The sequence below is a fragment of the Peromyscus maniculatus genome, chromosome 1 (genome assembly GCF_049852395.1).
Source record: "Peromyscus maniculatus bairdii isolate BWxNUB_F1_BW_parent chromosome 1, HU_Pman_BW_mat_3.1, whole genome shotgun sequence".
Classification (NCBI taxonomy): Eukaryota; Metazoa; Chordata; class Mammalia; order Rodentia; family Cricetidae; genus Peromyscus; species Peromyscus maniculatus.
In genome coordinates this window covers 37,378,168-37,654,119 of record NC_134852.1, presented here as the reverse complement: position 1 = coordinate 37,654,119, position 275,952 = coordinate 37,378,168, and the positions used below count along the sequence as shown (strand labels likewise).

Here is a 275,952-nt window from a genome sequence, read left to right as displayed (position 1 = left end):
GATGGGTTTGCCTATTCACTGTCTTTCCGTTCTTCCCCTTCCTGTCCCCTCACCTCTACCCATAGCCCCCTCTCCCCGCCCCACCCCCGCCCCACCTCAGCTCTGACTTCTGGGTTCTCCACTCTAGGCAGAAGAGATGGCTCCCAGGACTCAGTCACCCTGTCCCTGCCTGTAACTGTCCCCAGTAGCCTGCTTGGGATGAGGAAGCCAGCACCCCACCTCCTATCATTACCCCCGCTCCTGAGCTGTGCTCCTCACAGACACACACACACACACACACACACACACACACACACACACACACACACACACACGCACCCCTTGTCCCCTGCATGTTTGGGTCCCTACATCTGACACGCCCTCCCTCATCACTACCTCCTGGCTTGTGCCTCGGGTCTCTGGGCTTCTACTGTGACAGGATGGCCCTACCTGACTAGCGGAGACACTCCTGCACAGCCTGACCCTCCCTAGCTCATACTCTTGTGTGATCCAGGGTGGTGTACCTCTGTCCTGCTGTGCTCAGTGGTATACACCCAGATGCCAGCATGAGAGCAGAGGTTGGGGCTGTGAGACTCAGAGAGCTGGTCTCTGTCACCTTCTAGTGGGAGACAGACAGCTGAAAGACCAGGAAGTTGCTACATCCAGAAGCTTGGTGACATGTCACCAGAACAGAGAGCAGAGTTGGGGGAGATCACAGACCAAGAAGGGGGGAAGCAGGCAAAGCCAGGCCCAGCCCATGACTCTGCAGGCCCAGCCCCCGCTGCTGCCAGGCCATCGCTGTGTACCATAGACACTGGCTGTGCTGGGGACACCCGAGAGGCCCTGGGCACCCTGGGCTCTGCTCTGCCCTTTTCTCAAGGATCCTTTGCTCTTAGCTAAGACGACATCAAGCCCAGGGTTGTGTGTTCACTCTTATTGTGAGAGGCCTGAGGACGGACACGAGTGGCTAAGAGGGACAGGTCTCCCTTCCTTCCTTCCGCCCTGAGCCTATGCCTCCGCCCCTCCCCCAGCCTTGCTGATGCCCCAGCCTTGCTGATGCCTGCTGTCCAGGAAGAAGTAAGTATTCAGCTGTCCAGGCTGTGGCTCCTCTCCACCCCCCTGTCAGTGGGGAAGTCCCCTTTCAGCTCTGACCCCCACCCCTCTTGCTACCACACAGCAGACAGTTTCCTCTCTTGTCCTCACCTGATGAACTTACTCAGCCACAGTGTGGCTGACAGGAATGCTTCCTGCCTCCCTTTTCTCCTCACCCTGCCTCCCCTGGGCCCCGGAGTTTCCGATCTGCCATCTGCCCCAATCCTCTCCGGCACTGTGCCCAAGATGTATCCCTAAGCTGGGCTGGGTAGGCAGCGATGTCGATGAGGACTTAGCACCTGGCTTGAGCACCTGGACTCTTGGGGTCTCTGTCCTCGGTCCCATTCTACCCTGCCCAGCTGTCTGGCTTCTCTGCTTCTTGGCCTGGCCAAGGCCTGATCCCTAGTCGTAGTCCTGCCTGGCCGTAGCCAGTGTCTCTGACCCCTCTGGGTCTACATCACCTGTGACCTGGGAGTGAGACCATGGCTGACCCCCCAGGGGCTGGAGGAGTGGGCTGTGTCGGGTGTCCTGGAACTAGGAAGGATGGAGAGGGCTGGAGCTGGCTCCTGGTTGACTACTTGGCCAGTCTACACCTCAGTGACCTCTGTGGGACTTATCACTGTGGTCTCTAGAATCCCATGACTCCCGAAGGATCCATGGGCTTGCCAGTACACCAGCCCAGCCAAATAGGTGGGCTGGGCCAACTTAGAGGCTGTGTGTGTGTGTGTGTGTGTGTGTGTGTGTGTGTGTGTGTGTGTGTGTGTCAGACAGACAGACAGAAGAGGAGAGAGAGAGGGAGAGAGAGAAGAGGAGAGACAAAGGAGAGAGAGAGAGAGAGACAGACAGACAGACAGAGATAGAGAGAAGAGGAGAGAGAGAGGGAGAGAGAGAAGAGGAGAGACAAAGGAGAGAGAGAAAGAGAGAGAGAGAAAGACAGACAGACAGAGATAGAGAGAAGAGGAGAGAGAGAGGGAGAGAGAGAAGAGGAGAGAGAGACAAAGGAGAGACAGGAAAGAGGGAGAGAGAGAGAGAGAGAGAGAGAGAGAGAGAGAGGAGAGAGAGGGAGAGAGAGAGAGCTGTGAAGGCCAGAGATCAGCCTCGGTGTTCCTCAGATCTGCACTATGGATTTTGTTTTTGTTTTTGTTTTTTTTATTTTTTTACATATTTATCATTTTGTGTGTGCACGCACATGTGGTCAGGGCACAGCTTGCAGGAGTCTGTTCTCTTCCTCCATCAAACCCAGATCCTCAGGCTTGCCTGAGGTAGCTTTACCCACTAGGCCATCTCATCAACCTCACACACCTTGTTTTTAAACAGGGTCTTCCATTGGCCAGAGCTCACCTGTTTGGCTAGGCTGGCTGACTGACAAGCCTGTGGATCCTGTTTCCACATCCTCAGTACTGTGGTTACAAGTGCACCACCAAGACTAGCTTGTTTACATTGCTTCTGGCAAGTGAACTCAGCAAGCACATTACCCATGGAGCTATCATCCCAGACATATATGTGCATGTATGTGTATGTATGTATGTATGTATGTATTGGCAGTACTTGAAATGGAACCTTGGGCTTTTTGCAGACTAGGCAGGATCTCTACTACTGAGCCACACCCCAGCCCATCACTGGGGAATTCTAGGCAGGGGCTCTACCACTGAGCCACATCCCAGCCCCTCACTGGGGGATTCTAGGCAGGGGCTCTACCACTGAGCCACACCCCAGCCCCTCACTGGGGGATTCTAGGCAGGAGCTCTACCACTGAGCCACACCCCAGCCCCTCACTGGGGGATTCTAGACAGGATCTCTACCACTGAGACACACCCCCAGCCCCTCACTGGGGGATTCTAAGCAGGGGCTCTACCACTGAATCACACCCCAGCCCCTCACTGGGGGATTCTAGACAGCTGCTTTACTGCTGAGCCACACCCCCAGCCCCTCACTGGGGGATTCTAGGCAGGGGCTCTACCACTGAGCCACACCCCCAGCCCCTCACTGGGGGACTCTAGGCAGGGGCTCTACCACTGAGCCACACCCCAGCCCCTCACTGGGGGATTCTAGGCAGGGGCTCTACCACTGAGCCACACCCCCAGCCCTCACTGGGGGAGTCTAGGCAGGGGCTCTACCACTGAATCACACCCCAGCCCCTCACTGGGGGATTCTAGGCAGGAGCTCTACCACTGAGCCACACCCCAGCCCCTCACTGGGGGATTCTAGGCAGGGGCTTTACTGCTGAGCTATGCCCCCAGCTCTCTTTTTTTCTTTGTCTTTAGAGACAGAATCTCATTAAATTGCCCGGGCTGGCCTTGAACTTGCCATCCTCCTACTCAGCCTCTGCATAGCTAGGATAACAAGCCTATGCCTCTGTGTCTAGTTTCTTTCTCAACTCTATAGTCAACCTTGAACCAGTGTCTAGACCTATCCGGGCCTTGGTTCTCCTGTTTGTGAAATGAGTTCTTAGAGGGCTGCTGTCTGGAGAACAGCTTTTTCCTCAAGAAACCCTGCAGAAGGGTGTGGTACCCATGCTGGTAATGTAGAGATGCTGCTGTATGCTGAGGCTGCTCCAGTGGAGCCTGTGCCTGGAACTAGCTCAGGTGTACACTCAGAAAACCACCTAGCCCATGCTCCATCTGCACCAGTCTGGCCAGCGAGTAGCTCCATGGGCAGGTTCTGGTTCCAAGCAAAGATGAGACGCCCCTAGTGACAAGTTATTTGGAGGGGCACACAGAATCTAGCCAACCAGACAGCGCTATGGCAGGGAGGGAGAGAGGGGGGACATGGGACACAGGTGTTCAGCCAAAGGCAGGGACCTCCCTGGGGACAGGTGAAGACCTCAGGTGGAGGGAGGTCCCAGGATGGTGTGTCTGACTTGAGCAACTCTTAGAGTGTCCCTGGAATGGTTAGCAGGTGTGTCTGTGACAAGAAGCAGAGATGTAACCTAACAGAAAATGTGCACAGCCAAGTATCCACAGCAGTGTGTCCCCCCCTTCCCTCACCAGACTCTGCCACAGGTCTCAAAACCGGAGACCAAAGCAGATGTGACCCCACTCCTGGTGAAGGTGCTTTCCGGTAGGTATGGTCTGCGGCTAAGTGACAGTAGCAGAGGGAGAGAGGAAATGCACCAGCCGTCATCCACCGAGAATGTGGCATGGTGGAGGCATGCAGGCCGAGTGAGGAGCAGCCACGAAGCCCCCGCGCCCCAGGCTGGTGCTCAGCCCCCCCCCCCCCAGTGAGGTCAGAGCGGCGGCTCTTCACCTTTTCTGTGTGATTCAGGGGTTACTGCAGAGCCCTAAGCAGCGAAGGGTGGGATCTGGCTGCTGTGTTAACAGGGTCCCTCTGGCCACCCATGAAGCCAGACACAACATGGAGGACAGCCATAAGAAGTCCAGGCAGGAGCAAGGTGGTGGCTAGTTCAGGAGCTAGCTGAGCATGAGCTGAGTTGTAGTGTGAGCTTTCTAGTGTCGAGACAGGAGAGCCTGTGTTCAGTACACCACTCTTTCCCACCTCCAGCCACTCCGGGAGGTGGCCTGTATTGGCCTCCTCATAGTGGAGGACACCAGAACTCAGAAAGGCCATGTGGGAAAAGGCAGATGCAAGGTCCAACCCAGAGCCCCTCCCCAGAGCACTAACTGCCTCGTACCCATGCATAAGTACTTGTTGGCATCTGCTTCGGTGCCTGGCATATGGTGGGGGCTTCAGAAATAGGTTTTAGAGGACAGGAAGAAGGGAGGGATGGTAGACAAGTAGAGACAAAGAGGTGGAGGGTGGATGGATGGATGGATGGATGGATGGATGGATGGATGGATAAAGAATGGAAAGATAGCTAAAGGGATGGATGAGTGGGTATATAAATAGGTATATTTACGGATGGATGGATGGATGGATGGATGGATGGATGGGTGGATGGATGGACGGACGAATGGGTGGGCAAATAGATGAATGATGCATAAAGGGATGATTAGAGACACAAATGGATGAATGAACAGATGATAAATGGATGGTTGATGGATGGATAAAGAATGGAAAGATAGCTAAAGGGATGGATGAGTGGGTATACAGATAGGTATATTTACAGATGGATGGATAGATAGAAGAAAACATGAATGTATAAAAGGATAGATGGACAAAGAGGGAGAAATAGACAGGTGGATGGAAGGATAGATATATAGATGAGTGGATGGAATGATAGATAAGTAGAGTGTAGATATATGGATTGGATGGATGGAGAAATGGTTGATGGTGGATATACAGATGAATGAGTGGATGGATGGGTGGGTACATGATTGGTAGATGGATGGATGTGTGGACAGATGGATGGAGGAGTGGATAGATGAAGGGATACATGAAGTGAATAAGCAGAGTGTAGCTTCCCAGCTTGTTCTGCAGAGGGCACCAGGAGGTGGGTGTTAGGCTGTGGCTGAGGCAGTGTAGGATGGGGGCGATCAGGGGTAGTTTTCTTTGTGGCTAGAATGAGTGCTGGCCCCAGCTGAAAGGCAGGGTGATGGTGACATGGGCCTAAGTTGCCTGGCATAGGTTGGGCAGCATTTGAAATGGGGTCGAATCAGTGACTGTATGAGGCAGTGGGGGTCCTAGGCAGATACATGGGTGCCTGAACCCAGGAAGGACCCTGAGGATGCAGGAGGGACATCTTGGTTCAGCGGCATGGAGTCCACGCAGCCCAGCCTGGTTCTGCAGCTGAGGCTGCTGTGTGGCTGTGTGTGTGTGTGTGTGTGTGTGTGTGTGTGTGTGTGTGTGTGTGTGTGCCACGAGGCTCTAGCTTGGCACAGTCCAAACCCCTCTCCCCTGGCAGCACAGCCCAGCCGCCAACCTTCCTCCCCCGCTTCCCCCGACCTTCCCTGACTGCCCAGAACCAACGGGTTAATTAGATAACGGAGCCTTTGATTAGCGGGGGAGGGGGAGGCCACCCCCTGGCCGAGCTAGCTGGGAGGGGGGAGTTGAGTGAGGGTGGAGGGAAGGAGGGAGGGAGCGCCCTCCCCGCTGGAAGGAGAGAAAGAAGGAGGGAGGGGGTGGGGAGGGAGCGAGCTGGGCTCTGCACTGCCGTGTGACTAGAAATTGTAATCGCAGAGAAAGGAAGAGAGGCAGAGCTGGGAGAGGGACGACGAGGCAGGCCCCAGGACAGACGGACAGACAGACAGACAGATGAAACCTGACTGAGCCAGGCTTCGGCAATGACAGGGTGACGGGGACAGTGAGGAGGAGGACAAACACACAGGGGGTCTAGTGGTCCTGGGCGAGGCAAGACAGAGTTGGGGAGCTGGGGAGAGGGGCAGAAGCCGGGTCTTCGAGTGGAAAGAAAGGAAGCTGGTGTGGGGGGACTAAAGTGGGGGGCACAGGACCGGAGGAGGCAAGGGCTTGCTTGTGTGGTGGTCAAGAGAAGAAGGCCGGGCTCCCCTAGAGGGTGGGAAGGGCGACAGACGAGGGGGGGGTGCAGGGAGACCCAAGAAGCCCCTGCGCCCCCCCCCAGCACAAGCTCAGCGGGAAGCAGCAGGAAGCTGGGGTGGCAGGGCCTGGCTTGGGGCAACCGCAGACATGTGGAGGGGGGGCCTGGGGCACAGAGAGGAGGCCGTCGGAAGCCAAGCCACCAGGGTGAGTGTCCCTCAGTGTGTGTGCTCTGGGAGCGGGGAGACAAGGACAAGGAGATGAGGCAGGAGAGGCGGGAGGGAAGGAGGGAGCCGCTGCAGAAGCCCTGACGGGTGTGCGCTGGCAGGCTCGGTGGGGGAGGAGACCCGGGTGCTGGCCTGGGGGATGGTGGGCTCGGTGAGCACGGCCCGGATCCTTGCCTTAGAGGGTATGGGCTGGTCATAGCCAGAGTCTCAGGAAGTGGGGACAGTGGACCCAGGGTGGACTGAGGAGAAGGCTCGCTGGCCACATGTGTGGGAACAAAGACCCCACAGCCCCTGCTGGGACAGGCCAGTCCTGAGCAGGGGGGCCTCTGCCTCTGTGTCCGGTGTCTCAGCTCAGTCTATGCTTCTGTCCTCATGTCTCCGCCTCTCTGCTTCTGTCTCTGTTCCTGGGTCCATCTCTCCATCTTTGTCTCTCTTTGCGTCTATTTCTCTGTTTCTGCCTCTCTGTCACAGTCTCTGTCACGGTCTCTGTCCTGGTTTTTGCCTTTGTCCTTTTTTTTTCTTCTTCTATCTCTGGTCTGTCTCCATGCCTCTCACATCTCTGTCACTGCCTCTTGGTCTGTCTCTCATTGTCTCTCCCTATCTCTGTCTCCATCTCTGTCTCTGTCTCCATCTCCTGCCTTCACACACTTGCTCAAACACACAGCGGCACACACATTTCTATCTGGGTTAAAATCTCGGAGGCTGCAGGAGTGTCTGTGTGTGTGTGTGTGTGTGTGCTCATGCGCACCTGCGTGGGGGGGGGGCAGCAGCCCTGTGTCCATGGATTGGAGAGGCCATGTGCGAGGGTGTGTCTGTCCCTGCTGTTTGTGTGAGTGGGTGGGTATCGCGTTTATGGGGACCCCCCTTCCTGTCTCATGGGGACTCTGCGTGTGTGTGTGTGTGTGTGAGCATTCGGAGACACTGTGTGGAGGGGGACATTGGAAGTCAGGGCCAATGTCCTGAGGCCAAAGCCCCTCTGCCACCCAGTGGGCCTTGAGATGGCCTGGCGCACACTCCAGCAGCTTCCGCCCCCCACAGGCGGGCGGCCGCCGGCCAGGCAGAGGAAGGGTGCCCGCTGTGCTGGCCGCAGGTACTGTCCTCCCTGCCCGCCATTTGGATAGCCTGAGTCCCTCCCAAATGGGGCCCAGGAGAGCAGGGGACAGGCCGGAAGGGTGCAGTGATGCCGACTCCCCAGACCGCAGACCGAGACACGGGGGGGTCCCCACTGCCCCTTCCCACTCCATCGGCTCCCTCAGTCCCCATCCTGAGACAGTTGCTGGCACAGGTCCCGCCACAGGCCGCGTTCTCGCAGAGTACCTGCAGTCTTGAGGCACAGGGGGCACTGTGTGGTCTCCGACTCTGCCGCCACCGCTGAGGGTGCCCTGCCGCCTCCCGCCTCCTCCCAGAAGCCCAACACCTCCTGTCCTCTCTCAGTCAGTTACCTCTCCTCCTAGTCTAGGACAGGGTAGGGCCTGGGCGGAGGGAGGGGCACCCAGGGTGGGGAAGGAAGGAATAAAAACCCATACAGGCTGCTGCCGGGACACCTGGGAGGAGACATGTAGGCAAGGGCTGGGGGGTGGAGGCTGCCCCCCAGGGGACCTGCTTGGGTGTGATGGGAGTTGGTTAGCTTGGCGCTTCACCCTGGCAGTCTTTGCCTCACTGTCTGAGTCTCCAGCTCTACATCCTTACCTGTCTAACTGAAATCAATGCCGAGGCACAATTTAAAATTAAAATGGAGCCTGGACACACTGGGAATGGGCTCTCAGCCACATGTTGCCTTTTTAGTTTTGAGCAAGGTCTCACTGCATTGCCCAAGCTAGCCTGGAACTTTCGATGTTCCTGCCTCTGCATCCGGAGCCCCTAAGAAGGCAGCCCTGCATCCCAGGCTTGGTAGCACCTAAGTTTGAATCTAGCTGACTTTGTTATTTACTGACCAAGTGACCTTGGGCGCAAATGTCCTCTCCTGGCCTCAGTTATCCTTTCTGCAGAATGGCCCAGGCGAAGATGGGCCCAGCACAGGCAGGCCAGGTCCCTGAACCTTTGGTTGTGAGCAGGGGTGAGGGCTACTGGCAGAGTTTCACGGGTGAATCGGGACAACCAGAGTCCCGCCGCTTACTGACCAACACCCTCTCTCCTCCCGCAGCCCCCCAGCCTGCCCTCAGAGTATGAACATTGAGGATGGCGCAAGCCCACGCCCGTGGCTCCCCGTGCCCCCTGCTGCCGCCTGGTAGGATGTCCTGGCCCCACGGGGCTCTCCTGCTCCTGTGGCTCTTCTCCCCACCCCTGGGGGCCGGTGGGGGCGGTGTGGCCGTGACCTCAGCCGCTGGAGGAGGCTCCCCGCCAGCCACCTCCTGCCCAGCAGCCTGCTCCTGCAGCAACCAGGCCAGCCGGGTGATCTGCACGCGGAGGGAGCTGGCCGAGGTGCCTGCCAGCATCCCTGTCAACACCCGCTACCTGAACCTGCAAGAGAACAGCATCCAGGTGAGCCCGCCTCCATCGCTGGTTGGCCCGTGGGTCACAGCACAAAGGGTGTAAGCCTCTGCCTCCCTTCCCATTCTCTCATCCTGGAGTTCCCGGCGCCTGCGCATCAGCTCCTCGCGTCGTCGTCCTGCCCACCTTTGCGATGTATTTCCAGCCTGTGTGCGTTTTCCTGGGGTGTCTGCCACGCCCTCACACCACAGGACAGGTTGCCTTGAGGTGGTCAGGAGAGGCCCTTCCACCTCACCCTTGCTGTGGTTGGCCCGAGATGGCATCTCCCAGCAAGATTCAATACCTTCTTCTAGAAAGTGAGGGCTCATTCCAGTCCTGGGGAGCTGGCTGGATGAATGATGGGGACCAAGGAGTAGAGGGGATAGGGCTGGCACTGGCTTAGGAGTTAGTAGGGGCTGCGGGTGACTTTCGCTGTCTTTGTTTGGCGCGCTGGGGCTGTGCTGGTGGCAGCGGGGCCGTTGGGCGCTGCCTCCCACCCCTGCGGTGAGACGTTTGGAACCCGAGGCTGAGGTGGAGCTGTCCTGAGTGCTGCAGAGTGCTCGCAGCCTCGCCACTTCTTCCCAAACATCTGCAGCTGTCATCGGATGCCGGGCTCACCAGAGTGAGTCCTGTGTTGCTGGCTGTTTCTTGGGGTTTTTTTGTTTGTTTGTTTTTTGCTTTTCTTATTTATTTGTTCGTTTGTTTGTTTGCTTGAGATAAGCTCGGGATCTCACTCTGCATCTCCAACTGGTTTGGAAGTCTTTCCACAGCTCAGGCTGACCCTACACCTGCTCTGTAACCCAGATTGTCCCCAACTTGCAGTGGCTGTCTTGCTTCAGTCTCCTGTGTGCTAGGATTACCGGTGTGGACCACCACACTTGGCTGAAGGCCACCTTTTTAGAGGCATCTAGTCGGTTCCAAGTCCTCACACAGACTGCTTTGTACCCATTTCATACAGATGGGAGAGAGGAGGGCACCCTCACAGAAGGTCCCGGACCCCCAGTCCTCAGCAGAGGGGTCAGCGGTCCCACATAACTCTCCCGGAGAGCTAGACTCTTGGAAGAATGGAAGCCCTGGGGGGGCAGACCCTTTCTGGGTGGCTGGGAAGCAAGGATGGGTGAACCAGAGAAACTTGAGACCTGGTGCCACCACCCAGTGCTGCTGGGGCCATCTCTCCCAGTCCACCTCGCCAGCTGCCTCCTTGAACAGGCTATAAGTCACCGTTTCTGCCAGTTGGCTGCAAGTCTGCACCCACATCCCTGCAGCTGCAGCCTCTGCTGGGCTGTCTATGCCCCTCCCTAGGGGAAGACCCTTTGCCACAGCATGGACATCATCAAAGGATGAAGCATCACAACAGAAATCAGAACATGCTCATTAGTCACCACTTAGGGGCTCTGCGTTCCACTGTAGAAGTTGCTGGTCTTCCATAAAAGCTGAGCTCCAGAGCAGAAAGGCCGTGAGTCTAGTCCCCCTCCAGGACCTGCCTGCCTTCCAGGTGGCAGGAGCAAGCGATGTAATGCTGGCTTGGCATGGTGCTGTGCACCTAGCATCCCAGGAGGATAACCATGAAAGCCACCCTGAGCTACATAGTGAGTTCCAGACCAGCCTGGGCCACAGAGAGACCATGTGTCAAATCCAACCAACAAACCAGCACACAACAAAAGACAAAAAGTAATGGTTTTAATTATCCATGTTTTAAAAAAAATCATCACATCCCACTACCCAGATATAAATAACTCCTGTTTACATTTGTTTTCATACCTTTCTGGGCTTATGTAAATGCATCTTTTAATTATTTATTACAGAATGAATACAAATTAATTTAGGAAAACTAGAAGATACACTTAGATAAACATACAGAGACAAAAGCTACTCGCATTCCCACAGGCTCAGATAGCTCTCCTTCCCGTCTGGAGTTCCCAAGCCGATGTCCCAGAGCACATTCAGGGTCCTGCCTGGCTAGCAGGAGGGTCCTTTGCTTCTGTGTGTGTGTGTGCGCGTGCATGCATGCGTGTTGTTTACGTGCAGGTGGAAGCCACAGGTAGATGTCAGGTGTCTCCCATGATCACGCTCCACCCTTTTTTGGAGCAGAGTCTCTCTGAACTGGAGGGTGCCGATCACTAGGCTGACTGGCCAGCAAGCCTCAGGGGTCCTCCTGTCTTCCTTCCCAGTGCTGGGGTTACAGATGTGCACCACCACACCTGGCTTTTCCACTGGTGCTGGAGCTCAAATGCTGCTCCTCCTGCTGTGCATCAATCGCTTTTCCCCTCAGCCATGGCCGCAGCCTGATTTCTTTCCAGAATCCAGAGCCACGGTGTTTAATGTTGCCTCGAGGTTGGGTTTTGGCACCTGGTGGTGCAGCCAGGAGCGTTTTCTCGGCTGTCATTGCTGGGCTTTTGTTCTGCAGTATTGGGAAGGGAACCCAGGGCCTCCAACGTGCCAGGCAGGGGCTCTGCCGCTAGGCCACAGCCGCCCCGAACACTCTGGCAGGGGCTCTGCCACGAGCCATGTCCCCAGTCCTCTTCCCACTTTCTGTTTTGAGACAGGTTTTCACTGTTGCCCAGGCTGGCCTTGAACCTACTCTATAACCCGGGCACACTGTAGGCTTTTCGTCTTGCCTGTTTGAGGACCTGAGATGCCAGGCCTGTGCCACTAGCTTTGGCTTGGTTTATGGTTTTTGAAATAGATTTTCAGTATGTGTCCCAAGCTGGCCTTGAACTCTGTCTCCAAAGTGCTGAGACTAAATGCATAAACCAACAGGCCTGGTGCCTAGTGTGGTTTGTCGAAAGCATAGCATTCCTGTCATCGAGAAGAGACTAGTTAAATGGCTGGGTGCCCAAGCTCTGGGATTCTACACACTCATTACAAACATCAGCAGAGAGGCTGGGCAGGTGGGCATATGGCTCCAGCCAAGAGTGCTTGCTCGCCTTGCTTTTGGGTCTCAGCTTGGTGACAGCCAGCACAAAAGAAGAAAGACTACTCACTGCTCAGCTGCAAGTGGAGACATCCATGCCACATCTCCCCATTGCTCCAGACTCAACCATCGCAACCTGTTCCTAGACATGTGCCTGCTGGGTCAGAGTTCAAGATCAGAGAAGCACTACCCAGTGGTGTCGTTTGATCACACACCTGGCCCTGTGCACACAGGCATGTGCATGCACACTTGCACACACATACTCAACAGACCATCCTTAGAGACCACACACACACACACACACACACACACACACACACACACACACACGGTTGCCTGAGGGCTGGCTTATCACCTGCCTTCACAACTCCCAGATGCACCTCCGCCATTCCCTGCCGCTTCCTCAGCTGTGAGCAGTAGGCACTCAGCAGACATCTGAGGGCAGGTGAGGCCTGACCCAGAACTCTGCCCTCTACTGAGCAGGGTCCCTGTCCCCACAGTGCTCTCCTGTGAGAACCCGCGTGGCTGTCCCACCACCTGTTCCCACATAGCCTGGCCTGGAAGCACTCTACTTGGCGGGGGCAGAGGGAACCACACTGGGCACTGGAGGGACTCTAAGGTTACTGACAGGGTTCTCTCCAAAATGTGACCTCTGTGGTTATGTGTGTGGGTGGCCGGGAAAGCCTCCACCACAGGGCAGAGACAGTGAGTGGCTCTTCTCACTTGATTTTGTTTTATTTAGGTTGGTTGGTTTGTGGTTGAGGGTGGAGTCCAGAGCATTTTCTTTTTCTGAAATCAGCAGTTCCCCGGTGCCCCCAGTTGTCCGGCTGGTCTGGACTTTACAACCTAACAGAACTTGCAGGCCCAGAGTGACAGATCCCCAGGCCCTGGAGAAGCTGGGGTATGGGAAGCAGATGTTGGACAGCTGCCCCTCCATCCCCCCATCTTCTCCAGAAGCTGCTCCACGTGGCTGGGCTCCTTACCACATCCTTCCTCCCTAACCCATGCCCATCTCCCCCTGCTCCACAACCACCCTCAGATGCTCATGGTGGTCTCTGCCTTCCTGCCGCCACGTACGTGTGTGCGTGCGGGCACGCGTGGGGGTGTATGTATGCATGCGCGCGCGAGCGCGCGCGTGTGTGTGTGTGTGTGTGTGTGTGTGTGTGTGTGTGTGTGCAATGCATGAATTGTGTCTGTTTAATTTATGCAAATAAAACTACTGTGGAGCTGGTTCTCTGTCCCCATGTTCCCTCAGCCATGTGTGTCTCTTCCGTCACCCTAACTGCTTCAGGACTCCCCTTGCTGGCCCACCTACCCTCTCCCTTGCTACAAAATCACACTTGGGGACTCCTGTGGGAGTCGTAGGTCTTTCTCTTCTCAGTTTGTTTGCTTGCACACATGTTGGGGTGTGTGTGTGTGTGTGTGTGTGTGTGTGTGTGTGTGTGTGTGTGTGGTCAGAGTCCCACCCTGGGTGTTATTTGCTGGGAGCTGTCCACCTCATTTTTGAGACGGGATCCTCATGGGCTTGGAACTCATCAAATCAGCTAGGCTAGCTACCCAGCCAGCCCCAAGGATCGCCCGTCTCCATTTCTCTATGCTGAGATCACGACTGTTAGCCATACACCTAGTTCTTCCTGTGAGTGCTGGGCACTGAGCTCAGTCCCTGTCGTGCATTCCCTCTCCCGGGCCCTGCAGAGTGTATTCTGGGGGAATTGCTGCTCCTGGGCTCTGTGTGCACCTAACTTAGCAAAGGGCCGCCCTCACTACAGGGGCTGTGGTGCATTCCTCCCACACCCACCGCTGGAAGGAAGACAGGGTTCAAAGACTTCCCGTGCGAAGATGGCCTAGCGTCCCACACTGCGAAAACCCGGGTGTGAGCTACCCCGTGCCCCCACCTTGCTTACTGCAGGGCTGTAGCTGGGGGCGGGATTTCCCCACGCTCCCTCTGTGATTCCGCATAGGTTATTTACAATGAGGTCTTCAAGAAGAGCATGAGACACTTCCAAATGCCCCATAGATGACACCAAATGGTTAGCAAGGTGTGGGGCTACATAACCGACACCCCAGCATTCAGAAGCCTGAGGCAGGAGGACTGACAGGAATTTAAAGCTTCATAGTGAGACTCCATCTCAGTATTACTGAGCTTTCAAAAAATACAAGGAGGAACACCAAATGATCCCGTAGTGTTAATATTTTAAAACTTCACAAGGCGTGGGGTTGGAGACACGGTCCAGCTGTTAGGAACACTGACCGGGGTTCAGTTCCCGGCACCCATATAGTGTCTGACAACCTCCCAATTTTGATGTCCTTTTCTGACCTCTGAGGGCATCAGGCACACACGGTACAAATACATATATGTAGGCAAAATACATACATATATATATATATGCATAGAATTTTGTAGTTTATTTAATTTTTATTTTATGTCCATTGGTATTTTACCTACATTCATATCTGTGTGAGGGTGTTGGATCCCCTGGAACTGAAATTATACGTAGTTGTGAGTTCCATGTGGCTGCTGGGAATTGAACCTGGGTCCTCTGGAAGAGCAGCCTGTGCTCTTAGCCACTGATCCATCTTTCTAGCCCCCATGAAAAATTTGTAGTTAAAAAAAATTTAAAAGGGTTGTTCTTGCAGGGGACCCAGGTTTGGGACCAGCACCCACACAGCAGCTCACAACCACGTGAAACGCCAGTTCCATGGGGATTTGAAATCCTCTTCTTGCCTTTGTGGGCACTGGACATGTGATGTACATACATACACCCAGGCTAAAACCATACACCTAATAATAAATACATCTTTTCTTTTGCTTTTGTATTTTGAGACAGGGTTTCTCTGTGTAGCCCTGGCTGTCCTGAAACTCTCTCTAGAGACCAGGCTGGCCTTGAACTCACAACAATATGCCTACCTCTGCCTTCTAAGTGCTGGTATTAAAGACATGCGCCACCACCCCTCAGCTATAAATAAATCTTTTAAAGAAACATTTCACAAGGAACACACAAAAATACTACCCATGCTTCTCTCTCGAGGCAGCTCTTTGTGGGGAATTTAACTTCTCCAATGGTGTTATGTTTTCTAAATATTGTCCATCGAGGGCCTTCGATACTTTCTGCAATCAGGACAAGTGAGCAGAAGTAGCAGATGCAAAGCCCGGAGTAGTAGCAGAGGCCCAGCCTCACCGGGACTCTGGACGCTGAGGCAGGGGGATTGAGTGTTCAAAGACAGCCTGGGAGACTTTTAAAGCCATTTCTCAAAATAAAATGTAAAAAGTGGGTGGGGTATAGGCCAGCAGTAGAGCCCCTGCTGTAGATAGGGGGGCAGAGGTTGAAGTCTGCACCCGGATGGGTACCTCCTTCCCGCCTGTCTGAGGAGCCTGGGGAAGGGCCACACACCTGACTCCTTCAACTGAGCTGTTTGTGGGGTCAGGTTTTTTTTTTTCTTTTTCTCCACCTTCTTTTTCTTATTTGAGGTAAGGTCTCATTTATCTCAGGCCGGCCTTGAATGCACTGCATTGCAGAAGGTGGCCTTGAACTCCTGATCCTCCTGCCTCCACCTCCCAAAGGCTGAATGACAGGAAAGTGCCACCACACCTAGTTTATGTGGCGTATGCTCCTTGCACTCTCCAAGTGAGCTACAGCCCCCCCCCCGACATGTGTGTGTGTTTGTGTGTGTGTTTGTGTGTGTGTGTGTGTGTGTGTGTATGTGTGTGTTCATGCATGTGTGGAGGCCAGAGGACAGCTTCAGATACCATCTCTCAGGTAGCAACCATGTCCTGGAGGAGGTCAGGTAGTGAGCTCCTGGCATCCCCAGCCTGAAGGACAGACACCTGCCATCACACCTGGCTTTTGATGTGGGTTCTGGGAGTCCAGCTCTGGACCTGCTGCCAACTGGGCAAATGCTTCACCAGCTGTGTGTGTGTGTGTGTGTGTGTGTGTGTGTGTGTGTGTGTGTGTGTGTGTGTGAGTTGTTTGTTGGGCTGTGTGTGTGTTGTTTGTTGGGCTGTGTGTGTGTGTTGTTTGTTGGGCTGTGTGTGTGTGTTGTTTGTTGGGCTGTGTGTGTGTGTTGTTTGTTGAGCTGTGTGTGTGTGTGTGTGTGTTGTTTGTTGGGCTATGTGTGTGTGTGTGTATGTGTGTGTGTTGTTTGTTGGGCTGTGTATGTGTGTTGTTTGTTGGGCTGTGTGTGTGTGTGTGTGTGTGTTGTTTGTTGGGCTGTGTGTGTGCGCGCGCGCGTGCGTGCACGAGTGTGCACACACGCATGTGCATACACAAGAGACAGAGGGGGTTGTTTATCTTCTTTGTGCATGTGATGAGAATATTAACATTTTGTTGGCAATGGGAAATACGCATTTTCGAGAGGGTTGCATCTTGCATGTGTGTGCGCTCATGCACGTGACTACAAGCAGCCAGGGGCTGCAGTGCAGGGGTGAAGGTCAGAGGGCACACTTGGAGTTGGAGCTCCTTCCACTCTGGGGCAGGTCTCTGCTGTAAGCCACTGAGTGTGCAGCGGTCTGAGCGCTTCCTTGTCCAGCGTTGTGTGGGTTCTGGGAGTCTGAACTCAGATCCTCCAACCCGCACGGTGTACTGCCGGAGGGCAGGGTGAGGCAGAGTTCTACTCTTGCATGCTGGGACTACGACCAGGAGACAACATGTCCTTCCTTTGCCCTCAGTCCCATCCCCACCCACCCCATGCCCTGACCCTAAAACACTGTGACCAAGAGGTCCTTCAGGGCACAGGCACCTTCTTCCTCCGGCAGCTCAGCGCCCATCAGTTCCCATGGGCTCCGTGTCCAGGGACATGATGGAAACCGCCCCGACCTCAACTTCATCCTGGGCAAAGTGAGGATAACAGGCCCCTCTGTCAGAGCTCCTGAAAAGTTTGGGGGCTTGGGAGTGGGCGTGGGGCCCAGGCGGTAGAGGGTTCACGGAGCGGAGCGTGGCATGGTGTGAGACAAGGCCATGGTGGCCCACACGTCTCTCCCATCACCCCACAGACAGCTGTCACACTGAACATGTAGAGCTGTTGTGGCCTCTGCGCCCCGGGGCCACCTAGTCCTCACTTGGGCAGACTAAGGCTCTGAGACTCCACCTCCACGAAGGAAGTGAAGGCTGGGAGTCATCTTCCCCAACTGCACTTCCTCCCAGCCCAGGAGAGGCAGGAGGAGGCCTCCCGCCCTGCTGGCCCTTACTTAGGACAGCAGAGCACCGAGGCCTGGGACAGGGAGACAGCGATCAGGAGGGAGAAGGGAGAACCAGGGCGCCTCCTCAGCACAGCTCACACTCACTAGTTCATGCGGGAGGGGGCTCCAGGCTCTGGCCGGAGGAAGGAAGGAAGGAGGCCAGTCCTGGCCTGGGGGACTCAGTGGCCGAGCCTGTACCAACGCCTGGCCTCAGCCATGTGCTAGCCACCGAAGAAGTCCCTAAGGGAAAGGAAGGCACCTTATCAAAGGACAAGGGACAAACACGGAAGCCACCAGCAGAACAGCTGGTCTGCTTTGCTTTTTGTGATGTGTGTGTGTGTGTGTGTGTGTGTGTGTGGTTTTATATGGGGAGGGGTGTGGGTGTGTGGTGTGGTATGTGTGCGTGTGTGTGTCTGTGTGTCTGTGTGTGTGTGTGTGTGTGTGTGTGTGGTGTGGTATGTGTGCGTGTGTGTGTCTGTGTGTCTGTGTGTGTGTGTGTGTGTGTGTGTGTGTGTGTGCTGTGTGGTATGTTGTATGTGGTGTGTGTATATGTGTATGGTTTGTGTGTGTGTGTGTGTGTGTGTGGTGTGTGTGTGTGTGTGTGTGCTATGTTGTATGTGGTGTGTGTGTGTGTGTGTGTGTGTGGTGTGTATGGAGGCCAGAGGTTGGCATCAAGTGTCTTCCTTGCCGCCCCTCACCTTTTTACCTGACGCTCACTTATTAGTACATTGCCTGGCTCTCCAGCCCCAGGAAGCGGCCTGCCTGCATCTCCCCAGTGTTGGGGTTCAGATGTGTACCACTGCACCCAGATTCTTATGTGGGCTCTGGAGGTCAAACTCAGGACATCAAGCTTGCATGGTCAACACTTATCTGAGTCAGCCATGTCCCCAGTCCAAGTATCTTTCAAACTTGAAAACAAAAACTTGTGACATAAAAACCAAAACCAAACAACCATACCCTCATAAGCTTGCTCAACTTTTTCCCGGCTTCATTACATTCAGGACGTATGAAAACGATTTATCTTAATAGCATTAGGATGAACGTCCACTTAATCATTTTCCTACCACAGTTAAATTTTTAATAAAGGATCTCCTGACAGTTTGTTTTCTTAAAAGCCCCAGCAGAACAGTGCGATTCGCTCACCTCCAGCACTGGTTACGGACTGCCACAGACATGCGCGGTGCCCGCGGGAGGCCAGGCCCCCTGGCACGAGTGTCCCCTCGGTCCTCTGCTCTGGCACGGAGCCAGGCGAGGATCAGCACATGTTGCTGAAGGACTAAGGGGATGGATGTGGCCAGCTGGGGTCTGTCACCGCAGACCCCGGGCCTCCCTGTCTCCTGTCACCACAGTGTTGGGCAAGAGACTGAGGACTCCCTACTCCAAGAGCAGGTTGCCATGGTGCTTGTCAATAACTGTATTAGGGTTCCCTAGAGGAATGCAACTGATGGATGGATATATGCCACAAGGCTACTGTCATGGCTATTCTTGGTTGTCAACTTGACACTTGGAATCAACTAAAACCCAAATGGCTGGGCACAACTGCGAGGGATTTTTTTTTCATATTAAATAATTTGAGCCTGGCACGGCAGCTCACGCCTTTAATCCCAGCACTCGGGAGGCAGAGATAGGCAGATCTCTGAGTTCTAGGCCAGCCTGGGCTACAGAGTGAGTTCCAGGACAGTCAAGGATATACAGAGAAAGCCTGTCTCAAAAACAAACAAAAAATTAAATAATTTGAAGTGTGAAAAGCAACTTCTAATCTGGATCTTTGAAGTGGGAAGATTCACCTTTAATCCAGATCTCCTGAGGTGAGAAGATCCACCTCTAATCTGGGCCACACCTTCTGTCTAGAGTGTTTCAGATGGTGTTGGGGTACTGAGGCCCATCACCCAAGCAGGCTGGAAGCTCCACGGTTACACCACAATGGGTGATTAATTATCATACTGCAGGATCTGCAAGGTCAGGACTGTGTCTGTCCTGTGCACATCCATCCCCAAGGCCCAGAACGACGTGGCCATTCAGACCTCAGAGATCCATAAACCAGCATGGTGGTGCTTGCCTGGGCTTCCAGGGCAGCCAGAGCTGTATGGCAACCCCATCTCAAAAGGTGTCGAGGGCAGAGGGAGGCTGGCATTGTCGCTCAGTTGATGTAGTAGTGCTGGCCTACCATATATGAGGCCCTGGGTTTGATCTTCATGGGGCAGACCTGTCATCCCAGCATGGAGATGGAGGCAGGAGGGTTGAAGTTCAAGCCATCCTTGGCCTCTTAAGGAGATTGAGGCCAGCCTGGCCAAAAAGGAAGGGAGAAGAAAGGAAGGAGGGAGGGAGGGAGGGAGGGAGGGAGGGAGGGAGGGAGGGAGGAAGGAAGGAAGGAAGGAAGGAAGGAAGGAAGGAAGGAAGGAAGGAAGGAAGGAAGGAAGGAAGGAAGGGAGTCTTATGAAGAGATCAGCACCTGCAACTTTGCTCTTTAGAGCCTTGCATTCCTTCGCTTATGGGTGGGAAGAGGATGTGGCTGACCAGCCCTATGACAGGATTTCCAACTGCAGCCTGAGAGCCATCACACACACACACACACACACACACACACACACACACACACACACACACACACTCACTCACCTTGCTGGGGCTCCTTGGGATGGCTCTTTGCTTTAGATACAGAAGTAGGATCAGCCTTGTATTGTTTGGGCCAGGAAGAGAGGAATCGATAGCTGTGCTCTTAAGGCATGCCTGTTCCGACTTAAGGTTGTTGCAGGGAGGTATAAACATGTCATCCCAGCATTCAAGAGACTGAGGCAGGAGACTTTAAAGCCATCCCGGACTACATGATAAGATGTCTAACAGAAAAAAAAAATAAGAAAAAAGAGAGTGTTTGTCTTAGTCAGTGTTGTACTGTTGCGAAGAGACGCCATGACCACAGCAACTCTTACAAAGGAAAAGTATTTAATTGGGGCTGGCTTATAGTCCATTGTTACCATGGCAGGGGAACATGGCAGCATCAGGCAGATATGGTGCAGGAGAGGCAGCTGAGAGTTCTGCATCCCAGTCAGCAGGAAGAGAGAAGGAATCGCTGGGCCTGGCCTGAGCATTTGAAATCCCAAAGCCCACCCCCCCACCCCACCCCCGTGACACACTTCCTCCAGCAAGGCCACACCTCCTAATCCCTCAAGTAGCACCACTCCCTAAGGCCAAGATTCAAATATATGAGCCTTTGGAATCCATTCCCATTCAAACCACCTTCGTGTTCTAAGATAAGCACTAGAGAGAGGAGGCCATCTATAAATTCCAAAGCAGTGGAGGGTAGATGGGATGAGAAGAAATCCACTCCAGAGGAGGTAAGAAAGGATAGGTGTAAACATCAGGTAGCATTGAGTGATTCCTGTGAGTTCACGGTTACAATAAAAGCAAATAAGCTAAACTTTCTACCACAAGGCAGGGACGTCAGGGGGGGTTGGGCCTGAGTTCCTGGAGTGATTGCCTAGCACGCAGGAAGCCCTGAGTTCAGTCTCCAGCCAGCCGTGTGAACCAGGTGTGCTGGCACTCTCTCGGAACCCCAGCACTTGGGAGGTGGAGAAAGGAGCATCAGGAGTTCAAGGTCTTTCTTGGCCACATAGTGAGTTTGATGACCTTGCCTAAAACTCACAATCCTGCCTCCTTGAACTCACAGCAACCCTCCTGCCTCAGCTCCCCAAGTGCTGGGATGGCAGGCATCAGCACACTCTGATTTGGTCACTGGGGGCTGGCATTGTCACTCATGCCGAACAATCAGCAGGCAGCGCCCCAGCACACCTGGGTGCTGTCTGGCACGGGTCTGTATTGGCGACTCTCTTTTCTCATCAGAGTATCTGACGAAAGCAACTTCAGGGGAGGAGGGCTTATTATGGCTCACAGCTCTGGGTGGTACTGTCCAACCTGTCGGTGAAGGCATGGTGGCAGGTGTGTCCTGGTCACACTGCATCCAGTCCACAGGTGTTCAGCTCAATTTCCCCTTTTTATTCAATCCAGAACCCCAGCCCATAGGACGGTGCCCTCCACACCCAGGATGGGTCTTCCACCTCTATGAACCCGATCTAGAAACCCTTTGACAGTCGTACCCAGTCTCGTGTCCTAGTGACTCTAGATCCTGTTAAGCTGACTGCATTACCCATCACAAGGCCTTACTCTTCCTGGCCCATCCACCCTCAGACCTGGCTCAGTGACCTAGGCATTGAGCTGAATGCTCTGAGTGCAGACCTCACTGCCAAGGTCTCTACACAAGGCTCACAGTCCAGACAAGAGTCACGGCGTGTCAAACCAGTGGCAGGCAATATGATGGAGCTAGTCAAAACTCCGTGTGATGAGTGGAACCATCTGGGGCAGGTGAGCAGGAGATACCAAATGTCTTTCCTAGGAGTTCCAGAAAGAGAGAGCATCTTAGGAGGGGGCTGAGAACCTAGACAGAGTATGACCAGTGAAGGGGACCTGTGTGTGCCCCCCTGGTGTGACTGGAGCAGAGGAGAGGGTGGTAGAGAGCAGTGTGTGTGTGTGTGTGTGTGTGTGTGTGTGTGTGTGTGTGTGCGCACAAACACACACTGAAGTCACTGAGGTCAGAACTGTACCTTGAATAACTCTGGCCACTGATTTGAAGGGAAGGTATTGGGGAAAAGCAGAGGTCAGAACACAGGACAGGTATTAATGATGATCTGATGAATTGAAACTTCAGAACCAAGTATTCCTGTGGGGCTGCAGTCACTGTTTTATCTGACCACTGCACGCAGAACCTCACATATAATAAGCAAGTATTCTACCACTGAACCACACCCCCAGCTCCTCACAGGGGACTCTAGGCAGGGACTGTACTACTGAGTCATGCTCCCAGCCCCTCTCTGGGAGATCCTAGGGAAGTTCACTACCACTGAGCCATACCTCCAGCCCCTCACTGGATTAAACATGTATCATTAGGTCCAAGCGTCATTATTTCCTGGTCTCTGGACCCACACTGTCTGGAACATTCAGATGTGGGTTTTACTAATCTCCCAACATTTCTCAATCCAATCTGATTAAACTTCAATTGGGATTGGTGACCCCATCACACACCTGTATTCCTGGCTACTCAGAAGGCCAAAACAGGAGGCTTGGCTCCAGGTCAAGGCCAGCCTGAGCTACAAAATCTCAAAAAACTTGAAAGCTTAAAGTTTAATCATCTATAATTTTGTACACACAGATTGAGGCTGGAGAGATGCCTGCACACTTAAGATCACTTGCTGCCCTTGCAGAGAACCTGGGTTCAGTTCCCAGCATCTGGTTCCAAGAGACCCGATGCCCTCTTCTGGCCTCTGTGGGTACCACACACATGCTGCACATACACACCTGCAGGCAAACACTCCTACATACAAAATAAATACTTTTCAAAGAAGGAAGAAGGGCATGAATGGATGTGTGTTGAATGGCTAACATGGCTGAATACTGTTTTCCAGAGTTTCCTTTCCTTGCTGTTTTTCCTTACAAGGCGCACAGGTGACTCCCATCAATAGGAAAGAAAGGCTTACAGATGCTTGTTCTGTTTGCGGTTCTGACTTGGTACCAGCCAGGCTTGGTCCAGGGGACCAGACAGTGTGCCTTGAGGAGCCTCTTCCCTCCACGGCCCCTCTCTCTATCCCCAACACTTGAAATCTCAGTCCAGGCTCCAGCCACTTAACCTACCACAGTGAGTGGGACTTCCTGAGTTTTCTTCTTAAGGGCTACAGTGGAGGTGGGGTGAGACTTGGTCTCACTGCATAGTCCAGGGTGACCTCAACTCACAATAATCCTCCTGCCTCAGACTCCCAAGTGCTGGGACTAATTCTGTGCGTGAGTCACCGTGCTCTGCTCTCTCACCTCTTTCACTTTCCCCTAGAACCACAGCACCTCCATGGACCAGGAAGGTGCCTAGGTTTTTCACTGTCCTCATGAAATGTGCTTGTGGCTCAGTGGCAAAGCACCCACGTAACTCAAGTGAGGAGCTGGGGGTGTGGCTCTGTGATCAGATGAATCTGAGAGCCCTCTAGGCCATGGGTTCCCCAGCACCAAGAAAGAGTGGGTGTCCCAGACCGGAGTTCTAAGAGGACATGGTTACAAGCTCATTCTGCTGCAGAGGGCAGCTCTGTGCTCATAAACCCAGGGCCCAGGCTCTGTGAGTGACACACAGCCACATCACACCCATGGGGGATACAGCCAGGACATCCTCCCGAGCAGGCAACCCTGATCCTGGCATGGAAGGGCTGGGAAGTTGACCAAGAGAGGAAGTAGGTAGCGCTTGGAGGCCGGGGAAGAGCAGAAACACAGGCTTGGAGGCAGGAGTGAGTTTGCAGCCCCGGGGAGCTCCTTGGGCTGTGTGATAGAGAGAGAGCTCAGAAGAAGGAGGAGGAAGGCGATGGCAATGGCTGCTTGAGGCCTGGCCTGTGGCTCTCAGGGATCTTGGCTAGGATGCAGTTGACAGAGTGGCTGCCTAGCATGCAGAAAGTCCAGCCCCAGCACTGCATAAATCACATGTTAGTGAATGCCTGTAATCTCTACATCCGGTAATACCACCAGGTAAGTGGAGGCAGGAGGATTTGGAATTCAAGTTATCACATCCTGTGAATTCAAGGCCAGCCTGGGCTACATGAGACCCTGTCTTGATTTTTTTTTTTAAGTTTGTTTGGGACATCACTGTCCCTGTCATATAGGTGTGCAGCTTGAACAGGGTAGGAGAACCCCGTAGCAGGCTGTGCGTAGGGAAGTGACAGTCTGTGGGTCTAAACACCTTTGCAGGGGATGGTGGGGGGATGCGGGTGGGGTGGAGCTGGGGATGGGGATGGAGAGGAGGAGAGAGAGTCGAAACACTGAGGGTGGGGGTGGGGCTTCAGGGCTGATGCCCTTGAGCTGTCTTCTGCAGGTGGTGCATTAATGAAGGCTTTGGGTTAGTAGGTCAGGCTCCACTCCCCGGGGTGGAGTGCCCTCCAAGCCCATGTGAACAATAGTGAGGATCCTGAGGCGAGGAGAAGTCAGCGCTCAAGGAACTCCAACAGCCTAAGGCATGTGCTTGGTCTCTTCTCAGCTGCCTCTGCCCCCTTCCTCTCCTGAGGGATTTGACCCGGACAATGGTCAGGTGACATGTCCCACAGTCAGGAAGGGGAGGCAGTGCTGGGGGAGGACTGTGCTGCTCATTGCCTCCACAGCCTCGATTTCTGTATCTGTCCATAAAAACAGACAGCAAGAGGGAGGCAGGCCCACCAGCTCAGCACCAGCAAGCCGTGTGGTGAGCCCCCTCCTCCTTTTGGAAGCAGAGAAATTATAGGGCTGTTGAAGGATGAATGACAGGCGTGTGTGGAAAGCATCATGGGGCAGAAGAAGCATGAGTAAGTCAGGCATGGAGGCACAGGCTTGACTTCCCAGTTAGTCAGAAGCCTGAAGTACCAAGATCAAAAGTTTGAGGCCAGTCTCAGGAACTTAATGAGACCCTGTCTCCAAATGAAAAGTAAAAATTCAGCTGGGGATGAAGGCAAATGGTAGAAGACCTGCCTAGACTCCCCCAGTAAGGGGCTGGACATGGCTCACTGATAGAGCACCCACCTGCCTAGAGTCCCCCAATAAGGGGCTGAGGCGTGGCTCCATGTAGATACTTCGAGTCCTCCAGTGAGGGTCTCTACAGTGGCTCAGTCATAGAGCCCCTGTCCAGCACCTTGCATCTCGGAGGCCCTGGGTCTCGTCCTTAGCACCACATACTGATCACTGAGTCTCATTCTCCTGCTGTGAACTGGAAAGTCCTGCTGTTCCCAGGCTTGTCAGATCCACTGATGCTAGTCTCCCCGCAGGTGATCCGCACAGACACATTCAAGCACCTCAGGCACCTGGAGATCCTGCAGCTGAGCAAGAACCTGGTGCGCAAGATTGAGGTGGGCGCATTCAATGGGCTGCCTAGTCTCAACACACTGGAACTCTTCGACAACCGGCTGACCACAGTGCCCACACAGGCCTTCGAGTACCTGTCCAAGCTCCGGGAGCTGTGGCTGCGCAACAACCCCATCGAAAGCATCCCATCCTATGCCTTCAATCGCGTGCCCTCACTGCGCCGCCTGGACCTGGGCGAGCTCAAGCGGCTGGAGTACATATCAGAGGCGGCCTTCGAGGGGCTGGTGAACCTGCGCTACCTCAATCTGGGCATGTGCAACCTAAAGGACATCCCCAACCTCACGGCGCTTGTGCGCCTGGAGGAGTTGGAGCTGTCAGGGAACCGGCTGGACCTAATTCGCCCCGGCTCTTTCCAGGGCCTCACCAGCCTGCGCAAGCTGTGGCTGATGCATGCCCAAGTGGCCACCATCGAGCGAAATGCCTTTGACGACCTCAAGTCGCTAGAGGAACTCAACCTGTCCCACAACAACCTGATGTCGCTGCCACACGACCTTTTCACACCCCTGCACCGCCTAGAGCGCGTCCACCTCAACCACAACCCCTGGCACTGCAACTGTGATGTGCTGTGGCTCAGCTGGTGGCTAAAGGAGACAGTGCCCAGCAACACCACATGCTGCGCACGCTGCCACGCTCCCGCTGGCCTCAAGGGCCGCTACATTGGTGAGCTGGACCAGTCACACTTCACCTGCTACGCCCCGGTCATCGTGGAGCCACCCACAGACCTCAATGTTACCGAGGGTATGGCGGCCGAGCTCAAGTGTCGCACAGGCACATCCATGACCTCTGTCAACTGGCTGACACCTAATGGCACGCTCATGACGCATGGTTCCTACCGCGTGCGCATCTCAGTTCTGCACGATGGCACGCTCAACTTCACCAATGTCACCGTGCAGGACACGGGCCAGTACACGTGCATGGTGACAAACTCGGCTGGCAACACCACTGCCTCGGCCACGCTTAACGTGTCGGCTGTGGACCCTGTGGCCGCAGGGGGGGCTGGGGGCGGGGGCCCCGGGGGTGGGGGCGGTGCAGGGGGTGCGGGCGGCTACACCTACTTCACCACGGTGACCGTGGAAACGCTGGAGACACAGCCGGGTGAGGAGTCGCAGCAGCCCCGGGGTACGGAAAAGGAGCCCCCGGGGCCCACGACCGATGGCGCATGGGGCGGTGGCCGGCCTGATGCCGCAGCCCCGGCCTCGGCGTCCACCACGGCGCCGGCCCCACGCTCCTCGCGGCCCACGGAGAAGGCGTTCACGGTGCCCATCACGGACGTGACGGAGAACGCGCTTAAGGACCTAGACGACGTCATGAAGACCACCAAAATAATCATCGGCTGCTTCGTGGCCATCACCTTCATGGCCGCTGTGATGCTGGTGGCCTTCTACAAGCTGCGCAAGCAGCACCAGCTGCACAAGCACCACGGGCCCACGCGCACTGTGGAGATCATCAACGTGGAGGACGAACTTCCCGCCGCCTCCGCTGTGTCGGTGGCCGCGGCCGCCGCTGTGGCGGGAGGCGCGGGCGTGGGCGGGGACAGCCACCTGGCCCTTCCGGCGCTGGAGCGAGACCACCTCAACCATCACCACTACGTGGCGGCCGCCTTCAAGGCACACTACGGCGGCAACCCAGGAGGCGGGTGCGGGGCCAAGGGCCCCGGCCTCAACTCCATCCACGAACCTCTGCTCTTCAAGAGCGGCTCCAAGGAGAACGTGCAAGAGACACAAATCTAAACCTGGGCGCGCAGGGACGCAGGACGTCGGCCGGGGATGCTCCTGCTTGCCGCGCTGCTGCCCGGCGGCGGCGCCCCACATCCTGCAACAGGAAAGGACCTGGAGACCAGGAGAGGTGGCCCGGCCCTCCACCTTGCCGTATCCTCTGCCCACCTGCCCTGCCCGCCACCTTCCAGGGGAGAGGAGCTTCTTCGAGGGGTACCCTTTCCCCTCATCCCAGCCCTCCTTTTATGGCTCTTTCTTTTTTCTTTCTTTCTTTGCAGTTTGACGCCTGTCCTTCCCTCCTACTCCTCCACCCTCAAAACACAAGAGACAGACAACTTCACCAGAGCCCAGGGGGCAACTCCGACAATGTCCCCAACAGCGAGCTCCACTCGCGGCCCTGGCCGGCCCCACCCGCCCCACAGACTCTTTTGATACTGAAGGGAGGTTTGCGTCAATCACTACCTGCTCTGTAATTACTTTAAAAAAAAAAAAAAAACATGGAAAAAGTAAAAAAAAAAAAATTTTTTTTGGTCATGAAAGTATTGAAGACGGTGCACAAAGCCACTGTGGGTGGGACCAGGAGAGGATGGCCAGCCAATGATGCTGTCCTCCCAGGAGGGGAGAGTGGGCACCCCGAAGTTACAGCTCTGGGACTCTCCATTCCCAAGATCCCGGAGAGGAACAGGCTCACCCAGCACATAGCCTTGTTCCATCTTCCTGGCTGCCCTTCCGGGGATGTGCTAGGGTCTTGCCCTCTGCCCTTCTCCTGTGTGTCTGTCTCCATCTCCTCACTGGCTGTCTTTCCTTTCTGACTCTGGTGCCTGACTCGCACACATGCGCACACACACACACACACACACACACACACGCACGCACGCACGCACACGCACACACAACCCAGAAGGACCTAGGACAACAGAACTGTGGGATGTTGGGGTTCTGAGGGCTGCAAGTCCAAGGTCACAGTGCTGGCAGGGCTGGGCTCCCTCTGAAAACTGGCAGGACAGCTCCATCCCCGCCTCTCCTGGTTGCTGGGGCCATCCATGTGTGCCTCCCCAGAGGAGGGATGCCATCGTGCTGTTTAGGGGCTTCACAGCAGCAGAACCTCTCCTGGCATGACCATCTGCAGGCACAACTGTCCAGGAAGACCATGACTGATGATCTGAAGGTCAGGGAGGCCACAGGACTTTCTGGGTGACACTATTGAGCTAGTGGTTGTGTCCCCACAGGAGAGTCTCCTCCATTTCACACACATCACTGGCTAGTCAGGAGACAGTTTGTACAAGGGAGGGCACACAAAATAAACAGGCCTGGGCCACATGAGGGACATTGTAAACAGACCAGGGCACATGGAGAGCAGAGTCACCTGCAGGATCTGCCATCACCAAGGAGGAAAATGTGCAGCTAGGCCAGGACTGGGTGGTGCTGGAGTGGAGATATTAGTGACATCTCAGAGTGACCCACGTTGTCCAAGGTTCAGCCTCCAGAGAAACAGGACTGCCCAGCAAGTCTGAGGAGGCCTAGGGAGGTAGAGAGGTAGCCAGAGCCAAGCATTCGGCACATGGCCACCTGGCCTGTCATGCATACATAGATAGAGACCCTATGTGGGCACTCAAGGCCCCAGGTACACACCTTCACCAGAGACGGGAGAGCAGGAAGTCCCCCCAGAACTCCTTGCCCCCTTCTCCCTGTCCCCACCTCTTTCCAGTGTTTCTACCCCCACTGCATCTTCTCCTCTGTCCCAGCGCTAAGTGGCTTCTTTATCTGTGACAACTGTCAGATGTCTGGCCCTGTCTCCCTCCATGTCCGGCTCCTCTGTGCTGAGGAAGTCTGGGACAGGGCTGTTGCGCATGCACTTGGAGTTCTCTCTCCATCTTTCCTGCCTTCTCTGCAGCTATCTCGGCTAGGATCCTGGTTACCATGGCAACACTGCGGCTGTACCAGGTGGCAATGGGGGCAGGGAGCTGGCCTGCTGCAGCCTGCCTTGTCCTATGCCAGGCCTGCCAGGCGATGGCTGGACTCGCTCTGGGGCACTTAGGAACTCCTCCAGCCACGCAGGCCCCTTCTTCATGAATGGGATGGGGGTGGGAGAGGGTGCAGGGGACCAGGAATACAAAGAGGCAGGCAGGAGACTGTAGCCTCGAGGTGATGAGTGATGCACAGGCCAGTTGAGGTGAGCTCAAGGGCAATTAGACTGTAGGGTGGGGGAGGGGACTCTGGCCAGGACCGAGGGGCATGGAGGACTGGGGAAGACAGGCCACAGGTGGGGCATGAAGGACCACATGACATTCCAGCCAGGTGAAGAGGTCTGCAAGGGACCTGGTGGAAGACCCAAGTTCCTGTCCCCACTTCTTCCTCTGTCCCAAGCAAAATACAGTTTCCATGACAACCTGCTGGCCAGCCTGAGGAGGGGGTGCTGCAAAGGGGTTTTTCTACTTCATGAGGCATGGGAGAGTGTGGGGTCCACAGGGGGCAGTGGAGCAGTGGGCACACAGAGCCACAGGAGGCCTAGCTCCCAAGCCACCGTGCCAGCCAGCACAGTGGGGCAGAGGCCTCACAGAAAAGCACCCCACCCCCACCACCCTGCTCCCTCCCTCTGGCTGCAGTGGAGAGGGTCAAGGGTCAAGCTCCAAAGATCATTCACTGCTTATGCCCAGCAAGCACTGAAGAGCCCCCACAACCGGACACTGCTAAAGGCCATGGCCTCCAGTATGGCCCCTCTAGTCCCTCAGAAGGTGGGGATTGTAGGTTATGGCCGCCTGGGTGAGTCTGAACTAACCTGGGGCCTCCTTCTATGGCCCTATCTTAAAGTCCCAGAAACATCTGTTCCCACATATCTTTCACTCTAATCTGCCAGCCCAGCCTGCCTTCTGCCCACACACTGGGCCTTCCTCTCTCTGGTTCTCTGTCTCTGTCTCCCTCTCGTGTGTGTGTGTGTGTGTGTGTGTGTGTGTGTGTGTGTGTGTGTGTGTGAGAGAGAGAGAGAGAGAGAGAGAGAGAGAGAGAGAGAGAGAGAGAGAGAGAGAGAGACTGGGTGTCTGCCTCTCTCTAGGTCTCTGTCTTCTCTCGGGATCTCTGGGGTATCTCAGTCTCTCTCTCTGACTTTCCTCTTGGTCTCATCTTGTCTCTCTTCTGTCTGGGTCTCTGTCCCTCTTTCTGTCTCTCTCTGTGTGTCTGGGCCTGTCTCTCCTCTTTGGCTTTCTATGTATTCTGTCTGCCTGTCTATCTCTTCCTCCTTCTGGGTCTCTCTCCTCTCTCTCTAGGTCCCCCCCTCTCTGTCTCTTTGTCTCTCTACACCTCTGTCCCTCTCTCCTCTCTTTGGTTCTCTCTCTCTCTCTCTGTCTCTCTCTCTGTCTCTCTGTCTCTGTCTCTCTCTCTCTCTCACTCTCTGCCTCTGTCCCTCTCTCTCGGCCTCTGTCCCTCTCTCTCTGCCTCTGTCCCTCTCTCTCGGGAATTCTGTCTCACTGCCCCATGTCTGCCCACCCTTCTCTGTGTCTCTCTCCATCCCTCTCTCCATCTCCCTGAGCAGGGGAGTGGTCTCTGTTCTTTGGTTGGATCTCTAGCCTCCCCTTCTCTGCAGGACAATCCCTTGTGTCCCGCCTTCTGGCGCAGGGATCAGAACTGGGCCTGGAACTTGTGTTTGTATGGAACCGGGACCCTGGACGAATGGCAGGGAGCGTGCCCCCTGCCCTGCAGCTCCGAGACCTTACTGCCCTTGGGGAAAGGTCAGTGGCTCACAGCAGAATGGACGCCTGCCCAGAGCTCCTGCCTGCCTCCCTGTGCCTTAGTGCACATAAACGAGAATACACCCACCGTCCCATTTCCCTCCCTAGCCAGGGTAAGGAGTGGCATCCCTCCAAACCCTGAGGAGACCTGATTCTTCTCCAAGGCCCTCCTCCATGTCTTCCAGGCACCCTGACCTTGTGGTAGAAGTGGCCCATCCAAATATAATCCACGAATCAGGGGTACAAATCCTGCGCCATGCTAACCTCCTGGTGAGCCCCCTCGCCCCTCACTAAGTCCTTTTCTACGTTGGCTGCACCCCGCCCTACAGCAGTGATCCATGTCTTGGCCTTCCCTCTCTCTACCATCCATCACCCAAGGTGGGGTCTCCCTCAGCTCTGGCTGACCAGACCACAGAGCAACGGCTCATGGAGGCCTCAAACCACTGGGGCCACACTGTGTTTGTGGCCCGGGGAGCCCTGTGGGGGGCTGAAGACATCCGGAGATTGGATGCAGCCGGTGGCCTCCAGGTGAGAACCATCTGGGCTGCACCTGGGGGAACATGTAAGAGTCCAGCCTCCTGACCCTGCTATTGCTTCTAGAGCCTTCGAGTCACCATGGCCACACATCCCGATGGCTTCCGGCTGGAGGGATCCCTGGCTGCAGTACACACCAGTGGGCCCCGCACTGTGCTCTACGAGGGCCCCGTGCGTGGGCTCTGCCCCTTGGCCCCCCGAAACTCTAACACCATGGCAGCCGCTGCCCTGGCTGCCCCCAGTCTAGGCTTCGACCGTGTCATCGGGGTGCTTGTGGCTGACCTTAGGTGAGCCAAGGAAGTAGGTGGCCCGGCTGTGTCCAGGCCAGATGGACTGACTGCTCCTCTCTGCTGGCTGCAGCCTCACAGACATGCACGTGGTGGATGTGGAGCTGAAAGGCCCTCCCGGGCCCACGGGCTGCAGCTTTGCCGTGCACACCCACAGAGAGAACCCAGCCCAGCCTGGCGCGGTCACCGGCTCTGCCACCGTCACGGCCTTCTGGCACAGCCTACTGGGTGCGGCCAGACCCCTCCAAGGTCCCTCGGCCTCTGTGCTCTGCACAACCCACATGCCGGGTGTCCCGCCCCGGCTTTCTGTCTGGGCCCACCCTTAGTTTTCACTCCCAGGCTTGACGACCTTTCTCTCCGAGTCTCAGTCCTCCTCTAGTCCCTCCATTGACACCCCGCATCTGAGGATCCTCTTGGGTTGTACCACACCACCATTTCAGAGCCCACGGCCGCCACGGCCGCCTGCACGTCTGTGTCGTCACCCGAGGCTTTCGTTCTCCCCACAGGCTGCTGCCAGCTCCCCTGCAGACCTGGGATCCACCTCTGCTGACAAGCCTTCGCCCCCACTGCCCCTGCTGTCGCTTCGAACACTATGTGTCTCAGTAAACATCAGAATTGCGCCCGCTGTTCTCTTTGGCCTCTTTGGTTCCTTGTCCCCTAAGTCTATTACATCACGCTCCAACGCACTGGGTATGACGCCATAGCTGCGAGCGCGTGAGCACACACACACACACCAGCTTCCTGGAAGCTATCGCGAGAGCCCCAGTTACTCTATTTCCCAGAAACCTCTAGGCAGCAGGGAGTCCTGGGGGTTGCACGATAGCTGGCTGCGTGGGCCGATGGGAAATGTAGTTTCCGCGCTGCAGAGCGTCCCCCGGAGGACTTCCGGATTGCGCGTCCAATATAGGCGCCCCATGGAGGCCTTCGGGAATCGCAGTCCTGAGCGCGCAGGTCTCCGGGAGCTGTAGTTCGTCCCTCCTGCCCAGTCAGCGTGGTACCACCCGGCCGCTGCCCAAGGAATGCGAAAGCGGCTGGTCCCAGCGAGCAGAGAGGCCGAAGGGGTGAGGGCCGGGCGAGGGCCGTATGGAGGCGGGTGGGAGCGTGCCTGGTTGCCAGGTGACAGGGGGGGCTCCTGTTGCTTAGTGACTAGGACAGGGCCTTGTTGCCAGGTGACGGGAGGAGAGAACCCTGGTTATTGACGAGGGGAAGTCTTCCGTTGCTAGGCGACCAGAAGAGACCCTGTTACCCAGAGACGGTGAAGGAGGAGTCCTCCATTGCTAGGTGATTAGAAAACGGACCGGGTTACCAAGGGGGTGGGTTGCTTGGGAACCAAAAAGGTATTTTTCCTAGGGACAGAAGGGACGACACTCCGTTGCTAGGTCACCGTTTTGCTTAGAGACATGTAGTGGGGGTGGGTCTCTATTGCCAGGTGAGCAGACTGGGACATGAAGATGCCTCTTTGCTCCGGAAACAACCTAGGTAGCAGGGTCAGGGACCCCATATCCTCCCAAGCTGGTCTCGGTGCCCATCTCAGTGGCCATTGCCCAGGGACACAGGAGTCTGGAGACCCAGATGACCGAGATCCTGGGTCCCTAACGCGGTCTCTTTGTCCCACCCCCAGCAGGAGCCGAGGAGGGCATGTCTCAGGCCCCGGAAGCGCGGCCGAGCCCACCCTCAGTGTACCACGAGCGGCAGCGGCTAGAGCTGTGCGCCGTCCACGCTCTCAACAACGTCCTCCAACAGCAGCTCTTCAGCCAGGAGGCTGCAGACGAAATTTGCAAGAGGTGATTGCCGTCGGACCTGGCCCTGGAAGAGCAGGGCTCAGAGGCACGGGAGCCTGTCTGGGGCGCCAGCAGGGCCAGGGCTCAGATCCCGAAGCTGTTGCCTGCTCCTCCACCTGCCGCTTCCCACAGCCTCGGCCCCGGCTTTGGCCTCGACCTCTCTTACCTGAACCCTGTCACAGCCTCCTAGCTGTTTTCCTCCTCCTGTCCATCCTACACATAGCCCCAGGGCTGCCTGCGCCCCACTGCGTCTACCACTCTGTGGTCCCCAGCACCAGAGAACAGCCCAGGTCCTTCAGCCTGAACTCCAAGGCTTTGGGTCCTTGCCTTTCTGCTGTCTTCCTTCACTGCTCTCCCCAAACGGCCCCACTGTGGTGCCTCTGAGCTTTTACACAGGCTGTTCCCATATTCCACAAGGCATTCTTTATTTCTTCTTGGTCACCCGGGTGCCCCTCAGAATTTCAGCCATCACTTTCTTAAGAAACTCTCTTCCTAGTCCCACCTCTAGCCCCACAGTCCTTCCACAGACACGCAGACACCCCCAACTGCAGTTGGTGTCCACGTCCAGAGGCAGTCCGTACGGCTTCCCACTGCTGCTGATCCGGCATCCCCAAACTGTAGGTTTATGTTAGAAGAGATTCCTCTTTAGATTCCTGTTCCTCTCCCTGCCAGCAGCTCTTTCATGCCAGGGCCATGCTGAACAGCTGGAGCTGAGGCAGATGTAATGACGAGAGGGCTGGGGACACAGAGAGGAAACACAGGTGTCTCCCTCCATGTCACTGGTCTCCAAGGGTCCAGCTCTTCAGAAGAGCAGGGCCACATCTGGAGGGAGCTAGAAAGAAGGCTTGGACACACGGGACGGGGGATAGGTGGCTGGTAAGAGCTGGTGCTAAGGCTGTGCATGGCCCACCTGTCACTGGAGGAGGTGGGAGTCTGCCCTGGGGAGATGGGGCACCAGGAGGGCTGTGAACAGAGTAGGGCAGGGTATTACCAAATGAGAGAGGCACTCTGTGTTCAGATATGGTGACATGAGTCACACTGTCATTCGAGGGGGTTCTGAGACCAGTCTGGGGGTCTAATGGCTCCTTTCCCAGAAGAAATGACATCTGAGGCTGGTCTGGAAGGAGGCTGTGAGTGGCTAGAAGGGTGGATGGGAGGTCGGGGACTTTGTCCAGGGCACTCGAGAGTCGTGGAAGAGGTGGGAGCATGAGAGGGGCAAGACGCCCAAGGCTTCTGGGGGTGGGCTGGAGGGGGAGCCGAGTCTGGGAAGGGCTTCTGAGTGGAAAAAGACAAAAGCTTTGGCCAGGCTGACCGCACAGGTGTTGGGGGTGGAGGAGAAAGCAGGAGTTGGGGCCCGATAAGCTGTGTGGGGCTTGAAGAGAGAGGAGAGTCAAAGGCCAGGCCCTGGACCTCTCCTGTTGCGTGGGAAGATGGAAGCCTGTCCGGGATTCCCAGCCTTGACTCTGCCCCCTCACCCCAGGCTAGCCCCAGACTCCCGGCTGAACCCTCATCGCAGCCTCCTGGGCACCGGCAACTATGATGTCAACGTGATCATGGCTGCCCTGCAGGGCCTAGGCCTGGCCGCTGTGTGGTGGGACAGGAGAAGGTAGGGCCGAGGCTGTGGGCTGCGCTGGCCCTGGGTGTGTGGGATGAAGCAGAGGATGGCTCCACGGGCGGTGGGGACTGACTGAATGATGGGCTAAACTGATAAACTTGGTACTGGTCAAAAGGGTGGTGTGAGGGTCCACATGAGCCCTCATGACTGAGGTGGGGAAAGATGGGAATTGGGTTAAGAGTGGAGAGACCAGCCTGTTGGCCGGCCTAGGCTGCATATGGAGTCCCTGACTCAGAAAGGCAAACAGCAAAAAGTTGAGGGGCTGGGCCCCATTGGCAGAAGGCTTACCAGTGTGTATGAGACTGGGGTTCCATCCCCGGCACCCCGTGAGCGGCTGTAGTGGTGCACACCTGGGACACCCGAGACTCTGCCTAAACAAAAGCAAAGATGAAGGCCGGGCGGTGGTGGCGCACGCCTTTAATCCCAGCACTCGGGAGGCAGAGGCAGGCGGATCTCTGTGAGTTCGAGGCCAGCCTGGTCTACCAAGTGAGTTCCAGGAAAGGCGCAAAGCTACACAGAGAAACCCTGTCTCGAAAAAACCAAAAAAAAAAAAAAAGCAAAGATGACCTGACGAGTAGAGGGTCAGTGGGTGGGTGAGTGGCCCTTGGGGAGGGGAGCAGGATCCCAGGGCCTCTGGGGCCTCATGCTGTGTCCCTCCCCTCCCCAGACCGCTGTCCCAGTTGGCCCTGCCCCAGGTGCTAGGCCTGATCCTGAACCTGCCCTCTCCTGTGTCACTGGGGCTGCTGTCCCTGCCGCTGCGCCGTCGGCACTGGGTGGCCCTGCGCCAGGTGGAGGGCATCTACTATAACCTGGACTCAAAGCTCCGGGCACCTGAAGTGCTGGGGGACGAGGATGGTGTCAGGTGAGTGGTGAAGGAAATAACAGATTGAGGCCAGCACTGGGAAGACCCCGCAGAGACATGGACCTGCCTGAACTGCCCAGATCTCAGTCTCCCCTCATCTCCACAGGGCCTTCCTGGCAGCTGCCCTGGCCCAAGGCCTGTGCGAGGTGCTGTTGGTGGTGACCAAGGAGGTGGAGGAGGCCGGCTGCTGGCTGCACACAAGCTGACCCGCTGCCTGTGAACAGTCGCCTGCTGCCACAGCCCCGAGTATCCAGTGCCTGCAACTCCAGGCCCCGGGAGGCCTGCGCCCTGCCCTAGGGTCCCCACTCCCCCAACCACTGCTGCCTCAATAAATCTGCTCTTTTGCTATCTGCGCCCGAGCTCCTGGGGGACGGCTCTCGGTCACAGCCCGCTGCCCAGAGGGAGGCAGAAGCCAGAGACCAACACGCTGTCTCCCAAAATCAGTAGGGTAACATAAGATGAAGCAGGGACCACTCCTCTCTAAGGTTTAGACCATCAGTGAGGAAGCAGGCTGACAGTAGTCACCAAAGATGGCCATGGGTCCAGCAGCCTGTGGCCATGGACCTTGACTTCCCAAGTGCAGGGGAGCTGGACAGCACATAGGACTGGATATAACCAGTCTCTCTCAGGAACTTGGGTGGCTGGATGAAGTCACAGGGTCCTTTAAAGCAGGAGGCCAGCCCAGGGTAGCCCATTTAGAATTTCTGACCCCCACAGGGACAGCCAGTGTGTGAGATCTGAAGCTGTGACGAGGTTCCTACCTGGCACAGCTGCTGCCCTTTCCTCAGGTGAGCTGGGCCTGAGGAGAGCCAGCTGGGCTCAGTCCTGCAGGAGGTGAGGAACAGACTGAAAGGCTGGTGAAGGAATATTTTCCTAGGGCACCAGACTGGAGCAATAGAGGAGTGCCTCCATCACAGTCCCCAGCCAGACATCCTCAAGAGGCTGTGAACCTCGAGGGGCCCCAAATTGGAAGTTGCTGATGTACCCAGAGTGCTGCGGCCCTGCTGTCACCACCACAGCTATTTGGGGAGGTGTTGACAGACAGGCCTATCTGGGACAGACTGGAAGGAGGACTGGAACCAGGAGGAGGCCCTGAAGAGACAGTGGAGGTGATGGCATGAGCCCCAAGAGGGGAAGGAGGGGCCAGGATCTGGCCCTGAGCCCTAGGGCCTGTAGGAAACAAGGGGAGAGATTGTTCTCAGCTGAAGGGACAGGCCTGGGCAACAGGGACCCAGGAGAGACTATGGGTGAGGAGGGGCCCAGGTTGGGGTATGACACCCCGCCTTGGCCAGCATCTACACTGGTAGTGAATTCATCGGGAGTTGAAGGCCACATCCTGGCACCATGCTAGTAAAAGGCAGGGGCTTAAGACTTCTGAGGTCAAAGGGCAAGTTGCAAAGTAAAAACCAAGGCAGCATGTGGAGGACACATCCTGGATGGCCAGAGCACTCAGCCCTGGAGCCTGGGACCTCTGCTGCTCCCTGGCCTCTGTCTTTTCCAGCCTTCTAGCCCCCTCTCTGGGTCTCCTTTGTCTGCCTGTCCTTCTCCATATGTGTCCAAGTTAACTCTTCCATTCTGCCACCTCTTTGTGTGTGTGCGTGTGCACGTGTGTGTGTGTGTGTGTGTGTGTGTGTGCGTGTGCGTGCGTGTGTGTGTGTGTGTGTGTGTGTGTGTCCTTTTCCCCTTTTTGAGACACAGTCTCGCTGTATACCTCAAATTGGTCTCAAACTTGCCACGATCCTCCTGCCTCAGGTACCCAAGTGCTGTAATTACAGGTGTAAGCCACCACACCTCACTACCCCATCTCTTCCCATGGCTCTGAAGTCCCTCTGGGTCTCTGGGCTGCTTACCTTCTCTATGCTCCATCTCCCCCCTTCCTGCCCACCCCTGCCCCACCTGTCGCCTGTCCAGTCCCGGGTAGGGGACAGCTGCCAGGACTCCCTGAGTGTTTCTATTCTTGGCCTGTGACATCCCAGGTGCACCCTCAGCTGTGACCAAATAAGGTTATAAATGAGGAGCCTGTGGAGGGAAGGGTGCAGGCTTGCACAGATTCAGTGCTTCCTGTTGCCCTTAGGGCTGACTTGGTGCCCCATTGACACCTCACTTCTGAGGAGAGCACCTTGGCCCTAACATGCCTGACCAGGCCTGTCCTGAAGCTGGTGGGTTCCTGGGGTTCCCTGATGCCCATGGGTGTGGGGGTCCGTGCTGACCTTCAGGAGCCTGAGGCACAGGCCATGGGAGGGAGGTTGGTGGTATGGCTGACTGTGCAGCTGTTGCTGGCTGTGCTGACAGCTGAGGCTTAATTTAGCTGCAAGGCCAGGGTCTGGCCAGATAAGGTGTGGATAGGGACAGGACCCACCCCTATGGTGCCCCTTAAATTGCAGGGCTTGAGCTGGGGTTGGGGACGCAGACACCGAGGCCAGGTGAGAGGGTCCTGCTGCCGTGGTGGCCCACAAGGCACCCGGTGTCTCTCCACCTGTCCGCTTGCCTCTCCTGACTGGGCTCCTTCTACCTTCCACATCCTCCAGCCTCATCCTTCTGTACCTCTCTCTGCCTGTGTCTGCCCCTTCATCTCTCTGTCTCTGTCTCTCTCTCTCTGTCTCTCTCTCTGTCTCTCTCTCCCCATCTCTATGCCTGATTTTCCCTGTCTCCCTCCCTCTCTCTCTGCTTCTGTGTCTCTCCATCTCTCTCTCTGATTTTCTGTCTCCCTTTATCTCTGCCTCTCTCCCTCTCTCTGGGTCTGTCAACCCAATACTCCCTCCATCTCTGATGTTCCTGTATGTGTCTGTCTCTCTTGACCTGATTTTCCTTCTCTCTGTATTTCTCTTTCCATGTCTGTCTTTGTCTCTATCATCTTTGCCTTTCTCTATCTCTCTCCATCTCTCTGCCTCTCTCTGATTCTCCCTCTATCTCTGCCTGCTTGTTTCCTACCCCTTCCTTCCCATCTCCTATTTTCGGGTCTCTCTTTGCTGGGGCCCAGGCCCTGTGTTCTTTCCTGAATAAAGCTGGTTCTGTCCTGGCTCCCTCTTCTCTGCCTCCATCTTTCTTCCTGCTCAGCCCCCACCCACGCCCAGCCCAGATCCTGGGTGAGGGGCTCAGACCCGGCAGCAGGGTCATTCCTTCCTGCCTCACAACAGGACAGAGGGGTGGAGAGCAGGGACTCAAGACAAGGGAGGCAGGAAGGAAGGTCAGCCCAGATGGGGAACAGTGGGTCATGGGATACAGAGGCTAGGCAGCACCCCACACCCGGCAGACCAGTCTCCCCTCCCCCTTGGACCAGGCTGTGCCAGAGCCAGGACAATGCACCCTTGTCTCCTGTCCTGACAGCTGGGGGCTCCTGCCTCCAGCTCCTACAGAGAAGCCAGTGGCTTTCTGCTCCGCCCTAGGCAGGGGAGTGACCCTGAGGACCAGGCCTGGGGCATCTGCCACCTCCAGTCTCCTGCCCTCCCCACTAGGAATCTTGAGAGCACCTGCTGTGTATGAGGTCCCAGACTCTGGGCTCCTTTCCCTCCTGCACCCCCACCCATTGTCATCTCTGATTTGTCTCCTCTCTTTCTGCCCTCCTGGGAGAAGGATGAATACACTTTGACCCCTATTGTATACCAGGCACTTCACTCACCCTCTCTTATCTCTTTACACCCTCCCCTCTCTCACCCCCTCTTCTCTCCTCTCTCTGTTTACTCTCTTCCAAGACAAAGAATACATTTATTGAGTACTGCTAGTATGCTTTCTCTCTCTTGTCCTCCAGTCCCCACTAACAATGGTCTCTGCCAGCCTCTGCTTCCCACTTCTCTGCCTGGAGAATATGGGCATTTATTGGGCACCAGCAGTATGCTAAGCTTTTAATAAACACTTCCTTCCCTTTCCCTTCCTCCCTTCTGTCCTTTGCTTCCTACTGGCTCCCCCACACACACCCCAGGAAAAGGAAGCGGCACTAATTGAGCACTGACTGTGTACCAAGCAATCCACACCTATGCCTCTCTTGGCTCTCTGTCTCCTTTTCTGCAGGGGAAGCTACAACTATTCCAGAAAGAGGGATGGGGTGCCCTTTGGGAGTACAGCTAGGGTAAGAATGCACCAGCACTCATCTCCAGGAACAAATGTGGAAACTAAGGCTGATGGGAAGAGGCTGCACCCCCTACAGCTGGCCTGGGTCCCCTACTCCCCTCTTTCCTCCTCCCAATGTGATTCCCACTCTGTGTCGCTCACACTCTCTGTCACATGCCATCTTTCTCTGACCGCTTCCTATCTCTGCCCACGTGATACGGCCCCACAAAGCTCCTCACATGCAATGCAGTACCTGATGCTTGGGCACTCCCATCATCACCCAATTCAGGTGCTGCAGCCTCCTCCCAGGCCAGCCATCTCTGTTTCCTTTTCCTCCTCTTCCTCCATTTCTTTGTCCTCCCCCTCCTCCTCCCCCTCCTCCTCCACCAATGTCTTCCTCTTCTCCTTCTCCAGCTCTTTCTCTTCTTCCTCTCCATTGCCTTCTCCTCCTGTGCCTCCATCTCCTTCCTCCTTCTCTTCCTCCTTCATCTCCTCTGTTGCCTTTCTCCTCCTCTTTCTTCCTCCTCCCCCTAATTCTCTTCCTCCTGCCCCCTTGTCCTCTTCTGCTCCTTTTCCTCCTCCATCTTCTCTTCCTGCATCTCCTCCATCTCTTCCTTGTCTTCCTCCATCTAGTCTCTCCCCTTCTTGTTCTCATTCCCTCCCTCCATTTTCTTATGTCTCTTCCTTCCTTCTTCTTCCTCATGCTTCTCCTACTCCTTTTTTCTCTTCCTTTTTTATGTCTTCTTCCTTTGCCTCCAGCACCTTCTCCTTCATCTACTTTTTCTCCTATTCCTCTTCCTTCTCCATCTCTTCCTCTTTCATCTTCTGATGTTCCTCATCCCTTTCTCTCCCTCCACCTCCTTCTCCTCCTCCATGGCCTCCTCTTCCATCTCCTCCTCCTCAGTGTCATCCTGGTACTCCTCCATCTCCTTCACCTCCTCCTTCTTTCTCTGCCTCTTCCTCTATCTTCTCCCCCTCTTCCTCCTTCCCTTTTATCTCCTCCTTCATCTTTCCTGATTTCTTCTCCATTTCCTTCTACTTCTATTCATCCCAATTTTCCATATCCTCTTCTTCCATCTCCTCCACTATCTCTTCCTCTTTCTCCATCTCCTCCTCTTCCTAGTCTTCCTCCTGTGTCTCTTTTGATCCTCTTCTCCTCCTCCATCTCCTGCTTCTTCTCCATCTCCTCCCAGTCTTTATCCCCTTCCTCCTCAATCTCTTCTCTTTCTGCTCTCTTACTTTCTCCCTCTCCTCTTTCTACAGCTACTCCTCATTTTCTCCTTTCTCCTACATATTTTCTTATCCATCTCATCCTTCTCCTTCACCTCTTCATCTTCACTGGCTCCCCTTCTCATCCTCCATCTCCCCCTCCAATTATCTCTTAATCCTCTGATTCCCAATTTCCCACCCAGTCTTCTATAGTATCCCCTTCCTCCATCATTTCTTCCTCCTCCATCTCCTCCCTCTCTTCCTTCTCCTGTTTTTCCAACACCTCATCTCATATACATCCTCTTCCTTTCTTCCTCCTCCTCCAACTCATCTTCTATATCTATTTCCCTTTTTCCCTCTGCTTGCCCTTCATCTCCTTATCCTCCTCCATTTTCTTCTCTTCCTCCATCTCCATCTCCATATCCTCCTATTTCTCTACTTCCTCTTCTTCCTCTGTTTTCTTCTTTCTCCTTTCCTCCTCCATATCCCTTTCTTCCTTCTCTGCTTCTAATCCCCTTCATCGTCTTTCTTCTTTACCCTCTCTTACTTCATTCTAATCCTTCATTTCTCTTCTTCCTTGCTCTCTTCTTATTCTTCTTCCATCTTCTATCTTCCTCCATTCCCTTGTCTTCCTCCTCCTCCATGGCCTTCTCTTCCCCCCTTCCCTTTCTTCCATATCCTGTGTCATCTCCTGTACTCTTCTGTCATTTCCTCCCAGTCTTTATCCCCTTCCTCCTCAATCTCTTCTCTTTCTGCTCCTTCTTTCTTTTCCTCCTAATCTTTCCCTTCTTCTCTCCTTTCCCTGACCCTCTTCCCTTTTACCTCCTCCTCTTCCTCCACATTCTTTCTTTCATCTTCCCCTTCTCTTCCATATTTTCCTTCTTCTTCTCCTCCTCTTGCTTCCTCTTCTCATGTTCTCTTTTCCTTTCCTCCATTTCCTAATCATTTGTTCTTCTCTTCCTTCCCCTTCCTTTTCTTTCATCACTTTCTCCTCCTCTTCTTCCTCCCATCTCCTCCCTTTCTCCTTTCTCCTATCTCTTCCTCTTCCCCTTCTCTTCCTGCTCCGTCTTCTCCTGTTCTTCCTCCTCCTCTTCCTTTTCTCCTGCTCCATCTCATTCTTTCTCCTTCTCTTTTCCTATATCCTCCACCTCCTCTTCTATCTCCCTTACCTTCCTCATTCTTCTCCATCTCATCCTTTCCCCCCCTACTTACCAATTTCTTCCTTCATCTTTTCTTCCTCCTCCTCTTTGTCCATTTCCTCTTTTACTTCCTCCTTCTCCCTCTTTTCTTTCTCCCATTTTCACTACATTTATCTATTCCTCTTCCCTTTATCTTTCTCTTCTGTCTTCTCCAGCTTTTCTTCCTCCCATTTTCACTACCTTTATCCACTCCCTTTCCATTTATCTTCCTCTTTTATCTCCTCCATCTTTTCTTCCTCTCATCTTTCACTACCTTTATCTACTCCTCTTCCTCTTTATCTTCCTCTTCTATCTCTTCCTCCACTTCTCTTCTACCACCGTATCCTTTCTTCATCTCCTCCCTTTGTCTTCCTCCATTTCTTCTATCTCCTCTATCTTTCTTCTCTTCTCCTTTTCTTCTTTCTCTATCTTCCCCTCATCATTGTCCTAACTCTTCATCTCCTCCTCCCCTTTTATCTCCTCTTCTTCATCCATCTTTCACATTTATCTCTTGCTCTTCCTTCTATATCTCTTCTTCCTGTCTACCTCTTCCTTATCAATCTCCAACTTATATTCCATCCCCTCCTTTCTCTTTATCTCCTATTTATACATCCCTTCTTTCTCCATCTATTCCTCTACTTTCTTCTCCACCTCTTGTTCCTGCGGACTGTTCCTTTTCCTCCATCTCTTTCTCTTCATCTTCCTTCTCCTCTTCCATTTCTTTCCTCGTCTTTTTCAATTTCCTCATCCTACATCTCCTCCTATCTCTTCCTCCTCTTCCATTGCCTCCTCCTCTCACTTCTGTTGCTTCCTGCTCCATCTTCTCTTTCTCCAGCTCCTCCTCCATCTTCTCTCCCATTTCCTTCTCCTCCTCCATTTCCACTTCCTCCATCTTATCATCTCTTGTTCTTTCCCCATCTCATCTCCTCCTTCTCCACCTCTTCCTTTTTATCTATCTACTCTATCTTCTATCTTTCCTCTATTTCTTCCTCTTCCGTACCTATTTTAATTTCATCATCTCTGTCAGATGTTCCTCAATCTCTGTCTTCTATGTCTGCATCCCTCACCCCTTCCATCTCCTTTTTCTTATTCACCTTTCTCCTCTATCTCCTTTTCTTCATCCATCTCCTTCTCCTCCACCCCTTCCCTCTTCTCTAACTCCATGATCTCCTCACTCCTGTCCTCCTCCATCTCCCTTTCCATTTTCATCTCCATCTTTTTCAACATCCTCATTCATGCCTTCCTTCCCCTCATCATCATTCTATTCTTCAACATTCTGTCCTCTTTCATCTCCTCCTCACCCTCCTCTCTTCCACCTCCTCCATCACATCTTCTTTTTCTCCATCACCTTCTTCATCTCCTCCATGATCTCCCATCTGCACCTCTTCGTTATATATTCCTCTTCTCCATCTTATTCCCCACTTCTTCATCTTGTCTTTCTACTCTTCCTCCTTCATATCTTCCTTACTTTGCTTTTCCTTCCATCTCCTCCTCCATTTCCTTCCTCTTCTCTGACTTCCTTTTCTGCTTTCTCTCTTCTGTATCCCACTCCTCTACCTCGTCCTTTGTCCTTTCCTTCATCTTCACCTCATTCATTTCTTCCATCTTTCCTTTGCCTCATCTTCTCCTCCTCTACCTTCTCTTCCTCCTTCATCTTTTTCCTACTCCTCTGTCTCCTCCTGCTGCTCCATCTTCTCCTTCTCCATCTTGTCTTTTTCCTCATCCTCAACTGTCTCTTACTATTCTATCCATCTCCTCTTCTTTCTGTGATCCCTTCATCTCATCCTCTTCCATCTCATCCTCCTCCATTTCTTCTCCTTCATATCCTAACCCCCCATATCTTCCTCTTGTATCTCTTCTTTGCTTATCTCCTCCATATCCTCCCCCTGTTTCTATTCCCTCCTCCGTCTTCTTCCTTTCTCCTATCATCTCCCACTTCTTCTGTTTTGTTCCTCTCATTTTCTCTCCCATGTCACCTATTTTTTATTTTTCTCCTCATCTGTCTACATCCCCTTATTCTCCTCCAACTCCTCCTTCTTCATCCATCTTCCATCTCCTTCACATCTGCCTCCACCTCCATCTTTCTCTGCCTTCATTTTCTCCCTTCTTTTCCATTTCACTTTCTCTCTTGCTCCTGCACTTCCTTCCGCTCTTTTTCATCACGTCTTCTCTCCTTCTCTTCTTTGCTTCCTCTTTCCTCTTCTCTCCTATCCTTTTTTCATTTACCATCCACCCTCCTCCCCTCCCTCTTCTTCAACTTCCTCTTTCTCCTTTTATGACTTCTCCACTCCTTCATTGCCCATCCTCCCTTCTTCTACCCCTCTTCTTCCTCCATTGTCTTCCCCATTTCCACCTTTTCCACCTTCTGTCCCTCCACTTCCTCCTCCTCTTTCTGCTCCTTTTTTTCCCTCTTGCATCCTTTCTCTTCCTACTCTTCATCCTCTTGTCTTCCCCTCACTTTCTCCTTTTCCTGCATTTCCTTATTCTAGTCCTATGGCTCCTTCTCTTCTTTGCCCTCTGTCTTTCTCCTTTGTCTTCCTCCTCTCCATCCTCATTCCTTTCCTCACTCTTCTTCCTTTCTTTCCCCTGCCTCTTCACTTTCCTTTTTCTTCCCCACCATCTTCTTGACATTTCCTAAAATCCTCCTCGTCCTCCCTCCTCAGCTCTCTTCCTGTCCTCTCCCTCCCTCCTCAGCTCTCTTCCTGTCCTCTTTCTCCCTCCTCATCTCTCTTCCTGTCCTCTTCCTCCCTCCTCAGCTCTCTTCTTGTCCTCTTCCTCCCTCCTCAGCTCTCTTCTTGTCCTCTTCCTCCCTCCTCAGCTCTCTTCTTGTCCTCTTCCTCCCTCCTCAGCTCTCTTCTTGTCCTCTTCCCCTTCTTCAGCCCTCTCTTGTCCTCTTCCTCCTTCTTCAGCTCTCTTCTTGTCCTCTTCCTCCTTCTTCAGCTCTCTTCTTTTCCTCTTCCTACCTCCTCAGCTCTCTTCCTGTCCTCTTCCTCCCTCTTCAGCTCTCTTCTTATCCTCTTCCTCCTTCTTCAGCTCTCCTCTTGTCCTCTTCCTCCCTCCTCAGCTCTCTTCTTGTCCTCTTCCTCCCTCCTCAGCTCTCTTCTTGTCCTCTTCCCCTTCTTCAGCCCTCTCTTGTCCTCTTCCTCCTTCTTCAGCTCTCTTCTTGTCCTCTTCCTCCTTCTTCAGCTCTCTTCTTGTCCTCTTCCTCCCTCCTCATCTCTCTTCCTGTCCTCTTCCTCCCTCTTCAGCTCTCTTCTTATCCTCTTCCTCCTTCTTCAGCTCTCCTCTTGTCCTCTTCCTCCCTCCTCAGCTCTCTTCTTGTCCTCTTCCTCCCTCCTCAGCTCTCTTCTTGTCCTCTTCCTCCTTCCTCAGCTCTCTTCTTGTCCTCTTCCTCCTGTGATCTCTTTCACCTTCCTTCTCCTACTTTTCTTTCTCCTCCCCTTCCACTTTCTCATCTCCCTATATCATTTTATATCTCACTATATCTGCTTTCTCTCCTGCTCTTCTTTTGTCTTCTTTTAATCTTCCTCTCATTCCCTATTCTACTACTCTTTATCATCCTAGTCACTCTCCTCCACTTCCAAATATTTTCTCTTCCCCTTTCCTCTAACTCCTATCTCCTTTCTAGTTCATTCCCCTATTCCTAATCTTTCCTTCTGTACAACCCCTTCCTCATCCTCTCTACTTCTATTTCTCTCTTCCTACTTGCCCTCATCTGCAAGCTCCACTTCTTCCTATCCTGTGTCTCTTGTTCTTCCTTCTACATTCATTACTTTCTCATCCTTCTACTAGTCCTAGTCTCTACTTTTCTTCCTCCTCTTCCTTATTCCTTTCCTTGCAGTCCCTTTTCCTCCATGTCCCCCTCTCCTTTTTATTTCGCTTGTGCTCTGGCCTCACTTCATCTCCCACTCCTTGTCTTCTCTTCAACATTCTCCCTTCTATCTTCTCCTCTACTCCTGTACAACCGCTCTGCATAATTCCTTAATATTTTAACTTCCCTCTTTTTCTTCTTCCTTCATCTAATCCTCAACTGATATCCTACTTCTACTCTATTCTTCCTTTTCCTCTTTCTCTTTATCCTAAATTCAACTCTTGTTTTTCCTTCTCTTACCCCTCAATTCCTTTCTGCTCCTCCTCCTGTTACTTCTAATACTATCCATCTTTATCCTGTTATCTCTTCATTCGCTTCTTCTGCCTTTCTTTTCTTCCATTCCTCTAAATGTATCCCTATGATCAACACCACATAGGAGGATCTCTCCCTTCTCTTTCCCCTTTCCTCCTCCGCCTCTTCCTCTTTTTACTCCTTTATCCTTCAGTCCCCTTTACAGTTTCTAACCCAATCTCTCCTGCTGCTCTACCTTCTCTGGCATTCCTATTGTTCATTCTTCTGTTTCTGCTCATTATTTCTACCACATTTGCTCTATCTTCTCATCTTTTTCGACCCCTGCTCCATTTGCTCCAGCCCTCTCTTTTTCCTCCCTTTCTTCCCTTTCCTCTATCCTCTAATCTTCCCTAAGCACTTCCCTGTCTTCTCTAATTACGGTATACATCCTCTTCCTCCTCCATCTACTCCATCCACTCCGCTGCCTCTTCTTCCTCAACTATCTACTCTATCCACTCCTGTTCCTCCTTTATTTCCTCTATCCCCTCATCTTCTTCCTCCATCTACTCTATGCTCTCCTCTTCCTCCTCTATGTACTCCATCCCCTCCTCTTCCTTCTCCATCTACTCTATCTCGTCCTATTCCTTCTCCATCTACTCCATCACCTCCTATTCCTCGCCATCTACTCTATCACCTCCTGTGCCTACTCCAGTTACTTTATCCTCTCCTCTCCTACTTCATCTATTCTATCCTCTCCTCTTCATCCTCTTCTTCCACCACCTATTCTATCTCACAATCTTCCTCATCCATCTAATCTATCACCTCTTCTTCCTCCACCATTTACTCCATACCGTCATCTTCCTCTTCTTCCTCCATCTACACTATCACCTTGTCTTCCTCTTTCATCTACTCTAAAACCTCGATTTCCTCCTCTTCTACATCCACTACTCTATTCCTCCTCTTCCTCATCCATCTTCTATTCCCTCCTCTTAAACCTCTGTCTACACTATCCCCTTCGATTCCTTCTTTTCCCTCCACCATCTACTCTATAACCTCATCTTTCTCCTCTTGCTCCTCCATCTACTCTATGCTCTCCACTTCCTCCTCCAACTACTCCACCCCTCCTCTTCCTCCTCCATCTAATTTAACCCCTCCTCTTAGTCCTCAATCTACTCTACTGTCTCCTATTACTCCTCCATTTACTCAATCCTCTCCTCTTTCTCCTCTTCCTCCTCCATCCACTCTATGACTTCCTCTTCCTCCTTTTTCTCCTCCATCTAGTCTATGCTCTCCACTTTCTCCTCCATCTACTCTATCCCGTCCTCTTCCTCCTCCATCTACTCTATCTCTCCCTCTTCCTCCAACATCTACTCTATCTCCTCCTCTTCCTCCTCAGTCTGCTATATTGTCTCTTCTTCCTCCTCCATCTACACTGTCCCCTTCACTTCCTCCTTTTCCCTTCATCCTCTACTCTATACCCTCATCTTCCTTCTCTTGTTCCTCTACATAATCTATCTTTCCTCTTTCTCCTCAATCTACTCCCATTGCTTCTCTTTTTCTTCCTCTTCCATCTACTCTATCCACACCTCTTCCTCCTATAACTACTCTATCTCTTCCTTATCCCCCTCCATCTACTCTATCTCCTCCTCTTCCTACTCCAAATATATTATCCTCTCCTCTTCCCCCTCCATCTACTCTATCACCTCCTCTTCCTCCTCTTCCTCCTACATCTACTCCATCCCCTCCTCTTCCTTCTCTATCTACTCTATCCCCTCCTCTACCTCCTCCAACTACTCCATCACCTATTCTTTTTCCTCCATCTACTCTATCCCCTCCTCTTACTCCTTTTTCTCCTCCATCTACTCTATGCTCTCCTCTTCCTCCTCCATGTACATTATCACCTCCTCTTTCTCCACAATCTATTCTATCCCCTCCTCTGCCTCATCCATCTACTTTATACCCTCCTCTTCCTCTACAATCTACTGTATCCCCTCCTCTTCCTCCTCCATCTACTCTATCCTCTCTTCCTCCCCCAACTACTCTATCCCCTCCTCTTCTTCCTCTTCTTCCTACATCTACTCCATCCCATCCTCTTTTTCCTGTATCTACTCTATCCCCTCCTCTACTTCCTCCAACTACTCCATCGCCTATTCTTTCTCCTCCATCTACTTTATCCCCTCCTCTAACTACTTTTTCTCCACCATCTACTCTATGCTCTCCTCTTCCTCCTCCATGTACTCTATCACCTCCTGTTCACCCTCCATCTACTGTATCACCTCCTCTTTCTCCACAATCTATTCTATACCCTCCTCTTCCTCATCCATCTACTCTATCCCTCCTCTTCCTCTTCCATCTACTCTATCCCTTCCACTTCCTCCTCCATCTACTCTATCCTCTCCTCTACTTACCCCATCGACTCTATACCTTCCACTTCCTCCACAAACTACTCTGCCCCTCCTCTTCCTCCTTCACTCCTCTAGCTAATCAATCACCCCCTCTTCCTCCTCCCTCTACTCTATCCCATGCTTCCTCCATCATCTACTCTATCCCTTCTGCTTCCTCCTTCATTTACTCTATCCCTTCCTCCTCTTCCTCCATCTACTCTTTGCTCTCCACTTCCTCCTCCAACTACTCCACCCCCTCCTCTTCCTCCTCCATCTAATTTAACCCCTCCTCTTGCTCCTCCATCTACTCTACCGTCTCCTATTACTCCTCCATCTACTCTATCCTCTCCTCTTTCTCCTCTTCCTCCTCCATCTACTCTATGACTTCCTCTTCCTCCTTTTTCTCCTCCATCTAGTCTATGCTCTCCACTTTCTCTTCCATCTACTCTATCCCGTCCTCTTCCTGCTCCATCTACTCTACCTCCTCTTCCTCCATCATCTACTCTATCTCCTCATCTTCCTCCTCAATCTGCTATATTGTCTCTTCTTCCTCCTCCATCTACACTATCCCTTTCTCTTCCTCCTTTTTCCTTCACCATCTACTCTATACTCTCATCTTCCTTCTTTTGCTCTTCCACCTACTCTATCTTTCCTTTTTCTCCTCAATCTACTCCCATTGCTCCTCTTCTTCTTCCTCTTCCATCTACTCTATCCCCACCTCTTCCTCCTACAACTACTCTATATCTCTTCCTCAACCCCCTCCATCTACTCTATCTCCTCCTCTTCCTGCTCCAAATACATTATCCTCTCCTCTTCCCCCTCCATCTACTCTATCACCTCCTCTTCCTCTCCATCTACTCTATCCTCTCCTCTTCCCCCTCCAACTACTCTATCTCCTCCTCTTCTTCCTCTTCCTCCTACATCTACTCCATCCACTCCTCTTCCTCCTCTATCTACTCTATCACCTCCTCTACCTCCTCCAACTACTCCATCACCTGTTCTTTCTCCTCCATCTACTCTATCCCCTCCTCTAACTCCTTTTTCTCCTCCATCTACTCTATGCTCTCCTCTTCCTCCTCCATGTACTCTATCACCTCCTGTTTACCCTTCATCGACTCTATCACCTCCTCTTTCTCCATAATCTATTCTATCCCCTCCTCTTCCTTATCCATCTACTCTATCCCCCTTCCTCCTCCTCCATCTACTCTATCCTCTCCTCTATTACCCCGTCCACTCTATCTCTTCCTCTTCCTCCGCAAACTACTCTGCCCCTCCTCTTTCTCCTCCACTCCTCTAGGTACTCAATGAGCCCCTCTTCCTCCTCCCTCTACTCTATCCCACGCTTCCTCCATCATCTACTCTATCCCCTCCGCTTCCTCCTCCATCTACTCCATTCCCTCCTCTTCCTCCTCCATCTACTCTATGCTCTGCTCTTCCTCCTCCATCTATTCTATGCTCTACTCTTCCTCCTCCAACTACTCCACCCCTCCTCTTCCTCCTCCATCTAATTTATTCCCTCCTCTTGCTCCTCCATCTACTCTATTCTCTATTACTCCACCATCTACTCTATCCTCTCCTCTTTCTCCTCTTCCTCCTCCATCTACTCTATGACTTCCTCTTCCTCCTTTTTCTCCTCCATCTAGTCTATGCTCTCCACTTTTTCCTCCATCTACTCTATCCTGTCCTCTTCTTCCTCCATCGACTCTATCTCCCCCGATTCCTCCAACATCTACTCTATTTCCTCCTCTTCCTCCTCCATCTGCTATATCCTCTCTTCTTCCTCCTCAATCTGCACTATCCCCTTCACTTCCTCCTTTTCCCTTCACCATCGACTCTATAACCTCATCTTCCTTCTCTTGCTCCTCCACCTAATCTGTGTCTCCTCTTTCTCCTCAATCTACTCCCATTGCTCCTCTTCTTCTTCCTCTTCCATCTATTCTATCCCCACCTCTTCCTCCTATAACTACTCTATCTCTTCCTCATCCCCCTCCATCTACTCTATCTCCTCCTCTTCAGCTCCAACTACATCATCCTTTCCTTGTCCTCCTCCATCTACTCTATCACCTCCTCTTCCTAACCGTCTACTCTATCCTCTCCTCTTCCCCCTCTAACTACTCTATCACCTCCTCTTCCTCCTCTTCCTCCTACATCTACTCCATCCCCTCCTCTTCCTCCTCTATCTACTCTATCCCCTCCTCTACCTCCTCCAACTACTCCATCGCCTATTCTTTCTCCTCCATCTACTCTATCCCCTCCTCTTACTCCTTTTTCTCCTCCATCTACTCTATGCTCTGCTCTTTCTCCTCCATGTACTCTATCACCTCCTCTTTCTCCATAATCTATTCTATCCCCTCCTCTGCCTCATCCATCTACTTTATACCCTCCTCTTCCTCCACAATCTACTGTATCCCCTCCTCTTCCTCCTCCATCTACTCTATCCCCTCTTCCTCCCCCAACTACTCTATCCCCTCCTCTTCTTCCTCTTCCTCCTACATCTACTCCATCCAATCCTCTTCTTCCTGTATGTACTCTATCCCTTCCTCTACCTCCTCCAACTACTCCATCACCTATTCTTTCTCCTCCGTCTTCTCTATCCCCTCCTCTAACTCCTTTTTCTCCACCATCTACTCTATGCTCTCCTCTTCCTCTTCCATGTACTCTATCACCTCCTGTTCACCCTCCATCGACTCTATCACCTCCTCTTTCACCACAATCTATTCTATCCCCTCCTCTTCCTTCTCTATCTACTCTATCTTCTCCTCTACTAACCCCATCGACTCTATACCTTCCACTTCCTCCACAAACTACTCTGCCCCTCCTCTTCCTCCTCTACTCCTCTATCTACTCAATCACCCCCTCTTCCTCCTCCATCTACTCTATCCCACGCTTCCTCCATCATCTACTCTATTCCCTCTGCTTCCTCCTTCATTTACTCTATCCCCTCCTCCTCTTCCTCCATCTACTCTTTGCTCTCCACTTCCTCCTCCAACTACTCCACCCCTCCTCTTCCTCCTCCATCTAATTTAACGCCTCCTCTTCCTCCTCCATCTACTCTATCCTCTCCTCTTTCTCCTCTTCCTCCTCCATCTACTCTATGACTTCCTCTTCCTCCTTTTTCTCCTCCATCTAGTCTATGCTCTCCACTTCCTCCTCCATCTACTCTATCTCCTCCTCTTCCTCCTCAATCCGCTATATTATCTCTTCTTCCTCCTCCATCTACACTATTCCCTTCACTTCCTCCTTTTCCCTTCATCCTCTACTCTATACCCTCATCTTCCTCTCTTGCTCCTCCACCTAATCTGTGTCTCCTCTTTCTCCTCAATCTACTCCTTTGCTCCTTCTCTTCTTCCTCTTCCATCTACTCTATCCCCACCTCTTCCTCCTACAACTACTCTATCTCTTCCTCATCCCCCTCCATCTACTCTATCTCCTCCTCTTCCTGCTCCAACTATATTATCCTCTCCTCTTCCCCCTCCATCTACTCTATCACCTCCTCTTCCTCCTCCATCTACTCTATCCTCTCCTCTTCCCCCTCTAACTACTCTATCACCTCCTCTTCCTCCTCTTCCTCCTACATCTACTCCATCCCCTCCTCTTCCTTCTCTATCTACTCTATCACCTCCTCTACCTCCTCCAACTACTCCATCACCTATTTTTTCTCCTCCATCTACTCTATCCGCTCCTCTTACTCCTTTTTCTCCTCCATCTACTCTATGCTCTTCTCTTCCTCTTCCATGTACTCTATCACCTCCTCTTTCTCCACAATCTATTCTATCCCCTCCTCTGCCTCATCCATCTACTTTATACCCTCCTCTTCCTCCACAATCTACTATATCCCCACCTTTTACTCCTCCATCTACTCTATCCCCTAATCCTCCCCCAACTACTCTCTCCCCTCCTCTTCTTCCTCTTCCTCCTACATCTACTCCATCCCATCCTCTTCTTCCTGTATCTACTCTATCCCTTCCTCTAACTACTCCATCACCTATTCTTTCTCCTCCATCTTCTCTATCCCCTCCTCTAACTCCTTTTTCTCCACCATCTACTCTATGCTCTCCTCTTCCTCTTCCATGTACTCTATCACCTCCTGTTCACCCTCCATCGACTCTATCACCTCCTCTTTCACCACAATCTATTCTATCCCCTCCTCTTCCTTCTCTATCTACTCTATCCTCTCCTCTACTTACCCCATCGACTCTATCCCTTCCACTTCCTCCACAAACTACTCTGCACCACCTCTTCCTCCTCCACTCCTCTAGCTACTTAATCACCCCCTCTTTCTCCTCCCTTCACTCTATCCCACGCTTCCTCCATCATCTATTCTATTCCCTCCGCTTCCTCCTCTATTTACTCTATCCCATCCTCTTCTTCCTCCATCTACTCTTTGCTCTCAACATCCTACTACATCTACTCCATTCCCTCCTCTTTCTCCTCCATCTACTCCAAACCCTCTTCTTCCTCCTCCATCTAATTTATCCCTTCCCCTTGCTCCTCCATCTACTCTATCATCTCCTACTACTCCACCATCTATTCTATCCTCTCCTCTTTCTCCTCGTCCTCCTCCATCCACTCTATGACTTCCTCTTCCTCCTTTTTTATTCCATCTATTCTATGCTCTCCACTTTCTCCTCCTTCTATTCTATCCCGTCCTCTTACTGCTCCATCGACTCTATCTCCTCCTCTTCCTCCAACATCTACTCTATCTCCTCCTCATCCTCCTCAATCTGCTATATCGTCTCTTCTTCCTTCTCCGTCTACACTATCCCCTTCTCTTCCTCCTTTTCCCTTCACCATCTACTCTATACCCTCATCTTCCTTCTCTTGCTCCTCCACCTAATCTACCTTTCCTCTTTCTCCTTAATCTACTCCCATTGCTCCTCTTCTTCTTCCTCTTCCATCTACTCTATCCCCACCTCTTCCTCCTACAACTACTCTATCTCTTCCTCATTCCCCTCCATCTACTCTATCTCCTCCTCTTCCTGCTCCAAATACATTATCCTCTCCTCTTCCCCCTCCATCTACTCTATCACCTCCTTTTCCTCCTCCATCTACTCTATTACCTCCTCCTACTCCTTTTTCTCCTCCATCTACTCTATCCTCTCCTCTTCCTCCCCCAACTACTCTATCCCCTCCTCTTCTTCCTCTTCCTCCTACATCTACTCCATCCTCTCCTCTTCCTTCTCTATCTACTCTATCCCTCCTCTACCTCCTCCAACTACTCCATCACCTATTCTTTCTCCTCCATCTACTCTATCCCCTCCTCTTACTCCTTTTTCTCCTTCATCTACTTTATGCTCTGCTATTCCTCCTCCATCTACTCTATGCTCTCCTCTTCCTCCTCGATCTACTCCTCCCCTCCTCTTCCTCATCCACCTACTCTATCCCGGCTCTTCCTCCTTCAAATACTCTATCCTCTCCTCCACTTACTCCATCGACTCTATCCCTTCCTCTTCCTCCAAAATCTACTCTGCCCCTCCTCCTCCTCCACTCTATATACTCAATCACCGCATCTTCCTCCTCCATCAACTCTATCACCATGCTTCCTCCGTCATCCACTCTATCCCTCAGCTTCCTCCTCCATTTACTCTATCCCGTCTTTTTCTTCCTCCATCTACTCTTTGCTCTCCTCTTGCTACTCCATCTACTCCATTCCCTCCTCTTCCTCTTCCATCTCCTCTATGCTCTGCTCTTCCTGTTTCATCTACTCCACCCCTCCTTCCTCCTCCATGTAATGTATCCCCTCCTCTTCCTCCTCCAATTACTCTATCGTCTCCTATTACTCCTCCATCTTCTCTATCCTGTCCCCTTTCTCCTCTTGCTCCTTCATCAACTTTATGACTTCCTCTTCCCCCTTTTTCTCCTCCATATAGTCTATGCTTTCCGCTTTCTCCTCCAACTACTCTATCTCCTCCTCTTCCTCAAACATCTACTCTATCTCCTCCTCTTCCTCCTGCATCTACTCAATCCCCTCCTCCTCCTTCATCTACTTTATAGCTTCCTCATCCTCCACCATCTACTGTATCCCCTCATCTTCCTCCTCCAACTACTCTATCCCATCCTCTTCTTCCTCCTACATCTACTCCATCCCATCGTCTTCTTTCTGTATCTACTCTATCCCTTTCTCTACCTCCTCCAACTACTCCATCACCTATTCTTTCTCCTCCATCCACTCTATCCCCTCCTCTAACTCCTTTTTGTCCTCCATCTGCTCTATGCTCTCCTCTTCCTCCTCCATTACTCTATAACCTCCTGTTCAACCTCCATCTACTCTATCACCTCCTCTTTCTCCACAATCTATTCTATCCCCTCCTCTTCGTCATCCATCTACTCTATCCCCCTTCTTCATACTCCATCTACTCTATCCTCTCCTCTACTTACTCCATCGACTCTATCCTTTCCTCTTCCTCCACAGTCTACTCTGCCCCTCCTCTTCCTCCTCCACTCTTCTATCTACTCAATCACCCCCTCTTCCTTCTCCATCTACTCTATTACCATGCTTCCTCCATCATCTACTCTATCACCTCTGCTTCCTACCTTATTTACTCTATTCCATCCTCTTCTTCCTCCATCTATTCTTTGCTCTCCTCTTCCTACTCCATCTACTCCATTCCCTCCTTTTCCTCTTCCATCTACTCTATGCTGTGTTCTTCCTGCTCCTTCTACTCCACCCCTTCTCTTCCTCCTCCATCTAATTTATCCCTCCTCTTCTTCCTTTATCTACTCTATCATCTCCTATTACTCCACCATCTACTCTATCCTCTCCTCTTTCTCCTCTTCCTCCTCCATCTACTCTATGACTTCCTTTCCCCCCTTTTTCTCCTCCATCTAGTCTATGCTCTCCACTTTCTCCTCCATCTACTCTATCCCATCCTCTTCCTCCTCCATCTAGTGTATCTCCTCCTCTTCCTCCAACATCTACTCTATCTCCTCCTCTTCCTCCTCAATCTACTATATCGTCTCTCCCTCCTTCTCTATCTTCACTATCCCCTTCTCTTCCTCCTTTTCCCTTCACCATCTACTCTATACACCCATCTTCCTTCTCTTGTTCCTCTACCTAATCTACCTTTCCTCTTTCTCCTCAATCTACTCCCATTGCTCCTCTTCTTCTTCCTCTTCCATCTACTCTATCCCCACCTCTTCCTCCTCCAACCACTCTATCTCTTCCTCATCTCCCTCCATCTACTCTATCTCCTCCTCTTCCTGCTCCAACTACATTATTCTCTCCTCTTCCCCCTCCATCTACTCTATCACCTCCTCTTCCTAACCATCTACTCTATCCTCTCCTCTTCCTCCTCCAACTGTTCTATCCCCTCCTCTTCTTTCTCTTGCTCCTACATCTACTCCATCCCCTCCTCTTCCTCCTTTATCTATTCTATCCCCTCTTCTACCTCCTCCAACTACTCCATCACCTATTCTTTCTCCTCCATCTACTCTATCCCCTCCTCTTACTCTTTTTTCTCCTCCATCTACTTATGCTCTGCTCTTCATCCTCCATGTACTCTATCACCTCCTTTCTCTCCACAATCTATTCTATTCCCTCCTCTTCCTCATCCATCTACTCTTCCCCCCCTCTTCCTCCTCCATCTACTCTATCCTCTCCTCTACTTACCCCATCGACTCTATACCTTCCTCTTCCTCCACAATCTATCCTGCCCTACCTCTTCCTCCTCCACTCCTCTATCTACTCAATCACCCCCTCTTCCTCCTCCATCTACTCTATCACCTCCTCTTCCTCCATCTACTCTTTGGTCTCCTCTTCCAACTCCATCTACTTCATTTTCTCTTCTTCCTCCATCTACTCTATCCTCTGTTCTTCCTGCTCCATCTACTCCAGCCCTCCTTTTCCTCCTCCATCTAATTTATCCCCTCCTCTTCCTCCTCCCTCTACTCTATCCTCTCCCTTTTCTCCTCTTGCTCCTTCATCAACTTTATGACTTCCTCTTTCTCCTCTTTCTCCTTCATCTAGTCTATGCTCTTCGCTTTCTCCTCCATCTACTCTATCCCATCCTCTGCCTCCTCCATCTACTTTATCCCCTCCACTTTCTCCCCCATCTATTCTATGCCCCCTGTTCCTCCTCCATCTGCTATATCATCTCTTCCTCCCCTATCTACTCCATCCCCTCCTCTCCCTCCTCCATCTTTGCCCTCCTCTTCCTACTCCACCTACTCTATCCTCTCCTCTTCCTCCTCTTCTTCCACTATCTATTCTATACCCTCTTCTTCATCCTCTTCTTCCACCATCTATTCTATCTCACCCTCTTCCTCCTCCATCTACTCTAACACCTCTTCTTCCTCTACCATTTACTCCATACCTTCCTCTTCCTCCTCCATCTTCTCTATCTCCTCCTCTTACTCTTCCATCAACTCTATCACTTCCTCTTCCTCTTCTATCTACTATAAAACCTCTTCTTTCTCCTCTTCCTTCCACTACTCTATTCCCCTTCTTCCTCCTCCATCTACTCTATCCCCTCCTCTTACTCATCCATCTACACTATCCGCTTCTTTTTTCTTTTCCCTCCACCATCTACTCTATACCCTCATCTTCCTTCTCTTGCTCCTCCACCTAACCTGTCGCTCCTCTTTCTCCTCAATCTACTCTCTTTGCTCCTCTTCTTTTTCCTCTTCCATCTACTCTATCCCCACCTCTTCCTCCTGCAACTACTCTATCTCTTCCTCATCTCCCTCCATCTTCTATCACCTCCTCTTCCTCCTACATTTACTCCATCCCCTCCTCTTTCTCCTCTATCTACTCTATCCCCTCCTCTACCTCCTCCATCTACTCCATCACCTATTCTTTCTCCTCCATTTACTCTATCCTCTCCTCTTACTCCTTTTTCTCCTTCATCTACACTATGCTCTCCTGTTCCTCCTCCATGTACTCTATCACCTCCTCTTCCTCCTCCATCTACACTATCCCCTCCTCTGCCTCCTTCATCTACCCTATCCCCTCCACTTTTTCCTCCATCTACTCTATCCCCTCTCTTCCTCCTCCATCTTCTATATCGTCTCTTCTTCCTCCTCCATCTACTCCATCCCCTCCTCTTCTTCCTCCATCGACTTTATCCCCTCCTCTTCCTACTCCATCTACTCTATCCTCTCCTTTTCCTCCTCTTCTTCTACCATCTACTCTATACCTTCCTCTTCATCCTCTTTCCACCACCTATTCTATTTCACCTTCTTCCTCCTCCATCTTCTCTATCACCTCTTCTTCCTCCACCATTTACTCCATATCCTCCTCTTCCTCCTCTTCCTCCTTCATCTATCTTATCATCTCCTCTTGCTCTTCAATCTACTCTATCACCTCCTCTTCCTCTTCAATCTACTCTAAAACCTCTTCTTCCTCCTCTTCTTCATCCACTACTCTATCCCCTCTCTCCCTCCTCCTCCATCTCCTCTATCCCCTCCTCTTCATCCTCTTTCTCTCCATCTTCTTTTTGTCTCCTTTCCTTTGTTCCTTCTTCTGCTTCCTCTCTATCTTCTGTATTTTCTCTTCTTCCTTTCTTCCTTTAGCGTTCTATCTTTCCTTGCTTATTCCTTTCCTCCCTCTCCTCTCCTAACTCACCCTCCTCCTTTTCCCGTTCCTTCTCTTACTCCTCCCTCCTCCCACCCAGCCTTCTCCTTCTTAGCCTTGTCCTCCTTCCTTCCTTCCCTTCTCATCCTCTTGGCCTTCCTCCATCTCCTTTTCCTCTTGCATTTCCTTTGTGTCTCTAGTTTCCTTTCTTCTCTCCTGCTTTTCCTTGCTCCTTGCTCCTCTACACTTCCTCTCCTTCACTTCTCTTTTCTGTCTCCCTCCTCTTCTTCTTGCTCCTTTGTTGTTGTTGTCTCCTGTTTCCTATTAGCTTCCTGTTGCACTCTGCTCGGCCCCTTGCTTCTCCTGTTCCTCTGTTTCCTTAGTGACCTTTCTTCTATCCATTCAAACACCTGTTTTCCTCCTCTCCTTCTCTTCTGTCCCCTTTCCGCCACACTCCCTCCTTCTCCCTCCTCTTCTCTTTCTCCTCTTCTTCATCCTGCTCCTCCTTCCCACCTACTCCCGTCTCCTCACCTCTCTGTTTGCACCCCTCCATCTTGTCCCTCTTCCTTTCCTCCTTTTGTCTTCCTCTCTTCCTCTGTTTCTACAATCTCTTCTTCCGCCTTTGTCCTCCCTTCTCCTCTCCTTCTCATCCTCTCTGCAACTCTTTCTACTCTGCAGCCTCCTCCTCGGCCGTCACCTCCTAGTCCCCTGCTTCAGTGCCTCGCTTTCTCTTCCCATCTCTCTCCCCCTCTTCCTCTCATTATCTATGGCACCTTCACAACTTTCTTTATCTCTCTATCTCCCTCTGCTCCATATCTTAGACACACTCTAATTTCTTTGTCTCCTTTTGGTTTTTTGAGACAGGGTTTCTCTGTGTAAGAGTCCTGCCTGTCCTAGAACTTACTCTGTAGACCAATCTGGCCTCGAACTCAAACCCGCCCGCCTCTGCCTCCTGAGTGCTGGGATTAAAAGTGTGCACCACCATCCCCTGCTTATTTCTCCATCATAGTACTCCCGTTCCACAGCACCTTCCTGCCTTGTCCTGACTCCTGTTTTTCCTTCTCACCTGTTTTCAGCCTTTCCCCCTTTCCCTCTGAACCCTTCCCTCTCACCTGTGCTGGGTCTCTAGACCGGTCCTTGCCTCAGAGGATGCGGAGACAGGATACCCAGGGTTTGATGTCCTCCTGGGTACCCCCACACAGTCCTGTCCTGTCTGGCTCTGAGTCCCATAAGGAATGTGATCAAGGGTGTTCAGTACATTCCACTCCCCTCACCTCCTCTACCTGCCATGTCTTCCTTGCTCTTTTCTCCACTCACACCTCCTTCCCCTCCCTAGGCTTCCCATTCCCCGCTTTCTGGGGCTCTCTGCCCTGTTTCCTTTCTGTTCTTGCTCTCACTGGTCCTTCTGGAATCTGCCTCTGTTCTGTTCCCTACCACCACTCTCTTCCTCCTCTTTCTCTGTACCCGGGCTCTCCCACCAGCACTGTAAGCCCCGTCCTGATATTCCCTCCCTCCTCATTTAAACTTACAAGTTGCCCCCACCTCCCTTGGCATCTCCGCTGTTTATCTTCCTTGATCACTTCCCTCCCTTTCTTACCTTGGCTTTTCAGTCTCTCCTTCTCACCTCTCTGTCCTGTCCCATGATGCTGATCGCTTCTCCCTTCTCCTTTCCAGCTCAGCCCCTCTCTGGTGTCCCTCGTGGTACTCTACTCTGTCCCTTGCACTCCTGTGGTCCTCCTGGTTTTCCCACCTCTCTTTCTTGCACTCTTCCTATCTCCTCCGGTGTGTGTGTGTGTGTGTGTGTGTGTGTGTGTGTGTGTGTGTGTGTTATAGGACAGAAGTCAACCTTAGGTATCACCCATTTAAATTTTTTTTTAGTTTGTATGTGCATGTGTGTTTATAGTGTACTCACTTGTGAGTTCATGTGTGGGGGGCTAAGAAGTCAACATCTGGTGTCTCCTCTGTTGTTCTCCTTAATCTTATTCTGTTTGTTTGTTTGTTTGTTTGTTTGTTTGTTTTGTTTATTGGCTGGTTTTTTGAGGCAGGTTTCTCTGTGTAGCCTAACTGCCTTGGAACTCACTCTGTAGCCCAGGCTGGCCTTGAACTCAGAGCTCCACCTGCCTCTGCCTCCTGAGTGCTGGGATTAAAGGTGTGCGCCATCACGGCCAGTTCCCCACTTTAACTGAACTTGTAACTTGCTGATTTGGTGAGGCTGGCCAGCCAGCAAGCCCTGGGAATCCACTGGTCTCCACCTCCCCAGCACCGGGGTTACAGGCACGTGCCAGGCTGGTGTGTGGTACGGGAACTCAAACATGGGTCTCCCTGCTGCACAACAAGCATTTCACTGATAGACCCGTCCCCCAGCCCTGCCCATTCTTCTCTCCTCCTTCTCTTGCCCTTTGACCTCTCTCCCTCCTCTTCTCTTCCTCTTTATTCCCTCTCCTCTGCACTCCCTCCCTCACCCCCTTCTCCCCCAGCTCTCAACCCCAAGGGCCTCTAAGTGGACTCCTCTGCTGGTGCTGGGAGGTTCCCAGACTCTGGGAGGGAGGTGGGCCACCAGTGGCCACAAAAGGTCATGGCAGGAAGCATGGCTACCAAGCCAGAGTCCAGGTGTGGGGCAGGGTCTTTGTGACACTCCTTTTTTCTGTCTGTTCTGGACGCTGGACATTTCCTGGAGGAACCAGGCCCTGAAGGCACGAAGCAAAGAATCAGCTCAGAACGAGGAGAGCTGCCCACAGACACGGTGTGTAAGTTGGGGGGCCAGAACAGCATGAGATCCTGGGTGTCCAGGGATGGGCTCTGAGACTCAAGTTTGAGCTTGGTGAAGGGTGGTGAGACTGCTCTGTCCCCTGCCAGGCCCTCCACCCTCTTCAGGCATCAGCAACGGAAGGCCTCAGCTGACTTCAGTTTTCCAGATGAAAACATCTGTACAACACCTGCAGGACACTGAAGACCAGCAGCTGCTAGGACAGAGGCTTCTTAGGACTCACCTGCCTGAAGGACCAACACTGCTCAACACAGCAGATCGTGTGTGTGTGTGTGTGTGTGTGTGTGTGTGTGTGTGTGTGTGTGTGTGTGTAGCTAATGGGACTGTCACCACCTCCTGGCCCAGAGTGAAACTGCAACCCAGCTGCATTAGGCACTGAAATTTGTCCCCAATAAAGGACAGTCAGGGTGAGGGAAGCTGTGGAGGAAGGGATATGGAAAATTCTGTAAAAATGAACACTTTTACTCCTAATACAGAAACACTGACAGCAAGTGTTTGTCTGAGACAGGGTCTCATGCTACCCAGGTTGGCCTTGAACTCCCTATGTAATCAAGGGTGACCTTGACCCCGAGCCTCCTGCTTCTACTCCTTCAGTGCTGGAATTACAAGTCTGCTACACTGGCTTCAAGCCGGCTCTGACTATGGAGCCTTACACCTGAGCCTTACACTGAGTCAGCAGGACAGCGTGACTTCCAGGGTGGACGCGGCACACCAGGGGTAGAATGGAAACGGGTCTTTGACCACGCAAACCCGCTGCAGGTCTGGGCACAGCCCATGGTCTCGCTGAACGGAAGGTGGGTGCAAGCGATGGTGGGGGTCCCAGTTAGGGTTTCTGTTGCTGTGATGAAATCACCATGGCCAAAGGGAAGTTGGGGAGGAAAGGGTTTATTTGGCTCACACTTCCACATTGTAGTCCACCATGAAGGAACTCGGGACAGGGAGAGAATCTGGAGGCCGGAGTTGATGCAGAGGCCATGGAAGGGAGCTGCTTACTGGTGTGCTCCTCACGGCTTGTTCAGCCTGCCTTCTTAGAGCACCCAATACCACCTGCCCAGGGATGGCACCACCCACAATGAGCTGTGCCTCCCCATCAACAACTAATTAAGACAATTCAGCCAGCTGGCGGTGGTGCACACATTTAATGAGAAGGCGGATCTCTGAGTTCGAGGCCAGCCTGTTCTACAGAGTGAGTTCCTGAACAGCCAGGAATACACACAGAAACCCTGTCGGAGGTGGGAGAGAAAAAGAAAAAAATGTCCTACATCCGGATCTTATGAAGGCATTTTCTCAGTTGAGGTTTCCTCCTTTCGGATGACTCTAGTTTATATCAAGCTGACTAGAACTAGCCAGGTCAGTTGGGAACAGCTAGGAGCCCAAGAATGGCCCCTGCTCTGGTCAGAGTATTTCCCTGGAGCCTCCAGAATTTCAGCAGCTACAATGGGGCAGCAGAGTCACACAAGATATCAAAGTAGCCGAGGGCAGAAGAAGTGGCAGCCTGAAGCTAGAAGCCAGAAAGGGGAAACTTCCTGGGGAAAAGAGAAGGGCATCCATGCATGGGCCAAGGAAAGAGGGAGAGTCTACCCCCTGACCCACCTCCAGCTTATGCCTGAGGCCAACAAGCTGGTGAGGTCCAGGAGAGGACCAAGGGCTGAGCTGGGACCAGCTAAGTGGACACAGTGACTGTGGAAGGAGACAGAGTTTAAGAAGCCTGGCCTGATGCACTGATTATGGGCATCAAATGCCGGGCCAAGGTGAGTGAGCTGAGTTTGTCCTGTGGGTGCTGGAAGCCATGAGAGGGCAGCAATGGGGTCAGCTCTGGTGTTGGAAGCCCACGATGGGATGGACAGAGGGTGAGGAATGCCGTGGGGGGGGGGGGGGACAGACTGAAGGTCCGGAGCGAACAGATGTAGCTGCAGGTGGGTGTCTTACTCCAGGGCTACCTCTAGGGCAGGCCGAAGGGGCAGGAATGGTAAGGTGGGGGATGGTGCAGAGCAGGACCCTGTCCTAAGGCTGGACCAATGACAGTATTTCTAGAGCAATGATCCAGGAGCCACTGTGCAGGGGCAGAGGCACAGGGGGCTGAGTGGCAGATGAGGCTGCAGGCTGGAGGATCTAGGGCCGGTCAGGGAAGCAAGGCTGTTGGAGCCACTGACGGGAGCGAGCTGAGGCAGAGAGGCGACTCGGCCCAAAGAACAAGTGAGGACGCCTAAGGTACACACGCAAGCCCAGATCTCACCCAGCAAGTCATGTGGCCAAGCATCCTGCAGATACATGTGGCTAAAAAAAAAAAAAAAAGAAAGAAAGAAAACAGGAGCAACGCAGGTGCACAGGTCTCCTGCAGCACTGGCCAAGCAGACCCGAAGACCACTGATGACAAAATAAGTAAGCTAGAGATGGGAAGGTGGCTGGAGCCTCCGCCGGCAGGTGTCACACAAGGCTTTTGCAAGACCATCCTGCAGAGACCGCTGTTGCCCTGTCTGCACTGGGCAGCTGCCTCCACAGGGGAGCAGGGATGGGGGGCAGCTGTGTCCAAATCCCTAGCACCCTGGACAGGGTTTGGCTGGGCTGGAGCCCCAGAGTGTCTAATGGATTCAGCAGCTCGAACACAGAAGCGCTGGCTGGGAAGCACCTCAAGTGGAGGGAAAGCCACCAGCTCCAGACACCGCAGCTCCATCCACCAAAGGTGAAGAAGGCTCTGTGCCAGGACTCCCGGAGCTTCTCGGGAGTCCTGGCACATGCACAAGGTTTAAGATCCATCCTTCTCTCTCCCTCACACACACACACCTTGCTCTGACCTGCAGGAGAGGTCAGACACCTGAGGGGTCGTTCGCCTACCACATGGATCTCAGGTCATCAGGCTAGCGGCACCTCTAGCCGCTGAACCATCCCACCAGTCCCAAACACGCGGGCCTTGTATGAGAGCACACTTGCCACACGCACCCAGCCCGCCTCCCCTTCTCCTCCTGTTATTCTTCCTCCTTCTGGATAGTTTCACGTCTGATCATGTCTATAAAATCTGGGAACCACAAATGAGAGGCTACGTGTTTCATGTCTCAGCCAGGCTTAGCTGCAACAACTTTCCTGTAAACACGGTTTCGTTCTTTATGACTGGAGACAACTCCACTGTATGTTTGTATTTTCCTCCCCCACTCGGCTGTCACTGGACACCCGGGGTAGTTCCATGCTCTGCCGTCATCGTGCGGGAGCTCCTGAGGAACGCTGGCGTCCAGGACTTGAGGGAAGTGCTCACGAGGCAGAGTTACCCCAGACCCAGCTGGTGTGGAAGACCTAACAGCAATTTCTCGAGAACCTTCTGTCCCACTTCCACAGAGGCTGGGATGGCTTGCGCTCCCACAAGCAGTGAGAGCTCCATGTCACCCACCCCAGCCAGCACTTGTTTTGACCGGCTGGGGTGAGGCAGAATCTCAACATGGGCTCTTGCTGTTCGAACCCAGGGCCTCGTAACGGCAAGCACTCTACCTGCGCCACACCCCAGCCTCGCTTCCCCGACAACCTGTGAACGCTCTTCATCTCTACCGCCTGTCTCTCATCATAGAGGGCAGTCTATTTATTTCATGAGCTCATCTACCCCTTACGCTGTTTTCATTTCTTAGTTTCTCAGTTCTTTATATATCCTGGGTTGTTCGGCAGTGCTGTAAGTGGAACCCAGCGTCTTCCTTAGACATACTGGGCAAGCATCTATCCACCAAGCTACATCCCAGCCCAGAAGGCAGCACTCACAATCAGACAAAGTTGAGATCTGCATAGCAAACCTTCCAGAAAAAGCCATCAGACTGTAGTAATCAAGAAAGAGGCCAGCACAGAATGGAGACCGGAAGCACAGCCTCTGCGGCTGTCATCCTGGTCATCATGGAAGTTGGCAAGACGCTAGGCCACCACTCCATGCGAACAGTCAACCTCCGTCAACAGCAAGGGGACGAGAACTGGCCAAGCCCCTGGGCCCCAGGCCATCTGTCACACTATGGTGTGTAGGGGTCTGAGTAGCCACACTGGCCAGGGAGAAGCAGCTGGGGGCATGGAGGCTCAGGAAAGGGACACCGCGAGGGGACACACGACTGAGCTGATGTGGAGCTGGCAGGCTTGAGGTTTCTGGCTGCTGAACAGTTGAGACGGGGCATTCTGCCCTTTCCCAAGCCCACACCTGAGGATGGCCTGTTGGGGAGGCTTTCGTAACTGGAGCACTGTTATGGGGTGACAGTGAAACATCCCTGACAGACCCATGTCCCAGGCAGTGCTGTTCTGAGGGGTTAGGGGACCTTCACAGGTGGGACCCGGCTGGAGGGAGACCTTGAGGGGTGGGCCTTTAAAGGTCTGTCTGACGCACACTCCTGCTTCCCTCAGCGTCCTCTCTACCATGAGCAGCCTCCATCACAACCTGCCTTGTATGAGTTAAGCAGCCCTGTCAGGCCAACCCCCCAAGGATGGGCCAACGCCCTCGGACCCATGAGCCTGCTCAGCCTCTCCTCCTCTCTCAGCTGCTCCTGTCAGGTGCGGCATCACCACAGCACAAATGTGACTCCAACTCCAGGTCACACCTGCAGTCACCGGACTAAGGAAACTGGTCCTCACAGGGCAGGCTCAAAGTGCAGAGAACGCCCTTGGTTTTTGTTATTTGTGAGGAGAGAGTCTCAAGTAGCCCAGGCTAGCCTCAAACCTGCTAACTAGCCAAGCAACACCTTGAACTTCTGATCCTCCTGGCTGCCGAGTGCTGCCATGAGTATGTGCCACCATGCACAGCTGGCTTATGCACTGCTGGGAATGGAACCCACAGCTTCACGCATGTGAAGCAAGCATTCTACCAACTGAACCCCATTGGTTCTTTAAGACAGGGTCTTGCTATGTAGCCTAGGCTAGCCTTAAAGTCACTATGGAGCTCAGGCAGCCTTAGCCTACTGAATGCTGGGGTTCCAAATGATAGCAAATGCACCAACACACGAGGCCAGGCTACACCCCAGCCATCCAGTGAGGGAGACAATATGAACCGTGCAGCTGCCGTGACAAGAGGTGTAGATGTTCTGGGAAGGGAATGAACAACTGTGCCAGGAGGGTCAGGAACCAGCCTCCTCCTGCAGTTTGGAAGGGGTCCCTGTTCACACACTCTTAATCTGGCCCAGGCATCCCTCTGTAACATGTCCGAGGACGCCATTCAGACATAAGTCAGGCGGATGACAGCAGCCCTCCGGACGATTGACAACCAGAGGGCAGGAAGCCAGATGAACGGTGGCTGTTTGGGGAGCGGTTTAATCAACAGCCACAGAGCACAGCTGAGGCTACACAGCAAACCCCGCCCCCCCCGTAACCCCCCCACTGGCAACCCTCCCCCCCCCCCCCCCCCCCCCCGGCAACCCCCGCGCCCATGGCCACGCACGAGCAAGTGCCGGCCACTCCGCAGCTGTCGAGCAGCTAGCTCAAACCCGGATCTCAAGACAAGCACACAAACTGCCAGTGTACGTTACAAGAGACAGACTAGTGACGAGACCCACAATTCTCTCCTGGTGCTGTACCCCGAGTGGGACATCCAGAGACAGGAAGGAAGTCACCACAGTTTTCTGGGGCACCAGGAAGGGGGCGAAGAGTGCAGTATGCCAAATGGAAAGTGGGCTGGAGGCTTCAACACACTGTGCAGGCAGACCCGGCCACCAGCGGCAGAGGCCTCCCAGCCACACACCCTTGGCAAGGAGCCTAAGTGTGACAGTGAGGGGGCATGGGGCGTGGGGCCAAAGGCACAGAGGCTGGAGAGAACTTGGCGTGTTCCCAGACTACGTGGTGGAGTGGTGTGGGTGGTGATGACGGGTGTTCGGCAAAGGGACACGGTGCCGCACGGCAGGACCCAGGCACGCAGCACCCAGGGAAGCCGTGGGCCGCAGGGCTACAGGAGGTGCACCTGGCTCAGTCAGCACAGAGGGAGGGAGGGAGGAAGGAAGGACCTCAAGAAGGCCAACGGCTCCTGGCAAGGGCAGCCTTCCATGGTCATGCAACAGGGGGCGGAGGGACAGGAACTTCTTCTTGGGCTTGCCAAGGACAGGAAGGTCTGGGGGACTCTCGGTGGTACAGCTGCTCACCGGCCGCTGCCCCCACCCCCACCGCTGCCCTGGCCCCCGGCGTCTGGTGCTCCCGACATCATGAGGAACAGCACAACTGGAATGATGTACATCCACTGCAGGAGGGACAGGTGGACAAAGAGACAGAGAGGAAGGGATGTAAGTGATGAGGCTGGTCCAGGATGGGGGCCATGGGAGGGAGGGGCTGGGTCCCCTAGTCACTACAGGCAGGGCCAAGGCAGGGGCAGGAGGGTGTGGGCAGAGGGCAAGGCGGGCAGGGGTCTGGGTCCTCACTTAGGCCTCCGTTGGCGCTGGCGCAGGCCCTGGGGCGGCAGGACGCAGGGCTGTGAGCAACACGGCCCCCCCCAGGATGAGGTGCCACTGAGGGAGGAGGGAGGCAGGTCAGCAGCCTGGTCATGGCCAGCCCTCAAGTACGTGCAGAGACGCAAGGGCTGAGGTTTGCCGGCCTCAGGTCCGGACATGGGGCTTCTGAGGCCCCAGGGGAGGGTGCTTGGCCCAGTGTCCCTGGCCTCAGCACCCTCCCACCTCACCCTTGAGTCCTGCTGGCCTTGCTGGGCCCTCACCTTGTTGGGCCTGGCACAAGCCTCCAGCCCCAAGGGATGAGGACCACGTACAGCCGGCCTCCTCAGGAGGTCTGCCCTTCACTCGAGCCCCTTCAAAAGCCTGGGCATTAGACTCCTCAGGCCTGCAGCTGCCCTCCTGGGCTCCTCTCACCTCCACCTGCGCCTCTTCACTCTGCAGGGCTACCCGCCTCCTGGCCCTGGCCTCCCATGGATTCACCGTTCAAGCCCCTCCCTCCTCTGAGCACTGGGTAGCCCCTCCCCTCCTAGGCCTCCGTGCATGCCCACAGCCTGTCCGTCCACACCCGGCTACCTTCCACGCTGCTCTGCTCCCAGCAGGCCTGAGATGCCTGGGCCTGCAGACCCCAGCCCAGCCCAGGCCTCTAGAGCCACTCAGCCCTGGAGAACTCAGATGGGGTCCACAGCCCCCAGCCTCCCACCAGAGGAACACGCACAGGCCACCTGCTGGGGGCGGGGGAGGGAGCCACACTCACGTATTTGGCAAAGAATGACTTCTGCTCCTGAGGATTCTTCGCCTTCTGGGCCTGCTCCATCTCCAGGCGCTCAATGAAGGCTGCAGTCTCAGGGCTGAACACGGAAGGGAAGGGCAAGATGAAGGCTACAGCCCCAGTGGCTGGGTGCCTGGGCAGCCAGCGGCCCTGGCCTCCCTCCAGCACTCACCCTGGGGCAGTGCCTGGAGGCCGCAGCTGCACAGATGTGTTGAACAGCTCCAGGTCCTCGTCTTCTACCTCAGAGCCCCGGCAGCCCCCGGGGTACGCTACCACCGACAGCCCCACCACGTTGCCAGCCACATCCACATGCAAGGTCAGCTGGTCCGAGAGGTGCGACTCCACCAGGGAGCACTGTGGGAGATGGGGTGGGGGAGGAGCAGTCAGGGAGAGAGAGCTACCCAGCTCTGCTGCGTTCCCCCACACCCATCCCCAGGTCCCTTGGACCGTCACCAACTACAGGACTTCACAGGAGGGGCTCGATGAAGGGTGGGGACACTGAGGCAGGCAGGAATGAGGATGTAGGCAGTCCTCATGGTGACTTACCGCTGGGACAAAGGAAGACACGTAGCCTCCAGCTTCTGAACCATCAAGTACCCCAGGCCGTCTTGGGACCCGGACCCTGTAGAGGCCATTGACGGCAGCCACATCCTGGAGGGTACGCAGAGGCCCATGAACTGGACAGGGCCAGCACCCAGGCTGGTCAAGAGAATGCTTCCCCAGCCTTGTCCTCACAGCACCTCCCAAAGCCCTTGGCTGACAAGAGTCTGCTCAGAACTCTTCCCCCTGGCTACCAAGTGAGGCTAAAGCAGCTGGGCTGCCCTCCCCGGTGGAGAAGCCACCCAAGACACCATTGCCACATCTGCAAAGGCGCATCCAAGCACGACTGAGCCGGGATGCAGCCACACTGGGCCCCATCCCATACACACCTCAACCCAGGGACCACAATGGCTGCCTTGGGGGCAGCCAGGGCAGAGTCACACGGGAGCCGGCAGAGGCAGCCAGCGGGCTCTCGCTGCCTTCCTGCACACAGAAGACACCCAGGCGCATGGCCGCCAGAGCAAAGCAAGTTCCTGCCTCCCTCACGCCGGGCAGAAGTAAAACTGTTAACATGCCAGCATTCGGGAGCAGGGCAGAGCCCAGCCTGGACAAGGCTGCGCTTGAAGAAGGTACCCCACAGGGAGGGGTGGCTGGGCCAGGCGCCAAGCCCGTTCATCTGCAGGGGCCAGCCCTGGGGCCCCAAGCTCACCCGGAGCCGGGTCCGCTCCTCCTCACTGAGCTGCCGTTGTGTCGCGGACAAGGTGCCATCCTGCTGGTTCCAGAGCAGCGAGCCACGCTTCTGGAAGTTGGCTCCGTCACCTGTGGGGAACTGGGCTCAGTAACAAGCCCATCTCAGTGACAGGTGGCTTCTTGGCCCCTTGCCTGCCGTCAGGGCAGCCCAGCCTGAGGCCCCATGGCCTGCACTGCCTTCATGGATAACTCTGGGATGGTTCTGAGAACTCTCTGGGTCAACCAGGGCCTGACCGTCACGAGCGCCTGACTCCATTAAGGAGCTGTGGGCAAAGCAAACAGCAAGCTCTGAGCTGACTGGTCACAGCCCCTTTCGTCAGGCAGATATTGAGGCTGGCTCAGCTCTGCCTTCCCTGAAAGAGGGGCCCCATGTGCCCCAGACACACACACACAGGTGCATACATATACTCGAGTGTGCACATGAATGTATACATACATACATACATATATGCACACACATGCATGTGTATACACATGCACATGTGTGCACCCAGATGTATACTTGTGATGTTAACTTGTTCTATTTAATTTCTGTGAAAGAAAACGTTATTAGAGCAAATCAATAGTACATTTTATAGAGATCCTGTCAACATTTGACAGCTGGCCACATGAGTATGAGTAGTCAGGGACCCTGATGGCTCGTTTTAATTGTAACTTGACACAATCTAGAATCACGAGGAAAGTCTCAGTGAGGGACTGTCTGGGTCAGGCTGGGCTGTGGGCGAGTGTCTTGATTACATTCATTAGGTAGGAAGGGCCCCCCCCCCCTGTGGTTTGGGCCCTGACTGCGTTAAGTGTAGAGAGGGGCTGAGCACAAGTGAGCATGCATTCATTAGTTCTCTCTGCTCTGAGCTGTGGATGTGATATGACCAGCTGTTTAAAGTTCCTGACTGACTTCCCTACTATGGTGGACTATAACTAGAACTGTGAAAGAAAATAAAATTTTAAAAATGTGAAAGAAAAAGACATGCATGTGTTATGGAGTTTGTGAGTCCTGGGAAAAGACCATAGACTCAGTTCAATTATAATTAAAAGGACTCACAGAGATCCATCCGCCTGGCTCTGCCTCCCGAGTGCTGGGATTAAAGGCGTGCGCCACCACCGCCCCGGCAATAATTAAAAGGTTTATTGATTAGCTGCTAGAGCGACAGCCTTAAAGCTAAATCTCAGGCATGTCGTGGAGGAGTATGGGAAAGGGTTTCTAAAGGCGACCTTCCATATCTACACAAGCCAGCAAAAACTGCCTAGTGGTCAGAGCAACTCAAAACAACCTTTGAGTATCGGTGTAAGCAAGTTACAGAAGCCAAAAAACAATTAGCCATATAATAACAAGTAGATAGACGGTCAGACATTCTTGGGTGGAGGGTCACTAAGTCAGGGTTACTGAGAACTTATCTCCCAGGTGCTGGAGTCAGGGACAAACAGCTAGTAGGTATCAAGATGGAATGAATGCCTGGCATAAAATGGGGTTTCTTTAGCCATCACACATGTACATTTTTTATATGCACATGTACACATACACATGTACACGTGCATAAACACATATGCATGTGTGTGGTGTGATATGTGTGTATGTATGTAATTTCCATTAACAGAGATGCAATCCAAGCCCTTGGACATGCTGGGGAAGCACTCAATCCTTGAACCCTTGAAGCCAGGTATAGGGCATGTAAAAACAGCTTCTCCCCAGCAGGCTATTAGGTCTCATGGATATGTGTAAGTTTGAACACACAATGAACTCACCAATCTCAAATGAATGCTCCAGCAGCAATCCCACAGTACCACAGCCTTCACCTTCACGGCCATCAGCCCCAGCCTACAGGAGAGACAGGGACCTCAGGTGAAGACCACTCAAATTCTGGGCAGGGCAGAACCAGCTGGGCCCAGAACAGAATGACAGATTGAAGGACAAGCCTTATCTTCATGTTCACATCAAATGAGAGGTGCCTTCCCCAGGACTGGCCACTCATGAATATTCAGAGTAGTTTCCATAGCTCAAAAGAAAACCATATAAACATGCTTAAATGTTATTCTCATGTCCAAGGCCCAGGTCATTATCTTTTGTTTGTTTGGCTGGTTGGATTTTTTTCTTTTGTTGTTGTTGTTTTTGAGACAGTCTCACTGCATAGTCCAAGCTGGTCTCTAACTCATGATCCCCTTACCTCCACCTCCTAGTGCTGGTATTACAGGCAAGCACCATGCTCTCTGCTCCCCAGGTCACTGTCAAGCTTTTCATTCATGAGTTCACAGGCACTGGCTTCCTTGGCATATATATTAAATATCCTGACCATTCACAGTGTCAAGAATTCCACCCTTTTCCAGTACATTCTTGATCCTACACACTTTTTTTCCATGGTCTGAAACAGTCCCACTAAACCAGGCTAGTCTAAACTCAAGACGATCCTCCTGCCTCAGCCTGCTGAGTGCTGGGATTACAGATAAGTAAAACCACCATCTGCTTCATTTGTTTTGTTTTGAATTTGTATACGGGTGTTTGCTGCATGTACATCTGTGCCCCATGTGCACGCCTGGTACCTGGTAGGCCAGAAGAGGGTGTTACAGACAGTTGTGAGCAGCCAGTGCTCTTATTTCCCCCATCTCTCCAGCATCCTCCTTTTGTGCGTGGGAAACAGAGCCTTGGGTAGCCCAGGCTGACCTTGAACTCCTAGGATGTCAGGACTGCAACTCCACGCCAAGGCCTATGCTTTTTATGTCTTAACTTCAAGCTTCCCCTACCCAGGCATCCTACAACATTTATTGGCCCCGGTAGGACCTGGCTCCCTCATGCAAACTCGGGAATACGACTCCTCCCCTAGCGCTCGGGCGCTAGCGCTCTATCTTTATTATTTATTGAGTCTGGGTCTCACTATGTAGCCCTGGCTGGTCTCGATCTCACCTGTCTCTGCCTCTCGAATACGTGCACCATCACACCCACTTTTTTTGTATTTTTGAGACAATCTCATGCAGCCCAAGCTGGCCTCAAACTCCTTCCTTGATCCTCCAGCCTCAGCCTCCTGAGCACTGGGGAGAAGGCGTGCACCACCACGCCAAGCCTCATTCCCGGTCAGCTCAGGTTCCCAACAGACCGCATCCTCTCATGAATATTCACGATGCGAGCCCATCTAGCGCCCGCAGGAGGCCGCTCGACCCCGGCCGCGAGCACTCACCCCGCGCGCGGCAGCCCCGACCCGGCAGCCGCTGCCCCGGGCCCTACTAGGGGCCGCGGCTGCTATCAGCAACAGCACGAGCAGCCGGGTCGCCCTAGCACCCGCGGTCACCATACCGAGGATCGGAGACGAGCCCAGCGCCGTAAAGCACGCTGGGAGCCACAGAGCGCATGCCGAGGCGCCTGCGCCTGCGCCGCGGGCCGCCCCTGCGCACTAGCGCCCGGTCGCCTGCCCCCTCCGTCATGGCGGCCATTTCTCCATCCGGGTCTCTAAGGCTCCCCAACCCGGCCCTACCTCCCAGGAGAGAGCGGCAACGCTCGTGACGTCACCGAACGCCGGGCGCTTGTTGTGACGTCACAGGCGCGAGGCCCCGCCCCCGGCTCTCCGGTTTGGGCTCCACCCTGCGTTCCCACCCGGGGCCGGGGCGTGGCGATGAAGGGCGGGCGCGATCCTAAGCCAGTCCGGGGTGGAGCTGGTGAGGCCGGTTCAGATGGGATGGCAGGTGAGAGGAGGATCCCTGCCCGGAGGGGTTGGCCCTGGTGAGGGAGCCCGGGAAGGCATGGGGCCGGCAATGCGGAGGCCGCTGCCTCGCGTGCGTCCCCTGTCGGGGGAGTCGTACCTGGCCTCCTGGGGTGGATGCCAGCCCTTCGCCCCTGCAGACCGCCCCGTGGTTCCCGCCTACGCCCCGTGCCGCCCTGGGCGCCTCCAGCGCCACCTCCTGAGCGGCGAGTTCGACCAGCTGCGCGACTTCCCCATCTTCGAGAGCAACTTCGTGCAGGTGTGGAGCCCCGGACCTCCGCCCCTTGGTGTACGGAGCCCCTGCTCTGCGAACTGTGGCTGACCCCCATGATCATCGCCCTGTGGAACTCCAAGTGTTCACATGACCCCGGAGCCCTCTCACCTCACAGCCAAAATCCTTTGGCTGTTTGTGGCTTCAGAAGCCTTTGACTCAGTTTCATTGACCGCACACATATACGGTTGTTATCCTTTAATCCTAAAATATGTGGCCCACAACCTTTTTCCTTTTGTGGTGCTGTGGATAGTACCCAGGGCTCCCGTTAGGCAGGAGCTCCACCGCTTAGCCACACCCCGGGGCCTCGCACTCGGGGGTTCTAGGCCGGTGCAGTAGACTGAGCTGCCATATTTCCAGCCCCCAACCCCCTTTCAACTCCCCTAGTTCATGACCCTGTCAAGATTCCCGACCCCCATCAGAGTTCTGTTCAGTTCTGTTCTCCATCCATCCTGCCTCTAACCTCTGGCCCCAGGTGACCCGGTTTGGAGAAGTCGCCAACAAGGTCACCATGGGGGTGGCAGCCTCTAGTCCAGCCCTGGAACTGCCAGACCTGCTGCTGCTGGCTGGCCCTGACAAGGAGAGTGGACGCCTGCAGCTCCTCGGGTGACTGCCCTTCCTGGTCCCGACCTCCTCCAACCTCACAGCCACCATTCTGCTACCCAGGTTTTGGGGACCAACAGCACCACCAAAATACTTAACGGGCCTCTCCACTCAGAGAGATGACAGGGAAGTTCAAAGGTCAGAAGTCAGGGGAGAAGAGGAAGGACAGTTCTCGGTGACACCACACGGTCAGGATGGTAACTTTACACAATGCTTCCTGCTTTCCAGGTGTTCCTCTGTCCAGGAGAGATAGAGTGAGGCTCAGAGCCCAGGCCCATGATCCCATAGAGCATGCCAGGACCTGGGACTAGAACCTGAGGCCCCTCACAGTCCTGATCTCAAAGTACTGAGTTCAAGTCCACAGTTACGCTCTGCTCCTCTCACTGAAAACTTCACATGTAGAAATCAAATGCCGCCAAGTACAAACCTCACACTCAGAACGTCCCTTTTCCCAGCCTAGGCTCCTGCCCTGCTTCAGCTGCGAACAGCCAACATTTACATGCTTGGAGTGCATGTGCACACTCTGGTATTCTTGTGGGACCTGCATCCTTTCCCATCCTATCTCAGTTCATGAAAGACAGGGAGAAAATAGAAACAGGCCAAGCCTAATGGTACAAGCCTGTCATCCCAGCTACTTGGAAGGCTGAGACAGGAGAATTACAAGTTCAAGGCCAGCTTGAGCTATAAGAGTGGCTTCCAGGACAGCCTGGACAGCTTAGCGAGACCTTTGTCTTAAGGTAAAAAGTAAAAAGGGGCTACTGGGGGGATGACTCGGTCAGTAAAGTGTTCGCAGGCGAGCATGAAAATCTGAGTTTGAATCCTCAACAGCCATGTAAAAAGCCTGGCACCAGCTGGGCGTGGTGGCGCACACCTTTAATCCCAGCACTTGGGAGGCAGAGGCAGGTGGATCTCTGTGAGTTCCAGGACAGCCAGAAAAACCCTGTCTTGAAAACCAAAACAATAAAAAGCCAGGTCCCATGATAATCCCAGTGTTGGGAAAGACTAGACAGGAGGACCCTCGGAGCTTGCTGGCCAGCCAGTCTACCCAATCATTTGGCTCCAGGTTCAGTGAGAAACCCTGTCCCAGAAAATGAGGTGAGAGAATGAGGAAGGAACCCACTTGACCTATGAGCACCACATGCACATATTCGTGCCAGTCATTTTTAAAGAGGCCTTGGGCGACAGCATGCACGAGGGAGGAAGGGAAGAATAGAGAGATTTTGGCTGGACATGGTGGTTCATATCTTTAATCACAGCACAGGAGAGGCAGAGGCAGGCTGTACATCTCTGAGATTAAGGCCAGCCTGTCTACAAATTCCAGTCAAAAAAAAAAAAAAAAAGGCAGAAAGAAAGGGGGAAATGCACCTGAATTCACCCAGGGGTCTCCTTGCCTAGTGGAGAACATTACTGAAAGTGGTTTTCTGCCCTGGTAAACTGCACTGTTTCCAACAACAGTGTTTGAATATTAAATGCAAGCTTGGGGTCCCTCTGACTGTCCTCTCCTGCCTGCAGCCGACAAAGTGGCCCAGAACTGTAATCCCAGCCCTCGGGAGGTGGAGGCAGGAGGATCAGAAGTTCAGGGCTAGACTCAATGACACAACTAATTCCACAGCATGAGCCTGGGCTACTGATAACCTAGTCTACAAAACAAAACCAACCCTCTTGGCAATTAGCCCCACCCTACTCCAGGCTATTCCTGGATCCAGGCTGAGCCAACTTGACTTGTCCAACTTGTCCCTGTGACTGGGACATTCTTGAACAAGTCAGCAATCCCAGAGCTTGGGATCAAAACATTGTCTTCCTCTTTCCTGTGCCTCAGCCTCCTCGCCTGGAACATTGGCGGAGTAGGGCACAGGACAGTCCTTCCTATGTGTCTTTCATGAAGCACCTGGCACCGTGTAAGCAGTGTGTAAATGTCACCAACTGCTGTTACACTTAGGTTAGGGGTACCCATTGTCCACTGAAGGACGCGGGTTTTGTCCATTGACGTGGTCACCGGGTACGTGTTACGTGTGTTTGTGTGCTCAGGAATGAGGAGACTGGACACATGAGGTCAGGAATGAGGAGACTGGACACATGAGGTCAGGAATGAGGAGACTGGACACATGAGGTCAGGAATGAGGAGACTGGACACACTAGGTCAGGAATGAGGAGACTGGACACATGAGGTCAGGAATGAGGAGACTGGACACACTAGGTCAGGAATGAGGAGACTGGACACATGAGGTCAGGAATGAGGAGACTGGACACATTAGGTCAGGAATGAGGAGACTGGACACATTGGGTCAGGAATGAGGAGATTGGACACATGAGGTCAGGAATGAGGAGACTGGACACACTAGGTCAGGAATGAGGAGACTGGACACACTAGGTCAGGAATGAGGAGACTGGACACATGAGGTCAGGAATGAGGAGATTGGACACATGAGGTCAGGAATGAGGAGACTGGACACACTAGGTCAGGAATGAGGAGACTGGACACATTAGGTCAGGAATGAGGAGACTGGACACACTAGGTCAGGAATGAGGAGACTGGACACACTAGGTCAGGAATGAGGAGACTGGACACACTAGGTCAGGAATGAGGAGACTGGACACATGAGGTCCTAGAGGTAATGTGACCAGGCCAGAGGGGGCTGTGTGAAACCCTGCTGTAGTTAATGAACTCCAGGGCCATGAACAGAGGCCTTGTCCCACCCCCTGCTGTGTGGCCTGGGCCAGATTACTTACTCTCCTGGGACCCTATCTTCCTTTCCTTTGGAGGACCTTAAATCTAGCTGAAAGCCTGAGCAGTTTGTTTATTCAGATATTCGTCAAGCGTCCTCTCAGTGCTTTACCGTATTAGGGAAAACAGGACGGGGCAAAATCAGGCTCACATTGTAGGCACAGGTGAGGGAACAGCACACGAGAACTGTCGCATGGGGTGATGGAGAGTATAAACAGGCCAGAGGAGACCTCCCCAAGCAGGGCCTTCTGGCCACAGGACCTCGCCCTGACTTTGGCTGGGCCAAGCTAAGATGCTAAGCGTGGCCTGATGCAGCTCAGGAGCAGCTGCGAGGACCTGGCAGTACAGGGCCAGGGTGAGAGAGAGGGCCTCCGTAGGCGGTCCACGGCCCGTCCAGGATTAGGAGTCCCCGCAGGGATCGCGACAGGGCTAGAAACGCGAGGCGCAAGGGGCCGCAACTGAGCCGCCCCTCTGCCGCCAGGCTGTTCCCCTTGCAATTCGTGCAGCTGTTCGTGCATGATGAGAGCCGCCACCAGCTCAAGGTCAAGTTCCGCACTGGCCGCGCCTTCTACCTGCAGCTGCGCGCGTCTGCAGAGACCCGCGACCGGGAGTTCGGCCGCTGGGTGCGTCTGCTCTACCGCCTGCGCTTCCACTCGCCCGCCAGCGCCGTTCCCTTCACCCACGAGGACACCGCGCCTGAGGAGGACGAGGAGGAGGAGGGCGAGCAGGGACAGTTGCAGCCCCCGGAGGTGAGGGCGGGGCCGCGAGCTCAGGGATGTTAGGCCAGGAAGGATGGAGAGGGACCAGGTAGGACTGCTGGGCCCTGGACCCTTGGGTCTGAGGGAGGAGAGCTGGGGCCTGGACCCTGGGTCTGGGGAGGAGAGCTGAGGCCTGGACCCTGGGTCTGAGGGAGGAGGGCTGGGCCTGGACCCTGGGTCTGGGGAGGAGAGCTGAGGCCTGGACCCTGGGTCTGAGGGAGGAGGGCTGGGCCTGGACCCTGGGTCTGAGGGAGGAGGGCTGGGCCTGGACCCTGGGTCTGAGGGAGGAGAGCTGGGGCCTGGACCCTGGGTCTGAGGGAGGAGGGCTAGGCCTGAATCCCTGGGCCTGAATCCCCATCCATTGCTCCTGCTTCTTAGGGATTCTAAGGAGGCGGCAGGGTCTGGCAGCCAAGTGGGAACTGTGTGGCTGGCATTCCTAGCCCAACTGCCTGTAGGTTCCCAAGAGGGAGCACACAGCCCTCCCCCAGCCGCCTCCTGACTCCAAGTGGGGTCTAGAGAGGAAAGCCTACTCATTGAAGGGGTGGGCTCAGCCTGGCCACACATGCCCAGTTCCCTGAAAGGGGAACAGGAGAGGCCAGTTCTGGAAGGTGAGGCCTCTTCCCAAGACATCCATGGGCCTACCTACCCCATCCTCACACGCACATGGTGGTCCGGCTCTCAGATACACACTCTTCTCCTTAGCGTCAAGCCATAGAGGCCAGACTGGACCCGCAGGTCTCAGAACTCTGGGGGCTCTGATTCGGACGAGATCCTTCCAGATCGCCAAAGGACCGGAGATCAAGCCAGCTCAGCTCAGAGCCAGAGATGGATTTTAAAGTTAATAAAGATCGGGCTCTTAAAAACCAACACCCAGGTCCTGGCTCTTTATGCCACAACCACCAAGGCAACAGGCTGCTTCTAGGTTGTTCTTCTAGCCCTCTGTGTCCTTGTTGCCCTAGCACCCACTTTCCCCAAGGCTTCTCCAGTTGCCCTCTCTTTGTTCACCTGGTGGAGATGAAATCCATGGCCTCCCACATCCTAAGGAAGCACTCCACCACTGAGCCACCCCTAAGTCCCTCACTGGGGGATTCCACTCAAGGGCTCCACCACTGAGCCACCCCTAAGTCCCTCACTGGGGTTCCACTCAAGGGCTCCACCACTGAGCCACCCCTAAGTCCCTCACTGGGGTTCCACTCAAGGGCTCCACCACTGAGCCACCCCTAAGTCCCTCACTGGGGTTCCACTCAAGGGATCTATCTCTTTATTTTAATGCAGGGTGTCATTTAATTGCCCAGGACGACACTGACCATTCTAGCTCGCCTCAGCCTTCCATTTGCTAAGACTGTCTTGATCAGCTTGGATGTGCTGTCCCTTGAGGGTGGCGGCCAGCCTGTCTCCTCCTCTCTGTAGGTAATGTTCAAGAGAGTTCAGGCCACAGGGCGTGGGGTTCACCTTTGACTATTGTAAATGCCATGGCAAAGCAGTTCCCCAGCAAAGGCCATCTTCCAAGATGGCAACCTCAGTGGTATCTGATCTTTAAGGCTGCCTTGTGGTGGTGGCCATCTCCTACCCAGAGTGGCTAACCCCACCCACAAGGGGACAAGAACTACAGATTCTGGAAGGATGGACACATAATCTGAGTAACAGTATTTTATCACAATGATCATTCTAGAAGGTGACTGCCATCCCAGGGTTGCAGGACTGGTGTCCGGCTGACTTTTCTGACAGATGATGAGCTGTCACTGTGGTACTGCAGAGGAAATGAGAGATGGGGGAGCAGAGTGAGGTGGGCTGCACCACGTCTTCTGAAATCCCCCAGAACCCTGCACTGCATGTAACCATGTGACCAGCAGAGGGGGCAAGAAAGTTCCCATCCAGTGACTGTCCCTGAACACCAGTGAAGTCATCATGATCCTCTCTCTCTCTCTCTCTCTCTCTCTCTCTCTCTCTCTCTCTCTCCTCCTCCTCCTCCTCCTCCTCCTCCCTCCTTTCCTCCCTCCCTCCCCTCCCCCCCCAGCGGGGCTGCATGTAGGCCCAGCTGGTCTTGAACTCAGATATGTAGCTGAGAAGGCCCTTGAACTCCTGATCCTCCCGCTTCCATCTCCCAAGGCTGGGATCACAGCCATGGACCACTATGCCTGATTTACAGAGTGCTGGGGACGGAACCCACGGCTTTATGCTGGATAAGCACTGTACCAAAAGCCACATCTCCAGCCTCACACCTTTCCTCCTTTTCTTTTGAGAAAAAGCCTCATGTGGCCCTTCTGGGAAAGGTCTCGCGGCATCCCTCAAGGCTTGGTGCTCCTAGGAACTAGGGCTACAGTTGTACTTTGCCATGCCTGGCCATTTTAGTTCGCAGTTTTGTTCTCAAATTTATTATTTTGTGTGTGTGTTTGCCTGCCTGCGTTCATGTGCGCCGTGTGCATGCAGGACCCGTGGAGGTCAGAGGGCTTGGAGCCCCCGGAACTAGAATTACTGATGGCTGTGAGCCACCGTGTGAGTCCTGAGGGCTGAACCCGGGTCCTCTGAAGAGCAGCCACTGCTCTCAACCGCCAAGCCACCTTCCAGCCCTTGTTTTTCCATTTTATGGTATTTTGACAGGATCATACTCTGTAACTCAGGCTGATTTAGAGTTTGCTCTGCAGCATAGGTTGGCTTCAAACTCTTGATTCTCCTGCCTCAACTTCCTGAGTGCTAGATGACAGATGTGCACCACACCCCTGACAGTTTAATGTCATCTTAAATCCCAAATGGGGACTTTCTGAGGAACTGCCAGCTATCAGAAGTCAGCAGGAGCCTGCAATGGGGGTACACCTGAGATGACCTAGTCACCCACAAAGAAGACTGCAGAGTATATGATGGGTCAGCCTGAATCCACAACGAAGTCACTGGGCCTGGTGGGTGATCCTGGAATCTTCCTTGAGGGGCTGAAGTCCCTGTCCGCTAAGCTGTCACAGGGCCAGGCACATCAGCATGGGTAAGTGTCTCCAAATCAAGCAGGGTCGGACTACGCTAATGTGCACCCTGGGAGACCTGGCCTGCTCCTCCAGCAGTGTGGCGCAGACTGGAGCCAGCAAAGGAGATGGACAGTTCTCTCGGAGGATGGTTCATCAGGTGCAGAGGCCCAGAGTAGGGATAAATGTAGTCACTGTGGTCCTGCCAGTGGCACAGGACGTCTGGGACACCGTGTAGATGAATACAGGAGGTTGGAGTTAGGAACGGGGCTGAGACACAAGACAATAAACTCCGGGCTGATGAGACGGCGGGGGTTGGGGGAGGCTCTGAGGAGTAGGGGAGGGTCACCCCAACTCTGACTCGGGGCAGAGGACAGGAGGAGACTTGACAGAGGTAGAAGGGAAGCGTGGGCTGACACTGGTGCTCTCCAACCCAAGGCCTTTGCAGGACCCGTCCCCTCTTCCTGCCTGGGCCATCTGGGTAGATTTGCCAAGGGCCCCGGATGAGGTCAGCCAGTGTGGGACCATTCCCTCCTCACCTCGGACATCTAGCTTGCACTCAGCCAGGGCCTCCCCCAGTTCATTGAAGGCGCGGCAGGAATAGGTCCCTGCGTCGAAGGGCGAAGGGCGCCGGATGTTCAGCGTCAGGATGCCCTGGTAGTTGGTTATGAGGAATTTGGGATCTTCATGGATTTCCATCTTGTTCTTCATCCACACCACCTTTGGCTAGGGAGGAGCACAAAGAGGAGGCTGGTTTAGAGGGGGGCCCTCGGCAGAAGCCCATGCCGCTGCCTGGCTGCGTGGACTGGATCCAGTCACTTTACTCTCTGACAGGCCTCCCATCCAGGGCCCTGACACTGTTCCCTCCTCCTCCAACTCTGCTCTCCCTGCCTGTCCTGCCCTTCCCACACCGCTCACCTCCTGGACTGGGTGCCTCGTTTACTGTCCCAGAACTGCCTGTGTTTCTCCATCATGCTCATCACCATTCACAGTTTTATATTATCTGTGAGAATTTAGATCAGTCCCCCCCCCCCACACACACACACAACACAAACAGAACTTCTTGGTTCCATTGTGAAGCACACATGAAGTCCAGGAAAATATTTGTGGAAACAGTGACGTAATTCAGCAAATGGGATGAATGAATAAGCTGAGACAGTGAATTAATTGGCACACGGTTAAAGGAGATGGTGGATGGATTTATGAACGAATGGGTGAGAGCACCCAGACTTGGTGGTGCGCACCTATAAGCCCAGCACTCAGGAAGTGGAGGCAGAAGGATCTTGAGTTCAAGGCCATCCTAGGCTACAAGAACCCTGGGGCCTGGAGAAATGGTTTCAGTGGTTAAAAGTGCTTGCTGCTTTCCCAGAAGATCTGGGTTCAGTCCCAGCCCCATTGCTGGGCAGCTCACAGCTGCCTTTAGTTCCCGTCCCCGGGAGTCCAGTGCCCTCTCTGGCCCACAAGAGCACTGCACACTCACAGCGCACATACCGACACATCCATGTTAAGGTATTTTTAAAGGAAAGAGTGAACTTGTAACCGGTTGGCTGAGGAAAACCCCGGGGAGCTTTGCAGGTGTAGATGCTTGCCCGAGGTTTTCCAGGAAGTGGCAGTGGCCACAACCGGGACAGGAGAGTTGGGCTTCATGAATGAGGTGTCCCTGGCAGCCGTGAGGCAGAGGTTCAGGACCGTCTGACACTCGGCCTCCACCAAGGGGGCCGCGGGGAGGCGCTGCTGGTGTGGTGGCTGCCCCAGCCCCACCCTGGCACCTTTGGGTGGCCTCGGACAGCACAGTTGAGAGCTGCTGCATATCCCGCCACCACTACCCGGTCCGTCAGCGGCGTCAGGAACTTGGGGGCCGTTCGGAAATCATGCTCCCTGTATTCCAGCGATTTTAAGGTGATTCCTAAGGAAGAAGAGGCACCTATAAGGTCAGTCCCACCCCAGCCCCAGCCAGGGACCAACAGCCAGGCAGCCCGGCCCCGCACCTGGCTTGAGGATTCGAGCTGTGTTCTTGGAGACACCAGGTGAGTCACTGAGACCACAGATGTTCTCGCTGAAGACCCGGAAGTAGTACTCGTTGCCCACGATGAGATCGGACACCGTACAGCTGGTGTGGCGATTGTGTTCGTAGACATTGAACCACTCCTGGAATGGGGACAAGGAGGGACCAAGGACGGCAAGCTCATGAGGACACACGTGGGTACAGGCCCGGGAAGGGCAGGAAACAGCCTGTCTTTCATCCTCAGCCCCTCGCTCTCGGTCACCCAGTCTCCTCCTAGCCTCGGTGTCCCAGCCGTGAAAGAGAAAGCTCAGCTCTGCTCTGCCACGGCCTCCAGCATTTCCCGCAGGCCCTGAGGCCCCTCTGTTCCCTCACCATGGTTTTTTTGTCAGCCTTCTGGACAAAGTAGCCCGTGACCTCGCTGTTCCCATCATCCTTCGGCGGCTGCCACTCCACCAGGGCATTGGTGCCCCACACCTCCTTCACCACCACGTTCTCAGCCGGCCCTGCCTTTTCTGCCGAGAGGGCTGGGGTTACACATCATCAAGGGGACCTGATGCCTGGCTCTGCCCCTCCCTTCCCCTCCTGGGTGTTTTCTTTCTGACTCGTTGTAGCTCAGGCTGGTCTAAAACCCGCTATATATCCCAGGACTGCACTAAACCCCTGACCTTCCCACTGCTAGCCCATGAGTGCCGAGATTTCAGGCACAGACCACCGCACGTTATCCAGTGCTGGAGGTGGGCCCTGGGGCCTCGTGTGCCGCAGACGAGCACAGCACCAACTCGGCCCCTGCCCCACCTTCCACCTTCCTGTCCAACCTCCCTGTCTTCCTGTGGCCGCGTTCCTCCAGCCCCGGCCTCTCCCCCACTCTGACTTCCCTCTCCTCCCATTCCTCACTGGCCTCTTGCACTGCTCCTGAGCCTGTTCTATCCGCCCCCACACCCCACCCCCCGGGCTCCAGCCTCGCACCCACAACCCGGATTCGGATGGTGGCAGTGTCCTTCATGTTCTCAATCTGCACGCTCAGCTCATACTCGCCCGAGTCAGAGCGGGCCGCCTGACGCACGAAGAACACCGTGTCGAAGTCGCTGGTTCGCACATTCACCCGGGAGGTATCCAAGGGAGCCCCACCCTTTGTCCACACCACCTGAGGCCGGGGCTTGCCCTGGGAGAGGTTATAATGTCAGGGGAGTGGGCTCTTCAGGCCCAAGGGCCTGGCTACATCACTGCCCCTGGGCCTGATACCATACTGGACTTGTACTTGACCCTAATCTAGGCCCTGATCCCCACTGAACTCTGGCCATGGCTTTGATCCCAACCCTCTCTCTGAAGTCCACCTTGACCCCAGCCCTAGCCCTGATCCAGACCCTGGCTCTGACTTTAGCACAAACAATGGTACTGGCCCTGAACCTGACCCTCTCCAGAGGCTTGACCCCAGCCCCACCCCTAAGTGTGACCCCAACTCCAATCCTGTCCATAGCCCCAATCCCAGCCCCAACCCTGGCCCTGACCCTGATCCCAGCCTGACCCTGGCCCTGTCCATATCCCCAGCCCCAGCACCCACACTGACCCCAGCTTTGACCCTGGCCCTGTCCATATCCCCAGCCCCAGCACCCACACTGACCCCAGCTCTGACCCTGTCCATATCCCCAACCCCAGCACCCACACTGCCCCCAGCCTGGCCCTGTCCATATCCCCAGCCCCAGCACCCACACTGCCCCAGCTCTGACCCTGGCCCTGTCCAATCCCCAACCCCAGCACCCACACTGACCCCAGCTGAGTACCTGGAAGGGGATAACAAGATTGAGAGCCTCCCCCACTTTTCGGATGTAGGTCTGCCGCAGGTGGCGAGGCAGGCGGATCTTGGGTTGCTCTGAGGGTGTGAACAGAGGGGGTTGGTGGTGGGCTGCGACACTAGAGAGGGATGACACCATCCGAGGGACCCTCACTGAAGGACACTGAGTCCTCAGGAGGGCTGAGTCGGGGACTGGGTATCACTCACCCACAATCTCCCTAATGGTGACCGGCTGAAGGAGGGTGGCTGGTTCACTGCGCCCTGCAATGTTGACCCCAACAACCCGGAAGAGAATCCTGGCTCCGGTTGGGAGATCCTTGACAGTGAAGCCACACCGTTCCACGGGTTCCTTGTTAGCCGGGACCCATTCCTCAGCTAGAGAGAGGAGTCACATGTGGAGCTGGCCCTTCCCCTGTTTTCGCCACTGCCCCCCCCCCCAGAAACAGCCCCAGCACTGTGAGGACTCCGTGAATACAGCAGCACTGGTCAAGCCTTCCGGAGAACAGCATGAAGGGCCACACCCATCACAACATGGAGACAGAGACCAGCCTCAGCGCTGCTGTGACCCCGTTTCAAGGACAAGGAGACTAGAGGCCCAGGGAGGTTAAGAAGCTGCTTGGAGTTACACAGCTCCAGCATGGTGCAAGAAATTCCAGGGGTATGAGGGTGAGGTGCTGCCCAACTGGAGAATGAAAAGGGGAGAGATGGGGGCAAGAAGCTGGTGGGGCAACAGCATCCCTTTCCCACATGACCTGACGTGGTGGTCACAGTTCCAAGTCAGAATGAAGGTTCTGAATCCCAGAGACCAGAGCCACACAGCCACAGGCAGGCAGGCAGGGCTGGCGCTGCTCGGTTACTGATACGGCTGGCCGGATGGTGTCAGTGTGTCCTGACCGCCAGAGAAGTGATGCATGGAAGACGTTCTGCAGCCAGGGCTGTGAACCCCACAGCAGCCTGTGTACGTGTGTGTGTGTGTGTGTGTGTGTGTGTGTGTGTGTGTGTGTGTGCATATTTGAGTGTGCATGTACATGGGCGGGTAAATGAATATTTGAGTGTGAATGCATGGCTTTAAGGAGTACGTATGTACTAGTGTGAGTGTGTGGCTGCATGCCAATGTGCTTCATGAATGTGTGTGGGTATGTGCAAGTGCGTGAGTGTGAGTGTGTTGGGGGGGCATGCAGCAGAGGTGGGGTGGGGACAATGGAGATGACAGTTACAGAGATGGTTGGGAGGGAAGAATATTAAGACAAGGAAGAGGAGAGGGGAAGGAGGTAGAGGAAAATACAAGAGAGGGAGGAACAGATAAGGAGCTACTGCTGCGTGGGGGTGGCGGAGGGTGGGACGACGCACTGGCCTGAGGGGTCCGGCCTGTCCCAGGCACTATGCCGGCCCCTGTGCATCTCCCACGTCCCATCCCGGCTCAGCATAGGACCAAGTGCCACTCACAGCCCTCCAAGCAGTACTCCACCAGGTAGCCATCGATGCCGCCGGCGCCAATCCTGTCTGGAGGCCTCCACTTGAGTGTGGTGGTGGTGTCTGTCACATCCTCCACTGTGAGGTGCTGGGGTGCACTTGTAGGGGCTGCAGGGATCCAGAGGGGGGGCAGGAGCCAGTGAAGGGCCAGAGGTCAGCAAGAGAGGGCAGGGGTCAGAGGCTAGTGTCACTGTGACGGGCCAGAAGTCAGTGAGCAGAAAGGGCTTGAAGGAGATTAAAACAGCACCCAAAACAAAAGGCCAGTGTGGTGGCCACACCTTTAATCCCAGCACTGGGGAGGCAGAGGCAGGAGGATCTCTGTGAGTTCAAGGCCAGCTCGGCCTACATATCAAGTTCCAAACCAGTTAGGACTAGAATCTGCCAGTGAGATTCAGTAGTAGAGCCTATGTCTAGAATCTCTCATTGAGGAGCTGGAGTTTTGTGTAAGGTCTGGGTTCGTCTCCAGACACACACACACACACACACACACACACATACACACACACACACACACACACACACACACACGAGTTCCAAGCTCTGTGGGTCAAAGGCCAGGTGTGGGACTGGAAATGGATGTGGGGCAGGGTGGGTGGGAGGGGCGTGTGGGGAGGGACGGGCCATTGTACCAATGGGCATGAAGGGCTTGGTATTCATGCTGGGCTGTGAGACACCGATGGCGTTGACGGCGAAGACCCGCATCTCATAGAGGACACCCTCGATCATCTTTGTGGACTCGTAGGTTGTCTCGGTGAAGACTTCAAAGTTGAGCTTCATCCAGCGCTGAGAGCCTTTCTTCTTCCGCTCCATCAGGTACCCTGTGGCTCCCCAAGCAGAAGGTTTGGGGGGCCATGGTGAGATCTAGTGTCACATTCGGGGCAGGAAGGGTCACATAGGAAGGATCATGCAACCCCCATCAGATCGACTCTCAGCTTCACAGAGCCTTCTGGTGGCTGCCATGCGTGGCCTTGGGAAGCCAAGGGTCACAGAAATCCCCAGGCTATGAAGCCAAAATTATACTTATCTCCAGGTCACTGGGAAACAGTGAACCCTGGGAAAGGTTAATGGGGTCAAAAAGTAACAAAGATGGAAATCCAGCCGGGCGTGGTGGCGCACACCTTTAATCCCAGCACTCAGGAGGCAGGTACTCACAGGCAGCTGATACCTGTGAGTCTGAGGCCAGCCTGGGCTACAAAGTGAATCCCAGGCCAAACAGAGCAACACAGTAAGACCCTGTCTCAAAAGGGGGTCGGGGTGGGGGCCACAGGCATGGCTCAGTCCTTAGGGCTTGTGCAAACATGAAGGCCTGAGCTGGGATCCGCAGCACCCACATAAAAGCTGGGGAATCTCAGTGCCGGAGACAGAAGGCTCCCTGGGCTCACTAGCCAGCCAGTCTAGCCTAACAGATGAGCTTTAGGTTCGGTGGAGACTCCATCTCAAAAAATAAGGTGGAGAGTGATGGAGGAGGACGCTCAAGGTGGGCCTGGCCTCCATGTGCATGTACACATGAATGAAGAGAAGAACTCATGGAAATTTAGTTCTCTGGGGAGACCCACAAGGAAGCTGTGGACTCGGGTGAAAAATGAATCAAAGGTTAGGGGACATGGGAGTCACGGGACATGGTATGAGGATGCTAACCAGTCACGGGCTGTCCTCCATCATACTTGGGTGGCTCCCAGACCAGAATGGCCCAGTCTTCTCCAACTGAGGTGACACGGACGGCCTCTGGAGGGTCAGGAACATCTGGGTGGGGGCGAGGGACAGTAAGAGTGTCAGGGGCACCCCTAGAGACCCAATGAGCTACCCCGTGCATCATCCCCCTTGACCCCTGCTTACCCACAACCCGCAGGAAAATGGAGGCCACATCCTCGCCCGCAGGGTTGGTGACTTTGATGGTATAGCGGCCCTCATCCGCCCGTTCTGCACTCTCAATCACGAAGCTGCTGCAGTCTGGCCTCTGCTCAATGTGCGTCCTGCCCTCTGTGGCTGTGAACACCTGGACAGGGCCGCCCAGCAGCCAGGCTGATATCACTCTCCCAAACCAGGCATTGCCTCAGGACCTCACCATGGCCACACGTATGTGAGTCCTGACTCAGCGGACTCACCCTGACTTTCCTCCTCCGTCCTTCCTGCACCCCACACACCCTTCACAAAGCACATGTCTTGTTCCCAAAAGTCACAATTTATCTGTATACATACAGCCTGACACTCCTTTCTCTTTCTTGTTTTCCTTCTAAGACAGGGTCTCTTGTAATCTAGACTGACATTGAACTTCTTCTGTAGCTGGAGATGATCTTGAACTCCTGTTCCCCCTGCCTCTACCTCCCAAGTGCAGAGATGGTGGTGTGAACCACCATGTCCGATCTGTGCAGTGCTGGGGATTAAAATCCAGTGATAGAGCCCCTGCCTAGAATCCCAACCGCTCCACTTCTGTCTCAAGCCTTCTCTCACTCTTTTTTTTTTTTTTATGTGCATTGGTGTGAGGGTGTCAGACCCCCTGGAATTGGAGTTACAGACAGTTGGGAGCTGTCATGTGGGTGCTGGGAATTGTACCCAGGTCCTCTGGAAGAGCATCCAGGGCTCTTAACTGCTGAGCCATCTCTCCAGCCCGCCTCCTCCTCTTAAGACCACCTGGAAGTCATCACGTCTTCCAGGATGGAAGAAAAATGACCTTACATTCCTACAGCTCCTGCTCTCTGACCCCTGTATCTCAGTCTTGGCCATCTTGGGAAGCAACTGTGGCTTGTGTCATCTCCCCCAAAGGACTGCGACCTTTAGTGATCAGCTGGGGGGAAGGGTGGATAAACATGAAATCACGCTGTCCATGTTCCAGAAGAGAGGACCTCGGTGATGCTACAGTTTGGATAAATGTTACCCAAAGACTCATGTCCTACAGGCTTGTCCCAGTTCATTATATTACTGGAAGGAGGTGGAGCCTTTAAGTGATGGAACCTAAAGCCTGGAGGTGGGAGGTGGTGGCGCACACCTTTAATCCCAGCACTCAGGAGGCAGAGGCAGGCGGATCTCTGAGTTGGAGGTCAGCCCGGTCTACAGAGCAAGTTCCAGGACAGCCAGGGCTACAGAGAAACCCTGTCTCGGAAAAAAAAAAAAAAAAAAAAACAAAAAAAAAAAAAACAAAAAAAAAAAAAAACAATGTGACAGGACCTAGCAAGAGGACACCCAGTCACTGGTAAGTGGGGGTGCCACTGAAGAGGACATTGGGGCTCTGGACCCTTCCTCTCAGTGTGTCCCAGCCATTGTGAGGTGAGCATAATGTTGGGCCCACGCCTTGTGTAGACCAGTCCAGCCTGCCGTCTTCAGAAGTGGTCCACACAGAAGGAAGATGTCCTCATTCCATAGGGGATGAGACTGAAGCTCAGACAGGGAGAGCCACTTGCCAGAGCCAGAGGGAAGGGGACGAGGACAGAAACCCACCTCATCTCCCTTCAGCCAGGTGGCAGTGGGAGGTGGCTCCCCCGTGATAGCCACATCCAGCCGCAGCTTGTTTCCAGCCACCACCACAATTGAGTTGTCTGAGGTCTTCCCTGAGCAGTCCAGGTGGATCTTCGGGGGCTCTACAGGCAGAAAAGAGCCACTGTGGCCCTGGCTTCCCAATACCATCAAAGAGTCCCCAGTCCAGACCCAGCCCGCCTCCCTCAGTCGTGAGCCACACTGGGGCCACCCGGCCCTCACCTTGCTTGGGTACATACTCCACTTTGATTTCTGGAAGGAGAAGGAGTTGAGATGGTTAGAGTTAAACTCTCATGTCCCTCCCTCATCTTTCCTTCATAATCCAGGGGCAGAGGGAAGCATCTGGGAGAAAACCCGAGTCTTGGACCCTAGGGGAGGGAAAGACACCCAGACCACCCTACTCCCGATGGATACTCATGTAGCATGCACCGTGCCCTGAACATCCCACTGACTATATTCATGGGCCCCACAGACCCTGGCTATGGCCTCCATTGTACAACCAGGGATTTTAATCCTGAAGAGAGAAATTCTGGGATCCTGGAGGTCTGGGAGGGTGGGCTCTCCATCCCTAGTAGAAAAGGAAGGCTGTCTCTACCCAGGAAGTTGAGCTTGGCTGAGAGGGACAGGGCGTAGCCATCAGGCACAAATGTGTAGTCTCCCTCGTCCTCGGGGCGGACATCATCAATCACCAGCTTGTGGATTCTAGAAGGCAGAAAGGAGGTGGGTGGGGTCGGGTCCTCCCATGTGCTTCTGGGGACGCCAACATGAGGAGTGTGGAGCCCAGGCAGGGCTCTACCTCTATGTCATTCCTCAGGCACCATCCACATATTTCCTTAAGATTTATTTATACGTATGCATGTTCGCCCTCATGTCTGTGTGTGCACCCTGTGTGTGCAGTAGCTACAGAGGACAGAAGAGCACTGGGACTGGATTTACAGATGGTTGTGAGCCACCACGTGGATGATGGGAATTGAACGCGAGTCCTCTGTGAGAGCAGCCAGTGCTCTTAACCATTGCGCCTTCTCTCCAGCCCTTCTTCTCCATTTTGTCACAGGCCTCTCACTGGAACCTGGGTCCCACCAATGAAGCTGTCTAGCCAGCAAACTCCAGGGATCCTCCTGTCTCTGCCTCCCAGTGTGGGGATTATGGGCACACACCACCATGCTCCAGCTGTTTATGGGTGCTGGGAATTGAACTCAAGTCCTCATGTTTACACAGCCACTATTCTTACTTGTGGTTTTATGATGTTCTAGCCTGAGTTTAAATCCCGCTTCCTAGCTGTGTGGCTTTGGGCAAGCTACCAAGCCTCTCTGTGCCTCCATTTCTTCATCCATAAACAGAGGTAATGATAACACTATCTCAGGGTTGTGAAACATCTAGGGTAGACCTGGCACTCAGAAAGTTCCCTGTCAGCATCAAGACTGGCTACGATCATTATCAAGGCTACCAGCAGCGACAAAAACCCAGACAAACAGCTCTCATGAAGAAACCCAGGAGGATGTGGCACTGGACCAGAGTCATGGCTCTCAGGCGTTCAGCAGATGAGCAGGTACTATCTCAGGGGCTCACACACTGCCCGCAGAATTCTAACCTCTTGCTTTCCTGTGTGTCCCAAACATGGTCCAAGTTGACCGCTCCCTGCACCGTGCCTTTGCAGTGAGACCTGATGGATCAGCCTGCTCCCAACCGACCCACAGACTCATTAAAACAACCCTCCTTTTCAACCAGTGAGTCTGCCACACAGCCATAGCTGATCCATGGGTCCCACCCACCCAGTCCAAGGACTCCGACACCCCACTGTGTCCTCGGCCTGCGCCTCACCTGCCCACGTGGGAGATGGTGATCCTCTTGCTGGGCCGGACTTCCACCCCGTTCTTGTACCACTTGCCCGTCACTTTCTCATCAGACACTTCACACTTGAACACAGCCTGCTCTGAGGCCTTCACCGTCAGGTCCGCAATGTCCTGCAGGACCTCCAGTTGCTTTTCTGGATAAGAAGGAAGAAGGGTGGGAAGCTGATCGCTCCAATCAGGCCACAAGTACTAGTGAGCACCACTGTGTGCTGAATGCTGGTCTGGGGATGTAGTTATGAGTAAGCCCCAAACCACGTATTGGACATGGAAGGTCTCACTGTAATGGGGAGTAATGAACAAGGAAATTCCATGAATAGGGGTGAAATGGGCTGAGAAGGGCAGGGGAGACACTACAGCGAATGCTGAGAGCCTCCAAGGAGGGGATATGCAAAGGCCCTGTGGTGGGTTGGGGGTGTACTCAGTGATAGAGCCTCTGCCCAGAATTCTCCAGTGAGAGGTTGGGGTGTAGATAAGTGGGTTCCTAGCTAGCATGCCCTGATAAGATACAATTTATTTTCCTAATATTTTACTCAGAAGGTGTTGACACACAGAACCCCTGGGGAAGGAGAGCTGAGCTGAGTGTGTGTGTGTGTGAGTGTGAGCGTGTGTGTGAGTGTGTATGTGTGTGTGTGAGTGTGTATGTGTGTGTGTGAGTGTGTGTGTGTATGTGTGTGTGTGAGTGTGTGTGTGTGAGTGTGAGCGTGTGTGTGAGTGTGTATGTGTGTGTGTGAGTGTGTATGTGTGTGTGTGAGTGTGTGTGTGTATGTGTGTGTGTGAGTGTGTGTGTGTGAGTGTGAGCGTGTGTGTGAGTGTGTATTTGTGTGTGTGAGTGTGTGTGTATGTGTGTGAGTGTGTGTGTGTTCATGCTTGTCACCTCTTCTCCATCCTTCTTTTTCTCTCTCTCCCCTGGACAACAGTATCACCTGAGAACTGACCTTGGCAGGCTCTTCCTGTGAGTCAATGCAGTGTACACTTGTTTAATGGCCAATATGAAAAAAAAATGTATTTATTTGGATGTGAATGACATAGATTTTTGTTTTGTTTTGCTTTACTTTCCTCTTTGTGGAAATATAGGCTCTCGGGACATAAAGTCCTATGGGCCCTTCTCTGACCCACTTTCTCCTGGGGTGGCATTTTATATGAGTAAGCTGGTAAACTGGGACATTCACAGGGTCCTGTCATGCCTTCCAAAACACCCCCGATTCTGTGTCACGCGTGGTGAGGGGAGTGGACAAACGTGAGGGCAGCAGACAGCATGACTGTTGTGCCAGTCTGGGCACAAGGTGGAGAGTCTGGCCAGGTTGGGGTGGGAGAGGACATGCACATCGATCTGGAGCCTCAGCTCTCTCCAACCCTCGGAGAGGAAGCCATACCTTCCACAATGAGTTCAGCCTCACATTGGCCACCGTTGGTGATGACCTGATAGCGGCCCCCATCCTCCTGGGTCACATCAGAGTAGATGAGGATGTGCCGTTTCCCGTCCTTCTTGAAGCGGTAGCGTGCCTTATAGGAGTCCTCTCGTGTCATCTCCACACCATCTTTCATCCTAGGTGGAGGAAGACAGATCAGTGGTCTCAATGAGGTGGGAGGATAGATGTTGCATAGACCAGGGATGGGCGGGAATGTGCTTGGTTTAGATGGAGAATGAATGGATGGAGGGGTAAGGGATGGGAGGGTGAATGAATGATAGAAGGATAGATTGATAATGATGGGTTGAAAGATGATAGATAAATGGCTGAATGAGTCGATGGAAAGGGGGTTGGGGGATGGATGGAGAAATGAATAATGAAGTTATGAATAGATAAATAGATTGATGATAGATGGGTAGATGGATGGTGATGGATGGGTGGACAGAGGGGGAAAAGAATAGAGGGGTGATGGATGGATAAGTGGATGGATGGATGGATGGATGGATGGATGGATGATAAGGATGATGGATAATGGATAGGTGGAGGGATGATGGGTGGATAGTGGGAAGATGGACTGATAATGGTTGGGTGAAAGGATGGTAGGTGAATGGATTATAGAAGGATGCACAGTAGATAGAATGATGATGGGTGGGTGATAGATGGATGGATGTGTAGAGGGATGATGGGTGGGTGATGGATAATGGATGGGTGCTGGTTAGATGGCAGATGGATACATGCTGGATGGATAAGAGGGTGATGGACAAGCGGATAACAGACACATAGATGGCTCCAAGGACAAATGACTGGCTGATAAATGAATTAATATTCAGTGCAACAGGATGGATCAGGAAAAAGATGCTAAAGATAAACAGATGGGATGAACAGAGGTCAGTTCTAGAATAAGGAGGTCATGAGCAAAGGGGGGATTTAAAGAGATTAACTGGGGTCTCAGGTGCCTCCTGAGCAAAGATCAGAACTTCCTAGGAAGTTTTGGGTGTGCTAGAGACCAGGGCTGAGGGGAGGAACTTAAGGCAGCTGTGCTCAGCTAAGAAACCAAAGCTCAACTCACCACATGACCTGTGCGCCTTCTTCAGACACCTCTACCGACATTTCCACTCGGTCACCCACAAACACCTGCTGGTCTTCCAGTGGGGTGACAATCAGGACTGGGGGCTCTGTGTAGAGAGAGAGAGGAAGCCGGCAGTCTCAGAGCCCACTCCATTTCCTCGCTGCTTCTCCGGGCTCAGGATGGAGCCAGCCCCACCTTTGACAAAGAGTTCCGTGAAGCACTTCTCGTCCTTGACCGCCACCTCATATGCAGCGTCATCCGCCAGTGTGCACTTGTTGATGGTGAGAATTCGTTTCTTCCCCACATTCTCGAACACATACCTGCCGTCAGAGTACCCATCATAGAAGACACAACCCAAAGGGAAAGCTGAAACCCACACCTGTTTCTGGGCGCTCACTCTAGACCTCCCTCTGTGCAGCAACTGCCCTGTGCATACTTGCTGCTTGGTTTGATCTCTTGGCCATTCTTGAACCACTTGAGTGGAAGGTCTGGATCACTGATCTCCACCACCAACTTGATCTTGTTGCCCCTGTCTACTTGGTAGGCTGGGTCCAACTTCTTAGTGAAGGCTAGGCATGGAGAGAGGACCACAGGGTAGAGGGAGGATCAAGGAATATGGAGATGCTCATCGAGGACAGGAGACCAAGGGGTAGAGAGGAGGACTTCCTTGTTGCCCTGATCATCTCTAGAGGAACCAGGTCTTCCTCCCAGACCTCTGTCTCTCCAAGGTCAAGTCCAGAGGCCTCTGTGGACTTAGAGACCTTTGAGAGAGAGAGAGGCCCACCACTCTCTTGTCAGATTAGGACCAAAAGCTGGGTCCAAGGTACAGATGCCCCCAGTGTTGGAGGAGTTCAGGACAATCCCCTCTCCCGGGGCTCAATGCTGACCTGCACTCTTCTTGACCTCCACCTTGGCCTTCTTGAGCCGCTTCAGCATGCCACGGAGGTCAGTGATACCATATTGAAAGGCAATCTTCTCGTACTCGCTCTTCTTGGCCCCTTTCAGGAGCTCCCAAATCTCTGGGGGAATGCCCAGGTCATCATCATCTTTCTTCTTCTTCTTTTCCTCCTCAACTACTTCCCTGGGGGAGCAGGGACACCAGTAGTGAGGCGGTTAAGGTACCCCACCACCCCATGATGAGATTTGCTGTGTGACTCATCAGTTACCTGGTAACTCTGAGCCTTATTCTTTCCCTCTTGGATCATTGCCCAAGCATCTTCCTTCCCTCCTTTTAGCCACTCACCTGTCCATTCCCCAATTATCCAGCCCTCAGCCACACATCAATTCATCTACCCATCATCTATCTGTCCATCCATCCAACCATCCAGGTATTTACCACCCACCTATCCCTACATTCATCCACCCATCCACCCACTAATTTATTCACCTATCCATCCATCCTTCTATTCCACACATCCACCTGAATACCCACCCATTTATTCATTATCCACTCTTCTCTCCATTTATCATCCATCCATCTCTTCTCCCACCTTACCTCCCCTCCATAAATCCATCTCTTCATTTATTTATCTGCTACCCATACATCCATCCATTTCAATTTGTCCATGTATCCTACCCATCCATCAGAACACTCACTCATTATCCATCCTTCCTTTCCTATCTCCCTCCATTCATCTAACTATATAAACACCATTGAATTTATCATCCAATCACCCTTCCCTCTCTTCCTCAATTCTCTACCCTTTCATCCATCTTCCATCTATCTAGTCCCCATTCATCCTTCTGTCTACCCAGTCTACCCACTCATTCATCTAATTGGGTAAACAGTCATCCTTAATCTATCCCTTCCCCCACTCATCCATCCATCCATCCATCCATCCATCCATCCATCCATCCATCCAACTACCCATTTCCACACCAATTTCATTGATTCATCCATCCAAGTAGTCAACTAAACATTAATCCCTTCACCTTCCTACCCATTTATCCATTCATTTATTCATCTATCCCTTTACTTTCCTACCCATCTACCCACTCACCATCCATCCACCCACCCATCCTTCCATCCATCCATCCATCCATCCATCCATCCATCCATCTATCCATCCTTTCACTTTCTACCCATCTACCCATACATTTAACCATCCATCCCTTCACCTTCCTATCCATGTGCCCATTCACTTACCCATCCATCCACCTATCCAACAAATATTTATCAGTCATTTTCCTTTCTAGGCTTTTCCACCCATGGTCTCCACAGAACATTTCTGATGTTCACATCAGAAACCATCCCCTCCCTGTTCTAAACTTTGCCATGACTCCCCACTGCCTTCAGAAGGGAGCCTCAGCTCCTCATCCTGGAAATCACCAACCTACCCATCTTTCCACCACCATCACTCCAGTCATCCAAACCAGATTCATGCCCTGTCCTTAGCACTCCAGCCTCTTCTTCAGCCTCTCGGGCTCTGTGCTGCTTCCAGCCTCCTATGTCCTGCCTTTGTGTCCCTTTCCATCCTACAAACTCTAGTACCAGTGATTTCTTCTCTGTGAGGTGTCTATGGTCCTCCGAGGCAGTGACCTGCTCTTGCCCTGATGTCTTAGGTCCTTGCCGACACTTCCTCCAACCACACCAAACTGCCTCATGTGTGTCCCTGTCTTTGGATCTTCCCAAGGCATTGAAGGAGTCAGGCCAGGATCAAGTGGGGCTTCTCTGTGCCTCCATCTCAGCCCAGCCTCTAGTGGACCTCACAAGATGTGCAGCACATGGAGGGAGGAATGCATGCAGGAATCTTCAGGAAGGAAGAAAGAAGGAACAAAGTAGATGCATGCATGAATACTTTATCAATATTGAGAGCAGAGGGTGAGAGGACAGATCAACAGAAGGATGGATAGAGAAGAGCAGGGTCCATGCATGCATGGCTAGGACATCAGAAATGGTTGAGCAAGCACTGGGTCACAAGCAGATGCAAGATGGCCAAGCCTGTGGTAAAAGACCCACAGAGGAACCAATCAATAAACAGTGGGAAAACTGGAGCCATGAAGGGTGGACACATGACCAATAATACAGTGGATACATGAGAAAGAATAAGTGTTCTGAAGAACAACAGTAAATTGTCGCCATCTATCCACTCTGCTCTGCATGTGTGCACATGTGTGCATCTGTGTGCCTAGCCAGAAGTTGCTATCAAGTCTTTGTTCAATCATTTTTCTACCTTGTTTCTTACAATGTTTTTAACTCTTTATTGTGTGTGTGTGCACGTGCACTCACACACCACAGCACGTGTGTAGAAGTCAGGGAACAATTTTCAGGAGTCAGCTGTTTCTCCGAGGACTGAATGTTGGTCATCAGGCTTGGTAACAGGCACCCTACCCACTGACCCATCTCCCTGACCCACCTTACTTTGTGAGACACGGCTGCTCTATCACTGAACCTGGAGCTCCCTGATTGGTCTAGGCTGGCTGGCCAGCCAACTCCAAGAATCTACCTCTCCCCATTTCAGCCCTGCTGGGATTCCAGAGGCCCGGCGCTACCCCTGGCTTTACACAGGCCCTGGGGATGGAAACTCAGGCCTCACACTTGCACAGTAAGAACTTTACTGATCACATCCGCACAGCCCAGTCCAGTTATTTTTTACCTACAGAATGCCAACCTCACACTGCTAATTATTTTTTCAAGACAGGGTTTCTCTATGTAGTTTTGGAGCCCGTCCTGGAACTCACTCTGTAGACCAGGCTGGCCTCCAACTCAGAGATCTGCCTGCCTCTGCCTCCCGAGTGCTGGGATTAAAGGCGTGTGCCACCACTGCCCGGCTCACGTGGCTAAATTTAACAGAAAGCTCTAAGGGATTGGGTGTGTCAGTGATGGCTTGAAGAGATGAAAGGACACTGCTGGCTGTCTGGGTGTGGGGGGAGCAGGGTCTGGATAGGATGTTGGGGGCTGATGGGGAGGGGGGTGCAGGTACCATTGAATAAACAGGCAGGGAGGTGGTGGATATAAGAAGGACAGATTGGTGTAGGAACGAGTGTGTGGAGAGTAGATGGGGGAATTGACAGACAGATGTCTGAATGGAAAGGGTGGGTAGAGAACTGGGAAGCTGGTGGGGGAAGAGTGGATGTGTAACGTGGATGGGTGGGTTTGAAGATGGAGAGGTAGATAGCAATGTGGATGGAGGATGAGTGGACGGATTTGTGGCTAGGGGACCAGTGGTAGGCTGGAGGGATGCATAGCTGGACCAGTAGGAGGCTGGAAGCCTGGGTGAGCAGGGTGGATGCGTGGCTGGTGGCTACAGGGGTGAGTAGGTCGAGGACTTGCTGGGCAGGTGGCAGACTGGGTGGCGCTGTGGGCAGGGGTGGGGTGGATGGGCTGGTGGGAAGGAATGAAGCTGTGGGGGAGACGGCACCAGAGTAAACAGAAAGCTTAGGGGTGGAGGCTGAGGGATGGCTGCTCTGGGCAAAGTGCTTGCTGCATGAGAACCTGTCTGTAACAGCCAGTGTGGAGTGCAGGGCATGCTCTGTGGTTAAGTATACACACAGCCTTTCCGGAGAACCCGGATTCAGTTCCCAGTGCCCACATCAAGCAACGGACGACCACGGGTAGCTCCAGCCCTAGGGGGTCCAGCGCCCTCTCCCGGCTTCCACAGCTGTTGCACTTGTGTACACAAACCCACAGGCATAACAAAAGTTAAGTCCTGGGGGTGGGGCATGGAGAGAAGGGGACCCTGGACCTTGTTAGCTTGCCCTAGCCAGCCTATTGAGTTCCAAGTTCAGTGAGAGACCCCATCTCAAACACCAAAGTGAAAGGCCAGGCATGGTGGCACACACCTTTAACCCAGCAACCGAACAGTCAAGGCTGGCACACACCTTTAACCCAGCAACCGAACAGTCAAGGCTGGCACACACCTTTAACCCAGCAGCCGAACAGTCAAGGCTGGCACACACCTTTAATCCCAGCAACCGAACAGTCAAGGCAGAGAGATCCCTGTGAATTTGAGGCCAGGCTGGTCTACATAGCAAGCTCCAAGCAAGGCCAGCCAAAGCTACATAGTGAGACTTTGTCTCAAAACACAATAAAGACAGACAGACAGACAGACAGACAGTGGAGAGTGACAGAAGACACCAGAAATCAACCTCTGCCCCCACCCCTCCCCACTCACACACCACACAGAGAAGGAAAGAAAAGGGAGGGAGGGAGGGGGGAGGAAAAGGAGAAAATCCGGGAGGTTGATAAGGTATTGGCACTTTGGCCGTCGTCCCCCTCCCAAGACCCCACCTGTCCCCCCTCTGCTAGCTCGGCCAGCTCACCTCTTCTTCAACAAGCCGCTGAAATCCAGCTCACCCGCCTCTTCTGACTTCCCGTCACCCCTGTGATCATTATGAAGGAGTGTGAACCGCACTAGGATCAGCCCCAGGGTCTCCACCCCTTGTCCTCCATCTCCACCCCCCAAGGATAGCCCCCCTTGATTCTCAGTGCCAAGAGGCGCCTCTCCCCAGGCCCCAGGGGCACTCACGAACGCTTGAAGCTCTCAAGGCTCTGACCAGATGAGTCCTGTCGGGGTGCTGGGGACAGGAGATAGAGAAGCAAGGTAAAGACCAGGATATCCTGCCCAGACATTCACAATTCACAGCCTCTTTGGGTACCCTTTCCTCCATCTTTTGGGTCAATGCACCCTTTCTGAAGGCCTAGACAGTGTGCTCCCTCTCTGTCTGTCTGTGTCTATCTGTCTGTCTGTCTCTCTTTATCTCTCCTGTGTGTGTGTGGGGTGGGGGGTGTATTTGAAACAGAGTCTCAAACTATGTAGCCCTGGCTGGCCTAGAACAAAAACCATCCTGCATATCCCTCCCCAGTCTTTTGGATTTTGAGACAAGATTTCGCTGTGTAACCCGGCTCCTGTGGAGCTGGCATGAATCATCCTGCCTCAGCCTCAGGGCCGGGTGAAAGGCATGGACCAGGGATAACTTCTCTACCCTTTGGAGTTCCCTGGTCAGCAGGCCGCATCCTCCCGGACAGCTGGTCCTTACTCCCCCAGGTCAGGGCAATCTCATTGCCCCAGCCCCTCACTTTCAAACCCCACACTGTGAGCTGCAGAACCCCAGAGGCTGCAGGGGTCCTGCTTGCTCCTAAACCTGCCTAGTCTATACACCCCATCCTGAACCCACACATCCAGATTCTGTGAGGTGGGAGGCCCTAGCTACCTAGCCTTCAGCACACTTACACAAACCTGGGGGCCTCCTAAGCGTTTGTATGCATACCCCAAGTTGCTAAACATCTGTACCCCTAACTCCATACCTCCTCCTACACAAGGCCTGAAGACCTTGCCGCCCATTACTAATCTAGACCCTCTCCTCCAAGAGACTGTGACCGCCCCACCTCCACACCTGCATCCACCGCAGCTCAGTCTAGAACCCCCGACCCTGCCGGCACCCCCGTCCCGCCCGCGCACCCACTCCCACCCCCGTCCCGCCCGCACACCCTCTCCCACCCCCGTTGCCCACGCACCCACTCCATCCCCGTCCCACCCGCGCACCCACTCCCACCCCCGTTGCCCGCGCACCCACTCCCACCCACTCCCACCCCCGTCCCACCTGCGCACCCACTCCCACCCCCGTTGCCCGCGCACCCACTCCCACCCCCGTCCCGCCGGCGCACCCACTCCCAGCCCCGTCCCACCCGCGCACCCACCCCCACCCCCGTTGCCCGCGCACCCTCCACATCCACGTTGAACAGGCAGCTGTCGCAGACATCCTTGGCTTTGACCTCTAGACGGTAATCCCCGCGGTCCCCTAGGACCACCTTCCCAATGTGGAGTTCCACGGTGTACACCTGGGGGCCAGGGGTATGACGCTTGTGACTCACTGTCCCCAAGTCTCCACCCGGCCCCAAAGCAGAGTTCTCGGCCTGGGACAGCTCGCCCTCCAACTTGCGGGATCTTGGCTCCCTGGGGCCTCTAGGTGGGTGAGGGACACAGGGCTCTGCCCTCTGCACTGTTCGTCCACGCTGTAGAGCTCAGCCACTGCCCCAGGCGCTGGCTCTCTCAAGGGGGTGCCAGAGCTCCCGAGCACCAGCTGGGTGGCTAGCTCTACCTCTGGTCCCACCAGGGTCTCACATTGCTGGCAGAGTCGTGGGATTCCTTGAAAGAGAACCGGGCTCCGCTCTTGCTGCCCAGCTCCTGCCACTTCCCCTTGAACCACTTGATGGTGGGCTTGCCCGGGAGCTCCTTCCCGTTCACCTTGGCCAGAATCACCGTGTCCGTCCCTGGAGGAGGGAGGCAGGGAGGAACCCAGGTCTCCAGAGAGGAAGGACCCTGAGCTCAAGACCCAGCCCTCCTCCCTCAGATCCAGGGGGGTCCAGGCCTCGCCCTCCTCCGTCTGATCCAGGAGTCCTCCCCAGCTCTCCTCCCTTAGACCCAGGAGTCCTCCTTCAGATCGAGAGGTCCAGAATGAACCCTCCTCCCTCAGACTCCAGTTCTAGACTGTTCTCAAGTGCTCACCAGTCTCCACTGACACAGAGTCCGGCTTTTTCAGGAAAATGCCTGTGGGCTCCTCTGCAGTTGGGGATTGGCCCTCAGGTGGGGCCTCTGCTCAAGAGAAAGGATTAGGGTATCAGCAGTGGTCTAGGGGAAGCAGAGGCCCTCTTTGGGAAGGGTTCTGGGGTCAGGAAGAATCCCTCTGCTCAGAACCCAGAGACTAGAGGTGTGGCTTGCTAGGCTCTCTCAGCCCCTTGGGCCTCAGTTTCTCCTTCTGTAGACCAGTAGGTTATGGCCAGGATGGTCCTGAATGGACTTTCAGGTAAAGGACATGGAAATATGGACACAGCCTTTGGGGACTGGGCAAGAATTACTTGAGACATCACTCAGAGTGAAGTGCCAGCCTGGGTGGGGTACTGGGGAGCCAGGAAGGACTGTGGCTCTGTCACTGTTTGGGACAGCTACAGGAAAGAGATTAGGAAAGGCTAGGGCCACTGTGCAGAGGGGCCAGGCGGAGACAGCTGGCAGAGCCCCAGGGAGCACCTCACCTTTGGGGGGTTCTGCAGGAGCCGGCTTAGCAGGGGCTTCCTTTGGCGCATCCTTTCCTTTGGGGGCCTTTTTGGCTGCTGAAACAGGAGATGTTGAAACTTCAGGGTAATACAGTGCTCTCCTCCCCAAGAATGCAGAGTCCAGACCCAGACCTTCTTCCTCAGACCTGGGGGTCCAGGCCTCAAACCTTCTCCTTCAGACACAAGGTCCGGATGAGGCCTTCCTCCCTCAGATGGTGGGTTACAGATCTCCCCATTCCAGGCATAAGTTGATCCTAACCCTGAGTATGGAATCAGGTTCCCCCAACCCTCGTAGCCTCGCCCCAGACTCTGGCCGCCAGCCTGACCTTTCAGGTTTGGGGTATAATTAGCCCTTCCCCTGGGATGGAAACTGGACACTGGTGCTGACCACAGCAGTCTCCCATGTGGCGTGGGTCACTGACCCATGGGTCAGTCTGTGCAAGGGAGCTGATGTCTACCTCAGTCTAGCTGGGCTGACACCAGGGGACCAGCCACCTTGGGGAAGGTGATGCCAGGATTCGTGTGCAGTGCCCACTTCCAGAGAAAGAGACAGCCCCAGCCAGCACCAGACTACCCCTGTCTCCAAGGAGTACGCCTAACTACACACGGAGAGATACCGGGGTCTGGGGCAGGGCCAGCGCTTGCCAAGCAGGCGGGAGGCTCTGGATTCCATGCCCATCGGAGCAGGAAAAAGAAGGCTCCATCCATGGAAAAGAGACCCATAATTCCTGCACAGAGGCCCAACTTTCACACCGAGGGGGTTCGGTTCTCATCTTTACACAGAAAAGTATCATCCCATGCATATGGAGTCCTACTGTGTCCTTAGAAACACTCGTGTTCTAGAAGGTCCCCAATCTCCACTCAGGGAGGAGACTCAACTACCTTGAGGGGGTTGTCCCACTGGAGAGGACCCTATCCTTAAGCTGAGCCCCAGCAGTGCACAAGCAAGATCCCATGAGCCCCAAGAAAAGGAGCCCCCTCGCTGGAGGTAGGGGCGCATGCCTGCCACCCAGTTCTTGGGAGATTGAGGCAGTAAGATTGGGACTTCCAAGCCAGCCTGGGCTGCAGAGTGAGTTTGACACCAGCCTATAAGGCTTGTGGGGGGGGGGGGGAGAAAGAAAGGATGAAAGCAAGCAGAGAGGGGAGGGAGAGAAAGAAAACCGAGCCCAATTTACAATTAGACAGCTGAGATTTCTACCCAGGATGGGTCTCCCAGTCCCGGAAGAGGGAGGGTGACTCTTGACCCTACACAGACATGAGACCCCGCCACCCTGCACTAGGAAGTAATCCATCTGTGCACAGAGCAGGGGCCCATCTTCCCCAAGCAGGCAAAGAACCCCCTCCTCCCACGGTAGAGACATGCTCTTGTCCATCTCCCACCCCAGCCCCAGGAAGGTTTCTGGCCAGCCACCTGGTTTAGCCTCAGGCATGTCGGCGACCTCCTCCCGCTCCCAGGACCGCAGTAGCTCTGGCCAGGCCCTAGTGGGGACAGGTGGGTTCCTAGGAGGAGCCCTTTATGGAGGCTCAAGACTCCCAGGAGGCATCGCAGGGCCGCCCCACATTCCTCCCGAGTGCTCTAAAGGGCGAGAAATAGCTAGGAGACAGAGAGGGCTGGAAGAATGCCGGGCCCCAGGGGGGCTGGGCCGGGGGAGCTTGGACACCTGAGTCTGGGGAGGTGCGAAGGTGGAGCCTGCATGGCCTCAGGAGGGGGGTCTGGGGGCGCAGGGGCCCAGATCCTTAGGTCCTGGAGAAATGGGGGTGCGGGAGGAGAAGGGAGCAGACCACGAGATGGGGAGAGAGGGGAAACAGAGAGGGCACTTGTGTCCAGGGACAAAGGGGGAGGAGAAAAGGGAAAGAGAAGGAGATGAAGGAGGAGGGGAACCCTGGGTCCTGGAAGGAGAGGAGCGTGTGGGGAGGGGCCGACTAGGTCCTGGGGGGAGGACGAGAAGCAGGGCTGGGGGTCTCAGGTGCACCGGGCGCGGGAGGGGTAGGTTCAGGAAGCCTTTCTTAGCCAGCCCGAGTCAGGAGTTTTCTAGAAACCAGAGCCGGGAGAGAGAGTCCGGTTTCCCCGCGTAGGCAGGACGGGTGCCTGCCGGGGGGAGGAGGTCTCGGTGTCGCTCCCGCCCTGTCCTGGTGTGGGTTCCCCTGGGAGCGGCCTGGCCGGCTGCCGGTCACCGGCCGGGTGCAGAGGCCGGGAAGGCCCTGGAGGGCTGCCCGGCCGGCTGCTTCCCAGCACCCGAGAGCCGAGGAGGGGGTAAGGACGAAGAGAGGGGTTTGGGGTACCATAGGTGTGGCTGGCCCAGGAGGGTGCAGAGGAAAGGATGGGTCAGGGCCCAGGGGAGCCGAGACGAGCTGCCCCCGTCGCTTTTCTTTCTTCCTGCTCCCCTCCCTCCTCTCCACTTGACAAAATCCCCTAACAGCCGGAAGCGTCCCCGCCTCGGGGGGGGGGGGGGGGGGCACTAAGCCAACTAGTCGGCAGCCTCCCTGTGACGCCTTTGGTTGCCCGGCAAACTTCCACCTCGCTCCCGAGGGAGCAGGCAAGTTACATAGTGGCCCCGTATAGTGGCACACCCTTGAATCCCGGAATTCCAGAGGCTGAGCTGAAACAGGGGGATTGGCGTGACTTCGAGGCCGGCCTGAGCTACGATGTAAGAACGATCCTATCTTTAAAAAACGAACACACAAAAGCTAGAAACCTGGGATGGAGGAGTGAGCGGAAAAGAGCCCAGGGATTTCACCGTTCAAGACCCAGGCTGGCCCACAGCCATTGTACCTCCGCCTGCCTCCCTCATCTGCCCCTCCTTACTGTAGCTGCCTCCGACTCAGTACCCCCCGGATCCGGTGGAGGGGCAGGGGGCAGCGTTTGATAAAGGGTCCCAGCTGTAACCTTGATTTAGGATTTTATTTATTATCCATGGAGAGTGATGATGTTGGCTTTTGAAGAAAGAATTTTACTAGGTGCCCGCTTAGCCTTGGCCACATGGACATCCAAATCTTCCATGATCCTTCTTTCCTGTCCTGGCCACCCAGAGGTGAGCTCATGCAGTCAGGTTTATCAGGGTTGCAGGAGGCCTTCTTCCTCCTCTTCCTCAGAGGGACCTAAGCCTGGGTGACCCCGCCCCCCTGGGCTGGAAGCCTTGGGTTCTGTTTCTGCCATGGAGGCCCAATGAGAACCATTTTGAGCTGGCTTGGCCTGCAGCTGGCTGTATCCAGCACCTGAAGGGCAAAAGACTGGGCCCCAACAGGCAGCTGACGAAGCCACAGGGGTGGGACAGGCAGGCACTGGGCAGGGTCTCGGCCAACACTAGGACAAGAGCTGGTCCCAGCCTCTACACACAGAAAGGCTGGCCAGAGGTCACCAGTTGTCCCAAGTTTCCCATTCAGATGTCTGGACTGTGGGAGAGCCGCCTCGTTTGAAAGATCACTGTAAAAACGCGTTTCCTCTGAAGAAAACACCTGCGAGGCCTCAATTTGCCTGCCTTGTGGGTGGGGGGTAACCAGCGTTAGAAGTCTGGTTAGTGATGGCATGGGGGAAGCGGGGTTTGGTGGAACATGTTGGTAATGCCCAGACACCGAGGCAGGAAGACTGTTATGAGTTTGAAGCCAGCCTGGGCCACAAAGATAGACTGACTTGAGGAAAAGAAAAGAAACAGTCTCATGATGGTGCCAGTAATCTGAGCACTCCAGCTGAGGCAGGGGCTCAAGGTCACCCCAGCTACATAGTGAGTTCAAGGCCAGTCTCAGCTACATGAGACCCAGTCTCAAAAATAACAGGCCTTGAGACACCTGCATCTCCGCCACACACCCCATACTGCCAGGCGCTGGAATGACCCGGGAGCACCTCACGCAGGAGAGTCAGTATGTGAACTGCTGAGAGCCTAGGGATGCTGGAGAACTTCCCATATGGGCAAAGGACCCCAGAAGGGCCCGGTCTACAAGATTTACCGAACAACCCACCCCCACCCTCCCCAACAAATCATCTCAGGCATGGATCCCAGAGGGTCCCCAAGGACGGCTGAAGCGAGAGGAGAGCCTGGATCACATAGTAAAACCTTGTCTCAAAAAAGAAACAAGCCTGGTGTGGTGGTGTGCCCCTGTAATCCCAGCACTTGGGAGGCTGAGGCAGGAGGATTATCACAAGTTGGGGGCCACTCTGAGCTACATAGTGAGACCTTGTTTCAAATAAAGTCATAGGTGGACACAGAGAAAAGTCAGGTGGCACAGGGTTCTCAGAGGACTCCAGATAAAGATATAACTAGATCTCAGATCTGACAAGGGCTTCAGGACAGCACAGAGGGACACCCACCCACCCACCACACACGCACACGCGCACACACACACACACACACACACACACACACACACACACACACACACACGGGGGGGGGGGGGGGCTGTAGACAGCGCCACCTGCTGGTACGATGACTGTGTGAGCACACGGCTCCGGCAAGAAGTACCAATGTGGATTCCGGAACCGCAACCACCACCAGGAGCCCCCAGGGAGAAACCTGCCATTCCAGGAGCATGTACAGTGACCAGTGGTTCATGAGACACCCCCCTCAAACACGACCACCCTGTCCCATATACGGCACAGGGGACTCTGGGGAGGCCCTGGTGAGAGCTGAGGACCCTGGCAGCCCCAGACGGGGCTCCAGGGGCAGAAAGGGGTCCCAGCGGGGTGCTCAGGCGCGCCGGGTGGCTGGCAGCAGCGCGCTGTCGAACTGGTAGGTGAGCTTGCGTTTGACCTTGCGGATTTCGCCCGTCTTGGCGTAGTTGCGCAGCGCGCGCGCCAGCTTCTGGTACGTCATGCGCTTGCGGTTGCCCTTCTGCTGGCCCCAGCGGCGGGCCAGCAGCTCCTTGTGCTTGGAGGAGAACTGGAAGACGCCGGCGCCCGGCTCCACCCACCACACGCACTCACGCATGTCCCCTCTCAGCAGCAGCCCCAGCAGGAACTGGTACAGGCGCAGCTTCTTGCGTGCACCTGCAGGGTATTGGGTACCCACTTTAAGAAGGGGAGTCTGTTGAAGGGACCCCCAGATCTACAGCCCTCTGACACACTTTAGTTTTTCACAGTTGAGTCGGACCTAGTTGGCTCGAACCTATTATTCTAACTACTCCAGAGACTGAGAAAGGGGATCACAAGTTCAAGACCAGCCTGGGCAACTTAGTTGAAACTATCTTTTAAAAGTAAAAAGAGGGCCAGGCGGTGGTGGTGGTGGTGGTGGTGGTGGTGGTGGTGGTGGTGGTGGTGGTGGTGCACACCTTTAATCCCAGCTCTTGAGAGGCAGAGGCAGGTAGGTCTCTGTCTCTGTGAGTTCGAGGCCAGCCTTGTCTACAAAGCTGTCCAGGACAGCTAGGAATGTTACACAGAGAAACCCTGTCTCAAAAAATAAAAAAATAAATAAATAAAAATAAAAATAAATTTTAAAAAAGTAAAAAGAAGGATGATAGAGCCCCTTGCCTAGAACCCCCCACCCCAGCAAGGGGCTGGAAGAGAAGCAGTATAAGATAATGGGTTTCTATATGGGAAACTGATGTCCAACAGAGGTACAAGGAGATGGGGACTGGTTGTGGGTAAGTATGGGCTGTGCACAATGGAAACCAAGGCACAGAGAGGTTGATGCCCTTGGCCAAGGTCACACAGCTAACAAGTAGCATGGATTTGGGAACTTCCTTGGGGGGTATTAGTTAGTGCTTAGGGAACCCTGGTTCCTCCAGCCCCTCCCCCGACCCACAGTCAGCATCCCCACCAACTCTCCACCACACATACCTGCCTCGGATCCCCTCCCCTCGGAGCCAGCCAAGAGGGCCTCGTCTGACTCACTGTCCGAGACCTCCAGGGCAGGGCTGTCCAGCAGAATGTCTTCCTCCTCTGATAGCACAGGGCTGGGGTACGGAGCACTCACCAAGGGGCCCAGGGTCTGTGGGAGACCAGGGTCACCTGCACATCACTCCCTCGGTCTCCCCTGACCTCTGTAGCCCTCACTACCTGGGTCTCCATCTTCCTGTACAGTGTAGACACTGGCCTTGGTTATCTCAATACACAGAGAAGTTAAGGCAGTTGCCCAAAGCGACACAGCCAGTAGATGGCATGGACCCAGGAGCTGACCCCTGCACTGAAGTACAGAGGAGCGACCGGGAGGATGTCCTTGTGTCCCCCGCCCAGGCACAATCCAGTTAATTTCAGAGAGCTGCAGAAGAAATACGAGGTGGGAGATCTCCCTCCAAGCTCTCCCTGCCCCTCACCTGGCTGACGAAGTCCTCTGAGGGGTACACCTGGAGGCCGGGCCCTGGAGGCTCCAAGCTGGGGGCTGGGTCTAGGGTCCCCACAGGGCTGTAGGCAGAGGGGCCGAGACCATGACCGTAACAGAGCTGCACAGCCTGGGAGTGGGCGAAGGCAGCCGTAGCAGGGTCGAAGACTTCATAGGGGGCGGCGGTGGGGGCAGGGGTGGCCTCTGTCCAGCCCCAGGCGGAGTCTAGAAGAAGGGTCAGAGTCGGTAGCCAAAGGTGGACCGAAGACCCGCTCCCTCAAGGTCCCACACAGAGGAGCCTCTGTGAGCTGTGCAAATCTCTGACCCCAGAATTTGCATGGGGGAGCAGATGGACTGGAGGGGGTGGGGAGGTGGCTTGGGGAGGGGATCCATGCTGAGGGAGAGCTCCCGTGGGTCTCAGCTCCCCCTCTGTGAACTGAGCCTAAGGTGCTAGGAAGCTGGGGTCACTCACCAGGGCCCCCATCTGAATCTGGGTAACTGAAGGGCTTGCAGCTGTCCAGGTCATAGAAGACACCTTCTGGGTACTGCTGGAGTGAGGACAGAGTCATCCCAGGCCTTGGAGACTCCCCCGTCCCCAACCTTTGCAAGAGACAGATGAAGGAAGGGAGAGCCGACGAGGACAGAGACAGAGGCTGAGTCCATGAGTAAGGGACACCCTCAAGGAACCCCAATAGTTTCCACTATGCAACTGGTACTCAGGAACTCACTCTGTAGCCCAGGCTAGCCCAGGACTTGAAGTGATTGCTATCCTCTGAGTACTGGGGTGACAGGCATGCACCAGTTCATCTCAACAACTCTATGTTGCTTCAGCACAGCCGTGGTAGAGGCAGTGGAGACTAGATCTGAAGCGGATGAGTGCTACCCCACTGACTCCAGCACACCCTCCTGTCCATGCCGGGGAGCCAGAGCAGCCTGGGGCAGCTCTGCTCCGATCCCAGACCACAAGCTTCTCAGCAAGAAGAAGGATAAACACACTGTACTATGGTGGCAGACCACGCAGCAAAGGCATTGGACAGGCACCTAACATGCCGTGGATGGAAAGAGGTTAGGTGCCCAAAAGACCTATGCATGGGTCAGTTAACAAAAACTTCAAACGAATCAACGTAGACTAGATAGGAGGGGACACCAGGGAATGTTCCAGAATGGCGGAATCTTTCTAGCTCTGGGTCTGGCAATGGCTACAGGGGTGTATACAATGAAGACACTCACTGATGCACACATAAGATACCAGTTTAAACTCCCCAGCACTCTGAAGGCTGAGGCAGGAGGATCATGAGCTTGACACCAGCTAGGGCTACACTGAGACCCTGTCTCGATTAAAACAAAACAAAGCCCAACAAAACTCAAGGACGGGGGGCTTCTTGCCACCACAGGAAAGGTCTCATTGTTGGGTTGAGTTCAAATATGTCGGGGAAAATAGTTGGCGTCCTAAATACCACAGTTAAAAGACATAAGATCTATAACCCAAAAGAAGGGGCTGGACTCACAGAACATGAAGTAGACAGGTAGACAAGGTCAAGGAAGTAGCCTCAAGTTTTAGAAAGACAGCAGCAGACAGGTGAGGTGGGGATGGGGGTCTGGGGAGACAGAGACTGGAAACTGAGGCCAGAAGTAGATGATCTTAGAAAAGTTAGTCCCCATGGGCCACATAGGGGCCCGCTACCCCCTGGGGGCCTCCGACTCACCAAACAGCTCAAGTGTGGGCCTTCCAGCCTGGCAGGAGAGAGACACAGGGGCATGTCAGGGCTGCCCTCGGCCACCTGAGACTCAGTGGTTGTGGGGCCCACAGGGGAGGTGATGGCAGCTGTGATCACCCACCACAGCTCTGCAGTCTGCTGGCTGTTCTTGTGTGCGCCCAGACTTCCCACAGTCACCCCCACACCCCCATCGGGACAGGAAGTAGGGGGCGGGTGCCAGGCAAATGTCCCCCACTACCCTTGGGATTTGCATGCCCAGACACTGGGGGGGACAAGGAAAGTAAGAGGGAGAAAGTCCCCAGACAGCTGGGGACAGGGTGGCCACAGAGCTTGGTTTGAGTGTCTTCCAAGCAAGCCCAGCTGAGACCAGAAGCAATGGACTGAATGAAGAGCAGAGCTAGAAACGGACAGTCTGAAAGGGAGTGAGCAAAGGGACGGGGATTCTCGTGCCCCAGGATGGGCGGCTAGGGCAGTGCCAGGAGCTGAAGGCAACGGTTGGACAGAAGGAAATAGACAAACAAAACTCAAGGGGCAGAGCGCCAGCAATGGAGCGTGCAATGCCATGCACACTTGGGAGGACCTGGGCAGGATGGGGGTGAGTGTCTCCACAGCGTGCCATGGCTGGGAACCTGTCTAGGAAGAGCTGATGGGAGAACTGTCCTGTGCAGACAGCGGGACCACCCCCTCATCACCTGCCTTGGGGGCCACAGAAGCGGAGGGTGCTGAGTGGGGTGGGAGTCCCGAGTACAGGTTTAGGGATGACCCACTTACTGTGTAGCCTCCAGAGCAAGCATGGTGGTTCAGGCAGGCTGGGCGGGCTCTGGCCACTACCCCTATATTTATACGTTTTGGCCCAGCCCCCACCCTCCAGGGGCGGGCCACGGGGGCCCTCCTCAAAAATCCCCTCGGGGAGGGGTCTGGATTGCACAACCCTCTGGTCACGTGGCAGGGAGGGTGGGCCTAGGAGCCATTTGGATTTGGGGTTCCCCACCATTGGGGATGGAGGGCTGACTCGGAGGGGCGGAGAGAGTTCTGAGAAAGGGCAATGAGTTGAGGGCTCGCAGGCCTGGAGTAAGATGCCACAGGAGGGAGCCAATGGTGACCAGGGCAAGATGGCCCGGGGACAGCTGTGAAGACAGGGGATCTCCCAAGGGCTGAGGGGAAGCCCAGGCAGACAGACCACCAGGACCCCATGGTGGAAGTACAGTGTCAGGGAGGGTCCTCTTGCTGCGCTGAGGTGCGGAAGCCGATGTGCCAAGGGCTGCCCGAGGCCTGAAGGAATCAGAACGGCACCCGGTGCCAGCTGGGCGACCACCAGCTCCGTGGGGAGGAGCAAAGCAGGGTGGTGGGTCCTCCTCGAGGTTTCAGAAGGGAAACAGAGATGCCAGCCCTATGTGGGCACAGGCAGAGGCACTGAGGCCCCACGGGATTGTACAGCGCCCGAGCCATGGAGCCCAATCCGTTCCCCGAGACCACAACACACAGCCAGTAGCAAAAAGTCCAAGCTTTATTCCCTGTCCCTGTTGAGGTCACCAGGCCTCAGGGCCCGGAGGTCCGAAACGCTGCAGCAGCCTCTCCTGGTCCTCCAGGTCCTTGCGCACTTTCTTGCGCATGTAGAAGATGGGACAGTCGCGGCTGTGAAGGGTGGTGGTCAGGGGCCGTTCCCAGGACTTTGGCCCCTACCCGCTGCCCACCCAGGGGAGGGGGCTGTTTGCTTAGCGGGCACAGGGAAGCCGATAACAGCAGTGCCCCGAGAGGTAGCCAGCCGTATATCAGCTGTCACCTGGCGTGGGAACCCGCCCCGCCCGCCCGTTCCCTGGGGAAAGCCCGGCCCCACCCCAGGGGAGGCTGTGCGGGCGCCCAGCCAGGCAGACCCTGCCCTCTCTTCAGTGAGGTCTGGGTCAGGAGTCTTGGTAGCAGATGGGGGAGGGCGCACCTGGTGCAGATGACGTCTTCGTGCAAGCTGCCCTGGCAACGCTGGCACTGTGTCCAGAGGCGCGAGAAGCGTTCCTCCAGGGCATTCAGGTGTGACACCTGGGCACACGGTGGGCTAAGCAGGACTGTGGGGTCAGGCTTGCCCCAGCTCCGGCCCCACCTCACTCACCTCCTTCTGATAGAGCTCTGACTCCCGTGGCTGACAGAACTCACACACAGCTCCTGGGGGAGGGGTGGGCATCAGCACGGGGTGCTGGGACAGAGCCAGGCCCTAGCCTCCATCCCTGCATCTCTGCTCTTCTCCGCCCGCGGCCCATCCCGGCTTCTGAAAGTCCCCAGAGGCTGGAGAACAAGGGCCTGAGTGTGCGGGGAAAACTCCCCTGGGGAACCCCGGGGCGGGTGAGGACCCCCGGCTGGAGTGCAGGCGGAATGGAGCCTGTGGCGGAGACCCACCAGTGGCTGTAGGGGCTGTGGCTTGGGTCTCACCCTGATGGTTGATCACGGAGCGGCAGCCAATGCAACAGTTGCGGCGCTTGGTGAAGGCCATGAGGCCACCAACCTTGCTGGTGAGCACGGTTTTGCAGCGTGTGTGGTCACCGCCTAGAGGAGAGGAGCTGACAGCCTTGCCCCTGCCCCTTCCTCGCCCACACCCCCTCCTCGGGGCTCCACTTACGTAGCAGCACGGACTCCGCACGGCCCTCACCCAGAATGGGCTCAAAGATGCGCAGCAGCGGCTTGGCCAGCTGCTGCTCCAGGTAGTACTGAGTGTCGATGGGCAGGCTGTGCTCCAGCACAAACAGGGGGTCCTGTGGGCAGGCTGGGGTTACCAACAGCTGCAGAGGGGCACGGGGTGGGGGGAACTGTGGACACCACCCGCAGGTTGTGATGAAGGGGTGCACCTGGGGGCATGACTGGGTGGGGGCCCTCAGGTCACTAAGAGTCAGTTTCCCCACATGAGAAGGGCCATGGAGGGGGTGCAGGGGTCAGAGGTCACAAGGCTGAGAACTGGGTCACTGTTCACTGGGTGGCTTGAAATGATAAAAGCAAACAGAAATGCTGGCAGCCTGGGCAGGGAGGGGCGGAGACGGCCCAGCAGCCAGCTCTGTACAAGGAGGCACTAGGCGGTCAGGCCCCCGAGGAAAGCAGAAGTGAGATTCTGGGAGGGCCCAGCCCAGGTGGGCCTGACCTCCGACTTCATGTAGGCGGCCACGCCTTTGGCAGCACCGATGATCACATAGGGGACGCGGTCACCCAAGCTGGGCGCGCTGCCGGGGTCGCGCTTCCTCATCCTGCGGAGAGGGGAGATGGGTGAGGTTTGAGGAGGGCTGAACGGCCCCAGCTGCAGGAGGCTGTGTGACCGCCTGCCCTACCTCTCAGCCAGTTCCACGTGAGCCTGTTTGCCAGCGTAGTCTGCTGCTGCTCGGGTCAGCTCCTTGGTGATGACCAGCTGGGAGATGTCTATTCGGTTGCAGAGCAGGTCCGAGATGACATCTTTTGCATGGGCCACCGCACCGTCAGGATCCCTGAGACGATGGAGGGTGTCACCAGGGACTACTGAGGACAGGGCTGCAACTTTCATCAGCCAGGAGCTAGGGATCAGGCACTATGGGCTGAGACTGGGATTGGGTAAGTGCAGAGGCAGGAAGGCCAGAGGCAATCACAGCCGCCAGCCTGATTCACCACCGCCCACCATCATGCCAAGACACCTGGGTCCTGGGGGCAGGGTGCTGGGCCCCCGGGTCTGAGGGAGGCTGGCTTCTCGGTCTAGGCGGGACATCACATACCGGTCCACGAGGATTCGGCGCAGAGAGGAAGTAACAAGGTTGGCCACCAGGGGACAATTATCCCTGCGCACGGCCTCCAGGCCCTTGCAGTCCATTCTGTCATGGGTATCAGGCTGGGAGGAGAAGAGCAGGCCAGCATAGCGCTTCTTGCTGATGAGCAGGTATGGAAAGTAAACCTACAAGAGACCCATGAGTGGTGACCCTGTGCCCTTCCCCCACCCCCAATCCTGAGACCCATCAGAAGCCGGGGAAGCAAAGAAGGACCTGTGACCTTGGTGGAATGAGCCCTAAGGAGGCCTGATTCCCTCCAGCATCCTAGGAACCTGACTTGACATCACATCACAGTCGTAGACTGGCCCCTAAATCATGGAATCCAGAGCTGAGATGGTCCCCGACCCAAGGCGGAGCAGCCTGGGGTGCATGTCTGAGCAGCAGGAAGAAGCCAGGTGAGCACTGCAGGGTCCATGCACACCCCTGGTTTGTGCAAGGGAGGCCTCTGGCTCAGAACCCAGAACACTGGGCTTCTGTGTCCTAAGAATGGATACCCAAGAGACTCATGGGAGTGGGAAGCAGGCCCAGAGCACTGCAAGACGTCCACAACCTGGGCACCCCCACACTACTGCAGTGTCAGCCTCTGCAGGCACACAAGTACTAAGAGACCATTGCTAACTGCCGAGACCCCGCTGTCTCCAGAGCTGAGTGCGGGACACACGCACCTTCTCAAACTCAAGACCCCACTGTCTCCAGAGCTGAGTGCGGGACACGCGCACCTTCTCAAACTCAAGACCCCACTGTCTCCAGAGCTGAGTGCGGGACACGCGCACCTTCTCAAACTCAAGACCCCACTGTCTCCAGAGCTGAGTGCGGGACACACGCACCTTCTCAAACTCAAGACCCCACTGTCTCCAGAGCTGAGTGCGGGACACACGCACCTTCTCAAACTCAAGACCCCGCTGTCTCCAGAGCTGAGTGCGGGGACACACGCACCTTCTCAAACTCAAGCCGGATGGGCGATGGAAAGTGACTGGATACCCAGTTTGCGGCCTCCCGACCCAGAGACATTGCCTCAGCCACCGAGGAGACACCAAATCGGCACATCACAGAGTCAGTGTCCCCGTAGACCACCTGCCAGGGTACATGGGAGAGGAATGTCTTCTTAACCAGAACCTGCCATGGTAGGAAGGCCAAGGACCCTGGAGAGAAGGCAGGTATAACCAGACTCTGACCTTGGCGTTGGCATCGTAGCCATTTTCCAGGGTGTACTTGGACTCCACTAGTTGCTTGGTTTTCTCAATCATCTGACGCCCGAACCCAGTGACACTCTGTTAGAGGCAGAACCAGGGAGAGTGAGGACCCAAACGCTTCATGTCGTGGATCCAACTCTGCAAGGACACACCTCTGCCACTTCCAAGCATCGCAAACCATATATCTTAAGTCTATGAAATCGGTGACCTCCGCTCCAAAGTGTGCGCATTCTCAGGGGACAAGGAGCCATTCTCTCATGCATAATAAGCAGGGGCGCTACCACTGAACCACACCCCAGCCCCTCACTGGGGGATTCTAGGCAGGGGCTCCACCACTGAGCCACACCCCAGCCCCTCACTGGGGGATTCTAGGCAGGGGCTCTACCACTGAGCCACACCCCCAGCCCCTCACTGGGGGATTCTAGGCAGGGACTCTACCACTGAGCCACACCCCCAGCCCCTCACTGGAGGATTCTAGGCAGAGGCTCTATCACTGAATCACACCCAACCCCCCCCAACCCCCCACCCTGCAACACACCCCCACCCCCCTCACCCCCGCCGCATTGGGGGATTTTCGGCTGGGGCTCTACCACTGAGCTATATCCTCAAAATTCTTTTTATTTCACCATAGGATCTAAGTCACACAGCTTTGAACTCCCTGAAGCCTAGACAGGCCTCTTGCCTCAGACTCATGAGTAGACAGGAATACAGGCCCACACCACCACATCCTGATCTGTCTGTCTCTTTATAAATTAGGATGAGGCTGGCTGGGTACCGGCGCGAGGCAGGCAGAATGCTGACTGCCTGGGCTTCATGTGGTCATGGGGACATCTGAGAAATCCACACCTGCCCTGTCTTTTGTCCACCTGCTCCATGCTGCTTTTCTCTTATTTTATTCTGGAATGACTCCATAGCTTGTTACACCATAAGAGGCCATGAGAGACAGACAAGATTATCAAGGGCTCCTTTGGCCTGAGGTCCCAACACCCGCCCCTCCCGGTGGGATGCCAGGAGAGTCCACACAGGAGTGAGAATGGCAGGCAGACAGGTGACTCTAGCCGAGGCAGGTCTGGCTGAGGCCCAGCTCCTGGGAGATGCCCTGAGTACCTGGGGCACCCTTCCAGGCCATCAGCTTCCCTGAGCCCTTGAGCCACACCCCAGATCTATGCTTACAAGGTGAGTTAACAGGGACCCTGGGTCACACACGCTTGGTTTGAATCTGGGATGGGGAACTAGAGACGGAGTGAACAGTAGCTTCTGTCAGTCACAGCGCCCATGCCCTCATGAGCCGTGCTGTGAAAACCTTGCTCTGGACATCCCCTAGCCAAATGCTCCTGAGACGTTACTCCTCACTGCTGAGAGCCAAGAACTGGGTCTGTGAGCTGATTAGCAGCACCCCAGCCCCTACAGCAGGGTCAGCACAGACCACCCTGGCAGCACTCGGGCCTCACTCTCTCACCGTCAGTCCGCTTCTGTCTGAACCCAGGGTTGCCACAGTGGTTAAGGAGATGGGGGCAGTTCTTTCCTATTCCTGTTCCAGCTAGTAGTAGCTAAGGTCCTCACACTTGGGACAGAGGACCCTGGCGCTTGCTGACAGGGTCATCATGTGACCCAGCAAATCCAGCCTGGCTGTGGCACTGGCTGCGCCCCTCCTCCCCCTCCTCCCTTCACAGGGATGTGGAAGAGGTGAACAGAGGGGGCGCTGCTGGGGTAGGGGTGTCCAGCGCCCCAGCATCCTGAGTACCCACCTCATCTGACCATTGCCGGAGTCCTGGGGGCCACTTGTCCTGTAAATACTACCTAAGACCAGATTCCCGGTCCCACTAGGCCATGGGCAGGGAGTACCAAGGACGGGTACTCTGGTCTCCGACGACCCTGATATCAGGGTGCAGAGGATGGCCTGACATCCGTGGTTCCTGCCGTACCGGGATACCCTCTGACGCGAGTGACTTCGAATTGCAGGCCACTAGTAACCCAGCCACCCATTAGCATCCCAAAGGCTCACCTGCGAGATCTCCAAACATGGTAGCTTGCCCACCTGGGCACCAGTGAAGCCATACACCGAGTTGGCACTCACTTTCAGTGCCAGCTGCCGTCCATCCAAGACCTGTCGCCGCAAGGGGTCGGTCTCCTGAGCCAGCTCAGCCTTGGCCCTAGGTGGAGGCAGGAGGAAGGCTGTTCAAGGAGACCATGGGTCCAGGGGGGCACCTAGGCATGGACACTGGTCAGGTGCCAAGTCTGGCCTGCTATGCTGTGCACTGCTCAGAATGCAGGCCCAGCAGGCTGCAGGTGCCGCCTGGGAAGGTGCCCCATTTAATGCAGACACAGCTGGAGAAGACCCCACAAGGTCACCACAGGGGGTCTGAGCACTAAGCCAGGGCCAAGGCTCCCGAACCCACCTCTTCCGGGCACTCAGCAGATTCTCCAGGATCTGGGGCAGGAGGCCCTTCCGCACGGAGGACTTCACAAACTCATCCCCAGTGGGTGTCCTGATGAACTCATCTGGTTTAAGGCTGGGGAAGGAGGAGGCACAGAGACTGGGCTTCGGGCTACCTAGGTCCCCAGTAGCCTGCCTCCCCTCACCGTCCCCCAGGCCTCCCCCGGGCCCTGCTCCGGCCTCTCCCTGTCAGCCGCTTCATTAGCCCCATCCACAGCCTGTCTCCAACCCGTGACTGCCATGTCTCCTTTTCCCTGATCACTACTCATGGGCCTGATCTATCGAGATGTGAAACAGGGCTCAGGGTGACTTGGAGGGCGTCCTGGATGAAGGCAGCATACCCCAGCTTCTGAGCAGCCCCGGGCCGTAGCAGCGTGGTGTAGCACAGATTATGGGCCATCATGATGGATGGGTATAGAGAGGAGAAGTCCAGGGTGGCAATGGGGACGTCATAGTACCTGAGGAAGGATTTGGGGGAAGTCAACCCCCATGCTGCCCCTACCCTTGGCCCTTACCTTCCAACAGTTTTAATATACAGGGCCTTAAGTGGCCCAGCTGGCCCTGAACTCCTCCTGAGTGCCGGGATGACATGTGTGTCCCACCATGCTCGGCAGGGTCCTCACCCTTTGAGGGGCTCGATGACAGTGGCTCCCGTGTAGTCCTCGCCACCCTCAGTCTTCACCACAGGCATCAGCAGCCCCTGGCGCATGGCCTGGAGAGGGGAGGGGTGAGTGTCCAGGTACCGCAAGTGTGTGTGCATGTGTGTGTGATGGATGTGGCCAACCAGGCGCAGCCACCCACCTGGCGCAGCAGCTGAGACACGACCTTGACCTGCTGGCCTCGGCTGAGCAGGTACCCAAGGGGCACACCTGTGACACGCGCCATCTCCACGTTGTTCACCAGCACCATAAGGCGCTCGAGCAGCCGAAGCGGCAGGAAGGCATCCTTCAGGCAGTACACGGCCAGGCGGCGGCGCGTCTGCTCATTCCCGTTCTAGGGACAGGCGTGTGGGGTCAGGCGGGAGGCTGGGGGGAGGCCGAGGGGAAGCAGGGGCGGGAGGACCTTGGGGGAGTGTCGGCACCTGCAGGTCGGTGATGATGCTGTGCTGCACATCCTCCTTCTGCTCGCCCAGGAAGTGGAAGCTCACGGCATTGAGCGTGTAGGAGCGGAGCTTGTATTCCCGCAGCAGCACCTGGGCGGGTGGCGTGGGGCAGGGCCTCAGAGTTGCGGGATGCAGCCTGGAGGCTGAGTGGTGGGTGGGTGGGTTTCCCGCATACCTGCAGCATGTCCATCTGAACTCGACCCACCATGCTGACCACCTTACTCTCCCGCCGGCCCACCTGCCTCGACTGGAAGGAGGAGTCTCGGATGTTGGAGCGGAGACCAATCACACGGCCCAGGAAAGGGAAGCGCTCCACCTGGAGAGGGGCAGAGGGCAGAGCCGGTCAGCCTCACTTTGAACCTGACCACACGACCACAGAGCAGGGACAGGGCCAGCTACGGCACTCCTGGGGCTGGAGTAGGGCAGCTGAGGGCAGAGACTGCTCCAGTGGGATGAGGGAGAGACCAGGGACAGGGTTGAGAGCTATAGTCCCGGGAAGACAGAGACTGGTGACAGGTAGAGACAAGGACTGTGCTGTGGGATGTCTTTCTGTACACTGTGAATGTGTTGCTCTCGTTGGTTGAGAAATAAAGGTGTTTGGCCAATGGCGAAGCAGAATAAGGTTAGGAGGTACATTCAACCTGAAGATGGAGATGAAGAAAAGGGTGGAGTCAGGCAGAAGCTGCGAGCCGCCCCAGGAGAAGCAAGATGTGAGACCAGGTGATGCTGTGAAGCCACATGGCAAAAACATAGATCAACAGGAACAGGTTGAGTTAAGATGGAAGAGCTAGCCAGCAAGAAGCCTGAGCCGTGGGCCATACAGTTTGTAATTAATGTAAGCCTCTGAGTGATTATTTTACATGTGGCTGCGAGAGCACCGAGGGGCTAGGCGCGACCAAGGAACTTCCCACTGCAGGACTGTGCCTGGGAGGAGGACAGAGAGAAGCCATATGGGAAGGTTCTGAAAACCAAGAGGGGCGCCTTCGGGAGCTGGGGTACAAACTGGCAGAGAGAGGGTCAGAGGAGGTCGGTGGGGTAGGGGGAAGCGCCTGGGACATGAGCGCTGGTGTCTCCACGCAGCTGGGTAACAAGGTCTGCTCAGCCTATTCATTACCAAACTTGCTACAAACGCAGAAAGCAGGGAAATGATAGAGTATATTCTATTTGGGGCTAAACTGAACCCCCAAAAGATGCTGGGTCCCCCTGTGCATCACCCATGACCCCACTTGCAACAGAGCTGGCCCTTGAAGAAGGATCTAACAAGACTGCAGGGAGGCACAGACGGCCCAAGCAGGTGCAGCCAGGAAGCCTGCACTGGAGCCAGGCTCAGGGGCTGCCCTGGAGCTCACAGAGCACCAGCACCCACACCCTGACACCCAGAGCGGCAGCCGCCAGTGTGCAGCTGGTTACAGTGGCTGGAATGAACAAAGCTCACATGCCCTTTCAACAGCACCCAGCCTTTGCCACCCACCAAAACAAATACCCGCTTCCTTCTTCCAACCCCCCCCCCCCCACACCTTGCCAGTGAATTCTAAAGCAAGGCCCAGCCATGACGGCAGTGATGATGACTGGGATGGGAAGCCTCCTGTCAACATACTTCTGCCTCCAGCTCGAGTGAGGTAAGTTACATGTGGGACTCTAGAGTGGCCGGCCAGCCCTCGGTGACACCCTGAGCAGAAGCGGTGACTCCCATGGGTAGAGGTGTACAGTGCAAGGACAGCCCTGGGGAAAGATCCAGGAGCAGGCTCCCAGCTTCCTCACCTTCAGGGTTTGCGCCCGAGAGATGAGGTATGGGAGGTCAAAGTTCTGAATGTTGTAGCCGGTGATCACGTCAGGGTCCATGGCAAGGATGAAGTTGGCCCAGGCCTGTGGGGGAGCACAGAGGGCCAGCCAGTTTGTCTACTGCCTCAGATACCCTCGCTTCCAGAATGTTCAAGACAACCTTGGCACTTGTAAAACTATCACGGAACTCAGGAACATATTTATCCAAAAATGCACAGCCTCCAACCCCAGAGCCATGGTGTCACTATGCAGAAGGGTCACTGGCACGGCTCCCCGGGGACATGGGCCAATGGGTGCCTGAGGAGGGAAGGGCCACCTGGAGCAGGTCTTCTTCCCGCTCGTAGCTCTGCACTCTGGCACCCAGGATGGGGGCGCAGGGCCGCAGCGTGAGTGCCAGGCGCAAGAACGGCTCTGGCTCGCCCCAGCGCAGTCCCAGGGAACAGATCTGGATCACAGGGTCACGCTCCGGCTCCGGGAAGATGCCTGCAGGGAGGAGGTACACAGGGAGGGGCCTCAGTCCTGCTCCTCCCTTGCCCCAGTGGGCAGGCCCATGGGGTGGCTGATGCTCCAGAGGCTCCAGTCCATTCACTCTGTTCTGATCCGATCACTGCCTCTCCCAGCTCCCGGTCTAGCCAAACGGGGGGCGAACAATCCACCCTGGTGAATCTGCACTTGGAGTTCTCCCTGTAGGGAGCATTCCCCCCACCCCCTCACCCCTCCACAGGGGCCTGGAACATCACTGATGTCCAGAGAGAGGGGAGGAGCCCAGGCTCTGGGGACAGACCTTTGCGGCCAGCACACTCGATGTCAAAGCTGAGCACACGCAGTGGGGCAATGCGCTGCCACTGCCCTTCTGGTGGGTGACTGATCACATCTGACCACAGCACATCCACCTCCAGCTGACACAGTGTGGCCTGGGAAAAGACACGTGGTGGGCATCAACACTGCAGGGAGCCCAGGTTCCCCGCCCCGCCCCGCCCCCGCCCCAGGGAGCCCCTCACCTTCTTCTCTGTCCTCTGAACATACTTCCCAGCTGGGAGCTCCAACCAGTTGCAGCCCACGATGTCAGCATCCACCATGAACCTGGAAGAGTGGTGGTCAGCGGGCAAGGGCCGCCTGGGTGGGGTGGTCAGCGGGTAAGGGGTGGGGTGGGGTAAAGGGAAGACGGGACGGCACCGGATCTCGAAGTCCACGTTGGCCTCATAGGGCGCGAAGCTTGGGGTCCCCAGGCCTGGCACACGGATACCCTGTTCCAGGAGGCGGCGGGCTGGTGCCACAAGGCGGGGTAGTGCCAGGATGATGCGGAGAAACGGAGAAGGGCCGTGACCATGGTACCCAAACATGCCTGCAGAGAAAGGAGGTTGGCACCCAGTCCCTGGGGTCCCCATCACCCCACTGGTCCCCAACTACACTCACTCTCACGGGAGCACAGCTCCATGGCCAGCACTGCTGGCCCCGAGAGCTCCTTCCCACCACGCTGGTCCCGGCTGATGGCCGCGTTCAGCTCTCGCTGCAGGTCACTCAGGTGCTCAGCCCCAAAACCTGGTGTGGAAGGCCAGTCAGAAGAGCAAGAGAAGTTCTGGGGTCTAGGAACAACCCCACAGGTCAGGTACACTCACCGGGAGGTGCAGGGGTGTAGAAGTAGGGTGCAAAGCCATGGATATGGCAGCAGATGGAGAAGCCCTCATCGGTGACCCCAAAGGCCCGCAGTATGGGCACTGAATTACGGGATACTGGGGGCCCCCCTGGCAGTGGCACCGCTGAGCCTGGAGGAGTGGTCACAGAACCCCCGTCAGGTCCTTAGCCTTGCCCTTCAAAGTCCTCCCAGGTGCCCTCCTCCACCCACAGGCAGAGCTTGCATTACAGTGGAAGTCAGTTTGCCCGCTGTGGGGCTGGAGACAGAACCGGGCCCTTTACTGAGCCACACCCCAGCCCCTCACTGGGGGATTCTAGGCAGGGGCTCCACCACTGAGCCACACCCCAGCCCCTCACTGGGGATTCTAGGCAGGGGCTCCACCACTGAGCCACACCCCAGCCCCTCACTGGGGGATTCTAGGCAGGGGCTCTACCACTGAGCCACACTCCAGCCCCTCACTAGGGGATTCTAGGCAGGGGCTCTACCACTGAGCCACACCTCCAGTCCCTCACTGGGGGATTCTAGGCAGGGGCTCTACCACTGAGCCACACCCCAGCCCCTCACTGGGGGATTCTAGGCAGGGGCTCTACCACTGAGCTGCGGTTGTCCTACCCTACAATGTAATATTCTAGTAACATTTGCTTATGAGTAGGGAGGAGATGCATGAGCCACAACACGTGTGGAAATCAGAAGACAGCTTTGGGAGTTGGCTCTCTCCTTTTACTATGTGGCTTCTGAGGACTGAAATCAGGCTTGGTGATAAGCACCTTTACCTGCTGAGCCCAGTACTCTGAGCCCGGCTCCCCACTGAGCACCCCACCTGCCTCAGTCCAGCCACTGCGGCAGTGACTGTGTGTGGCCACCAGAGTACCGCGTCTGCATCCCCTGCCAGCTCACCCACATAGTGGTCGATCTCCAGCTGCTGGAAGATGAGGGGCTCCGTGCTGGGGTCCAGGGCACGTAGGTTAGGCCGCAGCCAGCGCGGGTCAATGTCCGCAGTGGAAAACTGCCCTGGATAGAGACAAGGAGCAACCACCCTCTGCTCACGGAGGAAAGCTGGGTGGAGGTGGCGGGACAGACTGGGGGTCCAGGACTAAAATCGCTCAACCAGGAAGGGCAGCCTAGACACCAGAGAGAATGAGCTGGGACAACATTCAAGTCTAGGAGTTTGAAATCAGCCTGGGAGCCAGCCAGGAAGGACCCCCTGGGGTCAAAGGGTAGCCTGGCAGATGCCAGCCACCTCTCAGTATCTCTGTAACCAGGTGGGGGTCAGGAGGGGTGCCTACCGCCCGCGGTGCCCTCTGGAGGCAGCTGCAGCTCCTCCTCTGCCTCCTGCAGCCGATTCTCATCCTCTGTCTCCTCCAGCTGTGCCAAGCTCTCCTCAAACTGTGATGGTTCATCCTCATCCCACAGGCCCCCACGAATCCGCTTTGGAGGCACCCCAGGGCCTGGTCCTTGTCGCCGCTTAATATCCATCCTGTGGGCAAGCTGGGGTTCAATGGGGTCTACGTAGACCTCACTCCCCACTCCCGTTGTACATCCACCATGGCCCCAAGCCTTTTCATGTGCAGCTTCCACCCACAGGTCTGGCACCCCATGCTCGATGGGCCCTTCACCAACAGCTGGCCCCGCGATGCCCCTTCCTCACCCATCCCCATTCCTCCCTCACTTTGTGAGCTTAAGCTCGTCCGTGTTCTCCGCCCTCCCCACATCCTCGCATCCCCTTCATTTTCCACAGTCCCTTTACCCCGCGCCTTCACCTACCCAGGCACCCACCACGACCAAACCCTTCTGCAGTGACTTCTGTTCACAGAACCCTGATGCTTCTCCAGACTCCAGTGGTCAAACACAGCGCCGCCACCCTAGCCTTGCCAGGTCCCTGCCAGCTCCACCTTCCCACATGGTGCAGGACACACCGTGATTAACCCTAATGGCTGAACTTCTGAATGGAAGCCATGCCCCTTCTTCCCTCGGTTACAGTCTGGGTACGCGGTATGCTACGAGACTCAGGTGTTGAAAGCTTGGTCTCCAGCTGCTAACACGTGGGGAGATGAGCAGCCACACAGCGACTCCCTCATCACTGGATGAGTCCACTGATGAACTCACAATTCACGTTCACTTGTGTTGTTTGGGTTTTTGTTTTGTTTTTGTTTTTTCAAGACAGGGTTTCTCTGTGTATCTATGCGCCTTTCCTGGATCTCGCTCTGTAGACCAGGCTGGCCTTGAACTCACAGAGATCTACCTGGCTCTGCCTCCCGAGTGCTGGGATTAAAGGCGTGCGCCACCACTGCCTGGTCATGTTCATCTTTGGACGTGTGGGGGTCAGAGGTCAAGCCTGGGTGTCATCCTTCAGGCACTGCCCACCTTGTTTTTTGAGACAGGGTCCCCCTCTGACTTTGAGTTTTCAAGTAGCCTCGGCTGGATGCCACCTTGCCCCAGGGGGCTGCCTGTCTGCTTCCCCAGTGCTGGGGTCACAGATGGGCCACTACTCTGGGTTTCTCCCCTGCATGCTGGGGATTGAACTCAGGTCTTCCTACTTGTACGGCAGGCCCTTTACCCACTCCACCATCTTCCCGGCCTCTGCACTCAGAAATAGAAGCATGACCGGAAAGTGCTAGAGACCCGAGAGGAAGCGGATCTCTGGGGACCTGGCTTTGAAAGGATGGCTAGTTCCCAGTCCTCCTTCCCAGAAGCCCCTTGCTCTGTCACAAAGCAAGCAGTTCTGCTCCCCACCACGTGCTCTCCCCATGGGCTGAGAAGTAGCACAGCCCAGTAACACAAACTGAAGCTCTAAACCAAATCACCCCTGGCTGCTTCTCAGGTCTGAGGAGGCCATGGGAAGTCTAACACCACCATCACCAGGAAGCAAGTAGACCTGGACGCTTGAAACACCCAGGAGCAAGGACCAAAGAACCAGCTCCAACTCAGCTGTCCCTGTCACGGCCCGCAATCCAGTAGTATGTACAACAAATGAAGCATACAGCAGGGAGGGGGGCTGTGTACGTCTCCTCTCAACTGCAGCCCAAGACATGTCTAGAAGTCCCCAGCCGCACAGTTATTTTAAAAGTGGTGAGGCCTGGCTGGCCAAAGCGGATCACTAGCTGGTACTCTTCTCTGGCTCCATGCCACCCCTACCTGCCACCATGGCTGAAAACCTGACGACCAACCACAGAATCTGCAGATAAGCATACTGCAGACATGGATGCGACTGCGGACTGGATGGGACTGGATCTAGGCCAGATGGGCTGAAGAGGTAACTGCTATGATTCAGTAAAAGGTATCCAAAGTCAGGTACATGAGGGCCTGAGGGGTGAGTGCTCATGACCTTTGCAGGCTTCAAGCTCATTTGGGAAAGTCCACGAGTGTGGGTCTGCTGAGGAGGCAGAGAGCACCCCACGAGTGCCGGAGCGTGCGGGAAAGTGCCAGCGCAGGGACACTGATGGCGGTGTTGACAGGGGTCGCTTCATTCTACTTTTATTTCAGCCCTCTGGAGTCCATCATAAAGGAAAGACGACCACACACACACACACACACACACACACACACACACCTTCATATATGTGCTCTTGAGAAGGCAGGCTGAGAACAAGGGGATACTGGAAACATGGAGTAGATTCATACCCAGCAGGGAGGCCAGGCAGCTGCCCCAGGTTCAAGTTAACCCCGCCCACTCCTAAAGATCACCCCACATCCAGATAGAAGACTCCACTACTTAGGGTGGTCTGCAAGGTACATGACCAGGCCCCACCCAGACAGGAGGCTGTTGTCCAGGCTGCTCAGGACCTTTGGATAGCAATGGTGAATCAGCTTGGGTCTTTCTTGTTCTAGGTTTGGGGGCTTAGCTGGGCCTAGCAGTGTAGAGCCACCTCAAGCAACCTAGGACACTAAGGAAAGAGGGCCACAAGTTCAAGGCCAGTCTGGGCAACTTAATATGACTGTAAATCAAAATAAAAAGCAAAGGGGCCAGGTGTGGTGGCACTCACTTTTAATCCCAACACTTGGGATGCAGAGGTGAGCAAATCTCTGTGAGTTCAAGACCAACCAGGTCAACATAGTGAGTTCCAAGCAAATCAGGAGCTAGTCAGACCTTGTCTCAAAGCAAGCAAACAAACAAACCAAACACATACACACAGCGAGCGCGAGAGAGAGACAGAGAGAGAGCGAGAGAGACAGAGAGAGAGGGGGGGGGAGCGAGAGAGAGAGAGAGGGGGGGAGCGAGAGAGAGAGAAAGAGAGAGAGAGAGAGAGAGCGAGAGAGAGAGGAGAGAGAGAGCGAGAGAGCGAGAGAGAGAGAGAGAGAGAGAGAGAGAGAGAGAGAGAGAGAGAGCGAGAGAGAGAGAGAGAGAGAGAGAGAGAGAGAGAGAGAGAGAGAGAGAGGGAGAGAGGGAGAGAGAGAGAGATAGGGGAGAGCGCTGGGGACGTGGCTCAGTGGTAGAACACTTGCCTAGAAGCCCCCAGTGAGGGGCTGTGGGCATTTGGTGGGAATGGGGTTTCCTTTTGGGGTAATGAAATGTCCTAGAACTAGACAGGGATGATGCTCTACAACACACTAAATATACTCAATAGGGCTGAGCTGTTTGTTTCAAGATGCTCAACTTCATGCCAATGCAAAAGGAAAGTCCACACTACCACTTACACAACAGTGCAGAACACACACAGGCACCTAGAGCAAAGCTGTTCACACTTGGGCTACAACCCCAAGTGAATTCGGGGATGTGAAAAACTCCCAAAGCCAATTCAGAATCAAACAAGCGATGACCCCAGTATTCCTGGCAGTGGCGGCCTTCGCTGCAAATGCACAAGCTGCCCACTTTGCCTGCTGCGACACCACCAGCGCATGTACAGAGTCACCATCTGGGTTCAGCTGCGGAAGACAAAGACAGCATCCCCACCGCCCCATCATGCATCAACTCAGCATATTTGGTGTAGTGTGAGAATATCTGGCTATAAAAATGACGGTCAGAGGGGCAGCCACCCAAATCCTGTAAACCGCCCTCAGGAATGAGGCAGACTTGCTTCGAAAACCAAAAACCATGGCCCAGTGCTTGACACACCATTGCAGGCTTTCCTACAATACAGCCTGTAATAAAATGAGGCTGTTCTTAATCCCGGGTGATAGGATTGCGTACCTGTATTCCAAGAAGGTTGGAAATCAACAAAACTCGCATGTGGCATGCACCCAGGCCAACTTCAAGGAGTTTGTTTTGAGACCTGAAGTTCTTTTTCTTTTTTTGGTATTTTAAATCAGGGTTTCTCTGTGTAGCCCTGGCTGTCTTGGAACTCGCCCTGTGGACCAGTCTGGCCTCAGACTGGGAGATCTGCCTGCCTCTGCCTCCTGAATGCTAGGATTAAAAGGGTGCACCATCACTGCCCAGCCAGAGACCTAAAGTTCTTAGACACTCAACAAAACAAAAACGTGTCAGCAGGACCTGCGAGGGTCCCATGTGTGCTGTGTCTGTGACAAGACCAGCATACTTTCCTTATGGAGGAACAGAAAGTCACTGTGAATATGTGGAAAGCACATCCACAGTGGAAACAAGAACATAAAACTTCTTGTGATAACAAAATTCAAGGCTTGCTCTGTGTGTGTGTGTGGGGGGTGTGAAAGCAGAGGGAGACCTGGTGGGACAAGGGGGGGGGCAACTGTAACACGACAAAAATGTGTTCTGTTCCCAGCACCGCCACACAACTCTAACACCAGCTCCAGGGCTCGGCCACCCTCTTCTGGCCTCAGGAGCTGCACACACACAAACAACTAAAAATAAAATAAACCTTCAAAGAAAATTCTTAGGGGCTCAGCAGTCAAGAGCATGGGCTGCTCTTGCAGAGGCCCTGGGTTCAGTTGCCAGCCCCCAGCTCACAGCCATCAGTAACTCCAGCTCCAGAGGACCTGGCAGCAAGGGCCGCCCTCTGCAGGTACTGCATGCGTGTTGTACACATATGTATACACAAGCAAACACTCAAAGTATAAATAAATCAATCTTAAAAAGTTCTTGGGCAGCCGGGCGTGGTGGCGCACGCCTTTAATCCCAGCACTCGGGAGGCAGAGGCAGGCGGATCTTTGTGAGTTCGAGGCCAGCCTGGGCTACCAAGTGAGCTCCAGGAAAGGCGCAAAGCTACACAGAGAAGCCCTGTCTCGAAAAAACCAAAAAAAAAAAGTTCTTGGGCAAAATAAGTCCTGAGAACAGCCACAGGACTGCTTGCTTCCAGAGTGAGGAGACTGATGGGATCTGAGGGCGTATTAAGGAATGTTCTGGAAGATGTTTGCCTTCCGCACACCTGTACAGTTGACTAAATCACACCTCAGTCAAAAAAGAAAAAGAAAAGGCTGCACGCAATTCTACATATGAGACCTGACCCTAATAGGTTGGGTCATATGAAGAACCTGCTTTTACAAGGTTATTTCCGGTACCATTGTTTAAAATCCCTAAGGACTGGAAACCACCTAAATGTCTTCCCCAGGGGGACAGTTTCAATAGAATCCGTTAGTACCATTCAATGGAGTACTATGCAGCTGTATAAAGGAATGAGGAAGCCATAAGGTGATAGGAAATTTCTCAAAGAGGCTTTGTCTCTTGTAGGTAAGTCAAGGTGTGGGATGGTGTGCTTCTGCTTTTGTTTTGTATTTTAAAAAGACAAAGACATCTAAGGAAATGATTAACCTACAGCCACCTGAGAAGCTGAGGCAGGAGGATCAGTTCAAGCTTAGCCCCACGAATCATTGCAAGATCAGATTTTAAAAAGGTGGGGAATAAGGATCTGGATCTGGAAAAAGGGCTGAGGATGCCATGTCAGGCCCCAAAGTATAGAAGAAGCCCCAACACAGTCCTGGGAAAGCAGGCCGCTGCGGCTAAGGACTTCTTCCTTCGTGTTAGGAACTGCCTGCACTATCCCATGCTGAGCCGACTGCTCTTCGGGACTCTGCCTGGAGTGCTGATGGTGAAGTCCAACAGAAAAGACAGGCACATGTGCTGTTCTAAAGGAGCCCCTGGGCACTCCAGACCCCAAAGGAGGGGGCATGGCTCTGCAATGCACAGGAAGTGAGTGCACCTCTCTCACCAGGCGAGGTAAGTGCAGACACACTTCTAGACAGTGGGCTGGCCTTCAGGGAACAGAGTGGGAAGCTGATGTTACAAGGGACAGCTTTGCCCATGTCACTCACTACATGCCTCCCAGACAGTGGGTCTGGTGTTACCATAATCCAAGCTGTAGACCTCAGGGCAAATTCAAAGCCAGCCAGAGCTATAGAGCATCAGCAGGGATGTGGAATATAACACAGCAGGGCCCTACCACGAGTCACACACCCCTCATTGGGGGATTCTAGATCTGACTAAGTTGCCCTGACAGTACCAGAACTCACCATCCTCCTGTCTCCAGAAGCTGAACAATTGTTTACATTTCAATTCACTTCTCCCAGGGTTGCCAGATCCAAGTACTCCTGAGCCCCCCCTGGAGGGCTGGCACTCAAGAATCTCCCATTCCCACGAACTGCTTCTGTCATCCCAGTCTCCCCTAATCCTGGGCAGGGATGCTCCCCTGACAACCACCTTGGAGACACAACTTTCCCCTTCCCCTCAGGGCATATTTGGCCGCAGATGCAAACCCCACCCACTCATCAGCCTGCAGTGCAGGTGTGTCTCGGCTCCCACACTGTGGTTCCTAACACAGTAACCGCTCATTTCCCCCAGGACACCTCACACACCGCTGGCTTCAGGCCTGGTTCCTCCTCTGGGCTCCTCTAGTGAGGCTGCTCTGGAGCTGTGTCTCAGCTCCCCCAACAAACACCAGACTGGGTAAGCAGGCTGCCCCAACCCAATATCAATTGGCTTTTTTTAAATTATTATTATTACATAAAGCATCACATGGGACCCAGTGAGACAGCAGAGATAATGGATAATGGTGCTTGCCTAACAGCCTGAGTTTGATCATGGGGAACCCATATGGTGGAATGAGAGTAACTCCATGAAGTTGTCCTCAGATCTCCACGTGGGCACCACGGCACATTTGCGCACACACTAAATATAAGAAAGGCAGGCATTCCAGCTCCGAGGCATCGCTTTTTCTCCCCTTCCTTTTATTATTATTATTATTATTGCTATTATTTGGCTTTTCGAGACAGGGTTTCTCTGTGTAGCCCTGGCTGTCCTGGAACTCACTCTGCAGACCAGGCTGGCCTTGAACTCGGAGATATATCTGCCTCTGCCTCCCTAGTGAGGGGATGAAAGGCGTGGGTCACCACGCCCCGCCCATTCCTACTTCTTTTTGGACTTCCTGATGCTGTCGCCTGGCTTCTAGAACAGCGGTGCCCGCAGCTCCCGCACCTCTAAGGCCGGGCTCGCGCGCACACCGAGGAGCTGTGTGACCCGGGACAGTCCCACGCGCCCCGGCCCCTCAGCTCCAGGGATCCCCTGCGCCGCCAGCCCTGCTCTGCCCTGCCCGCGGCTGCACATAGTCAGCGAGCCCTCCGCTCGAGCCCTCCGCTCACCGGCCGAGCGCCCCATTCCCTTCTTCCTTACTCACCCGCACCAAACAGCTTTTCCCGCCACAAAATACGCCGCCGTGACCCCTGAACCCTGTGCGCGCAGGCCCAGAGCTACGGCGCGCCAGCGGGGCCCCGCCCCTGGCCCGCTAGGGCGGGCAAAGCACAGCCCTCTCCCTAGCGGATCCCAAACCCCGCCCTCCTACAGGTGGCCCCGCCCCTCGTGACGCTACGGCCCGAGGACACGCCCCCAGCGACCTGGCGCAGTCGTCGCGGCAGACCTGCGGTTCCCGAGCGCTCCCTGCAGAAACGTGGGGAGACTGCCGCGGCGGGTGCTGCCCTGCTGCCTACCTACCCCGTCCTACCCTTGCTAGAAAAGGCTCTTTCTCAGTTTCCCCACGTGATCTTGCATGACGCGGGGTCGCCTATTAACTTACTTCTGTTGCCCCACAAATCCCTTCCTGACTTGCTTATGACACTCATGGCCCAACTTTGGCAACCTGCCCCTAGCCAGGGAAAGTGTCCTCTCCACACCTTCCCCATAAAGCTCCTCTCCCTTCCCCTACAGCTCCACCCACCTTGCCCTCTGGCCTCCAGAGCCCAAGCTGTGCTGGGTAAGGACACCTGTCCTCGTGTGCACCCCACCCCCACCCCCACCCCGTGGTCTGGACCTAGACCAAGAGCAAGCAGTCACCTGGGCAAGGAGGTGGCCCACCCCTCCCACTTCTCACACTGGGCTCAGGGCTGGCTTGTACTCAGACTTTATTTCCTTGTTTTTGATTTTGTTTTTATTAAATAAAAGGGGCAGAAGAGGGGACCTGTGGTCTCCCAACTGTGGGGAGACACCAGCCCTCACCTCTCCACTCAAGGTGCATGGCGTGGTAGGCTGAGGTGTAAGCTGGGTGGGAGGGCAGCTGGGAAGGTCAGAGGCTAAGACCTGTGACCCTCACCCCTCCTGGAAGACTCGGTGGGTGGGGAGGGGCCTCCTGATGCCAACTGCCACTGGGCTTGAGGCTGAGCCCCTCAGAGCTGGGCCGTGACCATGTCCTCCCACCCCATGAGGAAAGGCAAAGCGTCCATCTGCAAGAAGATGCCACCAAGCTGGGGCACTCGTGGCGGCCCCTACTCATGTACGTCCCAGATCTCAGACAGCAAAGGCGGCAGCTTCTTGTCCTGGAGCCGCAATGCAAAGACCTGCTCCGAGTGCACAGAGCTCAGGGTGCGCAGGCTCACCAGCTTCATGAGCATGCGTGGGAAACGGAGCTGGTCCTGCAGGGGAAAAAGAGGCAGGTAGGTGCTGCGGGGGAGGCCCGCTGAGTCTAGAAAGCCAGTACCGTGAGTGGTCAGACCAACCTCGAACCCAACCCAGAGGCTGGGACATCTCTGACCTCATAACACAAAATGTGGCTGACTGAGACTAGGCTCTGAGAAGAAAGGCAGACCCCAGGCTCGGCACGCCCCGACGTGTACCACCGGACCCCAGCACCAAGCCTGCCCGCCAGCGATGGCAGCTCCCATACCTGCGGCCGCTTGATGCGAGTATAGGAGAGGAGCGCCTCCACGTAGGGCTGCTGCAGCGCCTCCACGCGGCTGGGCTCCTGCACGTTGGGACGGTCCGCCGAGAAGATGTTGATGGCAATGAGCAGGGCATACTCGGCATCGTCCAGGCCCAGCCGGCGCATGGCCCGCGAAAACTCGAAGATGGGGTTGATGAACTCCACCTGCAAGCCTGCAAGAGTGGCGCTCGGTCCCAAACCAGCTTTTTTTTTTTTTTTTTTTTTGTTTTGTTTTGTTTTGTTTTGTTTTGTTTTGTTTTTTTTTTTTTTTTTGTTTTTTCGAGACAGGGTTTCTCTGTGTAGCTTTGCGCCTTTCCTGGAACTCACTCTGTAGCCCAGGCTGGCCTCGAACTCACAGAGATCCACCTTCCTCTGCCTCCCGAGTGCTGGGATTAAAGGCGTGCGCCACCACCGCCCGGCGACCCCAAACCAGCTTTACACCCTGCCCCTGGTCCCGGGTACTCAGATGGTAAAAACAGGAACAGTTACTCCTGCTCCCTCCCAGTGCGGACCCTGTGAGTGTCTGTTACACAGCAGCCATACCACCGAGACAGCACCCACAGCCTTTCCCTCCCACAGACCTGGAGGGTCACATCCTCTCAGGTCCCAGAATCTGTCCTCATGGAGGCAGAGGGAAAGGAGGCAGGCTAGGCCACACTGTAACCCCTAGGTACTCCCACTGCTCAGACTCAGATATGCTGACGTACTTCTAACTATTACTAAGTGTACCTACTGTGTGATTTACAACCCAACACAACACACCCCCTCTCTGTAAAGGATAACCAATTCTAGGCTGCCCTGGGATACTGAACGCTAAGTCCTGATGCTGGACTGTGCTGATGGGCACAAATTCAGAGCAAGGTAGCCAGTGCCTGGGAGAGAGGATGGACCAAGGCAAAGGAGGATGGAGGTCAGGTCCTGTCCTGGCAGAGGGAGTATGGGAGCTGATGGGAGCACCCTGGACTGCGGTAAGGACAGACATGTTGGGAGAGTAGCAGCAGAGAAGCACCAATCCTTGTGAGGGTCCAGGCAGGAGTGGCTGAGCCTGGGGCCAAGCCGTGCAAGGTCTGGGGGTGGGATGCCTAATGTCCTTTCCAGCCCTACCTGCCTAGGCCTGACTGCCTGGGGCTCCATGGTTACTTCAAGCCTGGCTCCAGGGCCTTTGCCCTAGGATCCTCAGAGCCCTGCTGAGCTCACACCGGGAGAATCCTAGGACTTTCTTGTATAGTGGAAGGGCTGGAGCCTAAAGAAGGAAGACAGGGTTGGAAGTGGATGCCTAAGGATACTGAAAGTCATCCTGGGAGAAGTGATGGGAAGCCCAAAGCTGAGTGAGCAAGCCTCTGTTCACACTGGGTGGCAATGGGCAGTGGCACGCTGCCCCATCCTCGGCCCTAATGTCTTTCTCCCAGGCAGACAGCCAGGGGAGCTCCCCAGGACAGAGCCCCGTGAGTCAGCCTTAGCAGTGGGGACTTCTTCCTAATTTCCTACCAGAGTGCCAGCTGACAGCAAAGGCTGCCATGCATCTGGCTTTGATGAACATGGTCTTGCCAATGCCCAACCTGGAGGTCCAATGGGGCAGAAACACCAGGACTGAGCCAGTGCCCTCCACAAACCTGCGCGGTGGAAGTCATCCTTGCTGTAGGTGAAGTCCTTCAGGAACGTGATGCACTCTGTCTCGTGGTTGTAGCGTCTGGCTGTCTCCAGCAACATGATCTGAAGATGACAAGGTACAGGGCTCTTCAGCTGCCCCAAAGTCACATGTGCTAAGACCAACTGCCTGCCACCCCTCTGGCAGGCCAGACAGTCCTGGCTCTCCTTCCTCCAACTCTGCCACCCACTGCCCCATCCAAGGACACTTGCCCCACATGATTACGAGGCCCCAGCCGGCGTTTTGACTCTTAGGGCTTTGCATACAGTCGACACTCAATACTGCCTCACTCTCCTTGCTTTGGCTCAAACAGCCATTCCTTTGAAGTCTTAGGGGAACATTTCCTCTTTAGCAGTCCATCTGACCTCATCCTCATCATTCTCTACCGCAGCCCGTTTCCCTTTCTCCCCGCTGGCTCACTGGCCGCTCTAGCTCTCTTGTTAGGACTGGAACACTCCCGCTCACCACACCCCACAAGGGTTAGGACCGACCAACTTGCACTACATCCAGCTCTGGTCTCTGTCCTAAAGCCTGGCCATTACCTCAATGGTGGATGCCTTCAGGAGAGCGATCTGGTCCTCCCGGCCCAGCTGCAAGAACCCTGGCACCTGCTTGGCGAAGTCCACAATCTCCTGGACCGAGATGATGGCCAGCTCGGTGAAGTGGGCAAAGCGCTGCTGACGAGCATCCCGGGACTGAGGGTCTGCACCCAAGGGCCAAGGCTGGGACAGGAGACCAGGGTCACACGGGACTCGCATGCCCTGCGGAACCCTCCCCGGCCAAGGGGCTCTGCCCCGGGCTGCGCGAGGCGGTACCGTGACTTTGGGCTGGTCGGAGAAGGAGCGTTTGTTGCACTGCAGCTGCGCGGCGACCAACTGCTGGATCATCAGCTCTTGTGCGGCCGTCAGCTGGACGCCTTCTCCGTCCCCAGAGCCACCCACTTCCGAAGTGCCAGGGGAGGCTACAGGCCGCGCTGTGCCACCTGGCGCTGGCTCAGTCGCGGGTGGCTGCTGCTGCTGCTGCTGCTGCTGCTGCTGCTGCTTCTGAATCTTTTTCTTCCGAATCTGCTCCTCAGAAAGCACGCCTGCAGGACAGCCAGCCTCAGTGGTGAACCCCACCTTCACTGACTCCTCCCCTCCCAAGAGGACCCCTTCTCCCCTCCCTGGACTCACACTGCTCCCGCATGCCAGCCTCCTTGCATTTGCGCAGCCGACAGAGCTGGCACTTGCGCCGCATGAAGGCGTCCATCTGGCAGGTCCCACTGCCCCGACAGGCATAGCGCCCGGCCCCACCGTGGACCACGCTGCGCCTGAAGAAACCTTTGCAGCCTTCGCAACTGAGCACATTGTAGTGGAAGCCCGACGCCTTGTCCCCACACACGCGGCACAGCTCGTGGCCCAGCATCTTCGGGGCCGGACCCTTCTTCCGCTTGCGCTCCGGCTCATCCTCTGGCTCTAAGATGACTTGGGGTGAGCAGAGGCCATGAGAGAGAGAGTGACAAAGAGAGACAGCAGCCTGGGGACAGGCCATGGAAGGTCCCGAAGTGAGGGTGTGAGGACAGGGCAAGACAGGCAGTCGGTGGCCCCAGAAGGAGTCCGAGGAGTCACAGGGAAAGGAAGGAAAGGCCCACCTGTCTCCCTGTCTCACCTACGATGTAGGCAGAGCTGGACCCTTCGGGGCCTGGAGGGGCATCAGGCTCCTGCCCCTCCTCCTTGATGGTGGGCGAAGCGGAGGAGGTACTGGGCCGAGGGGAACCATCCCCTAGAAGAAGGAAGAGGGACAGTGAGCTCCTCCGGCACCGTGGGAGGGGCCCTGCAGGGGAAGTGGGTCACTCACCAGGCACCGGTGTATCCAGAGAACTTGTGGAGGAAGACATGGTGGGTCACGAAGCAGCCTGTTGGACACAGGGAACCCAGCCAATTACAGGTCGGGATAAGGGTGCTTCTCCTTCCAACACTCAGGACTCCTCTGTGATATGATCTCACGCAGCCCAGGCTAACCGAACTGCATGGCTGAACATCTTGAACATCTCCTGCCTCTGCCTGCCACATCCTGGACCTCATTACCCTACACAGTCTTGGGATACTCAGCACTCGTGCCTCAGCCTACCAAGTGCTGGCGTTAGAGGGCTGTGCCACCACACCTCAGTGTTTCTACTTCTGCATATACGCCCAGTTCTAGTCCCAGATGTTTGTAACATCTGGCCGATTTCAACAATGCCCGCCCACTTCAGCCCTAGCCCAGCCCACTGCTCCCTCCTCCTCTCTCTGAATCATGACCTCCCATGACAGTTTCCACTGCCTTAACACTAAGGGAGCCCAACAATCTCAAGTTCTTCTTCTGTGCGCACCCACTGCGCTATTTCAAGCAACCCTAACTCTGACCAGCCCCTCCCATCAGGCCACAACCCATACCCTCCTACCATAGGTTTCTTCAAGGTTGTGCCCCCAAACAGCCCCCAGATCTTACCCCTCCCATCAGGTCCCTCGGCCTTCCCTCCCCACTCTTGGGCATATACCCAAAGTTTTCCCGGCTCCTGTCTAGGTCCCGCCCATACCATTCCCCAGAAGCCAATCATAGGCTTTTATATGTCACGCCCTCCACGCGCCTGCCTCCAAGCTCCACCCACTTAGCTCTAGGCCCTCCCCTTAGGCTTCCACTATTGCACGGGCTGCCTCCTATAGCCAACCAACTTCCCAATGCCACGCCCCCGTTCGTGTTCAGGCCACGCCCCCTGTTCACCAATCGTACTTTCCCTATCCATGCCCTCGCTACACCCCTAAGCCCCGCCTCCGCAGTGACCCAGGCCCCACCCCAGAGTAACGACCACCGCTCAAGAACCTTCAGACTTCAGCTACACCATGCCCCGCCCCATCTGTGCCCCACTCACCAATCAGATGCTTCCCCTCCACCATGCCCGCCCCCTGGAGCCACGCCCACCTCACTCCAAACCCCGCCCCTCTCCGAGCACCAGGGGGAGGCGGGGCTCATGACTGCACTGGCGGTCTTGAGGCGGTGGGGCGTGGGGTCGCCAACTCCGTTGCCCTGGAAACGGCCTCGGAAAGGCGGGAGCTGCGGCAGAGTGAGGGAAGGAGGCGCGCGCTGAGCGGGACCCGCGGCAGCCCGCGCACCCGGCCCGGCCCCACCCGCTCGGCCGCCCGCTGCGCACCTGCCGCTGTGTCCGCACCCACAGTTGCTCCCCTCGGCACTTCGGAAGTAACTTCAGAAGCCGGGGAGGAGCTCGGAGCAACAACACTGGCTGAGCGCAAAGCAAAAGTAACTTCGCCACTTCTTCCGGCAACCCCGCTGCACGTCACTTCCGGAAATAGGCGGGCCCGGAGGGGTGACAGACTTCCGGTCTGCCCGGGAGCCACCAAATGAGTGGCCTCGTCCGGAAGTGGCACATTTACCGGAAGTGTATTTCTTTCGGTAGTTCCTCTCTAGGACTCTCAGGAAAATGTTCCGGAAAGTTATTTTGTTTCTTTTCACACATGACTAATGAAGCATGTTTTTACCTTTTTGAATTGTCTAAAGTTCTCTACTTTTGTATCAGTGCTGCACGGTTGGTTTTTATTTTTGTTTTGATTTCCGAGACAGGGTCTCATATTCCAAGGATGACCTTGAACTTTTCATTTCCTGCCTACACTTCCCCATTGTTGCAATAGCAGATCCACTTCCAGCCCCGCATATTGGTTCTAAATAAGTTAAATTTGGGGATGACAAGATGCTTCAGCAGGTAAAGGTGCTTGCCACTGGGTCTGAGGACCTGCGTTCAAGTCCCTGATCTCACATGGTGGAAAGAGAGAACTGACTTCCCAAAATTGTAAGCATCTCGACACACGTGCTTACTCAAACACACACAATGCATAAATAAATGTCATAAAATAAGTTCACTTATAGCAGTGAATCCAAAACTAAACCCAGGGTGTTACATGTGCTAGGTAAGCATCCAGCCACAGCTACAGCCTCAGCCCCTCAAACAATAAAGCTTCTGTTAGGTCTCAAACAGGTGACGTTATCTATTTAACATACCAAAGTCGACCTGGCAACCAGGTTCTCCCAGCATCTCTCAGTCCCTATCTGGGACTGACCACAGGGTATGGCTAATATACCATGCTCCCTACCTCTTAATCCCAAAGATGGGAAGAGAAAGACCCAAATGGTCAAGTTAATTCAAGCAAGCAATTAATCAAAGCAAGCTTTTTTATCTGTGTACACTGGCTACCTCCCCCTAAGGTGGGGTTTGAGTGGTCAGCCATGGATGTGAGGAAGACAAGGCTTTTATGACTCAGAGGTAGGGAGTTTCCAAATGGGGGATTTGGTAGGCAAAATAGGCGGAGCTAAAGGAGTAGAAACTCATAACAAGTTAGTCCTAAGGACCTCTTAAAACAAAGACATGGTTGTAAGGTGGGCATAACAACAGGTAGTCATAACAACCTTTAGAAACAAAGGTAGGGTTGGGAGATGGTTATAAACAGCGTTTTGAAATAAAGACATGATTGCCATTCCTGGAACATGCAGTACAGAACCTTTTGTAGTTAAGGTTACAGGTGGGTCATAGCCGAATCTTTGAGAAACAGGTTTAATCATAAACAGGAATGAACCTAGTCTGTCTTTACTAAAAAACGGCTTTTAAGGCTGGTTCTTCATACTCTAAACTTCTCCAGTCCAGGGGCTGGACTGCCTGTCCCTATAATAAACCAGCCATTTTGGTTACCCAGGCCTTTTATTCATCTACCCTTTACTCTCCCGGCTCTCCTCTCTCCCAGTCTGTCGGAGTTAGGGTTTCTATTGCTGTGAAGAGATGCCATGACCACAACAACTCTTTTTTTTTTTTCACAACAACTCTTTTGTTTTGTTTTGTTTTGTTTTGTTTTTTTGAGACAGGGTTTCTCTGCGTAGCTTTGCGCCTTTCCTGGAACTCACTTGGTAGCCCAGGCTGACCTCGAACTCACAGAGATCCGCCTGGCTCTGCCTCCTGAGTGCTAGGATTAAAGGCGAGCGCCACCACCGCCCAGCCACAACAACTCTTATAAAGGAAAACATTTAATTGAGGTGGTGGCTCACAGTTTCTGAGGTTTAGTCTCATCATCTACATCAGGGCAGGTAGCGTGGCAGTGGGTAGGGAGGCACAGTGCTGGAGAGGAGCTGCCACATGTAGCAGGCAGCAGGAAGTGGACTGTCTCACTGGGCGTGGCTTGAGCATACATAAAACCGCAAAGCCTAGCTCCATAGTGACACACTTCCTCCAACAAGGCCACACCTCTTCATAGTGCCACTTCCTTTAAAAGCCATTTTCTTTCAAACCACCACACCTCCCCCCTCTCCTTACATAGCCTGGCTCAGGGTGCTGTCCACTCTGGACTCTCCCAGATGTCTCTGCCTATGACTATGTCTCCCTTTAATCTACAATAAACTTTCTCCTCCACCATACCTAGAAACAGCCATGTCCTCCTTTTTATTTCTTTTTGTCTTTCATTCAGCTTCATGATAGGAAGAAATAACTATAAACAGGCAAATTGGGTACAGGCACATGCCTGTAATAAGCACTCAAGAGGCTGAGGCAAGAGGATTGCTTTTAGTTGGAGGCCAATCTGAACTAGGTAGTGAGACCCTGTCATCAGCTCAGTATGACTAAACAGGTAGCCTAGACTCCCTCCCCCATAAAAGTAATAACACCAACTTTTCACAAGAGATTGAAATACTCATGTGGACTCTAGATGGGAAATATCCAGAGGTTTGCTTCTCCCCCGCTGCAACCCGCTGGTGGAAAATCAAACCTTTATTAAGCACTAATGCTTGCTTTTATTTCACTTTTTTTTAAGACATGATCTCACCATCCTAGCTATCTGGCTCTGTAGCCCAGGCTGGCCTCTAAGCCTCATGAGCACTGAGATTAAAAGTGTCACTTATCACCATGCCGTAACTAGTTAATCTAATTCTTACACAGCGGAGGCTAGAGTCCACACTACCTCAGTCATGCAATGAAATTGGTCTACTCCTGAGATCCAGCCACCAACCCATGCTTTTTCAGAAATAAGGATTAGGTCTCAAAGAAACCCAGGACAGATGGATAACTGTGGTATATATTTAAGGATGATGGCCACCAGGGTCTCTCAGCATCACCAAAACCTGTTCCTTAACCGGGTGGTGGTGGCACACGCCTTTAATCCCAGCATTCGGGAGGCAGAGCCAGGCGGATCTCTGTGAGTTCGAGGCCAGCCTGGGCTACCAAATGAGTTCCAGGAAAGGCACAAAGCTACACAGAGAAACCCTGTCTCAAAAAACCAAAAAAAAAAAAAAAAAAAACCTGTTCCAGAGTCCCCTACCCTCAACCTCTCCAGCCCATGGGCTCCACTTCTCCTCCGCCCAGCCTCTCTTCTCTATAGAACCAGCCATTTTGGCTATGTGTCCTCTTGCTCTCTTGGACCTCTTGGTCTCCTAGCCTCTTGCTTCCTGGTTCCTCACTCTTCCGCTTCCACCACCCCACCTCATGGTCCAGTTTATTCTGCTGGCCCATGGAGGCCAGAGGAAGGCATCAGATTCTTAGAACTGAAGTCATAGACAGTGGGCCACCATATGGGTGCTGTCAATCAAATCTTGGGTCCTCTGTAAGAACAGCCAGCTTAACCACGTAACAGCCACCCTTAACCACCGAGACGTCTGTCCACCCCTGTTCCTGGGATTTCATATCCACTGGGAAAGAGAAATAACAAGAGGGAACAGACCAGAGGAACAAAAATGGAATCGGCCAAGACAAGGACAAGGTCCGCTGTCAGAACATTTGAGGGGCCCATTATTAGGGAATGTTAGCATTCAGACCCACCCCTTGGGGACCTGCCCAGTGTCCTGACCACATCATCTTATATCCTAATTAGTTGGTAATAATAATTTTCAAGGACTAGCAATTTTTTTTTTTTTTTAGGTAGCTGGAGGGACAGCTGTGGGTGCTGGGAACCGAACTCTTATATTTTTGGTTGTGAGCCTAGCCTTTAACGGCTGAGCCATCCCTCCAGTCCAGGACTAGCAATTTGCATTACATTGTTAAATGAACTGTATAGGTGCAATACCTTGAACAAGATTAGAAATATATGTACAATATTTTCTAAAAAAAAATCAATCCTATATTTGTGTCAATATACATATTTTTATACAATATACAAAAATCCAATTCAATGTAAAATATTTAAAACTAGTAGTTGCTTTTTAAAAGTAGATTCAATAATTTACTTTTATCTTATCATTTCCATATCCTCCCTTTTTTCTTTTCAGAATAAATTCAATAATCTGCCCTTTTATCCTATCATCTCTATATCTCCCCTCATTCAATAATCTACCTCTTACCTATATCCTATTTTTTTCTTCTTTTTTTTCAAACAAGAACCCTGAATCTAATCTCCTTTGTTTAGCTTTTTTCCTGACCATTATCAATTAACAACTCATAATCAACCATCCTAAATAATGACAATATCTATAACCCATTGAAAGGCCGAAGGTCACCCACCCCACCTCTTGGGAATGTGGGCATCATGTTCTCTTTTTTTTTTTTTTTTAATTTTTTTTTTCTTTTTTTTTTTTTTTTTTTTGGTTTTTCGAGACAGGGTTTCTCTGTGTAGCTTTGCGCCTTTCCTGGAGCTCACTTGGTAGCCCAGGCTGGCCTCGAACTCACAGAGATCCGCCTGCCTCTGCCTCCCAAGTGCTGGGATTAAAGGCGTGTGCCACCAACGCCCGGCTGGGCATCATGTTCTTAAAATTACTTCCTGCTGTCTGGGGACAAAGGCATCTTTAGGGGATCCTGAGAAGAAAAATTTTGAGTTAACTGTCAAGTCCTGGGAGAGGTAGCTGTATCATTTGTTGTCCAGTCTCTGCATAATTCGAAAGTGCACGTTTGTCTCAAGTCCTGGCTAGAGGAGTCTGTGAGGCTGGATAGTCTCAGCCAGCCATATCGATACTGTCCTGAGCAGTTGGCAGTCCAAAGCCGATCTTTGGATGGTGTTTGTCAGCTTGGTGGCGTTATCATAGTCCTGATGGAATTGTTGTTGTGGAGTCCCATCATCTTTTTGGAGACTTCAAAGTCGTTGTTAGGCATGGTCCTGATTCCCTGCAGAAAACTGATAGAGACTCAAACCCCAAATCATGTACAGAAAACTAGATGAAGTCTTTTTTTTTTTTCTAGAATTAGTTAGTACTCTATATGACCATTAATATCATGACAAAAGTTTAAAATATATATATTAGGCCAGGCAGTGGTGGTGCATGCCTTTAATCCCAGCACTGGGGAGGCAGAGACCGGCAGATCTTTGTAAGTTCGAGGCCAGACTGGTCTACAGAGCAAGACCCAGGAAAGGCGCAAACCTACACAGAGAAACCCTGTCTCGAAAAAAAAAACAAACAAACAAAAAACTTTTAAAGAATAGCTGGGCGGTGGTGCTGCACGCCTTTATTCCCAGCACTGGGGAGGCAGAGACAGGCAGATCTTTGTGAGTTCAAGGCCAGCCTGGTCTACGGAGCAAGGTCCAGGAAAGGTGCAAAGCTACACAGAGAAAGCCTGTCTCGAAAAGTCCAGCCTCACAGACGACACTTCCCTAGCATCACCTGGTCCTGCAGCACCTGGACACTGACTGACACAGGCTGCTCTTTTTTTTTTTTTTTTTTTTTTTGTTTTTTGTTTTTTGTTTTTCGAGACAGGGTTTCTCTGTGTAGCTTTGCGCCTTTCCTGGAGCTCACTTGGTAGCCCAGGCTGGCCTCGAACTCACATAGATCCACCTGGCTCTGCCTCCCGAGTGCTGGGATTAAAGGCGTGCGCCACCAACGCCCGGCTTGCCTGCTCTTTTCAACCTTGACCAACAACCCAGCTTCCTTGGGTTCCTACCATCGATGCCCCAGTGTCAGGGAGCAGCAGGGAGAACGACACCCACTCATGCAACACGCAGTGGGGATGAAGGACTCCAGGCTGCCCGAGCATGGCCAACATGGCTCTGGCAGACCTTGCCCTTCCCCCCTCCCTCTTCTTGGCTAAACCATTAAAATTACATTTCACCAAGGTCTGTTGCCTTGTTTGGCCACTTCCTCTTCCTGGGCTAACCACCAAGGTCCAGTTGTCAAAGTACTGAAGTCCAGCAATCACAAGCCCCCATTTGGCTGCCCTAATTAACATGGCCAACCAAAGCAAACCAACTCATCCTACGACAGGGTTCCCCTTTTTTCCTTTATAAACGGCCTTTTGTCTCCTCTCCGTCCAGAGGCAGTCCTTTGTCCCTCTATAGCAGATATCCCTGTCCCTTCCCCTAGTTCCTTTCTCCTCGTCCCTTGTCCTTGTCTCTTATTCCTGCCCTCTGTCCCCCACCACCCCCCGGGGGCAAATAAATCCCCTTTGTGCTGAGAACTTGGTGTCCTGGGCCACCCTTCTTTCAAACACTGACATACAAGAGTTGCTCATTTTATTCTGTTCTGAAACAGGGTCTCAAAAGCCTAAGCTTGGGAGGGGCGGTGGTGGTGCACACCTTTAATCCCAGCACTCAGGAGGCAGAGCCAGGCGGATCTCTGTGAGTTCGAGGCCAGCCTGGTCTACAGAGTGAGTTCCAGGACAGGCACCAAAGCTACACAGAGAAACCCTGTCTTGAAACTGCCCCCCCCCCCAAAAAAAGCCTAAGCTTGGAGAGATGGAGAACAGTTAAGAGCATTGACTCCTCTTGCAGAGGACCCAGGTTCAATTCCCAGCACCCACATGGCAGCGTGAAACCATCTGTAACTACAGTCCCAGGGGATCCAGTGCTTTCATCTGACCTCTGCAGGCCCCAGGCACATATGGCCTTACATACATGCAGACAAAATACCCATACACATGAGAAAATAATATTTTTAGAAGTCTAAGGTAACACTGAAGGCACGCTCCTTTTGTCTTAGCGACCTCAGTGTTGAGATTACAGTTGTGCACCATGATGGCCAGAGTTCTGTTTTAGCTGGCATCTTGCTCTGTTGCGCAAACTGGCCCTGGAATCTAGGAGACAAGCGAGCCTTGTCTCGCCCTCCTGATGGGAGGGTGGCATGTGCACGCCAGCGTCCTGACCCCACATCTGCCAACACACTGTCATCCTTTTCACCTTAACCTTGCCCTGGATTTGAAGTCAGACTTCTCTGTGGTTTTAATCTGCTCTTCCTGGTAAGATGTGTGTCAAAGGGCAAACTGAAAGAATCTAAATAGTTTTAAGTGGGGTGTGGTGGCACAATCCTACAGGCCCAGCACACTGGAATCAGAAGCAACCACAAAGTGAATTCTAGGCCAGCCTGGGCTACAAGAGACCCCATCTGAAAAAAACAACAACAATAAAAATAGATTCCCTGCTCTTCCCCCTCCCTCCCTCCCTCTCCCTCCCTCCCTCCCCCCCCCCCCCCCTCTCTCTCTCTCTGTTTTGAACTCTAGAACTGACAGAACTTCATTCTACAGAACAACAAGTGTCCCTGGAACTGAGCAGAGGGAGTCGCTTTCCACAGAGGAAGAACAAGAGAAGGAAGAAAATATGTTGAAAAGCAGCTTGATTGTCCCAACACCAGTTTCCCGTTAAAGGGGCCAGCAAGGCTGCTCAGCGGGCTGGGGCACTTGCACAGGCTGACAACCTCAGCGCCAGTTCTGAGACCCGGAGGGTAAAGGAAAAGCTGTCTACTGTGAGTTGTCCTCTGCCCTCCACACACGTGGATATCACATGTATGCACACATGCATAAATAATAAAAATGGAAAATAGCTGGCTGGTGGTGGTGCACACCTTTAATCCCAGAACTCTGGAGGCAGAGGCAGATGGATCTCCGTGAGTTCAAGGCCAGCCTGGGCTACAGAGAGAGTTCCAGGACAGCCAGGACTACATAGAAAAACTCTGTCTCGAAAAAACAAAATAATAAATAAATAAATAATGAATAAATGGAAAAATATAAACCAGCAAAAGATAAAAATACAGAGACATCAAGGGGCCATCCATAAGTTGGAGCTGGGGTTATAGGCATTTTGGAGTCACCTGAAGTGGATGCTGAAATCAGAACTCCAGCCTTTGATAAGAACAGCCCACAAAAGTTTGTTTAAAAAAAAAAATGCAGCAGATGTGACATTTGAAATTATGTGTACATGGTCATGAGGCTGAAAGTCCAGCAAGTGGCACCATCTGTCCCTAGGTACTTAGTAATAAAATGATCCTCACCCACATACCAGGTCCAGTAGGCTGGGGTGGAGCCAACCTTGATTGTTTGCTTAACAGGCAGGAGGCTCTGTGGTCCAACCCCAGAACCAAGAAATAAAATCTACCAAACTTCTAGAAGGCAAAGATTTGAGGGAATGACCTACGGCCACTGCGGGGTAAGAAAGGTGCTGCAGGCGGAAGGAACAGAAAGAGCAAGCAACGAGATCGGAGAAGGAAATGGGTCAAACTTGGACATCCTAGCTACTCACGAAATATATAAACCAGCAAAAGATAAAAATACAGAGACATCAAGGGGCCATCAGTAAGTTGGAGCTGGGATTATAGGCATTTTGGAGTCACCTGAAGTGGTGCTGAAATCAGAACTCCAGCCTTTGATAAGAACAGCCCACAAAAGTTTGTTTAAAAAAAAGAAAAATGCAGCAGACGAGGCTAAGGCAGGAGGATCACCAGTCCAAGGTCGTCCAGGTTTACAGGATAAGTTCAAGTGAGCCTGGGCAACTTAACAGCCCCTGTCTCAAAATAGAACAGCAAAAAGAGGGCTTAGAATGTGCCTCTGGGGTAAAGCCCCTGCCTAGCAATAACCCTTGTTTCTAGGTTCCGTCCCTAGTCGTCCAAGGAGGTGTGATATGGTCCCAATTGCTCGGCTGTATGAGAATGAGCATTTTCTCCCAGCTAGCTTGGACAATACCGTCAGAGCGGAAGAAACTACCAGCGCTGGGTCTGGCTAGGTCCCCAAGCAGGGAAGCTGCCGAGGTCCCAGCGGCTGAAGCCGAAGATACCAGAAAAAAAAAAAAGACCGACTCCGGGATCTCGTTTAGAAACACAGGCCGGCACTGCCACCGTGCGGCCATGTCATGATTTGCAGACGACACTTCACAAAGTTTGTGGATGGGAGGGTCCCAGAATGAGTGTGAAAAGAAGTTGTTGAATAGGAAAAAAATGAGGTATGGTTGAGGAGAAGGGTTTTATTGTAGATACGAGGGAGAATTCTGCCAACGGGGCCATGAGTTGGGGTGATGGGCAACAGAGGAAGAGAAAGATGGGGTGGGGTGGGGCCCAGGAGAGGAGCCAAAGACCAAGAGGCTGCGCAGCCAAAATGGCTGAGGTTACATAGGAATCAGAGACGCCGAGGGAAGGGAAGGGAAGCTCGGGGCTGGAAAGGTTCAGGGTAGAGGGCAGAGTGAGACGCGCTGAGAGGAGCCAGGATTTTCCTGGGGTATCCAGGTGGGCTTGGAAATGGATGACTGGGGAGGCCCTTGGCAAACGGTCTGTAACAGATTTGGGGGTTGGTGTGGAAAGGTTGAGAGAACTTGGCTTTGGTTCCCATCGCATACAGTCCAGAAAACCCTGCCTAGGGATTGGTGGCACCCGCGGGGGGTCCTCCACATTCCCTTAATATAATCAAGACAACCCAACCACCCCGCCTACAAACAGGATCATAGCCTGATCTAGATTATTTGTCATGAAGACTCTTCTCGGCTGGTACTAACTTGTGCCAAGTTCTCATTTAAAACTGACCATCAAAGCCCCCATAAAGTCTCAGTCCCCAACTCACTTTCTGACATCTTTGCAACCCCAGGGACAGAGCTGCACAGCACATCTATGGTTATTTTGCTCTTTACCCCCCCCCCATCACCCACAAAAGCCCAACTTTGTTCACCTTGCTGGCACACTGAAGTGGTACCGAGATGCTTGGAGCCCTTGTGCAGCTTTGAGGTCACTAAGAATATCATTTTACAAAGGACTGCCCCCCAGGCCTCCCCAGAGTTTCTAACAGCTCCACTGAAGGAGTTCACTCTGAACCAGAGATCTAGGGGGCTAGGTTCACCTCCCTGCCTTGCCCCCCCCAACCTAGTGCATGCTCAGGTAGCTCTCTCTCTCTCTCTCTCTCTCTCTCTCTCTCTCTCTCTCTCTCTCTCTCTCTCTCTCTTATTTGGCAGAATCCACTATGTAGTCTAAGCTGGCCTCGCTCAGCCTACCTCTGCCTCCTGAGTGGTCAAAGGCACGCACCACATGCCGGGCTTGATGTGGCATCTCCAAGGGAAACAAAGTGCAATCTTCAATGTCTCCCTCTCCATCTCCCTCTCCCCTTTCTCCTCTCTCCGTGGTGGCTAAAGTTGTTTTAACTTTGGACAGGTGACCTGAGCTCGTGGGAGCTCATGGACTCTGGACCAGTAGTTAGGGAGCCTGCGTGGGACCGACCTAGGCCCTCTGCATGTGTGTGGCAGTTGTGTGGCTTGGTCTGTCTGTGAGGCTCCTAGCGTGGGATCAGGACTTGTCCCTGGTGCTTACTGGCTTTGGGGAACCTGTTCCCCATGCTGGATTACCTCACCCAACCTTGAGGCAAGGGGAGGAGCTCAGGCCTGCCTCAACTTGATGTGCCAAGCTTTGTTCAAGCCCATGGGAAGCCTGCCCCTTTCTGAATGGAGACAGAAGAGGAGCGGATGGGGAGAGGGAAGATGGGAGGTGGGGGGGAGGGAGGAGGGAAGGGAAACTGTGGTTGGTATGTAAAATAAATTAAAAAAAATTAAAAATAAAAAAGAAAGAAAGCCAAGTAAGCCAAGAAGAGCAAGCCAGTAAGCAGCATTCAAAAAAACAAAACAAAAACCAAAAAACTAAAAAACTAAGTTTGAATTACTGTGTTTAAGAGATGGATAAAACAGCAATGCCTCTCACCTGTAAGCCTCACTTGCCTAAGGACGGTAACTTCCTGGAATGCCGAGGGCTGTTGTTCACGGAAGGTCACAAACGCAGTGTTTTCACTCCTGTAAACAAGCGTGATGGCACCAGCTTCACGTGGGAGCTTGGCCACATGTAGGCAGGAGGTACACAGGCAGGAGGCATGTCAGGCTGTCTGCTTGCCCCCGACTGGACAAAGGTGGCAAGTACGTCTTGTGTTTTTTGCATTTATAAGCCTCTGACCAATGTAATTGGTCGCCACACTCTGGGAATCCTGGTCCGGACCTGGCCAATGCCAGGCTCTTGACACTGAGCCATCTCTCCAGCCCCACCTCCCTCCATTCTTGCAGGGCAGTTCTTCTCACACTCTTTTCTAGTCATACCCGCTTGCCCTGCACCTCTCCTTGGTCGTGATATTCTCAACCACTTTGGGGCCACACTCACCTTGGCCCCCACACCCTCTCCTGATTCCTGCCTTCTTCTCCCCTTAATAGCCCCACAGGTTTCCACCCCAGACTGTCCTGTCCCTACCCTCCCATATCTAGTTGATCCCCAAGTATGGGATATCTCCACCCCGGTGGTTGCTATTGCTCATCACCAGCCAGTCCTTGTTTACCTTAAGGACCCCTCCTCCTTTCCTTCCAGACCCCAGTTTCCTATTTCTGAAACCCATCGCGAAGTCTCAGCAGGATGTATGGGTGAAGAAGCATTCTGTTAACTGCCATCCTGGAGACCTCAGGAATCTGTTTATTGAGGAAGCAGAGAAGGCAGGTTGCTAGGAGAAAAATAGATTACTATCATCAGTCCTATGGACAGGAATAGCTGTGGGGAAAGTGGAGATCGTCAACAAGGATGGAACAGAGATGTGCCCTGGTTGGACTGACAAAGATGAATGAGCAAGGCAGAAGAGCAGATAGGTCCTTCACTCGGACATCTGGGAGAACCCAAGGGTGGAGGGTCCCAGCTGCTGGACAGACCATTATCCTGAATAGGTGCCCACTTGAGCCTGGAGAGATGGTACCAGCATTGATGTCCCAGGAGCTTGGCAGCCGAGGGGGTGGTGAGGATCACAGTATAAGGTCCTGTCCATCGGGGCTCAAGAAACTTAGGAGCTAGCTGTTTGAGGAGTACTCTGTCCCCTGGGGAGAGGGCTGGGCTCAGGGGCAGTTGGGTCCATTGGTGTGGGGGCAGGGAGATAGCTGTCAGCATGTGAACGGAGAAGAGACCTCAGAAAGGAGCCGTAGGGGAGGTACCCAGCCAGTGGAGGAGTGTGGGTCAGGAGGTGGTGATTGAGGAGGAAGGGCTTCCATAAGGAAGCTCAAGAGGGCTTAGGCCTGTAGGAGAGCATAGGGTGGCCTAGAGGCGGGTGGGGGCGATGGGGAGAAGGGAGGGCCAAGATAACCTGAGTTCACTGAGAGCTTGGTGAGCTGTTGTTTGATGAGACCACTGGCCTTCTCCACCTTTCCCGAGGATTGTGGATGGTAGGGGGTATGGAGTTTCCAGGAGATGTTCAGAGCTTCCGACACAAGCTCCATGACCCTGGAAGTGAAGGCTGCTGGCCTGTTGTGCATTTGGATCGTCTGCGGCATGCCAAACTGAGGGATGATATGTTCAAGGAGTGCCTGAGCCACATCTGCTGTTTCCCTGGAGTAGGAAACGCCTCTATCTATCCTGTAAAGGTGTCAACAAGAGTTAGGAGATAACGGAGCTTTTTATGAGTGGGCATGTGGGTGAAGTACCTGCCAGTTCTCGCCCGGTTGGAGTTCTTGAAGCTGGTGCAGGGGCAGATGTGCTGGAGGGCACCCTGTGGGTTGGCCTTGGCACGTGCCTGCAGTGGGAGTTAACTTGTAAAATACTAGCTCAAAGATGTCTGGGGTCAAAGAGGAACTCTAAGAAATGGAACACGCTTTGGGGCCTGTGTGTAAGGCCTGGTGGGGGTCGGAGATGGTGGACAGTGCCTGGTCCTGAGGAAGGCTGGGTGGTTATTTAAGTAGAACCATCCATGCTTTGTCTGTGTGTCTCCCTTTTTTAAGGAGTTTGTCCCTCTCCTCTGGTTGATAACAGGGCCAATAGGAAGGTGGCAAAAACAAAATATGTTCTGTTGATCCAGTGGAGCTGGAGGTCAGTCCCCAGGCTACGGAGTCAGCCCTGGCATTGCCTACGGCCACTGGGTCCTTGGAGGACTGATGTCCCCGCAGTGGATTATAGCTACCTCTGCAGGGAGCTGGAGGGCCTCCAGGAGCTTGGCTACAAGGGTCCGTTAACTATGGGAGTGCCCTTGGTAGTGAGGAAGCCCCTTTCCCTCCACAGGACAGAATGGGCATGGGCTATTAGAAAGGCGTCTTTAGAGTCAGTAGAGATGTTAGCCCATTAACCCTTAGCTATCTGGAGCACTCTAGTCAAGGCAGTTAATTCAGCCTTTTGTGAAGAGGTCCCCATTGGCAGGCGGGTCACTTCAACTATTTAGTAACCACTTCATATGCCACCCGGCGGTTTCCTGATCTGTCTATAAGAGAACTCCCAGGTGAGTTGGGGGTTTGTGAGCGGCTGGTCTAGGAGACCAGGCTGGGGTGTGCGTAAGACCTCCACAGCCTCTGGGCAGGAGTGAGAGAAGGTACCAGAGGAGGAAAGGACAAGGTTGCAGGGTTTAGGGCAGGGCTGGAGGCCAAGGTAATTTGAGGGTTTTCTAGAAACAGTAAATGAAAGACTTGGACTCCTAAGGGCCCAAGGAGGGAGAGAGAGGAATGGCTTAGAAGGTCTGGGAGGCAGTGGGTGGATATACTGTGATTGGCAGGACAGGGTGCCTGAATTCACGCAGGAGGGACAGAGGCAGGGAGGGGCTACAGAGAGAAGGCATCTACACAGTGGAGGAGTGTGCTAGGATGGGGTCAAAGGTGGAAAGATCCTGAGCCAAGGCTTGCCCAAAAAAACGAGGGCTGTCCCAGAAACCCTGAGGAAGAACAGCCCACGTAAGCTGTCTGGAGGACCAGGGGTCCTCCCAGGTGAGGGCAAAGAGGAAGTGTGAGTCAGGGTGTAAAGGGACAGTGAAGAAGGCGTCTTCCAGGTCCCGGACAGTGAAGTGGGAGGTGGCGGGAGGAACGTTAGCCACTGGGTGGTTGGAATCACCGCCTCATTGATGATGCAGAGCTCTTGAACTAACTGGTGAGCCCTGGAGGACTCACGCACAGGAAGAATGGGGGTGTTGCAGGGTGAGTCCCTGAGTTAAAAGTCCCTGAAATAGGGCTGGAGAGATGGCTCAGAGGTTAAGAGCACTGACTGCTCTTCCAGAGGTCCTGAGTTCAATTCCCAGCAACCACATGGTGGCTCACAACCATCTGTAATGAGATATGGTGCCATCTTCTGGCCTGCAGGCATTCATGCGGGCAGAACACTGTATACATAATAACTAAATAAATCTTTAAAAAAAAAAAAAAAGTCCCTGAGATAAAAGGAGGTGATACTGGGCTTAAGGCCTCAGCGATGGATTTCAGAAACAGGAAACTGGGGTCTGGAAGGAAAGGAGGAGGGGTCCTTAAGGTGAACAAGGACTGGCTGGTGATGAGCAGCAGCAACCACCGGGGTGGAGATATCCCATACTTGGGGATCAACTAGATATGGGAGGGTAGGGACAGGACAGTCTGGGGTAGGAAGCTGTGGGGCTATTAAGGGGAGAAGAAGGTAGGAATCAGGAGAGGGTGTGGGGGCCAAGGTGAGTGTGGCCCCAAAGTGGCTGAGAATATCACGACCAAGGAGAGGTGCAGGGCAATCGGGTATGACTAGAAAAGAGTGTGAGAAGAACTGCCCTGCAAGAATGGAGGGAGGTGGGGCTGGAGAGATGGCGCGGCGTCAAGAGCACTGACTGCTCTTCCAGAGGTCCTGAGTTCAGTTCCCACCATCCATAAAGTGGCTCCCAACCATCTATAGTGGGATCTGTAGGGAAGTGACAGGGTCTTAAGAGGAAAGGAGGGGGTCCCTTCCATCCTCGTGACAGAAATTGGCAAGGGACCTGTGGGACCCAAGTGAGAGGTTAAAACAGTGCACCAGAAAGGCAATGGACTGACTCCTGGAGCATTACCCTAGGCTCAGAGAGGGCAGAGTCCAGGCTGCCTCAGTCCTCCATCAGGCTGAGGAGTTTCAGATGCCAGTGGCCTTCCTGGCTGCATTTGTAGCAGGATCCTGGTGTAGTTGACTTGGGCTGAGCTCTGGTGGGATGGAGCCTCGTGGACAACTTCCCTTGTCCTCCTGGTGGGGGCGCCAGTGGCCCAGGGCAGCGGCCAAGGAGCAGCTTCCTCTCGGGCATTAAAATCCTTAAAGGCCACTTTCACCAATTCCTGTATGGGGGTTTGGGGACCTCCTCAGGCCTTTTTAACTTCTTTCTAATATCTGGAGCTGATTGAGAAATGAAATGGGTGGCCAGGACCAATGGGTGGCTGGGTCAAGGCAAGTACATTGAATCATGGTCTCTCGTAATTGATTCAGAAAAATGGCCAGGTGTTTGTCAGCTCTCTGCATAATCTCTAGGAGCTTATCAAAATTAATAACTTAGTCCGAGACCATTTCCATGCCCTGAAGGAGGCAGTGGACCATGAGGTCCCACCTCTGGTGGCCGCTCTGACCCGGGTGGTCGTCCCAGTAAGGCCCTGTAGCTGGCACCGCCGTGTCACCCACAGGGACCATGTCACCCACAGGGACCGGATCGTACTGTCCACCAGGTGGGTTTGGTCTGCATCCCGTCTCAATGCTGCCTGAACTCAACCTCGCTCCCCGGGAGTGAGCGTGAAGGCCTGGATGACGTGGAGGTCAAGGCAGGTCAGATCGTAGGCTTGGGAAAGACCCTTGATATAAACAGAGGGATTAGCAGATAGGAAACCCTGTGAGAGGTCCTGAAGGGGGCGTGGACTCGAACAATCCCATCGAGCAATCCCATTGGCTCCAGCCACCTCTCACAAAGGGCAGAGGAGGGCAGGAGTCTGCTGAGACCAGGAGTGAGAAGATGCTGGAGAGGATTCGGGAGGCAGGGGGGTAGGCCAGTGTGTAGTAGGGGACCAGGGTGTAGGTTGTGGCACTGAAGGATAGGGAGGGTAGAGGGAGGGAGGGGAGGAGAGGAAGGTGGGTAAGGAGGAGAAGGTTGGTCCTTGACCTTTGTCCTGGAGGAGGAGGAAGGGGGAGGGGTGGATAGAGGGAGGAATGTTGGTCACTGAATTGAACACGTGGCAGCGTGGGGGGGGGAGGGAGGGGGGAGGGGGGAGGGGGGGTGAGCAGGGCTCCGGAGAGTGGGGAGGAGGGCAGGCAGTGTCTCCAGCAGCATGGTCAGGCAGAGTGTTCAGGGCCCCGGTTCCCAGATAGGTGGGACTCTGGAGGCGCGATGACCCTAGCCAACAAGACCTGAGCCAGGACATGGGCTAGAGAAAGAAGGGCAGGAATGCAGTACCCAGAAGCCGTGGACCAGGGCAGTTCTAACCATTTCTTTCCATGCTGGCAAAATTTTCAATATCACAGACGATGGTAAATTCAAAAGTTCCCTCCAGTGGCCATCTTGATTGGTTATCAAGAGCATATTATGGCCAGGCCTTAGTGCACAGAGAAATCAGGCTTTCAGAACATATGGTATCAGATAGCCCCAATTTGAATAGATTTTGTAAAAGGTACCCCAAGGGTGTTTGGGGATCTGGTCTAGACCCGCAGCTGCCCATTTAACAGGGCTGTGCTAGAACCTGAAGTCTAAAACAATGTGTCCACTGTGGTAGACTTTGGGTCAAAAAAAAAAAAAAGGATGTGTGTGAGATATGCCCTTGAGCAGAACATCTTCTGTGGAGGGCCCCAAAACAGCATGACCACACAGCTGCCATGCCAGGCTTAGAGGCCCACACACAGCTTCAGGCAGGCAACACCTGGACCCAGGAAGATGCACACCCAGTGGGGCCTGCATCTCAGAGAAAACACCTGACATTCCGAACATTCCTATACCCCTAGACAAATGTCAGCCAGTCAGGTTCCTGAACCCTGGAAGTCCCCTCACCCCAACCTCTACTGTGTTAAAAACCCCACCCTGCCTGGCTCAGGGCTCTCTGCTGCACTGGGCAGAGAGACCAAGCTCCGAGCTTGAAAATCAAGGCTCTTTGCTTTTACATATGGGATTCGGTCTCTGTGGTGGATTTTGGGGGGTCCCGGAGATCTGGGAATAACACTTCCACAGAAGGGGTCCCACAGAACAAAGCCAGTCTTTGCTCCAGTAGCAGGTTGGCGATCCTGGCATGGCCACATCTTTGGCAGGGTGCCCCAAAAGTCGGAAAAGACCCTGGGCCTCTAAGGCAGTGACTTGGAATGGGCAACTTACTGGACCAAAAGCCAATCTGGCCTACCGGAGAGTGGGTGTGAGGAGAGGAGTGTTTTCCCACCACATGGCCGGGGGAGGGGGGGGAGTGGGAGGAGCGAGTGAGGACCAACCCCTTCCCAGCCATCACACCAGATGAAAAGTTTCTGTACCTCAATATTAAGCCTCTCTGCCAACACGGTAATCCAAATCAAGCTGAATTAAGAATTTAAAGTCCAGGTTTAATGAGAAAAATGCTCCCAGATGATTTTTCGGCCCCCAGGGAGAAGACAGGGAAAAGAGACCAAAAAAACCATATGGCTGGTCCCTGGGGTTCAGTGTAAAAACTCTGTAGGTGTGGTCTTGGGCATCTCTGGGGGAGGAGCCACCGTTTGGCGGGTTTGGGGGGCGGGGGAGGCTGAGGCGGAGCTTCCACCTGAACAAGGGTCTAATTCTCACCTCTCCCTCCCTCTAATCTTGCTCAGGGCCCGAGCCTCTCACTGGTGGATCTGAGGCTCTAGGGCCCAGCCATGCCTCCAATGGTCTTTTATTCTTTAGTTATTATTTTTAATATTTATTTATTTAATGCTATGTGTATGCGTGTTTGCTTGCATGTATGTATGCATGCACATTGTGTACCTGGCGTCCTTGGAGGCCAGAAAAGGGAATTGGATCCTCTGGAACTGGAGTTAATAGAAGGCTGTGAGCGGTTGTGTGGGTGCTGAGAAGTGAACCCAGTTCTCTGTGTCAGGCCCAGAGGAAACTCCATCTCTCCAAGTTCTGGTACTTAGACAAAGCCAGTGTTCCTCAGGAGCTTGTGGGGCTCCTTTTGCCAAAGCGGCCACTTCCCCTCTCACTGGCAGGAGAGACAAATGCTTATCTGTGGTGCCGATTAGCACACCAAAGCGGATGCCGGCCTCCAGCCTCCCTCAGTAACACCAGTGCACTAACACCAGTTCAGGCACTGAGTCCACACTGGCGTCCTAACTCTTCTCAGCTCCTGCCTCCCCCTCCCCTAACGTCTCCCAGCTCAGGAGCGTCTCTCCCCATAGCTACTCACCTCTTATAACTGCTGTTTCAGCCATGAGCTTTCCTGGTCCTCCCCTTGGTTTTCTCTTTGGCCCTCACTCTCTTCCTCTTCATCCCCCCACCCCTCCTGCTTCTCTCCTGGCCAGGCCCTGTCTGCTGACCATGTTCAGTCTGTCTCCCTCTCTCTGCTCCAGACTCTTCCAGATGCCTCTGGCTGTTCTCTCTCATATCCACAACACAAACTTTCTGTTTACCCATCCCCTGAGTGGTCACGTCATCAGTTTACAGACTCTACAAGAGCAGCAGATTCTTAACTGCTGAGCAGGCTCTCCAGGCACTTATTATTTATCACATCTTTTAAATTTGATTTTTATCAGGGACTATAGAGATCCAGTCTCATGATAATCCCCTCCCAGGGTCTGGGAAGACTCTACAACCAGCTGATTGTAATCTTTAATGAGAAGAAATTAATCTATGTACACAAAACTCCTTAGTCCATACACCTTATTATTCTGTATCAGTTCTCTCTCTACACAGCGTCTATTCTGCTCTCATGTCTAGCTCCTTTCTTGCCTGATTTCTCTCTATATTTATCTGCTGTCCCCTCTAAGTTCTATCTTAATTCTCTCATCTGAGTTCTGCTCCATCTAGTTCCTTCCCATCTTAGCTCCTCTCCCACTGCCTTCTTCCTCATCTTGTTCTTCCCCATCTGGCTCTTCCTCATCTTCCATCTCGTTCCTCTAGTCCTCTCTTTTAGCCCTTCAATCTAGTTCTTCCCCATCTCAGTTTGTTCCTCTCCAGTTCTTACCCATCTAGTTCTCCCGTTCTCTTTTCTCTTCTTCATCTCCTCCTCAAGTTTTATATATCAAATCCTCCTCTAAATCTCTTTATACCTCTCAGCTCCCTCATCTCTCAGGTACTCAGTTATAAAACCAAGCAACATCAATCCTCTGGCTGAGCAAGATCATCAGGCTTGAATTCGTACAGGGTCATAAAGGCAGGTAAGAATTTTCCTCAGGCAGTGACCATCAGGCTTTCTTTTACAACCCAAAATGGGAATGGTAAAGGGGGAGGTTAACTGAGAGCTAGTGACCGGTTAGTATATCAAGAAGGGAACTTATTAACCCCGGACTTTTAAATTATAACCTGTCTTTATGTTCAGGCTATCTGTATATTATTTCTTCTGCAGTTGTACATAAAATATTTTTACATTAAAAAAGGACAAATACTATAGAACTATACTACATGACATATATAGAATATACAAATTCATAGAGACAGAAAGATTAGACATTATCTCAAGATATAGAAGAAATTGCCGGGCGGTGGTGGCACACACCTTTAATCCCAGCACTCGGGAGGCAGAGGCAGGTAGATGTCTGTGAGTTCAAGGCCAGCCTGGTCTACAGAGTAAGTTCCAGGACAGGCTCCAAAGCTACACAAAGAAACCCTGTCTCAAAAAACCAAAAAAAAAAAAAAAAGATATAGAAGAAATAAATACAGAGCAATGATTTACTAAGTACAGAATCTCTGTTTTGTGTGATGGAAAAAACCCACAAATGAACAGTAGTATCAGGACATAATATCATGACTGTAATAAATCAATACAATTAATGTAATTAATTAAAAAAAAAGAAGGGAATTTATGTGCTCAGTCTACATTCCTAGAAGTGGTTAGGTAAGAAGTTAGGAGTCTATAATGTTAGTAAGGCCATGGCTTGACCTTCGGAAAAGTCCTTGACTTTTCCAAGTAGTAGCTTTTGTGATAGTACCTGTGGCCTGCAGCAATTTTTTTTTTTTTTTTTTTTTTGAGACAGTCTCACTATTTAGCCTGGCTGTCCCGTGCTGTGGGATGTCTTTCTGTATGGTGAATATGTGTTGCTCTCATTGGTTGATAAATAGAACTGATTTGTCCTGTTGCCAGGCAGAATATAGCTAGGTGAGAAAGCCACACTGAATAGAGGGAGAAAGAAGGGTGGAATCTGGCAGATGCCAGCCAGCCACCCAAGCAGCAACATGCCATCAAACCCGTAATGCCACGGCCACGTGGCAGTACATAGATTAATAAAAATGGGTTGATTTCAGATGCAAGAGCTAGCTAGTAATAAGCCTGAGCCATCGGCCAAACATTTATTATTAATATAAGCCTCTGGATGGTTATTCAGGAACAGGCATGTGGGAGATATTCATTTGTTTATAGTCCTGAAACTTGGTATGTAGACCAGGCTGGCCTTGAACTCATAGAGATCCACCTGCCTCTACTCTAAGTGCTGGGATTCAAGGCATGCATTGCTATGCTTGGCTCTTCTTACTAAATTGCCCAGGCTGGCCTTAAACTCACTCGGTAGCCAAGGCTAACCTTGAACTTGCCATCCTCCTGCCTCAGCCTCTCAAGTAGCTGGAAGAACAGGGCTGTGCCTCTAAGCCTGACTAGCCTCCTCCTCCTCCTATTCATCTTCTCCTTTCTCTTTGTCACTTTTCTCATTCTTCTCTGTCTCTTTCCCTCTTTACTCACAGAGAGGTTTTGAACTCATGATTCCACTGCCTCAGCCTTTCAGTTACTGGAATTACAAGCATTTGCCTCCAAGTTCAATTTTCTTTTGAGACAGGTTCTCATGTCGCCCAGGCTGACCTCACATCTAGCCAACTATGACCTTGAACTCCTAATCCCCTTGCCTCTGCCTCCCAGTTGTTGGGGTTACAGGCATGTACCATCGCGCTCAGCAGCTCTTCTGGGAACATGCATGTGGAAACCAGAGGTCCGCGCAGTCAGATGTCTCCCTCTGTCACTCTCCACCTTGTTTTTTTGAGACAGGGTCCCTCACTAAGGCTAGAGCTCATTGATTGGCTAGATTGGCTGGCCAGCAAGCCCCACCCCCCACGGGCCTCACTGTATTCCCCAGCGCCAGGACTGCCATAGATCGATCGCTCCACAGCCCGGTGTGGGCACGGCACTCAAGTCCCACTACGCCGCCGCGGTCTCCCAAGCCCTGCTGAGTGTGTTTGCAGTCCAGATACTCCACAGCTTCCGTCCTCAACTTGCCTAGTGCTGCCGCCCTTTACAGTGCTCACATTACAGTGCTCACGCGGTGACCACCAACCATAAAGTCACTTCTGGCTACTGTTATAATCATAACATGGATATCTGATATTCGACCCCCAAAGGGACTGTGACCCACAGGTTGAGAAGCACTGCTCTAGAGCCTGAGGCAAGAGGATTATTTGAGCTTAGTAACATTATGAGACCTTGTTTCAAAATAAACAGAAGGCTGGGGGATGGCTCAGCAGATAAAGACACTCGCCACCAAGCCTGCGGACCTGGGTCTGACCCCTTTTGATCCCTGAGACGCATCAGTGGAAGGAAAGAACTGACTCCTGTAGGTTGTCCTCTGACCTCTGATTCATACTGTGCTATGTGGGCACATGCACAAATAAATTAGCTAATTAAAATGTAAAAGGAGAGAGAAGCCCCTCCTCGCTAAAAACAAAAACAGAAAGAGCGGGCACCCCGAGAGGCTGGCAGAGCCACTCACACAGGCCAGCGTGCTTCTGTTGAAACTGGCTGTCCCTTCCCAGACCCTTACAGACCATTTCCGTCCCTTCCTCTTGCTCAAGAACAGTGTGTGGTTAATGAGTCTCAGAAAGGAGAACTGAGAGTCAAAAGTAAAAGCGTAGAGGTGTCAGGAAAGGGTGGGTGTGGGTCTGACCGCACCGCTCTTCCCAAGTCTAGTCAAACACACACACACACACACACACACACACACACACACACACACACACACACACGCACAGGACCACTTCTGTGTTTCAGTAGGTGGTGGGGCGTGAACAGGGTGGAGTCTCAAAGGGAAAAAGAGGCCACAGGACATCTCGGCCTAGCACCAGTCCCCGGAGATGTTGCCACCGTGGGTGCTGCTGTGCCTGCTGTCCCTGGGGAATTTGGAGCATGCAGGGGCCACGCTGATCCGGTACGGAGACCCCCACCCACTCCTGACAGATTCCCACCACTTGCCCTTTAATGCTGGGGCTGGCCTTGGTGCCGCAAGAGTCCAACTTCTTTTTCAGGGTCCCCAGACTTTACTCCTTTTTAAAATGAGTGTGTGTGTCTGTGTGTGTGTCTGTGTGTGTGTGTGTGTGTGTGTGTGTGTGTGTGTGTGTGTGTGTGTCTGTGTGTGTGTGTGTCTGTGTGTGTGTCTGTATGTGTGTGTGTGTGTCTGTGTGTGTGTGTGTGTGTCTGTGTGTGTGTGTGTGTGTGTGTGTGTCTGTGTGTGTGATGGTGCATGCAGGGAGGTCAGAGGACAAAAAGTAGGTTCTCTGAATCCAGCTCAGGTTCAGTTGTGAGGTTTGGCAGCAAGGTTCCTTATCCTCTGAGTCATCTTAGACCTGGGTCCCCAGCTCTCAAACTGGGGTGTCCACCTGAGAAATTCAGCATAATACCTCCTAATACCCCACACTTTTTGGTTGTTTGGTCTTTGGTTGGTTGGTTTGTTTTTGTCCAGACTGTGTCTCATGTAGCCCAGGCTGGCCTCAAACTCCCCATGTAGCTAACAATGACCTTGAACTCTGGCTTCTATTGCTTCCTCCTCCCAAGTGCAGGAATTCCTGGGAAGAGAACCTGGGGTTTTGTGCTTCGCCCACTGAGCCCCACATTCTTTTCAAAGACAGGCTCTCACTATGTAACTCTATGTAAAACAGACTGGCCTTGGACTCATAGAGATCCCCCTGCCTCCGTCTCTGAAGTGCTGAGATTAAAGTCATGGGCCATCATAATTTTTTTTCCAAGACAGGGTTTCTCTGTGTAGTTTTGGTGCCTGTTCTGGATCTCACTCTGTAGTCCAGGCTGGCCTCGAACTCACAGAGATCCTCCTGGCTCTGCCTCCCGAGTGCTGGGATTAAAGGTGTGTGTGCCACCGCCCGGCTTTTACTTTATCTGGCCTTTACAGGAGTTGTGGGGATTTGAACTCGGACCTTTGTGCTTGTGTGGCAAGTGCTCTACCCACTGGTCCATCTCCCAGCCCTGGGCCACCACATGTTTAAGTCCAGGGTACTCATTTGGCTAGGTGGGGTGGAGTGGTAGCCCAGCATTCAGGGAGGCTGAGGCAGGAAGGTGGAGTTCAAAGGTAGGAAGATACTGTCTCCAGAAACCCAGAGCTAGGGATGTGGCTCGGGGGGGGGGGGGGGGGGGGGAAGCTTGTCTAGTAGACACCAGGGCCTCCATTCAATGTCCAGCGCCACAAGGTAAACCATCTCTGGTCCTGGGGCCCAGGACTGGCTGCCCCTCCTTACCCAATCAGGCTATATTTTGTGAGGAGTTTCCTTGGACCTAAGCCCTGGTGACCTGGCTTTAAGGCTCAAGCCCTCTGACTCTCCCCCATTTCTTGGAGACCATTGTCTGTGGTCTGGAAACGTTGATACCCCAGATTCTCAGCTTCTGAGCATGCCTGTTTCAGGGAGGCCTCCCCATGAGTGACGCCCAACACCTTGTCTCTGATTCTTCCCCCAATTTCTCCCCTTCTTTTCTTCTGCCACTCCCAACTCTTGAAGGGGGCACCTTTCCAGAAAGTGTTTCTTGTCTTCACACTTGAGACACTCTAAGGCCTCTTCAGGCTGAATCACGAGGCTGGGTGTGGTGTTAGGGGTGAGCAGGGGCCAGAGGGCTACCATGCCTGGTTCTATTAACCTGTTTTGTTTTTTGTTTGCTTTTTAAAAAAAATCTATTTATTGTGCTGCGGGGTACATGTGCATGCACAGCACATGTGTGGAAGTCAGGGGACATCTTTAAAGAATAAGTTCTCTCTTTCTGCCTTACGGGCCTAGGATTGAACTCAGGTCATCAGACTTGGCAACAGTTCCTCTGCCCTTTGAGCCATCCCATCAGTGCTGATCCTCTCTCTCTCTCCCTCTCTCTCTCTCTCCCTCCCTCCCTCTCTCTTTCCCTCTCCCTCTCTCTCCCCTCTCCCTCTTCCTTTCTTTTTGTGGTCACATGTAGTCCAGATTAGCCATAAACTGGAGGTATAGCCAAGGATGAGCTTCTGATTCTCCTGCCTCAACCATTCCAGGTGTTCACCACCATGCCTGATTTATGGGGTCATGAGAGTGGAAGCCAGGCTTCTTGTATGCTAGGTGAACCCTACCAACTGAGCCACACCCCAACCCCCTTTAACCTGATTTTTTAACCCAATCCACAGACTTCCAAGTCCACACCAAGAGCTGTGGATATACGCTACTCTCTCAGGGCCAAGAGCAGAGGGAACACCTAGGTCATTCTGGGACACACTCAATCCCAACATGATCTACCCCAAGTTAGCAAAACAGAATTAGGAGACATACATTTGAACTAGCCTTTTTAAAAAATATTTATTTATTCTTATTTTATGTATATTGATATTTTGCCTGTATGAGGATATCAGATATTGGAGTTACAGACAGTTGTGAGCTGCCATGTGGATGTTGGGGATTGAACCTGGGTCCTCTGGAAGAGCAGTCAGTGTTCTTAACCACTGAGCCATCTCTCCAGCCCCTGAACTAACCTTTTGATCAGGCCTAGAGAAGTCATCAGCTCAAGGGCCAAGTTCAACATACCCTCAACCAGCTTTTGTGAAGGGATCTTAAAGAAGCTTTACCCACTCATTTGCACGCGGCTTTCACTGCTTAACTGCCATGTAAACAAGTTGGTTTTGTTGTTATTTTTTGATTGTTTTGTTTTTGTTTTTGTTTTCTGAGACAGGGTTTCTCTGTGTCGTTTTGGTGGCTGTCCTGGATCTAGCTCTGTAGACCAGGCTGGTCTCGAACTCACAGAGATCTGCCTGGCCCTGCCTCCCAAGTGCTGGGATTAAAGACATGTGCCACCATCACCCGGCTTATTTTTGGATTTTTTTAGACTGAAAAAAATATATGTATGAGTGTTTTGCCTTGCTTTAGGGTTTCTATTTGCTGTGATAAACACCACGACCAAAAGCAACTTAGGGAGGAAAGGGTTTATTTCAGTTTATAATGTTCAGGTCATACTCCATCAATGAGGGAGGTCAGGGCAGAGTGATGCAGAGCCCCTGAAGGAATTCTGCTTACTTTCTCTCATAGCTTGCTCAGCCTGCTTCCTTACACATGCCAAGAGCACACGACCAGGGATGGCACTTCCCACAGGAGCTGTGCTCTTCCACAGTAATCATCAATGAAGAGAACGTACCACAGTCTTGTCCACAAGCCAACCCAGTGGGGCATTTTCTCAACTGAGTTCCCCTCTTCCAAAATAAGTCCAGTTTATGTCAAGGTGACATAAAACTAGCCAGCACAACTGACTCCTTGCCAATTTGACACAAAAACACATCAGTGTTAAACCATAACCTTTCCTTTCTTGTTCATCCCCAAGATCTCATATTAATATTAATATCACAAGACTAAAACATCCTAACTTTTAAAAGCCCCAAAGTCTTTAAAAATCCAAACTCTTTAAAAGTTCAGTTTTCAGCTGGGCAGTGGTGGCCCACACCTTTAATCCCAAGACTCGAGAGACAGAGGCAGACACATCTCTGTGAGTTCCAGGCCAGCTTGGTCTACAGAGTGAGTTCCAGGACAGCCAGGGCTACACAGAGAAACCCTGTCTCAAAAAACAGAACAAAAAAGAAAAATTCAGTCTTCTAAAAATATCCAAACTCTTCTTCAAAGTTCAAGCCTCTCTAAAATAATCAGAGTCTCTAAAACATCCATAGTCTCCTTAAAATTCCAAAGTCTCTTTAAAAGTTCAAAGTCTCAACTGTGGGCATCTGTTAAATGAAAACAAGTAAAATATTTCCTTATTCCAAGAAGGAAGAGCCAGGGCGCAGTCACAGTGAAAGCAAAGCAAAATCAAAGTCAGCAGTGTGAAATCAGTGTCAGACATCTGGGGCTCACGTTCTAGGCTCCAGAGGGCTTGCACAGCACACACAGCTCACCTCCTAAGCTCAGGCAGGCTCCACGCCACAACTGCGTGCTCATCCCTTGGTGCTCACCCCTTGGTACTAGCATCTCCAAAATGCTGGGTCTCTGCAGCTGGGCTACATCTTTGGGTTGCTCCTCAGGGACTCTGACCCTGCCACATGGTGCCGAGCCTCACCTACTCTCTGTGACCCCTTCAATCCTGAGGCCTGGACTGTAACTGAGGCTGCCCCTTCACCAATGGCTTCTTCTGGCTGCTCGCAGAGCCTTGCTTCAGCGCCATGCCTCCTCCAAGCCTTCCAGTCTCACTCTGGAAACTCACGTTGCCAAGTTTGGCTGGCAGCACAAGGTACATCTGTCCCTCCCTCTGGACCACAGCTTCTATGTGTGCAACCTGAGGAAGCACTTCCCAGCTTTTACCCCAGTGACGCTGCTTCCTTCTCTTCTTCCTCCTCCTCTTCCTCTTCTTCAGCAGGGTCTCACTGTGTAGCCCTGGTTGACCTGGAACTCTCTATGAAAACCAGGCTGGTCTTGAATTTACAGAGATCTGCCTGGCTGACACTCAATATCTGCTGGAACCTGGTCTCTTTTTAATTACTGCTAATTTCTCAACTCCAGCTAACCAGCATCAATTGTCTCTGCAAAGCTGTGATAAAATATCATGACCAAAGCACCTTGGAAAAAAAGGTTTATTTCACTTTACAACTCTCAGGTCCCAGCCCATCAATGAGGGAAGTCAAAGCAGGAACCTGGAAGCAGGAACTCAAACAAAAGCCATGGAAGATCACTGCTTGCTCCTCTTGGCTTGCTCAAGCTGTTTTCTTATACAACCCAGGACCGCCTGCCCAGGCTTGACATATCCCATGGTGAGCTGGGACCTCCCACATCAAAAAATGCACCATAGGTGTGCCCACAGGACAATCTGATGAGGGCATTTTCTCAACTGAGGTTCCTTCTTCCAAAGTGATTCTAGCTCTGTCAGGTTGACATAGAAACTAGCCAGCACATGCCTGCACCTGTATGTATGTGCACTGTGCACATGTCTGGCTAGAAGAGGGCCTTGGATCCCACGAAACTGGAATTACAGATGGTTATGGGCCACCATGTGGGTGCTGGGAATCAAACCTGGGTCCTCTGGAGGAGCAGTGATGATCTTGCTGGCTGAGCCACCTCTCCAACCATGATTTTTATTACTAGTCTCAGTCCGTAGGCCAGGGTGGTTTGGAGCTCACGGCAATCCTATTAAGTCAGGGATTGTATATGGATTCGAGGCTGTCAACACCACAGTTATTTACGACAGAGGCTGAGGACAGGCAAAGCCTTTACAGGATACTGCCACCAGTCATCAGACACCACTCGGAAGCAGAGGCAGGAGAATTGCTACAAGTTCGAAGCCAGCCAGGGCTATATAGCAAGACCTGGTCTCCCTCCCCACTACCCACCCCCAACAGAGAAAGAAAGGTGTGTCCAACACCACTGATCCAATGGACCAGGCTTCACACTAATTCTGAGAAACACTGATGGTGGGAGCTGCTTCTCCTTCCGTTGTGGTGGAGCTGGGTCTGGTCTGCTTATGTTTCACAGAAGAGCGAGCTCAACCCACCACTTCCCCAGTCAGACCTGTCCTTACGGAGCAGATCTTCCTGTCAACTGCTGAAGGAGAAGTTGCAGTTGTTGCATTCAAAGATGTGGCGGGAGTTTTCTTCCTTCCTTTTGCCTTCTTTACTTCCTGGGAGTTTCTTTTTTGTTATCTTTTTTTCCTCTTCCCTTTGTGGTACTGAAGACTGAACTGACAGTCTTGTGCATGTTAGGTAAATACTCTACCACTGAGACACACCCCAGCCCCTCACTGGGGGACTCTAGGCAGGGGCTCTACCACTGAGTCACACCCCAGCCCCTCACTGGGGGATTCTAGGCAGGGGCTCTACCACTGAGCCACGTCCCCAGCCCCTCACTAGGGGATTCTAGGCAGGGGCTCTACCACTGAGCCACACCCCAGCCCCTCACTGAGGGATTCTAGGCAGGGGCTCTACCACTGAGCCACACCCCCAGCCCCTCACTGGGGGATTCTAGGCAGGAACTCTACCACTGAGCCACACCCCAGCCCCTCACTGGGGGATTCTAGGCAGGGGCTCTACCACTGAGCCACACCCCAGCCCCTCACTGGGGGATTCTAGGCAGGGGCTCTACCACTGAGCCACACCCCAGCCCCTCACTGGAGGATTCTAGGGAGGGGCTCTACCACTGAGCCACACCCCAGCCCCTCACTGGGGGATTCTAGGCAGGGGCTCTACCTCCAAGTCATTTCTCAAGACCTCTTTTTACTTTAAAAAAAAAATCATCTTTAAAAACATCTAAATTCTTGGGCTGGAGACATAGCTTGGTGGTTAAGAGCACTGGCTGCTCTTCCAGAGGACCTGGGTTCAGTTTCCGCCACCCACATGACAGCTCACAATTGTCTGTAACTTCAGTTCCAGGAGATCTAGCACACTCACACAGACATACATGTAAGCAAAACACTCAATGCACATTTTTTTAAAAAAAAATCTTGACTGGGCAGTGGTGGCGCACACCTTTAATCCCAGCACTCGGGAGGCAGAGGTAGGTGGCTCTCTGTAAAGTCAAGGCCAGCCTGGTCTACAGAGTGAGTTCCAGGACACTCACGGCTACATAGTGCAACCTAGTCTCAAAATAGACAAACAAATAAATGAGACCACTCACAAACCAACTTTCTGTTCCTCTTTTGTATGTGACTTTGTTGCAGAGAAGTTTATACTTTATTACATTTATTTATTGTGTGTGCATGTACATTTATTTAATGTGTATGTGTGTGTGTGTACATTTATTTAGTGTGTGAGTGTGTGTGTGTGTGTGTGTGTGTGTGCGTGTGTGAACTGGCTTGTATGAGTGCATGTGGAGGTCTGAGGACAACATGCAGAAATCAGTTCTCTCCTTCCACCCTGTAGGTCTGGGGATCAAATTCAGGTCCTCAGCTTTACCCACTGGGCCGCCCTGCAGGCTGCAAGGCTCTCCCCTCAGTGTGCCCCTTTCCACCATGTAGCAGGAATCTTAAAAGTTCTTATTAATAAAATCAAACCCGGACCAGGTATTGGGGTGAACTGGAAGATCAGAGAACCAGAAAAAGCCACAGCTACCTCACCTCGCTGGATCCTCAGCCTCTCCCTCCTTCAGTAAAACCTACCGGCATTCACCATCACAACCGGCAGAGTGTAGAGCAGGCCTGAGCTGGGGCCCACAAGGCCACAGACAAGCAGCTTTTTTGTGAATTCGTACCACAAACGTTGGGCACCGGATGTAGCATGAATCTTAAAAGTTCTTATTAAGCCGGGCGGTGGTGGCGCACGCCTTTAATCCCAGCACTCGGGAGGCAGAGCCAGGCGGATCTCTGTGAGTTCGAGGCCAGCCTGGGCTACCAAGTGAGTCCCAGGAAAGGTGCAAAGCTACATAGAGAAACCCTGTCTCAAAAAAAAAAAAAAAAAAAAAAGTTCTTATTAATAAGATCAAACCCGGACCTTTCCTCAACTGGAAGCTTCTGTGTCCTCATCCCAGTGGCTCTCAGCTGAACTGTGCTGCTTGAAAGCCTGAAGCTTAACTAGCCAAATGCTGCTAGTTTCTGGTCCTCACACCTTATATACCTTTCTGCTTTCTACCACCACTCCCTGGCATTAAAGGCTCGCTTACTGGGATTAAAGGCGTGCGTCACCATGTGTGGCGGTTTCCACTGTGGCCTTGAACTCACAGAGATCCAGAGGGATTTCTGTCCCTGGAATGCTAGGATTAAAGGTGTGAGTGCCACCATTTTTTAGCCTTTGTATCTAGTGGCTGTTCTGTCTCTGACCCCAGATAAGTTTATTAGGGTGCGCAATATTTTGGGGAACACAATACTACCACACTGCCACATGCTTAGGAAAGCCTCCCTCTTCTCAGTTAGGTTCTGGATTATTTTATTTTATTATTTTATTTTATTTTTGCGGAGCTGAGGACCGAACCCAGGGCCTTGTGCTTGCTGGGCAAGCGCTCTACCACTGAGCTAAATCCCCAACCTCAGTTAGGTTCTATATTTATTTCTATTGTCCTTAGAATTTTCACACCAAGTCTTTGCTACATCTGTGATTTATCTTACCATGAAGGGTGAAATTAGGCTTTGGCGTTTACATCCCCCACCCCCAAGCATGGGAAACAGAGTCTCACCAGCATGCATGAAGTCACCAAGAATTCACATCACAATGGCAGGTTTTTAGCCCTCCCCCCCCCCCCACTGAGGTCTACATAAAAAATTGTCAATGAAGGGCTGGAGAGATGGCTCAGTGGTTAGGTGCACTCGCTGCTCTTCCAGAGGACCCAGATGTGATTTCCAGCACCCACATGGCAGCTAACAACTGTCTGAAACTTTGTTTTTTAGGGGATCTGACACCGTCTTCTGGCCTCTGCAGGCACCAGAGATGTACACAGTGCACAGATACACATGCAGACAAAACACTCATACACATAAAATAAAAAATTTTTAAATCTCAAAAAAAAAAAAAAGTAAATGTAATGTCAAACCAGGGTTTCCTTTTTTGTTTCTTCTGGCAGTACAGGATTGAAATTACAGCTTAATTCCTGCTAAACTTAAATGTAATTTAAATATTTCATATATTATTTTTGATATTTTATATATCCTTCTGTTTTTTTGTTTGTTTGCTTTTGGTTTTCCAAGACAGGGTTTCTCTGTGTAGCCCTGACTGTTCTGGATCTCACTCTGTAGACCAGGCTGGCCTCGAACTCAGAGATCCACCTACCTCTGCCTCCTGAGTACTGGGATTAAAGGTGTGCACCACCACTGCCTGGCCTATTATATATATATATTTTCAATCACTATTTTTAATTATATGCTTATGTGTGAGTCTTCATGTAGGTGTGTTGTGCAGGTAAGTTCAGTGCCAGAAGTGGGTGCTGGATCTCTTAAAGCTGGAGTTACAGGTGGTTGTGAAATTCCCGATATGGGTATTGGGAACTGATCTCAGGTTCTCTGCTGGATCCCAAGCATTCTTAACTACTGAACCATATCTGCCACTTCCCCTTCCCATCATTTTTTGGTTTTTTGCAATCTTTGGAACCCGCTGGGAATGGAGGTACCTAGGGATGGCTTTCCTTAAAGCACCCGGATAGCGGTGGGCCTTTGAGTTCGCACCCCGGGCATGCGTGGTTTTCTCTGAGGGCTGTGAAGTTGCCCTCAGCAGCATTCCTTGGTCATTGCTGAGCTGCCATCAATGACTGCTACTGCGGGGCCCGGGACAGTTACCTTCCGGTCCAATGGAGGGCATCTATCACACGAAGGGCTCCTGGATGCATGGCTTTTTCACTGACCAAATTCTCTCTCTCTAGAGTCCCTCTTCGCCGAGTCCACCCTGGACACAGGATCTTAAGCCCGCTGAGTGGATGGGAACAGCCAGCAGAGCCTCCAAGGGCCCCCGCCTATGGTGACAAGCCCATCTTTGTGCCCCTGTCCAAGTTCATGAATGTGAGTCCCAGCCCCCACATTCCCGCCCTTGAGGCAGAATACCCAACTCTTCACTTATCCTGTGCTCCCTTGTCCCACCAGACCCAGTATTTTGGAAACATTGGTTTGGGAACGCCTCCTCAGAACTTCACAGTGGTCTTTGACACGGGTTCTTCCAATTTCTGGGTCCCATCCACGAGATGTCATTTCTTCAGTTTGCCCTGCTGTGAGCTCCCCCGGGAAGAAGGCCAAAAGGGGTGATGGGAGTAGAGGGCTTGGCCTCAGTATCCCCTAGGCTGTCCTTGCAGGTGCTGAGTCTCCCATCCCCTGATTGACACCTATTTTGTCTCCTGAATTAGGGTTTCACCATCGTTTCAATCCCAAGGCCTCCAGCTCCTTTCGGCTCAATGGGACCAAGTTTGCCATTCAGTATGGGACTGGGCGGCTGAACGGAATCCTGAGCCAGGAGAATCTGACTGTGGGTGACTTCAGCCACACAAGACCTCAGCTTTGACCTAGGGTCTACCACCACCTGGTTCAGGGAGGGGCTTGAAGAGGCAGGCCCTCCTGGGAGACGGGGAAGGATTCTTGAGAGGAGGTGGGGTCTCCTAGGGACAAAGGAGATAGGATTTCTAGAGAAGAGATGGGATCTCCTTAGCAAGAGGATGGGGCTTCTTGTGGAGGGGTGGGGCCTCTTGAGAAAGGGGGTGGGACTTATAAAAAGGAGGCTTCCTTTGCAAATAAGCATGGCCTCCCCAGAAGTGGAGCTTCCTGAGTAGAGGGGCAGAACTTCCTGAGCAAATGTTTATGGTTTCTTGGGAAGAGGCTTGGATTCTAATGTAGACCATCTAGATTCTTTCCCCAATGCCTCCAAGCAGGTTCTCAGCCACAGGAGGGTAATGTCTTTCTAGAAATAACTGGTCCCACTTCAATTTATCCCTAGATTGGGGGAATCCACGGTGCCTCTGTGACATTTGGAGAGGCTCTGTGGGAGCCTAGCCTGGTCTTTGCTTTTGCTTGCTTTGATGGGATCCTGGGCCTCGGTTTCCCAACTCTGGCTGTGGGAGGAGTTCAGCCTCCACTGGACAGGATGGTGGAGCAGGGGCTGCTGGAGAAGCCCATCTTCTCCTTTTATCTCAACAGGTATTGGATGGGAGCTGTCTCCACACCCAAGAGTCCAGCTGTTGCTAAAATCCTTTCCCTTAGGAGGTCCCAGTACCTAGGCACCTTACCACCACAGTTCACTCTGGGCAACCAATGAGTGCATTCAGCTTCCTTACAGAGCATAGGTGAGGAGTTACTCACAGCAGTGGGTGCTCCTCCCCCTAAGAGGCTGCCCCAGTGGGGATGGGGGGGTCCTTGTGGCTCCATAGACGGAGCTCCCCTTAATCTACATACTCTAGCCCCTCTCCCAGGCCGCTAGCAACCGAGGCAGAGTTGCATGGGAGGGAGCAGCTGGACACTCAGGTGAGGGTCTCATGACCCTCCTCACCCTTCCATGTCAACAGTCAACAAGCCCGTCTGGGATGAACTTTTTCAAGGGGCCACAGTTTAACTCCCAAGATAGTGGTTGTTTGGCTTGGCACACAGTCAGTTACAACACCAGCCCGGAGAAAACTCCTTCAGGAAGTCCCATTATTAACACAGGAAGTCCAGTGGTCCTTGAAGGAAGTTATCCTCTCGACACAAGAGCTTTCACCTACAATCAGGAAAGTGCTTACCCAATATAGAAACACAAGAGGAAACCCCACAACCTAAGTGGCAGCTCAGGACATACCAACGAAACTCACCATGGGTTCACATTGCCCCAGGTTTTGAAATCAAACAGGAAATTCCATGCCCAATCAACAAGTCCTCTACTTAAGGACCCTTGCTTCACCTCAAAGAGAGCTCATACTCTGCTGGAGAGCCCTGCCTAGAGTTAGGTTCACTCATTAGTCATCAGCTTTTAGGAGGCACAACTGTATACTCAAAAGCCCCATCAGTAACAGACATGGTGGTGCATGCCTGTCATCCCAACACTTGGGAGGTGGAAGAGGGAGGATCAGGAGTTCAAGGTCATCCTTGTCTTGTTTCCAGTTCCCATACTTAGGACCTGCCCATACCCCTCTACCCTATTGTCTTGGTTAGGGTTACTATTGCTGTGATGAAACACCACAACCAAAAGCAAGTTGGAGAGGCAAGGTTTATTTGGCTTACACTTCCACATCACTGTTCATCACTGAAGGAAGTCAGGACAGGAACTCAAACAGGAGGATCCTGGACACAGGAGCTGATGCAGAGGTTCTGGAGGGGTGCTGCTTACTGGCTTGCTCCCCATAGCTTGCTCAGCCTGCTTTCTAATCAGGCCAGAGGAGGCCTCACTCACAACAGGCTGTGTCTTCCCAATCAAACACTAAGAAAATGCCCTACAGACCTGCCTATAGCCCAGTCTTATTGCGGTATTTTCTCAGTTGAGGTTCCCTCCTCTCCAGTGACTCTAGCTAGTGTCAAGTTGACATAAAACTAGCTAGCACACCCACCTAGAAGCCAACTGGCAGGAAGTCCCATGCCTGGCCACCTCTGGGACCAATACATGGAAATAGCAGCCTCTTACTTCACTTTGCCTTGCAGAGATTCCGAAGGGTCTGATGGAGGAGAGCTGGTCCTGGGGGGCTCAGACCCAGCCCACTACCTACCTCCCCTCACCTTCATACCAGTCACCGTCCCCGCCTACTGGCAGGTCCACATGGAGAGGTGAGGAACCTGGACTCGTGGGGCTTGAGCTGAGGGTCTGGACACCCAGGCCCTGCCTCTGACAGCTCCTGCCCCACCCTCCCTCACAGTGTGAAGGTTGGTACAGGGCTGACTCTTTGTGCCCAGGGCTGTGGTGCCATCCTAGACACAGGAACGTCTCTAATCACAGGACCTAGTGAGGAGATCCAGGCCTTGAATAAGGCCATTGGGGGATTTCCCTTCCTGGTTGGGCAGGTGAGACTACTCCTGGTTCTCATGGGTGTGCTTCAGAGGATCTCGGGGGTCTGGTGGCAGATTTTGGGTGGGCAGCTGAGGCCTAAAGGATGAAAGCAGGTAACCAGGAAGTAAGTGAGGATAGCATGCTTTCCAGGTGGGTGGGAGGGAAAAATGTAGAACTGGACTTAATAGGAGAAGCCTACCTAACAGGCCTTTCTACAGGAGGTCCTGACTACCTGACTGCCCAATATAAGCTGTACTCTAGGCACTAGGGATCCACCCAAGACACGTGAGCAGAGCAGGAACCATCTGCCTACCCGTCCTGTTCCTCTCGTTCCTCAGTACCTCATCCAGTGTTCCAAGATCCCAGAGCTCCCCCCTGTCTCCTTCCGCCTTGGTGGCGTCTGGTTTAACCTCACAGGCCAGGACTATGTCATTAAGGTAAGGCGACTGCCATGGTGACATCAGAGCAACAAAGCTGAGCTTGGGAGGGCAGAGCTGGGTCTCTTCCTTCACCAGGGCTGGATATCCAACACAGGAACTTTGCCTTTAGAGAGGGTCTCACTCTGTAGATTTGGCAGACCCAGACCTGCTAATATAGACCAGGCTGACCTCAGACTCAAGAGCCCCTCCTGTCTCTTCCTCAAGTGCTGGGATTTAGGTGTGCACCAACATACCCAGCCCGAACTTTGCCTTTCTTTTTCTTCTTCTCTCCCTTTCAGGGACTTTTATTTATTTTCTGGATGTGCGCACTTGATTACAGCATGTGTGTACAAGTCAGAAGACAATTTGAAGGAATCTGTTTTCTCTAACTATGGGGGGGGTCTGAGGACTGAACTCGGGCTGACAGACTTAGCAGCAAGCACCTTTACCAGCTGAGCCATTTCGTCGCTCCCCTTTCTTTTCTTTCCTTGGAAAATGGGTTTAAGTATGTAGCCCAGGCTGGTCTTGAACTCCCCATCCTCCTGCCTGAGTCTCCCGAGTGCTCAGATCACTGGATGGTGGCACCATGCCCAGCTAGCAACACTCCTTGTCCTCTTCTGGGTGCAGAGGGGACACCCAATTTCCTCCGTGTTGTCACCTTGCAGATTCTTAAGAGCGATGTTGGCCTCTGCCTGTTGGGCTTCCAGGCCTTGGACATCCCGAAGCCTGCAGGACCCCTCTGGATCCTCGGAGACGTCTTTTTGGGGCCCTACGTGGCCGTCTTCGACCGAGGAGACAAAAACATGGGCCCGCGCGTGGGTCTGGCGCGTGCTCGGTCTCGTGCAACCGGACCGGAAGAAAGAAGGGCTGCGCAGGCGCAGTTCCTCAGAGGACGGCCTAGTTAGGGTACATGCACACAGGGCCACAGAGGCTAGCTTCTTTCCAATTAAAAAAAAAATCCACTTTCCATTGAAGGAACCCACTTTGGTCACTTTCGGGAAGGGAAAAATGAATGTCTGACCTCTGGAGTTGAGAAAGAGATGGGAGGGAAGAGAAGCATCCTATTTCGCGGTCGGCCCGCCAGTGAGAGGTCCCGGAACAACAATCCCCATGAAGCCTCTGGCCACCACTACCGGTAGTCAAAGGCCCGCGCACCGCGGAGCATCACGGATTTTGTAGTCCTCTCCCTATTGGCATCCCGCGGAGGGCGGCCGCAGCCACAACAAATGTGGGAGGCGACAAGTCAGGATGACAGCGACAGGTGGCAGTGGGGGTGAAATCGACAAAGGGTTTGTTTTAAGGAGAGAGGTCACCATCCTGCGGACCTTGTGTGTCCTATCTTCTCCCTGGGGATTCCAGGTCCCTGGGTCTGTCATAAAGGCGGACCTTGAAGACCCACGGTTGTGAGGGTCAGGGGCTGTCCCTCCTCCAGTGGGATGTCATAGCCTCCCCTTGCTGCCCAGAGGTGCTGGGGCCTGCTCACCACTCCCCCGCCGCCAGATCCCTTCAGTTCCTTCCTCGCCTAGACTTGGGGTGAGTATGAGGAAGGGGCTGGGGCTCAAGTTCTGGGCGTGAAAAAGACAGTCTATAGCTCAGCTTGGGAGACAGGACTCGGGAGACAGGCAGGACCAGAGACTGCAGCGGGAGGATCCCCTGGATTCAGAGCTCGGGAGAGGGGCAAGGCATTTGTGGGGTTTTTTTTTGTTTGTTTGTTTGTTTGTTTGTTTGTTTTTGGTTGGTTGGTTTTGGTTTTTCAAGACAGGATAACTGTAGTCCTGGCTGACCTGGAACTGACAGACGTCCGCCTGCCTCTGCCTCCCTAGTGCTGGGACTGAAGGCGTGCGCCACCTGTGTGTGTGTGGGGGGGGGGGGGGGACCGTCCAGCTGTGTGTGTGTGTGGGGAGGGAACCGTCCAGCTGTGTGTGTGTGGGGGGGAGGGAACCGTCCAGCTGTGTGTGTGTGGGGGGAACCGTCCAGCTGTGTGTGTGGGGGGAGGAACCGTCCAGCTGTGGAGGGGGAAGGGGGCGGCCAGGGAGGCATAGGCAGTGAGTCTCCACACTCTGGGCTTCGCTGAGACTCTTGGATTTTGCACCAATGGGAAGGGAAGTAGGGGGCGGAGCAAAAAGTAATCTTAGATGTCCAGGAGGGGGAGAACTGGCCTCTAGTGACTTGGCCTTGGGAATAGGGGAGGGGTCAGCAGGAGGGGACGCCAGGGATGACAGAGGGTGTCCAGGGAAAGGATGAGGATGGGTGAGGTGGACCAGGACTGAGAAGTTTGTTTCAAGAAGTGGCCAGACATCCTTCCTGCATCCCCTCAACTGAGTTTTGATTCTGTTCCCCTCTCGATGCCCCATCCAGTCTATGGTCAAAGGGTGGTGATTCTTTACTGACCAATCCCTCTCCCCATGCCCTGGGGAATGTAGCAGGCTTTTTCATGACTCTCCTAAATCATGACATGGAGACTTATTATTAATTATGAATGCTCTTATGCTTGTCCCATTAGCTTTTTTGTTTTGTTTTGTTTTGTTTTTGTTTTCTGAGACAGGGTTTCTCTGTGTAGCTTTGCGCCTTTCCTGGAGCTCGCTCTGTAGACCAGGCTGGCCTTGAACTCACAGAGATCCACCTGCCTCTGCCTCCCGCGTGCTGGGATTAAAGGCGTGCGCCACCACCCGGCCCCATTAGCTCTTATAACTTACTTTAACCTGTTTCTTTTCATCTACGTTTGGCCTCAGGACTTTTTACCTTTCATTCTGTCTGTCCTACATTTCTGCTTCCTCTGTGTCTGGCTGGCTGGCAGCTAACTGGCTGGCCCCAGGTGGCTCCCTCTCTTTCTCTCTTTTCTCTCTTCTCTCTCTTCTTCCCCAAGCCTAGATTCCTACTTACTGTCTCTGCCCCACAGCCCTGCCTACCCCTCCTCTGCCTGGCTATTGGCTGTTCAGCTTTTTATTAGACCAATCAGGTGCCTTAGGCAGGCAAGGTGAAACAGCAGCACATCTTTACATAATTAACAAGTGCAGAGTAAACAAATGCAACACGTCCTTACATAGTTAAACAAATATCCCACAACAAGGGAAGCCTGGAGAGACACCCGAGTTTCCCAGGGCTCATAGTTTCAAACTGTTGCCGGCTCTCCATCCCCACCCCACAGTCTTCCCTCTGTTTCCTCCTCATCCCCATGTCTGACCTCTGGGGGAAAACAAAACAAAACGCAGATTTATTTGGTAACTGGATTCTGTGCCTGGCCTCTGTAAAAAGCAGAAAGTCGGGGTGGAGGTGAGGTATGACAGAGGATTGTGACTTAGGTCCTTTTACCAGTCCGTACTTCCATCCCTTAATGCATACCCAAGCCCTGGTCCAGCCTGCGACCCTGTCCCCAACTGACCTGGGACCCACCCCCTCACAGCAAGTCACTGCTTCTCTCGGTAACATGCCAGATTAGGAGTACACAGTGGGCAGCAAGTGCCTCTTTCTATTTTCTGCCCTGGTGTGTCCATCAGAATCTCGAAGGCTCCAGAGAGGGGGACTCCAGGGTCTGTGGTGGAGCTGCAGGACAGGCCCCACTTCCGCAACTCTACAGTGACGCAGACTCCCCTGCTGCCAGGATGGAGTTAGACTGGGGTGGGTGGAGAACCCAGAGACAGAGACGAACCAAGACCCAGCGGGAGAGAGGGAAAGAGACCCAGAGAAGACAGACAAAGACCAAAACAGAGACCCGGAGACAAAGAGGAACCAAGACCCAGGGAGAGAGGGCGATAGAGCCTCAGAAAGTGAGACAGATCCAGAGATCCAGAGAGAGGCATAGGCCCAAAGGGGAGGAGATAGAGACCTAGACAGAGGGACAAAGAGCCAGAGAAAGAGGGACTGAGGCCAGAGGAGGGAGACAAAGACCCAAAGAGAAAGGGTGAGACTCACACGGAGACAGACAGAGACGGATGAACCAGATTCCCAGAGTGGTGGGGACAGGCGGGAGAACACTCAGAGACAACCAAGGAAAGGTGACAGGACACTTAAGCGGAACCGGGCTTGGGGTGGGAATACGAACCCGCACGGCGCCTGCAGAGGGAGGCGACGAGCCAGCTACCGCCGCAGCCCCTGACCCGCCCGCCCTCTCCGCTCTTGCAGGCGCCTCCTCCCGCCGCAGCCTCCGCCGCAGCCACTAGCGTTCTGCGGTCCCCGCGCCTAGGACCGCCCAGGAGGCGGGGCCTACCAACCAAGAGGCGTGTGGCCTCTCCTCCGGCTCCTCCCTTCTTCCTTCATAACCCCGCCCCTTCATTGGCCCACCCATCCCAGTGGTTGAGAAGCTGTTGCGGGCTCTCCGGCTGCGCTCCTCCCTTCAAGTACCGGCGCGCGCTTCTTTACCCATCTCTTGTCCGCAGTCTTTGTGCTTTAGGCCTCATTCCCTTTCCTCCACCAGCTGGAAACCTTTGCCCCTCCCGAGGGCCTCGTGGACCATCCCCCGGGTATCTGACACCGAATCTTTCCATTCCAGCCCTGACCCCCCACCCCTGTGTCCAGAGAAGCAGTGAGCGCCTTTCCCCTAACAGGTGTCTCATTCCCCGTCCTCCATCCGACGAGCCCAGCGGCTCCTGGAGCTCTGAATGCTCATTTTTAACGCCCCACTTTGCCATCCACTTATTAGTCCCACCTTCCTCTGGACCACTGAGATGTTTCCAACCCCTTATAGACCCCACCCATCTACCTGTGTCTCTTCCATCCATCGGACCCTCTTCCTAACGAAGCCCAAGTCTGCAGCTCCAGCAGGACCTGGTGATGTATGTCTGTCATCCCAGCTACCGGGATGAGGCTGAGACAGGGTCAGGATAGCAAACCTAAGGCCTCCTTGGACTCTACAGCTTGCCGTCTCCCGCCCCCCCCCCCCCCCAGCTTCCATTCAGAAGTTCCCAGGCCCCTCCTTCCTTCCACCCCTTCCCACTGTCCTGCTCTCCGCTCTTCTCTGTCTCCTGTCAGTTTTTATTTAATCAGGTTCCATCTCCACCTCCAGTTCCGGTCGTCTTCCCCGCCCCCGCCCCGCCCCTAAGTGAGACCCTTCCTCTCATTGTCCCGGCCCAATAAGATTATTGATCTCTTGGGCTTCCTATCACTGTTAACCTAATCAAACCCTTCCCTGTGCATCTGCTTTTTCAATATAGGTACTGCCTGCCAGGACCTTAGGCCAGTGACCAGTTTGGTTTCTTTTCCTCAGCTTCTCCTGTGGTCCCTCCCTTTTAGAAAACAGCCTATTAGGTCTTTTTTTGGGGAGGGGGGGGGAGGTCGAGTCTCATGTAACATAGGCTGGCCTCCTCACTCTGTAGCATGACCTTGAACTCCTGATCCCCCTGTCTCCACCGCACCTGTCTCTTTCTCATACCTGGCTCCAGGGTCTCCATTTTCGCTGGGCTGCTGAGTTAGGCATTTTTAGGGTTCCCTTGACGCCCCGCCCTCTTCTAGGTACGATCCAATCCCTGAGCCTTCTGTGCAACCCCACCTTCTCTAGCTAGGCATGGTCGGAGTCCGTCTAGCTGTGGCCCCGCCCAGCCCCTCAGCCCAATCAGCTCTTGTCCTCCCTCCACCGACCCAATCGCGCCCTCCTCATCCATTCATCGTCTCCTCTCATCCAATCACGCTTACCTTTCCATCCGGGCCCCGCCCCTGCGGCCCCGCCCCCGGCCCCACCTCCCCGTCTAATGCTGAGCTCAGTGTGCGTTTGGTCGTTCCGCGGGCGCCAGGGGGCCGAGGAGCAGCAGCCGCAACCGGCACCAACGCCGCAGCCGCCCGAGTCTCCGCCGCCGCCGCTGCAGAAGCAGTGCGCGCAACTCGGCCCCGCCGCGTCCCCGGCGGGTACCCCGCTTTCCTGCGGGCCCGGGGGCCGGCGCGCCGAGCCATGCCCCGGGCTGCCGGCGGTGGCCATGGGGCGGCACGGCGGCGGCGGCGGCGACAGCGGTAAGATCGTGATCAACGTGGGCGGCGTGCGCCATGAGACGTACCGCTCCACGTTGCGCACCCTGCCGGGGACCCGGCTGGCCGGGCTGACTGAGCCCGAGGCGGCCGCGCGCTTCGACTACGATCCGGGTACGGACGAGTTCTTCTTCGACCGCCACCCGGGCGTCTTCGCCTACGTGCTCAACTACTACCGCACCGGCAAGCTGCACTGCCCGGCCGACGTGTGCGGTCCGCTCTTTGAGGAGGAGCTAGGCTTCTGGGGCATCGACGAGACGGACGTGGAGGCCTGCTGCTGGATGACCTACCGCCAGCATCGCGACGCAGAGGAGGCACTCGACTCCTTCGAGGCCCCCGACTCCTCCGGCGCAGCCAACTCCGCCAACGCCGGAGGTGCCCACGATGCAGGCCTGGACGACGAGGCGGGCGCCGGAGGCGGAGGGCTGGACGGAGCAGGAGGCGAGCTCAAGCGTCTGTGCTTCCAAGATGCGGGCGGAGGCGCCGGGGGACCTGCCGGGGGCGCGGGCGGCGCGGGCGGCACGTGGTGGCGGCGCTGGCAGCCCCGCGTGTGGGCGCTTTTCGAGGACCCCTACTCGTCGCGGGCTGCCAGGGTGAGCGCGCTCTCCGAGCACCCTTAACTATCCTAACCCCTCTGCTCCCGGAACACTCCATCTCAAGTCTACCCCCAACCCCCGGACTCCCCAGTCCCCTGGAAGCCCTTTTCCCCTGCAGCCGGAGTTCCCTGCGCCTCTGCAAACACACCCCTCCCGAACCTTCAGCGTCTCTCGGGCCTTCCAAACTCCAACCCACTGCTCCAAGTAATCGTAGATCCTGGGAAATGGCTCCCTAACAGAAAATCTCCTGGAGTTCCCTGACAGTTCACCCCCGCCTTTCCCACACACCCTCTGAGACCTTCAGAATGTCTCAGGCCCTCAGAATGTCCTCAGCCTCTCCAAAACTCAACTTCCCGTTTCTTGAACATGCCGAGGCCACTTACTTATTCCCGGCCCTCCGTGTCCCAAGGTTAAAAACACTGCCTCCCGTGTCGCCCCCCCCACACGACTCTCTAAAGTCCCCTGCCCAACTCCTCCTCTTCGGGCACCCCCCTCATTCTCCCTAGGCCTAACTTCTAGGTCTCTGTTTCTCTGTAACTTTGGACCTCCTGGCTGTTTGCGATCTTCTGCTCTTAGCTTTCAAAGTTCTAGAAGATCCCCGCCCCTACAGAACCCGCAGGGCCTCATTGAACCTCCAAACTACTGGTCAGGACAGTTTCCCCAGGACCTAGCTGCAGCGCTGAGTCCGGAGGTGTGTGTTTGTGGGGGGGGGTGTCCCTTTGTAAGGCAGCGTATCCCTTCCCCCCAACTGCACACTTCTCTGCTTCTGGGATTCCTTCCCATAGCCATTTCTCCCTCCCCAGTTACTTTCTCATTCTAAGTGACTTTCCTCAAAGTTTGAGTTCCCTCAAATCTAGAGACCTGTCTCCTGCTACCCACCCCCAAGTCATCAGCCCAGATACTTCTCAGATGGTTTTAATTCCCACCTTTTGGGATAGCTCAGCCCTCTGCTCTCAGCCTTGCCTCCCCTTTCTCAAGCTCCCTCTACAATTACTTGCCCTGATGTAAACCCAGAACCCTAGAAACCCCTCGATACCCTCCAAGACCTCTCCCGGAAAAGTTTGTAAGCCTCGGTAACTTCCCAGGCTTTTTGGATACCCTCTTGATAGCTCTGGCCAGAGCTTCCCCCTTCCTAAACTTCCTCCGGCTGAGGAGACCCTGGGGGAGGGTGTGTGGGCATACCAGGTGGGTAAATTCAGGAAAAGAGAGGGCACTAGCACAAGTGGGGAACAGAGAGCCACTCCTCCCCCCAGTTCTCCCCCCGCCCCCCCCCCCCCGCGCCGCGTCCTGGGCCGGGAAGGACGCAGAGCCGCAGTGCCGCATTCGGGCTGGGGGGGGGGGGACGGGGACCGGAGGCTTCGCATAAAGTTTTAGTCCTGAGAAGCGCTGAATTGGCAACATTTGGGGGTTGAGTTGGGGGGAAGGGAAAGAAAGAGGGGCAGGAGGGACATGGCCCCAGATGCTCTTTTCGGCCTCGAGCATCTCCTCCCCCACTCGATGGCTTGGGGCGCCCTTCCTTCCTGTGACCCCATTGAAGGGTGCTGAGACTGTGAGGAAGTCTTTGGGTGATGGTCAGGCTAGGGGTCCAGAATGGCTACGAAGGTCACTCATTTATTTATTGCACCGATTTATTTATTTATTCTTTATTTGTTTGTTTATTTGAATATCCGCTGTGTGCCTGGTACTTTCCAACCTCCAGGTGGACCTTCTTGCAAGTTGGGACCACAAACCACCTTCAAGCTCAGGGTCCAACCTTCCCGGCTCCGCTTTCCTTTCTTTATAGAGCCTTGGTACCCTCGGAGTCACTTCAGGGGAAACCAGCCCTGCACCTGTGCACCGTAGCGGGTGCCCACCCTTCCTTGGGCTCCTGGGAGGGAAGGGGTTAGGCAAATTATAGGCCCGGTGGCCTTTAACTGCGAAGCCGAAGCCATAGGTACTGCGGCTGCGCGCCGGCTTGCGGCGCTTCAGCCTGGAAGGAGTTAAGGCCACCAGGCCACTGCGGCTGCGCACTGCGGCGGGGGAGCTGTCCGTGGTACTGGCCGCCGCTCGCCCTGCTCCGGGCCGGGCCGACCCGCCCCCACTGCAGTACCGCAGCCTGCTGGTTGGGGGCGGGGAGGCCCCAGGCATGCGCTCTGCGGAGACCTCTGGCCTCTTCTCCACTGCAGAGAAACCAAGTCGGTGGTCTACACTACTGACCACTCTCCTAGCCTACCCTAAGGCCCAGGGACTACTCACCTCCCAGTTATTAGACTCTGGCCCAAAGTCCAGGCCCCTGAGTTCACCTCTCCAGAACCATAACCCGTCCCCATCCACAAGGCTTCTCAGTCCTCTTCCCACTTCAAATCACCCCCACTTGGCCCCCTTCTCTGGCCTTTGCTTGAGGTTAAAGGTCCAGACCCACAAGCACCTGCCTCCCACAGCACCCTTCGCTTTCCAACACCCCCCCCCCATCTTATAAAAACGCCATCCCTAGGACCTTGACCCCCTAGCTCAACTTCTTCCAGATCCCGATCTAGCCCCCTCTTTCTTACTATGTAGCAAGACTCTGGGTCTCCCCCACTTTGACAAAGCATAAGCTACTCACTCCCTAGTTGCTGGATGTTGGCCCAAAGTCTAGGCTCCTGAATTTACCTCTCCAGAACCATAACCCTCCCCATCCACAAGGCTTCTCGGTCCTCTTCCCAGGAGGCCTTCCCTCTTCAGCTTCCCCCACATCCACTCTTTCATTCCATCCCCAAACTACCCCCGGGTCTCTCTGTTTTCACTTGCGCTGGGGTCCTCAGATCCCAGCCATCTCTGACCCCTCATCCTTGCCCCAGCTCACTGATCCACTGTACCCTAGTAACAGCTCAGCTCTCACTGTGTTCCAGGCACTCAGCCAAGCACTGTTTTTGGAAGCAAGCCCTCTGTACACTCACCAAATCTTCATAACAATTCCATTAAAAAACAAAATTCAGATCCAGAAAGCTTAACCCTTGCTCCAGTTCAACAAATTCAAACCCAGGCTTTTGAGATGGGCCTAGTGGCATGCAGGTCTGTCATCCCAGCTCCTCAGGAGGCAGGAGGACTACAAATTCAAGGCCAGTCTGGTCAAATTAATGAGACCCTGTCTCAAAATTAAAGTTAGAGGGCTAGAGATGTACCTCAGGAACCAAGTGCCTATCTGGCTTGCATAAGGCTGTGGGCTGCATCCCGAGTGCCACAGAAATAAAGCCCTGTGTCCCCACCTGCCCTCTCCCTTCCCCAGCTCCGTGTGGAGTCCCACACCTCTGAGACATGAGTAGTGTGGTCATGCCTCTCATGCCCATCCCCAAATAGACTATCTGAATCCTCCTGGGGGACTCTGATATGGAGCCCAGCAAGTGCTCTTCCTCGGGGTCAGCTGTGGCAATCCTGCCCTGGGCCTCTGTTCCTTTCTCAGAATGGGTTGCTAGAAGTGGCAGAACCTCTAAGTAGGGGCACTTAGATTCTTGTGGGATATGGGCCTGAGGTGGAGAATGGAGGCCATTAGAAGGGTTTTTAGACTCCAGTGATGCAGATGTGTTGGTCACCCCCATTCTCTCTCCCATCCTCCTGCAGTATGTGGCCTTTGCCTCCCTGTTTTTCATCCTCATCTCCATCACCACCTTCTGCCTGGAGACACATGAGGGCTTCATCCACATCAGCAACAAGACGGTGACGCAGGCCTCCCCAATCCCTGGGGCTCCCCCAGAGAACATCACCAATGTGGAGGTGGAGACAGAACCCTTCTTGACCTACGTGGAAGGCGTGTGTGTGGTCTGGTTCACCTTTGAGTTTCTCATGCGAGTCACCTTCTGCCCGGATAAGGTGGAGTTCCTCAAGAGCAGCCTGAACATCATCGACTGTGTGGCCATCTTGCCCTTCTACTTGGAGGTGGGCCTCTCAGGCCTCAGCTCCAAAGCTGCCAAGGACGTGCTGGGCTTCCTACGCGTCGTCCGCTTTGTTCGCATCCTGCGGATCTTCAAGTTGACCCGTCACTTTGTAGGCCTGCGTGTGCTGGGCCACACACTCCGGGCCAGCACCAACGAGTTCTTGTTACTCATCATCTTCCTGGCTCTGGGGGTCCTCATCTTTGCCACCATGATCTACTATGCTGAGCGAATTGGTGCCGACCCTGATGACATCCTGGGCTCCAACCACACCTACTTCAAGAACATCCCCATTGGCTTCTGGTGGGCCGTGGTCACCATGACCACCCTGGGCTATGGAGACATGTACCCCAAGACATGGTCTGGGATGCTGGTCGGGGCGCTGTGTGCGCTGGCCGGTGTGCTGACCATCGCCATGCCCGTACCCGTCATCGTCAACAACTTCGGCATGTACTATTCACTGGCTATGGCCAAGCAGAAATTGCCAAAGAAGAAAAACAAACACATCCCCAGGCCTCCACAGCCTGGCTCACCCAACTACTGCAAGCCTGACCCCCCGCCTCCACCCCCACCACACCCCCACCACGGCAGCGGTGGCATCAGCCCACCACCGCCCATCACCCCTCCTTCCATGGGGGTGACTGTGGCTGGGGCCTACCCGCCTGGACCCCACACACACCCTGGGCTGCTCAGGGGTGGTGCTGGGGGACTGGGCATCATGGGATTGCCTCCTCTGCCAGCCCCTGGTGAGCCCTGCCCACTGGCTCAAGAAGAGGTGATTGAAACCAACAGAGCAGGTAAGTCTGGGCCAGGACTGGGAGTGGGGGGACCTGGAGGTGGAGGGGAGGCAACAGCAGACAGAGAAAGGACAAATGGCTGGAAGGCTAGAGAAGAGGCAGGAGGGGCCATCGAGACAGGCCTCCATGTGCAAGAGAGTTCCTGAAGGTGGAATGTCGCCAGGCTGCTCTGAGAGGCCCTTGGGCTGAACAACATAGTGAGAGCAGCGTTTTAGAAAGAGACCCAGGCATGGTGGGGCATGCCTCTCATCCCTTGGAGGCACTTGGTATCTCCCATACTCCGGAGGTAGAGGTAGGAGGATCAGGAGTTCCAGGCTAGCCTGAGCTACATGTCCCTGTCTCAAATGAAAAGAGAGAAAAGGAAAGGAAGGAGGGTGGAGGGGAAGAGAGAAAGCAGGGCCCAGGGCACTCCCTCATGATTCCAACACTGGGGGCTGGGGAAGGAGGGTCAACACATGTTTGAGGCTATCCTGGGCTACATACATACGGAGACCCTGCCTCAGGAAAACAAGCAAAGAGAGGTTTTGAGTGGCTTCCTGGGCCACTAGTCCACTCCCATTCTTAGAGACAATTTCCTAAGAAAGAGACACTCCTATTTGTATTTGAGAAGAAAAGGGAAGAGAGAGGGAGAGCTAGAAAGAAAAAAGAAAGAGGAACGAGAGCCAGGCATGGCGATGCATTCTTGTAACCCCAGTACTTAGGAGGAAGAGGCGGGAACATCAGGATTTCAAGGCCAGTCTGAGCTACATGAGACCCTGTCTCAGAAAGGAACTCTGTAAAACCCAGGGAGTCTCCCATGACCTAGGAAGGCTAGGGACAGGCCCGGGCGCCATCACAGTATGTGACTGTGACAGCCTGAGCTGGGGGAAGCAACCCTGCCAATACCACCATGTTTAAGAGACGGAGACAGATGGAGTGGGCGGTCAGCAGGACAGCGTTCAGGACCCACCTGCAGGCAAAGGGAGAGGCCTGCAAAGACCGAGGGCCGAAGTTAAGCGGGTTCTGTGGGCAGAACAGTCAGGGTGCAGAGCGGCCAGGCAGGGTCTGCAGAGGCCCTGGAAAAACAGGGATCCCCAGAGGGCTCCAGAGAGCTCTTGCTACGAGAAGAGTCAGCCAGGTCTACTGGAGCACACCTGTTATCCCAACTTTTGGGGAGCAAAGGCAGAAGGATGGGGTGAGTTCAAAGCCAGCCTGGGCCATAGAGCAAGACTTTGTCTCAAATGAAGTTTTTAAAATAAGGAGTCAGGCCAAGAAGGGGAGGGAGGAGACGAGCAAGCTGGTGGTTGTGCCTGATTTTGCATGTTGCGTGTGTCCTGGGGGACTCTGTTTCTTGCAGGCAGTGACTTGGGTGTCCTGGAGGAAGGAGGTGAGCCCCCCCAGGCCTTAAGTAGGTCAAGAAAATGAGCTAGTCTGCCCGGCCCCCCATCTTGTTCCCTTAGCCACTGACCCAGTTTCCCATCCATTAAAAATAGATCAAGTCAGAACCTAGGGGACCCCCACCTCACCCTCCCTCACCTCCCCAGCCCTTCCCCACCCTGCCCTTTGCAGCACCCCACACTGTCCCTGATCAACCACTTCACAGCCCGTGACGTCCTCCCTGTCCCCCGCCAGTGCTCGGCACCTTAATGCTGGTTGCGCCCAGCACCCACCTTTTTGTTTTGTTTTTTTTTTTTTGTTCTTTCTTGGGGGGACTCCCACTATGTACCCCAGGCTGGCCTCGAACTCAGAATCCTCCTGCCTAAGCCTCCCGAGTGATGGGATGATAGGTGGGCACTACCCTGCCCATTCTGCAGTAACCACAGCAGCCGCAGCTACCCTCCCAATACCAAGTCCGGACACTCACATGCTCACACAAAGCCACTTCCTAGCACTGGCCTCTGTCCGCACCCTCCATCCCATCTGCCCTCCCCACCCTCCCCAGCCACCTCACCAGCAGCCCTGTACCCCGTGCCCCGGGGTCACTCTTGACTCTCGGTCCCTCCAGTGCCCTTCACCGCCACCTTCTCCCTTCAGTCTCTGTCCTCTGTCTGTGACCCCTCACCTTGCAGTAGACCCCCGCCCCAACGGGGACCCTGCAGCAGCTGCATTGGCCCATGAGGACTGCCCCGCTATCGACCAGCCAGCCATGTCTCCAGAAGACAAGAGCCCAATCACTCCTGGAAGCCGGGGCCGCTACAGCCGGGACCGAGCCTGCTTCCTGGTCACTGACTACGCCCCTTCCCCTGATGGCTCCATCCGAAAAGGTGAGGTGCCCTCCAGGGGCTCCCCAGAGACCCTTCCTCTCTCCCCAGCCCAGGGGAGGGCGGAGAGGGGGTGGGGGAGGTGCTGGACTTCCCTCTGTCTCCCCCTCAGCCCCAAACTGCCTCCCGCCCTGTCCTCCTCCCTCCCCCTGAGCCCCAGGTTTCCTCACCTGTGTTTATTTCATCTCCATCTCCCCCGCCCACCCTGACTCTCCGGCCTCTCCCCTCACCCCCAGCCACTGGTGCTCCCCCACTCCCCCCCCCATACTGGCGTAAGCCGGGCCCCCCAAGCTTCTTGGCCGACCTCAACGCCAACGCAGCGGCCTGGATATCCCCCTAGTGGACGAGCCCCCTTCCCCCTAGGGTAAGTAGTTCCCCACCACGGCCCTCCTGACCCCCTTCCTTTGTACCTCCGACTAACCTCTCTGAGAACATGCTCTCCCACTGACCGAGACCCTCACCCACGGTGAACAGCTGCACCCAGTTCCCGACACTGACCCCACTGTCACCCCAGGACTTGCCTAGTCCTCACTAACACTCCAGAACTAACCCAGCCCCAACTTCCACCTCGGACCTGCTCACCCCATCCCCCACCCCACCGCTGACCCACCCTACCCTCACCTGTCTGCATCCCTCTCTGGGCATTTTTTATCCAGTCACTAACATGGATTGTGTGCCTGGACACTCTTAAGTGCAGGATGTGAGTGAGCCCGGCGAGTTCTCCCTGATTCTAAGAGCTGGGTTCACCCTGAGCAGACTCAGTCTCTGGCGGCCAAGTAGAGAACAGGCATAGACCTAGCAGAGGAGAGAGAGGGACATAAGAACTCGGAAAGCGGGCCAAGCTAGCGGCCAGGAGATGGAGGGAGGGAGCAGCTCACGAGGCTGGAAGGAAGCTAGGTGATCATCTCGGGACCAGAGGATGGGACCTAGCTGGAGCCAGGTCTGTGGAGACGAGAGGGTGAAGAGTCGGAGGCCAGTGGCCAGGAGAGGGATAGGAAAGCCAAGCATGGTGGTCCACATCTGTAATCACAGCACTGGGGTGCTGGGCCAGGGCCACCGTGAGCCTGAAGCTGGCTAGGGCGACAAAACAAGACCCTGCCCCCACCCCAAATTTCTTGTTGTTTTAGCTACTACACTTTGGGACACAGCAGTGGTAGCTGTTACATTGCCCCACCATGAGGAGGAAAGGTTCTCTCTGAGCCTCTCCCAGACTTGACGTGTTCTCTCAGTGTGGACAGTGCTATGATTGTGGGTAGGTACCACCACAGCCAACTTCGGGAAGCCTGTCTGAGAAAGTGACCTGAGACCTGGAAGGACGAAAGGCCACATGCACAGGCCCTGGGTGCGGAAAAGCCTGGGGGGCTGGTCCCTTGGCTGTACAGCTCTTCCCTAGAACCCCCCGAGGGCTGGGGTGTGGCTCGGTGGTGGAGCCCTTGCTCAGCACATCCTAACTTCTCCTTCCCATACTGCAAAACAGAGAGGACGGGTGACTGGACTGGGGGAGGAAGGGGTGCCAGAGCGTCTGGGCCGAAAGCTCGGCGCTGGGCGCGGCTAGCTTCTGTCTTACACAGGACTAGGAGTTGCCAGAAGGGGTTTATCTAGGGGTTATTCTAGAAACAACACAGCACCTCCTTTAGAAACGTACACACATGAAGACTCCTTACTCTCAGCCTAAGGCTGAATGGAACCTCCATATTCCAAAGACCTCCAGGGAGTGCCAACTGGGAGCAGACAGGCGTGAGAGCCTAGGCTTCGGGCTGCCCAGAGGGGTCGGTGTGCCTCTGCCCTCCACGCCCTTCCTACACCCTCCCCGTCACCTTCCATGTCCATCTCATCAATCCTCCCCCTTCCTCCCATCTCCCCCCACCCCTGCTTGAACCTAGACCTCTATTCCTTAACCTTTGTTGAGGGGTTCCTGGTGGGATGGAGGGTAAAGCAGAGTGTGTGGGGAAGGCCGGGGACCCCAGCGGGGTGGGTGAGGCCCTTGCTTTTCTTGCATATGATACCAAAATCCATTCACCGAACTCAAATGATGGCGGGAGCTGATGGGGCTGACTGAACTCTGTCCCAAGATCTCACCTCCTCATCAGCCTGTCGTCCCGTCCCCCCGCCCCCCCCCCCCCCGTTCACCCTCTGGCCCCCTGATTCCTCCCGCCCTCGGTCCTCCCCTGCCCTGGCCACCCCGGAAGCTCCCGCCATATTTGATGTTTCTGGCTGCCCCCATTTCACTGCTCCCATCACCCCCGGAAAACACCAGAGAGGAGGAAGACGTCCAGGCGTTTCTCCGTCCCCCCAACAGCGAGCCTGTGTTGGGGAGCCCCCCATCTGCCTCCCATTCCCCTTCCTTGACTCTCTGTATTTCTGTCCCCAGCTCTTGTCACCGCCTGAGACCTCGCGAGACCCTCGGGTTTCCCCTGTCCCTTTCCCCCAGGTTAGCAATGGGAATGGTGGGAGGGGTGTCCCGAGTCGCCGGGCTTCTGTCCCCCGCCCCAGGCCCCTTCCTGCAGTCAGAGCATCACCTCCCAGCCTGGGATGCTTAGAAAAGCCTCCCAGTCATCCTGGTGCTGGCAGAGAAAACAAAAAGAAAAACAAAACAAAACAAAACCCACCCACCCACATGGTCCTGATGTGGGATGCCATGAGCTGTGTGACCTTACTGCTTCCTGTCACCAGCAGACCCCATCCAGTTTTGGAATCCTCCACCTTATCCCATATCCTGGACTCGTGAAAGATGTCCATGCTGAGTGTAGTGGCTCATGACTCTTAGTCCAAGGCTACCTACCTACTGAATTTGAAGTCAGCCTGGGCTAAATAGTGAGTTTGAGGCCAGTTTGGGCTACATAGTGAGATTGAGGCCAGCCTGGGCTACATAATTTGAGGCCAACCTAAGCTATATAGTATGTTCTAGGACAGCCTGGACAGCATAGTGAGATTGAGGCCAGCCTGGGCTACACAGTGAACTCTTATCACAAGGTCCCAGGGAATCTCCTCCCCCTCCTGCACCAGGCCCCCAGCTCCCCCTGCGCAGCCCCCTCCACCAGCTGCTGCCTCCACCCCAGCCCCTGCCGCCCACCATCCCACCTCGCCAAATGCTGCCTTTGGGCCTCAGACCAGGGGACCGTGGGGAGGGAGAGAAGAGGGGTGGGCAGGTTGGGTGGGGAGGCTTAGTGGGCACCACCCACCTCCTAATCCTGTCTCCCCCCTTCCCTGTGTCTGCACCTTTCTTGTGGATGCCCACTGACTGCGATTTCTTCACCTCTCTCTCCATCTCCTCGGCCCGCCCATCCTGCCTATGGGTGTCTCTCCTCTCCATCCCTCTCTCTGCCTGTGTCTCCTCTCCATCCCTCTCTCCCTGTTGGGGTCTCTGTGTGTCCTCCCATCCCCACGCCCCCCCCCTTGTCTCTGCTCCTTCCCCAGGTTACGAGAAGTCCCGCAGCCTGAGCAGCATTGTGGGCCTGAGCGGGGTGTCCCTGCGCCTCGCGCCCCTCGCCACTCCCCCTGGCTCACCCCGGGCCACGCGCCGAGCTCCCCCGACCCTGCCCTCCATCCTCTAGTGCTTCCCTCCCCCCTGTGGGGGGACTGGGGGTGATTGGAAGATCAAAAAGAGCTGGGAGTGGGGGGTAGAGAAAGGGTTCTTTTTTTTAAAAAAAAAAAGTCACTAATAATATGCAAAAGAGATGATGCCAGCAGACACCCCCGGCCTCTCACTCCCCACATACTAGAGCCCCCAGGATAGAGGGGGCGGGGCCGGAGCCTGTGCTCCCCCTCCTGTCTCCCTCTCCAAAAAAAAAAAAAAAAAAAAAAAAAAGCAAACCTCAGGTCTCCATGAGCCATAGAACCCCCTCCCATCGACTCCTGTAAATAACTAAAAGCTGATTCCATCTTGGGGCACCCACCTCAGTTTGCATGCCTCCCGGACCCCCTCTTCAGCAATAAGCCGCCAGGAGCTGCGTGCAGAGAGTTGGAGGGAAGGCCGCTGGGAGCTTCTGGGGTCGGGGCTGGCATTTTAGGGGTTTCCTGATCACTCCCCCAAAGGGCGACCCACCCATCACTAATCGATTCAGGAAAACCAAACAAAAAACCCTCTAGGAACATGTAGGGAATGGAAAGCAGGTTAATCAGCCGCAGCCTTGAGGAGCTCAGCTGGGGGGTGGGGGATCTGCCAGCTGCTCCCGGGCTTGGAGGACTCCAGCTGGTGCATTCCACCCACGCCCGCCTCCAGGGATCTGCTGCTCCCTCTAGTCACTGCATGGACTTAGCCCGCCAGGCCCAGAACCCTCCACCCCATCCTGTCTCTACTCTATCCCAGAACACGAGACTAGCACCCTAGACTTCCGGAGATTGACCCTGGCACCCTGCACTGCCATCCCCGCGCACGCCGGCGCCCCACACTCCACACCTCCATCACTCCACCCATCCACCACTGACCTGGCCTGCATCGCAGTGTTCTTCCACCCTCCCAGACCCTTCCCTTGAATCCCTCAGCTCACTTTCAGCCTCCAGGACCTGACAGTCCTCAGGGCCCAAACATTGCCCAGACACACCCATAAACATTCAAGCTCCCCCCCCCTCCACCCCCCAAGAGCTCCAACCTCCTGACATCACACTCCTCAGTCCCAGGCGTCTCTGATGCAAGACCTTCCTGAACGGGCTCCGCCTGTCTGATTCCAGGGAGCTCCCACCCCATCCAGCATCTCTGTCTAGGCAGCCCCTTCCTCAAAGCCCCTTTCACCGAGATGGTGCCAAAACACAGAGTTTCCCAGAGTGTGGGACTCCTGTTCCCTCTTCGTGTGCTGTAGTTTGCAGAGTGCACAAACGACCAAGTAGTTAAAACATGGACGCGCCAGGCACAAAGCGCATACCTGGCCAGTGCGTCCTGGCAGCGCAGCAGTTGGGCGTTGACCTTGAAAGCAAGTTAAGGACAGTCAAGCACACAGCTTGCCTAATGTGCTAAGGTCCCGGGGTTCAATCTCCGGCAACCCCTCTCCCCCTAAAACAGCCCCAAAGTGATCACAAAAGCTGTGGCCCACGTTGCAGGAAAAGAGGACATGCCCACCTGGGCTAGGACCTCAGCCTGCCCTTCCCAGCGTTCCTTGTCCGCCACGTGCCACGTTCGCGGTGGAAAACTTTCTCAAATCCCATCTTGGCTCCAGTATGCTACCTCCCCCAAGCCCAGAGACCACACTGGTCCCAGAATCCTAAACTCCCCTTTGGAGCAGGGTGGTCAGCAGAATTAGCAATCTCTCCCTTGTTCCCACAGCCTCAGGTTACCCCCCGCCGCCACCAGTGTCGGTGGGAGTGTCCTTGGGCCCAATTCTTGATGCAACGATTCCTATGCAAGGGGCATTTTGAGTCCCCCCGCCCCCAGCCTTCCCTTGGGACTTTAAACCCTGGTGAGACAGGGGTTGAGGGGTGGGGTGGGATGTGGTAGGGGCAGGGTAAAGGGCTAGGGGACTCCAGACACCAGGGTATGGGGTGAGGACTCCTAATATTGCCAAAGGGTTCAACTTCTTTAAACAGCCCCTATTATCCCGGCCCCCAGCCCCCGTCCCTCAAAAGAGACAAATGGGGCCGGGAAAAGGGGTAAGTCCTTTTTGAAGGATACCAACAACTTCCCACTGTCTCTTCCTGCTCTCCAGTTTCCCACACGTATTCAGCTTTTTAGTTAAGCTTTAAAAAAAAAAAAAAAAAGCTACCATCATTATAAATGTCTACAAAACGTGATTTTTGCCCCCTTCATATCTCCCAATTTACCAAATAGTGTGGGGTTCGGGGAGGGAGAGCCAGGTCCTGGTCTCCCTTTTCCCCACGGCCGCCAGGGTGCCTGCAACTGCACGCATGCGCTGCATGACGCGCCCCCACACACACATACACACACGCACACACGCATGCGTCGCGCACCCCTCCTGCGCTGGTGGGGGGACGCACGGACTTAGGGCTGGGGGCGGGGCGATGGGGAGGAATGATTGGCAGGGGGCAAGGGGGTCTTCCTGAGCTCAGCAGCTCCCCTCCTTCCCCACACACTCACAGCAATAAGTTTCTCTTCTTCTAGTGGGCAGACGGGCCTGGCCTGGCCTGGCGCGGGAGGGGCTGGCCAAGGGGCGCTCTCAGGGATGGGGGCGGGTCCTGAGTCTGGGGGAGGGGAGGTCTGCAACTGGTGCTAACGGCGGGTCTTCCTGGCCCACCCGCAGGCAGGGAGGGAGGGGTCGGTAGGCTTCTCCCCCAAGCCTCCCCCACGCCCACCCAGGGTGCATGAACCACCCATGCAGAAGCTGCCGCATGTCAGCCCTCCCCCACAAAGAAACAGTGTCATGCCCCTCCCCAGCCCAATAAATGATTCCTTTTCATTTAAAAGTGGCTTTTCTGATTTGGATTTGGGGTGCACAGAGGTGGGGGCTGGGCTGGGTGATGCCGGCCTATCATCCCTCTCAAGGGGTAGGGGGAACACAGCCTGGTCTGGGAACAAACTTTCCCAGAATCCCCCAGTGAGGGGCTGGGGTGTGGCTCAGTGGTGGTGCACCTGCCTAGAATCCCCCAGTGAGGGGCTGGGGTGTGGTTCAGTGGTGGAGCCCCTGCCTAGAATCCCAGTGAGGGCTGGGGATGTGGCTCAGTGGTAGAGCCCCTGCCAAGAATCCCCCCATGGGACCTGCTCTTTTGGCGTCCTTGGGCACTGGGGCAAGTGCTGGCCTTGCTTTCCTTGATGACAAACATGAACAGCCCTCTTAACTGGAATATATGAGAGAATATACAGGAACTTGAGTCCTAGAACCCAGGGAGAGTGTCCTAGGTATGCAAGATGCTTATGAAAACTATGTCTTCATGTGTGGATTACCAACCCTGAAGCCAGACTGGAGTTTGGGTCCTGGTTCACTCTTCCTGTGTGCCCCGGCGAGGAGCTCGGCCGGTTACTAACACTCTGAAAGGCCGGAACGATGTACCTTACTCCCTCAGCAATTGCTCCAGGACGCTGAGGGGACAATGGTTGGCCCAGCACATAGTGGAACACCTTTACTTTGTCTTGTACAGTAAATACCCAGACCCTAGGGAGGATCTCACATATCAGAGCAGCCGAGGAACGCACTCTGGTCCCCAGTTAGGAACGCAGCCATGGTGAAGGATCCAGTCAGATGTAGTTTATTTCTTCAGTGCCTGGAGCATGAGGGACCTACCCTGTGAGCACACAGACCTTCCCCCACCCCATAAAAGAGGGCAGGACACTGGGAGGAGATGGAGGCCGCCTGCAGGGGACAGGCGTGCTGGAAATAGGAGCAAACAGGACATCCTTGCCATCCATGCTCATTCTGTCTCCTTAACAAGAGTGGCCGTTCGTGCCTCCCTGCCACCCGGCTCCTTGGTTTAGGGCCTTGATTTGGAGCCCCAGTGGGTGGGGGTCCTGGGGTCCCAGTAGGGTTCGTCAATGCCAAAAAAGTGCCAGAGGGCAGCATCATTTCAAAGTGCAAGCCAGGAGGGACACTGGGACAACCCCCGTCCTTGGGGCATCCAGGGCAGACTGGATCACTGGGGTGTGGCAGGGGGTGGAGCTTCAGGTTCCTGGGGTGGTGCAGGCCCAGACTCCGCCCCTTCAGCCTCCTCCTCGTCAGAAGCCACGCCTTCCTCCAGCCTGAACACTTGGCGCACCGTGCGAGTGGTGAAGGTGAGTGGACCACGCCTGTGGGCAAGAATCCATAAGTGATGGTGCGGGGCAGAGGTGCAGACAGAGACGAGAGCAGAGATGCCGCCGAGAACAAAGGCACCCGAGCGAGGAGACTGAAAAGTGCAGGTCCAGGAAGGCAGGGAAGCCATAGCCTCCTCCCCACCCCAGGGTCCCAGCCCCATGCAGGCCAGGTCTTACTCTCCTCTTTCGGGTGGCTTACCGGAGCCTGTTCCTCAGCGTGGTCACCTCCCGGTTCATGGACTCCGCCGACTCTGTGACGTCCTCCAGTTCCCGTTGCAGCCGCCGCCGGCCAGCCTGCGCCCGCGATGCTTCCTCCTCTGCTTCCTCCAGCTGCCGCTTGAGCTGCTTCAGGCGGAGGTTGCCTTTCTCCAGCTGAGTGGAGGAGGGGACCAGCTCATTCCCATGATGCCCCCAGTGCCTAGTAGTGGTCACCTACTGAGATCTTCACAGTTATGGCAACAAAATATGCACAAGACAGCTGGTTGTTGGGCAACCGAGACTAGGCTGCTAGCAATCCAAGGAGCAGAGAACACCTAACCCTCCAGTGAGATTCTGCCTCCCGCCCATTGCCTGTGGTCTTTGGGGTACAAGAGCGTATAGGAGGCCGGAGCGAAGTAGACAAGGATGAGCCTCAGGGGCTGCAGGGTTTGTGAGCCAATCACTCATGCTGGGGTGAGATGTCTTGGTGATGCAGCTGTCTTTGTAGAGTCACCCAGGGTCCTATAAGTGACCCCAATAAACTCACTGGCTTACCAAACTGGCCTGGTGGAATTAGTTCCTTGACCTGCCATTGCTCTGTCTGGTATGAACACGTGGCACCTTGGAAGTCATGTCACAGCACTGGAAGGCGCCAGCACACTCAGAGCAGCACCCCCCCCCCCCCCCCCCCCGCCAGCTCTCCTTTGGCTCCCCAGGACTGCTGGGTAAGAGGCCAGACCTAACATAAACTTCCTCATGTCCATGTCTCTGATTAACCCAGAGAACTCACCAAATTCACCCTGATCTCCCCAGACACTGCCACCTCTCTCCAGGGTAAGAACACACACACATCATGTGACTTCATTTGTCTCATGTAGTGCAGGCTGGCCTTGAAATCACTATGTTGCTAAAGGTGACCTTAAGCGTCTGGTGGTCCTGCCTTCATCTCCCAAGTGCAATGCTGGGGATCAAAACCGGGGTCTTGTGCATGTTAGGTAAGCACCCAACCAACTGAGCCACATCCCCAGGCTGACTTCATTTCTTATATTCCCCTCTCTAGCTATATTGATTCATTCTGCTTGCTTCCTTTCTTCAGGGACTTTGAACCTCCTGCTCTTTCCATCTGGGTGTTTTTCTCCTATCAGGTCTTAATTCAAACGTCACCCCCATAGCCCTTTCCAACACCCAACTTGGACAAGGCTCTCCATTCTTGTGTCTTCATTCTTTTCTTTCACAGCCCTCACCAAAGTCTGGCATTATCTTTGTCTGGTTGTGTGTATACCTTCCCTAGGCTGGTAGCGTGAGCCCTGTGAGGGCCAGGACCTTCTGGAACCTTTCCAGCGCCTTACTCCTAATGCCTAGCAATGTGCCTGGCACAAAGGCCATGCTCAATAATCATCTGTGGAATGAACAGCAAGCATGGCATAGCTGAGCTTTTAAGGACACGGGTGTTCTATCTGAGCATAGACCTGGAGTCACGTACAGGCTCCGTCACCTACAGACTACAGGATCTTTTTCATTGTTGCTCCTGGTTTGAGAAGGGGTCTCTCACTGTAGCATAGCCTCTCCTGGAACACATAGCGATCCTCCTGCCTTAGCTTCCACCATAGCTGGGATAACCCACTGAGCCACCTGCCAGGCCAGGCCAGCAGTGTTATTTTCTCATTTCGATCCCACCGCCCACTGTTTGTGGTGAGGTCAACTGCTCACCTGGTCCCGGAGCTGGTCGGCCACCCTGCGCTCTTCATCCACCTGAAGAACCACCTCCTTCAGCCGCTTCTCGGCTCTGCGCACCAGCTTGCCAGAGAGAATGCGCTCTCTACAGAGAAGAGCCAGGAAACCCTCTGTCACCACAGCATTTTGGGTGCTGTCCCATCCTTGGGGTTCTCCCCTCTTTCCTATTTTCTGGCTGCCTCCCACTCAGCCAGACACTGGCACCAAGCTTCCTTCTGTAGGACAGCTATATTCCTAAAAATGTCTCCTGTGATGTTAATGGTTTTGAGACAGGGCCTCATGTATCCCAGACTGGCCTCAAACTCACTAGCTAGGATGACCTTGAACTTCTGATCCTTCTGCCTCCACTTCCCAAGTGCTGGGATGATAGACATGCACCATCATGCCCAGTTTATACAGTGCTGGGATGAAGCCTAGGGCTTCCTGCATGCTGGGCAAGCACTCTGGCCCAACTGAGCCCCAGCCCCAACCTCCCTCTGGAGGCATAGCAGTTCACATCCCCTCCAGACCAAGGTGAAGATGCTGAACTGGAAATCAGGAATCCCAGACAGCAAGCCTGTCTGATCTATTTTTCTACACATCACGTAAAGATCATGGGCATCACAGGTGTATAGATGGCAGCCAGGCACCTACATATGTAGACGGTTGGTACTGCAGTCCCACAGTGTCCCAATAGTATGTGTGTGGCAGGGGTGCCTGCTGCACTGAAGTCCCTTAGTGATGAGTTTGATTAGCACAGCAGCTCGGGACAGGTATTATGGGAGGTTTAGTGAGAGGAAACTCAGCTGCTATAGCCATTGCTTCCTGCTTCCCCTCTCTCTCTCTCTCTCTCTCTCTCTCTCTCTCTCTCTCTCTCTCTCTCTCTCTCTCTGTGTGTGTGTCTGTGTGTGTCTGTGTGTCTGTGTGCGTGTGCGTGCGTGGGCGCGCACGTGCGTACATACACCATGTCATGTGCTATGGAGGTCAGAGGACAACTTTCAGTTACTCTCCCCTTTTGCCACTGGATCTTGGGTATCGTATTCAGAACTCGGTGGCAAGCTCACTAAGCCACCTTACCAGTCCCTTCTAAAAAATGTCAATCTTTTGGTTGATTGTTGGGGGCACAAAGGTCTTTGCACCCACAGATCACTAGGGAAACCAGGAATGTTAAACACACAGGGACCTCTTCCCAAAGGAGGAGATAAAATACCTGTTTTCCCTCCCAGAAGGCTGGGAGTGGATATTGGTAATGACCTGCTGACCTTCATGCTATCTGTGGCGGCAGACCTCACCCACCTTTTGCTATAAAGGCAGACCTCATCCAAGTCTCCCAGAATGATTACCCCAGATTTTTCCCTCCCTGGATCATCCTTAGGGAAGATGTCACATGTATTTATGGCCTGCTGACCTCTATGCTATTGGTCCGAGACGTCACTAGATTCTAGGCCCACCCCCGTGGTCCCACGTACTTTGTAGAGAAGTTCTAAGTCACACCTTAAGCTTTCGTGTGCACCTGGGATGGGAACGATTGGACTGATTACTGCCTGGGAACCTTCTCCCACATTGTACTGTTTTAGATTTGCTGGAAATGAACTGCCTGGCGGTAGACTTCCCGAGTCTGGTCCAGGTCCAGGAAGTCAGTCTGCACCGGGTTTTTTCTCATCTTTTCCAGCAGTTAGCTTCCCTATCTGACACCCTCAGTTGATGTTTTCTTCTGTTTGATAGTTAATTTTGTTTTGTGGGTTTGTTTTGTTTTATGGGACAGGCTCTCACTGTGTAGCTTTGGCTGACCTGAAACTCCCTATGTAGATCAGGATAGCCTCAAACTCACAGAGATCCACCTGCCTTTGCCTCTGAGTGCTGTGATCAAAGTGTGTGCCACACACCTAGCTTGATGGTTCCTTTTTCAAGACAGGGTTTCTCCATGTAGCCCTGGCCATTCTGGAGCTCACTCTGTAGGCTCAAACTCGCATAGATCCACCTGCCTTGGCTTCTGGAGTGCTGCGATTAAAGGTGTGTGCCATCACTGCTCCGCTTGATGGTTACTTTTAATTAACTTGATACAACCTAGAATCAACCTAAAAGTCTTGATGAGGGACTGTCTAGATCAGGCTGGGCTGTGGGCATGTCTGTGGGGACTGCCTTGACTGTTAATTGATGTGGGAAGACCCAGCCTACAAGTGGGTAGCACTTTCCCTGGGTTTGAAGATGGGCTGAGCACAGGTGTGCATCCATCCTCTTTCCTGTTGGCTGTGGATGTGACCAGCTGCTTAGGATCCCTGCTGTCTTGACTCCCCCAGAACAGCGGATGAAACCTGGAACTGCAAGCTGAATAAACCCATTCTCCCTTAATTGCCTTTGTTGGGGTGCTTGCCACAGCAACAGAAGCAAAACTAGAACTCTGTGTGTGTGTGTGTGTGTGTGTGTATGTGTGCATGTGTGTGTGCGTGTGTATATGTGTGCACGTGTGTGTACGTGTGTATATGTGTGCATGTGTGTATGCATATATGTGCGTGTGTGTGCGTGTGTGTGCGTGTGTATATGTGCATGTATATGCGTACATGTGTGTATGTGTGTGCGGGCGTGTATATGTGTGCATGTGTATGTGTGCATGTGTGCATGTATATGTGTGTGTATATGTGTGCATGCATGTGTGCATGTATATGTGTGTGTATATGTGTGCATGCATGTGTGCATGCATATGTGTGTATATGTGTGCATGTGTGTGTGCATGCATGTGTGCATGTATGTATGTGTATATGTGTGCATTGTGCATGTATATGTGTGCATGTGTGTGTGCATGTGTGTGTGTGTGTGTGTGTGTGTGTGTGCACTCATGCATGTGGTCAGGGGACAGCCTCGAGTGTCAGTCTTCATCTTCCACCTTGTTGAGGCAGGACCTCTTACTTTGCTGCTATGTACACAGGCTGGCTGGTCAGTGAACTTCCAAGGAGTCTCGTGTCTCTGCCTCCCATCTTGCTGTGGGAGCGCTGGATTACAGACACATGCTCGGGTGCTGGGGTTTCGAGCTCAGGTCCTCACGCTTCACCCACTGGGCCAGCTTTCTAGCCTGGCTCCTTGGCTCTAACTGTGAGAATGTGTGGATGTGGTGCTGGATACAACTGCAGCCGTTTTGTGACCACGAGGGAAGTACATAGACACTGACCCAGAGCACAGCATCCTTTTATCTAGGACATCTGTGTCTGTGATGGTTTGATGGGGGCGGGGTGAATTCTCACTGCTTGCTGTCCCTCACCCTTAGCATGTGACTGCAGCTGCGCACATCCGACTGTGAACTTGTGCTGTCACAGACAAAGTAGCACGGTATCAGTTCCGAGCCCCTGGAAGCCACTGATCGTGTCCCTTACTCTTGGGACCACGGCTCTGCCATGTAGGCAATCCTGGGCTAGCCTGCTGGAAAATGAGAGGCCACAGGGAACAGAACCGGTCAGTCTAGTCATCTAGGCAAGGCCTTGCATGTGCTTGAGCCCAACCAAAAACAACCGTGCAGCCAACCCTCTGATGAGCAAAGGTACAGCAGACAGACCAACCAAACCCATACAGAGGAACCTAGCAGCCAGGGCCGAATTCAGAGCAACAATAAACTCGTCTTAAGTCACCAAGTTTTAGGGTGTTTTGTTACACAGCAGTCCTGCTCCCAGACTGGACCCTCCATTGCAGTTCCTTCCAGCCAAAGCATCCGCCCTCCTCACCTGCTTTCCTGTTCCAGCTGCTCCTCTGCCTGGGCCAGTTTAGACTCAAGAGCAGCGATCAGCATCTTCTGCCGGGCTCGGGTTCCAGCATCCTCTTCACCCAGGCGACCCCGAAGTTCCTGGATCTGCCTCTCCAGCTGCTGCCTCCCGCTCTCGGCCTTGGCTGAGAAACTGCGTTCAGCAGACAGCTCTGTAGTGAGAGACTCCACCTGCAGCGGGAGAGGAGGTGGGACACTGGGATGAAGCCTCGGGAGGAAGCTGGCGGCAGCCCTCCCGGGATGAGCTGAGCCAATGGCTGTGGCTGCTAAATGCACAGCGTAGAGCCTGGAGGTACTTAAACACTCAACAACAACACTCCAGCAAGCTCAGGAAAGACAACCCGCAGCAAGTCGTACCTTTTACTTTTTAATGAACAAGAATGTTTCAAATTTATTTAAAGTTACTCAAAATTATTTAAATCTATTTAAATTTAGTCTTAACATTTTCATTTGAGATAGTGTCTCATGTAGCCCAGGTTGACCTAGAACTCATAATGTACCTGAAGATGACCTAGCACTCCCAAGCTTCCTGCCTCCACCTCCCAAACGCTGGGATGACAGGCGTGCACCATCACAGCCAGGTTCAGCTGTGCTATTTTAGTGAGTCCCAGAGATGGTCACAAACTTGTTTAAACGCTCTAAATTTGTGGCTGTGAACTAGGCTATTTCGGGCCCTTCACACTCTGCTCTGCGTCAGGGTCACCTGAGGAGCTTGTGAAAGGAGGCGGGCTCCGGCCCCTCCCACTAAGCGGCACAGCCAGCAAGACCTGTGGGGTCATCTGAGGAATGAGGCCTCCATTCATAGCAGCTGGCAGATGTGTAGACTCCGCCTTGACCCTGACAGCAGCACTTTGCGGTCCTCAGCTTGGAAGTCACAGGGCGCCCAGCCCAGGCTGGTGAAAGCTTTTGCATCTCGCCTCCCAGGGCACATTTAGCCCTCCTTCAGCCTTTGGAATCTTGATTGTAAAATGAAAATGGTGACTGGGCCGGCTAGGACTCAGCTGGGAGGAGGTTTGCCCAGGACACAGGAGCCCTGGGTTCCCTGCACAGCACAGTCCAGTCTGTGGTACATGCCTGTCATCACAGATGGAGGTGGGGGATTAGGAGAGCAAGGTCACCCTCAGGCTACAAAAAGAATTCCTGGGCTACAGGAGACCAAGAAAGAAAAGAAAAAGTGTTGTATAATGCTAATCAAACAGGGCATGGTCAGTATAGGGAAGGCTATGAGGCGGGGGGATTGCTGTGATTCACAGAAGCAATCCTACACTCCCACCTGCAGTGATGGTTTTTTCTCTTAACTGGGCCAATGACAGACAAGTTTTCCTTTAATGTGTGAAGCCATCCATTCATATGTTAGTGTTTGCTTTTTGTAGCCCTGGCTGGCCTTGAACCTGTGATAATCCCTGTCTTAACTCTGGAAAGTACTGGGATTACAGCTGTGAGCTGCCACACCTTGGTAATTCACTTAATTCCTATCTCAAGCCTGTCTGAGAGTCCTCAGAATTACAGATGAATTACAGATGAATCAATAGTCGTGCCTTCCTGGCTTACGAACTCCTCTTCATCCTTCAGCATCACATCAAATGTCCCTGTTCGGCTTATTGAATAAGAGCGCCCCCCCCCCCCCCCCCGCTAGCGTGGGGCGGGGCGGCCCTGCCCACCTGTAGCAGCAGCTTTCGGTAATGGTCCTTGAGCAGCTCAGAGTTGTTCTGTTCTTCCTCCAGCTCCTCTTCCAGCTGCCCCAGCCGCCCCTCCAGCTGCCGTTTCTCCTCCAGAACGGCTGCCCTAGGGGAAGGTAGAGGTTGCTTTAGAGGGCAGGCCTGGAGGAGGACGCCCAGCCCACGGGGCCAGGACACTCACTTGCTAAGGTTGCCGTTGGCCACCTCCTCTGCCATCTCGTCTCTGTCCTGCTGTGCCTGCCTCCGTGCTCGGTCTGAGGCAGCCAGTTCCTGTATGGACCAGTCAGGGGCAGAGGGAGGAGGAGGTTAGGACATTGGTGTTAACCTTTCTCTCTCCTTCAGCCTTTTCCTCCTGACTGTGAGCCTGTGACCTCCGACCCCACAGGAGGATTGATTTCTCTTAGCGCGGGCCACCAATGCCCCTCTCTTCCCTTGTGAGCCGTGTCCCCTGCAGCCCCGCCCTCTGCCATGTCTCTCCTCACCGGGCCTCCTCCTGCTCCCACACCCTCCTACCCAACTGTGCCTTCCCCTCCTCATGTCCCCCCCCCTCGCCCCCAGACCTCTCCCTCACTCCATTTCCTGCCCCTAACTTCCTGGCTCCTGTCTTCCTCATCTTCCTAGGACTGGCCTTGGGCAGCCCCTGCTCTGGCTCCCACTGGACCCCAGGACAGTGAAAGAAGGCACAGGGAGCCACGCCCACTTCCAAAGTCTCCCCACCTAGAGTCTCCTGCAAAGCCCTGACCACGCCCCAGCCTCCTAGTAAGACCCGCCCACCCGCCCAACCCTCCAGTTAAGCCCCGCCCACACCGCCGCCTCCGCTAAGCCCCACCCATAGCAGCCTCACCTCCTGCAGCCGCAGCACCTCCGCTTCCAGACCCTTGAGCCTCTTCTCGCTCTCCTTGTTCAGGGTAAAGATCTCCTCCCGGGAGCTGCGCGTCTCCTCCACCTCCCGCCACAGCTCCTTCATCTGGGCCTGGGTGGAAGTTCCGGTGCAGGTTAGGGGGGCTGCTGCTTCGCGAGAGCCCCACCCTTGCTGCTGCTGACTTTGGGCGAGCAGGGCCCGCACAGAGCCCGTTGTCGGGTGCCTTGGGTCAATTCTACCCCTTCTCTAGGCCTTAGTCAACCTCTAAGTGAGCCAGAACAGAAAATAACCAGCCTGTGGCTCTGTGGGCACTGCCTGGGAGTGTGTGTGAGGAGAGGCCAACACAAAGTCTGCCTCCACCCAGGGAGCTATGAGGAAGGAGCCAGGGAGAAAGAAGGTGGACTGTGTGGGGAAAGTTGTTATTACTATTACATGCCTGACGAAGAGGTTAAACAAGGGATCCTTTCTCTGGGTGCATGAACGGGCCCTTCTGACTGCTACCCCATAAAAATATAACTCAGACACCTGCCAATTTAAATATCATAGTACGTGCAGGGGTGGGGGTGGGGAGGCGCAATGATAGAGCCCCTGCCTAGAATCCCCCAGTGAGGGGTGGGGTGTGGCTCAGTGGTAGAGCCCCTGCCTAGAATCCCCCAGTGAGGGTCTGGGGGTGTGGCTCAGTGGTAGAGCCCCTGCCTAGAATCCCCCAGTGAGGGGTGGGGTGTGGCTCAGTGGTAGAGCCCCTGCCTAGAATCCCCCAGTGAGGGGCTGGGGTGTGGCTCAGTGGTAGAGCCCCTGCCTAGAATCCCCCAGTGAGGGGCTGGGGTGTGGCTCAATGATACCCCTGCCTAGCATTATTCAAGGCCCTAGTGGCACTAAATTTATTATGTAATCAAATAATGAACTTAGACTTCAAAGTCTAGCATCTAAAATGAATGAGATGCAAAGAAGAAAAGGAACGGATACACACCAGAGACCAGCTTTTGCGAGGCTGCTAGCTAATGCGGCCACTGCTGCTGGAGGAGGGGCTACCTTGGGTCGCTGCCCCCTTCCACCCAGAGCCCCTCACCTGCATCTTTCTCAGCTGCTTCACTGCCTCCTCCTTGCCCTGCCCAGCAGCCGACGTCTGCGCCTTCAGCTCCTCCAGCTCAGCCTCCAGCTTCTTTCGGGCAGCCACGGCCAGTGCCCTTTGCTTGCGTTCCTCATCCCGCTCCACCTCTGCATCTCTCAGCTGGGGGGGTGTGTATGGGAGAGGTCATAGGTCATAGGGAAGTGGGGCTTAGAGAAATCACAAAAACTCACGAAACGAAACAGTCAAAAGGTTCCAAAGCTCCCCTCCTTGAGGCCACATGGGCAGCAAGCACTGGCCAGAGAGGAGACTCTGGGTGGAGTTGCTTGCAGCGTGGGCAGGAAGCTCCCGGAATCCGCTTTCACACATGCCAGGGTGGGCTTTGCCAGGGTGCAGTCGCCTGAGTTACCCCTCACTGCTGTAAACAAGTCCCTATCAACTCAACGGGTTACCAAGCTGGGCTTGACTCCTTTCTACGGCAGCCTGATGCCCTTTCTGTCAAGGTTAACTAGAAGTGTGGTAGTTGGATGTAGTTTGAATAATCTCACAGGGAGTGACTCTGTTGGGAGGCGAGGCTTTGTTGGAGTGGGCGTGGCCTTGTTGGAGGGAGGGAGTCACTGTGGGGTGGGCTTTGATACCCATTTCTGTGCTCAGGATACCACCCAGTGTTTCAGTCAACTTCCTGTTGTCTGCAAGATGTAGGACTCCCAGATACTTCCCCAGCACCATGTCAGCCTGCACACCACATGCTCTCTGCCATGATGATAATGGACTGAACCTTTGAAACTGTAAGCGAGCCACCCCAGTTAAATGCTTTCTTTTATTATTTTTGTTGTTGTTGTTTGTTTTGTTTGTTTTTGGAGACAGAGTTTCTCTGTGAAACAGCCCTGGCTGTCCTTGAACTCACAGAGATCTGCCTGTCTCTGCCTCCTAAGTGCTGGGATTAAAGGCGTGCGCCACCACTGCCAGGCCTAAATGTTTTTCTTTATAAGAGTTGACATGGTCATGGTGTGTCTTCACAGCAATAGAAACCCAACTAAGACCAGAAGTCCCGTTAAACTTCCTAAGGAAAGGTCTAGAGACATTTCACTTAGGCTGACAGTGAGGGGCAGGAGATGGGTGCCTCCCTGATGGACGATGCTTGGGAATGTTGGCATGCCATGGCACTGCCTCCTGGCAGAACAGACAGATGGTTTTCTGGGTGGAGGTGGACAGCGAGGGGCCCCTGGTGGAAATGTTCAAAGAGGGGAACTCCCTTTCCACACGCATTCACCAGGGTAGGGCAGGTGCCCGCAGCCCCTGCCGGACAGTACCTGCTTGGCCAGCTGCCTCCGCCTCTCCTCACCAGCATCGTCTCGGCCCTGCAGGTCACGCTCATGCTGAGCCTTCAGGGCCTGCACCGTCACCTCCAGACGCAACTTGGCATCCTCTGCAGCAGTCAGCTCATCCTCCAGCTCTGTCACCTGTGTCCGAAGGTCACTGGCTGCCTGTTCAGCCACCCGGCGGGCTCGCTCCAGCTCGTGCACCTGGTGGGATGGGGAGTGAGTCTGAGTCCTGGGCCAGGATTAAGATGGTGTTCTGAAGCCAGGCAGTGGTGGCACACACCTTTAATCCCAGCACTTGGGAGGCAGAGCAGGTGGATCTCTGTGAGTTCCAGGCCAGCCTGGTCTACAGAGCGAGATCCAGGACAGGCACCAAAGCTACACAAAGAAACCCTGTCTGGAAAAACCAAACAAAACAAAAACAACAACAAGAAAAGATGGTGTCATGAGTAGCGTGGGGAAGGCTATGATGGAGAACTGGACGGCAGCTGGTAGGAAGGCCTAAGTGAGCTTGTTCCCTCGTTCACACTGTTGACTAAGCACCTACCAGGTGTCATCTTAAATTGTCTGAAGACGTTTTATGCAAACCTGTATGTGACAGTTGGTTCTAATTGCTGTCATGATACGATCTAGAATCACCTGGGAAGAAAGCCCATCGAGGGGCTGTCTAGATCAGGTTGGCTGCGATGACAGTTTTGATTGTGTTAATTAACGCGAAGAGACCACATGCACTGCTGGTGGCAGCACTAGGTCTGGGCGCTGGGCTGTATTAGAAAAGGAGCTGCATGCATTCACTCTCTGCTCTTGATTGTGAATGTGACCTGCTTCTCAAGTTCCTACCTTGACACTCGCCAAGGATGGACCAGAACCTGGGACTGTGAGCCAGATAAACCCCTCCTCCCTTCATGTTGCTTCTGCTGGGGTTTCACCAGAGCAGCAGAATCAGAAACACAGCCAGGGTCATGTGCACTACATAGATAGAAACCTCCTAATCCAAAAGCCCCAACTTAAAAAGAAAACCATGTTTTTGGGGGTGGGGCAATAAAAACCCTAACAGGCCCAGTCTTGAAAAACAAAACGAAAACCCTAACAGGTGTGTCCACACGCAGCCCACCGGCCTGTGGACCAGCTAGGATGCAGTCTGTCACAAACCATGGCTAGGCTACAGAAATGCCTTAACAGTTGAGGGCACCGGCTGCTCCTCGAGGACCCAGGTTTGCTTCCCAGCACCCACAGAGCTGTTCACGCCATTTGTAACTCCAGTTCCAGGCACCCAACATCCTCTTCTGGACTCTGAGGGCACAGCATGCATGTGGCACACAGATACACATGCAGGCAAAACACTCGTACACATAAAATAAATACATTTAAAAACACTTTAAAAAACAAAACTACAAACTTCCTTAAACATGATGAGATTTGCTTTTTGTTTGATTTTTGGTAACTCCACTGTACAGTGAGTTCTGGAGTCTGAACTCTATAGATGACTGTATCCTAAGGTGGGTCAGGGCGACATGCCTGTCTAAGGTGACGGAGGGAGAAAATACTTCCAGACGGGACTTCATCTCGCAGCCAAACACAGGTGAACAAAAAATGCAAACCCACCTCAAGTGGAGCCAGAAGGCACACAGGAAACCAGAACAGACTTCCTGTTCAGACCCTGTAAGGTCATGGTCCCCCCACCAACCCCCCACACTCTGCTCTCTTCAGAAAGCACCCCCGCCCCAGCCTTCCCTGAAAAGGCTGATAAACTTGCCATGACCTTGAGGCTCTCATGACCTTGAGGCTCTCAGATGGCTCCCTTCCCTGTAGCTACAGACTCCCGTTACTGCACAGGCCCATGACTGTGCTGAATTTACATGTGTGTGTATATGCACACACACATGTCACAGTGTACATGTAAAGGCTGGAGACAGCTTTCAGGAGTCAGTTCTCTCCCTCCACCATGTGGGTCCCAGGGATCACACTGAGGTCAGCAGGCTTGGTGGCAATCCCCCGTTTCCTCTGAGCCATCTCGCTGGCCCAGGGTTCTCGACTTCCATTCCACTATTCACAACGCCTTATAACAAAGACCAGGTCATGTGGTGTGGAATTACCCTCGTGTGGTTAGCATCCGCTGTCAGCTTGACACAGCCTAGCGTCATCTGGGGGAAGGAAGAGCCCTGACCGCGGGAGTGCCTGGGTCAGACTTCTCTGTGAGGACATCTGTGTGAGGGGACTGTTTTGCTTATTAATTGATACAAGTGAGCCCAGTCTGCCATGGGCAGCATTCTCCCTAGGCAGGCGGTCCTGTGCTGAGCCTGGCGCGGTGGGGCACGCCTTTAATCCCAGCACTCGGGAAGCTGAGAAACTCTGCCTTGAAAAACCAAAACAGGGGAAAAAGGCAACCAACACACACACACACACACACACACACACACACACACACACACACACACACGTCACTGTGTAGTAACAGCACATGCCATTAATCCCAGCACTCGGGAGGCAGAGGCAGGAGGAACTCTGTGAGTTCAAGGCCAGCCTGGTCTACAGAGCAAGTTCTGGACAACCAGGGATACACAGAGAAACCCTGTCTTGAAAAACAAATAAACAAACAAGTCACAACAAAACCATGTGTGTGGGGTGGCGGTGGTGGTGGTGGTGGTGGTGGTGGTGTGTGTGTATGTGTGTGTGTGATGGAGGATTCTGTTCACACCCTGCAAGTGTGTGCAGAATGCCCACTAAGCATTTGGCGAGTGAAGCTCTTGGCTATTATGTGAACACGTGACTGGGATGTCTGTTGCGTGAGCACATGCGTGTGCTCACAAATCTCCCGTCACTACCACTGTGCCCGTGGCCTGCTTACGTTCTTGCCCACGTCATCCTTGCTGCTCAGCAGCGCCTCCAGCTCGGCCCGCAGAGCGCGGTTCTGCCTCTCCAGCTCCTCCCGGGCCTCCTGCTCCTCCTCCAGGGCCCGGGTCAGGGAGAGAGCCCGGGCCTCTCGCTCCCGGCCTTCGGCCTCCACCCGCTCCCGGTCTTCCACGGCCCGCAGCACTGCGGCCTTCTCCTCTGCCAGGAGCTGCAGGAAAAGATGCAGGGGTGACTGAAAGGAGGGGAGAGAAGGGAGGAGGAGAGGGAGAGCACACTAGAGACACAGAGCTAGAAATGGATAGAGACAGACAGAGTGACGGACAGACAGGGAGAGGGGCAGAGCTAGCCAGCTTGCTGGGGATGCCCTGCCACCAAGGCTGGAATTACTGGAATTACGGCAGTCACCACACCCACCCAGCGTTGTCCACTTTAGTCAGAAGCCCACCTTTTAATCAGCTACAGAGACACATGGCCTTCTGCAGTAAAGGATTCACTGATCATTGTATCAGGCGTGAATCCAGAGTGACTTTACGGCCTGCTTTGTAAAGACTCAGGGCTTGTTATCTGAGCGGCTGGCTCTCCCCAAGGACGGCAGCCTTCGCATACTCAGTCCCGAGACGAACCTGGCAGACCAGGAAGTCTCCTATGGCTGAGAACTGCTTAGAGGTTTTGGCTGAGGAAGCTGACTTGCTGACGGGGTGCTGTGTAACAGTAAAGGGGCCCCAGGAGCCACTCGTTTTCAGTTCATCAGAGCCGATCCCTGCTGCTCGCAAAAGCAGAGTCACAGTCTGTGGGGACTGGAGACTTCCAGCTGTAATTGACGGGCTTTGGGAGCCACGGAGACCTAGGCTGGGACCGGTTGAACGGGACTCCGGCTTCTGCTGTCCACCCGCTTTCCTCCTCCCACACCTGCCATGATGCCCTGGCTCACCACAGACCAGTGTGGCCACGAACCAAACCCTCCAAACCCATGAGCCAAAATCACCTCTTCACTTCGTAAGGCAGCTGTCTCCAGCGTTTGCTACAGTGACAGAATGCTGCCAGGCACACGAGCCTTTGACGCCTGCGGTGGTTATTTTAACCCTCAGGCAGTGGAATACTTGATATGATTCCCATTTTCTAGATGGGTAAACTGAGGCTGAGATTGGAGCAGCAACATGTGAAGACATTGGAGAAGACAAGTGAAGCAGAATGTAGGCACCCTCAGGGGCACAAGGGAGGGTGTTGTGCATTCATTATTCAAACTGGGGCACTCAAGCAATAGGGTAACACTGTGTGTCAGGCACCAACCAAGACACACAGGGTGGCCAGCTGGGTAAACTGAGGCACTCACCTGGTCAAACTTACGCTGCTTCTTCTCCAGTGTGCTCAGAAGCTGCTTCTGCTGCCCCAGGTCCACGGTGGCATCGTCCAGCTCCTGCTGCAGCCGCCGCCGAGCCCGCTCCAGCCTCTCCACTGCCTCCGTCTTTTCCGCCAGGCGCTGGGCCAGGGCCTCTGCTTCCCGGGCTGCACGGCGCCGAGCCTCCTCCCCGGCCTCCAGCACCCCAGCCTCTTCCTCCTGGCGTCGCCGCCATTCTGAGAGCTGTAGGGAGGAGAAGGACGTGGGAGTCACAGCTGGGAGCGACTGTGCTGTGGGCTCCTGGCACCCTGTGTCCTGGGTGTAAACTGAGGCCTGAAGATGGGGAGGGGCTGACCACTGGACCCTCCTGCCTCTTCAGTTGAGACCCTGAGAACTATGGACCCAGATCTTCCAGGGTGTTGGTCATCTTCAGCATGACCCAACACTCAGTCCAAATGGGACCTGCCCTTGGATCCCAAAACCAAGGCCGGAGACACAGGCTGAGGAAGAAGAGAAACAATCTGAGGAGCCCACAGGATGGAGAAGAGTCTCACTGGAGGAGGGAGGGGGCAACGGAGATGGGTTCTGAAGAGCACACAGGAGCCTGCCAGTGGAAGGCTGGCATTTCTTAAGGCTCCTCACACACAGGGTCAGAGTTATTTGAAAGGACTCATAATCTGGCGGGGGGACATATGGGTAGAAGGTAGTCAGAACCTGGCCAGACTCTAAGCCCGGAAGAGCGAAGGTTTGCAGACCTTACTGGGAAATACAGGCCGAGGCTCTGTCCAGGGTCCTGGGGAGCCGTAGCGGGCTGTGAGGAAGGCTGGGCAGAAGCTTCAGATGACCCACAAGGCCAGAGTGCACGTGTGCATTGGGAAGGCGAGGGTAGGCAGTGGGGACACAGAGGCCGGGGGGAGCAGCGCCCGGGTCCAGTCTGAGCTGGGACACGGGGCACAGTGGTGTAAGGGCCATGGTCTCCATGGTCTCCATGGTCTCCCCGCCCACCTGGGCCTGGGCGCTCTGCAGCTCGCGACCAGCTCGCTCCCTGGCCACCACTTCCTCTTCCATCTGCTCCCGAAGCCCTGCCGCCTCAGCCTCCAGGGCACGCACACGGGACCCCAAGGCCAGCTTCGCCCTAGTCTCCTCCTGCAGCAGTTCCTGTGGGTGGAAGGGACGGAGGGGGTCAGGTGGAGTCGGCGGCAGGGTAGAGGATGGCGGTGGGGGACAAGCAGAGTCACCTGGGCGTCATGCAGCTGGGACTCCGCACTGCTCAGCTCCTTGCCCAGCCTGATGGCCTTAGACTCGGCCTCGCTCAGTGCCGTGGACACGCTCTCAAGTTCAGCCTGTGGAAGGGAGGTAATGAAGCCAGCCATGGTGGGTCCCGTTGGCACCTCTGTCCCAAATCCCCTCTGTGCACATGGGTGGGGAGCCAGCAACGGAGCCAGAAGCTACTCTAGGGTCCAACATGGGGTCCTCATGTTAGGTGTTCCCAGAGGGGAGGAATTTCTAACCCGTGTCCGGGGAAATTGCACAGCTGTGCTCAAGACTGATCTGAAGAGGGAGCCACAGCCATGTCACCAACAGGGTGGTGTGGACAGTTAACAGTAGACATAGACGAGGGAATACTATTCAGCAGTGAAAAGGGATGAGGGAGCTGGGTGTGGTGGCTCAGGTCTTTAATCCCAGCACTCAGGAGGCAGAGGTAGATGGATCTCTGTGTGTCCAAAGTCAGCCTGGTCTACAAAGTGAGTTCCAGGATAGCTAGGGCTACATAGTGAGAGATTCTGTCTCAAAAACTAAAAATACTTGAGCCAAGCTAGACTGGGGTGGAGTCACTTTTTGTTGTTGTTTTGTTTTGTTTTTGGTCTGTCCTTGTTGCCTTATTTAGAGTGAAACTATTCATAGTCCCCCCGAGTCACATGAACCCCCACCCTGCCCACCTGGGCTCTCTGCAGCTTCTCGGCAGCCTCAGTCCGAGCCCGCTCTACGTCGCTGGCCCGGCCCTGGACCTCCTGCAGCTGGGACTCCAGGCGCCTCCTCTTCTGCTCACCCTCCTGTCTTGAGGTCTGCAGGCCGCTCAGCTCGGCCCTCAGCTCAGACACCTCGGCCTCCAGGGTTAGCCGAGTCTTCTCCCACACACCTTTGCCCTGTAAGGAGATGGTGGAGTTGCTGAGGCTCCACTTACAGCCTCTGCACACGTCACGATGGCTCACGCTCCAGTTCCCTTGGCTTAGTTCAATATTCCCACATTTCCACCACGGAACCCATCAATTAAGTAACCGATCAGTTAACACTTATGCAAGGCTACATCCCAGAAGGTGGCTAGCCCACTACCTACTCACCCTCCGGGCTTGCTCCAACTGCTCTGCCAGCTCCCCCAGGGCCTGGCCATGCCTCTGCCTCAACTCCTGCATGGCCACCTCGTGAGCACGGGCCTCCTCTTCCAAAGTCTTCTTCAGCTCCGTTACCTCCTGCTCCCTCTTCGACCTTTGATGATGGAAGGAGGGAGGAGACAGGAAATCAGAGCAGAGGACTGTGGGGTGTGGCTTCGTCCTCCTTTTCCTCTAAGGATGGGGCCCGGAGTGCTTCCTGTGAGGGTCTGGATGTGAAACCTCCCCCACAGACTCATGTGTCCCAGCGTTCCAGGGACCGGCTGGAGGCGCTGTTCTGAGAGGATGAAGCCCCTTTGGGGGTCCAGCTGGTACAGGGAGGCTGAGGGTTACGGCCAGCCTGGCTCCTGCCCACGTCCAGCTGCTGTTCTGTCAAAAGGAGAGTCGCTCTCTACTGCAAGCTCCCCCACCACACGGAAGCCGCTCCCTTGTCATGGGTTCATGAGCTAAAGAGAGTCTTAAAAAAAGCTGACAGGCTTGTAGCCAGGCAAGAAGTATAAGTGGGGACAGCCAGACACAGAGGACTCTGGGAGGAAGAAAGGCAGAGTCGGAGAGACACCAGGCAGCTGCTGAGCAAGCAGGATGTGTAAAAAATGAGGTAACAGGCCATGAGCCACATGGCAAAGCATAAATAGAAATACGGGTTGATTTAAATGTAAAAGTTAGCTAGTAACAAGCCTGAGCTATCGACTGAGCATTTATAATTCATATTCAGCTTCTGAGTCAGTTATTTGGGACCAGGCAGTAGGGACAGGAAACATCGTTTATATATCTGTGTAGAGATATACGAAGGGGAATGTGTCATCAAAGGTGACCTCCTTTCACCACTCAGACCACATCCACAGGCCACTCTTCAGCAATGCCCTCCCAGAGCCTCTCCTATAGGCTGGCTTAAATCCTCTTTACTTTTATTCATGTGTGTGGGTATGTGCATATGACTGCAGTACCCAAGGAGGCCAGAAGGGAGCATCATATCTCCTGGAGAGGAGCTACAGGAAGTTGTAAGCCACTATGTGGGTGCTGGGAACTGAACTCAGATCCTCTGTAAGAGCAGCCAGTGGCATCCAGTGCTCTTACCACTGAGCCATCTCTCCAGTCCCCAGACTTCACTTAAGACTTGGCATTGGGTGTCCTCAACGGTCTGCAGTTCCTTTATGAACCTTTTGTGGAGGCCTGGGTCTAGTTTAACTGGACTCTTAAAACTTCTCTAAGACTGGGGGTAGCCTGAGGGCAAGGCAAAGGTCTGACTCTTCCACTCATATTGTCAGAGCTGGTACCTGTGTGGGCTGAGTCTCTGTCCAATGTGCCCCGCCCACCACACCCTCCCAGCCCCCCCAACCCCCCCAGCCCCCCCCCACTCCTCACCGCAGCTCCTGCTGGGCATTGGTAGAATCCAGTGTATCCTCTAGCTCCCCACGCAGCGCCTCCAGCTCCTCTCCCAGGTCCCGACGCTGCTTCTCTGCCTTGGCCCTGGCCGTCCGCTCAGCCTCTAGGTCCTCCTGAGCCTCGGCCAGCCCAGCCTGTGCCTCTCGCAGGGACTTGAGCAGCTGGGCACGCGCACTGCCCTCCTCCTCTGCCCTGGGGGTGTGACAAGGACCAGGGAGGGGTTGGCACCCAGGCAGGCAGAGCTGAGGGTGAACTCCAGGGGCTGGGGAGATCAGGTGTGGGTTCAAGTCTTGACTCTGTCATTGGCCGCATGTGATTCCTGTTCCCAAATCCTTTATATTCCTGGGTGTGCAGCAGAATGCTACCCACAGTTCTCCTGGGTGACTCTGGCTCTTGCCATGTGCCCAGCCCTTTACATGGTCTTCTTTGGGGATTTGTTGTTGCTGTTGTTTTCTAGGACAGAATCTTTCTAAGTTGCTTGGGCTAGCCTTAAACTCATGGCAATGCTCCTGTCTCAGCCACCCAGGTGCCAGGATGACAAGTATGTACCACCATGCTGGGCCATTTTAACTTTTATACGTACAAGTGGAGGCCAGAAGTGTCCTCCTCAAATCATTTCTCCACCTTAATTTTTTTTAAGATTATTTTTCATGTTATGTGAATGTGTGTTTGCCTGCATGTAGGCATGTACACCACCTGTGCAGTGTCCACGGAGGCCAGAAGAGAGAGTTGAATCCCACAGAACTGTAGTTACAGATGGAGAGTTACCCCTCCATCTGGGTGCTGGGAACTGAATCTGGGTTCTGTGCAAGAGCAGCCAGTGTTCTTAACCACTAGGAGCGGTCACAGGCTTTCTAGTTCACCTTTTTTTTTTTTTTTTAAAAGGTTTATTTATTTATTATGTATACAGTGTTCTGCCTGCATGTCAGAAGAGGGCACCAGATCTCATTACAGATGGTTGTGAGCCACCATGTGGGTGCTGGGAATTGAACTCAGGACCTCTGGAAGAGCAGCCAGTGTTCTTAACCACTAGGAGCTGTCATAGGCTTTCTAGTTCACCTTTTAACACCTCTGAATGGAGCTGTCCTCACAAGCCAAGGTTTCTTGGGAGGCCTCACACGCAATATGGTCAATGTACTTCAAACAGGCACCATGGCTTGTATACAGTAGTGGCTCAGTAAGTGTGCACAGAGCCATTACACTCGAGGTTCCTCGCACGCTGTGTCCCATCTGGCCCGACCGGAAGCAGGCCCTGGGGAAAGTCACCTGACCAGGGCCGCCTGCAGCTCGTCCTCCTTACGGCCCAGCTGTGCCAGCAGCTCCTCCGCCCGCTGCTTCTGTTCCACCATCTGCTCCTGCAGCTCAGAGCTCTCCCCGTCCAGCCGCCGCTTCAGCTTCTCCAGTTCCTGGCGGCCTTTCTCCTCCTTCTTCAGCCGGTCTGTGGGCCCCAGGACAGGTCAGACACTGTCCACCTCCTCCCTCTGACCCTCCCCCTGCACCCATTCCGCACGCACACAGCCCAGCCTGGCTCCTGGCCGCTCACCCTCCATGTCCGTGATCGTGGCTTCATATTTGAGCCTCAGCTTGTTGAGGCTCTTGACTTTCTCCTCCTCTTCCGCTGCCTGCGAGGAGAACTCAGCCAGGCGCTCCTCCAGAAGCCTCCGCTCCTGGGGACAGAAGAGTCAGGACCCTTGGCCTCCCTGACATCTCACCAGCATCCTGCCCTTCCCTCCCCTCCATCCTGGGTCTGGGCCCAGCCCACCTCACGGGTGCTCACCCAGCAGCATTAAGCCACCAGCTCACAGAAGGACAAGGGGGGCTCTTATGGACAACCCTGCAGGCTGTCCCCAGGGGGCGGCACCCCCTCGCCAGCACCCCCCACTGGTTCCCTGGGCCAGCATCCCGGCAGGAGCCCATCTACCACATCTTGCTCTGGTGTGCCCGTGGCTCCCACCTTGCTCAGCTTGGCATTCTGGTCCTCCAGGAGCAGCAGGTCCTCCTCGAACTTCTTCATCTTGGCCTCCGTGGTCACCTTCTCGAGCTGCAGCTTCTGCCGGGCGCCCTCCTCAGCTTCTAAGTGGGTCTCCAGCTCCTGCAGTGGGGGTGGGTGGAGGGGACCCCGGGGCTGTGGCTCTGCACACACTGGGCAGCATCAAGCCTCTCCTGGTCTTCCCTTCCCATTCACTGGTTTGACAAGCACTTATTAAGTGCCTAGTGTATACCAGGCACCATCACAGGCCCTGCAGATGGCTAACAATTACCATCCCTGCAGAAAAAGAGCTCAAATGTTCCCTCAGCACACACAGGACAGTGGCCTGCCCAGGGTGGGAGTGGGGTGGGGGCTCCAGACGAGGGACGCAGAGCCAGGGGACGCAGACTGCATCCTGGGGAGGGACTTGAATAGCTGGATCCCGCAGAACCTGAAGCTGACACACCCTAGCTCCACCTCCATTTAACGAAGTCTATACAGTCTTTGTGCTCTGGCCGCTCAGGCTGCGGCTCGGGGTGGACGTGGACGGGGTGCCAGGTCCCCACACCTGAATGTGCTGCTGCAGCCGCTTCTTCTCGCCCTGCAGCTGCCGGCTGCACTCCTCTTCCTCGCCCACTCGTGCCTCCAGCTCAGACACCACCAGCTCCAGCTCCTGCTTCCGGGCGGACAACCGGGCCCGAGTCTCCTCGGCCTCAGAGCACAGCTCGGCTTCTGCTCGCAGCTGCTCAGCCAGGCGTGAGCGCTCCTCCTCCAGCTGCGGGTGGTGGGCACCGGTTAGGACCCCACTCCCCCGACAACCGCCCTCACCTCACACCATGCACCCATCGAGGTCTCTCTGCCCCTCAAGCCCTGCCTGGCACGCCCCTCCCCTACTCAGCCCACCCAAAGGCCACTCACCATTGCACCCCTCGCCCTCTCCACCTTACTGGTTGCCCCAAAGCGCTATCCCAAGGCCCCAGCCACCTTAAACCCCACCCTTGCCCCTCGGAATGCTGTCCATCACACAGGCCCTGCCCTCCAGGCCTGCCTCTGACCCTGTCCACCTCCCCACCTCACCCCCACCCCGCCTCCTCACTTTCTTCATTCCACCCTTCATACACTGCCCCGCGCCCAGCCACAGTCCTCACCAGCTTGACCTCGCTCTCATGCCCCACACCCCCACTCCCTGGGGCCCATCCTTCACCTACGGGCTCTGCCCAGCACACCGTGGCCACGCCCACACAGGCCCACCACCCTGGCCGGGCCTCACGTCTCATGTCACAGGACTGGCTCCTCACCTGTACCACCCGGCTCTGCAGCTCCTCCACTTCACGCGCGCTCTGCTGCTGCAGCTCCTGCACCTTCTGCAGCTCCTGGGCACGGGCCTGCAGCACCTCGTCCTGTCTTGTCACCTGCAGCAGGGGCTTCACCTGGGGAAAAGCATGGTAGTTCTAAGAAGGGGAGCCCACCCCACGCCTGCAGCCTGTCATCCGTGCTTACGTAAACGGTACCCGTGAGCCTCGGGGTGACCTGGGGACCCCGGGCTTACTCTGGACCCAGCTGTACCTCGGTGGTTTTGGGACAGGCACTCACATGTAAGCCAGGACGGCTCAACGCTTTCTTTTCCCCCACGTTTATTTATTTACTGTGTACATGCTTACACACGAGCGTGTGGAGATCAAAGGACATGTGGAAGTCAGTTCTCTCCTTCCACAGTGTGAGTCCTGGGGATTGAACTCATGACATCAGCCTTGGCAGCAAGCGCCCTCAGTTTGCCAAGCCATGCTATGCCCCTCCCCCTTTGTTTTCTGAGACTAGATCTTATGCAGCCCACACCAGCATCGAACTCTATATGTAGCCAAAAGATGATGGTGTAGAGCCCTGATTCTTTTGTGGGCGCTGAGTAAGCACTTTACCAACTGAGGTACAGCCTCAGCCACCCCCACCACAGTGTCCTGCATCAGACTAGCTTAAATCACTTGCCTTCTAAAGAATCCTGGGTAACAGGCAGACAGATTGACTCCGTGGGGACAGAGCCTCCCTCCCCCAGGAGCTGAGGCACAGGCTGGGGGGGAGGGGGCGCTCACCTTGATGAACAGTCTCCACCACTGCCAGTTCCTCAGCTTGAGGTAGGCAGCACAGTTCCTCTGCATCACCCTCAGAGCGCTCTGCTGCTGCTGCCTTCTCTGGAAGGCCCTGCGGGGACACAGACGGCCGTGAGAGCTGGCCCCAGAAAGCAGCCACCCTAGCTTTAGTTAGTTCTGAGATGGGGTCTCATGTAGCTCGGGCTCACTTTGAACTTCCAATCCTCCTGCCTCGGCTCCTCAGGGCAGGGATGGCAGGCAGCCTCCTATATGCTAGGTGAACCCTGACCACCTGAGCTGAAGTACCATCACAGCAGAGGTTATGATCAGTCTTACACATCCTGCTCTTGGCTCTGTCCCGGTCTCAGGCGCCCCTCCTTCCCCTCAGCCCACCCCCAACACACTGACCCTGTCCTTGGCTCCCAGGATCCCAGGGCAAGGTCGGCAGCCCTCAGCCTGGGGTCGGGGCACCCCTTCTACTGGCTGTTTGTTCTGAGGGAAGGAGAAACTGGTCTACATCTGCCTGCATCCTGAGACAGGCCAGATGTCCTGCCACAGGTCCTTCACAGACCAGCTTCTCATTCTCATCCAGGCAGCCTCCGGCAAGACATGTCACCCCGTCAGCTGGGGTCCTGAGCAATGGGTTGAGCCAAGCATGTCCTGCTGGGCCCCGGCTTTCCGACTCCTACAGCATGCAGGACCCCAGCTCCTCTGGCGTTTGCAGGCCTCAGCCCAGCCTTGGTCACAACACCTGGCACAGCCTGGCTCCCCTCACCTGCGGGCCAGGTAGCCGCGTGCCGCTGCCTGGAAAGACACTATGATGTCTGTAACTTTCAGGTCCCGCTCCTCCTCCAGCTGGGCCAGGACTCCAGCACGGAAGAAGATCTTGCTTTGGCCAACACGGTATAGGTTGGGGTCTAGCTCCAGGGCCTGGATCTAGGGGGTGAGAGTTAGGGAGGGAGGGGGGAGGGGGGGAGATGGAGAAAAGGAAATGGTATCAGGAAGGACAATGCGGGAGGTTCCCTCTCCCTCCCCCACCACCTGGATTCCCAGTCTGGTCTACACCTGCCACAGACCCTACTCCGTGCTATGGGCCCCACCCCAACACCAAAGTCCCTGCCCACGTGGTTAGCACCGCCCCTATCTACAGGCTCCGCCCCCAGCAAGAGCACCCCAGCCATAGGCCCCACCTACTGAGCAGGCCCAGCCTCAGACCACAAAGCCCTCCCCCTCCCCAGGCCCCGCCCCCCAATAGGCCCTTGTTCCTACATACCATCTTCTCACAGGCCTGCTTGCCATCCATGAAGCCCTTGGGAATGGCGTTTGGGGTGAGGATCTCATAGCTGCAACCAGAGGGGAGGGTGAAGAGGAAGAGGGCCACCCGTCATGAGAGACCATATGAACAAGACTTGGTAGAAATCAGGAATGCTAACCACACCAAAAATTTGAAATTTTTGTTTTGTTTTGTTTTGTTTTTTTAAACATAAAAACAGGTTATAGGAATTTTGGTTTTTTTGAGACAAGATCTCACTATGTAACCCTGGTTGACCTAGAACTCTCTATGTAGTCCAGGCTGGCCTCAAACTCAAGAGATCTTCCTGTATCTACCTCCCAGGTGCTGGGATTAAAGGTGTGTGTGCCACTATGCCCAGCTTCAATTTCAGTTTTAATATTTATTTGTTTGTTTTTTGAGAGAAGGTTTCTCTGTGTAGCCCTGGCTGTCCTGGAACTCACTCTGTAGCCCAGACTGGCACTGAACTCACAGAGATCCGCCTGCTTCTGTCTCTCGAGTGCTGGGATCAAAGGCGTGCGCCACCACCGCCTGGCTCCAACCTCAGTTTAAAGTATAGAGGACCGCACGCTGAAGTGGTCCTAGGTTTGGCTGCACCCAGGCCTCTTCCTAACTCTGCACATAGTCTCCTTCCCTCTCATACACCACAGAAGGGAAACTGAGACTCCACAACCTGGCCTCAAGCCCCCAAGCTGAGATGGTACTTGAAGGGACTTGATTCCCATCCCTCCCAGCCCCCTGGAGCCCTTTGCTGGCCCGGTGGGCTCACCGCTGCCGGAACTCCTGGAAGAGGATTCGGTTGGGGAAGCCCTGACGGCAGATGCGGATACCCTCGAGGACCCCATTACAGCGGAGCTGGTCCAGCACCAGACGTGGCTCCAGCTTCCCAGCCTGCAGGGGTGACAGCAGGGTCAGTGGCGGCCACCAGGGGTGCCACAGTTGGGTCTGATCCACATCCCCAGCCTCTCACTGGGGAAATTGCAGGGCGGAGCTTCACCACCCTCAGCCCTCTTTTTACCTTTTATTTGAAACAAGGTGTTAATAAGTTGCCCAGGCTGGCTTTGAACTGCTGCTGTAGGTGAGATTAGCCCTGAACTTAACCATTTTTCTGTCTCCTCGTCCCTAGTGCAGGACTGACAGGCCTGGCCTGTACCACCTCCTACCTCAGCAGGCTTTTCCATTCCTTATTCTCACCATGTTCCCACCCACCCCTGGGCCTTTGCACAAGCTGGTCTCTGCTTGGAAAACTGCTTAGGCCAGGCAGCTCAGTCACCTCCCCTCCAGGGAGCCTTCTGTGACTCCCTGGCTAGGTAAAATCCAGCGACCCTTCTCACCCCTTCGGATTCACCTGAACGTTCACTTTGGGGGGTTAGTTGAGTGGGTGTTGATTAAGCACCCTTTCTGACCCATCTACCAGCAACTGTGAGAACTGGATGCTTCCCCTGTAACTGTCAGCTCCTCGCAGACACAGGAGCAACTGGAACAGGCCCACCTCTCTACCGCCATGTCCCCAAGTCCTGTCTCTGCCACAGGAGCAGAGAACCCAGACATGACAGCCCCTTCCACCCACCCAGAGAGCGCATCAGCTGATCGGTCCTTCCCACTCACCCTCTTCTCATGATTGGGGACGATGCAGCGGACGAAACTGGGGTTGGTGTTGCTGAGTGTGGCCATGAGGCGGCTCAGGGATTCCTTGTAGAGCTGCCCCACAGTCCGGAACATTCCACGGCGGGGGCGGCCTCCTGGGGGGCCATCCCCGAGGCTGCTCACCTGCTCCAGCCCCACAATGCCCTCCACTGTGGAGAGACAAAGAGGTGTTCAAAAGGGATCAAGGTCAGCCGCTACAAATTCATGCCCCCCCGCCGGCCTCCGCCTCTAAGTGGGGGATCCCAGGCTTGAGCCACCACACCCAGCTTCTTAGATCAGCTTTAAGGAGTGGGGCTAGCCGAGGTGCGACGTCTTGCTATGTACAGGACCCAGCATGTCATACATAACATTGCTCCTTGGCCTGGTCGGGGCTGTACAGTTGACAGGCAGACAGAGGACCAGAAATGCAGCAAGTGGCCTCAAGGTCACAGAGCTCAAAAACCAGAACCCAGGGCCAGAACCTGGCAGTGAATCCTCCCGTGTGACCTGCCACTGCTGGCCTTCCCCAAGTTCACCTCTCTCTGGTGCCCCTGTGCTCTCGGTGATTTTCAAAACAGCAGATGTCATTGATTATGTTCCTACAGCATAAGGAAGAGCTAAGGTTCTGGGTTCAAATCCCTACTCTACCACTTACTGGCTGTGTGACTTGAGCAAGCTACATAACCTCTCTGCGTTTGTTTTCTTCTTCATCTTCCTTTTGTTTTTTGTTTCTTTTTGTTTTTCGAGACAGGGTTTCTCCGTGTTGCCTCAGCTGTCCTGGACTAGCTCTGTAGACCAGGCTGGCCTCAAACTCACAGAGATCTGCCTGCCTCTGCCTCCCGAGTGCTGGAATTAGAGGTGTGCGCCACTGCCTGGCTGTTTTTTCTTATTTGCACATTACGTGCTCAAGAAATATCTTTCCTAAAATGTTATTAAACTGTGTGTGTGTGTGTGTGTGTGTGTGTGTGTGTGTGTGTGTGTGTGTGAGAGAGAGAGAGAGAGAGAGAGAGAGAGAGAGAGAGAGAGAGAAAGGGAGTCTGTGTGTGTATGAGAGTGTATATGTGTGTGTGTGAGAGAGAGAGTCTGTGTATGTGAGAGAGAGTCTGTGTGTGTGTGTGTGAGAGAGAGAGAGTGTGTGTGTATGAGAGAGAGAGTCTGTGTGAGTGTGTGTGTGAGAGAGAGTGTCTGTGTGTGTGTGTGTGTGTGTGTGTGTGTGTCTATGTGTGTGAACACGTGTATGTGGGCACGTGTGGAGGACAGAAGACAACTTGTAGGAGATGGTTCTCTCCTTCCACCACATGGGTCCTGGGAGATTGAACTCAGTCTTGGCAGCCATCTCGCTGGCCCCTCGTGTGTATTCTAACATGTGGTCTAGCTAGACGGCTCTAGAACAATCAAGGGCTCAGCAAGAAGGGAGAGACCTCATGCAGAGATGAGTGGACCAACATGTCCACCCACGATCCCCCCAGCCCCCCAAACTGTGTTCTCCAAGCCTCACCCGTGGGTGCACAGAGAAACCCACCCCCTGGCGGGGAAACACCAGAGCTGAGTCTCCCTGCAGGTCCAGGGGGTGACGATTGGAATGAGCCAAGTAAAGTGAACTGTTGGAGGCCCCCTTGTTCTGGGGATGGACAGATGAGGGGTAGGGAGGATGGCAGTGTGGGAGAGATGTGTGAAGATGGGAGGGAGAGAAGGTGGAGAAAGAGAAAGAAAGAGCATTAGTTAGCACAGAGCAAGCTGGCAAGGACCCAGATGTTGCCCATGACCTTTTCAAGTCTTGTTCACCTTTACATCAGTGCACTGAGGTTATTTTTGAGAATTTAGTAGCAAAGAAAATAATACAGAACACCTGAGGAGCTAAGTCTACATCTGTTTTCTTAGTCCTTTTTGCCCTGGATGCCAGGAAGCTCAATAATCAATTTATACCCAACAATAATATACCCACTCCTCCTGTATCTCATTTGCCCTTTCTGCTGGATGCTAGGATGCGGGAAACCAATTCCGGTACCAAGGCGGCCACAGTGAGACGGGTATAAAATGGACCAATCCCCTGCCCTTCCCTTTCTTCTGTGCTTTGAGGCAGCTTGGTTAGTGGCCCCACAAGGGAAAAGAGTGGGTCAGGAGCAGCTCAGAAGACCAGGACTGTCACTCAGAGCCAGGCACACGGGGATGGGCGGATGGGGATGGGGGCATGATTTTTAAAAAGGACTTCTTTTTATTATTTTTAACAGTGTGTGTGTGCATAAGTGCCTGTGAGTGCAGGGCCCGCGGGGACAAAGGTGTTGGATCGTCTGGAGTCAGAGCGGCTGTAGTGGCTGTGAACCACCTAACACGGGCGCTGGCAAGGGAACCGGGGAGAGCGTGCCTACCCGTAACCACGGGGCCGTTTCTCGGCCCCAGTGCAGACTTGTTAAGGTAGGAATGGCTCAGCTTGTTTATTTTTTTCTTTCTTTTCCCTTTTTGTGCCTGTGTGCTGTTTCTTTTTTGAAACAGGGTCTCTCTCTAGCCCTGGCTGTCCTAGAACTCATGATGTAGACCAGGCTGGGCTCAAACTCAGAGATCCACTTGCCTCTGCCCCCTGAGCGCCAGGATTAAAGGCATGCACCCCTATGCCTGACTAAAAATATCTATATAAAGTCATCTTTCCACATATTGAGGCTCTGGCACTTGTGATTGAACAACTAATTAAAATTTTTCTAAGAAAAAGAGTCTATACTGAACACAGAACAGGCTTTTTCCTGCCATATTCTCTATGCAATAGTGTAACCGCTATTTACATATCATTTGCATTATGTTAAATAAGTAGGATGAGGGATGACTCACCCTATAGGGAGAGAGGGAAAAACAGTGTATGGGAAGATGTGTGTCAAGTGTGAATACTATGGTATTTTTGAGTGGCCTGTGGCCTGTGGGTCTCAAGGAGGACTGCACTTATTTTTCTAATCTGATTGCATCGGAGGCTATTACTAAAAGCAATTACTGACACTGATATGTCCAGGGGCATATATGTCTTCTTTCTTATCCTTGTATAAGATGCTAATTTAAGATAATAACACATCCATGTATCCATCCATCCATCCACCCACCAACCCACACCTCAACCCATCCAGCCTTCCATGTATCTACTCCTCCATCTATACATCTCCTGACCTGCCCATCCACCTCACCCACTCACCCACCCATCCACCTACCAATCCACTCATCCATCTATCTATCCACTCACCCGTCCATCATCCACCAATCAATCCATCCACATGGCCTGCCCACCAACCCAGTCCTCCATGTATCCATCCACCTACCCACCCATTCATCATTCCTCTCTCCATCCCTCTCTACTGTTGTTCCCACTGGGGGTGGGAAGGAGCACAGACTCTGGGGACAGACCCTGGGAAGGGGGCCTCACCATCCTTCCAGATCTCAGCTGTGAGACGATCTGTGCTCTGATGAAGCAAGGCAGCCACATTGTCATTCAGCGGGTCCATGTTCTTCATCAGCCACTCATTGGCTTTATAGTCCACCTGAATGGAGCCAGGCAGGTGACAGTGAGGCTTGGGCTCCCCACACAGGGGCCTGGCACTGGTGTCCATTCGTATCCATCCTCTGAACTGCGCTTCTACATCCCCCACCCTCCTGGAGGCCACCCCTTTGCCCTCCATAACCACAACATTCTTCTAGTTCCTTCTGCTCTGGCCACATAGGCCTCCTCTGCTCCCAAACTCAGTCCGTTCCCACCAAGGGCCACAAGCGTGGGGCTCTGTGGAATTTCACAGGTGGTTTACATGGTTTTGTGCTCTCTGTGTCTCATGAGCCTATGCGCCCCGGGGCCAAATGGAATCCTTGGGTCCTTGAGTGGGGGTCCACAGCCAGCCTAGCCCTCACCTTGCCTGCGTAGTGCAGGACGCTGAAGTCCGCCTGATCCCGCAGGTGCCTGGGGCGTTGGAACTTGGGGTGGCTGCCCTGCTCCTGGGCCACCTTCTCCACGAAAGACTTGTCCGTGGCCTTGGGGAACCAGCACTCCTCATCCAGGAGGGCCAAGAGACCTGGAGGGTTGGCCTGGCCAGCAAGGGGAGGAACAGAAGTCAGATTCCCACGTGTGGACACAGGCGGCTGCTAGCTCGAGGCTGGGGGCTTGGGGCGGGGTGGCTCAGCAGCTGAGCGCTTGCCTGGCTTGTGCAAGGCCCTAGACTGCATCACCAGCACGGAGCCACTGGCCAAAGGAATGGGGCGGCTGGCGGGACATTTCCCCTTTGGGTCCGCGGGCGCTGTGGCAGGCAGAGGAGCAGCATTCTCATAGGTGGGTGGGGCAGAGTGGGGCGGGGTTGGGTATTGGGAAGAGCCAAGCTTTCTGGGTCTGGCCAGTGGACAAGACTGAGCTTCAGGAGTCTGGGTGGTGGTCAGGGCCCAGTTTTGAAAGTCTAGGCAGCGGGCAGAGCTGAACAGTGTGGGTCTAGCAGTGGGCGGAGCTGAGCGTTGAGGGTCTGGGCTGCAGGCCCCTTGGTCCTGGCCCCTCACCGGCCGCTCGATGAGATCAATGCAAGGCTGCAGGTCCAAGCCAAAATCCAAGAATGTCCAGGGGATGCCCTCTCGCTGGTACTCCTCCTGCTCCAGCACAAACATGGTGTGGTTGAACAGCTGCTGCAGCTTCTCGTTGGTGTAGTTGATGCACAGCTGCTCGAAGGAATTCAGCTACGAGAGAATTTTGGAATAGGGTGGTGAGCAAGGACAGAGGCATCGAGACTGGAGAAAGGAACCATAAGGCAAAGGTACGCACCTGGAAGATCTCAAAGCCCGCGATGTCCAGGATGCCCAGGAAGGACGCACCCTGCCGCGGACTTCTGTCTAGGGCACGGTTGAGCCGCAGAACCAGCCAGCGGAAGAGGCGCTCGTAGGTAGCTTTGGCCAGAGCCTCCAGAGCGAAGTCAGCCTGCAGGGTAAGATGCACAGTGAGGCCCAGCACACGTAGATCAAGCAGGGCGTCACTGACCTTGAGGCCCTCGCAGTTCATCTCCCAGCTTCTTGAGTATGAACAGCAAACAGGACCACACAAACAGCACTCTGCCATTACTGGAGTCCTAGAGTGCATCAGGCTCCCACCCTCCTCCACCTCTTAAGTCAATTTCTACAGCACAGTGTGAGCTCCAGATCCAGGAGTCCGGGTTCAAATCCAGTGCAGCCACTCAGAGGCTGTGTGATCTCAGGCCCTTGAATAAACCTCTCCATGCCTCAGTTTCTCTGTTATTAGAGGCTGCAGATGAGACAGAAAGCCAGGGATTCCCAAGCTCCTTCCTGTTCCCAGTAGTTCCAACCCGTGGTCACCTCTCTGTCACTACTGTGTCTGAGATACCATCTTTGCCTGGATTATGACAGTAACCCCGAGTTTCCTTTCCTATATATGAAACCTAAGGGACCAATGATTGCAGCAGCCAAGGGTATCTTTATATAAAAGACAAATGAAATCAAGTTGCTTCCCAGCCTCCCACACACCTCCTTCCTGTGGTTCCCAAGGCCTCATATGACCTCTCAGCTCCTGCTCACGGCTTCCGAGACCCTTGCTCTGTCTGACATCACTAACTCCCTTCACAGAGGAACCGCTCAATGGAACGCCCTTTCCATTTGCCTGTACGGTCCCCATCGCCCTACACAGTGCTTCTCAACCTGTGGGTTGCCAAGGCACTGAAGAGTCGCAGCACTAGGAAGGTTGAGAATCACTGCCAAGCCCCTTGAGGTAAGAGTCTTTGTTTTTGTTTGTACGTATGTGGACGTGTGTGCAAATGTGAGCACACATGAGTGTGCGGAGGCCAGAGGTCAAGCTCAGGAGAAGTCACTCCCCATGCCGTTCTTTAAGGCAGGGTCTCTCACTGGTCTCATTCAGCTAGTGAGACCAGTGAGAGCTAGGAGTCTTCCTGCCTCCACCTCTCCAGCTTTTCACACGGGTTCTGGGGGTCGAAGTCGGGTCCTGGGCTTGCAAGGCAGGCACTTGCTGATGGACCCACCTCCCCAGCCCTTGACCTGTGTTTTGATTACTGCCCCCCGCCCAGGTCTGGCGACAGAGCGGGGGCAGGCACGCCCACTAAGTGTTAGAGATGAATAAGATGTCTTAGGTCTAGTAAGAGGGCTCAGCAGGCAAGGGACGCTGCCAAGGCCGACGACCCAAGTTCAATCCCCAGGACCCACACTGTCCTTTGGTTTCAGCAGGCACTCTGTGGCGTGTGCCCATCCCCCCAATAAATAAGTCAACAAACACAGGTAATGACAACAATTTAAAAGTCCCAGGACCACAATCACAAGCCGGTTCTTTCTGCCCCAACACGGCTGGGCCCCGCCTACCTGCTCCTTGGTCTGTGCTTTCTGAACATAATCTCGGCCGACTTTGATGCGGGGTGTGAGAAGGGCTCTGGAGAAGTCGGTCACCCCGAGTCCCAAGAGGCGGCAGAGCTTCTGGGCAGCTGAGGGAGAGAGGAGTGACCGGAGTCGTATGGGGGGGCTGGGAGGGGGCGCATGTGGGAGGGCACCACACCCCTGGCTCTTTCCCGGGGCAGCTCCTGAGCGACCCAAGCGCTGGGCTGACAGGCCCGTGCCACCCGGGCTGGAGTCATGTATATTTTCAATAAGAAAACCTAGCATGAAAAGAACCTCAGCACTAAAACGTTAAATGGATGGTGTTTGTGGCGGGGCACAGCGAGGCTGCGTGGGAGGAGTGTTTCCCTTTCTACTCTGAATTAAACCCTGAATCGAGCCATGTTTGCGGCACCGTCAGCTTCACTGAGGGAACACTTCCTCTACGTGCTCAGCTCCACAGAAGGCAAGAGAGAAGCCTAGAGAGAAATACATTAAGAAGACACCAGAGTCAGACATGGTGGCACACTCTGCCATCTCAGTATCGGAGAGTTTGAGGCAGGAGGGTCAGGGATTCAAGGTCATCCTCAACTACAAATGGAGTTGGGGGCCAGCCTGGGCTACATGAGATCCTGTCTGACCCCAACACTCCCACCTACAGGGTTCTAGCACAGCACATGAAGCTACTCCTCAAGGCAAGAAGGAGAAAGCCCGGTGTGGTGGCGCCTGCTCCCAGCACTCGGGAGGCAGAGGCAGGCAGAGCTCTGAGTTCGAGGCCAGCCTGGTCTACAGAGTGAGTTCCAGGACAGCCAGGGCTACCGAGAAAACCTGTCTTGACCCCCTTCCACTCTACCCCACCAAAAAGCTTGTAATGTCTGCCCTCAATTAAGAAAAGCAAACAGGTGTGCCAGCACAGGGTAGTGCCAGGTTGGTGAGTGGCGCCCCCAGTGGCCACAGTGGGCACTTCAGGGCCGGGCGGGTGGGGAGCAGTGACCCAGTTCCCCAGATTTTCTGAGCTGTGCAGAGTTTGAGAGTGAGCTGGAAGGTTTTATAACCAGGACACAGAGCTTCGGGTGTCCAGAGGGAGCCAGCCAACTCTATTTCTGTCTCAATCTCTAGCTACACAAGCCCAGGGTAGGGAAACCCCAGGGGAGACGCCCTAGGATGCAGACATCTCAGGGGTCTGACTGTGGGCAACTGTCTTTCCTTCCTTGACAACCAAATCCCAGCACTTGGTAGGCTGGCTGTGAGTTCGAGGCCCACCTGTCTCATTAAACAAAAAAGCTAGTTGTGGTGGCAGTGCACGCCTTTAGTATCGGCACTCGGGAGGCAGAGGTAGGTGATCTCTGTGAGTTCAAGGCCAGCCTGGTCTACATTTAAAAAAAAAAAAAAAGACTGCACAGGGGTCAGGAGGACTGGAGAAGGAACCACCTGCCACACCCCTTTCCTTTACCCTGAGAAGCTCTGGGGCTGCCCACAGCTCACAACCGATGCCACTCATTGGGTGAATAAAAATGGGCAGGTCATTTGAGCAATGAGCCTCAGTTTCCCTATCTGCTCAAGGGCTCAAAAACAATAGCTGTATCAGCTGGATGTGGTGGGGCAGAGCTGTCATGCCAGCATTTAAGAGGTGGATGCTTGCCGGGCGGTGGTGGCACACGCCTTTAATCCCAGCACTCGGGAGGCAGAGGCAGGCGGATCTCTGTGAGTTTAAGGCCAGCCTGGGCTACAGAGTGAGATCTAGGACAGCCAGGGCTACACAGAGAAACCCTGTCACAAAAAAGGTAGATGCAAGAGGACCAGGGGTTCGAGGCCAGCCTGGGTTACATATGACCCAGTCCCAAACAACGAATAAGAAGCGGGGAGAAAATTAATGATTTTCATTGTTTAACAAAAACAAGGAGGGGATATGAGCCTGGGTGTGGTGGCACAGGCCTTCTACGCTAGCATTTGAGAGGTAAAGGCAGGGAGACCAGGAGTGAGAAGGGCCCAAGGCTGGAGGAGGGGCAATACTCAGGCGTGGGTGGGGACTCTTAGTTTCCTGCAGGGACTGGGTTGTCTCCGGCAAGGCTGTTTAAAATGGAGGAAGGCTGGCCACGGTGCTCTGGGCAAGACCTCTGCAAAGTGCAGGCGTCAGAGGCATCCAGGGTGAAGGGCAGAGGCTGGAGGGGACGGCATGCGGAGGGCACACGCGGGCACACGCGGGCAGTACCTGTGTTGTCAGGCATGGTGGCCTGGTCCGTGTTCCGCTCTCTCTTCAGGACAACGTTGCCAAACTGGAGCACAGCCGAGACAGTGCGCAGCATGGCTGTGGGCAGAGTGGGGAGTCACGTGAGCAGGGACTCTGGCACCATCTCAGTGATGCTTCAGGAACCCAGAGCTGTGCTCTGTACCCCAGAGCTGAGAGCGCTCTGTGGCCTCAGCTAGACTTTTAAAAAAATACACAGGGTGGGGATGGGTGGGTGCTGGAGAGATGGCTCAGAGGTTAAGAGCACTGGCTGCTCTTCCAGAGGACCTGAGTTCAATTCCCAGCAACTACCTGGTGGCTCCCAACCATCTGTGATGAGATCTGGCACCCTCTTCTGGGGTGAAGGCATACATGCAGACAGAACATTGTATACATAATAAATAAATCTTTAAAAACAAAAACAAAAAACCAACAGAGTCAATACACTCGGGTTTCTGTGTTCAAGTTTTGCTTTGTCCTGTCTTCCCATGAGAAGAGATGTGATGTATACAGGATTCAAATGAGCCAGATGCTGGGCTGGGGAGACGGCTCAGCCACTAAGGCAGTCTGTGCAAGCATGACGACCTGCGTGTGATTCCCCAGCATCCACATAAAAAGTCAGGTGCAGTGGTGCACGTCTGTAACTCCAGTACTAAGGAGACGGAGACAGGAGGATCCTTGAGCCAGCCTAGCCAAATTGTCAAGCTCCAGGTTCAGTGAGAGAGCCTGTTTCCAAATCTGAGGTCATCAGGCTTGGCGGCAAGCCCCTTCACCCACGGAGCGATCCTGTCAGCCCCATGCCCAACTCTTGACGTGAGTACTGGGGACTGGAACTCAGGTCCTCAAGCTTGACAGTAGGTGCCCCCCCACTGAGCCATCTCCCCAGCCCCATTGCTGATTCTGATGCACAGAGCTTGTGGTCAAGGTTTAAAGCCAACGCCACAGGGAAATGAGTCTCTCAAGTTGTTTTCCAAGCTGGTCACCAAAGCCTCTCTGTTCCAGCACTGTGCCCCGGGGCAGTTTACATGGCAAGAACCGCCCATGGTTAAGAGCACTTGCTCCACTTCCAAAGGACTCAAGTTCTTTTCCAGATATTACCCAGATAATTCCAGCTCCAGGGGATCTTACGCCCTCTCCTTGTTTCTGTAGGTACTGCACATACACACATGCACACACACATACACACATACACACACACACACACACACACACACACACACACACACACACACACTAAGATAGGGAACCAAGTGAAGCCCAGAAAGGACACTAGTCTGAATTGACATGGCTTGAGCATCTTGCTTTGACGTTGGCTGACTTCTCTGCTCTGAGTGCCCACACTGAGGGACTCTGAAAGAACAGAACAGAAAGAGCTAAGATTTCTCGAGAAAATCCCCTGCAAGGGCTGAATACTGAAATTTCAGCAACTTGAGGGGACACCCCCAGAAAGCTGTGCTAGGTCGCCTCACAGTCTGATCTGCACGTATGTGTTCCTGGCGGGCAGTCTCTGTGCCTCTGTCCTCCTCTCTTGGTAGGAGTTGAAACAGGGTCTCAATACATAGTTCTGGGTGACCTGGAACTCCTTATGTAAACCAGGCAGGCCTCAAACTCCAAGACCTGCCTGCCTCTGTCTCCTGAGTGCTGGGATTAAGGTGTGTGTCACCACACAGGCTCCGTTCACAATTATTTATTATCTATCTATTGTGGTTTATGTGGGTGTGCACCACAGCACATGTAGAAGTCAGAGGACAACTTACAGGGTTGGTTCTCCTTCCACCATGGAGATTTTATGAACTGAACTCAGGCGGGGAGGCTTGGCAGCAAGCTTCTCTACTTATTGAGCTGACTTAGTGGCCCATTTCCTGGCAAAGTGGAACAAAAGATTCTTCTGTCCTTTAAATCTATTCCCATCCCAATTTCTATTTCCTAGGTTTTTTATTTCAGTGCTTGAGACTGGCCTCGTGTGTCCCAGCCTGGCTCGTACCTTTCTATGTAGCTGAGGGTGACCTCCTGCCTCCACTGCCCTAGTGTTGGGATGACAAGACGGCACCAGGCCCGGTTTATCAGTTCTGGTGACAGAGCCCAGGACGTCATACAGGACAGCCCCTACCAACTGGGCACCAGCTCCAGCGCGTATCGCCCAGGATTTTTGTGAGGTGTCCAGCCACAGACCTCAGAGACCCCTGACCACAGATAGCTCTAGGGAGAAAGTGGATTTGATTTTACAGATGCCGGGCGCCAGTGTGCTGCTTTTTCCACAGGGAACGCCAGGTGCTGGAGAGCTGGGGTTGTGCTGCCCCCTGGAGGACACCCGGGGCCTGTGGAGGAACAGCTCAGCCTGTGTGACCCAAGGACATGTATCATCACCACGGTCACAGAAGTGTCTCGCATGGGCCGGGGGAGGAGTGGGGGGCAGCCACTGTGACCTGGGAGGACTGTTGCTGACCCCCCCTTTCTTGTTGTTTCCCTGTATTTTTATGTGTATGGGTGTTTTGCCTGCATGTATCTGTGTGTCATGTTCACACAGTGCCCACAGAGGCCAGGAGAGGGCGTCAGATCCCCTAGAACTGGAGTTACAGATCGCAAGAGCTGTCATATGGTTGCTGGGAATCAAACCTGGGCCCTCTGGGAGAGCAACCCACGCTCCTAACCACTGAGCCATCTCTCAGTCCCCAGAAGCTGGTTTTGCTCAGTTCTACCAAAACTTGCGCACCCTTCTGAGACATTCTGTCCTTTGAGGGCACTGGCACTGGGGTCAGTGATGGCTGCTGCAGCTGTGTTTGTGTTGGTTGTCTCCATGGCAACGTCAAGGATCAACACAGCACACACTGCACACCCCCCCCAACAGCTGTTCAGTTTCCAGTGTTGACCCAGTCAACAAACACAGGTTATTTTCTCTTCCCTGCACCACATCCATTCCAAGCACCTGACCTTCAGAAACAGCTCTAGGGATCATCTGCTACCTATGATCCCTATTTGACAGATGGGGAAACTGAGGCATGTGATTCACAAACTTAGGATAACTAAATTCATAAGCTGGCAGAGCTAGAATTTCAGCTGGGGCTGTCCAAAAGAAACTGGGGTCACACACACACACACACACACACACACACACACACACACACACACTGTGGTGGTACATGCTTGTCATCCCAGCACTTGGGAAGTGGAGGCAGAAAGATCAGGAGTTCAAAGCCAGCCTGGGCTACAGACTCTCTCAACAACAAAAAGCAATCCAGAGTTGATGAGATGCTCAGCTGGTGAAGGGTCTTGCCACCAAGCCTGATTACCAGGACCTACACTGTGGTGCTGTGCCCTGACCTCCAAGCACACATGCATGCATACACAAACACTAAGTAAATAAACGTTAAAAAAGAATAAAACAAAACAAAATAGCAAATATTTAAACAGAAGCCCAGTATTGAAAGGTAGAATTTGCTGGACAGAGGATGGAGAGATGGCTCAGTGGTTAAGACCACTGGCTGCCACCCTTACAAAGAACCTGGGTTCTAATCTCACCAGTCACGTGGTGATTCACAAATATATGTAACTACAGTTTCAGGGGATCTAAGACCTTCTTCTGGCATCCTTGGTGCACAAGTATACATGTGGCCAAACATCCATACACATAAATAAATAAATCTGAGATAAAAAAAAATAATTTGTCGAATGCCCATGTGGGCCTCAGTTTCCCCTGCTGGGCAGCATGGAGGGACTGGACTCACTGGTCTCTTGTTGGACCCTCTCAGCATGGAAGATGGTGAGGGGTAGGGCAGAGATACAGGGGTTCCAGGAATGCCGAGTTTCGCAGCTGACACAAACCACTTCACATGAGGCCGTGGGTCCCAGAGCTGAGGACTGGTGTGCCGAGGCCAGGGACAGAAGTCACAGCTGCTGACTAAGGCCTGGAAGTCCCTGTTAGGCACTCTCTGTGAGGGACTCTCGGGACTAATTCTAGGGGACCTGTCTGTAAGACCTGTAAACGTGGGTGCTGCTGGGATTAGCAGGGAAGGGTTGGGCACCAGGCTCAGCTCACTTGGGGTGACAGCCAGGTCTGCAGGGAGGAAAGGGGGCCCCGGTGTCCCCATCTGTGACATAAAGGCAGTTGTGGGTCTTCAAAACTGAACAACTTACAACCCAGTATCTGGTCACTCTGGCCCTGTGACACATGCTCGGGGATCACCTCGGTGACCAGGACTCCGGGGACCGTCACAAATGAAATGCGGCTGGATATGGTGGCTCATATCTCTAATTCTGAAACCTGGGAGGCTGAGGCAGGAGGACTGTCAGGAGTTCAAGAGTCCTGCTCGTCAAGAGGCCACCAGGCTCCCTGTGTCTGCTAACTGCTCAGCTTTGCAGCCTGGCATTTTCAGTACCTGCGGTTGGCAGGCAAAGACAGAGTGAGGAGATGCACAGAGGTCCTGTCTTGATGAGTCCCAAATGCTGTCTTCCCCAGGCTGCCCTCGGGTGGCACACAAGGGTCCATCTCCACTTCTGGAAATGGGTTATGGGGTCCACAACCACTCTGCCGTCTCTTTCTGAAGGGAGGTGGGACCTTCTGCCTCATCCTTGATCCGAGTCTATGGTGGGCTCTACTCCATACTAATGGAGCACAAGGAGACTGTCATTCCTAGAGGGGTGGAGGGCACGCGGGTCCTAAGTTGGGGAGTGGGGAACTGGCACCACTTTGTGGATGGTGGTGATGTGGCTCCTCACAGCTGAAACCAACCAAGATTAGGGTGTGGCTAAGGAGTAGAGCCCCTGCCTAGAATCCCCCAGTGAGGGGCTGGGGTGTGGCTCAGTGGTAGAGCCCCTGCCTAGAATCCCTCAGTGAGGGGCTGGGGTGTGGCTCAGTGGTAGAGCCCCTGCCAAGAATCCCCCAGTGAGGGGCTGGGGTGTGGCTCAGTGGTAGAGCCCCTGCCTAGAATCCCCCAGTGAGGGGCTGGGGTGTGGCTCAGTGGTAGAGCCCCAGTGAGGGGCTGGGGTGTGGCTCAGTGGTGTGCACTTGAATAGCATTCAACTCCCAGTACCAAAATAAATCAATGAATTAAGTTAAATGTGTCTGGGAGGGCAGTGGGACTCCAGAACCAGGCTCTAGAGTCTCAGGATGATGACCACACTGTGGTCCTATCTCTGGAAGGTATAAGTTAGCTGAAATTGTAGTGATCCAAAGTCTGGCTGCAAGCACATTCAAACTCTGAAAATGTCGTTTGCAAAACGGAAAACTCCCATCTGCCATTGGATCTTCTACACAGCAGGCCACCAGCAGGAGGGTCACATGGGCCATCTGGTATCAAGAGGCCGGGCTGACCATGGCCAGGCTCTGAGTTTGTCTGCTCATCACCTGGTGGGGCAGAGCTGCAGTCTGGACAGCTACAAAACCCTGGTAAGGAATCTGGCTGGGGCTGGGGCTGGGGCTGGGGCTGGGGCTGGGGCTGGGGGCACACAGGCAGTGCTAGCAATCTGGACTGGGCCTCGGAGCCAAAGGAGCTCCTGGGGAGAATCAGACTGAGAAGAGGGGCCCAGCTGACCCCCACACCTGGGGGTCTCTCGGAGAGCCCAGTCCATCCAAAAGGAGGACACCACAACCTCTCAAAAGACGACAGTGGGGTCAGCTGGGGAAGGGCAGCACCTGCCTTCACAGCACTTAGTAGGCTGAGACAGGAGACTTGCAATGAGCTTGAGGCCTGCCTTAGCCTCATATTAGGTCCTGGCCAGCCTGAGCTACATAGTGAGGTCCTGGCCAGCCTGGGCCATAGTATGGGACTCTGTCTGAAACAAACAAACCAAAAATAATACTAAATTTATTTTTATAAAGGGTTGTAAACGTAGTTCAGTTGGCAGAGTGCCTGACCAGCATGTATGCGGTCCTAGGCTCCACACCCAACACCACATAAACAAGGCATGTTGGTGCACACCTGTCATTCCAGCACTGGGGGGTGGAGGCAGGAGGGTTAGGAGCTCAAGTCAACCTTGGCTCACAGGAGTTTGTGAGCAGCGGAAGGCCCTGTCTCCGATTCCCATCTAGCTTGCATTGGTTGCCGTGATAAAACCTCCGACCAAAGCCGGGCAGTGGTGGCGCACACCTTTAATCCCAGCTCTCAGGGGGCAGAGGCAGAAGGATGTCTGTGAGTTTGAGGCCAGCCTGGTCTACCCAGTGAGTCCCAGAGCAGCCAGAGCTACACAAAGGAACCCCGTCTCGGAAAAAAAAAATGGGGGAGAAAGGTTCACTTGGCTTACACTTCCACGTCACATCACACTAAGGGAAGTGAGAGCACAGGGCGGGATTCAGACAGGAAATGAAGCAGAAACCATGAACAAGGCTGCTCACTGCCTTGCTCTCCAAATTATGCCCAGCCTGCTTCCTCACACAGCTCATGATCACTTGCCTAGGAATGGTCCTGCCCACAGTGGACCAGGCCCTCCCTCCAACACCAATCAAGACAATGCCCTAGAGACATGCCCACAGGCCAATCTGATCACACAAGTCTTCAATGGAAGTCCCTCTTCCCAGACAGGTCAAGGTTGTGTCAATCTGACAATAAAAACTGACCAGGACACTCCATCCCTTGTCAACTTGACACACATCACTGTTAAACCATAGCTTTTCCTTTCCTGTTTGTCCCCAAGAGCTCTTCTTACTATCACAATATAAAAAGTCAAATAAAATTCAAAGAAGACCCATCTCACCCCGAAGCTTTGATCTCTCAAACACGGCACAGTTTCCCTGCCCTGGGGCCATTGTGCAGGCCATCCCAGCCGCAGAAAGTGCTCTTCCTAGCCCTGGGAGCGCTTGCCCCCTTACCCCAGGCCTCTGTCCAGGCGCCCTTTCTTCCAGGTGCCCTTGTCTGACCTCCTGTGTGGAGCTGTACCCCAACTCCCACCCCACCCCACCGCCATTCCCCGCTCTGTGCCCCCCCAGACTCTGACCAGCTTCTAGTGGATCCTGTCATTTATATGGCTGGTTGATCTCACTTCCTTCGTCTCCCCGGGTGAGGGAGAGGGATCCACCCACTCCTCCCCAAAGAGCTCTAGTCCTTCATACACAGCAGATACTCGATAAATCCTTAAACAGCAGCCTGGGAGGTCGGGCAGTCCAAAAGCAGTGGCGATGAAGAGATTGCTCAGTCCACAGATGACAGCCTGAGTTCAATCCCGGAACCAACAGTGGCAGGAGAACCGGTACACACACCCCTGCGTGCGCGCATGCGCGCGCGCGCGCTGCGCGCGCGCGCGCACACACACACACACACACACACACACACACACACACGCTCACACTCACATTCACACACACACTCACACACACACCTGCTCACTCCACACAAATCACACCACACTCACACATGCTCACATACACACAGCACACAGACTCAGATACCGTCATGCACACACTCATAATAAATGAGGGCTGGTGAACCTGCCGCCAGTCTGAAGACCCGAGTTGAGTTGCATCCCTTGGGCCTACGGAGCGGAGAAAACTGACTCCTTCACGCTGTCCTCCGATTCTCACATACATGCTAGGCCATATGTGTGTCCATATACTCCTTACACAAAAATAAATACAGAATTAAAGCCCCAGCAGGCCTGGAATTCTCTATTACAGCCCTCGCTGGCTTGGAATTTTCCATGTAGACCAGGCTGGTCTTGAACTCAAGATCCAAAATAATAAATAAAATTAAACTTTAAAATCAATCAAACAAAAATCTCTAAGATCAAGGTAGACGGCTGAGCTCTTAAGGAACAACATTCAAGGTTGATCTCTGGCTTCCATATGTGCACACACACTTGCAGGTGCACACACCACATCTGCACACACATGTCCACCTGCACACACTGAATATGTTGAAACAACAACAAATAAATGAATGAATGAATAAGTAAGTAAATAAATAAATAAATGCCTGAACACATTGGCTAAAGTAGTGGCTGGGTCCCTGGTAGCTTGGGCTCACTCACCTGTGATCTCATCTGGGAGGAAGCCCAGTACACGTAGGGACTCCAGCGTCTCCTGGAATAGCTCCCGTTCCTGGCCAGGGGACGACGAGGGCCCATTGGTCAGGAAGCGGTAATGAGAACAGGGCTCCAGAAGGAGGTCAGCTGTGGGGAGAGGGCAGAAGTCAGGGCCGGGACCTGAGCGTCTGTTACAGGAGTGCTGGCTGGGCCTGGGGCAGCAGGTCAGTCTGGCGACCAAGATGGCAGAGACAGGACCTAGGGACACGTGTGCTGCCAGAAGCCACAGAGCCAAGGAGTCAGAGGAACAATCCGGGAGCCAGGAGGGAGAAAGAAGCTGTGGACAGATGTAAATAAGGAGCTACAAAGTCAGACACAGTGGCTTGCCTGCCATTCTAGCACTCAGGAGACTGAGGCAGGGGATTGCTGCAAGTTCCAAACTAGCCTGGGCTACATAGCAAGATCTTGTCTCAAAAAGAAAAGGATACGAGAGAGGGCACAATTTTAGCGGCAAGGAGTGGGAGCTGAGGCCCACGGGAAGGGGAACAGGCACCCGGTGCTGGCGGGAACCTCAACAGAAGGCAGCTTGCAGGCGCAACAGCACACAGTAGGTTCAACTGGAAGCACAGAGTTGCCAGAGGCCACAGCAAGGCAGAGTCACCACAAGGCCAGGAGGAGCAGGGGTGCAGGACAGTGCAGACAGATGCGGCAGGCAGGAGCGGGGGCCAGGGGGCCGCTGGAAGCAGGGGCTGGAAAGCATGGGCTGGGAGGCAGGGGCTGGGGGGCCGGCAGACAGCACCCAATCCAGGAGCCCAGGGCGCTGCAGCTAGGCTACTGCCCTGTTCCCACACATCACAGGAGCGTCGGGACAGGACCCAGCTACTGTGCTGGGAACGAGGCTCCTGCTGAGGGTGCAGAGGAAAGGGAGACCTTATGTCTCCCACCCACTCCCCCAGGGCAAAGCAGGCTGGGGAAGAGACACTGACCTTTTAGCTGCTCGCCAGCGCCCCCTAGCAGCTGGTAGAAGATGTGGAAGCTGCACTCATCCTTGGCCTGTCGGATGGCCCGGGACTTCTCCAGCAGATCTGGGAGGGAGGCAAGTCAAGGAGCCAATGGGCTGCCTGGGTTCAGTATTTGGAATGCGGAGGCAGGAGGATTGTGATGAGTTCCAGATAAGCCTGGACTACATAATGAGTGTGTAGTTCAGACCAACATGAACTGTAGTGTGAGACCTTGTCTCAAAAATAAATAAATTAATTAATTAATAAAATAAAAATAACATGGAGCTGGAGGGATGGATCAGTGGTTAAGAACACAGGATAGCTGGGTGGGGGTGGGTGGGGTGGTGGCCTATGCCAGCACTTGGGAGGCAAAGCCAGACAGGATCTCTATGAGTTCGGGGCCAGCCTGGTCAACAGAACAAGTTCCAGGACAGGCAGGGTGGTTACACAGAGGAACCCTGTCTCAAAACAAAACAAAACAAACAAACAAAAAAAAAAAAAAACAGCTGTTTTGTTTTAGTTTTTGTTTTGCTTTGAGGCTTTTTTTTTTGTTTGTTTGTTTGTTTGTTTGTTTGTTTTTGGTTTTTCGAGACAGGGTTTCTCTGTGTAGCTTTGCGCCTTTCCTGGAACTCACTTGGTAGCCCAGGCTGACCTCGAACTCACAGAGATCCGCCTGCCTCTACCTCCTGGGTGCTGGGATTAAAGGCGTGCGCCACCATGTTAGAAGACAGACTGCTCTTAAACAGAGGGCTGCATTTCAATTCCCAGCACCCACATGGTGATCACAACCCTCTGTAACTCCGTTCCAGATCCAACGCCCTTTTCTGGCCTCTATCAGCACCGGGGACATGGCGCACAGACATAGGTACAGGCAAAAACACCCACACTTACTAAATAACAGAATAAAATAAATTTAAATCAGTAGGAGATTGCAATCTGGCTCAGTGGGTAAAGGTGCTCGCCACTGAGTCTGAAGGTGTGCGTTCAGTTCCCAGGCCCACATGCAGAGCCATCTCTTCAGCCCTCAGCCCCTCGTGACAGGTCTGCTCCGCTGTGTGCTGCTTCAGTGTGGTACACGGCACCCCAGGAGCGTGGGGTCCGAGACTCAGCAAGCAGTGGAGCGACCTCACCCGAGTACAGCACTGAGCCCTGAAGCTCTGCCTCGCTTTTCTGGGCGACTTTCCCCGAGAGTGTCCCGTCTTGCTGTTTAGACAAGCACATCCTCTGGACGCTCACCTGGCTTTCCTAGACCCAGCCCCCCCTGTCTCTCCCTGGACTCCTGTGGCCCCCACTCCCATAAAGCACAGCAAGGGTCTGTCACGGGCTGAGTGGGACATCAGAAACTGGGCATGAGTGTGGAGGGTCTAGACCCAGCACGTCCTCCTCACAAGGCTGCCCGGTCCCAGCTGAGCATCACCATGGGTCCCTTGAAGGACTACCCCGGGGTGGCTGCTAACCCATGCCTCCCGAGACCCCTCAGAGGATACAGGTCTCAATATTTGCGCCCACGATGTAGCCAGCAACGTCAAAGTTGATGCGGATGAATTTGCCCTGGAGCAAAAATGGTGTAGGGCGTAAGTCGAGGGACCTCCCTGAATCCGTACCTCCTCCTTCTACCTAAAGCTCACACAAGTGGTGCGTCCCAGGCTGCAGACCTCTCTCAGACTCTAGGGGTCCAGACCCGTCTCCTCCCTCCATCCTTCTTCCCTGCCCCCAGTCGGGCCCCAGTCTCCCCCAGACTCACAAATCGGGAGGAGTTGTCGTTTTTCACGGTCTTGGCGTTACCAAAGGCCTCCAGGATGGGGTTGGCTTGAAGAAGCTGCCGCTCTAGCTCCCCCTGCAGGCCACGGGAGACCGTGCATCAGTGAAAAGGGGGAGGAAGCCTCCTCACGGGGCTAGGGCTTCAGACTGGACTCGGGTGGGGCCTCTGTGTCAGGGTGGAAGGGTCTTCCTGCCATGTGTGTAGAGAGGGGAATAGAGAGGGCTCTGGGAGATTTGGTGAGCGGAAGTGAAACACCCAAACAAAGGAGAAAATGCTGCAGAACCAGCTGCGTTCTCATTAACAAGAAACGAAGTAGGTTAGAAACTGCAGCACAAACATGGTTATTTCTACATATGCACACGGTGATAAACACGGGGAGAGGTCTGCGGGGGTGCACACCAAGCCGTCAACGCCCTCTGCTGACGTATCTGCTGCTGTAGCTCACAGGTCCCCTTACGTCCTCGCGGAAACAAGTCCGGGAATGATATACACTGCCCACACTGCCACACTGCCCACACTGCCCACACTGCCCACACTGCCCACACTGCCCACACTGCCCACACTGCCCACGGAAAGCGCTGCAAGCTCCCGGGCGCACAGCAGGCATTCATAATGGTGCCCACGCCAGGGTCCTTACTCTGGACTTACTTCCAGCTCCCCCGGTGCCAGAGCCAGGCACACAGTAGGTGCTCAGCACACAGTAGGTGCTCAATGAATGGTAGCCTGCATGTGTTTTTCAGTCTACATTAGTCGGTGACTTTGTCAGATGAACAACAACAAAAAAGGCCCTCAAAAACCAAAACAAACAACAAAGCCCCAAACACAGCCGGACACGGTGCCCACACCTGTAATCCCAGCACTTGAGCATGTGAAGGTAGGAAAACGGACACAAGTTCAAGCCCGGCACGTGCTCTAGAGTGGATTAAGGCCAGCCTGGGCAACAAAGTAAGAGTCTATCTCAGAGCCGGGCGGTGGTGGTGCACGCCTTTAAACCCAGCACTCGGGAGGCAGAGCCAGGCAGATCTCTGTGAGTTAGAGGCCAGCCTGGTCTACAGAGCAAGTTCCAGGAAAGGCTCCAAAACTACACAGAGAAATCCTGTCTCTAAAAAAAAAAAAGTCTATCTCAGAAAAAAAAAATAAAACAAACAAAAAAGATGCTGTGCAAGGGGAGGGCCGTGTGCCTTGGTCGTACAAGAGAGAGAGCTTGTTTCTCCAGCCCTGCTGGGAGGAGCAGCTCAGGTGTGCTCGGGTTATTGTGTGGTGCGGCCTCTCTCTGCACACATGGCAGGCAGTACGCGAGAGTAGAGGCGGTATGAATGACAGGGGGCTTGGCCACATGTGCACAGGAGGACTGGATTAAACATCAGCATGAGGCCTGAGCCCATGCACACAGTAGGGCTGGCACAAATAATGTGGGAGAGCTGTCTCTGCACACATTAGACTGAACTAAATAGCGGTATGGGGCCCGGGTAGTATGTACACACGCCAGGGCTGCCGTGAATGGAGCCTGAGTTTGGTTGTAAGCACATAACAGAACTTCTTATGGGCGTGCTTGAACACAGTAGGGCTGCGCGGACAGTGGTAGGGCCTTGGCTTCATGCACATAGTATATCTAAGCTAGACGGCCATGTGGTCTTGGCATGTGCATAGTAGGCTGCCAACAGTGGCCTTGTGGGTGCCTGGGGGGGGCACGCCATTCTCGGGCCCTGTCTCCCAGATGTCTGTGGGCTTTCAGGTGAAACTGGGGTGTCAAGGGTCTTCCCTGCTACTCACATAAGACATGGTGCTGATGGAGGCCTGAAGAAGTCACAGGACAGGAGACATGGACCAGGACACGGCACATGGAACATGGACAGACACGTGGGTGAACTGGAGGCCTTAGGGCAGAGCTGGGACTGAGGGGCTGGGGAGATGGGGGTATGGTGCAGGGAACCCTCAGGGATTATGCGCCCAGGCTCAAATCCCACTGTGCCAACACCCTCTGCTCCCACCCTAACTGGCTTCCATATTGTCGGTAACCTCTCCCTGAGAGTCAGAGACTGGGGACACTCTCCAGCCCTCCAAATCCAGACACGGACCACCTACAACCCGGACTCAAACAAAAGCCCCTACTATGTACCCAGACTATTCCAGAACCCACAAGGCTAAGAACCAGCCTCATCTCTCCAACCTGCTTGCTCCTGATCCCATGATGAGCACACAGTAGGTGCTCAGGTAGCACGGGCAGAAATGGGACCCTGCACCAACTGTGGGTGTGGAGTGCAGCAGATAAGGGGTGCAGCTGGAGACAGGTCTGGGGTGTCCCAAGGCTGAATGGCTTACAGGGACACCGGGCTCCTTCCTGCCCTTGGGAGACGATGCCACGTGGGCCAGGTACTGGATGACCTTCTTGGTGTTCTCCGTCTTCCCAGCTCCAGACTCCCCTCTGTGGAGGCAGCAAGGAGAGGTGGGGTGGGCAAGGAGACCAGGCAGCCCCCGTCCTGCCCAGTTGTGCAGATGCCTGCTGGCACCCTACCAGCTCACCCAGTGCCACACCCACTGGTACCCTTCCCGTCTGTGCAGAGCCACGCTCTGGGGGGGCCTCTGCCTCTGAAGCCCTTAGGATGACTCACGTGCAGAGAATGGACTGATCCTCACGATCTGTAGGGGACAGAAGGAAATGACATGTCACCCAGAGTGTCTCTAATCCCTTGCCCCTGTGCATCTCAAAATCTTTTCAGAGCCTTAAGAAAATGGCAGCACTGAGATGTGCAACCCTCCTGGGTTCGAATCCTCCATCCTGACTGAACCTCCTGCTTGCCGAATGACCCTACAAAAGCAGCTGTCCTCTCTGAGCCTGTATTGCCCCATCGTAAGGTGGCGACAAGGAGTCCCAGCTACACAGACTCCAATCCACCTGTCAGCTCGATCTAAGTCCCTACTGTGCGCCACCTCGGGCTAGGCATCAGAGTCAAAAGCTGGAAAATGAGGTCCTGGACCCCAGAAGTCACTTAAATACGAGATGTCTACTACCACCCTGGGCCTGGCACCGCCATCTGACCGTACACTCTGACCACCTACTAAGTGCTAGGTCCCGTTATCAACACAGAAAGGAACACCGAATAACAGAGCTAAGACAGAAAGTCTGGGGCCACAGGCAGTGACCAGAGGACGTGGGGCCCCAGTGCTTCTCAGGGGAGGTGTCATTTAGGGCACAACCACAGTGAAAGTCTCTGGAAACCCTTAAGCCAGACAGCAAGGTGACCTCTTTGTGGTTATACAACCTACATTGTCATGGGGTGACGACCCCGTGCACAGATAAAGGACAAGGGTGTCGGTTCTGTGCACAGCTGGTCAGGTCTCACACAGTGCCCTGTGACAATGTGCCAGTCCGAACTAAAGATCAGGTTTGTGACCCAGTCTCCCCTCTTGTGTGATTCTGGGCCATCTCTGAGTTGCTCTGTACCTCTATTTCCCTATCTTAAAAAATGGGTTCAACACAGCCCCTTTTGTAACAAGGCTGTAGTCACAGTCCAGTGAGAATGTTTAAAACACATTCAGTGTGGGCTGGAGAGATGGCTCGGTGGTTAAGAGCACTGGCTGCTATTGCAGAGGACCTGGGTTCCATTCCCAGCACCCACATGACGGTTCACAACTGTAGTAGCTCATAACTTCAGTTCCAAAGGGACCAATGCCCTCTTCTGGCCTCAGCAGGCATCATGTGTAGTAGATATACAGACATACATGCAGGAAAAGCATCCATTCCCAAAAAGATGAAATACATAATTTTTTTTTTTTTAAGCAAGATTTAGAGAGTTCAGTAGGTAAGGGCACCTGCCACCAAGCTTGAAGGCCTGAGCTTGGTGGTGACGAGGTGACACTCGCCTAACATGCACCAAGTTCATTCTCAGCACCACGAGAACCAGGAACAATATAGTGGTCCACACCTATAACCTCAACAGGAGAATCTGGAATCAAAGTCATCTTTAACCACACAGGAGTTAGGGGCCAGCCTGGGCTACATGAGATCATCTCAAAAACAAAAATATCCAACACAACACGCAGTACAGAATGAGAATAAATTCAGAACAGGACACATTGGGAGGAGTGGCCAGGATACCAGCTTCAAGCCATACCTCAGCACCTACCCTTCAGTGTGGCCACGGGCAGTAACTGTACTGCTCTGTGCCACAGTTTCCCCACCTGGAGATGAGGGATAATAAAAGAAACTACACCACAAGACTATTACGAGGTTAAATAATGTAGCCAAGAGACTGCTCTCCGAGAGGATACTTCTATACCCTGCACAGAAATGGACTGACCCGGACTGGCCCAGCAGGTACTCAATAGCACCACCGGCAGACCTACAGACTCTGCCACACAACGGCAGCAGAAGCTTCTTCCCAAGCCCCAGGGGACTGGCCACATTCCCGGGCCTTCACACAGTCAGAGCACCGAAGGCAAGGTGGTTTGCCTTGGACTAATGAGAAACTAACAACAGAAAGACAGGGTAAGGCTGGAGAGATACTTGACTAGTAAGGTGTCAGCACTCCTGAAGACCTGAGTTCAATCTCCAGCGCCCACAGAAAAAGCTGGGCATGGGAGGGCACACCTAATCCCAGTGCCTGGGAGGCAGAGACAACTTCCAGGTCCGAGGTTGACTTCCGGTTCACTTCCCAGACCCCACATCAGGCAGCTCACAGCTGCCTCTAACTCCAGGTCTAGGGGACCTGACACCCTTTCTGGTTCCCACTGGCACTGTACTCACATGCACGTACCCCCCCCCCACACACACACACATACACACACACACACACACACACACACACACACACACACACACACACACACACGCTTTTGAAAAAGGAAGGAATGAGAGCACACAACCTCACCCATTATCACCAGGACCCAACACAAGGATCTACTGTGAAAACAGATGTGCCGTGTCACATTTACCGTCTCTCTGGGGAACTTCTACAGAAGCCAGCATCGACTGCCTTTCAAAGCAATACTGTCATGAACACACACAGATTATTTTAAGGCTGGCCCACCTCCCAGTGGTCCCCAAGCCACCATTCAAGCCTGGTCCTGGCTCCCAGCAGCACCCAGTGCCCAGCCTACCCACCCCCCAGAGCTGCCCGTACACTCACCCTGAAGCATGCTGCGGTATGCACCCTCGGTTACAGCATACACGTGTGGTGGCACCTCGTGGCGCTTCTTGCCCCGGTACATTTCCACAATGGCCTCCGTGTAGATGGGCAACTGCTTGTATGGGTTGATGACCACACAGAAGAGGCCAGAGTAGGTCTATGGCAGGCAAGAGGTAAGGGTGTGTCAGGTGGCTGCCCCAGCAGAAGGACAGGGCTCGGGGGGTACGGGGGTACGGGGGTACGGAACGGGACAGCTGCATTAGGTTATACATGCCGAGAGGAAACCTGTAAAGCCATAAGGTGTATCTACACCCTGACAATATAAGGTCAACCTTTGTTTTGTTGATACTTCGTTTATTTTGTTTTATGAAGGGTCTTACTACATGGCCTTGGTTAGATTGAAACTTACAGGAATCCCTCCTGCTTCTGCCTCCCCAGGGCTGAGATTATGAGTGTGTTACCATGCCTGGCTCTGTGTGTGTGTGTGTGTGTGCATGCGTGCGTGCGTGAGTGCGTGCGTGCGTGCGTGTTTGCCTGCATGTATGTCTGTGCACCACATGCGTGCAGGACCCATGGAGGCCAGAAGAGAGCACTGGGTCTCCCGACTGGAGACCTATGGCTATGTAACAGATGGCTATGAGCTGTCGTGTGGATGCTGGAGATTGGGTCCTCTGCACCAACAAGTGCTCTTAGCTGCTAAGCCGTCTCTCTAGCCCTGTTTGTGGTTGTTCAAGTCTCACTCTCTAGCTCAGCCTGGAAAATCGCAGCAATCCTCCTGCCTCAGTCTCCCAAGTGAGAGGATTACAGGAATGAGCCTCTTTGCCTAGCATGAATGTTACTAACCCCGCTAAACTAACATAGACGTGAATCTCCCAGACTGCACAGAGTATCTACAGGTGAAGCTTCACCACAGAGGTGAATGAGGCCCGTGAAGGCAGCCTCAGGTCACAGACCTCCGGCTTCTCTGATGGACACACGGAAGGAGCACATGTGACCCTCCGTTAAAGCCTCCAGGTGACAAATGAAGCCATGGTGGGAATGGGGCCCGTCTGTACCCTAGCGCTCAGGCAGCTGAAGCAGAGACTTGCTGTGAGTTCTGGGCCAGCCTGAGCTGAGGACTTGTCACAAGGGTGACAAGATGGCAGGAAACAGTCACCACACACAGAGGTGGCTAGATAGCCGAGAATTAGTTAGTCCCTTAGCTAATCCAGTCAGACAGCTAACTAGCCTAACTCTGGAGACAGCTGAACAAGCCAGAGAGTTCACCACTCAGGGCCATAGCTGCTTATTAGTTACGCCAGTTGCTGGCTCTCTAGTGGGTCCCTACTCCCCTCCCTCCTGGCTGCGGCAGGGTGTGGCTCCCCGGCTGCCTGGTGCCACCTCTTCTTAGAGGGGGCGGGCAGCTGGCCACAAGCGGAAGAACCGGTCAGCCTAGTGTCTGTCTCCGCAGGCTTCCAGGCTGCTCCCAGAGGTCTCAGGGTGGGGCGGCTGGACCACATTCCCTGGGAGGGTATCTCATGGCCGCTGGCGCCAGAGCCCACTCCCCATGCCAGCCCCTTGGGCCAGACACAGCTTGGGTAACACCCAGTTTGGGAACCTGAGCTGGCCGACAGGGCCAGGGGAGAAATGGAAGAGGCCTCAGTTCCTAGAGGGTCCGTGGAAGGCTCTGGAGACAGGCCTGCTCCTCCCCACCCTCCACGTCCCCACACACAATTTGAGGTATTCCTCTGTCTGGCTTCCTCTGGAAGAAGGTGGTAGCCTGCCTCATTACAAAGGCCCAGGGATTAAGAGACAATGAATGCCAGCCAGCCAAGGTGGCCCCACCTCCCTCTCCAAACAGCAGTCTGGGATGCTCGGGTTACAGACCCACCTGGGAGCCAAAGCTGACTGGGCTCTGACTGTCTAGGGTTGGAAGTCAGACGCTGAGGCTTCCAGCTGTGTGCAGCTTCCAGGGAGGACTGACCCCCCTAAAGGCTCAGTGACAGCCAGGCCTGGTAGCACTGCTATCATAGCTGCTCTGGAGACTGAGGCAGGAGGATCAGAAGACTACCTTAGGCAATCTAGTGAGAATTTGTCTCAGAGTAAAGAGAGATCTAAAGATGTGGCTCCGTGGTGGAGCCTCTGCCTAGAATCCCCCAGGGAGGGGCTGAGGATGTGGCTCAGTGGTAGAGCCCCTGCCTAGAATCCCCCAGTGAGGGGCTGGATATATAGCTCAGTGGTAGAGCCCCTGCCTAGAATCCTCCAGTGAGGGGTTGGGATGTGGCTCAGTGGTGGGGCCCCTGCCTAGAATCCCCCAGTGAGGGGCTGGGGTGTGGTTCAGTGGTAGAGCCCCTGCCTAGAATCCCCAGTGAGGGGCTGGGGTGTGGCTCAGTGGTAGAGCCCCTGCCTAGAATCCCCCAGTGAGGGGCTGGGGTGTGGCTCAGTGGTAGAGCCCCTGCCTAGAATCCCCCAGTGAGGGGCTGGGGTGTGACTCAGTGGTAGAGCCCCTGCCTAGAATCCCCCAGTGAGGGGCTGGAGGTAAAGTTCACCATGAGCAGAGCTCTAAGTTTGATCCCCAATACTGTAGGGAAAAAGGCCTAAGAAGTTCAGCCCTGGATAATGGGACTCACAGCTTCTTCCTAGAAGGACTCTAACAGTGACACATTGTCCCATGGAGCAGAGAGTTCCTTACATAGTCATTGACTCTACCCCTGTTTCCTCTACCTCCATAGTCCCACTGAAGGGAGCAATCCCTGACCAAGTCAAGACCCCTGGGGGGACCTCACTTCCCATTGTTCTTCCCGACACAGGCAGCAAATACAGATTATGTATTGGACATCAGATAGGAAAGGAGCCTAAATCTTGGTGCTACCAATTTCCTACTGGTTGACCTGAGCAAGCAAACCTTCTAGGTATCACTGTCTCCCTCAATGGAGACAAGACTTGTGCTTCCTGCCTGGCATGGCTGGGGGCCTGTCAAAGGTTTGTGTGGCTCACCAGAAACTCCTATCTGCAGCACTGTGCCCGTGTGGTATGATAGCCATTATCAGCTTGTGTTAGGTCAAGCTGAGGGAAAAAGGAGAGGCTGGTCCCTACCTCACAGCCTGGTGTGTGCATGGTTTGGGGGCGGGGGGGGGGGGGGGGGAGCAAGATTCCCTGGGAAAGGAACTCAGAACTGAGCCTAGCAGAGAAAGCTGTGTGTATCCACTCTAATGGTTATTATCAGGGATGGATGGGCTTCCATGGATTCCTCAGTGGCCATGGGCCTGAGCCACTTAACATTCTGGAATGTTGGTGACATCAACAGTTTCCAGCAAAGAAGCCAGCCAATAACTCAACAACGGCACTCAGAACAGTGCCCAGTACAGCATAAGTACTTGATAAATATTTACCAGTCATTATTCTCAAGGCTTTTTTTTTTTCATTATAGCTATAACATTCTTTGTTAAACTCTATAATCCTGTTTGTTCTCTTTTAAATGGAGTTAATCACACCTTGGCTGTCTATGAGACACACCCTGCAAGCTTATTTAAAAGAGAAAAAAAAAAACCCTATGTGCGTGTCACTCCCACCACCACTCCAGAGTTCCATGTTGGTGGTAGTGGTGTGAGACAGCAAGCAGGCATTCTAGAGACCTCCCCACATGACTCTAACAAGAAGCCAAGATGTGGACCCACTTCTGGTGCTGAACAATTTCCTGTGTGCAGTACCCTCACCTTATGTGCTATGCAGACATCAAAAATGGATCACAGAGCCTGGCAGACCACCTTAATCAACCTGGATATTATCAATTCCATTACACTGTTTTATTCTGTTGTTTTGATACAGGATATCACTCTACAACCCAGTTGGCCTCAAAGTCAAGATATTTCTGCCAGGAGATGGTGAGATGGCTCAGCAAGTGAAGGTGACTGCCGCAAAGCCTGATGACCTGAGTTTGAACCCCAACACTCATGTGGTAAGAGAACAGAACCAACCCAAGCAAGTTGTGCCCTGACCTCCATATATGTCCCCATCCCCAAATAAATAAATGTAATCTTTTTTTTAAAGATCCTTTTCTCTTCTCTATGCCTGGTTTCATAATGGCTTTTATTTTTCTTTCTCTTGGTCTTTTAGTAAAATGGGGCTAATAATGGCCACTGCCTTGCTAAACAGGATTAAATGAACTAATGGGAGTCATGTAGGCTCAGTATCCATTAATTTTCACTCTTATTATTACAAAATGATACAGGGTGTCCCCCTTACGGACCCCCAGCCAGGTGGGTGTCCAGGCTTCAGTCATCCAGTAATGGACAAGTTGGGCCAGTCTCAGAGTTGCGAGTCTGCCATTCCAGCTACTCTGAGGGATGGGGCAGCAGGAACCCAGACTAGAGGCTAGCCTCAGTCACAAGGGAGATCCCATCTCAAGGTGAAAACACAGAAAGTGGGCTGCGGAAGTGGCTGAGCAGCAGAAGACCTACCTAGAACCCCCAGTGAGGGGCTGAGGGCACAGCTCAGGGCTAAAGCGCCCGTCTCGCCTCTATTCCATAAAAAATAAAGCATTATAATTGCGCACTAGTTGGAGGACAGCCACAGGGCAGGGGCGAGCACTCTGGGCCACTCCCCGTTAATCCAGGTCAGGCTGGTGACACCTGGCACCGCACCCGGGCAATGTCACTCACATAAATGAGCCCGGAGTAGTAGCGCTCTCGCAGATTGTGCAGCACCGAGGCTTCGTTGAGGCAGGTGAGCTCGGCCATGTCTTCTGCCTTGCTGAACTTGGGTGGGTTCATGCGCTGGATTTGGTCCCTAGGCAGCCGCAGGCGCCGCCCACTCTCCGCCAGCTCCACTTCTGCCTCCTCCTCCCCTTCATCTCGCAGGGCTGCGGCCTCGAACCCATGCAGTTCTGAGGGCACCCACACCAGGCGTCGTGCTGTCCACTCCACCTGTGGCCCTCCGGGACCGCCCACATTTGGCGTCCGGGGCGCGAACAGGAACGGCTGGGCCGCTTCAGGCACAGGGCCTGGCCTGGAAACCACCTTCCTCCCAGGCACAGACAGGGTCACTGCGGCCATGGTCTGTGGGAAGAGAGCGACATCAGTTGGGACTGTCTTTGGCCGTACCAGGGCTTAAACTCCTCCTGCATGCTAGAAAGCACTGTGCCACTGAGTCACGCCCTCAGACATTTTTTTTCTTTCTTTCTTTTTGGTTTTTCAAGATAGGATTTCTCTATGTAGTCTTGGCTGTCCTGGAACTCCCTCTGTAGACCAGGCTGGCCTCAAACTCAGAGATCTGCCTGCCTCTGCCCCCCAAGTGTTGATATTAAAGGTAGGTGCCAACCACTGCCCCTCAACTTCTTATTTTAAAACAGGTCTTGCTAAGTTGCTCAGTCTGGCCTTGAACTTACAACCTCCCTGCTTCAGCTTTACAGTAGATGGGATGACAAGACTGTGTCACCTGGCCTAGCTTTGCTTTTTTTTTTTTTTTTTTTAAAGATTTATTTATTTATTACGTATACAGTGTTCTGTCTGAGTGTACACCTGCAGTCCAGAAGGGGGCACCAGATCTCATTACAGATGGTTGTGAGCCACCATGTGGTTGCTGGGAATTGAACTCAGGACCTCTGGAAGAGTAGCCAGTGCTCTTAACCTCTGAGCCATCTCTCCAGCCCTAGCTTTGCTTTTTTAAAAAATTCATTTAAACTGAGTGTGGAGGCCCCTGCCTTTAATCCCAGCACTGGGGAGGCAGAGACAAGAGGATCTCTGAGTTCAAGGCCAGCCTGGTTTACAAAGTGAGTTCCAGGACAGCCAGGGCTACACAGAGAAACCCTGTCTCAAAAATCAATCAATCAATCAATAATAAATAAATAAATAAACAAATCCACTTATTATGGAGCTGAAAAGACATTTCAGAAGTTCAAAGTGTGTACTGCTCTTCCAGAGGCTCTGAGTCGGTGTCTGGCACCTGTATCAGGTTCACAGCTGCCTGTGACTCCGGCTCCTGTGCCTCCGGCTTCCATGAGTACTTGCTCTACACACACCCCACACACATAATTTAAAGTAATATAAATAAACCCTGTAAAAGGTTTATTACTTATGTATATGTGTGTGTACTTGAGTGAGTTTGTGTGTATCACGTGTATGAGTCTCTCAGAGGCCAGAAGACGGCATCGATTCCCTAGAACTGGAGTGATGTGATGGAGATGTTAAGAATCAAACGGCAGTTCTCTGCGTGAGCAATCAGCGCTAGAAAACACTGAGCCGCCTCTACACCCCCACTTCAAAACAACAACAAAAGGATTTATGTGTAAAGGGTATTTTGCCTGTTTGGATGTCTATATCACATGCATGCAGTACCAGAGGAGGCCAGAAGAGGGAGTTGGGTCCTCTGGAACTGGAGTTAACAGACTGTTCTGAACCACCAGGGGGGTGCTGGGAACTGAACTCAGGTCCTCTGTAAGAGCAGCCACTGCTCTTAACTGCTGAGCCATCTCTGAGGCGCCCCTCCCCCTAGATGTGCTTACTATAAAATTTTAAACACACACTTGGCTTGCATTCTGTTTATATTGGACGGTACTATTCTAATCTCAGGAGACAGGTAAACTGTTATAAACAGGTAAATGGTTTAAATGGTGATAAACAGCTGTCAGAAGTGTAGGGCGGGGGAGGGGCGATGCTGGTGCCGAGGCTGTGCTTCCGTTTTAACTGGGCTGACTGGAGAAGCCTTCCCAACTGTGTTACTTTTTAAAATAAAGACCCGAGTGAGTCTGAGGAGGAGACTACTGGGACCATGGGACAAAAGCCAAGGCCCTGGGGCAGGAATGTCCGGTCTGCAGCACTCCACTGTGGCTGGAGCTGAAGGAGGAGGAGGTGGGGTAGCAAGGACGAGACAGGTTGTCACCACACTTTACATCTGAGAGGGGGACCCAGGGAGGACACCGATCTGATGTTTGTCGCCAAGTTCTCCGGGCACCTCTGGGCCCAGCTGCCCCATAATTACAGGATGATCGCCAATCACCATCCTCTCTCTGGCTTCATTCACTCACTTTCTTACAGTCATTCAACATTCTCAGAGGCGCTGGAGGCCTGTCATGAGCCGCCTGGGAACCGCCTTTGAGCAGATCTTAGGGTGTAGACCCAGCTAAGTCTTTAAGGAGGCTTCCAGAAGGCAGTCAGGGTGTCTGGGCACTTCCCACCCTCCAGGGCCACTGAGTGGGGAATACAGCAATCTTAGGGTTGTCCAATATCCCACAGAAAACGATCCGCACCGGGCTCCCCTGCAGGAATCAGCCCCGCTGTCCACCACCCCATCACCCCATCCCCAACCAAAGAACATCTGAAGATTCCCACATCCCTAACCTCCATTTCACCTCTGAGACCGGCCACCTCCACCTCCAGCACATCCCTTGGGGACATCCATCCATGCACTCAGCTTGCTCAAGGGGGTCCCCCCATATCTTGTCCCCTCAAGCTTGTCCCAGTAGCCTCTCACATGCAGACTTCCTCTATCTGGGCCCCTCTCGGCCCTCCTCACGACCCCCAGCACCGACAGCCTGGCTCCCAGCCACTTTGGCTCCTGCGCTCTACAAATGTTGAGCCCCCAAAGGGCCAAGGATCACCCCAGGCTCCAGGGTGACAAAGAGCCACCCAGAGCCAAGCCCCATCCCAGGGACTTTACCCCGCCCCACCCACATGCTTTCTCTCCAGCCTGGTGGCCTTTGACCAGGAAGGGCTTGGTGGCTTTGTACCTCCCCGCCCCGCTAACCCCCCAAGAGCCAGAAGAGCGGCCTCAGCGGCCTCAGACGCAGAGTCCAGGCCCAGGACCCCAGAGTGGGATCTCCAGCCCGTCTCCACCTGACACAAGGTGTTTCCTAGAGCCCTGCTGTAGCCGGAGCTAGAAGTGGGGCGTGGCGTTCAGGGGATTGGCCAAGCCAACAGGGCAGGCCTAGGACCTGGCCCCAAATGGCTGAGCCCCAGCCACACACCCCTCCCTTAGGCAGCAGGAATGTGGTGCCAGGACTCATTAGTGTCACTTAGGCAGGTGAGAGCACCAGGGAGGGGCAGAGGAGCCGTGTGGAGAAGGAAAGCAGCCAGGGCCCCGCCTGCCTGCGCAGGGGCTGGGGCAGCACCAAGCTTATGACCTCAGCCTATGGGTGAGATCCCATCCTGCTCCAGCCTCCTCCCTCAGACCCGGCCCAGCCTCCTCCCTCAGGCCCAGGGGGCCAGACCAAAACCTTTTCCTTCAGACTCAGGGGTCCTGACTCTACCTCTCCTCCCTCAGACCCAGGGGTCCTGACCCCAGCTCTCCTCCCCCAGACCCGGGGGGCCAGGCCCCAGCCCTCCTCCCTCAGACCCAGGGTCCAGCCCTCCTCCCTCAGACCCAGGGTCCAGACCCAGCTCTCCTCCCTCAGACCCAGGGTCCAGACCCAGCCCTCCTCCCTCAGACCCAGGGTCCAGACCCAGCTCTCCTCCCTCAGACCCAGGGTCCAGGCCCAGCCTCCTCCCTCAGACCCAGGGTCCAGACCCAGCCTCCTCCCTCAGACCCAGGGTCCAGGCCCAGCCTCCTCCCTCAGACCCAGGAGTCCTGACCCCGGCCCTCCTCCCTCAGGCCCAGGGGTCCTGACCCCGGCCCTCCTCCCTCAGACCCAGGGGTCCTGACCCCGGCCCTCCTCCCTCAGACCCAGGGGTTCTGACCCCGGCTCTCCTCCCTCAGGCTGACCCCGGCTCTCCTCCCTCAGACGCAGGAGCACAGACCTCAGCCCTCCTTTCCCAGACACTGGGGTCCGTGCTCAGCTTCCTCCTTCTGCCTTGGGGTACCGGCCCATGTACCTCCAGAAACCTGGATCCTAACCCCCTCTCCGGAGTCCTGACCAAGCGCCCTGTGGCCTGCCTCCTCTATCCCGCGGACCCCGAGGCTACCTGTGCGCCCGCTGGTGAAGAGATGGGGAGGTCCTGGGTCCAGATCCTCTCCAGCACCCAGGTGAGGCCGGCTCTGCGGTCCAGCAAGGGCGGGGCCTCTCGCGTCAGAAGGCGGGACCTGGCTCGACGTCACCCGACACCTGCCGGGCTGGGCAAGGGGGCGGGGCCTGGCACGGCAGCCCGCAGAGGTACAACCTGTTGCCAGGTGGGTGGCAGCGGACAAAGATGAAGGTCCGGTGCAGAGCCGGACTGCGCACGCCTAGGGTTCGAATCCCTCCCCAGTCTTCTGGATCTCCTCTTTCCTCGCTAGGAATCGAGGCTCATGAAATCAATAAAAATCGTGTGGGAAAAGGGTGCTTTATCATTTATTATCTCTGAACCTCAGTTTCCCCAGCCCTGGAACTGGGGCACCCCAATCCTCAGGTACAAAGTCAAAATGCTATGTCAGTTTTGGGGGCTTGAGTCTCTTCAGGGTGAACTGAAGAGGAGACATGAGGTGGGCGTGTTATGGTTTTCTCCTTAGATGTTAAGAGTTCTGACTTACGGAACAATTTATTTTTCTTTTTTGTTTTTCTGACAGAGAGTTTTATGCAGCTGGCCCAGAACTCCTCGTCTAGCTGAGGCTGGTCTCCAACTCCTGATTACTACTGTGGCGTTATTAAAAAGAAAAAAAGGGGGGGGGGCACATGGCCAGGCACACCAGGTCCCTCCACCACGGTCCCGTCTCCGCAATGGGAACCTCACAAACCACCTCAAATCCATTCTCTATGGGAGAGGATTTGAGTTGTAGAGTCCCTCGTGGGGGTGTTCAGCTACGACTTAGCCGCGTTTGGTGTCTCCGTCCTGTCATCTCAGCACTAGAGACCTCAGACAGGAAGGTTGGGAGATGGGCTCAGCTTGGTCTACACAGTGAGTTCCAGGCTAGCTAGACTACAGAGAGAGAATCTGTCTCAAAAAAAATTAACTAAGCCAATGCAAACCAAAACAAACTAGAACGCTCAGACAAACACATCCTTCCCGGCCCCTGGCCCTCCTGTCGCGATCCTTCTTTCTGGCCCACAGCAGCTTTTTCCTCCTCTGACAACTGACACGATCGTCCCGGGAGCTGGGGACTGGAGACCATGACTCAGGTGTTCTATCACGCAATGTCCCAAGCATTGCCTCAGTTTCCCCTTCTGCAGAACAGACCAGGTGACGCCTTCAGAGAGGACCCCAGGCTTCCTGGCACGCGGTGGGAACCCGGGCTGGATGACTGCAACCCCCCACCCCTCCTCGACCTCGGGCTCGCTTGCACCCACAGCGAGTGCCCTGGCCCACCCCTCCCCTTGACCCCCATCACAGCCCAAGGGCTCCGGCCTCCCCAAGCCTGGCCGCCCCTGGCACCCCCGCCCCGTACGCACTGCGGGGGGCCCGGACACTCACCGGCGCCCAGGGCGGTCCAGAGGCCTCGGCCTGGGCAGAAAAGGGGGAGGGGCCTGTGCGGGACAGCCCCGCCCACAGGTGGGCACCATGGACCAATCAGCGCTCGCTGCGGCCCGCTCCGCCCCCGCCCCTGGGGCTCAGCCCTGCCCAATCAAAAAGAGCGGCTGGTGCGCCGTGCCAATCAGAAGTTGGCGAAGCGTGCCAGGCGTGGGAAAAGAACCTGGCCGAGAGTGCGCGGCCGTTGGCGGGGCCCGGGCCTGATGGCCAGCGGGAGGCACCAATAAAGAGGCTTGGGGAGCGGCCGCGAGACGCTGGTTGAAGGGGACCCGGTGAATGAGCTGCTTTGTACACGGGCATGAATGGATGCCTTTGTGCATGCACGTACGGGGAGGCAGGAGGCAGGAATGCCTGGGTCCCCGGGGAGCCAGCGCGCGGACACACACCAAGGAGATGTCGCTTTTGTGGAACGCAGACCGTGAGCAGGCCCTATGCAGGTGGATGGCGACTGCACGGGTCAGAATTGTCATTTATTGAGCGCCTTCCGTGTATATATATACTCAAAGCTGTGTAAAGCATTTCCACTACAAAATGTCACTGAAACCTCTAAATTGGGGCTATTGAGACCCTCATCTTGGGGCTGGGACTGGGACACAGTCGGTAAAAGGTTTGCCTAGCATTCCCGAAGCCCTGGGTTCCATCACTGTGCAAATGGGTGTAGTGGTACCTGCTAGTCACCCCAGTCCTCATGAGCTGGAGGATGAGAGGTTCAAGGTCATCCTCCAGCTACATAAAGAATTCTAGGCTAGCCTAGGTTACAGGAGATCCTGTTCCAGAAAACAAAAACAAAATCCCAACCTCGTCTTGAGGATCATACCTATCACCCCAGCATTTGGGAGGCTGAGACAGGAGGATTACAGTGACTTTGAGGTCATGGATTCAAACAAAGTGATTGAGCAACATAGTGTGATCCTGTCTCTAAGTGCAAAAAGAAGGCCTAAGAATGCTGCTTGGCTGTGGAGCATTTGAGCTGTAAAGCACTGAATTCAAATCACACTACTGCAAAAACTAACAAATAAGTAAGCAAACAAATAAATAAATACCAGAGTCCCCAAGGCCCTCGCCCCCATAGTCACACTCCACCTCGTCCCCAGCTGTTTATCCCGCTGTTCCTTAGCTCCATAAGCACTTGACCTGCCTCAGCCTCTTCCTGCTCTATTCCACCCGTTTGGTGTTTCCTTGTGCATATATATATGGGGGTGGGGAGGTGTTTTGCCTGCATATATGTGTGTATCTTTGCAGTGCTGCTGGAGGCTAGAAGAGGACATCAGGTCCCCTGGAACTGGAGTTACAGATGACTGCAAGTTGCCATGTGGGTGCTGGGAATTGAACCAGGGTCCTCTGGAAGAGCAGCCAGTGCTCTTAACCACTGAGCCATTGCTGCAGGCCTGCTCCTTTGTTTCTGAGACAGGGTTTCACTCTGTGGCCCAGACCATCCCGGCACTCTGTTGTTCATTTGAAAATGACAGCCCAGGCCCCTGTAACCAACCAACCTACCTGCCAACTAGTGACGTCATCAGCCCGCTCAAGACTAAATCTACCTGGCAACCAGTAATGTCACCATCTGTCTTTACTGGCCTGTTACCTGAGGTGGCATAAGTTCTGCCTGCTCAGTCTAAGGCGAGACAGGACTGGCTACATGGCAGAGGATGACGTTGAACTTCTAATCTCCACCCCGTCCCCACCTTCACCTCCTGAATGCTGGAGTCACCAGTGTGCACCACAACACATGAAGCCACACAGGGAACAGTAGGCTTCCTCTTGCTGGGGATTTTCTCTGATCTGTAAGCCCATACCGCTTTAATGTCTGCTCATATCGAGTGAGAACAGTCACAGTTCTAAGCCCTCAATGTGCATTAAATCCCACAACATGGACACCGCCAGCTCTGTGTGGTTGGTCCCGTTATCATGCCCATTTTACAGGTGTGGGCACAGAGACCTGGCTGCCTCAGTGAGCTCACTTCCTGTCTCCACTGTACCACCAGAGACAAGGCAAGACCAAAGAATCAAGTCCAAAGGAAGCACGCCCTTGCCTCAAAGCCCTCCACCCACCCTCCATCACACCAGCCAGAATACATGGGTTAAAGTCCCTACCCATCTCCTTGGAGATCTTGACACACACACACACCCAACACTATCTGTGAGATACTCCCCATCATATTGCGAGCCCCTGGGGCTGGCCTTCTCCGTCTGAAGGTACCTGTCTCAGGGTTTCTATTGATGTGAGAGACACCATGGCAACTCTTATAAAGGAAAATATTTAAATGCGGCTGGCTTACAGTTTCAGAGGTTTAGTCCAGTATCTTCATGGCAAGAAGCAAGGCAGCGTGTGGACAGACACAGTGCTGGAGAAGGAGCTGAGAGTTCTACATCTTGATCTACAGGCAGCAAGCAGAGACATTGATACACAGGCCTTGCTTGAGCTCCAGAGACCTCAAAGCCCGCCCCCTAGTGATGCACTTCCTCCAACAAAGCCACGCCTCCTCATTGTGCTGCTCCCATTGGCCTTTGGGTCCATTTTTATTCAACCCCCACAGTCCCCATGGGCAGATAAGCTGCAACAGAGAGGGAAATCAGCGGCAAAAGGGATGGAACACCCAAATATGTGTGCCAGAGAGAAGGAAGTAGGACATGGAAGCTTCCTGAATCCCAGCCCTCAGCATGACCTGAGCCGAAAGAGCTTGAGCAACAAGGGTGGGAGATGTGGGGAAACAAGCAAGGAGCTAAGATAATGCACACTAATAGATGGTTTTGTCGGGGGCAGAAGCTCAGTGGGTTGGTGGAGTGCTTGCCCAGCACCCAGCAAGCTCTGGGTTCAGTCCCCAGCACCACCTAAACTGGGTGAAGTGATGTACACCTGTAATTCCAGCTCTTCGTTCGGAGGTAGAGGCAGAAGGATCCAGAGTTCAAGGTTCCATATCACCCCAGTCAGCCTCAGGACCCACAGCAAAAGGACAGGACCGACTCCCGAAAGTTGTCCTCTGCCCTGCACACATGCACTGTGGGTGTCCTGCACCAACACATCTCCCCACTGATAACAAACACATTTTAAGACTGAAAACAGCTGGAGAGATGGTTCAGTGGTTAAGAGCATGTGCTGATCTTCCAGAGGACCAGAGTTCAGTTCCCAGCACCCTGGTCAGGCACCTCACAACTACCTGTGACTCCAACTCCAAGAGATGACACCCTGTTCTGGCCTCCGTGGGTATCTGTACCCACATGTACATACCCATTCACCCACAGATGGACACACACACACACACAGAGCTTTTAAAAGGTTTGTTTTCAGTTTATGTGTATGGGTGCATATCCGTACAGCACATTGTTCCGGTGCCTGTGGAGACAAGAAGACAGCATCTGCTCTCCTGAAGTTGGAGTTACAGATGACTGTCAGCAGCCAGGCAGATGCTAGGTATTGAACCCAGGTCTTATACAAGAGCAGTGTAACCAGCAGCAGCTCTTCTCTTCAGCCCCCAAATAAATCCCCACCCCTTTTTTTTGAGATTGGGTTTCTCTGTGTAGCTTTGGAGCCTGTCCTGGATCTCGCTCTGTAGACCAGGCTAGCCTCGAACTCACAGAGATCCGCCTGCCTTTGCCTCCTGAGTGCTGTGATTAAAGGCGTGCGCCACCATGCCTGGTCAAATAAATCTTTTTTTAGAAAAAACTAAATATTGGAATCGGAGAGATAGATCAGCAGTAAAGAGTGATTGATGCTCTTGCAGAGGACCTAGATTTGGTTCCAACACCTACAGCAGATAGCTTACAACCACCTATTACTCCAGTCCAGGTTATTCAATGCCCTCTTCAGGCCTTCAGGGGTACAGCACTCACATGGTACACATAAATACAGGCAAGTGTACACACATACACATAACATTTTTGTTTTGTTTTGCTTTTGGAGACAGAGTCTCTCTATGTAGCTCTGGCTGTCCTAGAATCCTCTATATAGACCAGGCTGGCCTCAGACTCACAGAGATCCACTTACCTCTGTTTGGATCACTATGCCTGGCTTACATAAAAAAAAATTTAAAACAAGCTGGGTGGTCGTTGTGCACACTTTTTAATCCCAGCACTTGGGAGGCAGAGGCAGGTGGATCAAGGCCAGCCCGGTCTACAAAGTGAGTTCCAGGACACAGAGGAAACTTGTCTCAAAAAAAATAAATAAAATAAAAAAATAGCCAGGCGGCGGCGGCGGCGGCGGCGGCGGCGGCGGCGGCGGCGGCAGCGCACGCCTTTAATCCCGGAACTCGGACGCAGAGGCAGGTGGATCTCTGTGAGTTCCAGGCCAGCCTGGGCTACCAAGTGAGTTCCAGGAAAAGCACAAAGCTACACAAGAGAAACCCTGTCTCGAAAAACCAAAAAAAAAAAAAAAACCTAAATAAATAAATAATAATAAATAATAAAAATAAAAAATAAAAACAAATCAAAAAAGCAAAAAGTATGGGCTAGAGAGACAGCCTAGGGGTTAAGAGCACTAGCTGTTCTTGTAGTGAATCCAGGTTCTATTGTAGCACCCACATGGATGCACACAGCCATCTGTAACTCCAATTCCAGGGCTTTCAATACCTTCTTCTGGTCTTTCTGCATGCATTAGGCATGTAGGTAGTGTACATTTATAAATACAGGTAAAACAACATAAAATAGTAAAGCAATTTTATACATGCAGGTAAAACATTGACACAATAAAGTAACAAAGTAATTTTAAAAACTTATAAACACTAAACCAAAAACAGAACTACCACATGATCAGTTCCACCACACATGGTGGTGTAGCTGAAGGACTCGAGGCTTTGCACCACGGAGACACCTGCTCGCCCCTGCTCCCTGCTTCCTCACTCACAAAAGGCAGGAAGTGGGAGCAGCCTAGATGTCCATCAAGAGATGAATAGATAAAGGGAATGTGTGCAGACACAATGAACCTCTGTTCAGCTGTGAAGAGAGTGGAATCGTGTCCTTTGTAGGAAGATAGATGGGACCGGAAATCAGTATGCTAAAAGAGCTCAGACAGCTGCGAATAGACAAATATTGCGTGCTTTATCTCATGGCAGACTCTAGATTAAAATCTATTACAAATACCAATCGTACACGATGCGCTTCACTATATATAACACAAAAAGTGGGAGGGGTCGGGCATGGTGGCTCAGGCCTGTCCTCCCAGCCCTTGTGACGTGAAGGTGAGAGGGCCTTCAGGTCAAGGCCAGCCTGGGCTACGAGGAAGTTCTGGGTCAGCCTGGGCTATGTGAGATAATGTCTCTAAAAAGAAAAGAAGAAGCTGGGCATCGTGGCGCACACCTTTAATACCTGAACTGGGGAGGCAGAGGCAGGTGGATCTCTGAGTTCAAGGCCAGCCTAGTTTACAGAGTGAGTTCCAGGACAGCCAGAGCTAGTGAGACCCTACCTCAGAAAATGAAAGGAAAGAAACAGAAAAGAAGAACTGAGAAGATGTCCCAGTCAGTAAAGTGCTTGCCATGTGAACACAAAGAACTGAGTTTTGGTCTCCCCAGCACCCATGCCATAAGCCAGGTGTAGCGGTGCAAGCCTGCACCCCCAGGGCCGTGCAGGCAGATGCAGGAGAATCCCCAGGGCTCACTAGCCAACGTGGCAAGCCAAATGGGCAAGCTGTAGGTTCAGTGAGAGACCCTGTCCCGAGAAGTGAAGAGAAGGACAGTGAGATGGTCCAGCGGGTGAAGGTGCTCCCTCCCAGCCTGACTCCGTCCCGGGACCCTCATGGTCAGTCTCCGTGGGGGAGGAGGAAACCATAAAGAGGGCAGGACAACCAAGAGAGAGTCACACATTCCAAACATTCCTGGAAATACCCTCATTAACCCATCCCCTTTCAATTTCAAGTTTGAAACTAAAACATAAAAATAGATACATGAACTGATAACGCTCCCCTCCCCTGCCAAATCTGAAGCTGAAAAGAGAGATGGGAAGTCGGGGGTGGGCAGGCTGCCCCATGGTGCAAGAGACTTCTGAGTGAGCACAAAAATGGGGGGACCTTGGAGTCCACAGAGCAAAGGGTGAGTGGGGTGCGGGGTCCCCAGAGCTGGCTTGTAACCCCACCTGTGTGTTTTCTCTGCGGCAAAGGCTCAGACGATGCCAGCATTATTTTTGGTCACTGTTGTGTTGTTGGCTGTTGTTCCGGTCCGTGTGACTCGGGGCTGGGAGTAGCCCCAGGACCAGAGAGAGCTGGCAGCCTCCCGTGATTCCTGGACAAGGCTCTGCTCTGCGAAGAGAAGTATTTACAGAGTACCTACTGCGTGCTGGGGTTGTTCTGGTTTGGGGCTGCACAAAGCTAGACAGGAGACTTCTCAGCTCTGCCAAGGTCTGGGCTAAAACTGCCCAGCTCTGCCCTTGAAACCTGACAGCAGGTGGAGGTGGGGGGTGAATGTATGGATGAGGTCATGTTCTAATAAAGTTTTATTAACACACACAGGATGACTGGCCCTAAGGCTGTAGGTTGGAAAGCCCAGTCTTGGACTCTCAGATGGTGGCAGGCATAAAGATTTGTTAATGACTACCCAGGAGGTGTCAAGATGCAGGTCACCCCGGTCACATCCTGTTCATCTCCCCCTCTGGATCTGTATCTAGGGGATCATCTGGCCACACTGAGAGGACAAGCAGGGTTTTCACTGGGCTCATCAAGCGCTGTCCGTCCCCCTCTCCTTCTCTGGCCTCACCCCTCATCCTCTCTGTTCTAACTAGTTCTTGTCAACTTGAGTCACATGGGAAGAGGGACTGACTTCAGTTGTGTGTATGCATCTGTCAGATTGGTCTTTGGGCATTTTCTTGACTAATGATTGCTGTGGGAGGGCCCAGCTCACTGTGGGGAGTGCTGAGCTGTATAAGAAATCAGAATGAGCAAGCCATGGGGAGCAAGCCAGTAAGCAGCACCCCTCACGGCCTCTGCATCAGCTCCTGCCTCCAGGTTCCTGCCTTGACTTTGCTGCATGATGGACTGTAACACGGAACTGTAAGCCAATAAACCCTTCCTTCCTCCAAGTTGTTTTTGTTCAGTGTTTATCACAGCAGCAACAGAAAGCAAACCACAGCACACACCTGCTCCAGCCCCCTGGCCTCTCCGGTTTGCTCACACACCAGGCCTCTGCTGTCCTGCCTTCTCCACCCAGGATGTGTCCTCTCCTTCCTTCTCCGGTGGAGTCCTTCCCTGAGTACCTGCTCATTCCAGAGGACCTGACACCCCTCGCCCTGATATTATTTTTATGGTTCAACTGCTTTGGTTTAATGAGACAGAGTCTCATGAAGCATAGGCTGGCCTCAAACTTGCTTTGTAGGACCTTGAAATTCTGATCCTCCTGCCCCATCTCCTAGGCGCTAGACTAACAGACTGGCTGGGTGCATGGGTGCTGAAGGATCTGAAGTCAAGTTCTCACAGTCGAATGGTATGCCCTTTACCCACGGAGCCATCCCCCAGCACCACTTCCTTTTTTAATTAAAATAGTCTGAGGTAGCGGTGTACACCTTTAGTTCCAAAACTCAGGAGACAGAAGGATCAAAAGTTCCGAGCCAAACCACCCTCAGTCAATGAGGCAACCTGTGCAGGCTCTCTGTTGACCCAGCTGTGGCTAGATGACATTTCTCTTGACTAACATCATCCATCTCACTTCTCCAGGAAAATGGACCACTGATAATATTTTGGTGCGGATTTGTTATTGAGTGTTTACTATCTGAGGCAGAGCAAGCTGATTATAACTATTCTTTACTGGGAGATCCCGAGTGCAGGCACTGTCTTAAATATTTTATGTCCTGGAGCTAGCTCACTGGGAGCTCACAGGTGCTCTAAGGCTGGTGCATGAAGGCTCTCATATCACAGGAAGCAAGGTTACTTGCCCCAGCCTCCTTAGGTGGAGTGGCAGGGCTGGCATAGAAACCAGAGAGTCCTGAGACTCCTCTAGCTCTGCCCTTAGAGGAGGGAACCCAGAGCAGGTTGATGGTGGTAGCCTGTGGGTGTACAATCTCAGCTCCCCTGAACACTCCCCAGAGGGGCCAGATGAGCAGGACCCACAGAATCTGCATCTTCCCACACTTCTGGGTGCTATGACGTCACTGTCCCCTCCAAAACCCAGGCTAAAACTCAGTGTTTTTAAAGATTTTTTAAAAACATATGTGTTGCTTTGCCTGCATGAATATCTGTTTGCTACATATGTGCCTGATGCCTGTGGAGGCCAGAAGAGGCTGACAGATCCCTGGGACTGGAGTTATAGATAGATGTAGACCATGTAGGTGCTGAGAGTCACACTTGGATCCTCTGGAAGAGCAGCCAGTGCTCTTAACCACTAGGGATTCTCTCCAGCCCCCTGTTTAATTTTTTATTGCTTTTCCTTATTTATGTGTGTGCACATGTTCATGCAGCACACGCATGTGGCAGTCAGAGGACGCCTCCAGCAAGTCTGTTCTCTCCTTCCACCCTGTGATCCTCGGGATCAAACTCAGTTTGTCAGGCTTGGAGGCAAGCACCTTTACCTGCTGGCCATCTTGCTGGCCCCTAGCTGAAATCTAAATGAGCTTATTCATTGAAGATATTAGGAGACAGTCAAGAGCCACATTCACAGGGATGGAGTAACACCAGTATGCAGTTTAGTACCCCGAGAGCAGGGGAATATCACTTGAGCACACTAGCTATCGCAGGAATATGTACTATCGTGAGAGTGAGCTTTTTCTAGAGGCTATTATCTCAGGATCTTACTGATCAAAGGTGTAGGCTAATTATCCTCCGAGCAGACCATGTATGGATAATATAGGCTGATAATCACGGGAGCAGATAAATCATCTTGGGAGTGAACTAATTATCCTGCATAAAGACTACTTATTTTGAGAGTTTGGATACTTATCCAGAGTGGATCAGGTATCCTGTGAGTAGACCACTTCTCCAGATTGGACATCTCGGAGTCATCTCCTGAGAGCAGGCTAGACCATGAGGGAGTTTTTCTAGCATGCCTTGGCTCCTGTGGAGCACTGTTCACCACAATGTATGTAATGACATCACTGAAACCCAACACCTAACACTGGGCTTCATGAGGAAAACCTCTGTTTGAGTCTCCCAGCCTGTGGCCATGTGTTACAGCAATAGAAAAGCAACCGAGACCCTGGCGTCTTAGAACCCAAGCCCTCCCTGTCCCTGTCTCTGTTTCCTACACACCTCAGCCCCGGCGTCCATCCATCAACAAACACCTCGCGGCTGGCCACACCCGGGCCCTGCTTGTCATGTCCGCTCAACCTCTACCCTCCGGTCCACATTGCCCCTGCCGCTCTCTTTGACAGTGTCTGTTTCCCACATGGCAGGCAGAGCTGTCTTGTTGGAACCCAAGTCACCGCACACCCTACTTGCTCAGAGTCCTCCTGTCACCTTCAGTCAGACCTCAGAGCCCTGCTGGACATGGCCCACTGTGCCCCTTCAAGTTCACCTCTTCCATCCTCCTCCTCATCGACTCTGCCATGAGTACAGAGGTCCCCTTGCAGTTCCTCCCCCGCCCCCACATCCCCAACCCAGGGCCTTCGCGTAGGCTGTTCCTGGCACCTCAAACACATTCCCTCACCAGCATCTCTGTGGTGCACTCCTCATCACTCATTCCTCACTTTAAGATCACATGATGCTTGGTTAATAATCACAAGCTAGAATCACATAAGAGCATCTCAGTTGAGGAATTGTCCAGATCAGGTTGGTCTGCAGGGGATGGTCTTGCTTGTTAACTGATGTAGGAGGACCTGCCGGTTATGGGTGGCACTATTCCCTAGGCAGGGAACCCTTCCTGAACTGCATGAGTGATGAAAATTTGGCATAAACAAGCAGGTAGGTGCTTTTGATCGTGGATCAATGTGACTCAACTTCCCTGAAATAGTGGACTGTAACTCAGAATTGTTAAGTAAAATACCTCTGTTGCTGTTTGTTTGTTTTTTTTTAAGACAGAATTTCTCTATGTAGCCCTGCTTATCCTAGAACTCACTCTGTAGACCAGCCTGGCTTCGAACTCAGAGATCCACCTGCCTCTGCCTCCTGAGTGCTGAGATTGAAAGCGTGTGCCATCACCTCCCAGCCTCTGTTGCTTTTTGTCAGGATCTTTTATTAGAAGCAGAGAGAAACGGATGCAAATGCTTTCTCTTCTGCGCACAGTGCCCATGGAGGCCAGAAGAGGGCACTGGATCCCCTGGCTGTAATGCCCCGTGTGGGTGCTGGGAACTGCGCTCGGGTTCACTTCTAGAGGAATAAGTGCTCTTAGCCATGAGCCATCTTGAGAGTCCCTGGATCTTGTTTTTTGTGGCAGGGTCTCTCTAACCATGGAGTTTTCTGATTAGACTAGTCAGGCTGGCCATGGAGCCCCCAAGATCTGGCTGTCTCTGGTGCTCCCCAGCACTGGGACTATGGGCACAAACTGCCATGCCCAGCTTTTGTCCCTGGGTGCTGGGGATCAAGTCTTCCTGCTTCTGTGGCAAGCATTGCAGAAACTAATCTCCTCAGCCCTTGTGTCTCCTTCCTAGGACATAGCATATTTAACACAAGGAACTCGAATGCGTCCTTCCTGTTCAGCAGCATGCCTTGGGGAGCTTTTCAGACTCACCTTCTCTTTCACACTTGCGTAGTACTCCATGACCACTGTCCCTTTCCATCAGCGTCTCTCACCTGGGAGGCGCTGGGAGTGGTTTTTCCACATTCCATTTCCTTTACAAATGGCAGTACAGTGAACACCCCACTTCCCACGTCCTTATACGTGAAATGAGACTAATGCTGGGCCAAAGAGCTTAGGCAGTTAAGACCTTAATAGATGCTCTTTAACTGCTGCCCGCAATGTCGTCTCATTCCGACGGAGAAAAGAACAAAATAAAACAGTCATCGAGCCAATCAGTCTGGAGAGGTTCTGCCCCGCAAGTCACTCTATGTCCCTGGGACACACCACGGAGTGTTGGCCCTTGGGGCTGGCTGTCGCCTCCTCCACCCTTCTCTGTGGCTGGAATGTTGCTAAGGTTTCAAAATCCACCATAAACAACAGGAGGCAACAAGATCGTGAACTATGTACACATTCCAGGACCCAGAGGGCCACTTCCGGACAGCCGAGGGAGGCTGGGGACACTGCAGGGCTCCAGCTGCCTGGGGTGAGGAGGCAGCTTGGGTTCGGCTCCTTGGGGAACTGATGACATGAAATAGGTATCACATGGGAGGAAGATCAAGAGTTTGAAGCTAGCCTCGGTCTACGAGTAAGTTTGAGGTCAGCTTAGATAATCAGAGACCGTGTCTCAGGAAACATAAAAAAAATAAGCTTTGCTCACCATTTTCTAGAAGCAATCAGTCACAAGTTGAACATGTGTCAAATGATGTCATCCCAGCTCCTTGGGAGAGTGAAGCAGGAGCATCATAATTTGACTCCTGCCTGGGCTACAGAGAGAATTCGAGGCCAGGGAAACTTAGTGAGACCCTGTCTCAAAAAAGAAAACATAAAGAAGGCTTGGGGTCTAGTTCAGCAGTAGAGCCCCTGCCTAGAATCCCCAGTGAGGGGCTGGGGGTGTGGCTCAGTGGTAGAGCCCCTGCCTAGAATCCCCCAGTGAGGGGCTGGGGTGTGGCTCAGTGCTAGAGCACCTGGCTTTCGTGTCAGAGGCTTTGGGTTCAATGTCCAACACTATAAAATGAAAGAGTTGGAATTCCACACAGTCACTGGGGACGGGCATTTCTTGAAAACATACTGTCAAGTGCAAACTATATGAAACTGAGCGGAATCTGCAGCTCAAGCCTCAGGACGGAGTGCACGGGTAGTGTGTGGACAAAGCAGTCTTGTAATTAACGACTAACGTGATGGTAGCTGCAGACACAGTCACCCTCTGGTTCCAGCCCCCCTGTGGCTCCTTCCCTGCCGCTCCCAGTAAAGTACCCACCTCCAGGCTCGGGGCAGTAACAGCCTCAGAAACAAAGTCTGGTTACCCTCTAGAACAGCTCTCCCCCCTCAATCTCTCCATGTTTTTTTTTTTTTCCCAATAGGGTCTCACGTTAGCCCTGCCCTTGAACTCTCCATGTAGCCTACAATTGCCTTGAACTCCTGATGCTCCTGCCTCCACCTCCCAAGTACTGAGATGACCGGCGTGCATGCCCATGCCATGGTTTATGGCATGCTAGTGAGGGAACCCAGGGCTTCGAGCACTCTGGGTGAGCACCCCACCAACCGAGCCAGCCGCAGCCTCTCCTCAGGTTTCAGTGTGACGTTTTCAGCCCCTTACCGTCTCTTCTTCTCCTCTCCCACCCCACTGGACCCCTTCCCCACCCCCCCTCCAGGAGTTCCCCTTCAGCTTTCATGCTTTTTTAAAATGTAGGTTCTGTGGATGACAAGAACATATATTTGTCTTTCTTTCGTGTGTGGGTCTTTGCCTGCTCCTACGCGTGTGCACCTTGCGCATGTCTGGTGCCTGCAGAACTAGAAGAGGGCGTCAGATCCCCTGAGACTGGAATTACAGATGGTTGTGAGCCACCATGTGGGGACCAAGCCTGCGTCCTCTACAAGAGCAGTGAGCGTGCTCTAACCATTGTGCCGCCTCCCCAGCTCCTGTTTATTTTGTGTGTGTGGAGGTCAGAAGACAACTTTAGGGAGGCGGTTCTCTCCTTCCGTCTTTATGTGGGTCCTGGGGATCAAATTCAGGTCACCGGACTGTGCTGTGAGCATCTTTACCCATTATTGAGCCGTCTTGCTGGCCCTTCAATTTAAATGAATTAAAATGAAATGAAAGATTCTGGCAGGCCTAGTGGCACACACCTTTAGTCCTAATAAGCTTAGGCAAGAGGGTCTCTATGAGTTCAAAGTCAGCCTGATCTACATGGTGAGTTCCAGGCCCACAGGGGGAGGGTATTGATTGATAGTCCCCAGTCCCATCAACTGTATTTTGTCCCCACAAGGCTGGTGACCACCATGTTAGCAGAATGGATACCCTGCATTTCCATCCTCATGGAATGTTCTATGAGTCTTGGGGCAGGGATTGGGGAGGGGGTGGGGACATGGACCTGTCCCTTGCAGTGATCATTTTCCCCTGGGAAGATACGGGAAACCACTGCCTTCCCACTAATGGAGTGGGGCAAGGACCCAGGAGGGAATGAGATTAGCCAGCCAGGCTGGAGATGGCTGCTTGCCCAGTAATGAGTGTTTACTGAGCCGGGCACCTGCCTGTCCCAACCCTACAGCCCCCTCTTCTCCAGACCGCAGAGGCATTAACTCTTTGAGCCCTGGGCCCCGGCCCCAGCCATCTCCGGGACAATCTCTCTGAAGTGCACGCTCCTGTTGAGACATAAACCTGCCCATTCCGCTCCAATGCCAGTATCATCCTGGCTGGGTGCAAGGGCACCATGGTTTCTGCCTGCTCTTCCTGCCCTGCCCAGCACACAGCTATACCGGCTGCTGGCTGATCCTCTCCGCTCCTCACAGCTCCAATTCAAGAACCTCCTGGTTCCAGCCTCCAGATCTTCCCTCCATTCCCAAGTCTTTCTATACCCAGGACTGACCCTGCCTCCTGGATAGAGCCTCCTAGGCTCCCCAGTACCCAGCGCTAACCTGGCCCTCCCTCCTGGTGTCAGGAACACGCTCCTCTCTAAATAAGCAGCTTCCTTTGCAGACCTTCCTCTTCCCTCCGGCCTTCAGCACCTTTACCTCTTCTAAGAAGCCCCACCGTAACTCTTCTGAGTCTCTGCACTGTGTCCGGGCCACACGCTGGCCTCTCTCTGCTCTTAGTTCCTAACACCTGCCAGTCTTCCTTAGGAAAGTGTGATCTCCCAGAAGATCTCACTGTACAGTCCTGGCTAGCCTGGAACTCGCTCTGTAGACCAGGCTGAGCCTGAACTCACAGAGATCCACCTGCCTCTGCCTCCCAAGTGTTGGAACTGAAGGTGTGCGACACTGCACCCCCGAGCAGGAGGTTGGAGCCACCACACCCTGGACAGAGCCTGACACAAAGTAGATACTCAGTTACATGGGGCAGGAAGTGAACGACAACATAAAAAGAACCAAACTATCTGGGGTTTGAACTCATATCCTTCTGATGACTATGCTAACATTTTAAAAAATATCTAAGTTGGGCATGCTGCTCAGGCCTTTCTTTCTAGCACTTGGGTGTCTGAGGTAGGAGGATTACTATAAGTTTGTGGCTTTACCCACTGAGTCATCTCACAAGCCACAAAATAAATAAATAAACATAATTTAAAAATTTTAAAACAGCCAAAAAAATTTTTTGGTGTTTCTTAAAAATGTATAAGCTGAGCATACTGCTCACACCTGTCATCCTAGCACTTGGGTGGCCGAGGCATGAGGGTTGTTACAAGACACACCGGGAGTATACTAACGTGATGCGCTCCGAGAACCAAGCACCAAAGCACACTCAAGATGGCCGTTTGAGGGCTGGGGTGTAGCCCAGTTGGAAGCTTGCTTGCCTGGCATGCAGGAGGCTCCAGGATTCATGCCCAGCACCATAAGAACAGGGCATGGTGATGCCCACCTCTCACCCCAGAACTCAGGAAGTAGAAGAAGAATCAGGAATTAAGGTCATCCCGGACTATATGAGACCTTGTCTAAAAATAAATGGAAGTTTGAGGAGCTGGACAGATGGCTCAGTGGTTAAAAACACTGTCACAGAGGACCTGGGTTCAATTCCCAGCACCCACATGATGGCTCACAACCGTCTGTAACCTCAGCTCCGGGAGACCTGATGCCCTCTTTTGGCCTCAGCAGACACCAGGCAGGAACATGGTGCACAGACATGCATCCAGGAGAAACACCCACACATAGAATAAAAATAAATAAATCTCATATAGAGCAACGGGACCCACAAGCTCTGGGCCCTGCTCCCACATTCTTTTCCCATAACCTGGCACCTTCAAGCCCATTAAAAACCATCACTTCCCACGTTTGCAATCTCTCACCTGAGCACTGTCATTATCCCATGAACATTGGTCATTAACCCCTCGCTGCCAAGCGATATCCCGCAGACCAGAGATTCCCACAGCCCAATGTGCTTGTTAAATGTGTGTTGAGGAAAAAACAGTTAACAATTATTTGCACCAAGTGAGCCATGTATGAAAAACAGTAGCTTCGGAGGAGAAGCTGGGTTCTGTTAGCAGGTGACTGAGCTGTCAACGTCAGGAACGCGACCTGCTGGAGTCAGCAGCCTCCGGATGCCGCCTGCCCATGATGCAGTAGCACTTGAAGCTTTTGTAAAGTTTAAAAATGGTTTACACTTATCTATTGGGTGGGGCACATATGTCACACCTCACGTGAGGAGGTCAGAGGACCACTTGAGGGAGTCTGGTCCCTGATGGCAAGCTCCTGTACCATCTGAGGCATCTCAGCGGGCAGCAACATCCTTTCTGTGGTTAGCAGGAAAGCTGGGAAGGATCTTGTGCAGTCCCAAGTCAGTGGACACTGCTGCTCAACAGGTAGCCTAGGCTGTCCTGGAACTTGACGTTATCCTCCTGCCTCAGCTTAGCAAATGCTGGGTTTAAAGGCCTGTACCACCACAACCAGCCAAAACCAACTTTATTCTTCTTTTGAGACAGGACCTCACTGTGTAGCCCAGGCTTGCCTGAAACTCACTCTGTAGGCCCGATTGGCTTAGAGATCCACGGCAATCCTCTGCCTCAGTTTCTTAGTTCCTGGATAGAATCCATGTTTCACATGTGGAAATCCCCTTAAGCCCTCACCTGAGTGTACCATCTGGGACGTTGTTCGGCGATGCCCGGTTCCAGGCGCACAAAGTGAAATTCTCTGTCTTGAAATAAAGGCTGTCTCCTTTGAGCTGCCCCAGCTTCTTGGTTTTCAGTTAGAAGGTCACAGTCAGCCTAGCGTTGGTGGCGCACACCTTTAATCCTTGGGAGGCAGAGGCAGGTGGATCCCTGAGTTTGAGGCCACCCTGGTCTACAGAGCAAGTTCCGGGACAGCCAAGACTACACAAAGAAACCTGTCTCAAAACAAAACAAAACAAAACAAAAGGTTGCAGTCGAGAAGTTCTGAACGGTGTTAACATATGCCCACTCAATTAAATGGCTAACGCCATGAGGAGCATGAAGAATGAGGGAGATCCAGGCCATGGAGGGATGTGGGCTGCACCCCCAGAGTTGGAGGCCTAGGAAGGGCTTTCTGTACAGGGGACACAAGAACCACAGCCCTGGGGCGATGCAGTCCCCATGCTTTCCTAGGAATAAGGACATGGTCACTGTGCGGAGTTCAGGCTGGCCCTGACCTAAGTTACTCCATATTAGGGAAACAGGCTCTTTGCACATGTCCTGAGAGACTCCATTCACAAGCAGCTTTTGGCTGTGTTCAGAGGATGGAGAGTGGACACGTGACAGGCACCATCTGTCCATCACCGCTGACTGACACCGACACATAGATATAGACATAAATAAAATCATATCAGATAAACCAGGCCCAAGAACTTATCAGTCAGAGGAAAGAGTCTGACTTCCTCATCGGGACCCCATAAAGAAACAGGCACCCTGTGCTGTCAAGGGGACGTCCCCACCAGCTGACCACTTGGTGTACAGGGCCAGGGCCAACAGGAGAACTCCTGACTCTCCCAGGGGCTTCGGCTGGGCTCAGTCACCAACACTGATGTGCTTGGCTCAAACTACTTTCAGGCCATCCACCTGTCCACCTGTGTGGTCCTGATATCCATCCATCCACCTGTCCACCTGTGTGGTCCTGATGTCCATCCACCTGTCCACCTGTGTGGTCCTGATATCCACCCACCTGTCCACCTGTGTGGTCCTGATGTCCATCCACCTGTCCACCTGTGTGGTCCTGATCTCCTTCCACCTGTCCACCTGTGTGGTCCTGATGTCCACCCACCCACCTGTCCACCTGTGTGGTCCTGATGTCCATCTACCTGTCCACCTGTGTGGTCCTGATGTCCATCTACCTGTCCACCTGTGTGGTCCTGATATCCACCCACCTGTTCACCTGTGTGGTCCTGATATCCATCCACCCACCTGTCCACCTGTGTGGTCCTGATGTCCATCCACCTGTCCACCTGTGTGGTCCTGATGTCCACCCACCCACCTGTCCACCTGTGTGGTCCTGATGTCCATCCATCCACCTGTCCACCTGTGTGGTCCTGATGTCCATCCACCTGTTCTCCTGTGTGATCCTGATGTCCACCCACCTGTCCACCTGTGTGGTCCTGATGTCCACCCACCTGTCCACCTGTGTGGTCCTGATGTCCACCTGTGTGGTCCTGATGTCCATCCACCCACCTGTCCACCTGTGTGGTCCTGATGTCCATCCACCCACCTGTCCACCTGTGTGGTCCCGATGTCCACCCACCTACCTGAACCCCTTCTTGCCCTCTGAGCCACTCTGACCCAGCTCCCTGACTCCACAACAGCGGCCAGGAGCCTCTCACCCCACCTCCTGCCTCCCCCTCCCCAGTGCTGAGATAGGGGCATGCAGACCACCCCTGGTCTTGGAGCTTTTAAAATAATTTTTATCTATTCATTTCCTGGTTTAAAAGTGCAGGAGACTCCTGAGGTGAGGTCCCCTTCAGAGCCAGAGGATGTTTCTGCCCCCGACAAAGCTACTTAATCCTCAGCTCTGAGACGGCCCAGCAGCTATGGGATGAGAAGCCATCAACCTCAGATCCCAGGCAACCATGGGGCCTCTACTGTGCCCCAGAAGTTCCACCACCCCTCACACGATCCCACAAGGCTAGAGCCTATACCCAAAGGCAGCAAGTCTTCCAGGCCCCAGATCTCTTGGGTCCGGCCTTGTCCTTCATCTTCCCCCAAAGGCGGCACTGTCCTTGAGGCAGGACAGAAAGGCAGGGGGAAGGAAGAGAGAGGAGCAGATTCTCTCCAGTGAGAGTCGGGGATCTGAACACGGTAAGAACTTGCTGTGCAGACTGCATGCATAGACAGTATTTGTTCGTGTGTGTGTGTGTGTGTGTGTGTGTGTGTGTGTGTGTGTGTGTAGGCCAGAGGCCAATGTCAGGTGTTCTCCCCAATTGCTCTCATTTTTTGAGACAGGGTCTCACAAATCCTGCTGGACTACCTGGCTCCTGGCTCCTCCTCCTCCCCAGTATGGGGGTTACAAACACAAGCCAGAATGCCCAGCCTTTTATGTAAGTGCTGGGGACCGAACTCTGGTCTTCATGTTTCTGTGGCAAGCATGTTATTGACTAAGCCATCCCGATGCCCAAAAATAGTCTTTTTAAAAAAGATTATTTTTTAACTACATGGATATGTGTGTGCCTTTGTGTGTGAGCACAGGCCAGAAGAGGGCACGGGATCCTCTGGAACTGGAGTTACAGAGGGTCATGAGTGGTCATGTGGGTGCTGGGAATTTAACCTGGGTCCTCTAGAAGGGTTCCAAGTGCTCTTAACCATTGAGCCATCTTTCTAGCTCCTGCTATCATTTTCATAAGGGCATCCTTCTCACCCTGATGCCTATGTTTACGTTTATACAAAAGCCTTAAGGTCCTTTATTTCCAAAGTTGGTTTGGTTTGGTTTTTAGATAGAGCCTCACGGTGCAGCCCTGATGACCTATAACTTGATAGACCAGGCCAATCTCATACTCACACTTCTCCTGTCCTGAACTCCTAACTGCCGTAATTACAGATACAGCTACCACACCCAGCCAGTGATTTTCAACCATGGTGTTCCTCAGTTCCACACCAGGCAACCTTTGCAGACGATGGAGCTACAGGCTTGACTCTGGCTTCTTTCAATTAACAAAACTGGTCAGGGTTCATTTCTTCTGCCTATGTGGAAATTGGAAGGGGGCAGGGGATGTGTTTCAGTGGGTAGGAAATTTGCCTGGCATGCACAAAGCCCTGGGTTCCATTCCCAGTACTGCATAAACCAGGTGTGGCGGCTCCTGCCTGTGATTTGGCACTGGCACTTGGAAGGCGGAGGCAGGAGGATCAGGAGTTCAAGGTACATGGAATTAGAAGCCAGCCTGGGCTACAAACAAAAAGAAGAAGAAGAGAAAGAGGGAGAAGGAGAAGAAAGAAAGGGAGGGAGGTAGGGAGGGAAGGAGGGAGGCAGGGAGGGAGGGAGGGAGGGAGGGAGGGAGGGAGGGAGGGAGGGAGAAAAGAAGAAGAAACCAGCAAACAGACATGAGCAAAGGTCACTTTCCTTGATGGTGGAATCCTGGACTCGCCAGTGACAAGGAGCCCTGGACTAGACTAAACCAGAGGTTCACGGCTCTGGGTGAAGAGAGGTAGAGACTCAGAGGCTGTGTAACACCCCGACCTTCGCACAACTGACTCCATGCCGGAAGTGCCTTTCAGGCTGTAAAGCTCAGCAGGAAGAGCTGTCACCAGCCAAATGAAAACCTAGACCTCGTCCATCCAAGTCCGCAGTTCTGGGAACGTCTCCAAACGCACTACCCTTGCGTTTCAGCTTCTGTAGCTCTGCTTCTGGCGAACTGTTCTTGGTTTTGCTGCTGTTTGTTTGCTTTTTGGTTTTTTGAGACTGTAACTGGCTGTCTTGGAACTTGTTTTGTAGATCAGACTGGTCTTCTTGTTAATGGAAGTATGTCTGTTGGGGGAGTTCCTGCACATTTCTGTAGCTGGTTTGATTCCGGGGGTGTTAGCATCTAGATTTAATCTGCCTTTGTCTTCAGTACCCTAAGTTTGAAATTTGTAAATCTTGTCTGAGAGTTTCCTAAAGGTGCAAAGCCTCTGCAAAACTTGGTTGGGAGAGAACCCGGCAAACCGAGGTGTCCCTTAATTGAGAATTTGTATTTGGTGTTTTCCCTTTGGGGAGCTTAGATAAGAGGTTTCGGTATACGGAAATTAATTTGCTAAAGTTGCGAAGTGGATAACAATAAAAAAAAAAAAGCCCTTTGCTAAGCTACAGTGAGTCAGTCCACGAGAGACTGATCGCCCTGCAGCTGGAAAGGCTAAAATTTTTATCCTTAGAATGCTCCCGACCTCAGCTCCCAACAGCAGTCATGGGTACTGGACCTATGGTTCCTAATCTCAAGCTCTGGGTAGTAAGACCCTGAGCCCTAGAACTCTTCTGGTAGCAGGGTACCTCAGCCCTCACCTTCAGCTCTTTACAGACTATATGTACGTGTGCGTGTGCGTGTGCGTGTGCGTGTGCGTGTGCGTGTGCGTGTGTGTGTGTGTGTGTGTGTGTGTGTGTGTGTGTTGATGTGCAGGTACACGTGCTCAGGTGTGCACGCACTCAGTCTTTCTCTGTGGCTCTCCACCTTATTCCCTTGTGACAGAGCCTCTTGATAAACCACAAGTCCACTGTTCTGGCCAGGCTGGCTGTCCAGTGAGCTGCAAGGACCTGCCCCCAGTGCTATGATTATCTGTGATCACCTGCACAGCCACCCCTGGCTTTGGGAGGGGGAGTCGGTGCTGGGATCTGAGCTCAGGTCTTCACGCTTGCATGAATGTTCTTACCCACTAAGGCATCTATCTCCCCAGCTCTCCACAGACTTCTGTTTGCTTCCACGTGCTTCCTCATCTCCCTCACCTCTGCGAATCTTCTCTGCTCCCTCTGGCTGCTGTCTGGGGCCCTTCAGGTGCCCTCTGGCCCTGCTGACACTCTGGTGGCACTGGACCACGGTTGCTCCTGTCACTCGCCAGCGCAGCCCCCTCCAATCTGTAATTAAAAGTAGGCAAAAATAAAAAAAATAAAAAAAAATTAGAAGTAGGCAGGAAAAGACCATTTGGAAAAACCTTTCTTGGGTCTAATGTTGCAGTACCAGGGGGCACCACAGGGAGGTGGAGGTATTCTCAGAAAGTGGGCTGAGCTAGCATGGTGGGCACACGTCTGGGATGCCAGTACTCTTGAGCCGTGAGTTCCAGACCAGCCAAGCCTGCATATCTAGATCCTGTCTCTAAGGGCGGCGCGGTGCTGGGGACCTGGGGACCTGGGAAGACAGCTCAGTAAAGTGTTTGCCCCAGATCCCATATTTAAAAGCTGGATGTGGTGTAGTTGGAATTTTCTCTGCCGCCAACCAGCTCCCAAATAAAGACATGGAGACTTATTATTAATTATGAATGCTCGGCCTTAGCTTAGGCTTGTCCCACTAGCTCTTTTAACTTAAGTTAACCTGTTTCTCTTCATCTACATTTTGCCTCAGGGCTTTTTACCTTCTTTCATTCTGTATGTCCTACTTTCCTGCTTACCTTCATGTCTGTCTGTCTGGCCCCTAGCATCACCCTGGTGTCTTTCTGGTGTCTCTTTTTCTTTCTTCCCCTAAGCCTAAATTCCTCCTCCTCCTCACTCTTCCTGCCTAGAAGTCCCGCCTATACCTGCTCTTCTCAGGAAACTGATAAGAACAAGCGAAGTACCTGGGCATGGTGGTCCACGCCAGAAATCCCAGCACTGAGGATACAGAGTCAGGTGGAGCCCTGGGCTCACTGGCCAGACAGCCCAGATACTCAGCCAGTTCCAGGTGAGTGAGAGACCTTGTCTTAAAACAAGGGGGGTAGAGGGGCAGCAAGATGGCTGAGTGGGCAAAGGTGTTTGCCATGCAAGCTTTAACTCGGAGCCCTGATGTGATCCACGGAAGCCACGTAAAATTGGAAGGAGAAAACAGATAACACAAAATTTTAAAAGTAGATGGTGGCTGAAGAACAATTCCTATAACATCCACGAATCCAGAAGCAGTTTGACAGCCCCACTCTAGAATGTTCTTAGCAGCACTGTGGTAGTAATGCCCTGTAAGATCCTTCTCCCCTGTGAATGGGTGAATGACTGAGATATTTGCACAGTGCCACCCAGCAGCTGTGGGCGAGGAGGAAGGGCTCCTTTTTTGCTCTGCTCAATAACAGTAGGCAATCTTCCAAGAGGGCAAGTTTCAGCCTGGGCTCAGCAGGTGAGATCACAGCCTCAGCTCACTGTGCCAGAGGAGGCCGGTCTACACTGCTGGATGACTCTCGGTTAAGACTTGCTTGTTACTGCAGCACAATCTACTTTATTCTGACTGCTGCAGCCATGCCACATTCCTTCCCTCCCTTCCCCCTCTCCCCCTCTCTCTGCAAGCCCTCTGCACTGAACTACACTCCCATCCCACAACACACACAGGACTACCCAGCATGGCCTCAAGTTTCACTGGGCGTTTGGTTGCAAAACTGCCTGGAGCATTGCTTCTGAGTGGTCCGTGGGCCAGATGAGTTCTCCTGGATGCAGAAATTAGAACTGCAGCCTGGCCCTGGCAATGCAGACCTGTCATCCGAGCACCTGGGAGGCTGAGGCAGGAGGAGCTCCAGTTTGAGACTATCCTGGGAAACTGAGCAAGACCTTGTCTGAAGTTAAAGGCCTGGGGTACCGAGGATGTAGAGTACTTAGCTACTATGTGCAAGGCCCAGGGCTCGATCCCCAGAACCATGTGATATTGTCACAGTTTTCGAGCCTTGAAGGATTGTGGAAGTTCGCATTGCTCTGTATCCTTGCCAACACTTGGAATTAGCAGTGTTTTGTTTTGTTGTCATTCTCTTCAGTTTATGATAAACAAGAGTTATGAGGTGATGGAAGTCACCCCTGACTATTGGGTTTTACTGTTATAATATTATTGTTATTTTGAAGTGCTGTTTGCCTCTGCATATCAACTCCTGGAATTAACAGTGTGTGCCATCACCCCAGGCTGTTATTATTTTGAGACAGGGTCTCATGCAGTCCAGGCTGGCCTCAAGCTCACTATGTAGCCAAGGATGGCCTCAGGATTCTCCTGCCTCTACCACGCCCTGTTTATTCAATGTTGGGAACTAAAGCTAGGATTTTGTGCATGCTAAGCAATAAAGCATTCTACCAACTGAGATGCAACCCTGGCCCTTGTTTGGTTCAAATTTTGAGATATGATCTGGCTCTATAGCCTAGGTGGGCCTTGAACTCAAGGCAATCCTCCTGCCTCAGGCTTGACCAACCAAGCCAGCTTCTTGACTATTAGTAAATGCAGTACAATCTCCAGAAGGCACGCACTTGGGATGGTTATCACTTCTCATAACCAAATGATGCAACTTGAAAGCATACCTAGGCCGGGTGGCGGCGGCGGCGGCGGCGGCGGCGGCGGCGGCGGCGGCGGCGGCGGCGCACGCCTTTAATCCCAGCACTCGGGAGCTGGGCAAATCTTTGTGAGTTCAAGTCCAGCCTGCTCTACAAAGTGAGATCCAGGACAGGCTCCAAAAGCTACACAGAGAAACCCTGTCTTGAAAACAAACAAACAAACAAACAAACAAAAAGCACACAAAAAACTACACAGAGAAACCCTGTCTCGAAAAACAAAACAAAAAAACCAAAAAAAAAAAAAAACCAAAACAAAACAAAAAAACTTCTAATGCTTCGATCCTTTAATACAATTCTTAATGTTGTGATGACCTCCAACTGTAAAATTATTTTGTTACAGCCAGAGGGTGGTGGCGCATGCCTTTAATCCCAGAATTTGGGAGACAGAGGCAGGTGGATCTCTGTGAGTATGAGACCAGCCTGGTCTACAGAGCAAATTCCAAGACAGCTAGGCTGTTACACAGAGAAACCCTGTCTCAAAAAATTTTAAAATCATAACTGTAATTTTGCTACTGTTATGAATCATAAAATCTGATATGCAGGATTCTGA

General features: G+C 53.8%; 13 protein-coding genes and 2 long non-coding RNA genes across 39 annotated transcripts in view; 7 read left to right on the top strand and 8 right to left on the bottom strand.

Annotated features, from left to right (window-relative positions):
- Lrrc4b (leucine rich repeat containing 4B) overlaps positions 1-27,372 on the top strand; it is a 35,888-nt gene extending 8,516 nt beyond the window's left edge. The window contains exons 1-3 of one of the 3 annotated variants that reach the window (XM_006986185.4): positions 6,119-6,669; positions 8,833-9,170; positions 25,063-27,372. In XM_006986185.4, coding sequence (XP_006986247.1) covers positions 8,868-9,170; positions 25,063-26,889 — 2,130 coding nt within the window. In that variant the 5' untranslated portion in view covers positions 6,119-6,669; positions 8,833-8,867 and the 3' untranslated portion in view covers positions 26,890-27,372. Of the gene's footprint in view, positions 1-6,118; positions 6,670-7,650; positions 7,780-8,832; positions 9,171-25,062 lie in introns of those variants that run through there. The other 2 variants (XM_076576074.1, XM_076576070.1) reach the window with 2 other exon arrangements.
- Positions 27,373-29,121: 1,749 nt separating this feature from the next.
- Positions 29,122-32,046, top strand: Aspdh (aspartate dehydrogenase domain containing). Of its 3 annotated transcripts, none has more exons than XM_006986186.4 (7): positions 29,122-29,637; positions 30,455-30,599; positions 30,785-30,869; positions 30,978-31,127; positions 31,200-31,420; positions 31,494-31,648; positions 31,927-32,046. In XM_006986186.4, the coding sequence occupies exons 1-7, from the start codon at positions 29,145-29,147 to the stop codon at positions 31,968-31,970; spliced, it is 1,293 nt and encodes a 430-aa protein (XP_006986248.2). In that variant the 5' UTR covers positions 29,122-29,144; the 3' UTR covers positions 31,971-32,046. The 3 variants fall into 3 exon arrangements, with proteins under 3 accessions (XP_006986248.2, XP_015860283.2, XP_042130115.2); XM_016004797.3 differs by having other exon boundaries at positions 31,494-31,669; XM_042274181.2 differs by lacking the exon at positions 31,494-31,648.
- A 155-nt stretch (positions 32,047-32,201) lies between these two features.
- Josd2 (Josephin domain containing 2) lies at positions 32,202-36,026 on the top strand. 7 transcript variants are annotated; one of them, XM_076576131.1, is made up of 6 exons: positions 32,202-32,481; positions 32,644-32,701; positions 33,045-33,204; positions 34,682-34,807; positions 35,484-35,678; positions 35,785-36,026. In XM_076576131.1, exons 3-6 carry the CDS (start codon positions 33,059-33,061, stop codon positions 35,882-35,884), a joined length of 567 nt encoding a protein of 188 aa, XP_076432246.1. In that variant the 5' UTR covers positions 32,202-32,481; positions 32,644-32,701; positions 33,045-33,058; the 3' UTR covers positions 35,885-36,026. The 7 variants fall into 7 exon arrangements, with proteins under 7 accessions (XP_076432246.1, XP_076432238.1, XP_076432218.1 ...); XM_076576123.1 differs by having other exon boundaries at positions 33,042-33,204; XM_076576103.1 differs by having other exon boundaries at positions 32,590-32,701.
- LOC143274239 (uncharacterized) lies at positions 33,610-35,207 on the bottom strand. The gene is made up of 2 exons (XR_013052723.1): positions 35,105-35,207; positions 33,610-33,937 (listed from the first exon to the last, which is right to left on the bottom strand). It is a non-coding gene; the product is annotated as an uncharacterized LOC143274239 (long non-coding RNA).
- A 20,541-nt stretch (positions 36,027-56,567) lies between the features above and the next one.
- On the top strand, positions 56,568-62,745 carry LOC121828150 (uncharacterized). Its single transcript, XM_076576029.1, has 2 exons — positions 56,568-60,852; positions 60,966-62,745. The coding sequence occupies exon 1, from the start codon at positions 56,568-56,570 to the stop codon at positions 57,924-57,926; it is 1,359 nt and encodes a 452-aa protein (XP_076432144.1). The 3' UTR covers positions 57,927-60,852; positions 60,966-62,745.
- A 3,886-nt stretch (positions 62,746-66,631) lies between these two features.
- Emc10 (ER membrane protein complex subunit 10) lies at positions 66,632-72,743 on the bottom strand. Of its 2 annotated transcripts, XM_006986192.4 has the most exons (8): positions 72,486-72,679; positions 71,062-71,134; positions 69,278-69,387; positions 68,575-68,679; positions 68,201-68,382; positions 68,014-68,107; positions 67,233-67,319; positions 66,914-67,054 (listed from the first exon to the last, which is right to left on the bottom strand). In XM_006986192.4, exons 1-7 carry the CDS (start codon positions 72,597-72,599, stop codon positions 67,233-67,235), a joined length of 765 nt encoding a protein of 254 aa, XP_006986254.1. In that variant the 5' UTR covers positions 72,600-72,679; the 3' UTR covers positions 66,914-67,054. The 2 variants fall into 2 exon arrangements, with proteins under 2 accessions (XP_006986253.1, XP_006986254.1); XM_006986191.4 differs by lacking the exon at positions 67,233-67,319 and having other exon boundaries at positions 66,632-67,054; positions 72,486-72,743.
- Positions 72,650-78,228, top strand: Garin5a (golgi associated RAB2 interactor 5A). Of its 5 annotated transcripts, none has more exons than XM_006986194.4 (5): positions 72,650-72,987; positions 73,145-73,263; positions 73,751-73,881; positions 77,085-77,352; positions 78,064-78,228. In XM_006986194.4, exons 1-5 carry the CDS (start codon positions 72,918-72,920, stop codon positions 78,118-78,120), a joined length of 645 nt encoding a protein of 214 aa, XP_006986256.1. In that variant the 5' UTR covers positions 72,650-72,917; the 3' UTR covers positions 78,121-78,228. The 5 variants fall into 5 exon arrangements, with proteins under 5 accessions (XP_006986256.1, XP_076432177.1, XP_042130145.1 ...); XM_076576062.1 differs by having other exon boundaries at positions 77,085-77,410; XM_042274211.2 differs by lacking the exon at positions 73,145-73,263 and having other exon boundaries at positions 72,843-72,987.
- Positions 78,229-78,998: 770 nt separating this feature from the next.
- On the bottom strand, positions 78,999-103,813 carry Mybpc2 (myosin binding protein C2). 3 transcript variants are annotated; one of them, XM_006986195.4, is made up of 29 exons: positions 103,664-103,813; positions 102,792-102,859; positions 101,360-101,437; positions 100,836-100,922; positions 100,452-100,600; positions 100,051-100,168; positions 98,856-98,904; positions 98,650-98,709; positions 94,275-94,468; positions 93,824-93,956; positions 93,583-93,707; positions 93,388-93,493; positions 92,283-92,455; positions 90,878-91,043; positions 89,652-89,758; positions 89,279-89,308; positions 89,021-89,160; positions 87,422-87,581; positions 87,224-87,328; positions 86,215-86,403; positions 85,559-85,693; positions 84,320-84,487; positions 84,102-84,190; positions 83,287-83,482; positions 82,693-82,832; positions 82,304-82,463; positions 82,085-82,221; positions 80,855-81,041; positions 78,999-79,111 (listed from the first exon to the last, which is right to left on the bottom strand). In XM_006986195.4, the coding sequence occupies exons 2-29, from the start codon at positions 102,808-102,810 to the stop codon at positions 79,101-79,103; spliced, it is 3,411 nt and encodes a 1,136-aa protein (XP_006986257.1). In that variant the 5' UTR covers positions 102,811-102,859; positions 103,664-103,813; the 3' UTR covers positions 78,999-79,100. The 3 variants fall into 3 exon arrangements, with proteins under 3 accessions (XP_006986257.1, XP_006986258.1, XP_076432151.1); XM_006986196.4 differs by having other exon boundaries at positions 101,360-101,434; positions 103,664-103,796; XM_076576036.1 differs by lacking the exons at positions 102,792-102,859; positions 103,664-103,813 and adding an exon at positions 101,998-102,118.
- A 2,114-nt stretch (positions 103,814-105,927) lies between these two features.
- Positions 105,928-110,149, bottom strand: Spib (Spi-B transcription factor). Its single transcript, XM_016004912.3, has 6 exons — positions 110,121-110,149; positions 109,338-109,365; positions 108,104-108,176; positions 107,627-107,856; positions 107,151-107,301; positions 105,928-106,361 (listed from the first exon to the last, which is right to left on the bottom strand). The coding sequence occupies exons 1-6, from the start codon at positions 110,141-110,143 to the stop codon at positions 106,063-106,065; spliced, it is 804 nt and encodes a 267-aa protein (XP_015860398.3). The 5' UTR covers positions 110,144-110,149; the 3' UTR covers positions 105,928-106,062.
- A 689-nt stretch (positions 110,150-110,838) lies between these two features.
- On the bottom strand, positions 110,839-130,144 carry Pold1 (DNA polymerase delta 1, catalytic subunit). Of its 2 annotated transcripts, none has more exons than XM_042274226.2 (27): positions 130,029-130,144; positions 122,556-122,746; positions 122,167-122,280; positions 121,253-121,399; positions 121,050-121,175; positions 120,810-120,978; positions 120,635-120,716; positions 120,418-120,547; positions 119,950-120,116; positions 119,613-119,717; positions 118,027-118,167; positions 117,831-117,941; positions 117,551-117,742; positions 117,373-117,461; positions 117,091-117,207; positions 116,712-116,825; positions 116,318-116,465; positions 114,295-114,390; positions 114,056-114,193; positions 113,069-113,244; positions 112,655-112,807; positions 112,471-112,573; positions 111,958-112,090; positions 111,771-111,884; positions 111,454-111,506; positions 111,286-111,383; positions 110,839-110,984 (listed from the first exon to the last, which is right to left on the bottom strand). In XM_042274226.2, the coding sequence occupies exons 2-27, from the start codon at positions 122,743-122,745 to the stop codon at positions 110,879-110,881; spliced, it is 3,312 nt and encodes a 1,103-aa protein (XP_042130160.1). In that variant the 5' UTR covers position 122,746; positions 130,029-130,144; the 3' UTR covers positions 110,839-110,878. The 2 variants fall into 2 exon arrangements, with proteins under 2 accessions (XP_042130160.1, XP_006986263.1); XM_006986201.4 differs by lacking the exon at positions 130,029-130,144 and adding an exon at positions 129,789-129,877.
- A 348-nt stretch (positions 130,145-130,492) lies between these two features.
- Nr1h2 (nuclear receptor subfamily 1 group H member 2) lies at positions 130,493-136,293 on the bottom strand. 2 transcript variants are annotated; one of them, XM_006986202.4, is made up of 10 exons: positions 136,121-136,293; positions 135,892-136,023; positions 134,788-134,845; positions 134,599-134,712; positions 134,124-134,414; positions 133,767-134,035; positions 133,494-133,673; positions 132,917-133,016; positions 131,268-131,476; positions 130,493-131,016 (listed from the first exon to the last, which is right to left on the bottom strand). In XM_006986202.4, exons 3-10 carry the CDS (start codon positions 134,825-134,827, stop codon positions 130,870-130,872), a joined length of 1,350 nt encoding a protein of 449 aa, XP_006986264.1. In that variant the 5' UTR covers positions 134,828-134,845; positions 135,892-136,023; positions 136,121-136,293; the 3' UTR covers positions 130,493-130,869. The 2 variants fall into 2 exon arrangements, with proteins under 2 accessions (XP_006986264.1, XP_042130187.1); XM_042274253.2 differs by having other exon boundaries at positions 134,124-134,405.
- A 4,397-nt stretch (positions 136,294-140,690) lies between these two features.
- Positions 140,691-154,535, bottom strand: LOC143274221 (uncharacterized). 2 transcript variants are annotated; one of them, XR_013052685.1, is made up of 4 exons: positions 154,194-154,535; positions 148,560-148,648; positions 146,818-146,906; positions 140,691-141,062 (listed from the first exon to the last, which is right to left on the bottom strand). It is a non-coding gene; the product is annotated as an uncharacterized LOC143274221 (long non-coding RNA). The 2 variants fall into 2 exon arrangements; XR_013052683.1 differs by having other exon boundaries at positions 140,691-141,052.
- Positions 154,536-157,884: 3,349 nt separating this feature from the next.
- Positions 157,885-172,485, top strand: Napsa (napsin A aspartic peptidase). Its single transcript, XM_006986204.4, has 9 exons — positions 157,885-158,130; positions 167,465-167,600; positions 167,682-167,805; positions 167,939-168,057; positions 168,523-168,722; positions 170,193-170,315; positions 170,405-170,549; positions 170,874-170,972; positions 171,620-172,485. The coding sequence occupies exons 1-9, from the start codon at positions 158,057-158,059 to the stop codon at positions 171,857-171,859; spliced, it is 1,260 nt and encodes a 419-aa protein (XP_006986266.1). The 5' UTR covers positions 157,885-158,056; the 3' UTR covers positions 171,860-172,485.
- A 9-nt stretch (positions 172,486-172,494) lies between these two features.
- Kcnc3 (potassium voltage-gated channel subfamily C member 3) lies at positions 172,495-188,245 on the top strand. Its single transcript, XM_042274261.2, is given in 8 exon segments — positions 172,495-177,502; positions 181,085-182,192; positions 183,529-183,558; positions 184,241-184,435; positions 184,669-184,688; positions 184,690-184,796; positions 186,804-186,863; positions 187,850-188,245. Coding segments are annotated over 8 exon segments (2,556 nt in total). The 5' UTR covers positions 172,495-176,638; the 3' UTR covers positions 188,022-188,245.
- A 3,298-nt stretch (positions 188,246-191,543) lies between these two features.
- On the bottom strand, positions 191,544-263,247 carry Myh14 (myosin heavy chain 14). 5 transcript variants are annotated; one of them, XM_042274311.2, is made up of 42 exons: positions 262,980-263,247; positions 246,688-247,083; positions 242,048-242,204; positions 239,531-239,558; positions 239,241-239,343; positions 238,692-238,715; positions 236,901-236,993; positions 236,644-236,707; positions 235,142-235,240; positions 234,162-234,302; positions 226,188-226,283; positions 223,967-224,085; positions 222,411-222,563; positions 222,152-222,325; positions 221,519-221,692; positions 221,043-221,157; positions 217,622-217,809; positions 216,783-216,904; positions 215,996-216,065; positions 215,498-215,658; positions 214,726-214,834; positions 213,937-214,068; positions 213,207-213,413; positions 212,624-212,761; positions 212,213-212,336; positions 211,936-212,107; positions 210,649-210,861; positions 209,236-209,380; positions 208,834-209,040; positions 208,132-208,236; positions 207,899-208,051; positions 206,888-207,136; positions 205,550-205,762; positions 202,693-202,905; positions 201,380-201,541; positions 200,293-200,421; positions 199,630-199,718; positions 199,431-199,554; positions 197,732-197,940; positions 194,016-194,124; positions 192,307-192,479; positions 191,544-192,101 (listed from the first exon to the last, which is right to left on the bottom strand). In XM_042274311.2, the coding sequence occupies exons 1-42, from the start codon at positions 263,007-263,009 to the stop codon at positions 191,948-191,950; spliced, it is 6,036 nt and encodes a 2,011-aa protein (XP_042130245.1). In that variant the 5' UTR covers positions 263,010-263,247; the 3' UTR covers positions 191,544-191,947. The 5 variants fall into 5 exon arrangements, with proteins under 5 accessions (XP_042130245.1, XP_006986267.1, XP_076432078.1 ...); XM_006986205.4 differs by lacking the exon at positions 262,980-263,247 and adding an exon at positions 252,346-252,399; XM_076575963.1 differs by lacking the exon at positions 262,980-263,247 and adding an exon at positions 250,924-251,077.
- Between the last annotated feature and the right edge of the window lie 12,705 nt (positions 263,248-275,952).

Bases quoted from the DNA above. Each gene is read 5' to 3' on its own strand.
- Garin5a (XM_006986193.3), top strand. From the start codon at position 73,045: ATGGGGCCGGCAATGCGGAGGCCGCTGCCTCGCGTGCGTCCCCTGTCG. The intron at 73,264-73,750 runs GTGTGGAGCCCC...CTCTGGCCCCAG, and splicing joins TCGAGAGCAACTTCGTGCAG to GTGACCCGGTTTGGAGAAGT. The intron at 77,353-78,063 runs GTGAGGGCGGGG...TCTTCTCCTTAG, and splicing joins GACAGTTGCAGCCCCCGGAG to CGTCAAGCCATAGAGGCCAG.
- Myh14 (XM_042274311.2), bottom strand. From the start codon at position 263,009: ATGGAGTACTACGCAAGTGTGAAAGAGAAG. The intron at 226,284-234,161 runs GTGAGTGAGCCC...CTCTGCCCACAG, and splicing joins CCTCCCAGATGAGATCACAG to CCATGCTGCGCACTGTCTCG. The intron at 214,835-215,497 runs GTGAGGGGAGCC...GTGTCCCCGCAG, and splicing joins CGCGGCTACCTGGCCCGCAG to GGCCTTCCAGAGAAGGCAGC.
- Napsa (XM_006986204.4), top strand. From the start codon at position 158,057: ATGTTGCCACCGTGGGTGCTGCTGTGCCTGCTGTCCCTGGGGAATTTG. The intron at 170,550-170,873 runs GTGAGACTACTC...CTCGTTCCTCAG, and splicing joins TTCCCTTCCTGGTTGGGCAG to TACCTCATCCAGTGTTCCAA. The intron at 170,973-171,619 runs GTAAGGCGACTG...GTCACCTTGCAG, and splicing joins GCCAGGACTATGTCATTAAG to ATTCTTAAGAGCGATGTTGG.
- Emc10 (XM_006986191.4), bottom strand. From the start codon at position 72,599: ATGGTGACCGCGGGTGCTAGGGCGACCCGGCTGCTCGTGCTGTTGCTG. The intron at 68,108-68,200 runs GTGAGTGCTGGA...TTCCGTGTTCAG, and splicing joins CCTCCAGGCACTGCCCCAGG to CCCTGAGACTGCAGCCTTCA. The intron at 67,055-68,013 runs GTGAGTGTGGCT...TCCCTCCTGCAG, and splicing joins AGTCATTCTTTGCCAAATAC to TGGATGTACATCATTCCAGT.
- Nr1h2 (XM_006986202.4), bottom strand. From the start codon at position 134,827: ATGTCTTCCTCCACAAGTTCTCTGGATACACCGGTGCCTG. The intron at 133,674-133,766 runs GTACCGCCTCGC...CTCCTGTCCCAG, and splicing joins CCGACCAGCCCAAAGTCACG to CCTTGGCCCTTGGGTGCAGA. The intron at 131,477-132,916 runs GTTTGTGGAGGG...CCACTCTTGCAG, and splicing joins GGATGACTTCCACCGCGCAG to GCTTGCAGGTGGAGTTCATC.
- LOC121828150 (XM_076576029.1), top strand. From the start codon at position 56,568: ATGCTCTTCGCTTTCTCCTCCATCTACTCTATCCCATCCTCTGCCTCC.
- Josd2 (XM_006986188.4), top strand. From the start codon at position 33,059: ATGTCTCAGGCCCCGGAAGCGCGGCCGAGCCCACCCTCAGTGTACCAC. The intron at 33,205-34,681 runs GTGATTGCCGTC...CCCTCACCCCAG, and splicing joins GCAGACGAAATTTGCAAGAG to GCTAGCCCCAGACTCCCGGC. The intron at 35,679-35,784 runs GTGAGTGGTGAA...TCATCTCCACAG, and splicing joins GGGGACGAGGATGGTGTCAG to GGCCTTCCTGGCAGCTGCCC.
- Mybpc2 (XM_076576036.1), bottom strand. From the start codon at position 102,103: ATGGGTCTCTTTTCCATGGATGGAGCCTTCTTTTTCCTGCTCCGATGG. The intron at 100,923-101,359 runs GTGAGGTGCTCC...TCTCTTGAGCAG, and splicing joins TCCTGCAGAACCCCCCAAAG to AGGCCCCACCTGAGGGCCAA. The intron at 86,404-87,223 runs GTTAGCATCCTC...GGGGAGCCACAG, and splicing joins TGGAGGACAGCCCGTGACTG to GGTACCTGATGGAGCGGAAG.
- Aspdh (XM_016004797.3), top strand. From the start codon at position 29,145: ATGAAGGACCACATGACATTCCAGCCAGGTGAAGAGGTCTGCAAGGGA. The intron at 29,638-30,454 runs GTGAGTCTGAAC...CCTTCTCTGCAG, and splicing joins TGTAGGTTATGGCCGCCTGG to GACAATCCCTTGTGTCCCGC. The intron at 30,600-30,784 runs GTCAGTGGCTCA...CATGTCTTCCAG, and splicing joins CTTACTGCCCTTGGGGAAAG to GCACCCTGACCTTGTGGTAG.
- Pold1 (XM_042274226.2), bottom strand. From the start codon at position 122,745: ATGGATATTAAGCGGCGACAAGGACCAGGCCCTGGGGTGCCTCCAAAG. The intron at 120,117-120,417 runs GTCTGTCCCCAG...TCCTCCCTGCAG, and splicing joins CGAGTGTGCTGGCCGCAAAG to GCATCTTCCCGGAGCCGGAG. The intron at 111,885-111,957 runs GTAAGTGGAGCC...CCTCTCCTCTAG, and splicing joins TGCGGAGTCCGTGCTGCTAC to GCGGTGACCACACACGCTGC.
- Spib (XM_016004912.3), bottom strand. From the start codon at position 110,143: ATGCTTGCTCTGGAGGCTACACA. The intron at 108,177-109,337 runs GTGAGTCGGAGG...TCACTCCAGCAG, and splicing joins GCCCACACTTGAGCTGTTTG to TACCCAGAAGGTGTCTTCTA. The intron at 107,857-108,103 runs GTGAGTGACCCC...CCCTTCTTCTAG, and splicing joins AGATTCAGATGGGGGCCCTG to ACTCCGCCTGGGGCTGGACA.